Here is a 288,358-nt window from a genome sequence, read left to right as displayed (position 1 = left end):
CCCATCTGCATTGGAGTGGCTACTCCATGTTCCACTGAATAGTCCATTCCCTGTAGGGATATGGACCACCTCAACAATTTAGGATTTTCACCTTTCATTTGTTTTAGCCAAAGTAGAGGTTTGTGGTCTGTCTGAACAATGAAGTGAGTGCCAAACAGGTATGGCCTCAACTTCTTCAGAGCCCAGACCACAGCAAAGGCCTCCCTCTCTATGGCAGACCAACGCTTTTCTCTAGGGGTCAACCTCCTACTAATAAAAGCAACAGGTTGATCCTGGCCCTCAGAATTAAGTTGTGATAGGACTGCCCCTACTCCTAATTCAGATGCATCAGTTTGGACATAGAATTTTTTTGAGTAACAAGGGCTTTTCAGGACAGGTGCAGAGCACATGGCCTGCTTCAGCAAATCAAAAGCTTTCTGACAGTTTGCTGTCCATAATACCTTTTTAGGCATCTTCTTGGATGTGAGGTTATTAAGAGGGGCTGCAATGGAACCATAGTTCTTAATGAACCTCCTGTAATACCCAGTGAGGCCTAGGAAGGCTCTCACCTGAGTCTGAGTGGTAGGGGAAACCCAATCAATAATAGTTTGGAATTTCCCATGAAGTGGTGCAATCTTTTCCCCACCAACAAGGTGTCCCAGATAAACCACCTTACCCTGCCCTATCTGGCACTTTGAAGCCTTGATAGTGAGGCCTGCCTTTCGCAGGGCCTCCAAAACTTTCCATAGGTGGACCAGGTGCACATCCCAGCTGGAGCTAAAGACAGCTATATCGTCCAGATATGCTGCACTGAAAGCTTCCAGCCCTTGCAGGACTGTGTTCACCAACCTCTGAAAAGTGGCAGGTGCATTTTTCAAACCAAAAGGCATTACAGTGAACTGGTAATGTCCTCCAATGGTTGAAAATGCAGTCTTAGGTTTAGCATCTTCTGATAATTTGATCTGCCAATACCCTGCAGTCAAATCAAAAGTGCTTAGATACTTGGCAGATGCCAGTGTATCTATGAGCTCATCTGCCCTGGGTATAGGGTGAGACATCAGTTTTGGTTACCAAGTTGAGACCTCTGTAGTCTACACAAAACCGCATTTCCTTCTTTCCATCTTTGGAATGGGGTTTTGGTACAAGTACCACAGGAGAAGCCCATGGACTTTCAGAGTGCTCAACCACTCCTAGTTCTAACATTTTCTGCACCTCTTGCTTTATGCAGTCCCTGACATGGTCAGGCTGCCTATAGATCTTACTTTTGACAGGCAAGCTGTCTCCAGTATCTATAGTGTGCTCACACCAAGAAATGGTACCTGGCACAGTAGAGAAGAGTTCAGAGAATTGATCTAGGAGATTTATGCAATTATCTTTCTGCTCAGCAGTCAGACAATCAGCCAAAACTAAACCTTCCACAAGAGCATCTTGTTCTGTGGAAGAGAAGAGATCAGGTAGAGGATCACTGTCTTCTTCCTGTCCTTCATCAGTTGCCATGAGCAGGGTGAGATCAGCCCTGTCATAGTAGGGTTTCAGGCGGTTTACATGGAGTACCCTAAGGGGACTCCTTGCAGTGCCTAAGTCAACTAAGTAGGTGACTTCACCCTTTTTCTCAACAATTGTGTGGGGACCACTCCATTTATCTTGGAGTGCTCTTGGGGCCACAGGCTCCAAGACCCACACTTTCTGCCCTGGTTGGTACTGAACCAAAACAGCCTTCTGATCATGCCATTGCTTCTGGAGCTCTTGGCTGGCCTGAAGGTTCTTACTGGCCTTTTTCATATACTCAGCCATCCTTGATCTGAGGCTGTAGGAAAGTACCATCTTGCCTGGCATGTTACCCCCATTTTTCACTGTATATATGTTGTTTTAGTTGTATGTGTCACTGGGACCCTGGTAACCCAGTGCCCCAGTGCTCATAAGTGTGCCTGAATGTGTTACCTGTGTAGTGACTAACTGTCTCACTGAGGCTCTGCTAATCAGAACCTTAGTGGTTATGCTCTCTCATTTCTTTCCAAATTGTCACTAACAGGCTAGTGACCATTTTTACCAATTTACATTGGCTTACTGGAACACCCTTATAATTCCCTAGTATATGGTACTGAGGTACCCAGGGTATTGGGGTTCCAGGAGATCCCTATGGGCTGCAGCATTTCTTTTGCCACCCATAGGGAGCTCTGACAATTCTTACACAGGCCTGCCACTGCAGCCTGAGTGAAATAACGTCCACGTTATTTCACAGCCATTTTACACTGCACTTAAGTAACTTATAAGTCACCTATATGTCTAACCTTTACCTGGTAAAGGTTAGGTGCAAAGTTACTTAGTGTGAGGGCACCCTGGCACTAGCCAAGGTGCCCCCACATTGTTCAGAGCCAATTCACTGAACTTTGTGAGTGCGGGGACACCATTACACGCGTGCACTACATATAGGTCACTACCTATATGTAGCTTCACCATGGTAACTCCGAATATGGCCATGTAACATGTCTATGATCATGGAATTGCCCCCTCTATGCCATCCTGGCATTGTTGGTACAATTCCATGATCCCAGTGGTCTGTAGCACAGACCCTGGTACTGCCAGACTGCCCTTCCTGGGGTTTCACTGCAGCTGCTGCTGCTGCCAACCCCTCAGACAGGCAGCTGCCCTCCTGGGGTCCAGCCAGGCCTGGCCCAGTATGGCAGAACAAAGAACTTCCTCTGAGAGAGGGTGTGACACCCTCTCCCTTTGGAAAATGGTGTGAAGGCATGGGAGGAGTAGCCTCCCCCAGCCTCTGGAAATGCTTTGTTGGGCACAGATGTGCCCAATTCTGCATAAGCCAGTCTACACCGGTTCAGGGACCCCTTAGCCCCTGCTCTGGCGCGAAACTGGACAAAGGAAAGGGGAGTGACCACTCCCCTGACCTGCACCTCCCCTGGGAGGTGTCCAGAGCTCCTCCAGTGTGCTCCAGACCTCTGCCATCTTGGAAACAGAGGTGCTGCTGGCACACTGGACTGCTCTGAGTGGCCAGTGCCACCAGGTGACGTCAGAGACTCCTGCTGATAGGCTCCTTCAGGTGTTAGTAGCCTTTCCTCTCTCCTAGGTAGCCAAACCCTCTTTTCTGGCTATTTAGGGTCTCTGTCTCTGGGGAAACTTTAGATAACGAATGCAAGAGCTCATCCGAGTTCCTCTGCATCTCCCTCTTCACCTTCTGATAAGGAAACGACCGCTGACCGCGCTGGAAGCCTGCAAACCTGCAACATAGTAGCAAAGACGACTACTGCAACTCTGTAACGCTGATCCTGCCGCCTTCTCGACTGTTTTCCTGCTTGTGCATGCTGTGGGGGTAGCCTGCCTCCTCTCTGCACCAGAAGCTCCGAAGAAATCTCCCGTGGGTCGACGGAATCTTCCCCCTGCAACCGCAGGCACCAAAAAGCTGCATTACCGGTCCCTTGGGTCTCCTCTCAGCACGACGAGCGAGGTCCCTCGAATCCAGCAACACTGTCCAAGTGACCCCCACAGTCCAGTGACTCTTCAGCCCAAGTTTGGTGGAGGTAAGTCCTTGCCTCACCTCGCTGGGCTGCATTGATGGGAACCGCGACTTTGCAGCTACTCCGGCCCCTGTGCACTTCCGGCGGAAATCTTTGGGCACAGCCAAGCCTGGGTCCACGGCACTCTAACCTGCATTGCACGACTTTCTAAGTTGGTCTCCGGCGATGTGGGACTCCTTTGTGCAACTTCGGCGAGCACCGTTTCACGCATCCTTTTAGTGCCTGTTTCTGGCACTTCTCCGGATGCTAACTGCTTCAGTGAGGGCTCTTTGTCTTGCTCCACGTCCCCTCTCTCTGCAGTTCCAATTTGCCACCTCCTGGTCCCTCCTGGGCCCCAGCAGCGTCCAAAAACGCCAAACGCACGATTTGCGTGTAGCAAGGCTTGTTGGCGTCCTTCCGGCGGGAAAACACTTCTGCACGACTCTCCACGGCGAGAGGGATCCGTCCACCAAAGGGGAAATCTCTAGCCCTTTTCATTCCTGCAGAAACCTCAGCTTCTTCTGTCCAGTCGAAGCTTCTTTGCACCCGCAGCTGGCATTTCCTGGGCATCTGCCCATCTCCGACTTGCTTGTGACTTTTGGACTTGGTCCCCTTGTTCCACAGGTACCCTAGATTGGAAATCCACAGTTGTTGCATTGCTGGTTTGTGTCTTTCCTGCATTATTCCTCTAACACGACTATTTTGTCCTTAGGGGAACTTTAGTGCACTTTGCACTCACTTTTCAGGGTCTTGGGGAGGGTTATTTTTCTAACTCTCACTATTTTCTAATAGTCCCAGCGACCCTCTACAAGGTCACATAGGTTTGGGGTCCATTCGTGGTTCGCATTCCACTTTTGGAGTATATGGTTTGTGTTGCCCCTATCCCTATGTTTCCCCATTGCATCCTATTGTAACTATACATTGTTTGCACTGTTTTCTAAGACTATACTGCATATTTTTGCTATTGTGTATATATATCTTGTGTATATTTCCTATCCTCTCACTGAGGGTACACTCTAAGATACTTTGGCATATTGTCATAAAAATAAAGTACCTTTATTTTTAGTATAACTGTGTATTGTGTTTTCTTATGATATTGTGCATATGACACTAGGTGGTACTGTAGTAGCTTCACACGTCTCCTAGTTCAGCCTAAGCTGCTCTGCTAAGCTACCATTATCTATCAGCCTAAGCTGCTAGACACCCTATACACTAATAAGGGATAACTGGGCCTGGTGCAAGGTGCAAGTACCCCTTGGTACTCACTACAAGCCAGTCCAGCCTCCTACATTGGTTGTGCAGTGGTGGGATAAGTGCTTGAGACTACTTACCACTCTTGTCATTGTACTTTTCATAAGAGAAAAATATACAAAACAAGGTCAGTGTATATACACATAGCCAAAAAGTTTTGCATTTCCTCTTTTCACTCTTTTCTAAGTGCTGAAAAGTACTTCTAAACTTTCAAAAAGTTCTTAAAAGTTTAAAAAGTTTTTTTCTGTCTTTCCAAAAAGTTCTGAAAACTTTTGTCTCTTTCTCTATCACTTTAACTCTCTCTAAAAAATGTCTGGCACAGGCCAAAGTGTTGATATGTCCAAACTTGCATATGACAACCTTAGCTGGAAAAGAGCAAGGAGTCTCTGTATAGAGAGAGGTTTGAGTGTAGGGAAGAATCCTGCGTTAGAACTATTAATTAACATGCTTAGAGAACAGGATAAGGCCATAGGTGCCCCATCTGTTGAAAAAGTACCTAATAGTTCCCAATCAGATTCAGGGACTCCCCCAGGAAAAGATTCAGGAAAGAAACTTCCTAGCCTGCCCATTACTAGACAATCTAGCATAGATGGTAATGATGATGAGCCACACCATAGAAATAGTGTTGTCTCACATCATAGCAAAAGCATTTATTCTCACCATACTGGTAGTAATGTTTCTGTAAACCAAGCTGTTAAGTTGGCTTCTGTAAGGGACAGGTCTCCTTCTGTTCATTCCCATCATAGCTCTGTTTCTAGAAATGTCCCTCCCACCAACCCTGATGACAGAATGTTAGAGAGGGAACTCAATAAGTTGAGGGTGGAACAAACCAGACTGAAGCTTAAAAAGCAACAGCTGGATTTGGATAGACAGTCTTTTGAATTAGAGAAGGAAAGACAGAAGTTGGGTTTAGATACCCATGGTGGCAGCAGCAGTATTCCCCATAGTCATCCTGCAAAAGAGCATGATTCCAGGAATCTGCACAAGATAGTTCCCCCTTATAAGGAGGGGGATGACATTAACAAGTGGTTTGCTGCACTTGAGAGGGCCTGTGTTGTACAGGATGTCCCTCAAAGGCAGTGGGCTGCTATCCTATGGCTATCATTTAGTGGAAAAGGTAGGGATAGGCTCCTTACTGTGAAAGAAAATGATGCTAATAATTTCCAAGTTCTTAAGAATGCACTCCTGGATGGTTATGGCTTAACCACTGAACAGTACAGGATAAAGTTCAGAGAGACCAAAAAGGAGTCTTCACAAGACTGGGTTGATTTTATTGACCATTCAGTGAAGGCCTTGGAGGGGTGGTTACATGGCAGTAAAGTTACTGATTATGACAGCCTGTATAACTTGATCCTGAGAGAGCATATTCTTAATAATTGTGTGTCTGATTTGTTGCACCAGTACTTGGTGGACTCTGATCTGACCTCTCCCCAAGAATTGGGAAAGAAGGCAGACAAATGGGTCAGAACAAGAGTGAACAGAAAAGTTCATACAGGGGGTGACAAAGATGGCAACAAAAAGAAGGATGGTAAGTCTTCTGACAAGGGTGGGGACAAATCTAAAAATGAGTCTTCATCAGGCCCACAAAAACTCTCTGGTGGGGGTGGTGGGTCCAAATCCTCCTTTAATCAGAACAAGGAAAAGAAACCATGGTGCTATTTATGTAAAATAAAAGGCCATTGGACAACAGATCCCAGTTGTCCAAAGAAAGGCACCACAGCTCCTACCACTACAACCCCTACTGCTACACCTAGTGTCCCTACTAATAGCAGTGGTGGTGGGAGCAAACCTACTAATAGCCAATCCAAGGGAGTAGCTGGGCTCACTTTTGGTAATTTAGTTGGGGTTGGTCTGATTAGGGAGACCACAGAGGCTACTTTAGTCTCTGAAGGGGCTATTGATTTAGCCACTTTGGTTGCTTGCCCCCATAACTTGGAGAAGTACAAGCAACTAACCCTAATAAATGGTGTTGAGGTCCAGGCCTACAGGGACACAGGTGCCAGTGTCACAATGGTGATTGAGAAACTGGTGCACCCTGAACAACACATACTTGGACACCAGTACCAAGTAACCGATGCTCACAACATAACACAAAGCCACCCCATGGCTGTTGTAAATCTCAACTGGGGGGGGGGGTAACTGGTCCAAAGAAAGTTGTGGTAGCTTCAGATTTACCTGTAGACTGTCTATTAGGGAATGATTTGGAGACATCAGCTTGGTCAGATGTGGAGTTGGAGGCCCATGCAGCAATGCTGGGCATCCCAGGGCATATTTTTGCTTTGTCAAGGGCTCAGGCCAAAAAGCAAAAAGGACAGGGAAGCTTGGATCCTGGAACAATGGACCAAGTGCTCCCTAAAGCTAGGGCTAGTAGAAGCAAACCACTTCCTACTATCCCTCCCTCTACAGTGGATTCTAATTCTGAGGAAGAAGAATTCCCTCCCTGTGCAGAACCTACACCAGAGGAGCTGGAAGCAGACACTGCTGAGCTTTTGGGTGAAGGGGGGCCTGCCAGAGAGGAGCTGAGTGTGGCACAGCAAACCTGTCCCACATTAGAGGGTCTCAGACAGCAAGCTGTCAAACAGGCTAATGGGGATGTCAGTGACTCTCACAGAGTTTACTGGGAGGACAACCTCTTGTACACTGAGCATAGGGATCCTAAACCTGGAGCTGCCAGGAGATTAGTGATTCCTCAGGAGTACAGAAAGTTCCTCCTAACACTGGCACATGACATTCCCCTAGCTGGGCACCTGGGTCAAATGAAAACTTGGGACAGATTGGTTCCATTGTTTCATTGGCCTAGGATGTCTGAGGACACAAAGGAATTTTGTAAGTCCTGTGAAACCTGTCAAGCCAGTGGCAAGACAGGTGGCACTCCAAAGGCACCCCTTATCCCACTGCCTGTGGTTGGGGTTCCCTTTGAAAGGGTAGGGGTTGACATAGTTGGCCCCCTTGACCCTCCTACTGCTTCAGGCAATAGGTTTATCTTGGTGGTAGTGGACCATGCCACAAGATATCCTGAAGCTATTCCTTTAAGGACCACTACAGCTCCTGCAGTGGCAAAGGCCCTCCTGGGAATATTTTCCAGGGTGGGCTTCCCAAAGGAAGTAGTATCAGACAGAGGAAGCAATTTCATGTCTGCATACTTAAAGGCCATGTGGAAGGAGTGTGGTGTAACTTACAAGTTCACAACACCCTATCATCCACAAACAAATGGACTGGTGGAGAGATTTAATAAAACTCTCAAAGGCATGATTATGGGACTCCCTGAAAAACTCCGCAGGAGATGGGATATCCTTCTACCATGCCTCCTTTTTGCCTACAGGGAGGTACCCCAGAAAGGAGTGGGCTTCAGCCCCTTTGAACTTCTTTTTGGACACCCTGTTAGGGGTCCACTCACACTTGTAAAGGAGGGTTGGGAACAACCTTTAAAAGCTCCTAAGCAGGATATTGTGGATTATGTACTTGGCCTCAGATCAAGGATGGCTGAGTACATGAAAAAGGCCAGTAAAAACCTTCAGGCCAGCCAAGAGCTCCAGAAGCAATGGCATGATCAGAAGGCTGTTTTGGTTCAGTACCAACCAGGGCAGAAAGTGTGGGTCTTGGAGCCTGTGGCCCCAAGAGCACTCCAAGATAAATGGAGTGGACCCCACACAATTGTTGAAAAGAAGGGTGAAGTCACCTACTTGGTTGACTTAGGCACTGCCAGGAGTCCCCTTAGGGTGCTCCATGTCAACCGCCTGAAACCCTACTATGACAGGGCTGATCTCACCCTGCTCATGGCAACAGATGAGGGACAGGAAGAAGACAGTGATCCTCTACCTGATCTCTTCTCTTCCACAGAACAAGATGCTCTTGTGGAAGGTGTAGTTTTGGCTGATTGTCTTACTGCTGAGCAGAAAGATAATTGCATAAATCTCCTAGGACAATTTTCAGAACTCTTCTCTACTGTGCCAGGCACCACTTCTTGGTGTGAGCACACTATAGATACTGGAGACAGTTTACCTGTCAAAAGTAAGATCTATAGGCAGCCTGACCATGTCAGGGACTGCATAAAGCAAGAAGTTCAGAAAATGTTGGAACTAGGAGTGGTTGAGCACTCTGACAGTCCATGGGCTTCTCCTGTGGTACTGGTACCAAAACCCAATTCTAAAGATGGAAAGAAGGAAATGAGGTTTTGTGTAGACTATAGAGGTCTCAACTTGGTAACCAAAACTGATGCTCACCCTATACCCAGGGCAGATGAGCTTATAGATACACTGGCATCTGCCAAGTATCTAAGCACTTTTGATTTGACTGCAGGGTATTGGCAGATCAAATTGTCAGAAGATGCTAAACCTAAGACTGCATTTTCTACCATTGGAGGACATTATCAGTTTACTGTAATGCCTTTTGGTTTGAAAAATGCACCTGCCACTTTTCAGAGGTTGGTGAACACAGTCCTGCAAGGGCTGGAAGCTTTCAGTGCAGCATATTTGGATGATATAGCTGTCTTTAGCTCCAGCTGGGATGATCACCTGGTCCACCTTTGGAAAGTTTTGGAGGCTCTGCAAAAGGCAGGCCTCACTATCAAGGCTTCAAAGTGCCAGATAGGGCAGGGTAAGGTGGTTTATCTGGGACACCTTGTTGGTGGGGAACAGATTGCACCACTTCAGGGGAAAATCCAAACTATTATTGATTGGGTTCCCCCTACCACTCAGACTCAGGTGAGAGCCTTCCTAGGCCTCACTGGGTATTACAGGAGGTTCATTAAGAACTATGGCTCCATTGCAGCCCCTCTAAATGACCTCACATCCAAGAAAATGCCTAAAAAGGTATTATGGACAGCAAGCTGTCAGAAAGCTTTTGAGGAGCTGAAGCAGGCCATGTGCTCTGCACCTGTCCTGAAAAGCCCTTGTTACTCTAAAAAATTCTATGTCCAAACTGATGCATCTGAATTAGGAGTAGGGGCAGTCCTATCACAACTTAATTCTGAGGGCCAGGATCAACCTGTTGCTTTTATTAGTTGAAGGTTGACCCCTAGAGAAATGCGTTGGTCTGCCATTGAGAGGGAGGCCTTTGCTGTGGTCTGGGCTCTGAAGAAGTTGAGGCCATACCTGTTTGGCACTCACTTCATTGTTCAGACAGACCACAAACCTCTATTTTAGCTAAAACAAATGAAAGGTGAAAATCCTAAATTGTTGAGGTGGTCCATATCCCTACAGGGAATGGACTATACAGTGGAAGATAGACCTGGGAGTAGCCACTCCAATGCAGATGGACTCTCCAGATATTTCCACTTAGACAATGAAGACTCATCAGGTAATGGCTAGTCTTATTGTCCTTCGTTTGGGGGGGGGGTTGTGTAGGAAAGTACCATCTTGCCTGGCATGTTACCCCCATTTTTCACTGTATATATGTTGTTTTAGTTGTATGTGTCACTGGGACCCTGGTAACCCAGGGCCCCAGTGCTCATAAGTGTGCCTGAATGTGTTACCTGTGTAGTGACTAACTGTCTCACTGAGGCTCTGCTAATCAGAACCTCAGTGGTTATGCTCTCTCATTTCTTTCCAAATTGTCACTAACAGGCTAGTGACCATTTTTACCAATTTACATTGGCTTACTGGAACACCCTTATAATTCCCTAGTATATGGTACTGAGGTACCCAGAGTATTGGGGTTCCAGGAGATCCCTATGGGCTGCAGCATTTCTTTTGCCACCCATAGGGAGCTCTGACAATTCTTACACAGGCCTGCCACTGCAGCCTGAGTGAAATAACGTCCACGTTATTTCACAGCCATTTTACACTGCACTTAAGTAACTTATAAGTCACCTATATGTCTAACCTTTACCTGGTAAAGGTTAGGTGCAAAGTTACTTAGTGTGAGGGCACCCTGGCACTAGCCAAGGTGCCCCCACATTGTTCCGAGCCAATTCACTGAACTTTGTGAGTGCGGGGACACCATTACACGCGTGCACTACATATAGGTCACTACCTATATGTAGCTTCACCATGGTAACTCCGAATATGGCCATGTAACATGTCTATGATCATGGAATTGCCCCCTCTATGCCATCCTGGCATTGTTGGTACAATTCCATGATCCCAGTGGTCTGTAGCACAGACCCTGGTACTGCCAGACTGCCCTTCCTGGGGTTTCACTGCAGCTGCTGCTGCTGCCAACCCCTCAGACAGGCAGCTGCCCTCCTGGGGTCCAGCCAGGCCTGGCCCAGGATGGCAGAACAAAGAACTTCCTCTGAGAGAGGGTGTGACACCCTCTCCCTTTGGAAAATGGTGTGAAGGCAGGGGAGGAGTAGCCTCCCCCAGCCTCTGGAAATGCTTTGTTGGGCACAGATGTGCCCAATTCTGCATAAGCCAGTCTACACCGGTTCAGGGACCCCTTAGCCCCTGCTCTGGCGCGAAACTGGACAAAGGAAAGGGGAGTGACCACTCCCCTGACCTGCACCTCCCCTGGGAGGTGTACAGAGCTCCTCCAGTGTGCTCCAGACCTCTGCCATCTTGGAAACAGAGGTGCTGCTGGCACACTGGACTGCTCTGAGTGGCCAGTGCCACCAGGTGACGTCAGAGACTCCTGCTGATAGGCTCCTTCAGGTGTTAGTAGCCTTTCCTCTCTCCTAGGTAGCCAAACCCTCTTTTCTGGCTATTTAGGGTCTCTGTCTCTGGGGAAACTTTAGATAACGAATGCAAGAGCTCATCCGAGTTCCTCTACATCTCCCTCTTCACCTTCTGATAAGGAAACGACCGCTGACCGCGCTGGAAGCCTGCAAACCTGCAACATAGTAGCAAAGACGACTACTGCAACTCTGTAACGCTGATCCTGCTGCCTTCTCGACTGTTTTCCTGCTTGTGCATGCTGTGGGGGTAGCCTGCCTCCTCTCTGCACCAGAAGCTCCGAAGAAATCTCCCGTGGGTCGACGGAATCTTCCCCCTGCAACCGCAGGCACCAAAAAGCTGCATTACCTGTCCCTTGGGTCTCCTCTCAGCACGACGAGCGAGGTCCCTCGAATCCAGCGATGCTGTCCAAGTGACCCACACAGTCCAGTGACTCTTCAGCCCAAGTTTGGTGGAGGTAAGTCCTTGCCTCACCTCGCTGGGCTGCATTGCTGGGAACCGCGACTTTGCAGCTACTCCGGCCCCTGTGCACTTCCGGCGGAAATCTTTGGGCACAGCCAAGCCTGGGTCCACGGCACTCTAACCTGCATTGCACGACTTTCTAAGTTGGTCTCCGGCGACGTGGGACTCCTTTGTGCAACTTCGGCAAGCACCGTTTCACGCATCATCGTAGTGCCTGTTTCTGGCACTTCTCCGGGTGCTACCTGCTTCTGTGAGGGCTCTTTGTCTTGCCCGACGTCCCTTCTCTCTGCAGGTCCAATTTGCGACCCCCTGGTCCCTCCTGGGCCCCAGCAGCGTCCAAAAACGCCAAACGCACGATTTGCGTGTAGCAAGGCTTGTTGGCCTCCTTCCGGCGGGAAAACACTTCTGCACGACTCTCCACGGCGAGAGGGATCCGTCCACCTAAGGGAAAGTCTCTAGCCCTTTTCGTTCCTGCAGAAACCTCAGCTTCTTCTGTCCAGTCGAAGCTTCTTTGCACCCGCAGCTGGCATTTCCTGGGCATCTGCCCATCTCCGACTTGCTTGTGACTTTTGGACTTGGTCCCCTTGTTCCACAGGTACCCTAGATTGGAAATCCACAGTAGTTGCATTGCTGGTTTGTGTCTTTCCTGCATTATTCCTCTAACACGACTATTTTGTCCTTAGGTGAACTTTAGTGCACTTTGCACTCACTTTTCAGGGTCTTGGGGAGGGTTATTTTTCTAACTCTCACTATTTTCTAATAGTCCCAGCGACCCTCTACAAGGTCACATAGGTTTGGGGTCCATTCGTGGTTCGCATTCCACTTTTGGAGTATATGGTTTGTGTTGCCCCTATCCCTATGTTTCCCCATTGCATCCTATTGTAACTATACATTGTTTGCACTGTTTTCTAAGACTATACTGCATATTTTTGCTATTGTGTATATATATCTTGTGTATATTTCCTATCCTCTCACTGAGGGTACACTCTAAGATACTTTGGCATATTGTCATAAAAATAAAGTACCTTTATTTTTAGTATAACTGTGTATTGTGTTTTCTTATGATATTGTGCATATGACACTAGGTGGTACTGTAGTAGCTTCACACGTCTCCTAGTTCAGCCTAAGCTGCTCTGCTAAGCTACCATTATCTATCAGCCTAAGCTGCTAGACACCCTATACACTAATAAGGGATAACTGGGCCTGGTGCAAGGTGCAAGTACCCCTTGGTACTCACTACAAGCCAGTCCAGCCTCCTACATTGGTTGTGCAGTGGTGGGATAAGTGCTTGAGACTACTTACCACTCTTGTCATTGTACTTTTCATAAGAGAAAAATATACAAAACAAGGTCAGTGTATATACACATAGCCAAAAAGTTTTGCATTTCCTCTTTTCACTCTTTTCTAAGGGCTGAAAAGTACTTCTAAACTTTCAAAAAGTTCTTAAAAGTTTAAAAAGTTTTTTTCTGTCTTTCCAAAAAGTTCTGAAAACTTTTGTCTCTTTCTCTATCCCTTTAACTCTCTCTAAAAAATGTCTGGCACAGGCCAAAGTGTTGATCTGTCCAAACTTGCATATGACAACCTTAGCTGGAAAAGAGCAAGGAGTCTCTGTATAGAGAGAGGTTTGAGTGTAGGGAAGAATCCTGCCTTAGAACTATTAATTAACATGCTTAGAGAACAGGATAAGGCCATAGGTGCCCCATCTGTTGAAAAAGTACCTAATAGTTCCCAATCAGATTCAGGGACTCCCCCAGGAAAAGATTCAGGAAAGAAACTTCCTAGCCTGCCCATTACTAGACAATCTAGCATAGATGGTAATGATGATGAGCCACACCATAGAAATAGTGTTGTCTCACATCATAGCAAAAGCATTTATTCTCACCATACTGGTAGTAATGTTTCTGTAAACCAAGCTGTTAAGTTGGCTTCTGTAAGGGACAGGTATCCTTCTGTTCATTCCCATCATAGCTCTGTTTCTAGAAATGTCCCTCCCACCAACCCTGATGACAGAATGTTAGAGAGGGAACTCAATAAGTTGAGGGTGGAACAAACCAGACTGAAGCTTAAAAAGCAACAGCTGGATTTGGATAGACAGTCTTTTGAATTAGAGAAGGAAAGACAGAAGTTGGGTTTAGATACCCATGGTGGCAGCAGCAGTATTCCCCATAGTCATCCTGCAAAAGAGCATGATTCCAGGAATCTGCACAAGATAGTTCCCCCTTATAAGGAGGGGGATGACATTAACAAGTGGTTTGCTGCACTTGAGAGGGCCTGTGTTGTACAGGATGTCCCTCAAAGGCAGTGGGCTGCTATCCTATGGCTATCATTTAGTGGAAAAGGTAGGCATAGGCTCCTTACTGTGAAAGAAAATGATGCTAATAATTTCCAAGTTCTTAAGAATGCACTCCTGGATGGTTATGGCTTAACCACTGAACAGTACAGGATAAAGTTCAGAGAGACCAAAAAGGAGTCTTCACAAGACTGGGTTGATTTTATTGACCATTCAGTGAAGGCCTTGGAGGGGTGGTTACATGGCAGTAAAGTTACTGATTATGACAGCCTGTATAACTTGATCCTGAGAGAGCATATTCTTAATAATTGTGTGTCTGATTTGTTGCACCAGTACTTGGTGGACTCTGATCTGACCTCTCCCCAAGAATTGGGAAAGAAGGCAGACAAATGGGTCAGAACAAGAGTGAACAGAAAAGTTCATACAGGGGGTGACAAAGATGGCAACAAAAAGAAGGATGGTAAGTCTTCTGACAAGGGTGGGGACAAATCTAAAAATGAGTCTTCATCAGGCCCACAAAAACACTCTGGTGGGGGTGGTGGGTCCAAATCCTCCTTTAATCAGAACAAGGAAAAGAAACCATGGTGCTATTTATGTAAAATAAAAGGCCATTGGACAACAGATCCCAGTTGTCCAAAGAAAGGCACCACAGCTCCTACCACTACAACCCCTACTGCTACACCTAGTGTCCCTACTAATAGCAGTGGTGGTGGGAGCAAACCTACTAATAGCCAATCCAAGGGAGTAGCTGGGCTCACTTTTGGTAATTTAGTTGGGGTTGGTCTGATTAGGGAGACCACAGAGGCTACTTTAGTCTCTGAAGGGGCTATTGATTTAGCCACTTTGGTTGCTTGCCCCCATAACTTGGAGAAGTACAAGCAACTAACCCTAATAAATGGTGTTGAGGTCCAGGCCTACAGGGACACAGGTGCCAGTGTCACAATGGTGATTGAGAAACTGGTGCACCCTGAACAACACATACTTGGACACCAGTACCAAGTAACCGATGCTCACAACATAACACAAAGCCACCCCATGGCTGTTGTAAATCTCAACTGGGGGGGGGTAACTGGTCCAAAGAAAGTTGTGGTAGCTTCAGATTTACCTGTAGACTGTCTATTAGGGAATGATTTGGAGACATCAGCTTGGTCAGATGTGGAGTTGGAGGCCCATGCAGCAATGCTGGGCATTCCAGGGCATATTTTTGCTTTGTCAAGGGCTCAGGCCAAAAAGCAAAAAGGACAGGGAAGCTTGGATCCTGGAACAATGGACCAAGTGCTCCCTAAAGCTAGGGCTAGTAGAAGCAAACCACTTCCTACTATCCCTCCCTCTACAGTGGATTCTAATTCTGAGGAAGAAGAATTCCCTCCCTGTGCAGAACCTACACCAGAGGAGCTGGAAGCAGACACTGCTGAGCTTTTGGGTGAAGGGGGGCCTGCCAGAGAGGAGCTGAGTGTGGCACAGCAAACCTGTCCCACATTAGAGGGTCTCAGACAGCAAGCTGTCAAACAGGCTAATGGGGATGTCAGTGACTCTCACAGAGTTTACTGGGAGGACAACCTCTTGTACACTGAGCATAGGGATCCTAAACCTGGAGCTGCCAGGAGATTAGTGATTCCTCAGGAGTACAGAAAGTTCCTCCTAACACTGGCACATGACATTCCCCTAGCTGGGCACCTGGGTCAAATGAAAACTTGGGACAGATTGGTTCCATTGTTTCATTGGCCTAGGATGTCTGAGGACACAAAGGAATTTTGTAAGTCCTGTGAAACCTGTCAAGCCAGTGGCAAGACAGGTGGCACTCCAAAGGCACCCCTTATCCCACTGCCTGTGGTTGGGGTTCCCTTTGAAAGGGTAGGGGTTGACATAGTTGGCCCCCTTGACCCTCCTACTGCTTCAGGCAATAGGTTTATCTTGGTGGTAGTGGACCATGCCACAAGATATCCTGAAGCTATTCCTTTAAGGACCTCTACAGCTCCTGCAGTGGCAAAGGCCCTCCTGGGAATATTTTCCAGGGTGGGCTTCCCAAAGGAAGTAGTATCAGACAGAGGAAGCAATTTCATGTCTGCATACTTAAAGGCCATGTGGAAGGAGTGTGGTGTAACTTACAAGTTCACAACACCCTATCATCCACAAACAAATGGACTGGTGGAGAGATTTAATAAAACTCTCAAAGGCATGATTATGGGACTCCCTGAAAAACTCCGCAGGAGATGGGATATCCTTCTACCATGCCTCCTTTTTGCCTACAGGGAGGTACCCCAGAAAGGAGTGGGCTTCAGCCCCTTTGAACTTCTTTTTGGACACCCTGTTAGGGGTCCACTCACACTTGTAAAGGAGGGTTGGGAACAACCTTTAAAAGCTCCTAAGCAGGATATTGTGGATTATGTACTTGGCCTCAGATCAAGGATGGCTGAGTACATGAAAAAGGCCAGTAAAAACCTTCAGGCCAGCCAAGAGCTCCAGAAGCAATGGCATGATCAGAAGGCTGTTTTGGTTCAGTACCAACCAGGGCAGAAAGTGTGGGTCTTGGAGCCTGTGGCCCCAAGAGCACTCCAAGATAAATGGAGTGGACCCCACACAATTGTTGAAAAGAAGGGTGAAGTCACCTACTTGGTTGACTTAGGCACTGCCAGGAGTCCCCTTAGGGTGCTCCATGTCAACCGCCTGAAACCCTACTATGACAGGGCTGATCTCACCCTGCTCATGGCAACAGATGAGGGACAGGAAGAAGACAGTGATCCTCTACCTGATCTCTTCTCTTCCACAGAACAAGATGCTCTTGTGGAAGGTGTAGTTTTGGCTGATTGTCTTACTGCTGAGCAGAAAGATAATTGCATAAATCTCCTAGGACAATTTTCAGAACTCTTCTCTACTGTGCCAGGCACCACTTCTTGGTGTGAGCACACTATAGATACTGGAGACAGTTTACCTGTCAAAAGTAAGATCTATAGGCAGCCTGACCATGTCAGGGACTGCATAAAGCAAGAAGTTCAGAAAATGTTGGAACTAGGAGTGGTTGAGCACTCTGACAGTCCATGGGCTTCTCCTGTGGTACTGGTACCAAAACCCAATTCTAAAGATGGAAAGAAGGAAATGAGGTTTTGTGTAGACTATAGAGGTCTCAACTTGGTAACCAAAACTGATGCTCACCCTATACCCAGGGCAGATGAGCTTATAGATACACTGGCATCTGCCAAGTATCTAAGCACTTTTGATTTGACTGCAGGGTATTGGCAGATCAAATTGTCAGAAGATGCTAAACCTAAGACTGCATTTTCTACCATTGGAGGACATTATCAGTTTACTGTAATGCCTTTTGGTTTGAAAAATGCACCTGCCACTTTTCAGAGGTTGGTGAACACAGTCCTGCAAGGGCTGGAAGCTTTCAGTGCAGCATATTTGGATGATATAGCTGTCTTTAGCTCCAGCTGGGATGATCACCTGGTCCACCTTTGGAAAGTTTTGGAGGCTCTGCAAAAGGCAGGCCTCACTATCAAGGCTTCAAAGTGCCAGATAGGGCAGGGTAAGGTGGTTTATCTGGGACACCTTGTTGGTGGGGAACAGATTGCACCACTTCAGGGGAAAATCCAAACTATTATTGATTGGGTTCCCCCTACCACTCAGACTCAGGTGAGAGCCTTCCTAGGCCTCACTGGGTATTACAGGAGGTTCATTAAGAACTATGGCTCCATTGCAGCCCCTCTTAATGACCTCACATCCAAGAAAATGCCTAAAAAGGTATTATGGACAGCAAGCTGTCAGAAAGCTTTTGAGGAGCTGAAGCAGGCCATGTGCTCTGCACCTGTCCTGAAAAGCCCTTGTTACTCTAAAAAATTCTATGTCCAAACTGATGCATCTGAATTAGGAGTAGGGGCAGTCCTATCACAACTTAATTCTGAGGGCCAGGATCAACCTGTTGCTTTTATTAGTAGAAGGTTGACCCCTAGAGAAAAGCGTTGGTCTGCCATTGAGAGGGAGGCCTTTGCTGTGGTCTGGGCTCTGAAGAAGTTGAGGCCATACCTGTTTGGCACTCACTTCATTGTTCAGACAGACCACAAACCTCTATTTTAGCTAAAACAAATGAAAGGTGAAAATCCTAAATTGTTGAGGTGGTCCATATCCCTACAGGGAATGGACTATACAGTGGAACATAGACCTGGGAGTAGCCACTCCAATGCAGATGGACTCTCCAGATATTTCCACTTAGACAATGAAGACTCATCAGGTAATGGCTAGTCTTATTGTCCTTCGTTTGGGGGGGGGGGTTGTGTAGGAAAGTACCATCTTGCCTGGCATGTTACCCCCATTTTTCACTGTATATATGTTGTTTTAGTTGTATGTGTCACTGGGACCCTGGTAACCCAGGGCCCCAGTGCTCATAAGTGTGCCTGAATGTGTTACCTGTGTAGTGACTAACTGTCTCACTGAGGCTCTGCTAATCAGAACCTCAGTGGTTATGCTCTCTTATTTCTTTCCAAATTGTCACTAACAGGCTAGTGACCATTTTTACCAATTTACATTGGCTTACTGGAACACCCTTATAATTCCCTAGTATATGGTACTGAGGTACCCAGAGTATTGGGGTTCCAGGAGATCCCTATGGGCTGCAGCATTTCTTTTGCCACCCATAGGGAGCTCTGACAATTCTTACACAGGCCTGCCACTGCAGCCTGAGTGAAATAACGTCCACGTTATTTCACAGCCATTTTACACTGCACTTAAGTAACTTATAAGTCACCTATATGTCTAACCTTTACCTGGTAAAGGTTAGGTGCAAAGTTACTTAGTGTGAGGGCACCCTGGCACTAGCCAAGGTGCCCCCACATTGTTCAGAGCCAATTCACTGAACTTTGTGAGTGCGGGGACACCATTACACGCGTGCACTACATATAGGTCACTACCTATATGTAGCTTCACCATGGTAACTCCGACTATGGCCATGTAACATGTCTATGATCATGGAATTGCCCCCTCTATGCCATCCTGGCATTGTTGGTACAATTCCATGATCCCAGTGGTCTGTAGCACAGACCCTGGTACTGCCAGACTGCCCTTCCTGGGGTTTCACTGCAGCTGCTGCTGCTGCCAACCCCTCAGACAGGCAGCTGCCCTCCTGGGGTCCAGCCAGGCCTGGCCCAGGATGGCAGAACAAAGAACTTCCTCTGAGAGAGGGTGTGACACCCTCTCCCTTTGGAAAATGGTGTGAAGGCAGGGGAGGAGTAGCCTCCCCCAGCCTCTGGAAATGCTTTGTTGGGCACAGATGTGCCCAATTCTGCATAAGCCAGTCTACACCGGTTCAGGGACCCCTTAGCCCCTGCTCTGGCGCGAAACTGGACAAAGGAAAGGGGAGTGACCACTCCCCTGACCTGCACCTCCCCTGGGAGGTGTACAGAGCTCCTCCAGTGTGCTCCAGACCTCTGCCATCTTGGAAACAGAGGTGCTGCTGGCACACTGGACTGCTCTGAGTGGCCAGTGCCACCAGGTGACGTCAGAGACTCCTGCTGATAGGCTCCTTCAGGTGTTAGTAGCCTTTCCTCTCTCCTAGGTAGCCAAACCCTCTTTTCTGGCTATTTAGGGTCTCTGTCTCTGGGGAAACTTTAGATAACGAATGCAAGAGCTCATCCGAGTTCCTCTGCATCTCCCTCTTCACCTTCTGATAAGGAAACGACCGCTGACCGCGCTGGAAGCCTGCAAACCTGCAACATAGTAGCAAAGACGACTACTGCAACTCTGTAACGCTGATCCTGCCGCCTTCTCGACTGTTTTCCTGCTTGTGCATGCTGTGGGGGTAGCCTGCCTCCTCTCTGCACCAGAAGCTCCGAAGAAATCTCCCGTGGGTCGACGGAATCTTCCCCCTGCAACCGCAGGCACCAAAAAGCTGCATTACCGGTCCCTTGGGTCTCCTCTCAGCACGACGAGCGAGGTCCCTCGAATCCAGCGACGCTGTCCAAGTGACCCCCACAGTCCAGTGACTCTTCAGCCCAAGTTTGGTGGAGGTAAGTCCTTGCCTCACCTCGCTGGGCTGCATTGCTGGGAACCGCGACTTTGCAGCTACTCCGGCCCCTGTGCACTTCCGGCGGAAATCTTTGGGCACAGCCAAGCCTGGGTCCACGGCACTCTAACCTGCATTGCACGACTTTCTAAGTTGGTCTCCGGCGACGTGGGACTCCTTTGTGCAACTTCGGCAAGCACCGTTTCACGCATCCTCGTAGTGCCTGTTTCTGGCACTTCTCCGGGAGCTACCTGCTTCTGTGAGGGCTCTTTGTCTTGACCGACGTCCTCTCTCTCTGCAGGTCCAATTTTCGACCTCCTGGTCCCTCCTGGGCCCCAGCAGTGTCCAAAAACGCAAAACGCACGATTTGCGTGTAGCAAGGCTTGTTGGCCTCCTTCCGGCGGGAAAACACGTCTGCACGACTCTCCATGGCGAGAGGGATCCGTCCACCTAAGGGGAAGTCTCTAGCCCTTTTCGTTCCTGCAGAAACCTCAGCTTCTTCTGTCCAGTTGAAGCTTCTTTGCACCCGCAGCTGGCATTTCCTGGGCATCTGCCCATCTCCGACTTGCTTGTGACTTTTGGACTTGGTCCCCTTGTTCCACAGGTACCCTAGATTGGAAATCCACAGTAGTTGCATTGCTGGTTTGTGTCTTTCCTGCATTATTCCTCTAACACAACTATTTTGTCCTTAGGTGAACTTTAGTGCACTTTGCACTCACTTTTCAGGGTCTTGGGGAGGGTTATTTTTCTAACTCTCACTATTTTCTAATAGTCCCAGCGACCCTCTACAAGGTCACATAGGTTTGGGGTCCATTCGTGGTTCGCATTCCACTTTTGGAGTATATGGTTTGTGTTGCCCCTATCCCTATGTTTCCCCATTGCATCCTATTGTAACTATACATTGTTTGCACTGTTTTCTAAGACTATACTGCATATTTTTGCTATTGTGTATATATATCTTGTGTATATTTCCTATCCTCTCACTGAGGGTACACTCTAAGATACTTTGGCATATTGTCATAAAAATAAAGTACCTTTATTTTTAGTATAACTGTGTATTGTGTTTTCTTATGAAATTGTGCATATGACACTAGGTGGTACTGTAGTAGCTTCACACGTCTCCTAGTTCAGCCTAAGCTGCTCTGCTAAGCTACCATTATCTATCAGCCTAAGCTGCTAGACACCCTATACACTAATAAGGGATAACTGGGCCTGGTGCAAGGTGCAAGTACCCCTTGGTACTCACTACAAGCCAGTCCAGCCTCCTACATTGGTTGTGCAGTGGTGGGATAAGTGCTTGAGACTACTTACCACTCTTGTCATTGTACTTTTCATAAGAGAAAAATATACAAAACAAGGTCAGTGTATATACACATAGCCAAAAAGTTTTGCATTTCCTCTTTTCACTCTTTTCTAAGTGCTGAAAAGTACTTCTAAACTTTCAAAAAGTTCTTAAAAGTATAAAAAGTTTTTTTCTGTCTTTCCAAAAAGTTCTGAAAACTTTTGTCTCTTTCTCTATCACTTTAACTCTCTCTAAAAAATGTCTGGCACAGGCCAAAGTGTTGATCTGTCCAAACTTGCATATGACAACCTTAGCTGGAAAAGAGCAAGGAGTCTCTGTATAGAGAGAGGTTTGAGTGTAGGGAAGAATCCTGCCTTAGAACTATTAATTAACATGCTTAGAGAACAGGATAAGGCCATAGGTGCCCCATCTGTTGAAAAAGTACCTAATAGTTCCCAATCAGATTCAGGGACTCCCCCAGGAAAAGATTCAGGAAAGAAACTTCCTAGCCTGCCCATTACTAGACAATCTAGCATAGATGGTAATGATGATGAGCCACACCATAGAAATAGTGTTGTCTCACATCATAGCAAAAGCATTTATTCTCACGTTACTGGTAGTAATGTTTCTGTAAACCAAGCTGTTAAGTTGGCTTCTGTAAGGGACAGGTATCCTTCTGTTCATTCCCATCATAGCTCTGTTTCTAGAAATGTCCCTCCCACCAACCCTGATGACAGAATGTTAGAGAGGGAACTCAATAAGTTGAGGGTGGAACAAACCAGACTGAAGCTTAAAAAGCAACAGCTGGATTTGGATAGACAGTCGTTTGAATTAGAGAAGGAAAGACAGAAGTTGGGTTTAGATACCCATGGTGGCAGCAGCAGTATTCCCCATAGTCATCCTGCAAAAGAGCATGATTCCAGGAATCTGCACAAGATAGTTCCCCCTTATAAGGAGGGGGATGACATTAACAAGTGGTTTGCTGCACTTGAGAGGGCCTGTGTTGTACAGGATGTCCCTCAAAGGCAGTGGGCTGCTATCCTATGGCTATCATTTAGTGGAAAAGGTAGGGATAGGCTCCTTACTGTGAAAGAAAATGATGCTAATAATTTCCAAGTTCTTAAGAATGCACTCCTGGATGGTTATGGCTTAACCACTGAACAGTACAGGATAAAGTTCAGAGAGACCAAAAAGGAGTCTTCACAAGACTGGGTTGATTTTATTGACCATTCAGTGAAGGCCTTGGAGGGGTGGTTACATGGCAGTAAAGTTACTGATTATGACAGCCTGTATAACTTGATCCTGAGAGAGCATATTCTTAATAATTGTGTGTCTGATTTGTTGCACCAGTACTTGGTGGACTCTGATCTGACCTCTCCCCAAGAATTGGGAAAGAAGGCAGACAAATGGGTCAGAACAAGAGTGAACAGAAAAGTTCATACAGGGGGTGACAAAGATGGCAACAAAAAGAAGGATGGTAAGTCTTCTGACAAGGGTGGGGACAAATCTAAAAATGAGTCTTCATCAGGCCCACAAAAACACTCTGGTGGGGGTGGTGGGCCCAAATCCTCCTTTAATCAGAACAAGGAAAAGAAACCATGGTGCTATTTATGTAAAATAAAAGGCCATTGGACAACAGATCCCAGTTGTCCAAAGAAAGGCACCACAGCTCCTACCACTACAACCCCTACTGCTACACCTAGTGTCCCTACTAATAGCAGTGGTGGTGGGAGCAAACCTACTAATAGCCAATCCAAGGGAGTAGCTGGGCTCACTTTTGGTAATTTAGTTGGGGTTGGTCTGATTAGGGAGACCACAGAGGCTACTTTAGTCTCTGAAGGGGCTATTGATTTAGCCACTTTGGTTGCTTGCCCCCATAACTTGGAGAAGTACAAGCAACTAACCCTAATAAATGGTGTTGAGGTCCAGGCCTACAGGGACACAGGTGCCAGTGTCACAATGGTGATTGAGAAACTGGTGCACCCTGAACAACACATACTTGGACACCAGTACCAAGTAACCGATGCTCACAACATAACACAAAGCCACCCCATGGCTGTTGTAAATCTCAACTGGGGGGGGGTAACTGGTCCAAAGAAAGTTGTGGTAGCTTCAGATTTACCTGTAGACTGTCTATTAGGGAATGATTTGGAGACATCAGCTTGGTCAGATGTGGAGTTGGAGGCCCATGCAGCAATGCTGGGCATCCCAGGGCATATTTTTGCTTTGACAAGGGCTCAGGCCAAAAAGCAAAAAGGACAGGGAAGCTTGGATCCTGGAACAATGGACCAAGTGCTCCCTAAAGCTAGGGCTAGTAGAAGCAAACCACTTCCTACTATCCCTCCCTCTACAGTGGATTCTAATTCTGAGGAAGAAGAATTCCCTCCCTGTGCAGAACCTACACCAGAGGAGCTGGAAGCAGACACTGCTGAGCTTTTGGGTGAAGGGGGGCCTGCCAGAGAGGAGCTGAGTGTGGCACAGCAAACCTGTCCCACATTAGAGGGTCTCAGACAGCAAGCTGTCAAACAGGCTAATGGGGATGTCAGTGACTCTCACAGAGTTTACTGGGAGGACAACCTCTTGTACACTGAGCATAGGGATCCTAAACCTGGAGCTGCCAGGAGATTAGTGATTCCTCAGGAGTACAGCAAGTTCCTCCTAACACTGGCACATGACATTCCCCTAGCTGGGCACCTGGGTCAAATGAAAACTTGGGACAGATTGGTTCCATTGTTTCATTGGCCTAGGATGTCTGAGGACACAAAGGAATTTTGTAAGTCCTGTGAAACCTGTCAAGCCAGTGGCAAGACAGGTGGCACTCCAAAGGCACCCCTTATCCCACTGCCTGTGGTTGGGGTTCCCTTTGAAAGGGTAGGGGTTGACATAGTTGGCCCCCTTGACCCTCCTACTGCTTCAGGCAATAGGTTTATCTTGGTGGTAGTGGACCATGCCACAAGATATCCTGAAGCTATTCCTTTAAGGACCTCTACAGCTCCTGCAGTGGCAAAGGCCCTCCTGGGAATATTTTCCAGGGTGGGCTTCCCAAAGGAAGTAGTATCAGACAGAGGAAGCAATTTCATGTCTGCATACTTAAAGGCCATGTGGAAGGAGTGTGGTGTAACTTACAAGTTCACAACACCCTATCATCCACAAACAAATGGACTGGTGGAGAGATTTAATAAAACTCTCAAAGGCATGATTATGGGACTCCCTGAAAAACTCCGCAGGAGATGGGATATCCTTCTACCATGCCTCCTTTTTGCCTACAGGGAGGTACCCCAGAAAGGAGTGGGCTTCAGCCCCTTTGAACTTCTTTTTGGACACCCTGTTAGGGGTCCACTCACACTTGTAAAGGAGGGTTGGGAACAACCTTTAAAAGCTCCTAAGCAGGATATTGTGGATTATGTACTTGGCCTCAGATCAAGGATGGCTGAGTACATGAAAAAGGCCAGTAAAAACCTTCAGGCCAGCCAAGAGCTCCAGAAGCAATGGCATGATCAGAAGGCTGTTTTGGTTCAGTACCAACCAGGGCAGAAAGTGTGGGTCTTGGAGCCTGTGGCCCCAAGAGCACTCCAAGATAAATGGAGTGGACCCCACACAATTGTTGAAAAGAAGGGTGAAGTCACCTACTTGGTTGACTTAGGCACTGCCAGGAGTCCCCTTAGGGTGCTCCATGTCAACCGCCTGAAACCCTACTATGACAGGGCTGATCTCACCCTGCTCATGGCAACAGATGAGGGACAGGAAGAAGACAGTGATCCTCTACCTGATCTCTTCTCTTCCACAGAACAAGATGCTCTTGTGGAAGGTGTAGTTTTGGCTGATTGTCTTACTGCTGAGCAGAAAGATAATTGCATAAATCTCCTAGGACAATTTTCAGAACTCTTCTCTACTGTGCCAGGCACCACTTCTTGGTGTGAGCACACTATAGATACTGGAGACAGTTTACCTGTCAAAAGTAAGATCTATAGGCAGCCTGACCATGTCAGGGACTGCATAAAGCAAGAAGTTCAGAAAATGTTGGAACTAGGAGTGGTTGAGCACTCTGACAGTCCATGGGCTTCTCCTGTGGTACTGGTACCAAAACCCAATTCTAAAGATGGAAAGAAGGAAATGAGGTTTTGTGTAGACTATAGAGGTCTCAACTTGGTAACCAAAACTGATGCTCACCCTATACCCAGGGCAGATGAGCTTATAGATACACTGGCATCTGCCAAGTATCTAAGCACTTTTGATTTGACTGCAGGGTATTGGCAGATCAAATTGTCAGAAGATGCTAAACCTAAGACTGCATTTTCTACCATTGGAGGACATTATCAGTTTACTGTAATGCCTTTTGGTTTGAAAAATGCACCTGCCACTTTTCAGAGGTTGGTGAACACAGTCCTGCAAGGGCTGGAAGCTTTCAGTGCAGCATATTTGGATGATATAGCTGTCTTTAGCTCCAGCTGGGATGATCACCTGGTCCACCTTTGGAAAGTTTTGGAGGCTCTGCAAAAGGCAGGCCTCACTATCAAGGCTTCAAAGTGCCAGATAGGGCAGGGTAAGGTGGTTTATCTGGGACACCTTGTTGGTGGGGAACAGATTGCACCACTTCAGGGGAAAATCCAAACTATTATTGATTGGGTTCCCCCTACCACTCAGACTCAGGTGAGAGCCTTCCTAGGCCTCACTGGGTATTACAGGAGGTTCATTAAGAACTATGGCTCCATTGCAGCCCCTCTTAATGACCTCACATCCAAGAAAATGCCTAAAAAGGTATTATGGACAGCAAGCTGTCAGAAAGCTTTTGAGGAGCTGAAGCAGGCCATGTGCTCTGCACCTGTCCTGAAAAGCCCTTGTTACTCTAAAAAATTATATGTCCAAACTGATGCATCTGAATTAGGAGTAGGGGCAGTCCTATCACAACTTAATTCTGAGGGCCAGGATCAACCTGTTGCTTTTATTAGTAGGAGGTTGACCCCTAGACAAAAGCGTTGGTCTGCCATTGAGAGGGAGGCCTTTGCTGTGGTCTGGGCTCTGAAGAAGTTGAGGCCATACCTGTTTGGCACTCACTTCATTGTTCAGACAGACCACAAACCTCTATTTTAGCTAAAACAAATGAAAGGTGAAAATCCTAAATTGTTGAGGTGGTCCATATCCCTACAGGGAATGGACTATACAGTGGAACATAGACCTGGGAGTAGCCACTCCAATGCAGATGGACTCTCCAGATATTTCCACTTAGACAATGAAGACTCATCAGGTAATGGCTAGTCTTATTGTCCTTCGTTTGGGGGGGGGGGTTGTGTAGGAAAGTACCATCTTGCCTGGCATGTTACCCCCATTTTTCACTGTATATATGTTGTTTTAGTTGTATGTGTCACTGGGACCCTGGTAACCCAGGGCCCCAGTGCTCATAAGTGTGCCTGAATGTGTTACCTGTGTAGTGACTAACTGTCTCACTGAGGCTCTGCTAATCAGAACCTCAGTGGTTATGCTCTCTCATTTCTTTCCAAATTGTCACTAACAGGCTAGTGACCATTTTTACCAATTTACATTGGCTTACTGGAACACCCTTATAATTCCCTAGTATATGGTACTGAGGTACCCAGAGTATTGGGGTTCCAGGAGATCCCTATGGGCTGCAGCATTTCTTTTGCCACCCATAGGGAGCTCTGACAATTCTTACACAGGCCTGCCACTGCAGCCTGAGTGAAATAACGTCCACGTTATTTCACAGCCATTTTACACTGCACTTAAGTAACTTATAAGTCACCTATATGTCTAACCTTTACCTGGTAAAGGTTAGGTGCAAAGTTACTTAGTGTGAGGGCACCCTGGCACTAGCCAAGGTGCCCCCACATTGTTCAGAGCCAATTCACTGAACTTTGTGAGTGCGGGGACACCATTACACGTGTGCACTACATATAGGTCACTACCTATATGTAGCTTCACCATGGTAACTCCGAATATGGCCATGTAACATGTCTATGATCATGGAATTGCCCCCTCTATGCCATCCTGGCATTGTTGGTACAATTCCATGATCCCAGTGGTCTGTAGCACAGACCCTGGTACTGCCAGACTGCCCTTCCTGGGGTTTCACTGCAGCTGCTGCTGCTGCCAACCCCTCAGACAGGCAGCTGCCCTCCTGGGGTCCAGCCAGGCCTGGCCCAGGATGGCAGAACAAAGAACTTCCTCTGAGAGAGGGTGTGACACCCTCTCCCTTTGGAAAATGGTGTGAAGGCAGGGGAGGAGTAGCCTCCCCCAGCCTCTGGAAATGCTTTGTTGGGCACAGATGTGCCCAATTCTGCATAAGCCAGTCTACACCGGTTCAGGGACCCCTTAGCCCCTGCTCTGGCGCGAAACTGGACAAAGGAAAGGGGAGTGACCACTCCCCTGACCTGCACCTCCCCTGGGAGGTGTCCAGAGCTCCTCCAGTGTGCTCCAGACCTCTGCCATCTTGGAAACAGAGGTGCTGCTGGCACACTGGACTGCTCTGAGTGGCCAGTGCCACCAGGTGACGTCAGAGACTCCTGCTGATAGGCTCCTTCAGGTGTTAGTAGCCTTTCCTCTCTCCTAGGTAGCCAAACCCTCTTTTCTGGCTATTTAGGTTCTCTGTCTCTGGGGAAACTTTAGATAACGAATGCAAGAGCTCATCCGAGTTCCTCTGCATCTCCCTCTTCACCTTCTGATAAGGAAACGACCGCTGACCGCGCTGGAAGCCTGCAAACCTGCAACATAGTAGCAAAGACGACTACTGCAACTCTGTAACGCTGATCCTGCCGCCTTCTCGACTGTTTTCCTGCTTGTGCATGCTGTGGGGGTAGCCTGCCTCCTCTCTGCACCATAAGCTCCGAAGAAATCTCCCGTGGGTCGACGGAATCTTCCCCCTGCAACCGCAGGCACCAAAAAGCTGCATTACCGGTCCCTCGGGTCTCCTCTCAGCACGACGAGCGAGGTCCCTCGAATCCAGCAACGCTGTCCAAGTGACCCCCACAGTCCAGTGACTCTTCAGCCCAAGTTTGGTGGAGGTAAGTCCTTGCCTCACCTCGCTGGGCTGCATTGCTGGGAACCGCAACTTTGCAGCTACTCCGGCCCCTGTGCACTTCCGGTGGAAATCTTTGGGCACAGCCAAGCCTGGGTCCACGGCACTCTAACCTGCATTGCACGACTTTCTAAGTTGGTCTCCGGCGACGTGGGACTCCTTTGTGCAACTTCGGCGAGCACCGTTTCACGCATCCTCGTAGTCCCTGTTTCTGGCACTTCTCCGGGTGCTACCTGCTTCAGTGAGGGCTCATTGTCTTGCTCGACGTCCCCTTTACGACCTCCTGGTCCCTCCTGGGCCCCAGCAGCGTCCAAAAACGCCAAATGCACGATTTGCGTGTAGCAAGGCTTGTTGGCGTCCTTCCGGCAGGAAAACACTTCTGCACGACTCTCCACGGCGAGAGGGATCCGTCCACCAAAGGGGAAGTCTCTAGCCCTTTTCGTTCCTGCAGAAACCTCAGCTTCTTCTGTCCAGTCGAAGCTTCTTTGCACCCGCAGCTGGCATTTCCTGGGCATCTGCCCATCTCCGACTTGCTTGTGACTTTTGGACTTGGTCCCCTTGTTCCACAGGTACCCTAGATTGGAAATCCACAGTTGTTGCATTGCTGGTTTGTGTCTTTCCTGCATTATTCCTCTAACACGACTATTTTGTCCTTAGGGGAACTTTAGTGCACTTTGCACTCACTTTTCAGGGTCTTGGGGAGGGTTATTTTTCTAACTCTCACTATTTTCTAATAGTCCCAGCGACCCTCTACAAGGTCACATAGGTTTGGAGTCCATTCGTGGTTCGCATTCCACTTTTGGAGTATATGGTTTGTGTTGCCCCTATCCCTATGTTTCCCCATTGCATCCTATTGTAACTATACATTGTTTGCACTGTTTTCTAAGACTATACTGCATATTTTTGCTATTGTGTATATATATCTTGTGTATATTTCCTATCCTCTCACTGAGGGTACACTCTAAGATACTTTGGCATATTGTCATAAAAATAAAGTACCTTTATTTTTAGTATAACTGTGTATTGTGTTTTCTTATGATATTGTGCATATGACACTAGGTGGTACTGTAGTAGCTTCACACGTCTCCTAGTTCAGCCTAAGCTGCTCTGCTAAGCTACCATTATCTATCAGCCTAAGCTGCTAGACACCCTATACACTAATAAGGGATAACTGGGCCTGGTGCAAGGTGCAAGTACCCCTTGGTACTCACTACAAGCCAGTCCAGCCTCCTACAGAGGCCAAGTACATAATCCACAATATCCTGCTTAGGAGCTTTTAAAGGTTGTTCCCAACCCTCCTTCACAAGTGTTAGTGGACCCCTAACAGGGTGTCCAAAAAGAAGTTCAAAGGGGCTGAAGCCCACTCCTTTCTGGGGTACCTCCCTGTAGGCAAAAAGGAGGCATGGTAGAAGGATATCCCATCTCCTGCGGAGTTTTTCAGGGAGACCCATAATCATGCCTTTGAGAGTTTTGTTAAATCTCTCCACCAGTCCATTTGTTTGTGGATGATAGGGTGTTGTGAACTTATAAGTTACACCACACTCCTTGCACATGGCCTTTAAGTATGCAGACATGAAATTTCTTCCCCTGTCTGATACTACTTCCTTTGGGAAGCCCACCCTGGAAAATATTCCCAGGAGGGCCTTTGCCACTGCAGGAGCTGTAGTGGTCCTTAAAGGAATAGCTTCAGGATATCTTGTGGCATGGTCCACTACCACCAAGATGAATCTATTGCCTGAAGCAGTAGGAGGGTCAAGGGGGCCAACTATGTCAACCCCTACCCTTTCAAAGGGAACCCCAACCACAGGCAATGAAATAAGGGGTGCCTTTGGAGTGCCACCTGTCTTGCCACTGGCTTGACAGGTTTCACAGGACTTACAAAACTCTTTTGTGTCCTCAGACATTCTAGGCCAATGAAACAAGGGAACAAGCCTGTCCCATGTTTTCATTTGTCCTAGATGCCCAGCTAGGGGAATGTCGTGAGCCAGTGTTAGGAGGAACTTTCTGTACTCCTGAGGAATCACTAATCTCCTGGCAGCTCCAGGTTTAGGATCCCTTGCCTCAGTGTACAAGAGGTTTTCCTCCCAGTAAACTCTGTGAGAGTCACTGACATCCCCATTAGCCTGTTTGACAGCATACTGTCTTAGACCCTCTAATGTGGGACAGGTTTGCTGTGCCACACTCAGCTCCTCTCTGGCAGGCCCCCCTTCACCCAAAAGATCAGCAGTGTCTGCTTCAAGCTCCTCTGGTGTAGGTTCTGCACAGGGAGGGAATTCTTCTTCCTCAGAAGTAGAATCCACTGTAGAGGGAGGGATAGTAGGAAGTGGTTTGCTTCTACTAGCCCTAGCTTTAGGGAGTGCTTGGCCCATTGTTCCAGGATCCAAGCTTCCCTGTCCTTTTTGCTTTTTGGCCTGAGCCCTGGTTAAAGCAAAAATATGCCCTGGAATGCCCAGCATTGCTGCATGGGCCTCCAACTCCACATCTGACCAAGCTGATGTCTCCAAATCATTTCCTAGTAGACAGTCTACAGGTAAATCTGAGGCTACCACAACTTTCTTTGGACCAGTAACCCCCCCCCCAGTTGAGATTAACAACAGCCATGGGGTGGCTAAGTGTGTTGTTGTGAGCATCGGTTACTTGGTACTGGTGACCAAGTAGGTGTTGTTCAGGGTGGACCAGTTTCTCTATGACTATAGTCACACTGGCACCAGTGTCCCTGTAGGCCTGAACCTCAACACCATTTATTAGGGGTAGCTGCCTGTACTTATCCATATTAAGGGGACAATCAGCTAAGGTGGCCAAATCAATAGCCCCCTCAGAGACTAACACAGCCTCTGTGGCCTCCCTAACAAGGCCAACCCCAACTAAGTTACCAATAGTGAGCCCAGCTACTCCCTTGGATTGGCTATTAGTAGGTTTGCTCACACCACCACTGCTATTAATAGGGACACTAGGTGTAGCAGTAGGGGTTGTAGTGGTAGGAGGCTTGGTGCTTTTCTTTGGACAACTGGAATCTGTTGCCCAATGGCCTTTTACTTTACAAAAATAGCACCATGGTTTCTTTTCCTTGTTCTGATTAAATGAGGATTTGGACCCACCACCCCCACCAGAGTGTTTTTGTGGGCCTGATGAAGACTCATTTTTAGCTTTGTCCCCACCCTTGTCTGAAGACTTACCATCCTTCTTTTTGTTGCCATCTTTGTCACCCCCTGTATGAACTTTTCTGTTCACTCTTGTTCTGACCCATTTGTCTGCCTTCTTTCCCAATTCTTGGGGAGAGGTCAGATCAGAGTCCACCAAGTACTGGTGCAACAAATCAGACACACAATTATTAAGAATATGCTCTCTCAGGATCAAGTTATACAGGCTTTCAAAGTCAGTCACCTTACTGTCATTTAACCACCCCTCCAAGACCTTCACTGAATGGTCAATGAAATCAACCCAGTCTTGTGAAGACTCCTTTTTGGTCTCTCTGAACTTTATCCTGTATTGTTCAGTGGTTAAGCCATAACCATCCAGGAGTACATTCTTAAGAACTTGGAAATTATTGGCATCACTTTCTTTCACAGTAAGGAGCCTATCCCTACCTTTTCCACTAAATGATAGCCAGAGGATAGCAGCCCACTGCCTTTGAGGGACATCCTGTACAACACAGGCCCTCTCAAGTGCAGCAAACCACTTTAATGATGTTAATGTCATCCCCCTCCTTATAAGGGGGAACTATCTTGTGCAGATTCCTGCAATCATGCTCTTTTACAGGATGACTATGGGGAATACTGCTGCTGCCACCATGGGTTTCAAAACCCAATTTCTGTCTTTCCTTCTCTACTTCTAAGGATTGTCTATCTAAATCCAGCTGTTGCTGTTTAAGCTTCAGTCTGGATTGCTCCACTCTCAATCTATTGAGCTCCCTTTCTAACATTCTGTCATCAGGGTTGGTGGGAGGGACATTCCTAGACACAGAAGTATGGTGAGAATGGACAGAAGGAGACCTGTCCCTTACAGAAGCCACCCTAACAGCTTGGCTAACAGAAACATCACTACCAGTGTGGTGAGAATAAATGCTTTTTCTATGATGTGAGACAACACTATTTGTATGGTGTGGCTCTCCATCATTACCAACTATGCTAGACTGTCTAGTAATGGGCAGGCTAGGGAGTTTCTTTCCTGAATCTTTTCTAGGGGTAGTCCCTGGATCAGATTGGAAACCATTTGCTACTTTTTCAACAGATGTGGCCCCTATGGCCTTATCTTGTTCTCTAAGCATGTTAAGCAACAATTCCAAGGAAGGATTCTTCCCTACACTCAAACCTCTCTCTTTGCAGAGACTCCTTGCTCCTTTCCAGCTAAGGTGATCATATGCAAGTTTGGAAAGATCAACATTTTGGCCTGTGCCAGACATTTTTAGAGAGAGTTAAAGTGATAGAAAAAGAGAAAAAAGTTTTCAGAACTTTTAGAGAGACAGAAAAAAAACTTTTAAAACTTTTTAGAACTTTTTAGAAAGTTTAGATGTACTTTTCAGCACTTAGAAAAGAGTGAAAAGAGGAAATGCAAAACTTTTTAGCACTGTGTACACACACTGAACTTGTTTTGTATATTTTTCTCTTATGAAAAGTACAATGACAAGAGTGGTAAGTAGTCTCAAAGCACTTATCCCACCGCTGCAGAACCAATGTAGGAGGCTGGACTGGCTTGTAGTGAGTACCAAGGGGTACTTGCACCTTGCACCAGGCCCAGTTATCCCTTAATAGTGTATAGGGTGTCTAGCAGCTTAGGCTGATAGATAATGGTAGCTTAGCAGAGCAGCTTAGGCTGAACTAGGAGACGTGTGAAGCTACTACAGTACCAGTAGTGTCACTTGCACAATATCATAAGAAAACACAATACACAGATATACTAAAAATAAAGGTACTTTATTTTTATGACAATATGCCAATGTATCTCAGTGAGTACCCTCAGTATGAGGATAGCAATTATACACAAGTTATATGTACACAATACCAAAAATATGCAGTATAGTCTTAGAAAACAGTGCAAACAATGTATAGTTACAATAGGATGCAATGGGGACACATAGGGATAACGGGCAACACAAACCATATACTCCAAAAGTGTAATGTGAACCACGAATGGACCCCAAACCTATGTGACCTTGTAGAGGGTCGCTGGGACTATTAGAAAATAGTGAGAGTTAGAAAATTAGCCCACCCCAAGACCCTGAAAAGTGAGTGCAAAGTGCACTAAAGTTCCCCAAGAGACAAAGAAGTCGTGATAGAGGAATAATGCAGGAAAGACACAAACCAACAATGCAACAACTGTGGATTTCCAATCTAGGGTACCTGTGGAACAAGGGGACCAAGTCCAAAAGTCACAAGCAAGTCGGAGATGGGCAAATGCCCAGGAAATGCCAGCTGCGGTGCAAAGAAGCTTCTACTTGACAGAAGAAGCTGTGGTTTCTGCAGGTACAAAAAGGGCTAGGGACTTCCCCTTTAGTGGACAGATCCCACTTGCCGTGGAAAGTTGTGCAAAAGTGTTTTCCCGCCGAAAGAACACCAACAAGCCTTGCTAGCTGCAAATCGTGCGGTTAGCGTTTTTGGAAGCTGCTGCGGCCCAGAAGGGACCAGGAGGTCGCAAATTGGACCAGGAGAGAGAGGGGATGTCGAGCAAGTCAAGGAGCCCTCTGAGCAGCAGGTAGCTACCGGAGAAGTGCCAGAAACAGGCACTACAAGGATGCGTGAAACGGTGCTCACCAAAGTTCCACAAAGGAGACCCACGTCGCCGGAGACCAACTTAGAAAGTCGTGCAATGCAGGTTAGAGTGCCGTGGACCCAGGCTTGGCTGTGCACAAAGGATTTCCGCCGGAAGTGCACAGGGTCCGAAGTAGCTGCAAAAGTCGCGTTTCCCAGCAATGCAGTCTAGCGAGGTGAGGCAAGGACTTACCTCCACCAAACTTGGACTGAAGAGTCACTCGACTGTGTGGGTCAATTGGACAGAGTTGCTGGATTCGAGTGACCTCGCTTGTCATGCTGAGAGGAGACCCAAGGGACCGGTAATGCAGCTTTTTGGTGCCTGCGGTTGCAGGGGGAAGATTCAGTCGACCCACGGGAGATTTCTTCGGATCTTTTGGTGCAGAGAGGAGGCAGACTACCCCCACAGCATGCACAAGCAGGAAAACAGTCGAGAAGGCGGCAGGATCAGCGTCACAGAGTTGCAGTAGTCGTCTTAGCTACTTTGTTGCAGTTTTGCAGGCTTCCAGCGCGGTCAGCAGTCGATTCCTTATCAGAAGGTGAAGAGAGAGATGCAGAGGAACTCTGATGAGCTCTTGCAATCGTTATCTAAAGTTTCCCCAGAGACAGAGACCCTAAATAGCCAGAAAAGAGGGTTTGGCTACCTAGGAGAGAGGATAGGCTAGCAACACCTGAAGGAGCCTATCAGAAGGAGTCTCTGACGTCACCTGGTGGCCCTGGCCACTCAGAGCAGTCCAGTGTGCCAGCAGCACCTCTGTTTCCAAGATGGCAGAGGTCTGGAGCACACTGGAGGAGCTCTGGACACCTCCCAGGGGAGGTGCAGGTCAGGGGAGTGGTCACTCCCCTTTCCTTTGTCCAGTTTCACACCAGAGCAGGGGCTAAGGGGTCCCTGAACCGGTGTTGACAGGCTTATGCAGAATTGGGCACATCTGTGCCCAAGAAAACATTTCCAGAGGCTGGGGGAGGCTACTCCTTCCCTGCCTTCACACCATTTTCCAAAGGGAGAGGGTGTAACACCCTCTCTCAGAGGAAGTCCTTTGTTCTGCCATCCTGGGACAAGCCTGGCTTGACCCCAGGGGGGCAGAAACCTGTCTGAGGGGTTGGCAGCAGCAGCAGCTGCAGTGAAACCCCAGAAAAGGCAGTTTGGCAGTACCAGGGTCTGTGCTACAGACCACTGGGATCATGGAATTGTACCAATGATGCCAGGATGGCATAGAGGGGGCAATTCCATGATCTTAGACATGTTACATGGCCATATTCGGAGTTACCATTGTGAAGCTACATATAGGTAGTGACCTATATGTAGTGCACACGTGTAATGGTGTCCCTGCACTCACAAAGTTCAGGGAATTCGCTCTGAACAATGTGGGGGCACCTTGGCTAGTGCCAGGGTGCCCTCACACTAAGTGACTTTGCACCTAACCTTTACCAGGTAAAGGTTAGACATATAGGTGACTTATAAGTTACTTAAGTGCAGTGTAAAATGGCTGTGAAATAACGTGGACGTTATTTCACTCAGGCTGCAGTGGCAGGCCTGTGTAAGAATTGTCAGAGCTCCCTATGGGTGGCAAAAGAAATGCTGCAGCCCATAGGGATCTCCTGGAACCCCAATACCCTGGGTACCTCAGTACCATATACTAGGGAATTATAAGGGTGTTCCAGTAAGCCAATGTAAATTGGTAAATTGGTCACTAGCCTGTTAGTGACAATTTGAAAGAAATGAGAGAGCATAACCACTGAGGTTCTGCTTAGCAGAGCCTCAGTGAGACAGTTAGTCACTACACTGGTAACACATTCAGGCACACTTATGAGCACTGGGGCCCTGGAGAACAGGGTCCCAGTGACACATACAACTAAAACAACATATATACAGTGAAAAATGGGGGTAACATGCCAGGCAAGATGGTACTTTCCTACACCTCACATCTAAAAAAATGCCTAAGAAGGTATTATGGACAGCAAACTGTCAGAAAGCTTTTGAGGAGCTGAAGCAGGCCATGTGCTCTGTACCTGTCCTGAAAAGCCCCTGTCATTCCAAAAAATTCATTGTCCAAACTGATGCATCTGAATTAGGGGTAGGGGCAGTCTTATCACAACTTAATTCTGAGGGCCAGGCTCAACCTGTTGCTTTTATCAGCATGAGGTTGACCCCTAGAGAAATGTGTTGGTCTGCCATAGAGAGGGAGGCCTTTGCTGTGGTGTGGGCACTGAAGAAGTTGAGGCCATACCTGTTTGGCACTCACTTCATTGTTCAGACAGACCACAAACCTCTACTTTGGCTAAAACAAATGAAAGGTGAAAACCCTAAATTGTTGAGGTGGTCCATATCCCTACAGGGAATGATCTATACAGTGGAACATAGACCTGGGAGTACCCACTCCAATGCATATAGACTCTCCAGATATTTCCACTTAGACAATGAAGACTCATCAGAGCATGGCTAGTCTTATTGTCCTTCGTTTGGGAGGGGTTGTGTAGGAAAGTTCCATCTTGCCTGGCATGTTACCTCCATATTTCACTGTATATATGTTGTTTTAGTTGTATGTGTCACTGGGACCCTGCCAGCCAGGGCCCCAGTGCTCATAAGTGTGCCCTATATGTGTTACCTGTGTTATGACTAACTGTCTCACTGAGGCTCTGCTAACCAGAACCTCAGTGGTTATGTTCTCTCATTTCTTTCAAAATTGTCACTAACAGGCTAGTGACCAATTTCACCAATTCACATTTGTAGGAAAGTACCATCTTGCCTGGCATGTTACCCCCATTTTTCACTGTATATATGTTGTTTTAGTTGTATGTGTCACTGGGACCCTGGTATCCAGGGCCCCAGTGCTCATAAGTGTGCCTGAATGTGTTACCTGTGTAGTGACTAACTGTCTCACTGAGGCTCTGCTAATCAGAACCTCAGTGGTTATGCTCTCTCATTTCTTTCAAATTGTCACTAACAGGCTAGTGACCAACTTTACCAATTTACATTGGCTTTCTGGAACACCCTTATAATTCCCTAGTATATGGTACTGAGGTACCCAGGGTATTGGGGTTCCAGGAGATCCCTATGGGCTGCAGCATTTCTTATGCCACCCATAGGGAGCTCTGACAATTCTTACACAGGCCTGCCAGTGCAGCCTGAGTGAAATAACGTCCACGTTATTTCACAGCCATTTTACACTGCACTTAAGTAAGTTATAAGTCACCTATATGTCTAACCTTTACCTGATAAAGGTTAGGTGCAAAGTTACTTAGTGTGAGGGCACCCTGGCACTAGCAAAGTGTAGGAGGCTGGACTGGCTTGTAGTGAGTACCAAGGGGTACTTGCACCTTGCACCAGGCCCAGTTATCCCTTATTAGTGTATAGGGTGTCTAGCAGCTTAGGCTGATAGATAATGGTAGCTTAGCAAAGCAGCTCAGGCTGAACTAGGAGACGTGTGAAGCTACTACAGTACCACTTAGTGTCATATGCACAATATCATAAGAAAACACAATACACAGTTATACTAAAAATAAAGGTACTTTATTTTTATGACAATATGCCAAAGTATCTTAGAGTGTACCCTCAGTGAGAGGATAGGAAATATACACAAGATATATATACACAATAGCAAGAATATGCAGTATAGTCTTAGAAAACAGTGCAAACAATGTATAGTTACAATAGGATGCAATGGGGAAACATAGGGATAGGGGCAACACAAACCATATACTCCAGAAGTGGAATGCGAACCACGAATGGACCCCAAACCTATGTGACCTTGTAGAGGGTCGCTGGGACTATTAGAAAATAGTGAGAGTTAGAAAAATAACCCTCCCCAAGACCCTGAAAAGTGAGTGCAAAGTGCACTAAAGTTCCCCTAAGGACAAAATAGTCGTGTTAGAGGGAAAATGCAAGGAAAACACAAATCAGCAATGCAACAACGATGGATTCCTGACTGAGGGTACCTGTGGAACAAGGGGACCAAGTCCAAAAGTCACAAGCAGCTCGGAGATGGGCAGATGCCCAAGAAATGCCAGCGGTTGGTGCAAAGAAGCTCTTACTAGGCTGAAGAACTGTGAATACTGCAGGAACGACAAGGGCTAGAGACTTCCCCTTTGGAGGATGGATCCCACACGCCTTGGAGTGTCGTGCAGAAGTGTTTTCCCGCCGGATGGACGCCAACAAGCCTTGCTACACGCAAATCGTGCGTTTGGCGTTTTTGGACGCTGCTGGGGCCCAGGAGGGACCAGGAGGTCGCAAATTGGACCTTCAGAGAGAGGGGACGTCGAGCAAGACAAAGAGACCTCACTGAAGCAGGTAGCAACCGGAGAAGTGCCAGAAACAGGCACTACGAGGATGCGTGAAACGGTGCTCGCCGAAGTTGCACAAAGGAGTCCCACGTCGCCGGAGACCAACTTAGAAAGTCGTGCAATGCAGGTTAGAGTGCCGTGGACCCAGGCTTGGCTGTGCACACAGGATTTCCGCCGGAAGTGCACAGGGGCCGGAGAAGCTTGCAAAGTCGCGGTTCCCAGCAATGCAGCCCAGCGAGGTGAGGCAAGGACTTACCTCCACCAAACTCGGGCTGAAGAGTCACTGGACTGTGGGAGTCACTTGGACGGTGTCGCTGGATTCAAGGGACCTCGCTCGTCGTGCTGAGAGGAGACCCAAGGGACCGGAGATGCAGCTTTTTGGTGCCTGCGGTTGCAGGGGGAAGATTCCGTCGACCCACGGGAGATTTCTTCGGAGCTTCTGGTGCAGAGAGGAGGCAGACTACCCCCACAGCATGCACAAGCAGGAAAACAGTCGAGAAGGCGGCAGGATCAGCGTTACAGAGTTGCAGTAGTCGTCTTTGCTACTATGTTGCAGGTTTGCAGGCTTCCAGCGCGGTCAGCGGTCGATTCCTTATCAGAAGGTGAAGAGGGAGATGCAGAGGAACTCGGCTGAGCTCATGCATTCGTTATCTGAAGTTTCCCCAGAGACAGAGACCCTAAATAGCCAGAAAAGAGGGTTTGGCTACCTAGGAGAGAGGAAAGGCTACTAACACCTGAAGGAGCCTATCACAAGGAGTCTCTGACGTCACCTGGTGGCACTGGCCACTCAGAGCAGTCCAGTGTGCCAGCAGCACCTCTGTTTCCAAGATGGCAGAGGTCTGGAGCACACTGGAGGAGCTCTGGACACCTCCCAGGGGAGGTGCAGGTCAGGGGAGTGGTCACTCCCCTTTCCTTTGTCCAGTTTCGCGCCAGAGCAGGGGCTAAGGGGTCCCTGAACCGGTGTAGACTGGCTTATGCAGAATTGGGCACATCTGTGCCCAACAAAGCATTTCCAGAGGCTGGGGGAGGCTACTCCTCCCCTGCCTTCACACCATTTTCCAAAGGGAGAGGGTGTCACACCCTCTCTCAGAGGAAGTTCTTTGTTCTGCCATCCTGGGCCAGGCCTGGCTGGACCCCAGGAGGGCAGCTGCCTGTCTGAGGGGTTGGCAGCAGCAGCAGCTGCAGAGAAACCCCAGGAAGGGCAGTCTGGCAGTACCAGGGTCTGGGCTACAGACCACTGGGATCATGGAATTGTACCAACAATGCCAGGATGGCATAGAGGGGGCAATTCCATGATCATAGACATGTTACATGGCCATATTCGGAGTTACCATGGTGAAGCTACATATAGGTAGTGACCTATATGTAGTGCACACGTGTAATGGTGTCCCCGCACTCACAAAGTTCAGTGAATTGGCTCTGAACAATGTGGGGGCACCTTGGCTAGTGCCAGGGTGCCCTCACACTAAGTAACTTTGCACCTAACCTTTACCAGGTAAAGGTTAGACATATAGGTGACTTATAAGTTACTTAAGTGCAGTGTAAAATGGCTGTGAAATAACGTGGACGTTATTTCACTCAGGCTGCAGTGGCAGGCCTGTGTAAGAATTGTCAGAGCTCCCTATGGGTGGCAAAAGAAATGCTGCAGCCCATAGGGATCTCCTGGAACCCCAATACTCTGGGTACCTCAGTACCATATACTAGGGGATTATAAGGGTGTTCCAGTAAGCCAATGTAAATTGGTAAAAATGGTCACTAGCCTGTCAGTGACAATTTGGAAAGAAATGAGAGAGCATAGACACTGAGGTTCTGATTAGCAGGGCCTCAGTGAGACAGTTAGTCACTACACAGGTAACACATTCAGGCACACTTATGAGCACTGGGGCCCTGGGTTACCAGGGTCCCAGTGACACATACAACTAAAACAACATATATACAGTGAAAAATGGGGGTAACATGCCAGGCAAGATGGTACTTTCCTACACCAAGGTGCCCCCACATTGTTCAGGGCCAATTCCAAGGACTTTGTGAGTGCGGGGACACCATTACACGGGTGCACTACATATAGGTCACTACCTATATGTAGCTTCACAATTTTAACTTCGAATATGGCCATGTAACATGTCTATGATCATGGAATTGCCCCCTCTATGCCATCCTGGCATAGTTGGCACAATCCCATGATCCCAGTGGTCTGTAGCACAGACCCTTATACTGCCAAACTGCCTTTTCCGGGGTTTCACTGCAGCTGCTGCTGCTGCCAACCCCTCAGACAGGTTTCTGCCCCCCTGGGGTCAAGCCAGGCTTGTCCCAGGATGGCAGAACAATGGACTTCTTCTGAGAGAGGGTGTTACACCCTCTCCCTTTGGAAAATGGTGTGAAGGCAGGGGAGGAGTAGCCTCCTCCAGCCTCTGGAAATGCTTTCTTGGGCACAGATGTGCCCTATTCTGCATAAGCCACTCTACACCGGTTCAGGGACCCCTTAGCCCTGCTCTGGCGCGAAACTGGACAAAGGAAAGGGGAGTGACCACTCCCCTGACCTGCACCTCCCCTGGGAGGTGTCCAGAGCTCCTCCAGTGTGCTCCAGACGTCTGCCATCTTGGAAACAGAGGTGCTGCTGGCACACTGGACTGCTCTGAGTGGCCAGTGCCACCAGGTGACGCCAGAGACTCCTTCTGATAGGCTCCTTCAGGTGTTGCTAGCCTATCCTCTCTCCTAGGTAGCCAAACCCTCTTTTCTGGCTATTTAGGGTCTCTGTCTCTGGGGAAACTTTAGATAACGAATGCAAGAGCTCATCAGAGTTCCCCTGCATCTCTCTCTTCACCTTCTGCCAAGGAATCGACTGCTGACCGCGCTGGAAGCCTGCAAAACTGCAACATAGTAGCAAAGTCGACTACTGCAACTCTGTAACGCTGATCCTGCCGCCTTCTCAACTGTTTTCCTGGTGGTGCATGCTGTGGGGGTAGTCTGCCTCCTCTCTGCACTAGAATCTCCGAAGAAATCTCCCGTGGGTCGACGGAATCTTCCCCCTGCAACCGCAGGCACCAAAAAAACTGCATTACCGGTCCCTTGGGTCTCCTCTCAGCACAACGAGCGAGGTCCCTTGAATCCAGCAACTCTGTCCAAGTGACTCCCACAGTCCAGTGACTCTTCAGTCCAAGTTTGGTGGATGTAAGTCCTTGCCTCCCCATGCCAGACTGCATTGTTGGAAACCGCGTCTTTTGCAACTACTCCGGCCCCTGTGCACTTTCGGCGGAAATCCTTTGTGCACAGCCAAGCCTGGGTCCACGGCACTCTAACCTGCATTGCACGACTTTCTAAGTTGGTCTCCGGCGACGTGGGACTCCTTTGTGTAACTTCGGCGAGCACCGTTTCACGCATCCTCGTAGTGCCTGTTTCTGGCACTTCTCCGGGTGCTACCTGCTGCTAAGAGGTCTCCTTGTCTTGCTCGACGTCCCCTCTACCTCCTGGTCCAATTTGCCAACTCCTGGTCCCTTCTGGGCAAAAGCAGCATCCAAAAACGCTAACCACAAGATTTGGAGCTAGCAAGGCTTGTTGGCGATCTTTCGGCGGGAAAATACTTCTGCACGACTCTCCACGGCGAGAGGGATCCGTCCACCAAAGGGAAAGTCTCTAGCCCTTTTCGTTCCTGCAGAATCCTCAGCTTCTTCTGTCCAGTAGAAGCTTCTTTGCACCCACAGCTGGCATTTCCTGGGCATCTGCCCATCTCCGACTTGCTTGTGACTTTTGGACTTGGTCCCCTTGTTCCATGGGTACCCTCGACTGGAAAAAGAGGTGGTATCAGACAGGGGAAGCAATTTCATGTCTGCTTACTTAAAGGCCATGTGGAAGGAATGTGGTGTGACATACAAGTTCACCACACCCTATCATATACAAACAAATGGACTGGTTGAGAGGTTTAATAAAACTCTCAAAGGAATGATATTGGGACTCCCTGACAAACTCCGCAGGAGATGGGATGTCCTGTTACCTTGCCTCCTTTTTGCTTACAGGGAGGTACCCCAAAAATTAGTGGGCTTTAGCCCCTTTGAACTTCTTTTTGGACACCCTGTTAGGGTTCCACTAACACTTGTAAAGGAAGGTTGGGAACAGCCTTTAAAAGCTCCTAAGAAGGATATTGTGGATTATGTACTTGGCCTCAGATCAAGGATGGCTGAGTATATGAAAAAGGCCAGTAAGAACCTTCAGGCCAGCCAAGAGCTCCAGAAGCAATGGCATGATCAGTAGGCTGTTTTTGTTCAGTACCAACCAGGGCTGAAAGTGTGGATCTTGGAGCCTGTGGCCCCAAGAGCACTCCAAGATAAATGGAGTGGACCCCACACAATTGTTGAGAAAAAGGGTGAAGTCACTTATTTAGTTGACTTAGGCACTGCCAGGAGTCCCCTTAGGGTGCTCCATGTCAACCGCCTGAAACCCTACTATGACAGGGCTGATCTCACCCTGCTCATGGCAACTGATGAGGGACAGGAAGAAGACAGTGATCCTCTACCTGATCTCTTTTCTTCCACAGAACAAGATGCTCTTGTGGAAGGTGTAGTTTTGGCTGATTGTCTTACTGCTGAGCAGAAAGACCATTGCATAAATCTCCTAGATCAATTCTCTGAACTCTTCTCTACTGTGCCAGGTATCACTTCTTGGTGTGAGCACACAATAGATACTGGAGATAGCTTGCCTGTCAAAAGTAAAATCTATAGGCAGCCTGACCATGTCAGGGACTGCATAAAGCAAGAGGTGCAGAAAATGTTAGAACTAGGAGTGGTTGAGCACTCTGAAAGTCCATGGGCTTCTCCTGTGGTACTTGTACCAAAACCCCATTCCAAAGATGGAAAGAAGGAAATGCGGTTTTGTGTAGACTACAGAGGTCTCAACCTGGTAACCAAAACTGATGCTCACCCTATACCCAGGGCAGATGAGCTCATAGATACACTGGCATCTGCCAAGTATCTAAGCACTTTTGATTTGACTGCAGGGTATTGGCAGATCAAATTATCAGAAGATGCTAAACCTAAAACTGAATTTTCAACCATTGGAGGACATTAGCAGTTCACAGTAATGCCTTTTGGATTGAAAAATGCACCTGCCACTTTTCAGAGGTTGGTGAACACAGTCCTGCAAGGGCTGGAAGCTTTCAGTGCAGCATATTTGGACGATACAGCTGTCTTTAGCTCCAGCTGGGATGATCACCTGGTCCACCTATGGAAAGTTTTGGAGGCTCTGCAAAAGGCAGGCCTCACTATCAAGGCTTCAAAGTGCCAGATAGGGCAGGGTAAGGTGGTTTATCTGGGACACCTTGTTGGTGGGGAACAGATTGCACCACTACAGGGGAAAATCCAAACAATTATTGATTGGGTTCCCCCTACTACACAGACTCAGGTGAGAGCCTTCCTAGGCCTCACTGGGTATTACAGGATGTTCATTAAGAACTATGGCTCCATTGCAGCCCCTCTTAATGACCTCACTTCCAAGAAAATGCCTACAAAGGTATTATGGACAGAAAACTGTCAGAAAGCTTTTGAGGAGCTGAAGCAGGCTATGTGCTCTGCACCTGTCCTGAAAAGCCCTTGTTACTCTACAAAATTCTATGTCCAAACTGATGCATCTGTGTAGGAGGCTGGACTGGCTTGTAGTGAATACCAAGGGGTACTTGCACCTTGCACCAGGCCAAGTTATCCCTTATTAGTGTATAGGGTGTCTAGCAGCTTAGGCTGATAGATAATGGTAGCTTAGCAAAGCAGCTCAGGCTGAACTAGGAGACGTGTGAAGCTACTACAGTACCACTTAGTGTCATATGCACAATATCATAAGAAAACACAATACACAGTTATACTAAAAATAAAGGTACTTTATTTTTATGACAATATGCCAAAGTATCTTAGAGTGTACCCTCAGTGAGAGGATAGGAAATATACACAAGATATATATACACAATAGCAAAAATATGCAGTATAGTCTTAGAAAACAGTGCAAACAATGTATAGTTACAATAGGATGCAATGGGGAAACATAGGGATAGGGGCAACACAAACCATATACTCCAAAAGTGGAATGCGAACCACGAATGGACCCCAAACCTATGTGACCTTGTAGAGGGTCGCTGGGACTATTAGAAAATAGTGAGAGTTAGAAAAATAACCCTCCCCAAGACCCTGAAAAGTGAGTGCAAAGTGCACTAAAGTTTCCCTAAGGACAAAATAGTCGTGTTAGAGGGAAAATGCAAGGAAAACACAAATCAGCAATGCAACAACGATGGATTCCTGACTGAGGGTACCTGTGGAACAAGGGGACCAAGTCCAAAAGTCACAAGCAACTCGGAGATGGGCAGATGCCCAAGAAATGCCAGCGGTTGGTGCAAAGAAGCTCTTACTAGGCTGAAGAAGTGTGAATACTGCAGGAATGACAAGGGCTAGAGACTTCCCCTTTGGAGGATGGATCCCCCACGCCTTGGAGAGTCGTGCAGAAGTGTTTTCCCGCCGGATGGACGCCAACAAGCCTTGCTACACGCAAATCGTGCGTTTGGCGTTTTTGGACGCTGCTGGGGCCCAGGAGGGACCAGGAGGTCGCAAATTGGACCTGCAGAGAGAGGAGACGTCGAGAAAGACAAAGAGCCCTCACTGAAGCAGGTAGCACCCGGAGAAGTGCCAGAAACAGGCACTACGAGGATGCGTGAAACGGTGCTCGCCGAAGTTGCACAAAGGAGTCCCACGTCGCCGGAGACCAACTTAGAAAGTCGTGCAATGCAGGTTAGAGTGCCGTGGACCCCGGCTTGGCTGTGCACGAAGGATTTCCGCCGGAAGTGCACAGGGGCCGGAGAAGCTTGCAAAGTCATGGTTCCCAGCAATGCAGCCCAGCGAGGTGAGGCAAGGACTTACCTCCACCAAACTTGGGCTGAAGAGTCACTGGACTGTGGGGGTCACTTGGACGGTATCGCTGGATTCGAGGGACCTCGCTCGTCGTGCTGAGAGGAGACCCAAGGGACCGGAGATGCAGCTTTTTGGTGCCTGCGGTTGCAGGGGGAAGATTCCGTCGACCCACGGGAGATTTCTTCGGAGCTTCTGGTGCAGAGAGGAGGCAGACTACCCCCACAGTATGCACAAGCAGGAAAAAAGTCGAGAAGGCGGCAGGATCAGCGTTACAGAGTTGCAGTAGTCGTCTTTGCTACTATGTTGCAGGTTTGCAGGCTTCCAGCGCGGTCAGCGGTCGATTCCTTATCAGAAGGTGAAGAGGGAGATGCAGAGGAACTCGGCTGAGCTCATGCATTCGTTATCTACAGTTTCCCCAGAGACAGAGACCCTAAATAGCCAGAAAAGAGGGTTTGGCTACCTAGGAGAGAGGAAAGGCTACTAACACCTGAAGGAGCCTATCACAAGGAGTCTCTGACGTCACCTGGTGGCACTGGCCACTCAGAGCAGTCCAGTGTGCCAGCAGCACCTCTGTTTCCAAGATGGCAGAGGTCTGGAGCACACTGGAGGAGCTCTGGACACCTCCCAGGGGAGGTGCAGGTCAGGGGAGTGGTCACTCCCCTTTCCTTTGTCCAGTTTCGCGCCAGAGCAGGGGCTAAGGGGTCCCTGAACCGGTGTAGACTGGCTTATGCAGAATTGGGCACCTCTGTGCCCAACAAAGCATTTCCAGAGGCTGGGGGAGGCTACTCCTCCCCTGCCTTCACACCATTTTCCAAAGGGAGAGGGTGTCACACCCTCTCTCAGAGGAAGTTCTTTGTTCTGCCATCCTGGGCCAGGCCTGGCTGGACCCCAGGAGGGCAGATGCCTGTCTGAGGGGTTGGCAGCAGCAGCAGCTGCAGAGAAACCCCAGGAAGGGCAGTCTGGCAGTACCAGGGTCTGTGCTACAGACCACTGGGATCATGGAATTGTACCAACAATGCCAGGATGGCATAGAGGGGGCAATTCCATGATCATAGACATGTTACATGGCCATATTCGGAGTTACCATGGTGAAGCTACATATAGGTAGTGACCTATATGTAGTGCACGCGTGTAATGGTGTCCCCGCACTCACAAAGTTCAGTGAATTGGCTCTGAACAATGTGGGGGCACCTTGGCTAGTGCCAGGGTGTCCTCACACTAAGTAACTTTGCACCTAACCTTTACCAGGTAAAGGTTAGACATATAGGTGACTTATAAGTTACTTAAGTGCAGTGTAAAATGGCTGTGAAATAACGTGGACGTTATTTCACTCAGGCTGCAGTGGCAGGCCTGTGTAAGAATTGTCAGAGCTCCCTATGGGTGGCAAAAGAAATGCTGCAGCCCATAGGGATCTCCTGGAACCCCAATACCCTGGGTACCTCAGTACCATATACTAGGGGATTATAAGGGTGTTCCAGTAAGCCAATGTAAATTGGTAAAAATGGTCACTAGCCTGTCAGTGACAATTTGGAAAGAAATGAGAGAGCATAACCACTGAGGTTCTGATTAGCAGAGCCTCAGTGAGGCAGTTAGTCACTACACAGGTAACACATACAGGCACACTTATGAGCACTGGGGCCCTGGGTTACCAGGGTCCCAGTGACACATACAACTAAAACAACATATATACAGTGAAAAATGGGGGTAACATGCCAGGCAAGATGGTACTTTCCTACACAACCCCCCCCAAACGAAGGACAATAAGACTAGCCATTACCTGATGAGTCTTCATTGTCTAAGTGGAAATATCTGGAGAGTCCATCTGCATTGGAGTGGCTACTCCCAGGTCTATGTTCCACTGTATAGTCCATTCCCTGTAGGGATATGGACCACCTCAACAATTTAGGATTTTCACCTTTCATTTGTTTTAGCCAAAGTAGAGGTTTGTGGTCTGTCTGAACAATGAAGTGAGTGCCAAACAGGTATGGCCTCAACTTCTTCAGAGCCCAGACCACAGCAAAGGCCTCCCTCTCAATGGCAGACCAACGCTTTTCTCTAGGGGTCAACCTTCTACTAATAAAAGCAACAGGTTGATCCTGGCCCTCAGAATTAAGTTGTGATAGGACTGCCCCTACTCCTAATTCAGATGCATCAGTTTGGACATAGAATTTTTTAGAGTAACAAGGGCTTTTCAGGACAGGTGCAGAGCACATGGCCTGCTTCAGCTCCTCAAAAGCTTTCTGACAGTTTGCTGTCCATAATACCTTTTTAGGCATTTTCTTGGATGTGAGGTCATTAAGAGGGGCTGCAATGGAGCCATAGTTCTTAATGAACCTCCTGTAATACCCAGTGAGGCCTAGGAAGGCTCTCACCTGAGTCTGAGTGGTAGGGGGAATCCAATCAATAATAGTTTGGATTTTCCCCTGAAGTGGTGCAATCTGTTCCCCACCAACAAGGTGTCCCAGATAAACCACCTTACCCTGCCCTATCTGGCACTTTGAAGCCTTGATAGTGAGGCCTGCCTTTTGCAGGGCCTCCAAAACTTTCCAAAGGTGGACCAGGTGATCATCCCAGCTGGAGCTAAAGACAGCTATATCATCCAAATATGCTGCACTGAAAGCTTCCAGCCCTTGCAGGACTGTGTTCACCAACCTCTGAAGGTGGCAGGTGCATTTTTCAAACCAAAAGGCATTACAGTAAACTGGTAATGTCCTCCAATGGTAGAAAATGCAGTCTTAGGTTTAGCATCTTCTGACATTTTGATCTGCCAATACCCTGCAGTCAAATCAAAAGTGCTTAGATACTTGGCAGATGCCAGTGTATCTATTAGCTCATCTGCCCTGGGTATAGGGTGAGCATCTGTTTTGGTTACCAAGTTGAGACCTCTATAGTCTACACAAAACCTCATTTCCTTCTTTCCATCTTTAGAATTGGGTTTTGGTACCAGTACCACAGGAGAAGCCCATGGACTGTCAGAGTGCTCAACCACTCCTAGTTCCAACATCTTCTGAACTTCTTGCTTTATGCAGTCCCTGACATGGTCAGGCTGCCTATAGATCTTACTTTTGACAGGTAAACTGTCTCCAGTGTCTATAGTGTGCTCACACCAAGAAGTGGTGCCTGGCACAATGGAGAAGAGTTCTGAAAATTGTCCTAGGAGATTTATGCAATTATCTTTCTGCTCAGCAGTAAGACAATCAGCCAAAACTACACCTTCCACAAGAGCATCTTGTTCTGTGGAAGAGAAGAGATCAGGTAGAGGATCACTGTCTTCTTCCTGTCCCTCATCTGTTGCCATGAGCAGGGTGAGATCAGCCCTGTCATAGTAGGGTTTCAGGCGGTTGACATGGAGCACCCTAAGGGGACTCCTGGCAGTGCCTAAGTCAACCAAGTAGGTGACTTCACCCTTCTTTTCAACAATTGTGTGTGGACCACTCCATTTATCTTGGAGTGCTCTTGGGGCCACAGGCTCCAAGACCCACACTTTCTGCCCTGGTTGGTACTGAACCAAAACAGCTTTCTGATCATGCCATTGCTTCTGGAGCTCTTGGCTGGCCTGAAGGTTTTTACTGGCCTTTTTCATGTACTCAGCCATCCTTGATCTGAGGCCAAGTACATAGTCCACAATATCTTGTTTTGGAGCTTTTAAAGGTTGTTCCCAACCCTCCTTCACAAGTGTGAGTGGACCCCTAACAGGGTGTCTAAAAAGAAGTTCAATGGGGCTGAAGCCCACTCCTTTCTGGGGTACCTCCCTGTAGGCAAAAAGGAGGCATGGTAGTAGGATAGCCCATCTCCTGCGGAGTTTTTCAGGGAGACCCATAATCATGCCTTTGAGAGTTTTGTTAAATCTCTCCACCAGTCCATTTGTTTGTGGATGATAGGGTGTAGTGAACTTATAAGTCACACCACACTCCTTCCACATGGCCTTTAAGTATGCAGACATGAAATTGCTTCCCCTGTCTGATACTACTTCCTTTGGGAAGCCCACCCTGGAAAATATTCCCAGGAGGGCCTTTGCCACTGCAGGAGCTGTAGTGGTCCTTAAAGGAATAGCTTCAGGGTATCTTGTGGCATGGTCCACTACCACCAAGATAAATCTATTGCCTGAAGCAGTAGGAGGGTCAAGGGGGCCAACTATGTCAACCCCTACCCTTTCAAAGGGAACCCCAAACACAGGCAGTGGAATAAGGGGTGCCTTTGGGGTGCCACCTGTCTTGCCACTGACTTGACAGGTTTCACAGGACTTACAAAACTCTTTTGTGTCCTCAGACATCCTAGGCCAATGAAACAAGGGAACAAGCCTGTCCCAAGTTTTCATTTCTCCCAGATGTCCTGCTAGGGGACTGTCGTGAGCCAGTGTTAGGAGGAACTTTCTGTACTCCTGAGGAATCACTAATCTCCTGGCAGCTCCAGGTTTAGGATCCCTATTCTCAGTGTACAAGAGGTTGTCCTCCCAGTAAACTCTGTGTGAGTCACTGACATCCCCATTAGCCTGTTTGACAGCTTGCTGTCTGAGACCCTCTAATGTGGGACAGGTTTGCTGTGCCACACTCAGCTCCTCTCTGGCAGGCCCCCCTTCACCCAAAAGCTCAGCAGTGTCTGCTTCCAGCTCCTCTGGTGTAGGTTCTGCACAGGGAGGGAATTCTTCTTCCTCAGAAGTAGAATCCACTGTAGAGGGAGGGATAGTAGGAAGTGGTTTGCTTCTACTAGCCCTAGCTTTAGGGAGCACTTGGTCCATTGTTCCAGGATCCAAGCTTCCCTGTCCTTTTTGCTTTTTGGCCTGAGCCCTTGTCAAAGCAAAAATATGCCCTGGGATGCCCAGCATTGCTGCATGGGCCTCCAACTCCACATCTGACCAAGCTGATGTCTCCAAATCGTTCCCTAATAGACAGTCTACAGGTAAATCTGAAGCTACCACAACTTTCTTTGGACCAGATACCCCCCCCCAGTTGAGATTTACAACAGCCATGGGGTGGCTTTGTGTTATGTTGTGAGCATCGGTTACTTGGTACTGGTGTCCAAGTATGTGTTGTTCAGAGTGCACCAGTTTCTCAATCACCATTGTGACACTGGCACCTGTGTCCCTGTAGGCCTGGACCTCAACACCATTTATTAGGGTTAGTTGCTTGTACTTCTCCAAGTTATGGGGGCAAGCAACCAAAGTGGCTAAGTCAATAGCCCCTTCAGAGACTAAAGTAGCCTCTGTGGTCTCCCTAATCAGACCAACCCCAACTAAATTACCAAAAGTGAGCCCAGCTACTCCCTTGGATTGGCTATTAGTAGGTTTGCTCCCACCACCACTGCTATTAGTAGGGACACTAGGTGTAGCAGTAGGGGTTGTAGTGGTAGGAGCTGTGGTGCCTTTCTTTGGACAACTGGGATCTGTTGTCCAATGGCCTTTTATTTTACATAAATAGCACCATGGTTTCTTTTCCTTGTTCTGATTAAAGGAGGATTTGGGCCCACCACCCCCACCAGAGTGTTTTTGTGGGCCTGATGAAGACTCATTTTTAGATTTGTCCCCACCCTTGTCAGAAGACTTACCATCCTTCTTTTTGTTGCCATCTTTGTCACCCCCTGTATGAACTTTTCTGTTCACTCTTGTTCTGACCCATTTGTCTGCCTTCTTTCCCAATTCTTGGGGAGAGGTCAGATCAGAGTCCACCAAGTACTGGTGCAACAAATCAGACACACAATTATTAAGAATATGCTCTCTCAGGATCAAGTTATACAGGCTGTCATAATCAGTAACTTTACTGCCATGTAACCACCCCTCCAAGGCCTTCACTGCCTGGTCAATGAAATCAACCCAGTCTTGTGAAGACTCCTTTTTGGTATCTCTGAACTTTATCCTGTACTGTTCAGTGGTTAAGCCATAACCATCCAGGAGTGCATTCTTAAGAACTTGGAAATTGTTAGCATCATTTTCTTTTACAGTAAGGAGCCTATCCCTACCTTTTCCAGTAAATGATAGCCATAGGATAGCAGCCCACTGCTTTTGAGGGACATCCTGTACAGCACAGGCCCTCTCAAGTGCAGCAAACCACTTGTTAATGTCATCCCCCTCCTTGTAAGGGGGAACTTTCTTATGCAGATTCCTGGAATCATGCTCTTTTGCAGGATGACTATGGGGAATACTGCTGCTGCCACCATGGGTATCTAAACCCATTTTCTGTCTTTCCCTCTCTATTTCTAAAGACTGTCTATCCAAATCCAGCTGTTGCTTCTTGAGCTTCAGTCTGGTTTGCTCCACTCTCAATCTATTGAGCTCCCTTTCTAACAATCTGTCATCAGGGTGGGTGGGAGGGACATTTCTAGATACAGAGGTATGATGGGAATGAACAGAAGGAGACCTGTCCCTTACAGAGGGCACCCTAACAGCTTGGCTACCAGTATAATGTGAGAGCACATCATCAGTATGATGTGATTCAACCTCTGTACCAACTATGCTAGACTGTCTAGTAATGGGCAGGCTGAGAAGTTTCTTTCCTGAACCTTTTCCTGGGGGAGTCCCTGGATCAGATTGAGAACCATTAGCTACTTTTTCTACAGATTGGGCACTTATGGCCTTATCCTGTACTCTAAGCATATTAATTAACAGTTCTAAGGAAGGATTCTTCCCTACACTCAAACCTCTCTCTATGCAGAGACTCCTTGCTCCTTTCCAGCTAAGGTGATCATATGCAAGTTTGGACAGTTCAACTTTTTGGCCTGTGCCAGACATTTTTAGAGAGAGTTAAAGTGATAGACAAAGAGAAAAAAGTTTTCAGAACTTTTTGGAAAGACAGAAAAAAAACTTTTTAAACTTTTAAGAACTTTTTGAAAGTTTAGTAGTACTTTTCAGCACTTAGAAAAGAGTGAAAAGAGGAAATGCAAAACTTTTTGGCTATGTGTATATACACTGACCTTGTTTTGTATATTTTTCTCTTATGAAAAGTACAATGACAAGAGTGGTAAGTAGTCTCAAGCACTGATCCCACCACTGCACAACCAATGTAGGAGGCTGGACTGGCTTGTAGTGAATACCAAGGGGTACTTGCACCTTGCACCAGGCCCAGTTATCCCTTATTAGTGTATAGGGTGTCTAGCAGCTTAGGCTGATAGATAATGGTAGCTTAGCAAAGCAGCTCAGGCTGAACTAGGAGACGTGTGAAGCTACTACAGTACCACTTAGTGTCATATGCACAATATCATAAGAAAACACAATACACAGTTATACTAAAAATAAAGGTACTTTATTTTTATGACAATATGCCAAAGTATCTTAGAGTGTACCCTCAGTGAGAGGATAGGAAATATACACAAGATATATATACACAATAGCAAAAATATGCAGTATAGTCTTAGAAAACAGTGCAAACAATGTATAGTTACAATAGGATGCAATGGGGAAACATAGGGATAGGGGCAACAAAAACCATATACTCCAAAAGTGGAATGCGAACCACGAATGGACCCCAAACCTATGTGACCTTGTAGAGGGTCGCTGGGACTATTAGAAAATAGTGAGAGTTAGAAAAATAACCCTCCCCAAGACCCTGAAAAGTGAGTGCAAAGTGCACTAAAGTTTCCCTAAGGACAAAATAGTCGTGTTAGAGGGAAAATGCAAGGAAAACACAAATCAGCAATGCAACAACGATGGATTCCTGACTGAGGGTACCTGTGGAACAAGGGGACCAAGTCCAAAAGTCACAAGCAACTCGGAGATGGGCAGATGCCCAAGAAATGCCAGCGGTTGGTGCAAAGAAGCTCTTACTAGGCTGAAGAACTGTGAATACTGCAGGAATGACAAGGGCTAGAGACTTCCCCTTTGGAGGATGGAACCCCCACGCCTTGGAGAGTCGTGCAGAAGTGGTTTCCCGCCGGATGGACGCCAACAAGCCTTGCTACACGCAAATCGTGCGTTTGGCGTTTTTGGACGCTGCTGGGGCCCAGGAGGGACCAGGAGGTCGCAAATTGGATCTGCAGAGAGAGGGGACGTCGAGCAAGACAAAGAGCCCTCACTGAAGCAGGTAGCACCCGCAGAAGTGCCAGAAACAGGCACTACGAGGATGCGTGAAACGGTGCTCGCCGAAGTTGCACAAAGGAGTCCCACGTCGCCGGAGACCAACTTAGAAAGTCGTGCAATGCAGGTTAGAGTGCCGTGGACCACGGCTTGGCTGTGCACGAAGGATTTCCGCCGGAAGTGCACAGGGGCCGGAGAAGCTTGCAAAGTCGCGGTTCCCAGCAATGCAGCCCAGCGAGGTGAGGCAAGGACTTACCTCCACCAAACTTGGGCTGAAGAGTCACTGGACTGTGGGGGTCACTTGGACGGTGTCGCTGGATTCGAGGGACCTCGCTCGTCGTGCTGAGAGGAGACCCAAGGGACCGGAGATGCAGCTTTTTGGTGCCTGCGGTTGCAGGGGGAAGATTCCGTCGACCCACGGGAGATTTCTTCGGAGCTTCTGGTGCAGAGAGGAGGCAGACTACCCCCACAGTATGCACAAGCAGGAAAACAGTCGAGAAGGCGGCAGGATCAGCGTTACAGAGTTGCAGTAGTCGTCTTTGCTACTATGTTGCAGGTTTGCAGGCTTCCAGCGCGGTCAGCGGTCGATTCCTTATCAGAAGGTGAAGAGGGAGATGCAGAGGAACTCGGCTGAGCTCATGCATTCGTTATCTACAGTTTCCCCAGAGACAGAGACCCTAAATAGCCAGAAAAGAGGGTTTGGCTACCTAGGAGAGAGGAAAGGCTACTAACACCTGAAGGAGCCTATCACAAGGAGTCTCTGACGTCACCTGGTGGCACTGGCCACTCAGAGCAGTCCAGTGTGCCAGCAGCACCTCTGTTTCCAAGATGGCAGAGGTCTGGAGCACACTGGAGGAGCTCTGGACACCTCCCAGGGGAGGTGCAGGTCAGGGGAGTGGTCACTCCCCTTTCCTTTGTCCAGTTTCGCGCCAGAGCAGGGGCTAAGGGGTCCCTGAACCGGTGTAGACTGGCTTATGCAGAATTGGGCACCTCTGTGCCCAACAAAGCATTTCCAGAGGCTGGGGGAGGCTACTCCTCCCCTGCCTTCACACCATTTTCCAAAGGGAGAGGGTGTCACACCCTCTCTCAGAGGAAGTTCTTTGTTCTGCCATCCTGGGCCAGGCCTGGCTGGACCCCAGGAGGGCAGATGCCTGTCTGAGGGGTTGGCAGCAGCAGCAGCTGCAGAGAAACCCCAGGAAGGGCAGTCTGGCAGTACCAGGGTCTGTGCTACAGACCACTGGGATCATGGAATTGTACCAACAATGCCAGGATGGCATAGAGGGGGCAATTCCATGATCATAGACATGTTACATGGCCATATTCGGAGTTACCATGGTGAAGCTACATATAGGTAGTGACCTATATGTAGTGCACGCGTGTAATGGTGTCCCCGCACTCACAAAGTTCAGTGAATTGGCTCTGAACAATGTGGGGGCACCTTGGCTAGTGCCAGGGTGTCCTCACACTAAGTAACTTTGCACCTAACCTTTACCAGGTAAAGGTTAGACATATAGGTGACTTATAAGTTACTTAAGTGCAGTGTAAAATGGCTGTGAAATAACGTGGACGTTATTTCACTCAGGCTGCAGTGGCAGGCCTGTGTAAGAATTGTCAGAGCTCCCTATGGGTGGCAAAAGAAATGCTGCAGCCCATAGGGATCTCCTGGAACCCCAATACCCTGGGTACCTCAGTACCATATACTAGGGGATTATAAGGGTGTTCCAGTAAGCCAATGTAAATTGGTAAAAATGGTCACTAGCCTGTCAGTGACAATTTGGAAAGAAATGAGAGAGCATAACCACTGAGGTTCTGATTAGCAGAGCCTCAGTGAGGCAGTTAGTCACTACACAGGTAACACATACAGGCACACTTATGAGCACTGGGGCCCTGGGTTACCAGGGTCCCAGTGACACATACAACTAAAACAACATATATACAGTGAAAAATGGGGGTAACATGCCAGGCAAGATGGTACTTTCCTACAATCTGTATTAGGAGTAGGGGCAGTCCTATCACAACTTAATTCTGAGGGCCAGGATCAACCTGTTGCTTTTATTAGTAGGAGGTTGACCCCTAGAGAAAAGCATTGGTCTGCCATGGAGAGGGAGGCCTTTGCTGTGGTCTGGGCACTGAAGAAGTTGAGGCCATACCTGTTTGGCACTCACTTCATTGTTCAGACAGACCACAAACCTCTACTTTGGCTAAAATAAATGAAAGGTGAAAATCCTAAATTGTTGAGGTGGTCCATATCCCTACAGGGAATGGACTATACAGTGGAACATAGACCTGGGAGTAGCCACTCCAATGCAGATGGACTCTCCAGATATTTCCACTTAGACAATGAAGACTCATCAGGGCATGGCTAGTCTTATTGTCCTTCGTTTGGGGGGGGGTTGTGTAGGAAAGTACCATCTTGCCTGGCATGTTACCCCCATTTTTCACTGTATATATGTTATTTTAGTTGTATGTGTCACTGGGACCCTGGTATCCAGGGCCCCAGTGCTCATAAGTGTGCCTGAATGTGTTACCTGTGTAGTGACTAACTGTGTCACTGAGGCTCTGCTAATCAAAACCTCAGTGGTTATGCTCTCTCATTTCTTTCAAATTGTCACTAACAGGCTAGTGACCAATTTTACCAATTTACATTGGCTTTCTGGAACACCCTTATAATTCCCTAGTATATGGTACTGAGGTACCCAGGGTATTGGGGTTCCAGGAGATCCCTATGGGCTGCAGCATTTCTTTTGCCACCCATAGGGAGCTCTGACAATTCTTACACAGACCTGCCACTGCAGCCTGAGTGAAATAACGTCCACGTTATTTCACAGCCATTTTACACTGCACTTAAGTAACTTATAAGTCACCTATATGTCTAACCTTTACCTGATTAAGGTTAGGTGCAAAGTTTCTTAGTGTGAGGGCACCCTGGCACTAGCCAAGGTGCCCCCACATTGTTCAGGGCCAATTCCCCGGACTTTGTGAGTGCGGGGACACCATTACACGCGTGCACTACATATAGGTCACTACCTATATGTAGCTTCACAATGGTAACTCCAAATATGGCCATGTAACATGTCTATGATCATGGAATTGCCCCCTCTATGCCATCCTGGCATAGTTGGCACAATCCCATGATCCCAGTGGTCTGTAGCACAGACCCTGGTACTGCCAAACTGCCTTTCCTGGGGTTTCACTGCAGCTGCTGCTGCTGTCAACCCCTCAGACAGGTTTCTGCCCCCCTGGGGTCAAGCCAGGCTTGTCCCAGGATGGCAGAACAAAGGACTTCCTCTGAGAGAGGGTGTTACACCCTCTCCCTTTGGAAAATGGTGTGAAGGCAGGGGAGGAGTAGCCTCCCCCAGCCTCTGGAAATGCTTTCTTGGGCACAGATGTGCCAAATTCTGCATAAGCCAGTCTACACCGGTTCAGGGACCCCTTAGCCCTGCTCTGGCGCAAAAATGGACAAAGGAAAGGGGAGTGACCACTCCCCTGACCTGCACCTCCCCTGGGAGGTGTCCAGAGCTCCTCCAGTGTGCTCCAGACCTCTGCCATCTTGGAAACAGAGGTGCTGCTGGCACACTGGACTGCTCTGAGTGGCCAGTGCCACCAGGTGACGTCAGAGACTCCTTCTGATAGGCTCCTTCAGGTGTTGCTAGCCTATCCTCTCTCCGATGTAGCCAAACCCTCTTTTCTGGCTATTTAGGGTCTCTGTCTCTGGGGAAACTTTAGATAACGAATGTAAAAGCTCATCAGAGTTCCTCTGCATGTCTCTCTTCACCTTCTGCCAAGGAATCGACTGCTGACCGCGCTGGAAGCCTGCAAAACTGCAACATTGTAGCACAGACGACTACTGCAACTCTGTAACGCTGATCCTGCCGCCTTCTCGACTGTTTTCCTGGTGGTGCATGCTGTGGGGGTAGTCTGCCTCCTCTCTGCACTAGAAGCTCCGAAGAAATCTCCTGTGGGTCGACGGAATCTTCCCCCTGCAACCGCAGGCACCAAAAAAACTGCATTACCGGTCCCTTGGGTCTCCTCTCAGCACAACGAGCGAGGTCCCTTGAATCCAGCAACTCTGTCCAAGTGACTCCCACAGGCAAGTGACTCTTCAGTCCAAGTTTGGTGGAGGTAAGTCCTTGCCTCCCCACGCCAGACTGCATTGTGGGAAACAGCGTCTTTTGCAACTACTCCGGCCCCAGTGCACTTCCGGCGGAAATCCTTTTTACACAGCCAAGCCTGGGTCCACGGCACCCTAACCTGCATTGCATGACTTTCTAAGTTGGTCTCCGGCGACGTGGGACTCCTTTGTGTAACTTCGGGTGAGCACCGTTTCATGCATCCTCGTAGTGCCTGTTTCTGGCACTTCTCCGGGTGCTACCTGCTGCTAAGAGGGCTCCTTGTCTTGCTCGATGTCCCCTCTACCTCCTGGTCCAATTTGCGACCTCCTGGTCCCTCCTGGGCCACAGCAGCATCCAAAAATGCTAACCGCACGATTTGCAGCTAGCAAGGCTTGTTGGCATTCTTTCGGCGGGGAAACACTTTTGCACGACTCTCCACGGCGAGAATGATCCGTCCACCAAAAGGGAAGTCTCTAGCCATTTTCGTTCCTGCAGAATCCTCAGCTTCTTCTGTCCAGTAGAAGTTTCTTTGCACCCACAGCTGGCATTTCCTGGGCATCTGCCCATCTCCGACTTGCTTGTGACTTTTGGACTTGGTCCCCTTGTTCCACAGGTACCCTCGACTGGAAATCCATTGTTGTTGCATTACTGGTTTGTGTCTTTCCTGCATTATTCCTCTATCACGACTTCTTTGTCTTTTGGGGAACTTTAGTGCACTTTGCACTCACTTTTCAGGGTCTTGGGGTGGGCTATTTTTCTAACCCTCACTATTTTCTAATAGTCCCAGCGACCCTCTACAAGGTCACATAGGTTTGGGGTCCATTCGTGGTTCGCATTCCACTTTTGGAGTATATGGTTTGTGTTGCCCCTATCCCTATGTGTCCCCACTGCATCCTATTGTAACTATACATTGTTTGCACTGTTTTCTAAGACTATACTGCATATTTTTAGTACTGTGTACATATAACTTGTGTATATTTGCTATCCTCACTCTGAGGGTACACTCTGAGATACTTTGGCATATTGTCATAAAAATAAAGTACCTTTATTTTTAGTATAACTGTGTATTGTGTTTTCTTATGATATTGTGCAAGTGACACTTGTGGTACTGCAGTAGCTTCACACGTCTCCTAGTTCAGCCTAAGCTGCTCTGCTAAGCTACCATTATCTATCAGCCTAAGCTGCTAGACACCCTATGCACTAATAAGGGATACCTGGGCCTGGTGCAAGGTGTAAGTACCCCTTGGTACTCACTACAAGCCAGTCCAGCCTCCTACAACATTGGCATACTGGAACACCCTTATAATTCCCTAGTATATGGTACTGAGGTACCCAGGGTATTGGGGTTCCAGGAGATCCCTATGGGCTGCAGCATTTCTTTTGCCACCCATAGGGAGCTCTGACAATTCTTACACAGGCCTGCCATTGCAGCCTGAGTGAAATAACGTCCACGTTATTTCACAGCCATTTACCACTGCACTTAAGTAACTTATAAGTCACCTATATGTCTAACCTTTACCTGGTAAAGGTTGGGTGCTAAGTTACTTAGTGTGTGGGCACCCTGGCACCAGCCAAGGTGTCCCCAAATTGTTCAGGGCAAATTCCCCGGACTTTGTGAGTGATGGGACACCATTACACGCGTCAACTATACATAGATCACTACCTATGTATAGCTTCACTATGGTAACTCCGAATATGGCCATGTAACATGTCTATGATCGTGGAATCGCCCCCCCCCCCCACAATCCCATGATCCCCCTGGTCTCTAGCACAGACCCTGGTATTGCAAAAACTGCCTTTCCAGGGGTTTCACTGCAGCTGCTGCCAACCCCTCAGACAGGTTTCTGCCCTCCTGGGGTCCAGCCAGGCTTGGCCCAGGAAGGCAGAACAAAGGACTTCCTCAGAGAGAGGGTGTTACACCCTCTCCCTTTGGAAAAAGGTGTTAAGGCAGGGGAGGAGTAGCCTCCCCCAGCCTCTGGAAATGCTTTCATGGGCACAGATGGTGCCCATTTCTGCATAAGCCAGTCTACACCAGTTCAGGGATCCCCCAGCCCTGCTCTGGCACGAAACTGGACAAAGGAAAGGTGAGTGACCACTCCCCTGACCTGCACCTCCCTGGGAGGTGCCCAGAGCTCCTCCAGTGTGCTCTAGACCTCTGCCATCTTGGAAACAGAGGTGCTGCTGGCACACTGGACTGCTCTGAGTGGCCAGTGCCAGCAGGTGACGTCAGAGACTCCTTCTGATAGGCTCCTCCAGACGTTGCTAGCCCATCCTCTCTCCTAAGTAGCCAAACCTCCTTTTCTGGCTATTTAGGGTCTCTGCTTTTGGGAATTCCTTAGATAACGAATGCAAGAGCTCATCAGAGTTCCTCTGCATCTGTCTCTTCACCTTCTGCCACGGAAACGACTGCTGACCGCGCTGGAAGCCTGCCAAACTGCAACAAAGTAGCAAAGATGACTACTGCAACCTTGTAACGCTGATCCTGCCGCCTTCTCGACTGTTTTCCTGGTGGTGCATGCTGTGGAGGTAGTCTCCCTCCTCTCTGCACTAGAAGCTACAAAGAAATCTCCTGTGGGTCGATGAAATCTTCCCCCTGCAACCGCAGGCACCAAAGAACTGCATCACCGGTCCTCTGGGTCTCCTCTCAGCACGACGAGCGAGGTCCCTTGAACTCAGCAACTCTGTCCAAGTGACTCCCACAGTCCAGTGACTCTTCAGTCCAAGTTTGGTGGAGGTAAGTCCTTGCCTCCCCACGCCAGACTGCATTGCTGAGAACCGCGTGTTTTGCAGCTACTCCTGCCTTTGTGCACTTTTTCAGGATTTTCTTTGTGCACAGCTAAGACTGGGTCCACGTCACTCTATCCTGCATTGCACGACCTCCTGAGTTGTCCTCCGGCGGCGTGGGACTCTCTTGTGCAACTTCGGGTGAGCACCGTTTCACTCCACATTGTAGTGCCTGTTCCAGCACTTCTCCGGGTGCTGCTTGCTTCTGAGTGGGCTCCTTGTCTTGCTGGACACTCCCTCTGTCTCCTCACACAATTGGCGACATCCTGGTCCCTCCTGGGACACAGCAGCATCCAAAAACCCTAACCACAACCCTTGCAGCTTGCAAGGCTTGTTTGTGGTCTTTCTGCACGAAAACACTTCTGCACGACTCTTCACGAAGTGGGACATCCATCCTCCAAAGGGGAAGTGTCTAGCCCTTGTCGTTCTTGCAGAATCCACAGCTTCTACCATCCGGTGGCAGCTTCTTTGCACCCACAGCTGGTATTTCCTGGGCATCTGCCCACTCCCGACTTGATCGTGACTCTTGGTCTTGGTCTCCTTGTTCCACAGGTACCCACGTCAGGAAATCCATCGTTGTTGCATTGCTGGTGGTGTTGTTTCTTGCAGAATTCCCCTATCACGACTTCTGTGCTCTTTGGGGAACTTAGGTGCACTTTGCACCCACTTTTCAGGGTCTTGGGTTGGGCTATTTTTCTAACCCTCACTGTTTTCTTACAGTCCCAGCGACCCTCTACAAGTTCACATAGGTTTGGGGTCCATTCGTGGTTCGCATTCCACTTTTAGAGTTTTTGGTTTGTGTTGCCCCTATCCCTATGTACCCCCATTGCATTCTATTGTGACTATACATTGTTTGCACTGTTTTCTATTGCTATTACTGCATATTTTGGTATTGTGTACATATATCTTGTGTATATTTGCTATCCTCATACTGAGGGTACTCACTGAGATACTTTGGCATATTGTCATTGTAGGAAAGTACCATCTTGCCTGGCATGTTACCCCCATTTTTCACTGTATATATGTTGTTTTAGTTGTATGTGTCACTGGGACCCTGTTCTCCAGGGCCCCAGTGCTCATAAGTGTGCCTGAATGTGTTACCTGTGTAGTGACTAACTGTCTCACTGAGGCTCTGCTAATCAGAACCTCAGTGGTTATGCTCTCTCATTTCTTTCCAAATTGTCACTAACAGGCTAGTGACCAATTTACCAATTTACATTGGCTTACTGGAACACCCTTATAATTCCCTACTATATGGTACTGAGGTACCCAGGGTATTGGGGTTCCAGGAGATCCCTATGGGCTGCAGCATTTCTTTTGCCACCCATAGGGAGCTCTGACAATTCTTAAACAGGCCTGCCACTGCAGCCTGAGTGAAATAACGTCCATGTTATTTCACAGCCATTTTACACTGCACTTAAGTAACTTATAAGTCACCTATATGTCTAACCTTTACCTGGTAAAGGTTAGGTGCAAAGTTACTTAGTGTGAGGGCACCCTGCCACTAGCCAAGGTGCCCCCACATTGTTCAGAGCCAATTCCCTGAACTTTGTGAGTGCGGGGACACCATTACACGCGTGCACTACATATAGGTCAATACCTATATGTAGCTTCACAATGGTAACTCCGAATATGGCCATGTAACATGTCTAAGATCATGGAATTGCCCCCTCTATGCCATCGTGGCATTATTGGTACAATTCCATGATCCCAGTGGTCTGTAGCACAGACCCTGGTACTGCCAAACTGCCTTTCCTAGGGTTTCACTGCAGCTGCTGCTGCTGCTGCCAACCCCTCAGACAGGTTTCTGCCCCCCTGGGGTCAAGCCAGGCTTGTCCCAGGATGGCAGAACAAAGGACTTCCTCTGAGAAAGGGTGTTACACCATCTCCCTTTGGAAAATGGTGTGAAGGCAGGGGAGGGGTAGCCTCCCCCAGCCTCTGGAAATGCTTTCTTGGGCACAGATGTGCCCAATTCTGCATAAACCAATCTACACCGGTTCAGGGACCCCTTAGCCCCTGCTCTGGTGCAAAACTGGACAAAGGAAAGGGGAGTGACCACTCCCCTGACCTGCACCTCCCCTGGGAGGTGTCCAGAGCTCCTCCAGTGTGCTCCAGACCTCTGCCATCTTGGAAACAGAGGTGCTGCTGGCACACTGGACTGCTCTGAGTGGCCAGTACCACCAGGTGACATCAGAGACTCCTTCTGATAGGCTCCTTCAGGTGTTAGTAGCCTATCCTCTCTCCTAAGTAGCCAAACCCTCTTTTCTGGCTATTTAGGGTCTCTGTCTCTGGGGAAACTTTAGATAACGAATGCAAGAGCTCATCCGAGTTCCTCTGCATCTCTCTCTTCACCTTCTGATAAGGAATCGACTGCTGACCGCGCTGGAAGCCTGCAAAACTGCAACAAAGTAGCTAAGACGACTACTGCAACTCTGTAACGCTGATCCTGCCGCCTTCTCGACTGTTTTCCTGCTTGTGCATGCTGTGGGGGTAGTCTGCCTCCTCTCTGCACCAGAAGCTCCGAAGAAATCTCCCGTGGGTCGACGGAATCTTCCCCCTGCAACCGCAGGCACCAAAAAGCTGCATTACTGGCCCCTTGGGTCTCCTCTCAGCACAACGAGCGAGGTCCCTCGAATCCAGCAACTCTGTCCAAGTGACCCCCACAGTCCAGTGACTCTTCAGTTCAAGTTTGGTGGAGGTAAGTCCTTGCCTCACCTCGCTAGACTGCATTGCTGGGAACCACGACTTTTGCAGCTACTCCGGCCCCTGTACACTTCCGGCGGAAATCCTTTGTGCACAGCCAAGCCTGGGTCCACGGCACTCTAACCTGCATTGCACGACTTTCTAAGTTGGTCTCCGGCGACGTGGGACTCCTTTGTGCAACTTCGGCGAGCACCGTTTCACGCATCCTCGTAGTGCCTGTTTCTGGCACTTCTCTGGGTGCTACCTGCTTTAGAGAGGGCTCTTTGTCTTGCTCGACGTCCCCTCTCTCTCCTGGTCTAATTTGCGACCTCCTGGTCCCTCTTGGGCCTCAGCAGCGTCCAAAAACGCTAACCGCACAATTTGCAGCTAGCAAGGCTTGTTGGCGTTCTTTCGGCGGGATAACACCGGCAAGGGGGATCCGTACACTAAAGGGGAAGTCTCTAGCCCTTTTCGTTCCTGCAGAAACCGCAGCTTCTTCTGTCCAGTAGAAGCTTCTTTGCACCCGCAGCTGGCATTTCCTGGGCATTTGCCCATCTCCGACTTGCTTGTGACTTTTGGACTTGGTCCCCTTGTTCCACAGGTACCCTAGATTGGAAATCCACAGTTGTTGCATTGTTGGTTGGTGTCTTTCCTGCATTATTCCTCTATCACGACTCTTTGTCTTTTGGGGAACTTCAGTGCACTTTGCACTCACTTTTCAGGGTCTTGGGGAGGGCTATTTTTCTAACTCTCACTATTTTCTAATAGTCCCAGCGACCCTCTACAAGGTCACATAGATTTGGGGTCCATTCGTGGTTCACATTCCACTTTTGGAGTATATGGTTTGTGTTGCCCCTATCCCTATGTGTCCCCATTGCATCCTATTGTAAGTATACATTGTTTGCACTGTTTTCTAAGACTATACTGCATATTTTTGCTATTGTGTATATATATCTTGTGTATATTTCCTATCCTCTCACTGAGGGTACACTCTAAGATACTTTGGCATATTGTCATAAAAATAAAGTACCTTTATTTTTAGTATATCTGTGTATTGTGTTTTCTTATGATATTGTGCAAGTGACACTTGTGGTACTGTAGTAGCTTCACACGTCTCCTAGTTCAGCCTAAGCTGCTCTGCTAAGCTACCATTATCTATCAGCCTAAGCTGCTAGACACCCTATACACTAATAAGGGATAACTGGGCCTGGTGCAAGGTGCAAGTACCCCTTGGTACTCACTACAAGCCAGTCCAGCCTCCTACATTTGGACAACTGGAATCTGTTGCCCAATGCCCTTTTATTTTACAAAAATAGCACCATGGTTTCTTTTCCTTGTTCTGATTAAAAGAGGATTTGGACCCACCACCCCCACCAGAGTGTTTTTGTGGGCCTGATGAAGACTCATTTTTAGATTTGTCCCCACCCTTGTCAGAAGACTTACCATCCTTCTTTTTGTTGCCATCTTTGTCACCCCCTGTATGAACTTTTCTGTTCACTCTTGTTCTGACCCATTTGTCTGCCTTCTTTCCCAATTCTTGGGGAGAGGTCAGATCAGAGTCCACCAAGTACTGGTGCAACAAATCAGACACACAATTATTAAGAATATGCTCTCTCAGGATCAAGTTATACAGGCTTTCAAAGTCAGTCACTTTACTGCCATTTAACCACCCCTCCAAGGCCTTCACTGAATGGTCAATGAAATCAACCCAGTCTTGTGAAGACTCCTTTTTGGTCTCTCTGAACTTTATCCTGTATTGTTCAGTGGTTAAGCCATAACCATCCAGGAGTGCATTCTTAAGAACTTGGAAATTATTGGCATCACTTTCTTTCACAGTAAGGAGCGGATGGACGCCAACAAGCCTTGCTACACGCAAATCGTGCGTTTGGCGTTTTTGGACGCTGCTGGGGCCCAGGAGGGACCAGGAGGTCGCAAATTGGACCTGCAGAGTGAGGGGACGTCGAGCAAGACAAAGAGCCCTCACTGAAGCAGGTAGCACCCGGAGAAGTGCCAGAAACAGGCACTACGAGGATGCGTGAAACGGTGCTCGCCGAAGTTGCACAAAGGAGTCCCACGTCGCCGGAGACCAACTTAGAAAGTCGTGCAATGCAGGTTAGAGTGCCGTGGACCCAGGCTTGGCTGTGCACGAAGGATTTCCGCCGAAAGTGCACAGGGGCCGGAGAAGCTTGCAAAGTCGCGGTTCCCAGCAATGCAGCCCAGCGAGGTGAGGCAAGGACTTACCTCCACCAAACTTGGGCTGAAGAGTCACTGGACTGTGGGGGTCACTTGGACGGTGTCGCTGGATTCGAGGGACCTCGCTCGTCGTGCTGAGAGGAGACCCAAGGGACCGGAGATGCAGCTTTTTGGTGCCTGCGGTTGCAGGGGGAAGATTCCGTCGACCCACGGGAGATTTCTTCGGAGCTTCTGGTGCAGAGAGGAGGCAGACTACCCCCACAGCATGCACAAGCAGGAAAACAGTTGAGAAGGCGGCAGGATCAGCGTTACAGAGTTGCAGTAGTCGTCTTTGCTACTATGTTGCAGGTTTGCAGGCTTCCAGCGCGGTCAGCGGTCGATTCCTTATCAGAAGGTGAAGAGGGAGATGCAGAGGAACTCGGCTGAGCTCATGCATTCGTTATCTAAAGTTTCCCCAGAGACAGAGACCCTAAATAGCCAGAAAAGAGGGTTTGGCTACCTAGGAGAGAGGAAAGGCTACTAACACCTGAAGGAGCCTATCACAAGGAGTCTCTGACGTCACCTGGTGGCACTGGCCACTCAGAGCAGTCCAGTGTGCCAGCAGCACCTCTGTTTCCAAGATGGCAGAGGTCTGGAGCACACTGGAGGAGCTCTGGACACCTCCCAGGGGAGGTGCAGGTCAGGGGAGTGGTCACTCCCCTTTCCTTTGTCCAGTTTCGCGCCAGAGCAGGGGCTAAGGGGTCCCTGAACCGGTGTAGACTGGCTTATGCAGAATTGGGCACCTCTGTGCCCAACAAAGCATTTCCAGAGGCTGGGGGAGGCTACTCCTCCCCTGCCTTCACACCATTTTCCAAAGGGAGAGGGTGTCACACCCTCTCTCAGAGGAAGTTCTTTGTTCTGCCATCCTGGGCCAGGCCTGGCTGGACCCCAGGAGGGCAGATGCCTGTCTGAGGGGTTGGCAGCAGCAGCAGCTGCAGAGAAACCCCAGGAAGGGCAGTCTGGCAGTACCAGGGTCTGTGCTACAGACCACTGGGATTATGGAATTGTACCAACAATGCCAGGATGGCATAGAGGGGGCAATTCCATGATCATAGACATGTTACATGGCCATATTCGGAGTTACCATGGTGAAGCTACATATAGGTAGTGACCTATATGTAGTGCACGCGTGTAATGGTGTCCCCGTACTCACAAAGTTCAGTGAATTGGCTCTGAACAATGTGGGGGCACCTTGGCTAGTGCCAGGGTGCCCTCACACTAAGTAACTTTGCACCTAACCTTTACCAGGTAAAGGTTAGACATATAGGTGACTTATAAGTTACTTAAGTGCAGTGTAAAATGGCTGTGAAATAACGTGGACGTTATTTCACTCAGGCTGCAGTGGCAGGCCTGTGTAAGAATTGTCAGAGCTCCCTATGGGTGGCAAAAGAAATGCTGCAGCCCATAGGGATCTCCTGGGACCCCAATACCCTGGGTACCTCAGTACCATATACTAGGGGATTATAAGGGTGTTCCAGTAAGCCAATGTAAATTGGTAAAAATGGTCACTAGCCTGTCAGTGACAATTTGGAAAGAAATGAGAGAGCATAACCACTGAGGTTCTGATTAGCAGAGCCTCAGTGAGACAGTTAGTCACTACACAGGTAACACATACAGGCACACTTATGAGCACTGGGGCCCTGGGTTACCAGGGTCCCAGTGACACATACAACTAAAACAACATATATACAGTGAAAAATGGGGGTAACATGCCAGGCAAGATGGTACTTTCCTACACCAAAGAAAAGCACCAAGCCTCCTACCACTACAACCCCTACTGCTACACCTAGTGTCCCTATTAATAGCAGTGGTGGTGTGAGCAAACCTACTAATAGCCAATCCAAGGGAGTAGCTGGGCTCACTTTTGGTAATTTTGTTAGGGTTGGCCTTGTTAGGGAGGCCACAGAGGCTGTGTTAGCCACCTTAGCTGCTTGTCCCCTTAATATGGATAAGTACAGGCAGCTACCCCTAATAAATGGTGTTGAGGTTCAGGCCTACAGGGACACTGGTGCCAGTGTGACTATGGTCATAGAGAAACTGGTCCACCCTGAACAACACCTACTTGGTCACCAGTACCAAGTAACCGATGCTCACAACAACACACTTAGCCACCCCATGGCTGTTGTTAATCTCAACTGGGGGGGGGGTTACTGGTCCAAAGAAAGTTGTGGTAGCCTCAGATTTACCTGTAGACTGTCTACTAGGAAATGATTTGGAGACATCAGCTTGGTCAGGTGTGGAGTTGGAGGCCCATGCAGCAATGCTGGGCATCCCAGGGCATATTTTTGCTTTAACCAGGGCTCAGGCCAAAAAGCAAAAAGGACAGGGAAGCTTGGATCCTGGAACAATGGACCAAGTGCTCCCTAAAGCTAGGGCTAGTAGAAGCAAACCACTTCCTACTATCCCTCCCTCTACAGTGGATTCAACTTCAGAGGAAGAAGAATTCCCTCCCTGTGCAGAACCTACACCAGAGGAGCTTGAAGCAGATACTGCTGAGCTTTTGGGTGAAGGGGGGCCTGCCAGAGAGGAGCTGAGTGTGGCACAGCAAACCTGTCCCACATTAGAGGGTCTCAGACAGCAAGCTGTCAAACAGGCTAATGGGGATGTCAGTGACTCTCACAGAGTTTACTGGGAGGACAACCTCTTGTACACTGAGCATAGGGATCCTAAACCTGGAGCTGCCGGGAGATTAGTGATTCCGCAGGAGTACAGAAAGTTCCTCCTAACTCTGGCACACGACATTCCCCTAGCTGGGCATCTAGGACAAATGAAAACTTGGGACAGACTTGTTCCCTTGTTTCATTGGCCTAGGATGTCTGAGGACACAAAAGATTTTTGTAAGTCCTGTGAAACCTGTCAAGCCAGTGGCAAGACAGGTGGAACTCCAAAGGCACCCCTTATTCCACTACCTGTGGTTGGGGTACCCTTTGAAAGGGTAGGGGTTGACATAGTTGGCCCCCTTGACCCTCCTACTGCTTCAGGCAATAGATTCATCTTGTTGGTAGTGGACCATGCCACAAGATATCCTGAAGCTATTCCTTTAAGGACCACTACAGCTCCTGCAGTGGCAAAGGCCCTCCTGGGAATATTTTCCAGGGTGGGCTTCCCAAAGGAAGTAGTATCAGACAGGGGAAGCAATTTCATGTCTGCATACTTAAAGGCCATGTGGAAGGAGTGTGGTGTAACTTATAAGTTCACTACACCCTATCATCCACAAACAAATTGACTGGTGGAGAGATTTAACAAAACTCTCAAAGGCATGATTATGGGTCTCCCTGAAAAACTCAGCAGGAGATGGGATATCCTTCTACCATGCCTCCTTTTTGCCTACAGGGAGGTACCCCAGAAAGGAGTGGGCTTCAGCCCCTTTGAACTTCTTTTTGGACACCCTGTTAGGGGTCCACTCACACTTGTAAAGGAGGGTTGGGAACAACCTTTAAAAGCTCCTAAGCAGGATATTGTGGACTATATACTTGGCCTCAGATCAAGCATGGCTGAGTATATGAAAAAGGCCAGTAAAAACCTTCAGGCCAGCCAAGGGCTCCAGAAGCAATGGCATGATCAGAAGGCTGTTTTGGTTCAGTACCAACCAGGGCAGAAAGTGTGGGTCTTGGAGCCTGTGGCCCCAAGAGCACTCCAAGATAAATGGAGTGGTCCCCACACAATTGTTGAGAAAAAGGGTGAAGTCACCTACTTGGTTGACTTAGGCACTGCAAGGAGTCCCCTTAGGGTACTCCATGTAAACCGCCTGAAACCCTACTATGACAGGGCTGATCTCACCCTGCTCATGGCAACTGATGAGGGACAGGAAGAAGACAGTGATCCTCTACCTGATCTCTTCTCTTCCACAGAACAAGATGCTCTTGTGGAAGGTGTAGTTTTGGCTGATAGTCTCACTGCTGAGCAGAAAGACAATTGCATAAATCTCCTAGATCAATTCTGTGAACTCTTCTCTACTGTGCCAGGTACCACTTCTTGGTGTGAGCACACTATAGACACTGGAGACAGCTTGCCTGTCAAAAGTAAGATCTATAGGCAGCCTGACCATGTCAGGGACTGCATAAAGCAAGAGGTCCAGAAGATGTTAGAACTAGGAGTGGTTGAGCACTCTGAAAGTCCATGGGCTTCTCCTGTGGTACTTGTACCAAAACCCCATTCCAAAGATGGAAAGAAGGAAATGCGGTTTTGTGTAGACTATAGAGGTCTCAACCTTGTAACCAAAACTGATGCTCACCCTATACCCAGGGCAGATGAGCGCATAGATACACTGGCATCTGCCAAGTATCTAAGCACTTTTGACTTGACTGCAGGGTATTGGCAGATCAAATTGTCAGAAGATGCTAAACCAAAGACTGCATTTTCAACCATTGGAGGACATTACCAGTTCACTGTAATGTCTTTTGGTTTGAAAAATCTACCTGCCACTTTTCAGAGGTTGGTGAACACAGTCCTGCAAGGGCTGGAAGCTTTCAGTGCAGCATATCTGGACGATATAGCTGTCTTTAGCTCCAGCTGGGATGAGCACCTGGTCCACCTATAGAAAGTTTTGGAGGCCCTGCAAAAGGCAGGCCTCACTATCAAGGCTTCAAAGTGCCAGATAGGGCAGGGTAAGGTGGTTTATCTGGGACACCTTGTTGGTGGGGAACAGATTGCACCACTTCAGGGGAAAACCAGACTATCATAGACTGGTTACCCCTACCACACAGACCCAGGTGAGAGCCTTCCTAGGCCTCACTGGGTATTACAGGAGGTTCATTAAGAACTATGGCTCCATTGCAGCCCCTCTTAATGACCTCACTTCCAAGAAGAGGCCTAAAAAGGTATTATGGACAGAAAACTGTCAGAAAGCTTTTGAGGAGCTGAAGCAGGCCATGTGCTCTGCACCTGTCCTGAAAAGCCCTTGTTACTCTAAAAAATTCCATGTTCAAACTGATGCATCTGAATTAGGAGTAGGGGCAGTCCTATCACAACTTAATTCTGAGGGCCAGGATCAACCTGTTGCTTTTATTAGTAGGAGGTTGACCCCTAGAGAAAAGCGTTGGTCTGCCATAGAGAGGGAGGCCTTTGCTGTGGTCTGGGCTCTGAAGAAGTTGAGGCCATACCTGTTTGGCACTCACTTCATTGTTCAGACAGACCACAAACCTCTACTTCGGCTAAAACAAATGAAAGGTGAAAATCCTAAATTGTTGAGGTGGTCCATATCCCTACAGGGAATGGACTATACAGTGGAACATAAACCTGGGAGTAGCCACTCCAATGCAGATGGACTCTCCAGATATTTCCACTTAGACAATGAAGACTCATCAGGTCATGGCTAGTCTTATTGTCCTTCGTTTGGGGGTGGGTTGTGTAGGAAAGTACCATCTTGCCTGGCATGTTACCCCCATTTTTCACTGTATATATGTTGTTTTAGTTGTATGTGTCACTGGGACCCTGTTCTCCATGGCCCCAGTGCTCATGAGAGTGCCTGAATGTGTTACCTGTGTAGTGACTAACTGTCTCACTGAGGCTCTGCTAATCAGAACCTCAGTGGTTATGCTCTCTCATTTCTTTCCAAATTGTCATTAACAGGCTAGTGACCAATTTACCAATTTACATTGGCTTACTGGAACACCCTTATAATTCTCTAGTATATGGTACTGAGGTACCCAGGGTATTGGGGTTCCAGGAGATCCCTATGGGCTGCAGCATTTCTTTTGCCACCCATAGGGAGCTCTGACAATTCTTACACAGGCCTGCCACTGCAGCCTGAGTCAAATAACGTCCACGTTATTTCACAGCCATTTTACACTGCACTTAAGTAACTTATAAGTCACCTATATGTCTAACCTTTACCTGGTAAAGGTTAGGTGCAAAGTTACTTAGTGTGAGCGCACCCTGGCACTAGCCAAGGTGCCCCCACATTGTTCAGAATCAATTCCCTGAACTTTGTGAGTGCGGGGACACCATTACACGCGTGCACTACATATAGGTCAATACCTATATGTAGCTTCACAATGGTAACTCCGAATATGGCCATGTAACATGTCTAAGATCATGGAATTGCCCCCTCTATGCCATCCTGGCATTATTGGTACAATTCCATGATCCCAGTGGTCTGTAGCACAGACCCTGGTACTGCCAAACTGCCTTTCCTGGGGTTTCACTGCAGCTGCTGCTGCTGCCAACCCCTCAGACAGGTTTCTGCCCCCTGGGGTCAAGCCAGGCTTGTCCCAGGATGGCAGAACAAAGGACTTCCTCTGAGAGAGGGTGTTACACCCTCTCCCTTTGGAAAATGGTGTGAAGGCAGGGGAGGAGTAGCCTCCCCCAGCCTCTGGAAATGCTTTGTTGGGCACAGATGTGCCCAATTCTGCATAAACCAATCTACACCGGTTCAGGGACCCCTTAGCCCCTGCTCTGGCGCGAAACTGGACAAAGGAAAGGGGAGTGACCACTCCCCTGACCTCCCCTGGGAGGTGTTCAGAGCTCCTCCAGTGTGCTCCAGACCTCTGCCATCTTGGAAACAGAGGTGCTGCTGGCACACTGGACTGCTCTGAGTGGCCAGTGCCACCAGGTGACATCAGAGACTCCTTCTGATAGGCTCCTTCAGGTGTTAGTAGCCTATCCTCTCTCCTAGGTAGCCAAACCCTCTTTTCTGGCTATTTAGGGTCTCTGTCTCTGGGGAAACTTTAGATAACGAATGCAAGAGCTCATCCGAGTTCCTCTGCATCTCTCTCTTCACCTTCTGATAAGGAATCGACTGCTGACCGCGCTGGAAGCCTGCAAAACTGCAACAAAGTAGCTAAGACGACTACTGCAACTCTGTAACGCTGATCCTGCCGCCTTCTCGACTGTTTTCCTGCTTGTGCATGCTGTGGGGGTAGTCTGCTTCCTCTCTGCACCAGAAGCTCCGAAGAAATCTCCCGTGGGTCGACGGAATCTTCCCCCTGCAACCGCAGGCACCAAAAAGCTGCATTACCGGCCCCTTGGGTCTCCTCTCAGCACGACGAGCGAGGTCCCTCGAATCCAGCAACTCTGTCCAAGTGACCCCCACAGTCCAGTGACTCTTCAGTCCAAGTTTGGTGGAGGTAAGTCCTTGCCTTACCTCGCTAGACTGCATTGCTGGGATCCGCAACTTTTGCAGCTACTCCGACCCCTGTGCACTTCCTGCATGAAATCCTTTGTGCACAGCCAAGCCTGGGTCCACGGCACTCTAACCTGCATTGCACCACTTTCTAAGTTGGTCTCCGGCAACGTGGGACTCCTTTGTGCAACTTCGGCGAGCACCGTTTCACGCATCCTCGTAGTGCCTGTTTCTGGAACTTGTCTGGGTGCTACCTGCTTCAGAGAGGGCTCCTTGTCTTGCTCGACGTCCCTTCTCTCCCTGGTCCAATTTACGACCTCCTGGTCCCTACTGGGCCTCAGCAGCGTCCAAAAACGCTAACCGCACGATTTGCAGCTAGCAAGGCTTGTTGGCGTTCTTTCGGCGGGAAAACACTTCTGCACGACTTTTCAAGGCAAGCGGAATTCGTCCACCAAAGATGAAGTCTCTAGCCCTTTTTGTTCCAGCAGAAACCGCAGCTTCTTCTGTCCAGTAGAAGCTTCTTTGCACCCGCAGCTGGCATTTCCTTGGCATTTGCCCATCTCCGACTTGCTTGTGACTTTTGGACTTGGTCCCCTTGTTCCACAAGTACCCTAGATTGGAAATCCACAGTTGTTGCATTGTTGGTTGGTGTCTTTCCTGCATTATTCCTCTATCACGACTTCTTTGTCTTTTGGGGAACTTCAGTGCACTTTGCACTCACTTTTCAGGGTCTTGGGGAGGGCTATTTTTCTAACTCTCACTATTTTCTAATAGTCCCAGCGACCCTCTACAAGGTCACATAGGTTTGGGGTCCATTCGTGGTTCACATTCCACTTTTGGAGTATATGGTTTGTGTTGCCCCTATCCCTATGTGTCCCCATTGCATCCTATTGTAACTATACATTGTTTGCACTGTTTTTTAAGACTATACTGCATATTTTTGGTATTGTGTACATATAACTTGTGTATAATTGCTATCCTCATACTGAGGGTACTCACTGAGATACTTTGGCATATTGTCATAAAAATAAAGTACCTTTATTTTTAGTATATCTGTGTATTGTGTTTTCTTATGATATTGTGCAAGTGACACTTGTGGTACTGTAGTAGCTTCACACGTCTCCTAGTTCAGCCTAAGCTGCTCTGCTAAGCTACCATTATCTATCAGCCTAAGCTGCTAGACACCCTATACATTAATAAGGGATAACTGGGCCTGGTGCAAGGTGCACGTACCCCTTGGTACTCACTACAAGCCAGTCCAGCCTCCTACAGTCATAAAAATAAAGGGGCATATTTATACTTCGTTTGCGCCAAATTTGCGTCATTTTTTTCGACGCAAATTCGGCGCAAAACTAACGCCATATTTATACTTTGGCGTTAGACGCGTCTAGCGCCAAAGTATGGGCAAATAGCGTCATTTTTTTGCGTGAACGCCTTCCTTGCGTTAATGAGATGCAAGGAAGGCGTTCCCGTCTAAAAAAATGACTGCGACGCAAATGCGTTGTATTTATACTCCCGGGCAAAAATCATGCCCGGGAGTGGGCGGGGCAAAAAACCCCGCATTTGCGCCTCTTTTTAACGCCTGGGTCAGGGCAGGCGTTAAGGGGCCTGTGGGCTCAAAATGAGCCCACAGCTGCCCTCCCATGCCCCCAGGGACCCCCCCTGCCACCCTTGCCCACCCCAGGAGGACCCCCAAGGATGGAGGGACCCATCCCAGGGACATTCAGGTAAGTTCAGGTAAGTATAATTTTTTTTTTTTTTTTTTTTTTTTGGTGGCATAGGGGGGCCTTATTTGTGCCCCCCTACATGCCACTATGCCCAATGACCATGCCCAGGGGACAGAAGTCCCCTGGGCATGGCCATTGGGCAAGGGGGCATGACTCCTGTCTTTGCTAAGACAGGAGTCATTTAAATGGCGTCTGGGCGTCGTTAAAAATGGCGCAAATCGGGTTGAGGCGATTTTTTTGCCTCAACCTGACTTGCCCCATTTTAAGACGCCCTAACGCCATTTTCCCCAACGCCGGCGCTGCCTGGTCTACGTGGTTTTTTTCCACGCACACCAGGCAGCGCCGGTCTGCTAGCGCCGGCTAACGCCATTCCATAAATACGGCGCCCGCATGGCGCTTCAGAATGGCGTTAGCCGGCGCTAAATTTTTTGACGCTAAACTGCGTTAGCGCAGTTTAGCGTCAAAAAGTATAAATATGGGCCAAAGTACCTTTATTTTTAGTATATCTGTTTATTGTGTTTTCTTATGATATTGTGCAAGTGACACTAGTGGTACTGTAGGAGCTTCACTCGTCTCCTAGTTCAGCTTAAGCTGCTCTGCTAAGCTACCTTTTCTATCAGCCTAAGCTGCTAGACACCCCTCTACACTAATAAGGGGTACCTGGGCCTGGTGCAAAGTGTAAGTACCCCTTGGTACCCACTACAAGCCAGTCCAGCCTCCTACACTTAGGCCCGTATTTATACTCCGTTTGCGCCGAATTTGCGTCGTTTTTTTCGACGCAAATTCGGCGCAAAACTAACGCCATATTTATACTTTGGCGTTAGACGCGTCTAGCGCCAAAGTATGAAGAAAGAGCGTCATTTTTTAGCGTGAACGCCTTCCTTGCATTAATGAGATGCAAGGAAGGCGTTCCCGTCTAAAATGAGCCCACAGGTGCCCTCCCCTGCCCCCAGCGAACCCCCCTGCCACCCCTGCCCACCCCAGGAGGACACCCAAGGATGGAGGGACCCATCCCAGTGAAGTACAGGTAAGTTCAGGTAAGTATAATTTTTTTTATATTTTTATTTTTTTTGTGGCATAGGGGGGCCTTATTTGTGCCCCCCTACATGCCACTATGCCCAATGACCATGCCCAGGGGACACAAGTCCCCTGGGCATGGCCATTGGGCAAGGGGGCATGACTCCTGTCTTTACTAAGACAGGAGTCATGTAAATGGCGTCTGGGCGTCGAAAAAATGGCGCAAATCGGGTTAAGACGATTTTTTAGCGTCAACCTGGCTTGCGCCATTTTAAGACGGCCTAACGTCATTTTTTCCCAACGCCGGCGCTGCCTGGTCTACGTGTTTTTTTTCCACGCACACCAGGCAGCGCCGGTCTGATTGCGCCGTCTAACGCCATTCCATAAATACGGCGCCCGCATGGCGCTTCAGAATGGCGTTAGACGGCGCAAACTTTTTTGACGCTAAACTGCGTTAGCACAGTTTAGCGTCAAAAAGTATAAATATGGGCCTTAGTTCTGAGAAAAACACATGTAAAGTGCTACACAAAAGCACAGCTGTAGATTTTACATTCCCTTTCCCTTGACCTCATAACATTTACTTGTTTTGAGCACAGAAGGTTCAGAAAAACACCAGGAGGCCTCCCTGGTGCCCATTGCTTTGGTAAAAGGTGTTGGTTCCAAACACTGCCTTAGAGGCCACCGAGGAGGTGTTTGTGTGAAGCAAGAATGTTTTGTTATCCAGCCACTAAGGCTATAAACACCTGAATGTCCCCTTGCTGCTGCCCCCTCCTGACAGAGACCTCGGAGACAGTCGAGGAAAACAGGGTTTAATGAGACATGTGTACCTAAGCTCTCATCATCCTGTCTGTTCCTGCACCAATCTAGAGGGAAAAGCACCCTCAGGTGTCAGAACCCTGCTTGGAGACTTCTGGTGTAAACATGTCTGTGAGGTGGTTCTTCTCCCAGTGTTTCTGTACATTTTTTAAGAACAGTGTTTGTTTTTTTGCTTCAGGATAACAGGTGTCACAGCTGAGGCCCTGAGACACATACCTTAAGGCTACATTTAGCACAGGACACCCATCAACACCCCCCACTGACTCTCTCTATAAGAGCAGCTCCTGGGTTTACATTCACAGAGATGACCACAAGACCCCCAGTCAATGTCACTCACAAGGGGGCAGGAGGGAGAAGAAAAGAAGTCTGAGACCAGAAGATACAGGAGCCAAAATCTTCAATGTTTGAGGACAGAACACACAACACTGGAGTGAACTAAATCTTCAATGTTTGAGGACAGAACGCACAACACTGGAGTGAACTAAATATTCAATGTTTGAGGATAGAACACACAACACTGGAGTGAACTAAATTTTCAATGTTTGAGGACAGAACACACGACACTGGAGTGAACTAAATCTTCTATGTTTGAGGACAGAACACACGACACTGGAGTAAACGAAATCTTCAATGTTTGAGAACACATCACACAACACTGGAGGAATCTTCGAGATCTGGGAACAGAACACATGATTCTCTAGTAACTTAAAGCTTCGGTGTTTGAGAACAGAACATGTAACATGGTGGGCTGGGATTTTTACAAGGTAAGCTGATAATCTGATTTATCTAAATGTTTTCTCGACATGGCTCCTTCTGTTAGTAACACAGGCTTGGTGGTGATCTCACTACCTTCATTTCTAAATTCAGCAAAGCAATCTCCATAGGGCTTGTAGTTGGGGGCCTGAGCCTCACAGGATGATGCTTTATAAATTTAGGGACTCATTTACAAAGACAGTGGTGGAAGGCTACTCTGCGCCCCCAGGAAAGGGCAGAAATGTGGTGTATCTAAGATATGGTGCATTTCTGTCCTCTCCTCCTGCACTGGTACACAAATTGCTGCCGTGTGCCAGCTCAGGTACCTTTGCACCATAGTGCAAGGATGCCTGCGTTGTGGGGATGAGTGTTTTTATGCAGGAAGGGGAGGTGTTTCCCTCTTTCTATGTCTCCCCGTTCATCCCTTCTACACCACCTCTGAGGTGGCGTGAGAATCTGACGCATTCCCAGCTTTGTAAATCTGGGAATGCATCAGATTCTTTCAGGTTCCATGGGTGTTGCATGGGAGCACCCCAAGCAACACGCACAGAGCATCCCTTTCACGCAGATTTATGCATGAAAGGGGTCATTGGCTTTGTGTGACCTAAATATGGGTTGGCCCTACGCCACCGCAGCATAAAAAAAAATTCTGCTCCGGTGGCACAGTGTGCTGCTAGAGCGTCGTAAATGAGGCCCAAGGTGTGTTGTGACCCAGCTATAGATAGTTATGGCACTTACATTTTGAGATTTGTTCCCAGGCCTGAAGCGTTCACACTGGTAGGCCCCGTAGAGAGGTGACTGGGGGTGTGTAGTCTATGGAAGGAGGCTGGAGAGCTCCAGGGCTAAACCAGTGCCCATACAAGGCCAGCAGAGTTCCTGGGCACTACAGTATCAGGGTGCCAGAGTACCAGGCCACTACAGTGCCAGGGAGCCTGAGAACCAGTTTACCACAGTACCAGGGTACCTGAGTACCAGTTTACTACAATGTCAGGGTACACGAGTACCAGACCACCACAGTGCCAGGGCATCTGAGTACCATTTTACCACAATGCCAGTGTACCTGAGTACCAGCCCACCACAGTGCCAGGGTGCCTGAGTACCAGGGTGACACAGTACCACAGAAAAGAGAGTGAAGGGAGATGGACAACAGAGGAGGAACAGAGGAAGAATGCAAATACAACTTAGAGAACACAGAGGGACAACAAACAGAGAACAGAGAGAGAACAGAGAGAGAGCAGAGGGGACAAGTGGGACAAGTGGGAGAGCACTGAGAGTGCAGAGCGAGAATTAAAAAGAACAGAGAGAGAACACAAGGTAAACTGAGAGAGAAGAAAGGAGAATCATGAAAGGACAGAGAGAGAACTGATAGAAAATGGAACCAAGGCGGATCAGGAAGAACAGAGAAAGAACAGTGATAAAACACAGGGAGAACAAAGAACTCCTCACGCTCTGCTTAGCACATGGTAATTACTGAAATAGCTAATGTCATTCCAATACCTCTTACCTTAGGGGCCCAGATAGAGTCGCTGAGATCTCTTACCTTCGGGCCCAGAAAGAGTCTCTGAGATCTATTACATTTGGGGCCCAGTGCAGTATCTGAGATCTCTTACCTTTGGGGCTCAGGTACAGTCTCTGAGATCTCTTACCTTTGGGGCTCAGGTAAAGATTCTGAGATCTCTTACCTTCGGGCCCAGATATAGTATCTGAGATCTCTTACCCTTGGGCCCAGTTAAAGACTCTAAAATCTATTACCCTCGAGACTCAGGTACAGTCTCAGAGATCCCTTACCTTTGGGGCCCAGGCACAGACTCAGAGATCTCTTACTCTCGAAACTCAAGTACAGTCTAAGAGATCTCTTCCCTTCGGTGCCCAGTTACAGTCGCTGAGATCTCTCACCTTCAGGGCCCAGATATAGTCTCTGAGATCTCTTACCTTCGGTGCCAGGTACAGTGTCTGAGATCTCTTCCTTTCAGGGCTCAGGTACAGATTCTTATGTATCTTACTGTCAGGGCCCGGGTACAGACTCAGAGATCTCTTACTTTCAGGGCCTATGTACAGTTTCTGAGATCTCTTACCTTCGGAGCAAGGTACAGTCTCTGAGATCTCTTCCCTTCAGGGCTCAGGTATAGACTCTGGGGTATCTTACCTTCAGGGCCCAGGTACAGACTCTGAGATATCTTACCTTCAGGTCCCAGGTAAAGACTCTGAGATCTCTTCCCTTCAGGCCCAAATACAGACTCAGAGATCTCTTACCTTTGGAGCCCAGGTACGGATACTGAGATCTCTTACTTTCAGGGCCCAGGTTCAGGTGCTGAGATCTCGTACCTTCGGGCCCTTGTATAGACTCAGAGATCTCTTTTCTTCAGGGCCCAGGAAAAGACTTTGACATCTCCTACCTTTGAAAGTCAGGTACAGACTTTAAGATCTGTTCTTTGTGGAGCACAGGCATGTGGGTTTCTTTGGCCAGGCATCTTAAAGTCTCTGAAATGTCTTAATTTTGTTTATCCAGGAACAGTGGTTTATTTGGTATCTCGTGGACTAGACAAGACCAGAATCTGAGCCTCAGAACTCTAATGTGTTGCCTCATAATTACATATTTCATACAGCAAATCTTTGGTCTTTCTCACTTGAGGCTGCTTCTGCTAGAAACCCCATGTGCTCCTCTGCGACTCTTGAAGGAGAACCTGATGATTACGAGCTACAATGTGTGCCAATGAGCTGCACTCAATGCCTCGTGACATTTATTCATATTTTCACCTTTGGGACTGGTCACACGATGGAAGTGAGGAGAAGAAATGTGGGCTCCTGATAAAGTCTTTCAACTGGAGCCTCTGTGATGGATTTGCAAGACGTGTCCCAAGCCCTACCTCCTTCAGGTACATCATGATGCTTTTCATCTTATTCTTGATGATGCTTCAATGCGCTGCTGGAGACGTTTCTGAGCACACACCCCGGTGTAGCCTCCAAACCAGCAAACAGCTGGGCATGTACAAGGCTGGAGACCTCATGATTGGGGCGGTCATACAGCGCCATATGCACAATTTGCAGTACTGGAAAGGATTCAGCGAGTTGAAATACCCATGGAAATGCTACTGGTGAGTAGGGACAGACCTTTCTTTCATGTACTGAGTTCCTGCAGTCATAACATTGCCATCAGTAAAATTAAACTTGTAGTTTGTGGATATCAGAAAAATAGTAAAGTTACAGGAAAGTGTGGTTTATCTTTGTGAATCAGCCCGGAGAGTGTCCCAAGCTGTGTCCCGGAAGCCTGACCATACTGAGTGTTCATGGGACACCACAGTGTGCTGCTTGCATGCTGAAACAATGAGAACAGCATGCCTCTTACATGAACACACAGCTTGGCAACCACATTGTGTAGGAGGCTGGCCTGGCTTGTAGTGAGTACCAAGGGGTACTTACACCTTGCACCAGGCCCAGTTATCCCTTATTAGTGTAGAAGAGGTGTCTAGCAGCTTAGGCTGATAGAAAAGGTAGCTTAGCAGAGCAGCTTAGGCTGAACTAGGAGGCGTGTAAAGCTCCCACTATACCACTGGTGTCATATGCACAATATCATAATAAAACACAATACACAGATATACTAAAAATAACAGTACTTTATTTTTATGACAATATGCCAAAAGTATCTCAGTGAGTACCCTCAGTATGAGGATAGCAAATATACACAAGATATATGTACACAATACCAAAAATATGCAGTAATAGCAATAGAAAACAGTGCAAGCAATGTATAGTCACAATAGGTTGCAATGAGAGCACATAGGTAGAGGGGCAACACAAACCATATACTCTAGAAGTGGAATGCGAACCACGAATGGACCCCAAACCTATGTGACCTTGTACAGCAGTGGTTCCCAATCTGTGCGCTGCGGCTCCCTGGTGCGCTGTCAAAACTAGCCAGGGGCGCCGCACACAGTCTGGAAACCACTCGGAGGTGCTTTGAATCGATAGCTTTTCATTGTGGTATTGGAAACAAAACACCCTGCATTAATTATTGTGACCAGCGGAGGGCACCAAAGTACCATTAATAATATCCCTATGAGAAAAGAACAAAAATAGTTTCCAATAATTGGTTTTCAGCAACCTGAACGAGAGAATAAAGAACACAAACTGTAAAGAGTGTAGGTACAGGTAAATAGAGACAGACATGAGACTCCAGAGCGCCCAGCCTCGGTGACAAATCTGAATGTGAGAACAATGAAACCAGAGTTCATTTCTCTGGCACTGACAAAGCAAGACAGATACCAGAAAGACATAGGGGCATATTTATACTCCGTTTGCGCCGAATTAGCGTCGTTTTTTTCGACGCAAATTCGGCGCAAAACTAACGGCATATTTATACTTTGGCGTTAGACGCGTCTAGCGACAAAGTATGGGCAAATAGCGTCATTTTTTTGCGTGAACGCCTTCCTTGCGTTAATGAGATGCAAGGAAGGCGTTCCCGTCTAAAAAAATGACGGCAACGCAAATGCGTCGTATTTATACTCCCGGGCAAAAATCACGCCCGGGAGTGGTCGGGTCAAAAAAACCCGCATTTGCGCCACTTTTTAACGCCTGGGTCAGGTTAGGCGTTAAGGGGCCTGTGGGCTCAAAATGAGCCCACAGGGGCCTTCCCCTGCCCCCAGGGACCCCCCCTGTCACCCTTGCCCACCCCAGGAGGACACCCAAGGATGGAGGGACCCATCCCAGGGACATTCAGGTAAGTTCAGGTAAGTATACATTTTCTTTTTTTTTTTTTTTTTTGGTGGCATAGGGGGGCCTTATTTGTGCCCCCCTACATGCCACTATGCCCAATGACCATGCCCAGGGGACAGAAGTCCCCTGGGCATGGCCATTGGGCAAGGGGGCATGACTCCTGTCTTTACTAAGACAGGAGTTATGTAAATGGCGTCTGGGCGTCGTTAAAAATGGCGCAAATCGGGTTAAGACGATTTTTTAGCGTCAACCTGACTTGCGCCATTTTAAGACGCCCTAACGCCATTTTTCCCAATGCCGGCGCTGCCTGGTGTACGTGTTTTTTTTCCACGCACACCAGGCAGCGCCGGTCTGCTTGCGCCGGCTAACGCCATTCAATAAATACGGCGCCCGCATGGTGCTTCAGAATGGCGTTAGCCGGCGCAAAATTTTTTGACGCTAAACTGCGTTAGCGCAGTTTAGCGTCAAAAAGTATAAATACGGGCCATAGGGGCATATTTATACTCCGTTTGCGCCGAATTAGCGTCGTTTTTTTCGACGCAAATTCGGCGCAAAACTAACGCCATATTTATACTTTGGCGTTAGACGCATCTAGCGCCAAAGTATGGGCAAATAGCGTCATTTTTTTGCGTGAACGCCTTCCTTGCGTTAATGAGATGCAAGGAAGGCGTTCCCGTCTAAAAAAATGACGGCGACGCAAATGCGTCGTATTTATACTCCCGGGCAAAAATCACGCCCGGGAGTGGTCGGGTCAAAAAACCCTGCATTTGCGCCACTTTTTAACGCCTGGGTCAGGGTAGGCGTTAAGGGGCCTGTGGGCTCAAAATGAGCCCACAGGTGCCCTCCCCTGCCCCCAGGGACCCCCCCTGCCACCCTTGCCCACCCCAGGAGGACACTCAAGGATGGAGGGACCCATCCCAGGGACATTCAGGTAAGTTCAGGTAAGTATAAAATTTTTTTTTTTGGGTGGCATAGGGGGGCCTTATTTGTGCCCCCCTACATGCCACTATGCCCAATGAACATGCCCAGGGGACAGAAGTCCCCTGGGCATGGCCATTGGGCAAGGGAGCATGACTCCTGTCTTTACTAAGACAGGAGTCATGTAAATGGCGTCTGGGCGTCGTTAAAAATGGCGCAAATCGGGTTAAGACGATTTTTTAGCGTCAACCTGACTTGCGCCATTTTAAGACGCCCTAACGCCATTTTTCCCAACGCCGGCGCTGCCTGGTGTACGTGGTTTTTTTCCACGCACACCAGGCAGCGCCGGTCTGCTTGCGCCGGCTAACGCCATTCAATAAATACGGCGCCCGCATGGTGCTTCAGAATGGCGTTAGCCGGCGCAAAATTTTTTGATGCTAAACTGCGTTAGCGCAGTTTAGCGTCAAAAAGTATAAATATGGGCCATAATGTATGAAGGTGTTAGGGCTGGGGAGGAGTAGCCTCCCCCAGCCTCTGGAAATGCTTTCATGGGCATAGATGGTGCCCATTTCTGCATAAGCCAGTCTACACCGGTTCAGGGACCCTCAGCCCTGCTCTGGCGTGAAACTAGACAAAGGAAAGGGGAGTGACCACTCCCCTGACCTGCTCCTCCCCTGGGAGGTGCCCAGAGCTCCTCCAGTGTGCTCCAGACCTCTGCCATCTTGGAAACAGAGGTGCTGCTGGCACACTGGACTGCTCTGAGTGGCCAGTGCCACCAGGTGACGTCAGAGACTCCTGCTGATAGGCTCCTTCAGGTGTTAGTAGCCTATCCTCTCTCCTAGGTAGCCAAACCCTCTTTTCTGGCTATTTAGCGTCTCTGTCTCTGGGGAAACTTTAGATAACGAATGCAAGAGCTCATCCGAGTTCCTCTGCATCTCTCTCTTCACCTTCTGATAAGGAATCGACTGCTGACCGCGCTGGAAGCCTGCAAACCTGCAACATAGTAGCAAAGACGACTACTGCAACTCTGTAACACTGATCCTGCCACCTTCTCGACTGTTTTCCTGCTTGTGCATGCTGTGGGGGTAGCCTGCCTCCTCTCTGCACCAGATGCTCCGAAGAAATCTCCCGTGGGTCGACGGAATCTTCCCCCTGCAACCGCAGGCACCAAAAAGCTGCATTACCGGTCCCTTGGGTCTCCTCTCAGCACGACGAGCGAGGTCCCTCGAATCCAGCGACTCTGTCCAAGTGACCACCACAGTCCAGTGACTCTTCAGCCCAAGTTTGGTGGAGGTAAGTCCTTGCCTCACCTCGCTGGGCTGCATTGCTGGGAACCGCGACTTTGCAGCTACTCCGGCCCCTGTGCACTTCCGGCGGAAATCCTTTGTGCACAGCCAAGCCTGGGTCCACGGCACTCTAACCTGCATTGCACGACTTTCTAAGTTGGTCTCCGGCGACGTGGGACTCCTTTGTGCCACTTCGGCGAGCACCGTTTCACGCATCCTTGTAGTGCCTGTTTCTGGCACTTCTCTGGGTGCTACCTGCCTCAGTGAGGGCTCTTTCTCTTGCTCGACATCCCCTCTCTCTTCAGGTCCAATTTGCGACCTCCTGGTCCCTCCTGGGCCCCGGCAGCGTCCAAAAACGCCAAACGCACGATTTGCGGCTAGCAAGGCTTGTTGGCGTTCTTTCAGCGGGAAAACACTTCTGCACGACTCTCCACGGCGAGAGGGATCCGTCCACCAAAGTGAAAGTCTTTAGCCCTTTTTGTTCCTGCAGAAACCTCAGCTTCTTCTGTCCAGTCGAAGCTTCTTTGCACCCGCAGCTGGCATTTCCTGGGCATCTGCCCATCTCCGACTTGCTTGTGACTTTTGGACTTGGTCCCCTTGTTCCACAGGTACCCTAGATTGGAAATCCACAGTTGTTGCATTGCTGGTTTGTGTCTTTCCTGCATTATTCCTCTAACACGACTCTTTTGTCCTTAGGGGAACTTTAGTGCACTTTGCACTCACTTTTCAGGGTCTTGGGGAGGGTTATTTTTCTAACTCTCACTATTTTCTAATAGTCCCAGCGACCCTCTACAAGGTCACATAGGTTTGGGGTCCATTCGTGGTTCGCATTCCACTTTTGGAGTATATGGTTTGTGTTGCCCCTATCCCTATGTTTCCCCATTGCATCCTATTGTAACTATACATTGTTTGCACTGTTTTCTAAGACTATACTGCATATTTTTGCTATTGTGTATATATATCTTGTGTATATTTCCTATCCTCTCACTGAGGGTACACTCTAAGATACTTTGGCATATTGTCATAAAAATAAAGTACCTTTATTTTTAGTATACTTGTGTATTGTGTTTTCTTATGATATTGTGCATATGACACTAAGTGGTACTGTAGTAGCTTCACACGTCTCCTAGTTCAGCCTAAGCTGCTCTGCTAAGCTACTATTATCTATCAGCCTAAGCTGCTAGACACCCTATACACTAATAAGGGATAACTGGGCCTGGTGCAAGGTGCAAGTACCCCTTGGAACTCACTACAAGCCAGTCCAGCCTCCTACATTGGTTGTGCAGTGGTGGGATAAGTGATTGAGACTACTTACTACTCTTGTCATTGTACTTTTCATAAGAGAAAAATATACAAAACAAGGTCAGTGTATATACACATAGCCAAAAAGTTTTGCATTTCCTCTTTTCACTCTTTTCTAAGTGCTGAAAAGTACTTCTAAACTTTCAAAAAGTTCGTAAAGTTTAAAAAGTTTTTTTCTGTCTTTCCAAAAAGTTCTGAAAACTTTTTTCTCTTTTTCTATCACTTTAACTCTCTCTAAAAATGTCTGGCACAGGCCAAAGTGTTGATCTGTCCAAACTTGGATATGACAACCTTAGCTGGAAAAGAGCAAGGAGTCTATGTATAGAGAGAGGTTTGAGTGTAGGGAAGAATCCTTCCTTGGAACTGTTACTTAACATGCTTAGAGAACAGGATAAGGCCAGAGGTGCCCCATCTGTTGAAAAAGTACCTAATAGTTCCCAATCTGATTCAGGGACTCCCCCAGGAAAAGATTCAGGAAAGAAACTTCCTAGCCTGCCCATTACTAGACAATCTAGCATAGATGGTAATGATGATGAGCCACACCAAATAAATAGTGTTGTCTCACATCATAGCAAAAGCATTTATTCTCACCATACTGGTAGTAATGTTTCTGTAAACCAAGCTGTTAGGGTGGCTTCTGTAAGGGACAGGTCTCCTTCTGTTCATTCCCATCATAGCTCTGTTTCTAGAAATGTCCCTCCCACCAACCCTGATGACAGAATGTTAGAGAGGGAACTCAATAAGTTGAGGGTGGAACAAACCAGACTGAAGCTTAAAAAGCAACAGCTGGATTTGGATAGACAGTCTTTTGAATTAGAGAAGGAAAGACAGAAGTTGGGTTTAGATACCCATGGTGGCAGCAGCAGTATTCCCCATAGTCATCCTGCAAAAGAGCATGATTCCAGGAATCTGCACAAGATAGTTCCCCCTTATAAGGAGGGGGATGACATTAACAAGTGGTTTGCTGCACTTGAGAGGGCCTGTGTTGTACAGGATGTCCCTCAAAGGCAGTGGGCTGCTATCCTATGGCTATCATTTAGTGGAAAAGGTAGGGATAGGCTCCTTACTGTGAAAGAACATGATGCTAATAATTTCCAAGTTCTTAAGAATGCACTCCTGGATGGTTATGGCTTAACCACTGAACAGTACAGGATAAAGTTCAGAGAGACCAAAAAGGGGTCTTCACAAGACTGGGTTGATTTCATTGACCATTCAGTGAAGGCCTTGGAGGGGTGGTTACATGGCAGTAAAGTTACTGATTATGAAAGCCTGTATAACACAATCCTGAGAGAGCATATACTTAATAATTGTGTGTCTGATTTGTTGCACCAGTACCTGGTAGACTCTGATCTGACCTCTCCCCAAGAATTGGGAAAGAAGGCAGACAAATGGGTCAGAACAAGGGTGAACAGAAAAGTTCATACAGGGGGTGACAAAGATGGCAATAAGAAGAAAGATGGTGAAAAATCTCAAGATAAGCATGGGGATAAGGGTAAAACCAAAGATCCCACTTCAAATCTTAAACACTCTTCAGAGGGTGGGGATAAAACAAATTCTTCCTCTTCTTCCCAACCTGCACACATTAAAAAGCCTTGGTGCTTTGTGTGTAAAAATAGAGGCCATAGGCCAGGGGATAAGTCCTGTCCAGGTAAACCCCCTGAGCCTACCACCACTAATACATCAAGCTCTAGTGCCCCTAGCAGTAGTGGTACTAGTGGTGGGACTGCTGGCAACAGTCAAGCAAAGGGTGTAGTTGGGTTCACTTATGGGTCCATAGTGGAAACTGATGTCATCAGTCCCAAGACAGTTTCTGTCACACCTAGTGGCACTGGCCTTGCCACACTGGCTGCTTGTCCCCTTACAATGGATAAGTAAAGGCAGACAGTTACAATAAATGGTGTTGAGGCCTTGGCCTACAGGGACACAGGTGCCAGTTTCACTTTGGTGACTGAAAACCTAGTGCACCCTGATCAACACATCATTGGACAACAGTATAAGATTATTGATGTCCATAACTCCACTAAGTTTCTTCCCTTAGCTATAATTCAGTTTAGTTGGGGTGGAGTTACTGGCCCTAAGCAGGTGGTGGTATCACCTAGCTTGCCTGTAGACTGTCTCTTAGGTAATGACCTAGAGGCCTCAGGTTGGGCTGATGTAGAGTTTTGTGCCCATGCAGCCATGCTGGGCATCCCTGAGGAATTGTTCCCTCTCATTTCTACTGAAATGAAAAAGCAAAGGAGAGAAGGCCTGAAAACTCAGGATCCCTCTCCATCAACAGGTAAAAAGGGTATCACAGTATCCCCTAACCACCCTACCATTCGGGATACCATTCCTGTGGTGGGAGAAACCTAACTGTCTCACTGAGGCTCTGCTAATCAGAACCTCAGTGGTTATGCTCTCTCATTTCTTTCAAATTGTCACTAACAGGCTAGTGACCAATTTTACCAATTTACATTGGCTTACTGGAACACCCTTATAATTCCCTAGTATATGGTACTGAGGTACCCAGGGTATTGGGGTTCCAGGAGATCCCTATGGGCTGCAGCATTTCTTTTGCCACCCATAGGGAGCTCTAACAATTCTTACACAGGCCTGCCACTGCAGCCTGAGTGAAATAACGTCCACGTTATTTCACAGCCATTTTACACTGCACTTAAGTAACTTATAAGTCACCTATATGTCTAACCTTTACCTGGTAAAGGTTAGGTGCAAAGTTACTTAGTGTGAGGGCACCCTGGCACTAGCCAAGGTGCCCCCACATTGTTCAGAGCCAATTCCCTGAACTTTGTGAGTGCGGGGACACCATTACACGCGTGCACTACATATAGGTCACTACCTATATGTAGCTTCACAATGGTAACTCCGAATATGGCCATGTAACATGTCTATGATCATGGAATTGCCCCCTCTATGCCATCCTGGCATAGTTGGCACAATCCCATGATCCCAGTGGTCTGTAGCACAGACCCTGGTACTGCCAAACTGCCCTTCCTGGGGTTTCACTGCAGCTGCTGCTGCTGCCAACCCCTCAGACAGGTTTCTGCCCCCCTGGGGTCAAGCCAGGCTTGTCCCAGGATGGCAGAACAAAGGACTTCCTCTGAGAGAGGGTGTTACACCCTCTCCCTTTGGAAAATGGTGCGAAGGCAGGGGAGGAGTAGCCTCCCCCAGCCACAGATGTGCCCAATTCTGCATAAGCACGTCTACACCGGTTCAGGGACCCCTTAGCCCTGCTCTGGCGCGAAACTGGACAAAGGAAAGGGGAGTGACCACTCCCCTGACCTGCACCTCCCTTGGGAGGTGTCCAGAGCTCCTCCAGTGTGCTCCAGACCTCTGCCATCTTGGAAACAGAGGTGCTGCTGGCACACTGGACTGCTCTGAGTGGCCAGTGCCACCAGGTGACGTCAGAGACTCCTGCTGATAGGCTCCTTCAGGTGTTAGTAGCCTATCCTCTCTCCTAGGTAGCCAAACCCTCTTTTCTGGCTATTTAGGGTCTCTGTCTCTGGGGAAACTTTAGATAACGAATGCAAGAGCTCATCCGAGTTCCTCTGCATCTCTCTCTTCACCTTCTGCCAAGGAATCAACTGCTGACCGCGCTGGAAGCCTGCAAAACTGCAACATAGTAGCAAAGACGACTACTGCAACTCTGTAACGCTGATCCTGCCGCCTTCTCGACTGTTTTCCTGGTGGTGCGTGCTGTGGGGGTAGTCTGCCTCCTCCCTGCACTAGAAGCTGCGAAGAAATCTCCCGTGGGTCGATGGAATCTTCCCCCTGCAACCGCAGGCACCAAAAAGCTGCATTACCGGTCCCTTGGGTCTCCTCTCAGCACGACGAGCGAGGTCCCTCGAATCCAGCGACTCTGTCCAAGTGACCCCCACAGTCCAGTGACTCTTCAGCCCAAGTTTGGTGGAGGTAAGTCCTTGCCTCACCTCGCTGGGCTGCATTGCTGGGAACCGCGACTTTGCAGCTACTCCGGCCCCTGTGCACTTCCGGCGGAAATCCTTTGTGCACAGCCAAGCCTGGGTCCACGGCACTCTAACCTGCATTGCACGACTTTCTAAGTTGGTCTCCGGCGACGTGGGACTCCTTTGTGCCACTTCGGCAAGCACCGTTTCACGCATCCTCGTAGTGCCTGGTTCTGGCACTTCTCTGGCTGCTACCTGCTTCAGTGAGGGCTCTTGTTCTTGCTCGACGTCCCCTCTCTCTTCAGGTCCAATTTGCGACCTCCTGGTCCCTCCTGGGCCCCGGCAGCGTCCAAAAACACCAAACGCATGATTTGCGGCTAGCAAGGCTTGTTGGCGTTCTTTCAGCGGGAAAACACTTCTGCACGACTCTGCACGGCGAGCCGGATCCGTCCACCAAAGGGGAAGTCTCTAGCCCTTTTCGTTCCTGCAGAAACCTCAGCTTCTTCTGTCCAGTTGAAGCTTCTTTGCACCCGCAGCTGGCATTTCCTGGGCATCTGCCCATCTCCGACTTGCTTTTGACTTTTGGACTTGGTCCCCTTGTTCCACAGGTACCCTAGATTGGAAATCCACAGTTGTTGCATTGCTGGTTTGTGTCTTTCCTGCATTATTCCTCTAACACGACTCTTTTGTCCTTAGGGGAACTTTAGTGCACTTTGCACTCACTTTTCAGGGTCTTGGGGAGGGTTATTTTTCTAACTCTCACTATTTTCTAATAGTCCCAGCGACCCTCTACAAGGTCACATAGGTTTGGGGTCCATTCGTGGTTCGCATTCCACTTTTGGAGTATATGGTTTGTGTTGCCCCTATCCCTATGTGTCTCCATTGCATCCAATTGTAACTATACATTGTTTGCACTGTTTTCTAAGACTATACTGCATATTTTTAGTACTGTGTACATATAACTTGTGTATATTTGCTATCCTCACTCTGAGGGTACATTCTGAGATACTTTGGCATATTGTCATAAAAATAAAGTACCTTTATTTTTAGTATAACTGTGTATTGTGTTTTCTTATGATATTGTGCAAGTGACACTTGTGGTACTGTGGTAGTTTCACATGTCTCCTAGTTCAGCCTAAGCTGCTCTGATAAGCTACCATTATCTATCAACCTAAGCTGCTAGACACCCTATACACTAATAAGGGATACCTGGGCCTGGTGCAAGGTGTAAGTACCCCTTGGTACTCACTACAAGCCAGTCCAGCCTCCTACACCACACACTAAGTAACTTAGCACCCAACCTTTCCCAGGTAAAGTTAGACATATAGGTGACTTATACGTTACTTAAGTGCAGTGGTAAATGGCTGTGAAATAACGTGGACGTTATTTCACGCAGGCGGCAGTGGCAGGCATGTGTAAGAATTGTCAGAGCTCCCTATGGGTGGCAAAAGAAATGCTGCAGCCCATAGGGATCTCCTGGAACCCCAATACCCTGGGTACCTCAGTACCATATACTAGGGAATTATAAGGGTGTTCCAGTATGCCAATGTAAATTGGTGAAATTGGTCACTAGCCTGTTAGTGACAATTTGGAAAGAAATGACAGAGCATAACCACTGAGGTTCTGGATAGCAGAGCCTCAGTGAGACAGTTAGTCATAACACAGGTAACACATACAGGGCACATTTATGAGCACTGGGGCCCTGGCTGGCAGGGTCCCAGTGACACATACAACTAAAACAACATATATACAGTGAAAAATGGGGGTAACATGCCAGGCAAGATGGTACTTTCCTACACATTGCAATTTATTACTTCTAGCCATGCGACATCCATGGCTTTTGACACCTTCTCCCATTTACAAGAACTTGCAAACCTGGGAATGCGTCAAAATGGTGCGCCTCAGCAGAAGAGGTGTAACAAGGAGATATTTCTATATATCTACTAACTTTTTACTCTTTCTTCGTGTGCTACGGAATACAGCAAGTGGAATAAACTAGAACTGAACAATTTTCTTCTCGCTACACCTCACCTGGGGAGGTGAATCTCTTTGCTGCCTTACCAGGTTTGAAAAATCTGGGAATACATTACAAACTATTGGAATTGCATCAGAAAATAATTGTGCAATGCCCATGGACCTCCTCCCTTGCACAGAGTAATGCTAGACATCAATCTGAGCTGCACTCAGTGATTCTAGAGTTTTAAAGGCATTCAAAGCCATGCAAAATGGCTTTGCAGGCTTCACAAATATGACTTAGAGATTTGTGTTACCCATGTAACATGTTGCGGGGTGCAAGCATGATGCAAAGCTCTCATAAATATGCCCTTTGGTGTACTACACACCAGGGCTGAGGCGCTGATACTGTATGTGTTTTGGGATGCTTCAGGGCCGAACCCTTATCACACTACTGTAATACTTGGGACAGTACAAAGCTGAGTTGCAGTGTTATGGTTCACTGTCCCACATTTGACATCCTGTGTGTGGTGATGGCCCGCAAGATTGAACATTACACCAAGTGATTCATGGGCTTACCTTTCCCAGGGGCCTCTGGTGCAGAAAAGACTCAGCTTTCCACTCCATTAATACAAATCAACAACAGTGGAAACTGATCTTTGAAGAAAGGTTTTTCAGTTACAATAATCCTTATTACAATGCTTTTAAGGATTGTTTTTGTGTAGGAAGTTGACAATTGAGTTTGTTATGCAGGCACCCTTGCACCATGGCACAAGGGTGCCTGGGTGAGCGCTAGGCAGCACACAGTGCACCAGCAAAAGGTGGCAGCAGAAATGTGCAATATCTTTCTAAATATGGGGTATTTCTGATGTCCTTCTTTTACGCAATGCAGCACAGCACATTGCCTTGCTGGTCTGCTTAGCTTGAAATGTTAGCTAATCTGCACATATATATATGTTTCTTGTTGCATGCAGAGAAATGCTTTGTTCTCGGAGTTGGAGGTTTAAATAATCCCAACATTGCTACTGCCCAAACGCTAACTGTATTTTTTCCTAAAGTGCTCAAAGACACCATTTTCCTGACATTTATCTCCTCATTACATCCCCCTACCACATCTGCATCTAGTACCATTGCCTTGTGGCATTGATCCCACTTCCATGTGTTCCTCTCTCATCAGTCTGTACTTTCCTCTTCATCCCAATGCATGTATCCCACTGCTTCTGTTCTCACCTACATACCCCATCTGTACTCTACTCCTCATTCTGTTGTATGTACCCCTCTGCCTCTGTTCTCACCAACATACCCTATCTGTGCACTCTTCATCCCCTTGCATGTAACTCACTTCTTCTGTTCTCACCCATATGCCCAAATCTGGGTTCTCCTCTTCATCTCACTTCATGTGTCCCACTGCTTCTATTCTCACCCACATGCCCCATCTGTGCCCTTCTCTGCAACCCTCTGTATGTATCTCACTGATTGTGTTCTCACCCACATACCCCATATGTACTCTCTTCTTCATTCCACTGCATGTATCTCAATGCGTTTGTTCTCACCCCGTGACCCATCTGTACTCTCCTCTTCATCCCTCTGCATGCATCCACTGCTTCTGTCCTCACCCAGATGCCCCATCTCTACTCTCCTCTACATCACACTGCATGTATCCCACTGCTTCTGTTCTCACAAACATCTGTACTCTTTTTTTATCCCAGTGCATCTATCCCACTGCTTCTGTTCACACCCACATGCCCACATCTTTGCTCTCTTCTCCATCCCACTGCACGTATCCAACAGTGTTTGTTCTCACCCACATGCCCCTCTGTACTCTCCTCTTTGTCACACTGCATGTATTCCAGTTTTTCTGTTCTCACCCACAAGCCCCATCTGTACTCTGCTTTTCATTACTCTCTATCTGTCCCACTGCTTCCATGCTCGACAACATGCCCACATCTGTACTCTCATTTTCATCCCACTGCTTCTGTTCTCACCACATACCACTCTGCACTCTCCTCTGGATCCCACAGCTTCTGTTCTCAACACATGTCCCCTCTATACTTCTCTTCATCCCACTTCATGTATTCTCTGCTTCTGTTCTCATCACATGTCCATCTGTACTCCGTTCTTCATTCCACTGCATGTATCCCACTGCTTCTGTTCTCACCCACATATCTCTCTGTACTCTCCTCTTCATCACACTGCATGTATCCCACTGCTTCTGTTCTAACCCCCAATCCCCATCTGTTCTCCTCTTCATCCCACCACATGTATCTCACTGATTCTATTTTCACTCACATGCCCCATCTGTACTCTTCTCTGCATTCCACTGCATGTATCCCACTGCTTCTGTTCTCACCCACATACACCACCTGTACTTTCCTCTTTACCCCACTGCATGTATCCCACTGCTTCTATTCTGGCCTACATGCCCACATCTGTACTCTCCTCAATTATCGCGCTGCATGTATTCTACGGCTTCTGTTCTCACCCACTTGTCTCATCTCTTGTCCAATGGCCTTTTACTTTACATAAATAGCACCATGGTTTCTTTACTTGATTAGAAGAGGATTTGGACCCTCCACCCCCACCAGAGTGTTTTGTGGGCCTGATGAAGACTCATTTTTAGATTTGTCCCCACCCTTGTCTGAAGACTTACCATCCTTCTTCTTGCCTTCCTTGTCACCCCCTGTATGAACTTTTCTGTTCACTCTTGTTCTGACCCATTTGTCTGCCTTCTTTCCCAATTCTTGAGGAGAGGTCAGATCTGGGTCCACTAGATATTGGTGTAACAAATCAGACAAGCAGTTATTCAGAATATGCTCTCTCAGGATCAGATTATACAGGCTTTCATAGTCAGAAACTTTACTGCCATGTAACCACCCCTCCAAGGCCTTCACTGAATAGTCAACAAAGTCTACCCAGTCTTGTGAGGACTCTTTTCTGGTTTCTCTGAACTTAATCCTGTATTGTTCAGTGGTTAAGCCAAATCCATCCAAGAGTGCATTCTTCAAAATTGTAAAATTATTGGCATCACTTTCCTTCACAGTAAGGAGCCTATCCCTACCCTTTCCACTGAAAGATAGCCATAGGATAGCAGCCCACTGCCTTTGAGGGACCCCCTGTACCATACAGGCCCTCTCAAGAGCAGCAAACCACTTGTTAATGGCATCCCCCTCCTTGTAAGGGGGAACTATCTTATGCAGATTCCTAAAATCATGTTCTCTCACAGGATTGCTATCTGGAATACTTCTGCTGCCACCATGGGGTCCTAACCCCAACCTCTGTCTCTCTTTTTCTAAGTCTAGGGATTCCCTGTCTACAGCCAGCTGTTGCTGTTTAAGCTTCAGCCTGGACTCTTCCACTCTCAACTTATTGAGTTCGATTTCCAACATTCTGTCATCAGGGTGGGTGGGTTGGGAATGTTTTGACACAGAAGAATGATGGGAATGAACAGAGGGAGACCTGTCCCTAACAGTTAGCACCCTAGCAACCCTAGCAACCTGGCCTGCAGGAACAAAAACATCCCTACTGTAATGGGAGCTTATATTACTACCAGCATTGCTAGGTGGTCTGCTAAGGGGCAGATTAGGAAGGGCACCCTCTAACACTCTTACTGGGGGCTCCCCTGAGTCAGAGTGTGAGCTATCTCCTAACTTCTCAATTGAACTGCCAGCTAAGGCCCAATAATTTCCAATAAGCATGTTAGACAATAATTCTCTATAGGGGTTCTTTTCTACCACTAAACCTCTATCAATGCAGAGACTCCTCAGGCTCTTAAAGTTAAGGTGGTGATAAGCTGTATTGACCAAATTAAGAGGAGTTCCTACATCAGACATGATAGAAAAAGGTTTAGAGACAGATAAAAGAGAGAAAAAGTTTCAGGACTTTTTAAGGAAACAGAAAAAAAATGTTTTCAACTTTTTAGAAACTTTTTGAAAGTTTAGGAGTACTTTTCAGCAATTAGCAGATAGTGTACGAGAAGAAAAGCAAAACTTTTTGGTTAAGTGTACTGAACTTGTTTTGTATATTATTCTCTTATGAAAAGTACACAATGACAAAGTGGTAAGTAGTTGCAAGTACTTATCCCACCGCTGGACATCCAATGTAGGAGGCTGGCCTGGCTTGGTACCAAGGGGTACTTACACTCTGTATCAGGACCAGGTATCCCTTATCAGTGTAGAAGAGGTTTCTAGCAGCTTAGGCTGATAGAAGGTAGCTATAGCAGAGCAGCTTAGGCTGAACTAGGAGACATGCAAAGCTCCTACTATACCACTGGTGTCATATGCACAATTTCTACAATAGGTACTTTATTTTATGACAATATGCCAAAAGTATCTCAGTGAGTACCCTCAGTATGAGGATGCCAAATATACACAAGATATATGTACACAATACCAAAAAATATGCAGTAATAGCAAAAGGAAGTAATGCAAGCATTGTAAAGTTACAGTAGATTGCAATAGGAGCACATAGGTATAGGGGCAACACAAACCATATACTCCAAAAGTGGAATGCGAACCATGAATGGACCCCAAACCTATGTGAGCTTGTAGAGGGTCACTGGGACTGTAAGAAAACAGTGAGGGTTAGAAAAATAGCCCACCCCAAGACCCTGAAAAGTAGGTGTAAAGTGCACCTATATTCCCCAGAGAGCACAGAAGTCGTGATAGGGGAATTCTGCAAGGAAGACCAACACCAGCAATGCAACCAAAGCGGATTTCCGGACCTGAGTACCTGTGGAACAAGAGGACCAAGTCCAAGAGTCGCGACAATGTCGAGAGAGGGCAGATGCCCAGGAAATGCCAGCTGAGGGTGCAAAGAAGCTGCCACCGGATGGTAGAAGCTGTGGATTCTGCAAGAACGAAGAGGGCTAGAAACTTCCTCTTTGGAGGATGGATGTCCCACGTCGTGAAGAAGCTTGCAGAGGTGTTCCCACGCAGAAAGACTGCAAACAAGCCTTGCTAGCTGCAAGGGTAGCGGTTAGGGTTTTTGGATGCTGCTGAGGCCCAGGAGGGACCAGGATGTCGCCACCTGGATGAGGAGACAGAGGGGGCGCCCAGCAAGTGAGTGTGAGAAAGTAGCCTCTTTCTAGCCTTGTTACCCCCACTTTTGGCCTGTTTGCGAGTATATGTCAGGGTGCTTTCACTGTCTGACTGGGATCCTGATAGCCAGGGCCCAGTGCTAATAGTGAAAACCCTATGTTTTCAGTATGTTTGTTATGTGTCACTGGGACCCTGCTAGTCAGGACCCCAGTGCTCATAAGTTTGTGACCTATATGTATGTGTTCCATGTGTGATGCCTAACTGTCTCACTGAGGCTCTGCTAACCAGAACCTCAGTGGTTATGCTCTCTCTGTGCAAATTGTCACAAACAGGCTAGTGACCAATTTCACCAATTCATATTGGCATACTGGAACACTCTTATAATTCCCTAGAATATGGTACTGAGGTACCCAGGGTATTGGGGTTCCAGGAGATCCCTATGGGCTGCAGCATTTCTTTTGCCACCCATAGGGAGCTCTGACAATTCTTACACAGGCCTGCCACTGCAGCCTGAGTGAAATAACGTCCACGTTATTTCACAGCCATTTTACACTGCACTTAAGTAACTTATAAGTCACTTATATGTCTAACCTTTATCTGGTAAAGGTTAGGTGCAAAGTTACTTAGTGAGAGGGCACCCTGGCACTAGCCAAGGTGCCCCCACATTGTTCAGGGCCAATTCCCCGGACTTTGTGAGTGCGGGGACACCATTACACGCGTGCACTACATATAGGTCACTACCTATATGTAGCTTCACAATGGTAACTCCGAATATGGCCATGTAACATGTCTATGATCATGGAATTGCCCCCTCTATGCCATCCTGGCATAGTTGGCACAATCCCATGATCCCAGTGGTCTGTAGCACAGACCCTGGTACTGCCAAACTGCCTTTCCTGTGGGTTTCACTGCAGCTGCTGCTGCTGCCAACCACTCAGACAGGTTTCTGCCCCCCTGGGGTCAAGCCAGGCTTGTCCCAGGATGGCAGAACAAAGGACTTCCTCTGAGAGAGGGTGTTACACCCTCTCCCATTGGAAAATGGTGTGAAGGCAGGGGAGGAGTAGCCTCCCCCAGCCTCTGGAAATGCTTTCTTGGGCACAGATGTGCCCAATTCTGCATAAGCCAGTCTACACCGGTTCAGGGACCCCTTAGCCCTGCTCTGGCGCGAAACTGGACAAAGGAAAGGGGAGTGACCACTCCCCTGACCTGCACCTCCCCTGGGAGGTGTCCAGAGCTCCTCCAGTGTGCTCCAGACCTCTGCCATCTTGGAAACAGAGGTGCTGCCGGCACACTGGACTGCTCTGAGTGGCCAGTGCCACCAGGTGACATCAGAGACTCCTTCTGATAGGCTCCTTCAGGTGTTAGTAGCCTATCCTCTCTCCTAGGTAGCCAAACCCTCTTTTCTGGCTATTTAGGGTCTCTGTCTCTGGGGAAACTTTAGATAACGAATGCAAGAGCTCATCAGAGTTCCTCTGCATCTCTCTCTTCACCTTCTGCCAAGGAATCGACTGCTGACCGCGCTGGAAGCCTGCAAAACTGCAACATAGTAGCAAGGACGACTACTGCAACTCTGTAACGCTGATCCTGCCGCCTTCTCGACTGTTTTCCTGGTGGTGCATGCTGTGGGGGTAGTCTGCCTCCTCTCTGCACCAGAAGCTGCGAAGAAATCTCCCGTGGGTCGACGGAATCTTCCCCCTGCAACCACAGGCACCAAAAAGCTGCATTACCGGTCCCTTGGGTCTCCTCTCAGCACGACGAGCGAGGACCCTTGAATCCAGCAACTCTGTCCAAGTGACTCCCACAGTCCAGTGACTCTTCAGTCCAAGTTTGGTGGAGGTAAGTCCTTGCCTCCCCATGCCAGACTGCATTGTTGGTGACCGTGACTTTTGCAACTACTCCGGCCCCTGTGCACTCCCGGCAGAAATCCTTTGTACACAGCCAAGCCTGGGTCCACGGCACTCTAACCTGCATTGCACGACTTTCTAAGTTGGTCTCCGGCGACGTGGGACTCCTTTGTGTAACTTCGGGTGAGCACCATTTCACGCATCCTCGTAGTGCCTGTTTCTGGCACTTCTCCGGGTGCTACCTGCTGCTAAGAGGGCTCCTTGTCTTGATCAACGTCCCCTCTACCTCCTGGTCCAATTTGTGACCTCCTGGGCCACAGCAGCGTCCAAAAACACTAACCGCACTATTTGCAGCTAGCAAGGCTTGTTGGCGTTTTTTCTGCAGGAAAACACTTCTGCACGACTCTCCACGGCGATAGGGATCCGTCCACCAAAGGGGAAGACTCTAGCCCTTTTCGTTCCTGCAGAAACCTCAGCTTCTTCTGTCCAGTAGAAGCTTCTTTGCACCCACAGCTGGCATTTCCTGGGCATCTGCCCATCTCCGACTTGCTTGTGACTTTTGGACTTGGTCCCCTTGTTCCACAGGTACCCTAGATTGGAAATCCACCATTGTTGCATTGTTGGTTTGTGTCTTTCCTGCATTATTCCTCTATCACGACTTCTTTGTCTTTGGGGAAACTTTAGTGCACTTTGCACTCACTTTTCAGGGTCTTGGGGTGGGCTATTTTTCTAACCCTCACTATTTTCTAATAGTCCCAGCGACCCTCTACAAGGTCACATAGGTTTGGGGTCCATTTGTGGTTCGCATTCCACTTTTGGAGTAAATGGTTTGTGTTGCCCCAATCCCTATGTGTCCCCATTGCATCCTATTGTAACTATACATTGTTTGCACTGTTTTCTAAGACTATACTGCATATTTTTAGTACTGTGTACATATAACTTGTGTATATTTGCTACCCTCACTCTGAGGGTACACTCTGAGATACTTTGGCATATTGTCATAAAAATAAAGTACCTTTATTTTTAGTATAACTGTGTATTGTGTTTTCTTATGGTATTGTGCAAGTGACACTTGTGGTACTGTAGTAGCTTCACACGTCTCCTAGTTCAGCCTAAACTGCTCTGCTAAGCTACCATTATCTATCAGCCTAAGCTGCTAGACACCCTATACACTAATAAGGGATACCTGGGCCTGGTGCAAGGTGTAAGTACCCCTTGGTACTCACTACAAGCCAGTCCAGCCTCCTACATGCAGCGGTGGGATAAGTACTTGCAACTACTGGCCACTTTGTCATTTTGTACTTTTCATAAGAGAAAAATATACACAACAAGTTCAGTGTATGTACACCTAACCAAAAAGTTTTGCTTTTCTTCTCTTACTCCTTTGCTAAGTGCTGAAAAGTAACTCTAAAACTTTCAAAAAGTTCTTTAAAAGTTTTAAAAGTTTTTTTTCTGTTCTTTAAAAAGTTCTAAAACTTTTTCTTTCTTTTTCTGTCCCTTAAACCTTTTCTATAATGTCTGGTACAGGTCAAACTGTTGATCTGACTAAACTTGCTCATGATCACCTTAGCTGGAAAGGAGCAAGGAGTCTCTGCATTGAAAGAGGTTTAGGGGTAGGGAAGAATCCCTCAAGAGAACTGTTAGTTAATATGCTCATTGAACAAGATAAGACCAAAGTTGGCACTTCTGGTGAGAAATTAGCTGATGGTTCCCACTCTGATTCTGGGGCACCACCAGTAAAGGATTTAGAAGGGAACCTTCACAACCTGGCCATTAGCAGGCCACATAGCAGGGCTGGTACTGAGGTGAGTTCTCATCATAGTATAGAGTTGGCTCCTTTAGGCCAGGTTGTTAGAGTGCCATCTGTTAGGGACAGGTCTCCCTCTGTTCATTCTCACCATTCTTCTGTGTCAAGGCATGCCCAACCCACCCACCCTGATGACAGAGTGTTAGAAAGGGAGCTCAATAGATTGAGAGTGGAAGAATCCAGGCTGATGCTCAAAAAGCAACAGCTGGATTTAGATAGGCAAGCATTTGACTTAGAAAAAGAAAGACGGAGGTTGGGGTTTGGACCCCATGGTGGCAGCAGCAGTATTACAGATAGTAATCCTGTAAAAGAACATGATTCCAGGAATCTGCACAAGATAGTTCCCCCTTACAAGGAGGGGGATGACATTAACAAGTGGTTTGCTGCACTTGAGAGGGCCTGTAATGTACAGGGGGTCCCTCAAAGACAGTGGGCTGCTATCCTATGGCTATCTTTCAATGGAAAGGGTAGGGATAGGCTCCTTACTGTGAAGGAAAGTGATGCCAATGATTTTACAGTTCTTAAGAATGCACTCCTTGATGGTTATGGCTTAACCACTGAACAGTACAGGATCAAGTTCAGAGAAACCAAAAAAGAGTCTTCACAAGACTGGGTAGACTTTGTTGACCATTCAGTGAAGGCCTTGGAGGGGTGGTTACATGGCAGTAAAGTTTCTGACTATGAAAGCCTGTATGACTTAATCCTGAGAGAGCATATTCTTAATAATTGTGTGTCTGATTTCTTACACCAGTGCCTGGTAGACTCTGATCTGACCTCTCCCCAAGAATTGGGAAAGAAGGCAGACAAATGGGTCAGAACAAGGGTGCACTGAAAAGTTCATACAGGGTTGACAAGGATGGCAAGAAGAAGGATGTTGAGTCTACTGACAAGGGTGGGGACAAATCTAAAAATGAGTCTTCATCAGGTCCACAAAAACACTCTGGTGGGGGTGGTGGGCCCAAATCCTCTTCAAATCAAAACAAAGCAAAGAAACCATGGTGCTATTTATGTAAAATAAAAGGCCATTGGACAACTGATCCCAGTTGCCCAAAGAAAAGCACCAAGCCTCCTACCACTACAACCCCTGCTGCTACACCTAGTGCCCCTAGTAATAGCAGTGGTGGTGGGAGCAAACCTACTAATAGCCAATCCAAGGGAGTAGCTGGGCTCACTTTTGTGAATTTAGTTGGGGTTGGTCTTGTTAGGGAGACTATAGAGGCTGTGTTAGTCTCTGAGGGGGCCATTGATTTGGCCACCTTGGTTGCCTGTCCCCTTAATATGGATAAGTACAAGCAACTTCCCCTAATAAATGGTGCTGAGGTTCAGGCCTACAGGGACACAGGTGCCAGTGTTACAATGGTAATAGAGAAACTGGTCCACCCTGAACAACACCTACTTGGTCACCATTACCAGTGACTGATGCTCATAACAATACTCTTAGCCACCCCATGGCTGTTGTGAATCTCAACTGGGGGGGTTTACTGGTCCAAAGAAAGTTGTGGTTGCCTCAGATTTAACTGTAGACTGTCTACTAGGGAACGATTTAGAGACATCAGCTTGGGCAGAAGTGGAGTTGGAGGCTCATGCAGCAATGCTGGGCATTCCAGGGCATATTTTTGCTTTGACCAGGGCTCAGGCCAAAAAGCAAAAAGGACAGGGTGACTTGGATCCTGGAAGAATGGACCAAGTGCTCCCTAAAGCTAGGGTTAGTAAAGGTAAAACACTACCTACTATCCCTCCCTCTACAGTGGATTCAACTTCTGAGGAAGAAGAATTTCCACCCTGTGCAGAACCTACACCAGAGGAGCTGGAAGCAGACACTGCTGAGCGTTTGGGTGAAGGGGGGCCTGCCAGGGAGGAGCTGAGTGTGGAACAGCATACCTGTCCCACACTAGAGGGTCTAAGGCAGCATTCTTCAGATACCGAATGCAAGAGCTCACCAGAGTTCCTCTGCACTTCTCTCTTCACCTTCTGCCAAAGGATCGACCGCTGACTGGTCAGGACGTCTGCAAAACCACAACAAAGTAGCAAAGACGACTACTGCAACCTGCCGGCTTTCTTGACTGTTTCCTGGTGGTGCATGCTCTGGGGGTAGTCTGCATCCTTCTTGCACCAGGATCTCTGAAGAAATCTCCTGTGGGTCGACGGAATCTTCCCCCTGCAACCGCAGGCAGCCAAAGACTGCATCACCGGTCCTCTGGGTCCCCTCTCAGCACGACAAGCGTGGTCCCTGAACTCAGCAACTCTGCCCAAGTGACTCCCACACTCCAGTGACTCTTCAGTCCAAGTTTGGTGGAGGTAAGTCCTTGCCTCCCCACGCTAGACTGCATTGCTGGGTACCGCGTGATTTGCAGCTGCTCCGGCTCCTGTGCACTCTTCCATGATTTCCTTCGTGCGCAGCCAAGCCTGGGTCCCCGACACTCTAACCTGCAGTGCACAACCTTCTGAGTTGTCCTCCGGCATCGTGGGACTCCCTTTTCTGACTTTGGGTGGACTCTGGTTCACTCCTCTTGCAAGTGCCTGTTCCGGTACTTCTGTGGGTGCTGCCTGCTTCTGGGAGGACTCCCTGACTTGCTGGGTGCCTCCTCTTTCTCCTCATCCAAGTGGCGACATCCTGGTCCCTCCTGGGCCACAGCAGCACCCAAAAACCCTAACCGCGACCCTTGCAGCTAGCAAGGCTTGTTTGTGTTCTTTCTGCATGGGAACACCTCTGCAAATTTCTTCATGACGTGGGAAATCCATCCTCCAAAGGGGAAGTTTCTGGCCATCTTCGTTCTTGCAGAATCCACAGCTTCTACCATCCGGTGGCAGCTTCTTTGCACCCTCAGCTGGCATTTCCTGGGCATCTGCCCACTCTCAACATTGTCGCGACTCTTGGACTTGGTCCCCTTGTCTTACAGGTACTCAGGTCCGGATATCCACTGTTGTTGCTTTGCTGGTGTTGGTCTTCCTTGCAGAACCCCCAATCACGACTTCTGTGCTTTCTGGGGGTTATAGGTGCACTTTACACCTACTTTTCTGGGTCTTGGGGTGGGCTATTTTTCTAACCCTCACTGTTTTCTTACAGTCCCAGCGACCCTCTACAAGCTCACATAGGTTTGAGGTCCATTTGTAGTTCGCATTCCACTTTTGGAGTATATGGTTTGTGTTGCCCCTATACATATGTGCTCCTATTGCAATCTATTGTAACTTTACACTGCTTGAATTACTTCCTTTTGCTATTACTGCATATTTTTGGTATTGTGTACTTATATCTTGTGTATATTTGGCATCCTCATACTGAGGGTACTAACTGAGATACTTTTGGCATATTGTCATAAAAATAAAGTACCTTTATTTTTAGTATATCTGTGTATTGTGTTTTCTTATGCTATTGTGCATATGACACCAGTGGTATAGTAGGAGCTTTACACGTCTCCTAGTTCAGCCTAAGCTGCTCTGCTAAGCTACCGTCTATCAGCCTAAGCTGCTAGAAACAACTCTTCTACACTAATAAGGGATAACTGGAGCTGGTACAGAGTGTAAGTACCCCTTGGTACCCACTACATGCCAGACCAGCCTTCTACATTGGTTTTGGTGTTATTGCTGGTATTGGTTTTAATTTGACGCAGGTGTTGGTTATGTTGCAAGTATTAATGTATTAATGTTGTTGCTGGTGTTGTTGGTGCTGCTGTTATTGATTTTGGTTCTTGTGTTAGTGTTACATTTTGTGCAGATGTTGGTTTTGGTGTTATTGCTGGTATTGGTTTTAATTTGACGCAGGTGTTGGTTATTTTGCAAGTATTAATGTTGTTGCTGGTGTTGGTGTTATTTTGGCACAGTTGTTGATTTTGTTGCAGGTATCGATGTTGCTTGTGCTGGTGTTAGTTATGGTGCAGGTGTGGGTACTGATGTTGGTACTGGTGATGGTATCTGCACTGGTACTAGATATGCTCTAACACAGCACCATAAACAGTAGTACACATAACATGTACAAACATGCAGGGGTTTGATGGGGACAGGCTACCACTATGTGAAGAGGTCCAATATTACTGGCAGGTTCCTTTCCCATGGCCGTAGTTATTACAATAGTTGTTCTTTTCCCCAGACTTGTTTTAAGTCTGGTGATCTTGTAGCTTTGTGACTAGCAAGTTGCAGAGATACTTCATGTTTTTGTGGGGCCGGGTGGGGTGGTGCACTGGTGGACCAGGGCAGATTTCTCCCAGAATCTCTGATATGGAAGGGGGAACTTTGAGGTGATCTGCTGCCACATACAGCAGGTGGAAACAGCACATGTAGGTCATCAGAACCTAGGATGATGCTGATAGAGCACTGCTCTTGAACTGATTCGCTTTTTACAACACAAAAACAAATACCTCCTGTACAGTTCATTACTCTATATTCTTGTTACTCTGCTCATGTTGCAAGCAGTGACAAAGCTGTAATTTTCTGATGTGTTTCCTACTCTTTCAGGGGTTCATTTGAGCAGGTTTTGCAGGCCCTGGCCTTCATCTACGCCGTGGAGGAGATTAACCGAAACCCCGCTCTTTTACCAAACCTCACCCTGGGGTACCATATATTTGACTCCTGTGCTAGTGAGATGAAGGCTCTTCAGAGCACCCTGAGCATCATGTCACAACAAAATGAGCCAGTTCCAAACTACAGGTGTCAGAGCGAAGGAGCCCTGGTGGGCTTCATCGGCGACCTGTCCTCCTCGACCACCTACTCCATGGCCCAGCTCCTGGCGCTGTACAAGTATCCGCAGGTAGGCGCCCGGCTCACTTCACCTCTTTCAATGCTTTTATTAGGACACTGCCAGTCATTCAGTACCAGGGGGCTCAGCTCAAGGCCTCAGAGAGATGTCCTGTAATATGTTGCATCAGAAATGATGCTCAGGACCCAAAACATTCCAAGAGATGGCAACTAATCATTTGAACAACAGCAATCTAATGTAACCTTGGACCAGGTTAGACAAAGTGACCACTTGCAGCTACTTGTCTCGTACGTCCTGTGACATACAAAGGACCATATCACAGTCCCGATCACGTCCTTTGACTGTGAGCAGAAGGGAGACATGAACCTGATTCCAACTAAATCATGATGTCTACATTGTGTGCACTAATTACAGTGCATGCACTAACTACAGCACGTGCACTAACTACAGTTCATGCACTAACTACAGCATGCACAGTAACTACAGAATACACACTAACTACAGCACGTGCTCCAACTACAGCACGTGCACTAACTACAGTGCATGCCATCACTACAGGAGATACACAACTACAGCAGATGCACTATCAGCAGATACACTATCTACAGTGCATGCACTAACTACAGCACATGCAATAACTACAGTGCATGCACTAACTGCAGTGCATACGCTAACTACTGCAGATGCACTAAATACTGCACATGCATTAACTACAGCGTGCACACTGTCTACAGTGTGTGTGCTATCTATGGCAGATGCACTAAATACTGCACATGCATTAACTACAGCGTGCACACTGTCTACAGTGTGTGTGCTTGTTGGAGGCTGGACTGGCTTGTAGTGAGTACCAAGGGGTACTTACACCTTGCACCAGGGCCAGGTATCCCTTATTAGTGTATAGGGTGTCTAGCAGCTTAGGCTGATAGATAATGGTAGCTTAGCAGAGCAGCTTAGGCTGAACTAGGAGACGTGTGAAGCTACTACAGTACCACTAGTGTCACTTGCACAATATCATAAGAAAACACAATACACAGTTATACTAAAAATAAAGGTACTTTATTTTTATGACAATATGCCAAAGTATCTCAGTGAGTACCCTCAGTATGAGGATAGCAATTATACACAAGTTATATGTACACAATACCAAAAATATGCAGTATAGTCTTAGAAAACAGTGCAAACAATGTATAGTTACAATAGGATGCAATGGGGACACATAGGGATAGGGGCAACACAAACCATATACTCCAAAAGTGGAATGTGAACCACGAATGGACCCCAAACCTATGTGACCTTGTAGAGGGTCGCTGGGACTATTAGAAAATAGTGAGAGTTAGAAAAATAGCCCTCCCCAAGACCCTGAAAAGTGAGTGCAAAGTGCACTGAAGTTCCCCAAGAGACAAAGAAGTCGTGATAGAGGAATAATGCAGGAAAAACACAAACCAACAGTGCAACAACTGTGGATTTCCAATCTAGGGTACCTGTGGAACAAGGGGACCAAGACCAAAAGTCACAAGCAAGTCGGAGATGGGCAAATGCCCAGGAAATGCCAGCTGTGGGTGCAAAGAAGCTTCTACTGGACAGAAGAAGCTGCGGTTTCTGCAGGAACGAAAAGGCCTAGAGACGTCCCCTTTGGTGGACGGATCCCACTTGCTGTGTAGAGTCGTGCAAAAGTGTCTTCCCGCCGAAAGAACGCCAACAAGCCTTGCTAGCTGCAAATCGTGCGGTTAACGTTTTTGGAAGCTGCTGCGGCCCAGGAGGGACCAGGAGGTCGCAAATTAGACCAGGAGATAGAGGGGAAGTCGAGCAAGACAAGGAGCCCTCTTAGCAGCAGGTAGCACCCGGAAAAGTGCCAGAAACAGGCACTTCAAGGATGTGTGAAACGGTGCTTGCCGAAGTTGCACAAAGGAGTCCCACGTCGCCGGAGACCAACTTAAAAAGTCGTGCAATGCAGGTTAGAGTGCCGTGGACCCAGGCTTGGCTGTCCACAAAGGATTTCCGCCGGAAGTGCACGGAAGCTGGAATATTTGCAAAAGACGCGGTTTCCAACAATGCAGTCTGGCGTGGGGAGGCAAGGACTTAACTCCACCAAACTTGGACTGAAGAGTCACTGGACTGTGGGAGTCACTTGGACAGAGTTGCTGGATTCAAGGGACCTCGCTCGTTGTGCTGAGAGGAGACCCAAGGGACCGGTAATGCAGCTTTTTGGTGCCTGCGGTAGCTGGGGGAAGATTCCGTCGACCCACGGGAGATTTCTTCGGAGCTTCTAGTGCAGAGAGGAGGCAGACTACCCCCACAGCATGCACCACCAGGAAAACAGTTGAGAAGGCGGCAGGATCAGCGTTACAGAGTTGCAGTAGTCGTCTTTGCTACTATGTTGCAGTTTTGCAGGCTTCCAGCGCGGTCAGCAGTCGATTCCTTGGCAGAAGGTGAAGAGAGAGATGCAGAGGAACTCTGATGAGCTCTTGCATTCGTTATCTAAAGTTTCCCCAGAGACAGAGACCCTAAATAGCCAGAAAAGAGGGTTTGGCTACTTAGGAGAGAGGATAGGCTACTAACACCTGAAGGAGCCTATCAGAAGGAGTCTCTGACGTCACCTGGTGGCACTGGCCACTCAGAGCAGTCCAGTGTGCTGGCAGCACCTCTGTTTCCAAGATGGCAGAGGTCTGGAGCACACTGGAGGAGCTCTGGACACCTCCCAGGGGAGGTGCAGGTCAGGGGACTGGTCACTCCCCTTTCCTTTGTCCAGTTTCACGCCAGAGCAGGGGCTTAGGGGTCCCTGAACCGGTGTAGACTGGCTTATGCAGAATTGGGCACATCTGTGCCCAAGAAAGCATTTCCAGAGGCTGGGGGAGGCTACTCCTCCCCTGCCTTCACACCATTTTCCAAAGAGAGAGGGTGTAACACCCTCTCTCAGAGGAAGTCCTTTGTTCTGCCATCCTGGGACAAGCCTGGCTTGACCCCAGGGGGGCAGAAACCTGTTTGAGGGGTTGGCAGCAGCAGCAGCTGCAGTGAAACCCCCGGAAAGGCAGTTTGGCAGTACCAGGGTGTGAGAAAGTAGCCTCTTTCTAGCCTTGTTACCCCCACTTTTGGCCTGTTTGTGAGTGTATGTCAGGATGTTTGTCACTGTTTTCACTGTCTCACTGGGATCCTGATGGCTGGGCCCCAGTGCTCATAGTGAAAACACTATGTTTTCAGTATGTTTGTTATGTGTCACTGGGACCCTGCTAGTCAGGACCCCAGTGCTCATAAGGTTGTGGCCTATATGTATGTGTCACTGGGACCCTGTCACACAGGGCCCCAGTGCTCATAGGTGTGCATGTATGTGTTCACTGTGTGGTGCCTAACTGTCTCACTGAGGCTCTGCTAACCAGAACCTCAGTGGTTATGCTCTCCCATTACTTTTAAATTGTCACTAACAGGCTAGTGACCAATTCTACCAATTCACATTGGCTTACTGGAACACCCTTATAATTCCCTAGTATATGGTACTAAGGTACCCAGGGTATTGGGGTTCCAGGAGATCCCTATGGGCTGCAGCATTTCTTTTGCCACCCATAGGGAGCTCTGACAATTCTTACACAGGCCTGCCACTGCAGCCTGAGTGAAATAACGTCCACGTTATTTCACAGCCATTTTACACTGCACTTAAGTAACTTTTAAGTCACCTATATGTCTAACCTTTACCTGGTAAAGGTTAGGTGCAAAGTTACTTAGTGTGAGGGCACCCTGGCACTAGCCAAGGTTCCCCCACATTGTTCAGAGCCAATTCCCTGAACTTTGTGAGTGCGGGGACACCATTACACGCGTGCACTACATATAGGTCACTACCTATATGTAGCTTCACAATGGTAACTCCGAATATGGCCATGTAACATGTCTATGATCATGGAATCGCCCCCTCTATGCCATCCTGGCATAGTTGGCACAATCCCATGATCCCAGTGGTCTGTAGCCCAGACCCTGGTACTGCCAAACTGCCCTTCCTGGGGTTTCACTGCAGCTGCTGCTGCTGCCAACCCCTCAGACAGGCATCTGCCCTCCTGGGGTCCAGCCAAGCCTGGCCCAGGATGGCAGAACAAAGAACTTCCTCTGAGAGAGGGTGTGACACCCTCTCCCTTTGGAAAATGGTGTGAAGGCAGGGGAGGAGTAGCCTCCCCCAGCCTCTGGAAATGCTTACTTGGGCACAGATGTGCCCAATTCTGCATAAGCCAGTCTACACCGGTTCAGGGACCCCTTAGCCCCTGCTCTGGCGCGAAACTGGACAAAGGAAAGGGGAGTGACCACTCCCCTGACCTGCACCTCCCCTGGGGGGTGTCCAGAGCACCTCCAGTGTGCTCCAGACCTCTGCCATCTTGGAAACAGAGGTGCTGCTGGCACACTGGACTGCTCTGAGTGGCCAGTGCCACCAGGTGACGTCAGAGACTCCTGCTGATAGGCTCCTTCAGGTGTTAGTAGCCTATCCTCTCTCCTAGGTAGCCAAACCCTCTTTTCTGGCTATTTAGGGTCTCTGTCTCTGGGGAAACTTCAGATACCCAATGCAAGAGCTCATCCGAGTTCCTCTGCATCTCCCTCTTCACCTTCTGATAAGGAATCGACTGCTGACCGCGCTGGAAGCCTGCAAACCTGCAACATAGTAGCAAAGACGACTACTGCAACTCTGTAACGCTGATCCTGCCGCCTTCTCGACTGTTTTCCTGCTTGTGCATGCTGTGGGGGTAGCCTGCCTCCTCTCTGCACCAGAAGCTCCGAAGAAATCTCCCGTGGATCGACGGAATCTTCCCCCTGCAACCGCAGGCACCAAAAAGCTGCATTACCGGTCCCTTGGGTCTCCTCTCAGCACGACGAGCGAGGTCCCTCGAATCCAGCGACTCTGTCCAAGTGACCCCCACAGTCCAGTGACTCTTCAGCCCAAGTTTGGTGGAGGTAAGTCCTTGCCTCACCTCGCTGGGCTGCATTGCTGGGAACCGCGACTTTGCAGCTACTCCGGCCCCTGTGCACTTCCGGCGGAAATCCTTTGTCCACAGCCAAGCCTGGGTCCACAGCACTCTAACCTGCATTGCACGACTTTCTAAGTTGGTCTCCGGCGACGTGGGACTCCTTTGTGCAACTTCGGCGAGCACCGTTTCACGCATCCTTTTAGTGCCTGTTTCTGGCACTTCCCCAGGTGCTACCTGCTTCAGTGAGGGCTCTTTATCTTGCTCGACGTCCCCTCTCTCCTCAGGTCCAATTTGCGACCTCCTGGTCCCTCCTGGGCCCCAGCAGCGTCCAAAAACGCCAAACGCACGATTTGCGACTAGTAAGGCTTGTTGGCGTCTTTTCGGCGGGAAAACACTTCTGCACAACTCTCCACGGCGAGATGGATCTGTCCACCAAAGGGGAAGTCTCTAGCCCTTTCCGTTCCTGCAGAAACCTCAGCTTCTTCTGTCCAGTTGAAGCTTCTTTGCACCCGCAGCTGGCATTTCCTGGGCATCTGCCCATCTCCGACTTGCATGTGACTTTTGGACTTGGTCCCCTTGTTCCACAGGTACCCTAGATTGGAAATCCACAGTTGTTGCATTGCTGGTTTGTGTCTTTCCTGCATTATTCCTCTAACACGACTACTTTGTCCTTAGGGGAACTTTAGTGCACTTTGCACTCACTTTTCAGGGTCTTGGGGAGGGTTATTTTTCTAACTCTCACTATTTTCTAATAGTCCCAGCGACCCTCTACAAGGTCACATAGGTTTGGGGTCCATTCGTGGTTCGCATTCCACTTTTGGAGTATATGGTTTGTGTTGCCCCTATCCCTATGTTTCCCCATTGCATCCTATTGTAACTATACATTGTCTGCACTGTTTTCTAAGACTATACTGCATATTTTTGCTATTGTGTATATATATCTTGTGTATATTTCCTATCCTCTCACTGAGGGTACACTCTAAGATACTTTGGCATATTGTCATAAAAATAAAGTACCTTTATTTTTAGTATAACTGTGTATTGTGTTTTCTTATGATATTGTGCATATGACACTAAGTGGTACTGTAGTAGCTTCACACGTCTCCTAGTTCAGCCTAAGCTGCTCTGCTAAGCTACCATTATCTATCAGCCTAAGCTGCTAGACACCCTATACACTAATAAGGGATAACTGGGCCTGGTGCAAGGTGCAAGTACCCCTTGGTACTCACTACAAGCCAGTCCAGCCTCCTACACAGGGTCTGTGCTACAGACCACTGGGATCATGGAATTGTACCAACAATGCCAGGATGGCATAGAGGGGGCAATTCCATGATCTTAGACATGTTACATGGCCATATTCGGAGTTACCATTGTGAAGCTACATATAGGTAGTGACCTACATGTAGTGCACACGTGTAATGGTGTCCCCGCACTCACAAAGTTCAGGGAATTGGCTCTGAACAATGTGGGGGCACCTTGGCTAGTGCCAGGGTGCCCTCACACTAAGTAACTTTGCACCTAACCTTTACCAGGTAAAGGTTAGACATATAGGTGACTTATAAGTTACTTAAGTGCAGTGTAAAATGGCTGTGAAATAACGTGGACGTTATTTCACTCAGGCTACAGTAGCAGGCCTGTGTAAGAATTGTCAGAGCTCCCTATGGGTGGAAAAAGAAATGCTGCAGCCCATAGGGATCTCCTGGAACCCCAATACCCTGGGTACCTCAGTACCATATACTAGGGAATTATAAGGGTGTTCCAGTAAGCCAATGTAAATTGGTAAAATTGGTCACTAGCCTGTTAGTGACAATTTGAAAGAAATGAGAGAGCATAACCACTGAGGTTCTGATTAGCAGAGCCTCAGTGAGACAGTTAGTCACTACACAGGTAACACATTCAGGCACACTTATGAGCACTGGGGCCCTGGAGAACAGGGTCCCAGTGACACATACAACTAAAACAACATATATACAGTGAAAAATGGGGGTAACATGCCAGGCAAGATGGTACTTTCCTACAGTTCGCATTCCACTTTTGGAGTGTATGGTTTGTGTTGCCCCTATCCCTATGTGTCCCCATTGCATCCTATTGTAACTATACATTGTTTGCACTGTTTTCTAAGACTATACTGCATATTTTTAGTACTCTGTACATATAACTTGTGTATATTTGCTAACCTCACTCTGAGGGTACACTCTGAGATACTTTGGCATATTGTTATAAAAATAAAGTACCTTTATTTTTAGTATAACTGTGTATTGTGTTTTCTTATGATATTGTGCAAGTGACACTTGTGGTACTGTAGTAGCTTCACACGTCTCCTAGTTCAGCCTAAGCTGCTCTTCTAAGCTACCATTATCTATCAGCCTAAGCTGATAGATAGATTCCAAAAGTGGAATGCGAACCACGAATGGACCCCAAACCTATGTGACCTTGTAGAGGGTCGCTGGAACTATTAGAAAATAGTGAGGGTTAGAAAAATAGCCCACCCCAAGACCCTGAAAAGTGAGTGCAAAGTGCACTAAAGTTCCCCAAAGGACATAGAAGTCGTGATAGGGGAAATCTGCAGAAAAGACTCAAACCAGCAATGCAACAACAATGGATTTCCAGTCGAGGGTACCTGTGGAACAAGGGGACCAAGTCCAAAAGTCACAAGCAAGTCGGAGATGGGCAGATGCCCAGGAAATGCCAGCTGTGGGTGCAAAGAAGCTGCAACTTGACAGTAGAAGCTGAGGATTCTGCAGGAACGACTAGGGCTAGAGACTTCCCCTTTGGAGGATAAATCCCTCTCGCCGTGGAGAGTCGTGCAGAAGTGTTTTCCTGCCAAAAGATCGCCAACAAGCCTTGCTAGCTGCAAGTCGTGCGTTTAGCGTTTTTGGATGCTGCTGTGGCCCAGAAGGCACCAGGATGTCACCAATTGCGTCTGGGGACAGAGGGGGCGTCGAGCAAGACAAGGAGATCTCTCAGAAGCAGGCAGACCCTGCAGAAGTGCCAGAACAGGCACTACAAAGAAGAGTGAAATGGTGCTCACCCGAAGTTGCACAAAGGAGTCCCACGTCGCCGAAGACCAACTTAGAAAGTCGTGCAATGCAGGTTAGAGTGCCGTTGACCCAGGCTTGGCTGTGCACAAAGGATTTCTGCCGGAAGTGCACAGAGGCCGGAGTAGCTGCAAAAGTCGCGGTTCCCAGCAATGCAGTCTGGCGTGGGAAGGCAAGGACTTACCTCCACCAAACTTGGACTGAAGAGTCACTGGACTGTGGGAGTCACCTGGACACAGTTGCTGGATTCAAGGGACTTCGCTCGTTGTGCTGAGAGGAGACCCTGGGGACCAGTGATGCAGTTCTTTTGTGCCTGCAGTAGCAGGGGGAAGATTCCGTCGACCCACAGGAGATTTCTTCGGAGCTTCTAGTGCAGAGAGGAGGCAGACTACCTCCACAGCATGCACCACCAGGAAAACAGTTGAGAAGGCGGCAGGATCAGCATTACAGGGTTGCAGTAGTCGTCTTCGCTACTTTGTTGCAGTTTTGCAGGCTTCCAGCGCGGTCAGCAGTCAATTCCTTGGCAGAAGGTGAAGAGAGAGATGCAGAGGAACTCTGATGAGCTCTTGCATTCGTTATCTAAGGAATCCCCAGAGACAGAGACCCTAAATAGCCAGAAAAGGGGGTTTGGCGACCTAGGAGAGAGGATAGGCTAGCAACACCTGAAGGAGCCTATCAGAAGGAGTCTCTGACGTCACCTGGTGGCACTGGCCACTCAGAGCAGTCCAGTGTGCCAGCAGCACCTCTGTTTCCAAGATGGCAGAGGTCTGGAGCACACTGGAGGAGCTCTGGACACCTCCCACAGGAGGTGCAGGTCAGGGGAGTGGTCACTCCCCTTTCCTTTGTCCAGTTTCGTGCCAGAGCAGAGCTAAGGGGTCCCTGAACCGGTGTAGACTGGCTTATGCAGAAATTTGCACCATGTGTGCCCATGAAAGCATTTCCAGAGGCTGGGGGAGGCTACTCCTCCCCTGCCTTCACACCATTTTCCAAAGGGAGAGGGTGTAACACCCTCTCTCAGAGGAAGTCCTTTGTTCTGCCATCCTGGGCCAAGTCTGGCTGGACCCCAGGAGGGCAGAAACCTGTCTGTGGGGTTGGCAGCAGCAGCAGCTGCAGTGAAACCCCGGGAAAGGCAATTTGGCAGTACCAGGGTCGGTGCTACAGACCACTGGGATCATGTGATTGTGCCAACTATGCCAGGATGGCATAGAGGGGGCAATTCCATGATCATAGACATGTTACATGGCCATATTCGGAGTTACCATTGTGAAGCTACATATAGGTAGTGACCTATATGTGGTACACGCGTGTAATGGTGTCCCCGCACTCATAAAGTCTGGGGAATTGGCCCTGAACAATGTAGGGGCACCTTGGCTAGTGCCAGGGTGCCCTTACACTAAGTAGCTTTGCACCTAACCTTTACCAGGTAAAGGTTAGACATATAGGTGACTTATAAGTTACTTAAGTGCAGTGTAAAATGGCTGTAAAATAACGTGGACGTTATTTCACTCAGGCTGCAGTGGCAGGCCTGTGTAAGAATTGTCAGAGCTCCCTATGGGTGGCAAAAGAAATGCTGCAGCCCATAGGGATCTCCTGGAACCCCAATACCCTGGATACCTCAGTACCATATACTAAGGAATTATAAGGGTGTTCCAGTATGCCAATGTAAATTGCTGAAATTGGTCACTAGCCTGTTAGTGACAATTTGGAAAGAAATGAGAGAGCATAACCACTGAGGTTCTGGTTAGCAGAGCCTCAGTGAGACAGTTAGTCATCACACAGGTAACACATACAGGGCACACTTATGAGCACTGGGGCCCTGGCTGGCAGGGTTTCAGTGACACATACAACTAAAACAACATATATACAGTGAAATATGGGGGTAACATGCCAGGCAAGATGGTACTTTCCTACACACGGTGTCCCTCAAGGTCTGCTGTTTGTCCTTCAGCACCCCTACGATGGTGCCCAGGGCGGAGCCGATGGTCCTGAGCTCCTCCCTGAACCCCAAATACTGCTCCTCCTGCAAGCGCAGGGTCTCCTGTAACTTGTCCAGGACTGTAGCCATCGTCTCCTGGGAGAGGTGGTATGCTACCATGATGGAGGAGAGGGCCTTGTGGAGAGTGGGTTCCCTTGGCCTGTCCTCCCTCTGTCGCACAAGAGCCCTCCCAGTTCCCCTATGTTCCTGTGCCTCCGTCCCCTTGACCGTGTGCCCACTACCACTGCCCCCAGGTCTCTGTTGTTGTTGGGCTGGTGGGTTAGCCTGGGTGCCCTGTAGTGGTGGACACACCGCTGATTGACCTGTCCTGGGTAGGGAGGTTTGGGCTCGCTGGGTGGGTGCTGTGCTGGTGTTACCAGAGGGTGGAAGGTCGGTGTTAGGCTGTGCCTGTGCAAGGCAAACCGACTGTCCTGAGGCCCACGATGGTCTGGGCTGGTCATCAAGATCCAGTAGGGCAGAGCTGCTCTTGTCACTGTGGGACTCTTCTGGGGGTGGAGTGGTGTTGTCTGGATCCTCTGGTCTGGTGACGGTCCTTTGGGTTCCTGCAGGGGCATAAGAGCATGATTATTGCATGTGTGTGTGTCATGGTGTGCAATGGGTGGGTGTGCGTGAACCCCAGTGCAAGCATTCCTGTGTGGGGGCTTGTGTGATGATGGTTGGGGGGGGTGTTCTGGGTATGTGCAGTGGGCATGCTTTGGTGAGGGGTGAGCATGCTTAGTTGTGTCATGCAGGGCTTGGTGTTGAGATGGGTGGTTTGTGTTATGGGTAGATTAGTGAGGATTTGGAGTGATAGAGGAGGGGGTGAGGGTGGGGGTGTGTGAGATCATGCAGGTAGGGTGGAGGATATGATAGTTAAGATTTGACTTACCAGTGTCCCATCCTCCACCGACTCCTCCGAGGCCCTCAGGATGCAAGATGGTCAACACTTGCTCCTCCCATGTTGTTAGTTGTGGGGGAGGAGGTGGGGATCCGCCGCCAGTCCGCTGCACCGCGATGTTGTGCCTAGAGACCGTTGAACGCACCTTCCCCAGTAGGTCGTTCCACCTCTTCCTGATGTCCTCCCTATTTCTTGGGTGCTGTCCCACGGCGTTCACCCTGTCCACTATTCTGCGCCATAACTCCATCTTCCTGGCTATGGATGTGTGCTGTACCTGTGAGCCAAATAGCTGTGGCTCTACCTAGACGATTTCCTCCACCATGACCCGGAGCTCCTCCTCGGAGAAGCAGGGGTGTCTTTGGAGTGCCATGGGGTGGTGTGAGTGAGGTGTGGGGTGGTGTATGTGGTGATGAGTGTTGTGAGTGTAGTGGTGTGTGGTGTTTTGTGCTTGGATGTTGTGTGGGTGATGGTGTTGTGTGCCTCTGTGTGATGGGGTTGTCAATTGCTGTGCTGTCTCTCTGGCCTTCTTTCAGTATTTGTGGTCGTAGGGGTTTGTGGGTGATGTGGGTGTGTGTTTTATATTGTGTTGGGTGTGTGGGAGTGGTGTGCGTATGTGTATCAGGTGTGTGTATTTAGAATTGTCCAATGTGGCGGTGTTTTGGAGATGTGTGTGTATTTTGAGCGCGGCGGTGTGTACCGCCAATGGAATACCGCGGTTGAAAGACCGCTGCGTGGATTTGTGGGTCGTAATAGCATGGGCGTGTTTCTGTTGGCGTGGAGGTGGAGGATTTGTTTCCGCATGTTTATCGCTGACCTTTGGTGTGGTGGTGTTGTGTGGGTGTCTGAATTTCGGCGGATTCCGAGATGTGTGTCATAATAGCTGTGGCGGTCTACCGCGGCTGCGGCGGTGTATTGGCGGTCTTCTGCACGGCGGTAAGCGACTTTTACTGCCAATGTTGTAATGACCCCCATTGTCATAAAAATAAAGTACCGTTATTGTTAGTAACTCTAGCATTGGTTGTATGATTACATAGACTCTGGGGGCTCCACAGTGAACCCCCAGTATTGCCACACCAGCCTTCTGAGGTTTTCCACGCAGCCCCAGCTGCTGCCATCCCTCAGACAGGTATATGCCCTCCTGCTGCTTGTACAGCTCAAGTTCAGGAAGGCAGAAACTAAGTTTTTCCTTTGTGAGAGGGGTGTTACACCCTTTCCCTTTGAAGGAAATAGGGGTTAGAGGCAATTTGGAGGGGTAGCCTCCCAGAGCCTCTGGAAATGCTTTGAAGGGCACAAATGGTGCCTTCCTTGCATAATCCTGTCTACACCGGTTCAGGGACCCCCAGTCCCTGCTCTGGCACGAAACTGGAACAAAGGAAAGGGGAGTGCCCACTCCCCTGTCCATCACCAACCTAGGGGTGGTGCTCAGAGCCCCTCCAGAAGGACCCTGGTTTCTGCCATTTTGTTTTCAGGATGGGCAGGAAACTCTGGGAGCATCTGAATGGCCAGTGCTAGCAGTTGACATTTGAGCCCTCCCCTGATAGGTGCTTACCTGGATAGGTGACCAAACCCCCTTTCAGGTTTATTTAGGGTGTCTCCTTTGGGTGGTTCTTCACAGACTCCAGCAGGAATCCTCTGCATCCTTTACTTCACCTTTTCACTGAAGAAACTGCATCTGGACCTCCAGGAACTCTACAAAACTGCAAGAAAGAAGCCAGGACGAATTCTGCAACATTGTAACTTCAGCTCCTGCCAGCAACTGTAACTGTTTCCCAGTCGTGCATTTTCAGAGGGCATCCAGTCTTTAGCTTGCACCAGAAGAGTGAAGAAATCTCCCTAGAAGTGAAGGTATCACTTCCCTGCTAAAGCAGGTACCCTCTGCAGCAACGACCAATGGCTTGGGTCCCGTCTCCCGGTGAGGTGCCTGATTCTAGAAACACGGATGGTGGACTGAAGTGGTCCCGACTGTGCTGATGTCCAGCTGTCTAACTTTGGTGGAGGTAAGAGCTTGCCTGCCCATGCAAGACAGTACCCCCGGCACCGCGTGATTTGCAGTTTTGTGTGCAACCTTCCATGAAGTTCTTCGTGCATAGCACAGCTCCGGCACACAGCACTCACTCCTGTGATACACAGCTTCCTGCAACGTTCTCCGGAGGCATGGGACCTTTTGTTATAGTGCTGCATGGTCCTCCATTTGCACCTCCTTTGTCCTCATCTGGTGGGACTCCTATTCACGCTACCTGGTCTTCTTTGTGTTCTCTGGTCTGCTGGCAGGCCCCTCTGACTCCTCCTCCTGGGTAGAGTCGCCCTGGTCCTTCCTGGTCATGAACAGTGCCATTTTCTGCTAACTGCAAGTTTTGCATGTGCCAAGGCTTGCTGGCGGAATCCAGTGATGCAAACCAGACTGCAGTCATCCATCCGGTGTGGTACATCATCTGCACCAACCATAAAACCGCATCCATCTTCTCGGGTGCAGTACTGACTGGTGTTCTTCACTGATGGTTCCACTTTTGCACCTTCATCTGGGTTAGCAGGGGCTCCTGTTCTCCCTGGACTCTTCTGTGCTTCTTGGACTTGGTCCCCTTCTTCTACCGGCCTTCAAGTCCAGGAATCCACTGTTGGTTTCTTGCAGTCTCTTCTGCTTTTGGCATAATCTCCTGTCTCATTTTCTTCTGTGTAGTAGGAAAGGTCCTGTGATTTACTCCTACTCTCCTGGGCTATGGGGTGGGTTCTAATACTTACCTTTGGTGTTTTCGTACACTCCCAGCGCCCCTCTATACACTACACTTGCCTAGGTGGGAAACCAACATTCGCATTCCACTTTCTTAGTTTATGGTTTGTGTTCCCACAGGTAACTATTTCTAACTATTGTGATTTTCACTATTTGCTCTGTTCTCTTACTGTGTACTTACCTGTTTTTGGATACTAGTGTATATATATTGTAAATTACTTACCTACTAATGGAGTATAGTCTCTAAGGTATATTTTGCAAGTGTGTCACTAAAATAAAGTACCTTTATTTTTGTACCACTGAGTATTTTCTCTCATGTTTGTAAGTTCTGTGTGACTGTAGTGATACTGCCTGAGCTTTGCATGTCTCCTAATTAGGCCTTGGCTGCTCATCCACACTACCACTAGAGAGCCCAGGCTTCTAGACATTGACTACATACACTAATAATGGATAACTGGACCTGGTATGTAGTGTAAGTTCCTCTGGTACTCACTAAAAACCAGGCTGGCCTCCTACACTACAGAATTGAGGGACCTGGAACGAATCGCTCCCTGATTGTTCAAATAAGCCACTGTCACCTAGTTGTCAGAGTGCAGCCTCTAGAGGGTGACAAAACTGCTGGAGGGCCCTGACCACATCCATCAATTCCATCCAATTGGAGGACGTGCGGCTCTCCTGAAAAGACCAGTGCGCCTCAATGGACAGATCCCCTACGGCAGCCCCCCAAACCAGGGAACTGACATCCGTTGTGAAAATCAAGGGCAGATCCGGTTGCAAGGGAACTCCTCTCAACAGATTGTCTTGAACGGACCACCACCGCAAACAGTCTGACTTTGTCAAAGAGACAAAGAGAGTATTAAAGCTGAAGTCAACAAGATGCTGGAATTTGGAGTCATTGAGCGCTCAGATGTCCCTGTGTCAGCCAAGTTGTTTTAGTCCCCAAACCTCTTTTCAAGGGTGGAAAGAAAGAACAAAAGTTTTGTGTGGAATGACCTGTCGCTGTGGTTCTGATCAGGGGCCAGTACTTACCTTAACTCACTGAGATTGGCTTTGTCATTCTTTGTTAACCCTGTGTCTGCTAAATATTATTTTCTTCCATAGGATAACATTGAGAGGAACTCTGAAAATTGCACTGTATTGATTTTTGAAACTGCAAAGTATTTATACTTAAAGGTCTGCTTAACTGATTACAAAGTTCTTGGGTTTGAAACATATATAAAACATTTTTGAGTGCATGTCTCATCTACTGCGTCTGTGAGTGCAAGAAATGTTTAGCACTACCCTCTGATAAGCCTAATTGCTCGCCCACGATACCACAAAATAGAGCATTAGTCCTTTCTACTTTTGCATCTGCAAACCAATTGTGGATCCACTGGACTTTCTGCACAGAGTACTTTATTTTACAGCACTATATAGACAAACCAACTTCCTACAAGGTTGTTACTATATCAATTGTAAATATTCAAGCACTATGTTTCAGGCATTCTCTTCATTCTTCTGCTTCCCTGCTCCTTCAGGTTTCTATAGTTAGAAGTAGCCACCATTGTGTGTGTATTTCTTTGTCTGCATTGCAGCCACACAAAGAGGTCTTGTCTTCTTTCCATTCAGGAGATCGCATACTCTGGGCTACTTCAGGAAATTAGCCAAGACCTAGCTATTTAATCAATTATGTATTCTTTAGTTGTTGCTCTTGACTGTTCGGGTTGATATTACTCCCCCCCAGTGCCAGAAACATCCCCCCCAAGAAAGGGAGCTTTATAAAATTTCACTCATTCACCAATTACTCTTTGGGAATGGCAACCCCACAAACTTTCCAAAATGAAACACACTGTCCAAAGTGGAAATGAAAAAAAATAGAACTTTCAGTGAGGCAGAAAGAACACAGAAGCCTTAGTAGGGAGATTTTTGTAGGAAAGTACCATCTTGCCTGTCATGTTACCCCCATTTTTCACTGTATATATGTTGTTTTAGTTGTATGTGTCACTGGGACCCTGGTAACCCAGGGCCCCAGTGCTCATAAGTGTGCCTGAATGTGTTACCTGTGTAGTGACTAACTGTCTCACTGAGGCTCTGCTAATCAGAACCTCAGTGGTTATGCTCTCTCATTTCTTTCCAAATTGTCACTGACAGGCTAGTGACCATTTTTACCAATTTACATTGGCTTACTGGAACACCCTTATAATTCCCTAGTATATGGTACTGAGGTACCCAGGGTATTGGGGTTCCAGGAGATCCCTATGGGCTGCAGCATTTCTTTTGCCACCCATAGGGAGCTCTGACAATTCTTACACAGGCCTGCCACTGCAGCCTGAGTGAAATAACGTCCACGTTATTTCACAGCCATTTTACACTGCACTTAAGTAACTTATAAGTCACCTATATGTCTAACCTTTACCTGGTAAAGGTTAGGTGCAAAGTTACTTAGTGTGAGGGCACCCTGGCACTAGCCAAGGTGCCCCCACATTGTTCAGAGCCAATTCACTGAACTTTGTGAGTGCGGGGACACCATTACACGCGTGCACTACATATAGGTCACTACCTATATGTAGCTTCACCATGGTAACTCCGAATATGGCCATGTAACATGTCTATGATCATGGAATTGCCCCCTCTATGCCATCCTGGCATTGTTGGTACAATTCCATGATCCCAGTGGTCTGTAGCACAGACCCTGGTACTGCCAGACTGCCCTTCCTGGGGTTTCACTGCAGCTGCTGCTGCTGCCAACCCCTCAGACAGGCAGCTGCCCTCCTGGGGTCCAGCCAGGCCTGGCCCAGGATGGCAGAACAAAGAACTTCCTCTGAGAGAGGGTGTGACACCCTCTCCCTTTGGAAAATGGTGTGAAGGCAGGGGAGGAGTAGCCTCCCCCAGCCTCTGGAAATGCTTTGTTGGGCACAGATGTGCCCAATTCTGCATAAGCCAGTCTACACCGGTTCAGGGACCCCTTAGCCCCTGCTCTGGCGCGAAACTGGACAACGGAAAGGGGAGTGACCACTCCCCTGACCTGCACCTCCCCTGGGAGGTGTCCAGAGCTCCTCCAGTGTGCTCCAGACCTCTGCCATCTTGGAAACAGAGGTGCTGCTGGCACACTGGACTGCTCTGAGTGGCCAGTGCCACCAGGTGACGTCAGAGACTCCTGCTGATAGGCTCCTTCAGGTGTTAGTAGCCTTTCCTCTCTCCTAGGTAGCCAAACCCTCTTTTCTGGCTATTTAGGGTCTCTGTCTCTGGGGAAACTTTAGATAACGAATGCAAGAGCTCATCCGAGTTCCTCTGCATCTCCCTCTTCACCTTCTGATAAGGAAACGACCACTGACCGCGCTGGAAGCCTGCAAACCTGCAACATAGTAGCAAAGACGACTACTGCAACTCTGTAACGCTGATCCTGCCACCTTCTCGACTGTTTTCCTGCTTGTGCATGCTGTGGGGGTAGCCTGCCTCCTCTCTGCACCAGAAGCTCCGAAGAAATCTCCCGTGGGTCGACGGAATCTTCCCCCTGCAACCGCAGGCACCAAAAAGCTGCATTACCGGTCCCTTGGGTCTCCTCTCAGCACGACGAGCGAGGTCCCTCGAATCCAGCGACACTGTCCAAGTGACCCCCACAGTCCAGTGACTCTTCAGCCCAAGTTTGGTGGAGATAAGTCCTTGCCTCACCTCGCTGGGCTGCATTGCTGGGAACCGCGACTTTGCAGCTACTCCGGCCCTTGTGCACTTCCGGCGGAAATCCTTTGTGCACAACCAAGCCTGGGTCCACGGCACTCTAACCTGCATTGCACGACTTTCTAAGTTGGTCTCCGGCGACGTGTGACTCCTGTGTGCAACTTCGGCGAGCACCGTTTCACGCATCCTCGTAGTGCCTGTTTCTGGCACTTCTCCGGGTGCTACCTGCTTCAGAGAGAGCTCCTTGTCTTGCTCGACGTCCCCTCTCTCTGCAGGTCCAATTTGCGACCTCCTGGTCCCTCCTGGGCCCCAGCAGCGTCCAAAAACGCCAAACGCACGATTTGCGTGTAGCAAGGCTTGTTGGCGTCCTTCCGGCGGAAAAACACTTCTGCACGACTCTCCAAGGCGAGAGGGATCTATCCTCCAAAGGGGAAGTCTCTAGGCCTTTTCGTTCCTGCAGAAACCTCAGCTTCTTCTGTCCAGTCAAAGCTTCTTTGCACCCGTAGCTGGCATTTCCTGGGCATCTGCTCATCTCCGACTTGCTTGTGACTTTTGGACTTGGTCCCCTTGTTCCACAGGTACCCTAGATTGGAAATCCACAGTTGTTGCATTGCTGGTTTGTGTCTTTCCTGCATTATTCCTCTAACACGACTATTTTGTCCTTAGGGGAACTTTAGTGCACTTTGCACTCACTTTTCAGGGTCTTGGGGAGGGTTATTTTTCTAACTCTCACTATTTTCTAATAGTCCCAGCGACCCTCTACAAGGTCACATAGGTTTGGGGTCCATTCGTGGTTCACATTCCACTTTTGGAGTATATGGTTTGTGTTGCCCCTATCCCTATGTTTCCCCATTGCATCCTATTGTAACTATACATTGTTTGCACTGTTTTCTAAGACTATACTGCATATTTTTGCTATTGTGTATATATATCTTGTGTATATTTCCTATCCTCTCACTGAGGGTACACTCTAAGATACTTTGGCATATTGTCATAAAAATAAAGTACCTTTATTTTTAGTATAACTGTGTATTGTGTTTTCTTATGATATTGTGCATATGACACTAAGTGGTACTGTAGTAGCTTCACACGTCTCCTAGTTCAGCCTAAGCTGCTCTGCTAAGCTACCATTATCTATCAGCCTGAGCTGCTAGACACCCTATACACTAATAAGGGATACCTGGGCCTGGTGCAAGGTGCAAGTACCCCTTGGTACTCAGTACAAGCCAGTCCAGCCTCCTACATTGGTTGTGCAGTGGTGGGATAAGTGCTTGAGACTACTTACCACTCTTGTCATTGTACTTTTCATAAGAGAAAAATATACAAAACAAGGTCAGTGTATATACACATAGCCAAAAAGTTTTGCATTTTCCTCTTTTATAAGTGCTGAAAAGTACTTCTATAACTTTCAAAAAGTTCTTAAAAGTTTAAAAAAGTTTTTTTTCTGTCTTTCCAAAAAAAGTTCTGAAAACTTTTGTCTCTTTCTCTATCACTTTAACTCTCTCTAAAAAATGTCTGGCACAGGCCAAAGTGTTGATCTGTCCAAACTTGCATATGACAACCTTAGCTGGAAAAGAGCAAGGAGTCTCTGTATAGAGAGAGGTTTGAGTGTAGGGAAGAATCCTGCCTTAGAACTATTAATTAACATGCTTAGAGAACAGGATAAGGCCATAGGTGCCCCATCTGTTGAAAAAGTACCTAATAGTTCCCAATCAGATTCAGGGACTCCCCCAGGAAAAGATTCAGGAAAGAAACTTCCTAGCCTGCCCATTACTAGACAATCTAGCATAGATGGTAATGATGATGAGCCACACCATAGAAATAGTGTTGTCTCACATCATAGCAAAAGCATTTATTCTCACCATACTGGTAGTAATGTTTCTGTAAACCAAGCTGTTAAATTGGCTTCTGTAAGGGACAGGTCTCCTTCTGTTCATTCCCATCATAGCTCTGTTTCTAGAAATGTCCCTCCCACCAACCCTGATGACAGAATGTTAGAGAGGGAACTCAATAAGTTGAGGGTGGAACAAACCAGACTGAAGCTTAAAAAGCAACAGCTGGATTTGGATAGACAGTCTTTTGAATTAGAGAAGGAAAGACAGAAGTTGGGTTTAGATACCCATGGTGGCAGCAGCAGTATTCCCCATAGTCATCCTGCAAAAGAGCATGATTCCAGGAATCTGCACAAGATAGTTCCCCCTTATAAGGAGGGGGATGACATTAACAAGTGGTTTGCTGCACTTGAGAGGGCCTGTGTTGTACAGGATGTCCCTCAAAGGCAGTGGGCTGCGATCCTATGGCTATCATTTAGTGGAAAAGGTAGGGATAGGCTCCTTACTGTAAAAGAAAATGATGCTAATAATTTCCAAGTTCTTAAGAATGCACTCCTTTATGGTTATGGCTTAACCACTGAACAGTACAGGATAAAGTTCAGAGAGACCAAAAAGGAGTCTTCACAAGACTGGGTTGATTTCATTGACCAGGCAGTGAAGGCCTTGGAGGGGTGGTTACATGGCAGTAAAGTTACTGATTATGACAGCCTGTATAACTTAATCCTGAGAGAGCATATTCTTAATAATTGTGTGTCTGATTTGTTGCACCAGTACTTGGTGGACTCTGATCTGACCTCTCCCCAAGAATTGGGAAAGAAGGCAGACAAATGGGTCAGAACAAGAGTGAACAGAAAAGTTCATACAGGGGGTGACAAAGATGGCAACAAAAAGAAGGATGGTAAGTCTTCTGACAAGGGTGGGGACAAATCTAAAAATGAGTCTTCATCAGGCCCACAAAAACACTCTGGTGGGGGTGGTGGGTCCAAATCCTCCTTTAATCAGAACAAGGAAAAGAAACCATGGTGCTATTTATGTAAAATAAAAGGCCATTGGACAACAGATCCCAGTTGTCCAAAGAAAGGCACCACAGCTCCTACCACTACAACCCCTACTGCTACACCTAGTGTCCCTACTAATAGCAGTGGTGGTGGGAGCAAACCTACTAATAGCCAATCCAAGGGAGTAGCTGGGCTCACTTTTGGTAATTTAGTTGGGGTTGGTCTGATTAGGGAGACCACAGAGGCTACTTTAGTCTCTGAAGGGGCTATTGATTTAGCCACTTTGGTTGCTTGCCCCCATAACTTGGAGAAGTACAAGCAACTAACCCTAATAAATGGTGTTGAGGTCCAGGCCTACAGGGACACAGGTGCCAGTGTCAAAATGGTGATTGAGAAACTGGTGCACCCTGAACAACACATACTTGGACACCAGTACCAAGTAACCGATGCTCACAACATAACACAAAGCCACCCCATGGCTGTTGTAAATCTCAACTGGGGGGGGGGTAACTGGTCCAAAGAAAGTTGTGGTAGCTTCAGATTTACCTGTAGACTGTCTATTAGGGAATGATTTGGAGACATCAGCTTGGTCACATGTGGAGTTGGAGGCCCATGCAGCAATGCTGGGGATCCCAGGGCATATTTTTGCTTTGACAAGGGCTCAGGCCAAAAAGCAAAAAGGACAGGGAAGCTTGGATCCTGGAACAATGGACCAAGTGCTCCCTAAAGCTAGGGCTAGTAGAAGCAAACCACTTCCTACTATCCCTCCTTCTACAGTGGATTCTAATTCTGAGGAAGAAGAATTCCCTCACTGTGCAGAACCTACACCAGAGGAGCTGGAAGCAGACACTGCTGAGCTTTTGGGTGAAGGGGGGCCTGCCAGAGAAGAGCTGAGTGTGGCACAGCAAACCTGTCCCACATTAGAGGGTCTCAGACAGCAAGCTGTGAAACAGGCTAATGGGGATGTCAGTGACTCTCACAGAGTTTATTGGGAGGACCACCTCTTGTACACTGAGCATAGGGATCCTAAACCTGGAGCTGCCAGGAGATTAGTGATTCCTCAGGAGTACAGAAAGTTCCTCCTAACACTGGCACATGACATTCCCCTAGCTGGGCACCTGGGTCAAATGAAAACTTGTGACAGATTGGTTCCATTGTTTCATTGGCCTAGGATGTCTGAGGACACAAAGGAATTTTGTAAGTCCTGTGAAACCTGTCAAGCCAGTGGCAAAACAGGTGGCACTCCAAAGGCACCCCTTATCCCACTGCCTGTGGTTGGGGTTCCCTTTGAAAGGGTAGGGGTTGACATAGTTGGCCCCCTTGACCCTCCTACTGCTTCAGGCAATAGGTTTATCTTAGTGGTAGTGGACCATGCCACAAGATATCCTGAAGCTATTCCTTTAAGGACCACTACAGCCCCTGCAGTGGCAAAGGCCCTCCTGGGAATATTTTCCAGGGTGGGCTTCCCAAAGGAAGTAGTATCAGACAGAGGAAGCAATTTCATGTCTGCATACTTAAAGGCCATGTGGAAGGAGTGTGGTGTAACGTACAAGTTCACAACACCCTATCATCCACAAACAAATGGACTGGTAGAGAGATTTAATAAAACTCTCAAAGGCATGATTATGGGACTCCCTGAAAAACTCCGCAGGAGATGGGATATCCTTCTACCATGCCTCCTTTTTGCCTACAGGGAGGTACCCCAGAAAGGAGTGGGCTTCAGCCCCTTTGAACTTCTTTTTGGACACCCTGTTAGGGGTCCACTCACACTTGTAAAGGAGGGTTGGGAACAACCTTTAAAAGCTCCTAAGCAGGATATTGTGGATTATGTACTTGGCCTCAGATCAAGGATGGCTGAGTACATGAAAAAGGCCAGTAAAAACCTTCAGGCCAGCCAAGAGCTCCAGAAGCAATGGCATGATCAGAAGGCTGTTTTGGTTCAGGACCAACCAGGGCAGAAAGTGTGGGTCCTGGAGCCTGTGGCCCCAAGAGCACTCCAAGATAAATGGAGTGGTCCCCACACAATTGTTGAAAAAAAGGGTGAAGTCACCTACTTGGTTGACTTAGGCACTGCCAGGAGTCCCCTTAGGGTGCTCCATGTCAACCGCCTGAAACCCTACAATGACAGGGCTGATCTCACCCTGCTCATGGCAACTGATGAGGGACAGGAAGAAGACAGTGATCCTCTACCTGATCTCTTCTCTTCCACAGAACAAGATGCTCTTGTGGAAGGTGTAGTTTTGGCTGATTGTCTTACTGCTGAGCAGAAAGACAATTGCATAAATCTCCTAGGACAATTTTCAGAACTCTTCTCTACTGTGCCAGGCACCACTTCTTGGTGTGAGCACACTATAGATACTGGAGACAGTTTACCTGTCAAAAGTAAGATCTATAGGCAGCCTGACCATGTCAGGGACTGCATAAAGCAAGAAGTTCAGAAAATGTTGGAACTAGGAGTGGTTGAGCACTCTGACAGTCCATGGGCTTCTCCTGTGGTACTGGTACCAAAACCCAATTCTAAAGATGGAAATAAGGAAATGCGGTTTTGTGTAGACTATAGAGGTCTCAACTTGGTAACCAAAACTGATGCTCACCCTATACCCAGGGCAGATGAGCTCATAGATACACTGGCATCTGCCAAGTATCTAAGCACTTTTGATTTGACTGCAGGGTATTGGCAGATCAAATTGTCAGAAGATGCTAAACCTAAGACTGCATTTTCTACCATTGGAGGACATTACCAGTTTACTGTAATGCCTTTTGGTTTGAAAAATGCACCTGCCACTTTTCAGAGGTTGGTGAACACAGTCCTGCAAGGGCTGGAAGCTTTCAGTGCAGCATATTTGGACGATATAGCTGTCTTTAGCTCCAGCTGGGATGATCACATGGTCCACCTATGGAAAGTTTTGGAGGCTCTGCAAAAGGCAGGCCTCACTATCAAGGCTTCAAAGTGCCAGATAGGGCAGGGTAAGGTGGTTTATCTGGGACACCTTGTTGGTGGGGAACAGATTGCACCACTTCAGGGGAAAATCCAAACTATTATTGATTGGGTTCCCCCTACCACTCAGACTCAGGTGAGAGCCTTCCTAGGCCTCACTGGGTATTACAGGAGGTTCATTAAGAACTATGGCTCCATTGCAGCCCCTCTTAATGACCTCACATCCAAGAAAATGCCTAAAAAGGTATTATGGACAGCAAGCTGTCAGAAAGCTTTTGAGGAGCTGAAGCAGGCCATGTGCTCGGCACCTGTCCTGAAAAGCCCTTGTTACTCTAAAAAATTCTATGTCCAAACTGATGCATCTGAATTAGGAGTAGGGGCAGTCCTATCACAACTTAATTCTGAGGGCCAGGATCAACCTATTGCTTTTATTAGTAGGAGGTTGACCCCTAGAGAAAAGCGTTGGTCTGCCATTGAGAGGGAGGCCTTTGCTGTGGTCTGGGCTCTGAAGAAGTTGAGGCCATACCTGTTTGGCACTCACTTCATTGTTCAGACAGACCACAAACCTCTACTTTGGCTAAAACAAATGAAAGGTGAAAATCCTAAATTGTTGAGGTGGTCCATATCCCTACAGGGAATGGACTATACAGTGGAACATAGACCTGGGAGTAGCCACTCCAATGCAGATGGACTCTCCAGATATTTCCACTTAGACAATGAAGACTCATCAGGTAATGGCTAGTCTTATTGTCCTTCGTTTGGGGGGGGGTTGTGTAGGAAAGTACCATATTGCCTGGCATGTTACTCCCATTTTTCACTGTATATATGTTGTTTTAGTTGTATGTGTCACTGGGACCCTGGTAACCCAGGGCCCCAGTGCTCATAAGTGTGCCTGAATGTGTTACCTGTGTAGTGACTAACTGTCTCACTGAGGCTCTGCTAATCAGAACCTCAGTGGTTATGCTCTCTCATTTCTTTCCAAATTGTCACTGACAGGCTAGTGACCATTTTTACCAATTTACATTGGCTTACTGGAACACCCTTATAATTCCCTAGTATATGGTACTGAGGGACCCAGGGTATTGGGGTTCCAGGAGATCCCTATGGGCTGCAGCATTTCTTTTGCCACCCATAGGGAGCTCTGACAATTCTTACACAGGCCTGCCACTGCAGCCTGAGTGAAATAACGTCCACGTTATTTCACAGCCATTTTACACTGCACTTAAGTAACTTATAAGTCACCTATATGTCTAACCTTTACCTGGTAAAGGTTAGGTGCAAAGTTACTTAGTGTGAGGGCACCCTGGCACTAGCCAAGGTGCCCCCACATTGTTCAGAGCCAATTCACTGAACTTTGTGAGTGCGGGGACACCATTACACGTGTGCACTACATATAGGTCACTACCTATATGTAGCTTCACCATGGTAACTCCGAATATGGCCATGTAACATGTCTATGATCATGGAATTGCCCCCTCTATGCCATCCTGGCATTGTTGGTACAATTCCATGATCCCAGTGGTCTGTAGCACAGACCCTGGTACTGCCAGACTGCCCTTCCTGGGGTTTCACTGCAGCTGCTGCTGCTGCCAACCCCTCAGACAGGCAGCTGCCCTCCTGGGGTCCAGCCAGGCCTGGCCCAGGATGGCAGAACAAAGAACTTCCTCTGAGAGAGGGTGTGACACCCTCTCCCTTTGGAAAATGGTGTGAAGGCAGGGGAGGAGTAGCCTCCCCCAGCCTCTGGAAATGCTTTGTTGGGCACAGATGTGCCCAATTCTGCATAAGCCAGTCTACACCGGTTCAGGGACCCCTTAGCCCCTGCTCTGGCGCGAAACTGGACAAAAGAAAGGGGAGTGACCACTCCCCTGACCTGCACCTCCCCTGGGAGGTGTCCAGAGCTCCTCCAGTGTGCTCCAGACCTCTGCCATCTTGGAAACAGAGGTGCTGCTGGCACACTGGACTGCTCTGAGTGGCCAGTGCCACCAGGTGACGTCAGAGACTCCTGCTGATAGGCTCCTTCAGGTGTTAGTAGCCTTTCCTCTCTCCTAGGTAGCCAAACCCTCTTTTCTGGCTATTTAGGGTCTCTGTCTCTGGGGAAACTTTAGATAACGAATGCAAGAGCTCATCCGAGTTCCTCTGCATCTCCCTCTTCACCTTCTGATAAGGAAACGACCGCTGACCGCGCTGGAAGCCTGCAAACCTGCAACATAGTAGCAAAGACGACTACTGCAACTCTGTAACGCTGATCCTGCCGCCTTCTCGACTGTTTTCCTGCTTGTGCATGCTGTGGGGGTAGCCTGCCTCCTCTCTGCACCAGAAGCTCCGAAGAAATCTCCCGTGGGTCGACGGAATCTTCCCCCTGCAACCGCAGGCACCAAAAAGCTGCATTACCGGTCCCTTGGGTCTCCTCTCAGCACGACGAGCGAGGTCCCTCGAATCCAGCGATGCTGTCCAAGTGACCCCCACAGTCCAGTGACTCTTCAGCCCAAGTTTGGTGGAGGTAAGTCCTTGCCTCACCTCGCTGGGTTGCATTGCTGGGAACCGCGACTTTGCAGCTACTCCGGCCCCTGTGCACTTCCGGCGGAAATCCTTTGTGCACAGCCAAGCCTGGGTCCACGGCACTCTAACCTGCATTGCACGACTTTCTAAGTTTGTCTCCGGCGACGTGTGACTCCTGTGTGCAACTTCGGCGAGCACCATTTCACGCATCTTTGTAGTGCCTGTTTCTGGCACTTTTCCGGGAGCTACCTGCTTCAGTGAGGGCTCTTTGTCTTGCTCGACGTTCCCTCTCTCTGCAGGTCCAATTTGCAACCTCCTGGTCCCTCCTGGGCCCCAGCAGCGTCCAAAAACGCCAAACGCACGATTTGCGTGTAGCAAGGCTTGTTGGCGTCCGTCCGGCGGAAAAACACTTCTGCACGACTCTCCAAGGCAAGAGGGATCCGTCCACCAAAGGGGAAGTCTCTAGCCCTTTTCGTTCCTGCAGAAACCTCAGCTTCTTCTGTCCCGTCGAAGCTTCTTTGCACCCGCAGCTGGCATTTCCTGGGCATCTGCCCATCTCCGAATTGCTTGTGACTTTTGGACTTGGTCCCCTTGTTCCACAGGTACCCTAGATTGGAAATCCACAGTTGTTGCATTGCTGGTTTGTGTCTTTCCTGCATTATTCCTCTAACACGACTTCTTTGTCCTTAGGGGAACTTTAGTGCACTTTGCACTCACTTTTCAGGGTCTTGGGGAGGGTTATTTTTCTAACTCTCACTATTTTCTAATAGTCCCAGCGACCCTCTACAAGGTCACATAGGTTTGGGGTCCATTCGTGGTTCGCATTCCACTTTTGGAGTATATGGTTTGTGTTGCCCCTATCCTTATGTTTCCCCATTGCATCCTATTGTAGCTATACATTGTTTGCACTGTTTTCTAAGACTATACTGCATATTTTTGCTATTGTGTATATATATCTTGTGTATATTTCCTTTCCTCTCACTGAGGGTACACTCTAAGATACTTTGGCATATTGTCATAAAAATAAAGTACCTTTATTTTTAGTATAACTGTGTATTGTGTTTTCTTATGATATTGTGCATATGACACTAAGTGGTACTGTAGTAGTTTCACACGTCTCCTAGTTCAGCCTAAGCTGCTCTGCTAAGCTACCATTATCTATCAGCCTAAGCTTCTAGACACCCTATACACTAATAAGGGATACCTGGGCCTGGTGCAAGGTGCAAGTACCCCTTGGTACTCACTACAAGCCAGTCCAGCCTCCTACAATTTTGATGAAAAAATATAAAAGTTTCAGTATTTGTAGTATTTGCTCTCATGTACGCAAGACTCTCTCTCTCTCTCATACACACAGACACTCTCTCTCTCATACACACACACGCACAGAATGTAAAAGTCAGACGCACACAGGAAGCATCTTCAAGGTTCTAGAATTCCATTTGACCATGCCCAAGCAAGGCCCTCTGTCACCCCAGGTGTGTTACTCTTCCTGGGCAGATAAAACAGTTCTCCAAGGGACAGTGTATCTCTTTTATGATTTCATTTTAAAAATTTTGTCATGGGGGGAACAAATGAATACAGCCACCAAGTACATTCCATTTGAAACGTTTGTCAGAACAGATTAGACTTTCAAGTGTAGTTCTATTGCTGATTTGGTGAATTTTGATGCTGTTATCAATGAGTAGAGTTTTAAGAGTTTCCATGTTGAGGTTAACATGACAAGGGCATGATGGAACCACGAGCTGCCCCTCAGATGGAAGGGTTCATGTGGGACCTGGGAGTGCCCATGGTAATAGCTGGATAGGTGTTAGAAGAATGAGTGAAGGATATTGCCACCAAATCCCATTTAAAACTTCGCAGTGTGGATGAGGGAGTGATGATTGACAGTGTTGAAGGGAGATGATCTATGGTATAGTCATCTCCATGTTGCAGTTTAATTTAATGCTGGATTTGTAGTCATGCAGAAGATGCTTAACATATATGTGGTCTTCCAGCTGTGTAAATGCTGCTTTCTTGATGATTTTGCTTATGAAGGACCATTGAGTGATGAGCTGGTAATTTCTTTTGTCATCGGGGTCTAGTGTTGGCTCAAGCGTGGGAGGATCTGGCCAATCCTGAGTTCCTACCATATTTAAGCATGAATCCTGCCTTCTCCCCTTCTGGCTCTGGTTTATTTAAACACCTGAGATCACATCATACTGCATATTATGCATAGTGGCAGTCATGTTTCATGTGCATGATTATCAACCTTTTTTGATTTACACAAACAAACTCCCAAAGCAGTGGTTTGATTTGGTAAATCTAATGACATGGCACCCTGGCTGCTGGAGGGAATACTAAATAACAAGCATTGGCAAGCCAATATGCCTTGTCAATGCAAGATCTCTAGCCATTCTCAATGTTTTTGAGCCATGCTGTAAAGCTGCGCCTTTGCGGGCAGCATGGTTGAGAGTGAAAAAAAGTGCTAAAACATGGCTAGTGTTGATCATGTCATACCACTTTTTTACTTCAGCTATGCTTCACAACACCTGTGTTGCTGTACAGTATGGCTAAAACATTTACAAAACCTCAATAGATCTCACGGAGGCGAGACCTATTGTCTTTGCAATGACTGTATTGGTAGAAACTGCCCCAATAGTAATAAGGTGCCGCTTAAATCACTGGAGTACAATTCTGTGGATTAGTATTTATAGGAGACTGGACTGGATTGTAGTGAGTACCAAGGGGTACTTACACCTTGCACCAGGCCCAGTTATCCCTTATTAGTGTATAGGGTGTCTAGCAGCATAGGCTGATAGATAATGGTAGCTTAGCAGAGCAGCTTAGGCTGAACTAGGAGACGAGTGAAGCTCCCACAGTACCACCAGTGTCACTTGCACAATATCATAAGAAAACACAATACACAGATATACTAAAAATAAAGGTACTTTATTTTTATGACAATATGCCAAAGTATCTCAGAGTGTACCCTCAGTATGAGGATAGCAAATATACACAAGATATATGTACACAATACCAAAATATGCAGTAATAGTATTAGAAAACAGTGCAAACAATGTATAGTTACAATAGGTTGCAATGGGGACACATAGGGATAGGGGCAAAACAAACCATATACTCCAAAAGTGGAATGCGAACCACGAATGGACCCCAAAGCTATGTGACCTTGTAGAGGGTCGCTGGGACTATTAGAAAAGAGTGAGAGTTAGAAAAATAACCCTCCCCAAGACCCTGAAAAGTGAGTGCAAAGTGCACTAAAGTTCCCCTAAGGACAAAGAAGTCGTGTTAGAGGAATAATGCAGGAAAGACACAAACCAGCAATGCAACAACTGTGGATTTCCAATCTAGGGTACCTGTGGAACAAGGGGACCAAGTCCAAAAGTCACAAGCAAGTCGGAGATGGGGAGATGCCCAGGAAATGCCAGCTGTGGGTGCAAAGAAGCTTCTACTGGACAGAAGAAGCTGAAGTTTCTGCAGGAACAAAAAGGGCTAGAGACTTTCCCTTTGGTGGACGGATCCCACTCGCCTTGGAGAGTCGTGCAGACGTATTTTCCCGCTGAAAGGACGCCAACAAGCCTTGCTAGCCGCAAATCGTGCGATTGGCGTTTTTGGACGCTGCCGGGGCCCAGGAGGGACCAGGAGGTCGCAAATTGGACCTGAAGAGAGAGGGGACGTCGAGCAAGACAAAGAGCCCTCAATGAAGCAGGTAGCACCCAGAAAAGTGCCAGAAACAGGCACTACAAGGATGCGTGAAATGGTGCTTGCCGAAGTTGCACAAAGGAGTCCCACGTCGCCGGAGACCAACTTAGAAAGTCGTGCAATGCAGGTTAGAGTGCCGTGGACCCAGGCTTTGCTGTGCACAAAGGATTTCCGCCGGAAGTGCACAGGGGCCGGAGTAGCTGCAAAGTCGCGGTTCCCAGCAATGCAGCCCAGCGAGGTGAGGCAAGGACTTACCTCCACCAAACTTGGGCTGAAGAGTCACTGGACTGTGGGGGTCACTTGGATAGAGTCGCTGGATTCGAGGGACCTCGCTCGTTGTGCTGAGAGGAGACCCAAGGGACCGGTGATGCAGCTTTTTGGTGTCTGCGGTTGCAGGGGGAAGATTCCGTCGACCCACGGGAGATTTCTTCGGAGCTTCTGGTGCAGAGAGGAGGCAGGCTACCCTCACAGCATGCACAAGCAGGAAAACAGTCGAGAAGGCGGCAGGATAAGCGTTACAGAGTTGCAGTAGTCGTCTTTGCTACTATGTTGCAGGTTTGCAGGCTTCCAGCGCGGTCAGCAGTCGTTTCCTTATCAGAAGGTGAAGAGAGAGATGCAGAGGAACTCGGATGAGCTCTTGCATTCGTTATCTAAAGTTTCCCCAGAGACAGAGACCCTAAATAGCCAGAAAAGAGGGTTTGGCTACCTAGGAGAGAGGATAAGCTACTAACACCTGAAGGAGCCTATCAGCAAGAGTCTCTGACGTCACCTGGTGGCACTGGCCACTCAGAGCAGTCCAGTGTGCCAGCAGCACCTCTGTTTCCAAGATGGCAGAGGTCTGGAGCACACTGGAGGAGCTCTGGACACCTCCCAGGGGAGGTGCAGGTCAGGGGAGTGGTCACTCCCCGTTCCTTTGTCCAGTTTCGCGCCAGAGCAGGGGCTAAGGGGTCCCTGAACCGGTGTAGACTGGCTTATGCAGAATTGGGCACATCTGTGCCCAACAAAGCATTTCCAGAGGCTGGGGGAGGCTACTCCTCCCCTGCCTTCACACCATTTTCCAAAGGGAGAGGGTGTCACACCCTCTCTCAGAGGAAGTTCTTTGTTCTGCCATCCTGGGCCAGGCCTGGCTGGACCCCAGGAGGGCAGCTGCCTGTCTGAGGGGTTGGCAGCAGCAGCAGCTGCAGTGAAACCCCAGGAAGGGCAGTTTGGCAGTACCAGGGTCTGTGCTACAGACCACTGGGATCATGGGATTGTGCCAACTATGCCAGGATGGCATAGAGGGGGCAATTCCATGATCATAGACATGTTACATGGCCATATTCGGAGTTACCATGGTGAAGCTACATATAGGTAGTGACCTATATGTAGTGCACGCGTGTAATGGTGTCCCCGCACTCACAAAGTTCAGGGAATTGGCTCTGAACAATGTGGGGGCACCTTGGCTAGTGCCAGGGTGCCCTCACACTAAGTAACTTTGCACCTAACCTTTACCAGGTAAAGGTTAGACATATAGGTGACTTATAAGTTACTTAAGTGCAGTGTAAAATGGCTGTGAAATAACGTGGACGTTATTTCACTCAGGCTGCAGTGGCAGGCCTGTGTAAGAATTGTCAGAGCTCCCTATGGGTGGCAAAAGAAATGCTGCAGCCCATAGGGATCTCCTGGAACCCCAATACCCTGGGTACCTCAGTACCATATACTAGGGAATTATAAGGGTGTTCCAGTAAGCCAATGTAAATTGGTAAAAATGGTCACTAGCCTGTCAGTGACAATTTGGAAAGAAATGAGAGAGCATAACCACTGAGGTTCTGATTAGCAGAGCCTCAGTGAGACAGTTAGTCACTACACAGGTAACACATTCAGGCACACTTATGAGCACTGGGGCCCTGGGTTACCAGGGTCCCAGTGACACATACAACTAAAACAACATATATACAGTGAAAAATGGGGGTAACATGCCAGGCAAGATGGTACTTTCCTACACAACCCCCCCCCAAACGAAGGACAATAAGACTAGCCATGACCTGATGAGTCTTCATTGTCTAAGTGGAAATATCTGGAGAGTCCATCTGCATTGGAGTGGCTACTCCCAGGTCTATGTTCCACTGTATAGTCCATTCCCTGTAGGGATATGGACCACCTCAACAATTTAGGATTTTCACCTTTCATTTGTTTTAGCCAAAGTAGAGGTTTGTGGTCTGTCTGAACAATGAAGTGAGTGCCAAACAGGTATGGCCTCAACTTCTTCAGAGCCCAGACCACAGCAAAGGCCTCCCTCTCAATGGCAGACCAACGCTTTTCTCTAGGGGTCAACCTTCTACTAATAAAAGCAACAGGTTGATCCTGGCCCTCAGAATTAAGTTGTGATAGGACTGCCCCTACTCCTAATTCAGATGCATCAGTTTGGACATAGAATTTTTTTGAGTAACAAGGGCTTTTCAGGACAGGTGCAGAGCACATGGCCTGCTTCAGCTCCTCAAAAGCTTTCTGACAGCTTGCTGTCCATAATACCTTTTTAGGCATTTTCTTGGATGTGAGGTCATTAAGAGGGGCTGCAATGGAGCCATAGTTCTTAATGAACCTCCTGTAATACCCAGTGAGGCCTAGGAAGGCTCTCACCTGAGTCTGAGTGGTAGGGGGAACCCAATCCATAATAGTTTGGATTTTCCCCTGAAGTGGTGCAATCTGTTCCCCACCAACAAGGTGTCCCAGATAAACCACCTTACCCTGCCCTATCTGGCACTTTGAAGCCTTGATAGTGAGGCCTGCCTTTTGCAGGGCCTCCAAAACTTTCCATAGGTGGACCAGGTGATCATCCCAGCTGTAGCTAAAGACAGCTATATCGTCCAAATATGCTGCACTGAAAGCTTCCAGACCTTGCAGGACTGTGTTCACCAACCTCTGAAAAGTGGCAGGTGCATTTTTCAAACCAAAAGGCATTACAGTAAACTGGTAATGTCCTCCAATGGTAGAAAATGCAGTCTTAGGTTTAGCATCTTTTGACAATTTGATCTGCCAATACCCTGCAGTCAAATCAAAAGTGCTTAGATACTTGGCAGATGCCAGTGTATCTATGAGCTCATCTGCCCTGGGTAAAGGGTGAGCATCAGTTTTGGTTACCAAGTTGAGACCTCTATAGTCTACACAAAACCGCATTTCCTTCTTTCCATCTTTAGAATTGGGTTTTGGTACCAGTACCACAGGAGAAGCCCATGGACTGTCAGAGTGCTCAACCACTCCTAGTTCCAACATTTTCTGAACTTCTTGCTTTATGCAGTCCCTGACATGGTCAGGCTGCCTAAAGATCTTACTTTTGACAGGTAAACTGTCTCCAGTATCTATAGTGTGCTCACACCAAGAAGTGGTACCTGGCACAGTAGAGAAGAGTTCAGAGAATTGATCTAGGAGATTTATGCAATTATCTTTCTGCTCAGCAGTAAGACAATCAGCCAAAACTACACCTTCCACAAGAGCATCTTGTTCTGTGGAAGAGAAGAGATCAGGTAGAGGATCACTGTCTTCTTCCTGTCCCTCATCAGTTGCCATGAGCAGGGTGAGATCAGCCCTGTCATAGTAGGGTTTCAGGCGGTTGACATGGAGCACCCTAAGGGGACTCCTGGCAGTGCCTAAGTCAACCAAGTAGGTGACTTCACCCTTCTTTTCAACAATTGTGTGGGGTCCACTCCATTTATCTTGGAGTGCTCTTGGGGCCACAGGCTCCAAGACCCACACTTTCTGCCCTGGTTGGTACTGAACCAAAACAGCGTTCTGATCATGCCATTGCTTCTGGAGCTCTTGGCTGGCCTGAAGGTTTTTACTGGCCTTTTTCATGTACTCAGCCATCCTTGAACTGAGGCCAAGTACATAATCCACAATATCCTGCTTAGGAGCTTTTAAAGGTTGTTCCCAACCCTCCTTTACAAGTGTGAGTGGACCCCTAACAGGGTGTCCAAAAAGAAGTTCAAAGGGGCTGAAGCCCACTCCTTTCTGGGGTACCTCCCTGTAGGCAAAAAGGAGGCATGCTAGAAGGATATCCCATCTCCTGCGGAGTTTTTCAGGGAGACCCATAATCATGCCTTTGAGCGTTTTATTAAATCTCTCCACCAGTCCATTTGTTTGTGGATGATAGGGTGTTGTGAACTTGTACGTTACACCACACTCCTTCCACATGGCCTTTAAGTATGCAGACATGAAATTGCTTCCTCTGTCTGATACTACTTCCTTTGGGAAGCCCACCCTGGAAAATATTCCCAGGAGGGCCTTTGCCACTGCAGGTGCTGTAGTGGTCCTTAAAGGAATAGCTTCAGGATATCTTGTGGCATGGTCCACTACCACCAAGATAAACCTATTGCCTGAAGCAGTAGGAGGGTCAAGGGGGCCAACTATGTCAACCCCTACCCTTTCAAAGGGAACCCCAACCACAGGCAGTGGGATAAGGGGTGCCTTTGGGGTGCCACCTGTCTTGCCACTGGCTTGACAGGTTTCACAGGACTTGGAAAATTCTTTTGTGTCCTCAGACATCATAGGCCAATGAAACAGGGGAACAAGTCTGTCCCAAGTTTTCATTTGTCCTAGATGCCCAGCTAAGGGAATGTCATGTGCCAGTGTTAGGAGGAACTTTCTGTACTCCTGAGGAATCACTAATCTCCTGGCAGCTCCAGGTTTAGGATCCCTATGCTCAGTGTACAAGAGGTTGTCCTCCCAGTAAACTCTGTGAGAGTCACTGACATCCCCATTAGCCTGTTTGACAGCTTGCTGTCTGAGACCCTCTAATGTGGGACAGGTTTGCTGTGCCACACTCAGCTCCTCTCTGGCAGGCCCCCCTTCACCCAAAAGCTCAGCAGTGTCTGCTTCCAGCTCCTCTGGTGTAGGTTCTGCACAGGGAGGGAATTCTTTTTCCTCAGAAGTAGAATCCACTGTAGAGGGAGGGATAGTAGGAAGTGGTTTGCTTCTACAAGCCCTAGCTTTAGGGAGCACTTGGTCCATTGTTCCAGGATCCAAGCTTCCCTGTCCTTTTTGCTTTTTGGCCTGAGCCCTTGTCAAAGCAAAAATATGCCCTGGGATGCCCAGCATTGCTGCATGGGCCTCCAACTCCACATCTGACCAAGCTGATGTCTTCAAATCATTCCCTAATAGACAGTCTACAGGTAAATCTGAAGCTACCACAACTTTCTTTGGACCAGTTACCCCCCCCAGTTGAGATTTACAACAGCCATGGGGTGGCTTTGTGTTATGTTGTGAGCATCGGTTACTTGGTACTGGTGTCCAAGTATGTGTTGTTCAGGGTGCACCAGTTTCTCAATCACCATTGTGACACTGGCACCTGTGTCCCTGTAGGCCTGGACCTCAACACCATTTATTAGGGTTAGTTGCTTGTACTTCTCCAAGTTATGGGGGCAAGCAACCAAAGTGGCTAAATCAATAGCCCCTTCAGAGACTAAAGTAGCCTCTGTGGTCTCCCTAATCAGACCAACCCCAACTAAATTACCAAAAGTGAGCCCAGCTACTCCCTTGGATTGGCTATTAGTAGGTTTGCTCCCACCACCACTGCTATTAGTAAGGACACTAGGTGTAGCAGTAGGGGTTGTAGTGGTAGGAGCTGTGGTGCCTTTCTTTGGACAACTGGGATCTGTTGTCCAATGGCCTTTTATTTTACATAAATAGCACCATGGTTTCTTTTCCTTGTTCTGATTAAAGGAGGATTTGGACCCACCACCCCCACCAGAGTGTTTTTGTGGGCCTGATGAAGACTCATTTTTAGATTTGTCCCCACCCTTGTCAGAAGACTTACCATCCTTCTTTTTGTTGCCATCTTTGTCACCCCCTGTATGAACTTTTCTGTTCACTCTTGTTCTGACCCATTTGTCTGCCTTCTTTCCCAGTTCTTGGGGAGAGGTCAGATCAGAGTCCACCAAGTACTGGTGAAACAAATCAGACACACAATTATTAAGAATATGCTCTCTCAGGATCAAGTTATACAGGCTGTCATAATCAGTAACTTTACTGCCATGTAACCACCCCTCCAAGGCCTTCACTGCCTGGTCAATGAAATCAACCCAGTCTTGTGAAGACTCCTTTTTGTTCTCTCTGAACTTTATCCTGTACTGTTCGGTGGTTAAGCCATAACCATCCAGGAGTGCATTCTTAAGAACTTGGAAATTATTAGCATCATTTTCTTTCACAGTAAGGAGCCTATCCCTACCTTTTCCACTAAATGATAGCCATAGGATAGCAGCCCACTGCCTTTGAGGGACATCCTGTACAACACAGGCCCTCTCAAGTGCAGCAAACCACTTGTTAATGTCATCCCCCTCCTTATAAGGGGGAACTATCTTGTGCAGATTCCTGGAATCATGCTCTTTTGCAGGATGACTATGGGGAATACTGCTGCTGCCACCATGGGTATCTAAACCCAACTTCTGTCTTTCCTTCTCTAATTCAAAAGACTGTCTATCCAAATCCAGCTGTTGCTTTTTAAGCTTCAGTCTGGTTTGTTCCACCCTCAACTTATTGAGTTCCCTCTCTAACATTCTGTCATCAGGGTTGGTGGGAGGGACATTTCTAGAAACAGAGCTATGATGGGAATGAACAGAAGGATACCTGTCCCTTACAGAAGCCACCCTAACAGCTTGGTTTACAGAAACATTACTACCAGTATGGTGAGAATAAATGCTTTTGCTATGATGTGAGACAACACTATTTATTTGGTGTGGCTCATCATCATTACCATCTATGCTAGATTGTCTAGTAATGGGCAGGCTAGGAAGTTTCTTTCCTGAATCTTTTCCTGGGGGAGTCCCTGAATCAGATTGGGAACTATTAGGTACTTTTTCAACAGATGGGGCACCTATGGCCTTATCCTGTTCTCTAAGCATGTTAAGTAACAGTTCCAAGGAAGGATTCTTCCCTACACTCAAACCTCTCTCTATACAGAGACTCCTTGCTCTTTTCCAGCTAAGGTTGTCATATGCAAGTTTGGACAGATCAACACTTTGGCCTGTGCCAGACATTTTTTAGAGAGAGTTAAAGTGATAGAAAAAGAGAAAAAAGTTTTCAGAACTTTTTGGAAAGACAGAAAAAAACTTTTTAAACTTTTACGAACTTTTTGTAAGTTTAGAAGTACTTTTCAGCACTTAGAAAAGAGTGAAAAGAGGAAATGCAAAACTTTTTGGCTATGTGTATATACACTGACCTTGTTTTGTATATTTTTCTCTTATGAAAAGTACAATGACAAGAGTGGTAAGTAGTCTCAAGCACTTATCCCACCACTGCACAACCAATGTAGGAGGCTGGACTGGCTTGTAGTGAGTACCAAGGGGTACTTGCACCTTGCACCAGGCCCAGTTATCCCTTATTAGTGTATAGGGTGTCTAGCAGCTTAGGCTGATAGATAATGGTAGCTTAGCAGAGCAGCTTAGGCTGAACTAGGAGACGTGTGAAGCTACTACAGTACCACTTAGTGTCATATGCACAATATCATAAGAAAACACAATACACAGTTATACTAAAAATAAAGGTACTTTATTTTTATGACAATATGCCAAAGTATCTTAGAGTGTACCCTCAGTGAGAGGATAGGAAATATACACAAGATATATATACACAATAGCAAAAATATGCAGTATAGTCTTAGAAAACAGTGCAAACAATGTATAGTTACAATAGGATGCAATGGGGAAACATAGGGATATGGGCAACACAAACCATATACTCCAAAAGTGGAATGCGAACCACGAATGGACCCCAAACCTATGTGACCTTGTAGAGGGTCGCTGGGACTATTAGAAAATAGTGAGAGTTAGAAAAATAACCCTCCCCAAGACCCTGAAAAGTGAGTGCAAAGTGCACTAAAGTTCCCCTAAGGACAAAGAAGTCGTGTTAGAGGAATAATGCAGGAAAGACACAAACCAGCAATGCAACAACTGTGGATTTCCAATCTAGGGTACCTGTGGAACAAGGGGACCAAGTCCAAAAGTCACAAGCAAGTCGGAGATGGGCAGATGCCCAGGAAATGCCAGCTGCGGGTGCAAATAAGCTTCTACTGGACAGAAGAAGCTGAGGTTTCTGCAGGAACGAAAAGGGCTAGAGACTTCCCCTTTGGTGGACGTATCCCGCTTGCCTTGGAGAGTCGTGCAGAAGTGTTTTCCCGCTGAAAGGACGCCAACAAGCCTTGCTAGCCGCAAATCGTGCGTTTGGCGTTTTTGGATGCTGCTGGGGCCCAGGAGGGACCAGGATGCCGCCAGTTGCGTCTGGGGACAGAGGGGACGTCGAGCAAGACAAAGAGTCCTCACTAAAGCAGGTAGCACCCGGAGAAGAGCCAGAAACAGGCACTACAAGGATGCGTGAAATGGTGCTTGCCGAAGTTGCACAAAGGAGTCCCACGTCGCCGGAGACCAACTTAGAAAGTCGTGCAATGCAGGTTAGAGTGCCGTGGACCCAGGCTTGGTTGTGCACAAAGGATTTCCGCCGGAAGTGCACAGGGGCCGGAGTAGCTGCAAAGTCGCGGTTCCCAGCAATGCAGCCCAGCGAGGTGAGGCAAGGACTTACCTCCACCAAACTTGGGCTGAAAAGTCACTGGACTGTGGGGGTCACTTGGACAGAGTCGCTGGATTCGAGGGACCTCGCTCGTCGTGCTGAGAGGAGACCCAAGGGACCGGTGATGCAGCTTTTTGGTGCCTGCGGTTGCAGGGGGAAGATTCCGTCGACCCACGGGAGATTTCTTCGGAGCTTCTGGTGCAGAGAGGAGGCAGGCTACCCCCACAGCATGCACAAGCAGGAAAACAGTCGAGAAGGCGGCAGGATCAGCGTTACAGAGTTGCAGTAGTCGTCTTTGCTACTATATTGCAGGTTTGCAGGCTTCCAGCGCGGTCAGCAGTCGTTTCCTTATCAGAAGGTGAAGAGAGAGATGCAGAGGAACTCAGATGAGCTCTTGCATTCGTTATCTAAAGTTTCCCCAGAGACAGAGACCCTAAATAGCCAGAAAAGAGGGTTTGGCTACCTAGGAGAGAGGATAGGCTACTAACACCTGAAGGAGCCTATCAGCAGGAGTCTCTGACGTCACCTGGTGGCACTGGCCACTCAGAGCAGTCCAGTGTGCCAGCAGCACCTCTGTTTCCAAGATGGCAGAGGTCTGGAGCACACTGGAGGAGCTCTGGACACCTCCCAGGGGAGGTGCAGGTCAGGGGAGTGGTCACTCCCCTTTCCTTTGTCCAGTTTCGCGCCAGAGCAGGGGCTAAGGGGTCCCTGAACCGGTGTAGACTGGCTTATGCAGAATTGGGCACCTCTGTGCCCAACAAAGCATTTCCAGAGGCTGGGGGAGGCTACTCCTCCCCTGCCTTCACACCATTTTCCAAAGGGAGAGGGTGTCACACCCTCTCTCAGAGGAAGTTCTTTGTTCTGCCATCCTGGGCCAGGCCTGGCTGGACCCCAGGAGGGCAGCTGCCTGTCTGAGGGGTTGGCAGCAGCAGCAGCTGCAGTGAAACCCCAGGAAGGGCAGTTTGGCAGTACCAGGGTCTGTGCTACAGACCACTGGGATCATGGGATTGTGCCAACTATGCCAGGATGGCATAGAGGGGGCAATTCCATGATCATAGACATGTTACATGGCCATATTCGGAGTTACCATGGTGAAGCTACATATAGGTAGTGACCTATATGTAGTGCACGCGTGTAATGGTGTCCCCGCACTCACAAAGTTCAGGGAATTGGCTCTGAACAATGTGGGGGCACCTTGGCTAGTGCCAGGGTGCCCTCACACTAAGTAACTTTGCACCTAACCTTTACCAGGTAAAGGTTAGACATATAGGTGACTTATAAGTTACTTAAGTGCAGTGTAAAATGGCTGTGAAATAACGTGGACGTTATTTCACTCAGGCTGCAGTGGCAGGCCTGTGTAAGAATTGTCAGAGCTCCCTATGGGTGGCAAAAGAAATGCTGCAGCCCATAGGGATCTCCTGGAACCCCAATACCCTGGGTACCTCAGTACCATATACTAGGGAATTATAAGGGTGTTCCAGTAAGCCAATGTAAATTGGTAAAAATGGTCACTAGCCTGTCAGTGACAATTTGGAAAGAAATGAGAGAGCATAACCACTGAGGTTCTGATTAGCAGAGCCTCAGTGAGACAGTTAGTCACTACACAGGTAACACATTCAGGCACACTTATGAGCACTGGGGCCCTGGGTTACCAGGGTCCCAGTGACACATACAACTAAAACAACATATATACAGTGAAAAATGGGGGTAACATGCCAGGCAAAATTGAACTTTCCTACACTTCTTTCCATCCTTGGAATGAGGTTTTGGTACAAGTACCACAGGAGAAGCCCATGGACTTTCAGAGTGCTCAACCACTCCCAGTTCTAACATTTTCTGCACCTCTTGCTTTATGCAGTCTCTGACATTTTCAGGCTGCCTATAGATCTTACTTTTGACAGGCAAGCTGTCTCCAGTATCTATAGTGTGCTCACACCAAGAAGTGGTACCTGTCACAGTAGAGAAGAGTTCAGAAAACTGACCCAGGAGATTTATGCAATGGTCTTTCTGCTCAGCAGTAAGACAATCAGCCAAAACTACCCCTTCCACCAGAGCATCTTGTTCTGTGGAAGAGAAGAGATCAGGAAGAGGATCACTGTCTTCTTCCTGTCCCTCATCAGTTGCCATGAGCAGGGTGAGATCAGCCCTGTCAGAGTAGGGTTTCAGGCGATTGACATGGAGCACATTAAGGGGACTCCTGGCAGTGCCTAAGTCAACTAAGTAGGTGACTTCACCCTTTTTCTCAACAATTGTGTGGGGTCCACTCCATTTATCTTGGAGTGCTCTTGGGGCCACAGGCTCCAAGACCCACAGTTTCTGCCCTGGTTTGTACTGAACCAAAACAGCCTTCTGGTCATGCCATTGCTTTTGGAGCTCTTGGCTGGCCTAAAGGTTTTTACTGGCCTTTTTCATGTACTCAGCCATCCTTGATCTGAGGCCAAGTACATAATCCACAATATCTTGCTTTGGAGCTTTTAAAGGTTGTTCCCAACCCTCCTTGACAAGTGTTAGTGGACCACTAACAGGGTGTCCAAAGAGGAGTTCAAAGGGGCTGAAGCCCACTCCTTTCTGGGGTACCTCCCTGTAGGCAAACAGGAGGCATGGTAAAAGGATATCCCATCTCCTGCAGAGTTTTTCAGGGAGTCCCATAATCATGCCTTTGAGAGTTTTGTTAAATCTCTCCACCAGTCCATTTGTTTGTGGATGATAGAGTGTAGTGAATTTGTAAGTCACACCACACTCCTTCCACATGGCCTTTAAGTAAGCAGACATGAAATTGCTTCCCCTGTCTGATACCACCTCTTTTGGGAAGCCCACCCTGGAAAATATTCCCAGGAGGGTCTTTGCCACTGCAGGAGCTGTAGTGGTCCTTAGAGGAATTGCTTCAGGATATCTTGTGGCATGGTCCACTACCACCAAGATAAACCTATTGCCTGAAGCAGTAGGAGGGTCAAGGGGGGCAACTATGTCAACCCCTACCCTTTCAAAGGGAACCCCAACTACAGGCAGTGGAATAAGGGGTGCCTTTGTGGTGGCACCTGTCGTGCCACTGGCTATTCAGGTTTCACAGGACTTGCAAAACACCTTTGAGTCGTCAGACATTCTAGGCCAATGAAACAAGGGAACAAGTCTGTCCCAAGTTTTCATTTGTCCCAGATGTCCAGCTAGGGGAATGTCGTGGGCTAGAGTTAGGAGGAACTTTCTGTACTCCTGAGGAATCACTAACCTCCTGGCAGTTCCACGTTTAGGATCCCTTGCTTCACTGTACAAGAGGTTGTCCTCCCTGTAAACTCTGTGAGAGTCACTGACATCCCCATTTGCTTGTTTGACAGCTTGCTGTCTTAGACACTCTAGTGTGGGATAGGTCTGCTGTGCTACACTCAGCTCCTCCCTGGCAGGCCCCCCTTCACCCAAAAGCTCAGCAGTGTTGTAGGAGGCTGGACTGGCTTGTAGTGAGTACCAAGGGGTACTTGCACCTTGCACCAGGCACAGTTATCCCTTATTAGTGTATAGAGTGTCTAGCAGCTTAGGCTGATAGATAATGGTAGCTTAGCAGAGCAGCTTAGGCTGAACTAGGAGACGTGTGAAGCTACTACAGTACCACTTCGTGTCATATGCACAATATCATAAGAAAACACAATACACAGTTATACTAAAAATAAAGGTACTTTATTTTTATGACAATATGCCAAAGTATCTTAGAGTGTACCCTCAGTGAGAGGACAGGAAATATACACAAGATATATATACACAATAGCAAAAATATGCAGTATAGTCTTAGAAAACAGTGCAAACAATGTATAGTTACAATAGGATGCAATGGGGAAACATAGGGATAGGGGCAACACAAACCATATACTCCAAAAGTGGAATGCGAACCACGAATGGACCCCAAACCTATGTGACCTTGTAGAGGGTCGCTAGGACTATTAGAAAATAGTGAGAGTTAGAAAAATAACCCTCCCCAAGACCCTGAAAAGTGAGTGCAAAGTGCACTAAAGTTCCCCTAAGGACAAAGAAGTCGTGTTAGAGGAATAATGCAGGAAAGACACAAACCAACAATGCAACAACTGTGGATTTCCAATCTAGGGTACCTGTGAAACAAGGGGACCAAGTCCAAAAGTCACAAGCAAGTCGGAGATGGGCAGATGCCCAGGAAATGCCAGCTGCGGGTGCAAAGAAGCTTCTACTGGACAGAAGAAGCTGAGGTTTCTGCAGGAACGAAAGGGGCTAGAGACTTCCCCTTTGGTGGACGGATCCAACTCGCCGTGGAGAGTCGTGCAAAAGAGTTTTCCCGCCGAAAGAATGCCAACAAGCCATGCTAGCTGCAAATCGTGCGGTTAGAGTTTTTGGACGCTGCTGAGGCCCAGGAGGGACCAGGAGGTCGCAAATTAGACCAGCAGAGAGAGGGGACGTCGAGCAAGACAAGGAGCTCTCTCTGAAGCAGGTAGCACCCGGAGAAGTGCCAGAAACAGGCACTACGTGGATGAGTGAAACGGTGCTCGCCAAAGTTGCACAAAGGAGTCCCACGTCGCCGGAGACCAACTTAGAAAGTCGAGCAATGCAGGTTAGAGTGCCGTGGAACCAGGCTTGGATGTGCACACAGGATTTCCGCCGGAAGTGCACAGGGGCCGGAGTAGCTGCAAAAGTCGCGGTTCCCAGCAATGCAGCCCAGCGAGGTGAGGCAAGGACTTACCTCCACCAAACTTGGGCTGAAGAGTCACTGGACTGTGGGGGTCACTTGGACAGAGTCGCTGGATTCGAGGGACCTCGCTCGTCGTGCTGAGAGGAGACCCAAGGGACCGGTAATGCAGCTTTTTGGTGCCTGCGGTTGCAGGGGGAAGATTCCGTCGACCCACGGGAGATTTCTTCGGAGCTTCTGGTGCAGAGAGGAGGCAGGCTACCCCCACAGCATGCACAAGCAGGAAAACAGTCGAGAAGGCGGCAGGATCAGCGTTACAGAGTTGCAGTAGTCGTCTTTGCTACTATGTTGCAGGTTTGCAGGCTTCCAGCGCGGTCAGCAGTCGATTCCTTGGCAGAAGGTGAAGAGAGAGATGCAGAGGAACTCGGATGAGCTCTTGCATTCGTTATCTAAAGTTTCCCCAGAGACAGAGACCCTAAATAGCCAGAAAAGAGGGTTTGGCTACCTAGGAGAGAGGATAGGCTACTAACACCTGAAGGAGCCTATCAGAAGGAGTCTCTGACGTCACCTGGTGGCACTGGCCACTCAGAGCAGTCCAGTGTGCCAGCAGCACCTCTGTTTCCAAGATGGCAGAGGTCTGGAGCACACTGGAGGAGCTCTGGACACCTCCCAGGGGAGGTGCAGGTCAGGGGAGTGGTCACTCCCCTTTCCTTTGTCCAGTTTCACGCCAGAGCAGTGCTAAGGGGTCCCCTGAACCGGTGTAGACTGGCTTATGCAGAATTGGGCACCTCTGTGCCCAACAAAGCATTTCCAGAGGCTGGGGGAGGCTACTCCTCCCCTGCCTTCACACCATTTTCCAAAGGGAGAGGGTGTAACACCCTCTCTCAGAGGAAGTCCTTTGTTCTGCCATCCTGGGCCAGGCCTGGCTGGACCCCAGGAGGGCAGCTGCCTGTCTGAGGGGCTGGCAGCAGCTGCAGTGAAACCCCAGGAAGGGCAGTTTGGCAGTACCAGGGTCTGTGCTACAGACCACTGGGATCATGGGATTGTGCCAACTATGCCAGGATGGCATAGAGGGGGCAATTCCATAATCATAGACATGTTACATGGCCATATTCGGAGTTACCATTGTGAAGCTACATATAGGTAGTGACCTATATGTAGTGCACGCGTGTAATGGTGTCCCCGCACTCACAAAGTTCAGGGAATTGGCTCTGAACAATGTGGGGGCACCTTGGCTAGTGCCAGGGTGCCCACACACTAAGTAACTTTGCACCTAACCTTTACCAGGTAAAGGTTAGACATATAGGTGACTTATAAGTTACTTAAGTGCAGTGTAAAATGGCTGTGAAATAACGTGGACGTTATTTCACTCAGGCTGCAGTGGCAGGCCTGTGTAAGAATTGTCAGAGCTCCCTATGGGTGGCAAAAGAAATGCTGCAGCCCATAGGGATCTCCTGGAACCCCAATACCCTGGGTACCTCAGTACCATATACTAGGGAATTATAAGGGTGTTCCAGTAAGCCAATGTAAATTGGTAAAATTGGTCACTAGCCTGTTAGTGACAATTTTAAATAAATGAGAGAGCATAACCACTGAGGTTCTGGTTAGCAGAGCCTCATTGAGACAGTTAGGCACCACACAGGGAACACATACATATAGGCCACAAACTTATGAGCACTGGGGTCCTGACTAGCAGGGTCCCAGTGACACATAACAAACATACTGAAAACATAGGGTTTTCACTATGAGCACTGGGCCCTGGCTGGCAGGATCCCAGTGAGACAGTGAAAACACCCTGACATACACTCACAAACAGGCCAAAAGTGGGGGTAACAAGGCTAGAAAGAGGCGACTTTCTCACAAGTGTCTGCTTCCAGCTCCTCTGGTGTAGGTTCTGCACAGGGTGGAAATTCTTCTTCCTCAGAATAAGAATCCACTGTAGAGGGAGGGATAGTAGGTAGTGCTTTATTTCTAATAGCCCTAGCTTTAGGGAGCACTTGGTCCATTGTTCCAGGATCCAAGTTTCCCTGTCCTTTTTGCTTTTTGGCCTGAGCCCTGGTTAAAGCAAAAATATGCCCTGGGATTCCTAGCATTGCAGCATGGGCCTCCAACTCCACATCTGACCAAGCTGATGTCTCCAAATCATTTCCTAGTAGAGAGTCTACAGGTAAATCTGAGTCTACCACAACCTTCTTTGGACCAGTAACCCCCCCTCCAGTTGAGATTTACAACAGCCATGGGGTGGCTAAGTGTGTTGTTGTGAGCATCGGTTACTTGGTACTGGTGACCAAGTAGGTGTTGTTCAGGGTGGACCAGTTTCTCTATGACCATAGTCACACTGGCACCAGTGTCCCTGTAGGCCTGAACCTCAACACCATTTATTAGGGGTAGCTTCTTGTACTTATCCATATTAAGGGGACAAGCAACTAAGGTGGCTAAATCAATAGCCCCCTCAGAGACTAACACAGCCTCTGTGGCTTCCCTAAGAAGGCCAACCCCAACTAAGTTACCAATAGTGAGCCCAGCTACTCCCTTGGATTGGCTATTAGTAGGTTTGCTCCCACCACCACTGCTATTAGTAGGGACATTAGGTGTAGCAGTAGGGGTTGTAGTGGTAGGAGGCTTGGTGCTTTTCTTTGGACAACTGGGATCTGTTGTCCAGTGGCCTTTTATTTTACATAAATAGAACCATGGTTTCTTTTCTTTGTTTTGATTAGAAGAGGATTTGCCCCCCCCCCCCCCACCAGAGTGTTTTTGTGGGCCTGATGAAGACTCATTTTTAGATTTGTCCCCACCCTTGTCAGAAGACTTACCATCCTTCTTCTTGTTGCCATCTTTGTCACCCCCTGTATGAACTTTTCTGTTCACCCTTGTTCTGACCCATTTGTCTGCCTTCTTTCCCAATTCTTGGGGAGAGGTCAGATCAGAGTCCACCAAGTACTGGTGCAACACATCAGACACACAATTATTAAGAATATGCTCTCTCAGGATCAAGTTATACAGGCTGTCATAATCAGTAACTTTACTGCCATGGAACCACCCCTCCAAGGCCTTCACTGAATGGTCAATGAAATCAACCCAGTCTTGTGAAGACTCCTTTTTGGTCTCTCTGAACTTTATCCTGTACTGTTCAGTGGTTAAGCCATAACCATCCAGGAGTGCATTCTTAAGAACTGTAAAAGTATTGGCATCACTTTCTTTCACAGTAAGGAGCCTATCCCTACCCTTTCCACTAAATGATAGCCATAGGATAGCAGCCCACTGCCTTTGAGGGACATCCTGTACAACACAGGCCCTCTTAAGTGCAGCAAACCACTTGTTAATGTCATCCCCCTCCTTATAAGGGGGAACTATCTTGTGCAGATTCCTGGAATCATGCTCTTTTGAAGGATGACTATGGGGAATACTGCTGCTGCCACCATGGGTTTCTAAACCCAACTTCTGTCTTTCCTTCTCTAGTTCTAAGGATTGTCTATCCAAATCCAGCTGTTGCTTTTTAAGCTTTAGTCTGGTTTGTTCCACTCTCAACTTATTGAGCTCCCTTTCTAACATTCTGTCATCAGGGTTGGTGGGAGGGACATGTCTTGAAACAGAGGTATAATGAGAATTGACAGAAGGAGACCTATCCCTTACAGAAGGCATCCTAACAGCTTAGTTAACAGAAACCTCACTTCTACTGTGGTGAGAAGGAATACTCTTGTTAAGATGTGAGACAACACTATCTGTATGGTGTGACTCTACATCAGTACCAACTATGCTAGGCTGTCTAGTAATGGGCAGGCTAGGAAGTTTCTTTCCGGAATCTTTTTCTAGGGGAGTCCCTGGATCAGATTGGGAACCATTAGCTACTTTTTCAACAGATCGGGCCCTTCTGGCCTTATCTTGTTCTCTAAGCATGTTAAGCAATAATTCCAAAGAAGGATTCTTCCCTACACTCAAACCTCTTTCTACACAGAGACTCCTTGCTCCTTTCCAGCTAAGGTGATCATATTCAAGTTTGGACAGATCAACATTTTGGCCTGTGCCAGACATTTTTAGAAAGAGTTTAAGTGACAGAAAACGAGAAAAAAGTTTTTCAGAACTTTTTTGAAAGACAGAAAAAAGAACTTTTTAGAAAGTTTAGAGGTACTTTTCAGCACTTAGAAATGAGTGAAAAGAGGAAATGCAAAACTTTTTGGTTAGGTGTACATACACTGAACTTTTTTTGTATATTTTTCTCTTATGAAAAGTACAATGACAAAAGTGGTAAGTAGTCTCAAAGCACTTATCCCACTGCTGCACAACCAATGTAGGAGGCTGGAATGGCTTGTAGTGAGTACCAAGGGGTACGTACACCTTGCACCAGGCCCAGTTATCCCTTATTAGTGTATAGGGTGTCTAGCAGCATAGGCTGATAGATAATGGTAGCTTAGCAGAGCAGCTTAGGCTGAACTAGGAGACGAGTGAAGCTCCCACAGTACCACCAAAGTCACTTGCACAATATCATAAGAAAACACAATACACAGATATACTAAAAATAAAGGTACTTTATTTTTATGACAATATGCCAAAGTATCTCAGAGTGTACCCTCAGTATTAGGATAGCAAATATACACAAGATATATGTACACATTACCAAAATATGCAGTAATAGTATTAGAAAACAGTGCAAACCATGTATAGTTACAATAGGATGCAATGGGTACACATAGGGATAGGGGCAACACAAACCATATACTCCAAAAGTGGAATGCGAACCACGAATGGACCCCAAACCTATGTGACCTTGTAGAGGGTCGCTGGGACTATTAGAAAATAGTAAGGGTTAGAAAAATAGCCCACCCCAAGACCATGAAAAGTGAGTGCAAAGTGCACTAAAGTTCCCCAAAGGACATAGAAGTTGTGATAGGGGAATTCTGCAGGAAAGACACAAACCAGCAATGCAACAACGATGGGTTTCCAGTTGAGGGTACCTGTGGAACAAGGGGACCAAGTCCAAAAGTCAAAAGCAAGTCGGAGATGGGCAGATGCCCAGGAAATGCCAGCTGTGAGTGCAAAGAAGCTTCTACTGGACAGTAGAAGCTGAGTATTCTGCAGGACCGACAAGGGCTAGAGACTTCCCCTTTGGTGGATGGATCTGCCACACTGTAGAGAGTCGTGCAAAAGTGTTTTCCCGCCAAAAGACCACCAACAAGCCTTGCTAGCTGCAAATCGTGCACTTAAGGTTTTTGGATGCTGCTGTGGCCCAGGAGGGACCAAGATGTTGTCAATTGCGGCTGAGGACAGAGAGGGCATCGAGCAAGACAAGGAGCCCTCTCAAAAGCAGGCAGCACCCACAGAAGTGCCAGAAAAGGCACTACGAAGAGGAGTGAAATGGTGCTCACCTGAAGTCGCACAAAGTCGCCGGAGGACAACTTAGGAAGTCGTGCAATGCAGGTTAGAGTGCCGTGGAACCAGGCTTGGCTGTGCACAAAGGATTTCTGCCAGATGTGCACAGAAACCGGAGTAGCTGCAAAAGTCGCGGTTCCCAGCAATGCAGTCTGGCATGGGGAGGCAAGGACTTACCTCTACCAAACTTGGACTGAAGAGTCACTGGAATGTGCAAGTCACTTGGACAGAGTTGATGGATTCAAGGGACCTCGCTCGTCGTGCTGAGAGGAGACCCAGGGTACCGGTTATGCAGTTCTTTGGTGCCTGCGGTTGCAGGGGGACGATTCCGTCGGCCTACGGGAGATTTCTTCGGAGCTTCTAGTGCAGAGAGGAGGCAGACTACCCCCACAGCATGCACCACCAGGAAAACAGTTGCAGAGTTGCAGTAGTCGTCTTTGCTACTTTGTTGCAGTTTTGCAGGCTTCCAGCGCGGTCAGCAGTCGATTCCTTGGCAGAAGGTGAAGAGAGAGATGCAGAGGAACTCTGATGAGCTCTTGCATTCGTTATCTAAGGAATCCCCAGAGACAGAGACCCTAAATAGCCAGAAAAGAGGGTTTGGCCACCTAGGAGAGAGGATAGGCTAGTAACACAGGTAAGAGCCTATCAGAAGGAGTCTCTGACGTCACCTGGTGGCACTGGCCACTCAGAGCAGTCCAGTGTGCAAGCTGCACCTCTGTTTCCAAGATGGCAGAGGTCTGGAGCACACTGGAGGAGCTCTGGGCACCTCCCAGGGGAGGTGCAGGTCAGGGGAGTGGACACTCCCCTTTCATTTGTCCAGTTTCACGCCAGAGCAGGGCTAAGGGGTCCCTGAACCGGTGTAGACTGGCTTATGCAGAAATGGGCACCATGTGTGCCCATGAAAGCATTTCCAGAGGCTGGGGGAGGCTACTCCTCCCCTGCCTTCACACCATTTTCCAAAGGGAGAGGGTGTAACACCCTCTCTCAGAGGAAGTCCTTTGTTCTGCCATCCTGGGCCAAGCCTGGCTGGACCCCAGGAGGGCAGAAACCTGTCTGAGGGGTTGGCAGCAGCAGCAGCTGCAGTGAAACCCCAGGAAAGGCAGTTTGGCAGTACCAGGGTCTGTGCTACAGACCACTGGGATCATGGGATTGTGCCAACTATGCCAGGATGGCATAGAGGGGGCAATTCCATGATCATAGACATGTTACATGGCCATATTCGGAGTTACCATTGTGAAGCTAAATATAGGTAGTGACTTATATGTAGTGCACACGTGTAATGGTATCCCCGCACTCACAAAGTCCGGGTAATTGGCCCTGAACAATGTGGGGGCACCTTGGCTAGTGCCAGGGTGCCCTCACACTAAGTAACTTTGCACCTAACCTCTACCAGGTAAAGGTTAGACATATAGGTGACTCATAAGTTACTTAAGTGCAGTGTAAAATGGCTGTGAAATAACGTGGATGTTATTTCACTCAGGCTGCAGTGGCAGGCCTGTGTAAGAATTGTCAGAGGTCCCTATGGGTGGCAAAAGAAATGCTGCAGCCCATAGGGATCTCCTGGAACCCCAATACCCTGGGTACCTCAGTACCATATACTAGGGAATTATAAGGGTGTTCCAGTAAGCCAATGTAAATTGGTAAAATTGGTCACTAGCCTGTTAGTGACAATTTGAAAGAAATGAGAGAGCATAACCACTGAGGTTCTGGTTAGCAGACCCTCAGTGAGTCAGTTAGTCATAACACAGGTAACAAATTCAGGCACACTTATGAGCACTGGGGCCCTGGCTGGCAGGGTCCCAGTGACACATACAACTAAAACAACATATATACAGTGATAAATGGGGGTAACATGCCAGGCAAGATGGTACTTTCCTACAGTATTGCACCCACACAAACTAAATCCTGCAGTATTGGAAATCCATCAGCGATAATTCTCATCACTTTATATTTGAAGAGGAAAATCATCTCTTAATTGTTAAAACTAGTTATCTTTCAAAGCATTTCAATAAGTGGTACCCATAGACGATGAATGAAACAGGCCTTTGTTAAAGCCTCTCAGGAACTTGTACATGCTGGATTACATTCCATGCCATATTTCTTATCTAACGTGTTTTTCCAACTCACACCTGCAGTATTTTGCACAAATGTTGAACATACATTTGAACTGTTCGAGTGGCACACATGGTTTTTCAGGGGTTCAGTCAGCACAAATGTTATATTTCTACTTTTTCTAGCGAGTGGAATTGTGACTTCATAACAAAGCGCTATAAAGTGGGCAGCGATGACCGCATCATTTCACTGTTTTCCTTCCATCTGTTGGAATGGGGGATTATTTGGAGGTGGGTGGGAGGGAGATGAGTCATGGACATTAAGAAGAAACGGGAATGTGGGATGGTGAGGGGCTGAAGATGCAGGGACAGGGGTGGGATCGAGGTATGGGTAAAAGCAAAATGGAAAGGGACAGCAAGGAGGGATTAAAGAGTAACAGACAGGGAGGGATTAAAGTGTAAAAGACAAGGAGGGAATAAAGAGTAACAGACAGGGAGGGATTAAAGTGTAACAGACAGTGAGGGATTAATAAATAGGGCTTGATTTAGAATTTGGCGGGGGGGTTACTCCATCACAAATGTGACGGATATCCCGTCCACCGTATTACAATTCCGTTACAGGTTATGAAATTTGTAATGCAGCGGACAGGATATCCGTCACATTTATGATGGAGTAACCCCTCCGTCAAACTCTAAACCAGGCCCATAGTACCTGAATCACAGTGTGAGCAGTGGATGGACAGTGCAGGGACACTAATCAAACTAAATTAATCTGCGCTTGATCCAAACTCCACAGAAAGAAACGAAAGTGACTCATGGCAAGCGCTGCCCCATTAGAATACAGTAATGAAGAGTGACAATCATGCCAACGAATGGCAAGCAAAGGGTGGGTTCCAAGCCCATTAATGAACACAGACGTCTTGCAAGTAAGAGCTCAAGCACAAGCTCATGGTCAAGCAGGCTCGATTCAAAAACGAGTAGTACGTTTAGCACTGCACGTGTCCATCCACAACCACTGGTATTCCAGCACTCTCCCATAGAAAACAATGGAGGTAAGACCCTAAGAGAATACCACTAAGGAAACAATGGTAAATTAAATAGAAGTATGAAATAGTTAAAATACAAATCCATATAAATTAATGTTAAAAAATATAAAAAGCGTACATATTTAATAGTTATTATTAAAATACACTAATTTAAATGATAAATGCACATTCAAATATTTATTTTTCTTTTGATGGGTGTCTTTTTTTATTACGAATTTCAGAAAAATAATTCAACATATTTCCCTAGTTTAATGGAATATGACGTAGAAATACAATTATTTTATGACTTTTAAATGAAAAATATCTCACCATTAAAATATTTGAATGTATATTAATAATTATTGAGAGTGGTGTAAAGTTAATGGAGAATATTTAACTATCATTAATAAAATGTATTATGTTACATTATTGACTACATTATTAAAATATTTTATATACAAAGTAATACATATGTTCAATATTTATAGATATATTTATTGCAATAGTGGATGTTTATTTATATTTTTTAATATTTTAAATTCTTTAATTTCATTCAACATTATTTCCTATGGGGTTTTATTTTAAGTCCCTCCCTCAATTATTTGCGGGTGGAGGGAGTTGTACGACCAGTTCTTGGCCATGTACTGTGGTGGACTCACTACTGTTGTTTGTTTTTACAAGTTACTTGCACTTGGAGTTTGTGAATACTAAATAAATTTTAAACTTACTCAGAGGTGTAAAGTTACTTACAAGTGTAAGTTATCATTATTAATCTGGGCCTAAATAAGGCCATAATCTATCCAACACACCATGATATTATATTCATGGTTTCAGCCCAGTTTATTCAGATTTTCTTTTTTGACAACTACACCTTTCTTTCTCAGTGTTGCCAGATTTCATCTCACTGTTCTTGCCTCATTTCTTTCTTCTTTGCAGATCAGTTATGGGGCTCAGGACCCTGTACTCAGTGACAGACTGAGATTTCCATCTTTTTACCGGACCGTCCCAAGTGAGCTCTCCTTCTTCATTGGAGTTGCTCAGCTGTTGAGACATTTCGGGTGGACCTGGGTGGGGATCCTGACAACGGATGATGACAGCGGGGAGCTAGCGCTGCGAGAACTTAGAGAGGTGATTGGCCAGGTCGGAGGCTGCATCGACTTTTTCCATATGATTCCCCCTTACCTCTCTAGCGCTGACCCCCTGGACCTGGGTAGAGTCATAGAGACTGTGAGGACATCAACGGCGCAGGTCATCATTCTCTACTGCAGTTCACTAAACGCTATCCATTATTTCACCCATGCTGAATGGAAAACACTGCCCCCTAAAACTTGGATTTTGTCATTGGCTATATCTAATTTTTTCCAATATAAATTTATGGTAGATTTATTTCATGGAAGTCTGGCATTTGTAATCCAAAAAGAAGAAATTAAGGGATTTAAAGATTTTCTCAATGATGTTACCCCATCAAAGTTTCCAAGTGATACAGCCCTGGAAAATCTATGGGAGATAAATTTTCGGTGTCTTCTAATGGATAAAAAAAATATCAATGAGACAGATGATCCATATGATGTTTATTGTTCAGGAAAAGAGACATTTGAAATGTTGCAAGGATATCAGAACATCAACTATAGTCTGATAAATTCGATTCATACTGCTGCCTACTTATTGACACACGCGTTACATAACATGTACTCATCTGATCCCAGACCAGGATCAGAAGGTGCTGCTTGGAGCTTAATGAAGGAACAAAAGCCTTGGAAGGTAAAAATGTGTCACATGCAAAATGGGGACAGAGATGCGACTCCTACCCTTTTAGGTCTCACGTTAGCCAAGACCTTTTGAATATATTACAACTACACATGTAATATACTTGTTTACAAATACTTCTCTTCATCTATTGGTACGTTGTTGTGTCTTTCACATTTGTATTCTGACCACTACAGCATGGGGTAGTGGGCCAGCCCAGTTTACCCATTGGTTAACTTCACTGTGAGTGGCGGCATCTTGCCCTCTCAAGAGGAGCACATCTGCACACAAAATAGCTCTCGCTATGCTAGTGGTCACAATAGCAGTGCGTGCTTTTTGAGCAGCAGACTAGTGAATTTACTGAAGCATAGCTGCCAAGTTTTCAGATAGCTTATGTGTGCCATTTGCATGGTTTCAAGGCACTTGTAAGTGACTTTCAACTGCTGAATGTGTCACACAAAGGGCCAGATGTCCATAGATTCGGCTTTGCATTTTCCTAATTGCAACATTTTGTGATTCGCAATTAGGAAATCACAAACATTCATGTACCAATGTGTCTTTGACAACCCAGTGGGTTGCAAATATACATACCTCATTAATATTCATGAGGTAAGTCTAACTTTGCAACCCATTGTGAATAGCAAGAATCACAGGGATGGTGGCTGGCTGGGGTCAGCAGACCACCATGTGTGTGATTGCTTTTTCAATAAAGCATTTTTTTAAAATACAGCCCATTTTCCTTCAATGAAAACAGGATGCATTTCATAAAGAAAACCGAAAAGTTATCTTTTCATTTTTTAAGAGCAGGCAGTGGTCCTGCCTGCTCTTAAAAATGTTTACACCCAGATTCTTAAAGGGGTTCCTTGGGACCCCTTTCCAATTGTGAATGGATTACCATCTTCTTTAAGGAGTCGGTAACACTTGAATATTTTGCAACCTCATTTAAGTTGCAAAACATTCACACATTCCAATGCAATTCAGCGTTAGGAAGGGACGCCCTAAACACTTCTCTTCCTAATATCGAATCGCAAAAGCAAGTGCGAATCGGTAACAAGTTATTGTGTCACATTTTGCCTTGTAAGAAAAAAATCATTTTTCCTTGTGAGAAAAATGCTTTGTACATCTGGTCCCTAGAGTGACACTTTCTCATGAGTAAAACTAAACAATGAATAAGTATGAGATATTACACCGTTTTAGGTAATGAGGTCTAAAACGATCTTGAAGCTGCTGGAAAATCTTAACCTAACCTACTACACTATTTTAATATAATGAGTTGCATGTTCATAGTGCTTTCAGTTGCAAGCTGGTATCTCATAGCACCATAAATACACAAATCTCATTTCCCACTCCACCAACCAGGTTTCAATTCTGCTTCTCTCTGATTGCACACACATTCACCCTGGCAGAGATTGCAGGTTTCTACCGCAAAAGAGTCCATTAATCTAACTCAAGCTGACAGCAAGCTGGTAAATTCTAATATCTGAATATGTGTAGATTCACTCCCCCCCATGGTGGGTCAAGCTAGATCCCTCCAGTTTTCCACTGTTGAAGGTGTAACAGAGTACTGTGTCATACATATAGACTCATTTGGGGGAAAGTTTTAATGATGTGTGATGTGAGCCTGCCACAAATCACCACAACAGTGCTTCCATGGTGGAAAACCATTTGTGGTGCGAACCGCCGCAGTCAGAAACCACCACTGACAGAACGCAAAACCACATTTGACAGTTTGAATACCTCACACATGACACACATCCACACACCTGACACACACCACTATACTGTATAACACACACTACCATATAACACCCCCCACACAACCCATAATCATTTGCAACTACAACGCAATACTGAGAAACAGAGAGCAAGCACATCCACAGCGAGAGCACCCTAACACTATATGCACACTCACATCACACACATCACACACCAGCACAACACACACAATGCACATATAACAGGCATTCACATTCCACAACAACAGTCCATCCATCACACAGCACACCACCCACACCCCAGCAATCACCCTTTACTGCATTCTTCCTTACAAAACACCCCCCCCACAACGTCCACACAAACACAACCACGGCCCCACAAAAGCACCCATGTTTCACAGACGATGAGCTGAGGGTCATGGTGGATGAAATTGCCAGAGTAGAGCCACAACTGTACAGAGCACAGTTCCAACAAACATCCCTTGCCAGGAAAATTGATTATTGGCAAAGAATAGTCAACAGTGTCAGTTCAGTGGGCAGCAATTCACGCACAAGGGTAAATATCAGGAAGAGATGGAATGACCTACGGGTGAAGGTGCATTCCATGACACATAGATACCAGACAGTCGTGCAGATGACTGGTGGTGGGCCCCCACCTCCTCCCCCACAGTTCACATCTTGGGAGGAGAAGGTCTTGGTCATACTGCATCCAGAGGGCCTGACTGGAATACCTGGGGGACTGGAGTCTGGTAAGTACCCACAGCATCCATGTCACACAATTGTCGTGTCCTTCATGCTTCGTCACCACAAAAATATTCCTTAATTAACTGAATCTCCCACTACACCTACCTACCAATCACCTAATGCCCCTCTACTACATGCCAAAAGCCCCACAGCCCAACTGCCCACACCGGCCTTGGCAAAGACACAGATACTATAGGCTAATCGTATCACCACGGCTCACAGAATGCACTAATCCACCAATGTGAAAACCTGGAATGTGCACATCACATCACATTTCATGCATGTATGACTAATATACTAGTTTCACCAGCTAGATTGTACGACTGAGTACCAGTACATGGCAATGACAGCTCTGCAATGGCATACTCACAATGGCACCCAAGGCAAAAGAGAGGTACAGCTCAGTGACAATTCCAGATGCCCACTAATCCATATCCTCAAGCCTGAAATAGATTCACCATGGGTTGGAAAGTAGATGGTGGGTTCCATTCACATGCACAACATTCAGAGACAGGACTATTACCCTTGAATATTCACATACTGTGCTACCACTAGGACACCATGGTGCAATGTGAAGTTATATTGTGTGATATCTAGCAAGCCTGACTATTCAATTGATAACAGAGTTGAACAGTCATGTCAAGTATCAGACAAAACCAGAACCCATCCGCAGTGCTATATGTACCAAACCTGAATGACAGCTCCCAACATGGAGTATGGAACTCATGTCACAGCCTTGTATTGTAGGAAAGTAGCCCTTTTCTAGACTTGTTACCCCCACTTTTTACCTGTTTGTCAGTATGTTTTACTGTACCTAGTGGGATCCTGCTAACCAGGACCCCAGTAATTATGCTGGAAAGTACCATCTTTCTTGGCATGTTACTCCCAATTTCTACCTGTTTGTCAGTGTGCTTTTACTGTCTCATTGGTATCCGGCTAGTGAGGACCCCAGTGCTCATAGTTGTGGCCTGGATGTGTTCCCTGTGTGGTGCCTAACTGTGTCACTGAGGCTCTGCTAACCAGAACCTCAGTGCTTATGCTCTCTCTGCTTTTAAAATTGTCACTGCAGGCTAGTGACCATTTTTACGGATTCTGATTGGTACACTGGAACACCCCTATAATTCCCTATTATATCATACCTAGGTACCTGGGGTATTGGGGTTCCAGGAGATCCCTATGGGCTGCAGTATTTCTTTTGCCACCCATAGGGAGCTCAGACAATTCTTACACTGGACTGCCACTGCAGCCTGAGTGAAATAACGTCCACGTTATTTCACAGCCATTTTACACTGCACTTAAGTAACTTATAAGTCACCTAGGTGTCTAACCCTCACCTGGTGAAGGTTGGGTGCTAAGTTACTTAGTGTGTGTGCACCCTGGCACTAGCCAAGGTGCCCCCACATCGTTGAGGGCAAATTCCCCGGACTTTGTGAGTGCGGGGACACCATTTCACGCGTGCACTATACATAGGTCACTACCTATGTATAGCGTCACAATGGTAACTCCGAACATGGCCATGTAACATATCTAAGATCATGGAATTGCACCCCAATGCCATTCTGGCATTGGGGAGACAATTCCATGATCCCCCGAGTCTCTAGCACAGACCCGGGTACTGCCAAACTACCTTTCCCGGGGTTTCACTGCAGCTGCTGCTGCCAACCCCTCAGACAAATTTCTGCCCTCATGGGGTCCAGCCAGGCCTGGCCCAGGAAGGCAGAACAAAGGACTATCTCAGAGAGAGGGTGTTACACCCTCTCCCTTTGGAAAAAGGTGTCAGGGCTGGGGAGGAGTAGCCTCCCCCAGCCTCTGGAAATGCTTTGATGGGCACAGATGGTGCCCATCTCTGCATAAGCCAGTCTACACTGGTTCAGGGAACCCCCAGCCCTGCTCTGGCGCGAAACTGGACAAAGGAAAGGGGAGTTGTAGGAAAGTACCATCTTGCCTGGCATGTTACCCCCATTTTTCACTGTATATATGTTGTTTTAGTTGTATGTGTCACTGGGACCCTGCCAGCCAGGGACCCAGTGCTCATAAGTGTGCCTGAATGTGTTACCTGTGTAGTGACTAACTGTCTCACTGAGGCTCTGCTATCCAGATCCTCAGTGGTTATGCTCTCTCATTTCTTTCAAATTGTCACTAACAGGCTAGTGACCAATTTTATCAATTTACATTAGCTTACTGGAACACCCTTATAATTCCCTAGTATATGGTACTGAGGTACCCAGGGTATTGGGTTCCAGGAGATCCCTATGGGCTGCAGCATTTCTTTTGCCACCCATAGGGAGTCCTGACAATCCTTACACAGGCCTTCCACTGCAGCCTGAGTGAAATAACGTCCACGTTATTTCACAGCCATTTACCACTGCACTTAAGTAACTTATAAGTCACCAATATGTCCAACCTTTACCTGGGAAAGGTTAGGTGCAAACTTACTTAGTGTGAGGGCACCCTGGCACTAGCCAAGGTGCCCCCACATTGTTCAGGGCAAATTCCCCGGACTTTGTGAGTGCGGGGACACCATTACACGCGTGCACTATATATAGGTCACTACCTATATGTAGCTTCACAATGCTAACTCCGAATATGGCCATGTAACATGTCTATGATCATGGAATTACCTCCTCTATGCCATCCTGGCATAGTTGGCACAATCCCATGATCCCAGTGGTCTGTAGCACAGACCCTGGTACTGCCAAACTGCCTTTTTGGGGGTTTCACTGCAGCTGCTGCTGCTGCTGCCAACCCCTCAGACAGGTTTCTGCCCTCCTGGGGTCCAGCCAGGCTAGTCCCAGGATGGCAGAACAAAGGACTTCCTCTGAGAGAGTGTGTTACACCCTCTCACTTTGGAAAATGGTGTGAAGGCAGGGGAGGAGTAGCCTCCCCCCAGCCTCTGGAAATGCTTTCATGGGCACATTTGGTGCCCATTTCTGCATAAGCCAGTCTACACCGGTTCAGGGACTCCTTAGCCCTGCTCTGGCGTGAAACTGGACAAAGGAAAGGGGAGTGACCACTTCCCTGACCTGCACCTCCCCTGGGAGGTGTCCAGAGCTCCTCCAGTGTGCTCCAGACCTCTGCCATCTTGGAAACAGAGGTGCTGCTGGCACACTGGACTGCTCTGAGTGGTCAGTGCCACCAGGTGACGTCAGAGACTCCTTCTGATAGGCTCCTTCAGGTGTTGCTAGCCTATCCTCTCTCCTAAGTAGCCAAACCCTCTTTTCTGGCTATTTAGGGTCTCTGCTTTGGGGAATTCCTTAGATAACGAATGCAAGAGCTCATCAGAGTTCCTCTGCATCTCTCTCTTCACCTTCTGCCAAGGAATCGACTGCTGACCATGCTGGAAGCCTGCAAAACTGCAACAAAGTAGCAAAGACGACTACTGCAACTCTGTAACGCTGATCCTGCTGCCTTCTCGACTGTTTTCCTGGTGGTGCATGCTGTGGGGGTAGTCTGCCTCCTCTCTGCACTAGAAGCTCCGAAGAAATCTCCCGTGGGTCGACGGAATCTTCCCCCTGCTACCGCAGGCACCAAAGAACTGCATCACAGGTCCCCTGGGTATCCTCTCAGCACAACGAGCGAGGTCCCTTGAATCCAGCAACTGTGTCCAAGTGACTCCCACAGTCCAGTGACTCTTAAGTCCAAGTTTGGTGGAGGTAAGTCCTTGCCTCCCCACGCCAGACTGCATTGCTGGGAACCGCGACTTTTGCAGCTACTCCGGCCTCTGTGCACTTCGGGCGGAAATCCTTTGTGCACAGCCAAGCCTGGGTCCACGGCACTCTATCCTGCATTGCACGACTTTCTAAGTTGGTCTCCGGCGACGGTGAGCACCATTTCACTCTTCTTCGTAGTGCCTGTTCCGGCACTTCTGCGGGTGCTGCCTGCTTCTGAGAGGGCTCCTTGTCTTGCTCGACGCCCCCTCTGTCCCCAGACGTAATTGGCGACATCCTGGTCCCTCCTGGGCCACAGCAGCATCCAAAAACCCTTACCGCACGATTTGCAGCTAGCAAAGCTTGTTTGAGGTCTTTCTTCAGGAAAACACTTCTGCACGACTCTTCGCGACGTGGGACATCTATCCTCCAAAAGGGAAGTTTCTAGCCCTTGTCGTTCTTGCAGAATCCTCAGCTTCTACTGCCTAGTAGCAGCTTCTTTGCACCAACAGCTGGTATTTCCTGGGTGGGCATCTGCCCATCTCCGACTTGCTTGTGACTTTTGGACTTGGTCCCCTTGTTCCACAGGTCCTCTCGTCTGGAAATTCATCGTTGTTGCATTGCTGGTGTTGGTCTTTCCTGCAGAATTCCCCTATCACAACTTCTGTGCTCTTTGGGGAACTTTAGTGCACTTTACACTCACTTTTCAGGGTTTTGGGGTGGGCTATTTTTCTAACCCTCACTGTTTTCTTATAGTCCCAGCGACCCTCTACAAGGTCACATAGGTTTGGGGTCCATTCGTGATTCGCATTCCACTTTTGGAGTATATGGTTTGTGTTGCCCCTATCCCTATGTGAACCCAATGCATCATATTGTAACTATACATTGTTTGCACTGTTTTCTAAGACTATACTGCATATTTTTGGCATTGTGTACATATATCTTGTGTATATTTGCTATCCTCATACTGAGGGTACTCACTGAGATACTTTGGCATATTGTCATAAAAATAAAGTACCTTTATTTTTAGTATATCTGTGTATTGTGTTTTCTTATGATATTGTGCAAGTGACACTAGTGGTACTGTAGGAACTTCACTTGTCTCCTAGTTCAGCATAAGCTGCTCTGCTAAGCTACCATTATCTATCAGCCTAAGCTGCTAGACACCCTATACACTAATAAGGGATACCTGGGCCTGGTGGAAGGTGTAAGTACCCCTTGGTACTAACTACAAGCCAGTCCAGCCTCCTACATTGGTTGTGCAGCGGTGGGATAAGTACTTTGCAACTACTTACCACTTTTGTCACTGTACTTTTCATAAGAGAAAAATATACAAAACAAGTTCAGTGTATGTACACCTAACCAAAAAGTTTTGCTTTTCTTCTCTCACTCCTTTTCTAAAGTGCTGAAAAGTACCTCTAAACTTTCTAAAACTTCTTAAAAAGTTTAAAAAGTTTTTTCTGTCTTTCCAAAAGTTCTGAAAAACTTTTTTCTCACTTTTTCTATCACTTAATCACTTTCTAAGATGTCTGGCCCATGCCAAACTGTTGATCTGTCCAAACTTGCTTATGATCACCTTAGCTGGAAAGGAGCAAGGAATCTCTGCATAGAAAGAGGTTTAAGTGTAAGGAAGAATCCCTCTAGAGAACTGTTGGTGAATATGCTTGTTGAACAGGATAAGGCCAAAGGTGGCACTTCTGTTGAAAAGTTAGCTGATGGTTCCCAATCTGACCCTGGGATACCCCTAGCAAAAGATTTGGAAGGGAAACTTCCTAGCCTGCCCATTAGCAGACCACCTAGCATAGCTGGCACTGATGTAGAGTCACATCATACTGATAGTGTTGTCTCACATCACAGTAAGAGTAGTCATTCTCATCATAGTAGAAGTGCTGTTTCTGTTAGCCAGGTTGTTAGGGTGCCATATGTTAGGAACAGGTCTCCTTCTGTTCATTCTCACCATACTTCTGTTTCAAGGCATGTCCCACCCACCCACCCTGATGACAGAGTGTTAGAAATGGAGCTCAATAGATTGAGAGTGGAACAATCCAGACTGAAGCTCAAGAAGCAACAGCTGGATTTAGATAGACAGTCCTTAGAGATAGAAAGAGAAAGACAGAAAATTGGGTTAGACACCCATGGTGGCAGCAGCAGTATTCCCCATAGTCATCCTGCAAGAGAACATGATTCAAGGAATCTGCACAAGATAGTTCCCCCTTATAAGGAGGGGGATGACATTAACAAGTGGTTTGCTGCACTTGAGAGGGCCTTTGTTGTACAGGATGTCCCTCAAAGGCAGTGTGCTGCTATCGTATGGCTATCATTTAGTGGAAAGGGTAGGGATAGGCTCCGTACTGTGAAAGAAAGTGATGCCAATAATTTTACAGTTCTTAAGAATGCACTCCTGGATGGTTATGGCTTAACCACTGAACAGTACAGGATGAAGTTCAAAGAGACCAAAACGGAGTCTTCACAAGACTGGGTAGACTTTGTTGACCATTCAGTGAAGGCCTTGGAGGGGTGGTTACATGGCAGTAAAGTTACTGATTATGAAAGCCTGTATAACTTGATCCTGAGAGAGCATATTCTTAATAATTGTGTGTCTGATTTGTTGCACCAGTACCTGGTAGACTCTGATATGACCTCTCCCCAAGAATTGGGAAAGAAGGCAGACAAATGGGTCAGAACAAGGGTGAACAGAAAAGTTCATACAGGGGGTGACAAAGATGGCAAGAAGAAGGATGGTAAGTCTTCTGACAAGGGTGGGGACAAATCTAAAAATGAGTCTTCACCAGGCCCACAAAAACACTCTGGTGGGGGTGGTGGGCCAAAATCCTCTTCAAATCAAAACAAAGAAAAGAAACCATGGTGCTATTTATGTAAAATAAAAGGCCATTGGACAACAGATCCCAGTTGTCCAAAGAAAAGCACCAAGCCTCCTACCACTACAACCCCTTCTGCTACACCTAGTGTCCCTACAATTAGCAGTGGTGGTGGGAGCAAACCTACTAATAGCCAATCCAAGGTAGTAGCTGGGCTCACTATTGGTAACTTATTTGGGGTTGGTCTGATTAGGGAGACCACAGAGGCTGTGTTAGTCTCTGGGGGGGCTATTGATTTAGCCACCTTGGTTGCTTGTCCCCTTAACATGGAAAAGTACAATCAACTACCCCTAATAAATGGTGTTGAGGTTCAGGCCTACAGGGACACAGGTGCCAGTGATACAATGGTAATAGAGAAACTGGTCCACCCTGAACAACACCTACTTGGTCACCAGTACCAAGTAACCGATGCTCACAACAACACCCTTAGCCACCCCATGGTGTAGGAGGCTGGACTGGCTTGTAGTGAGTACCAAGGGGTACTTACACCTTGCACCAGGCCCAGGTATCCCTTATTAGTGTATAGGGTGTCTAGCAACTTAGGCTGATAGATAATGGTAGCTTAGCAGAGCAGCTTAGGCTGAACTAGGAGACGAGTGAAGCTCCTACAGTACCACTAGTGTCACTTGCACAATATAATAAGAAAACACAATACACAGACATACTAAAAATAAAGGTACTTTATTTTTATGACAATATGCCAAAGTATCTCAGTGAGTACCCTCAGTATGAGGATAGCAAATATACACAAGATATTTGTACACAATACCAAAAATATGCAGTATAGCAATAGAAAACCGTGCAAACAATGTATAATTACAATAGAATGCAATGGGAGCACATAGGTATAGGGGCAACACAAACCATATACTCCAGAAGTGGAATGAGAACCACGAATGGACCCCAAACCTATGTGACCCTGTAAGAAAACAGTGACGGTTAGAAAAATAGCCCACCCCAAGACCCTGAAAAGGGCTGAGGGGTCCCTGAACCGGTGTAGACTGGCTTATGCAGAAATGGGCACCATCTGTGCCCATGAAAGCATTTCCAGAGGCTGGGGGAGGCTACTCCTCCCGTGCCTTAACACCGTTTTCCAAAGGGAGAGGGTGTAACACCCTCTCTCTGAGGAAGTCCTTTGTTCTGCCTTCCTGGGAAAGCCTGGCTGGACCCCAGGAGGGCAGAAACCTGTCTGAGGGGTTGGCAGCAGCTGCAGTGAAACCCCTGAAAAGGCAGTTTGGCAGTACCCGGGTCTGAGCTACAGACCCGTGGGATCATGGGATTTTGCCAACAATGCCAGGATGGCATAGAGGGGGCAATTCCATGATCTTAGACATGTTACATGGCCATATTCGGAGTTACCTTTGTGAAGCTACACATAGGTATTGACCTATGTGTAGTGCACACGTGTAATGGTGTCCCCGCACTCACAAAGTCCGGGGAATTTGCCCTGAACAATGTGGGAGCACCTTGGCTAGTGCCAGGGTGCCCACACACTAAGTATGGCTGCTAGACACCCTATACACTAATAAGGGATAACTGGGCCTGGTGCAAGGTGCAAGTACCCCTTGGTACTCACTACAAGCCATTCCAGCCTCCTACATTGGTTGTGCAGCGGTGGGATAAGTGCTTTGAGACTACTTACCACTTTTGTCATTGTACTTTTCATAAGCGAAAAATATACAAAACAAGTTCAGTGTATGTACACCTAACCAAAAAGTTTTGCATTTCCTCTTTTCACTCATTTCTAAGTGCTGAAAAGTACCTCTAAACTTTCTAAAAAGTTCTTAAAAGTTTAAAAAGTTTTTTTTCTGTCTTTCAAAAAAGTTCTGAAAAACTTTTTTCTCGTTTTCCGTCACTTAAACTCTTTCTAAAAATGTCTGAAACAGGCCAAAATGTTGATCTGTCCAAACTTGCATATGATCACCTTAGCTGGAAAGGAGCAAGGAGTCTCTGTGTAGAAAGAGGTTTGAGTGTAGGGAAGAATCCTTCTTTGGAATTATTGCTTAACATGCTTAGAGAACAAGACAAGGCCAGAAGCGCCCGATCTGTTGAAAAAGTAGCAAATGGTTCCCAATCTGATGTCTCCTAGTTCAGCCTAAGCTGCTTTGCCACAGCTATCTTCTATCAGCCTAAGCTGCTAGAAACTCCTCTTCTACACTAATAAGGGATAACTGGACTTGGCACAAGGTGTAAGTACCTCTGGTACCCACTACAAGCCACACAGACTACACATCATCTTCCTCAGCGGGCAACCTTCTGTGGACACTCCCTAGTGGTGGCGGAACACACAGGACCTTTACCTGTATCATCCCTGTCTGCTACCAACACTACCATCTCTACTCTCCCTGTTGCTCCCCACCTAGTTGGTCAGGCCCGCTCACCTAGAGAGGGGCTGCTTTCTTTGCTCGAGACACCTCACCCCCTGCCCCTGTTTCCCCTGCTGCCCTGAATGACGGGGGTATTGTCCCCTGAGGAACATCTCTGTGGGTCAGATTTACTATTGGATGCCATCCAGGTCGAAGGCAGCCATATGCAACAGATGGTGGCCTTCCTGGAAGGCATCCACAGTGCTATGTCTGGCCTACAGAGATCTTTTCAGGCTCTGAGATCCTCCCCCATAGAAGTCTTTCACCGTCCCAAATTTCCACCCCATCTCCTGCCTCTTCCCCATCCAAATTCCCTTTTCTCATACCTATCCAAAGCAGACTCACACATAATCATGAACACACCTCAAAACACCAAGCAGCACACTCAAATACAAACAACACAAAACACACATGCCCACAACCACTCACCAGACACTCATCCTATCAGTACCACCCTCCAGCATTCTACCAGACACCACAAACAATAACCTCAGAATTCCACCTGATACCACACCTGCACCCACATGCCTATCAACCACCCCACTAATCCCCAGACATCACACAAACTCCAACAGATATATCCACCACCCCCAGCATTTCCCTCAGCACCATACTCACATCCTCAGACCCATCCACAATACCCACACAATAGAAACGTACACAACACAAACACGACACATCACACAGAAAGGCAACTGTGCCAACAACACACCTCCCCACTCCTGACCCTTCCAATCCCTCAACCTTCCAACCCCTACTCCCTCCAGACCACTCTACTCCTTTTTCCAAAGAAAGCTTTTTATTTGCCCTTGCTCTTACCCCTGTCAAACCCAGGCCTCTACCTCCCAAGGCAAAAAGGAACCCTTCCACACTGCAATCCATCCCTTTTGCATACACATCCATCCTCGGAAAACCTGACCCCCCCCCACCACTAAACCCACCCATACCCCTCGGAAAACGAAAACCCTTCCCTAAACCAAACCCACCCATCCCAAAACTGACCCCACTCATCTCAAGTGATATCATTGAGGTGCCTCACTTGATGACCCTTCTTGGGGACTTTCTCATGGCAGTGTCATGAGAGGCAAGTTTAGTTCCATAGCAGTGTGCTGGACATGTGTATAATGTGTGCAAGCTAGAGATTTTTTTGTACGGACTTGGAGGGTGTTTTTGTTATCATACATTTGCAGACATTTTAATGAACATGGGGCCATTTTCTTGAGTATACCTTACGCCTACTTTATCTACATGCGTGACAAACGCTGTTACTGCTGTGTTTGATTTCATGACCTGCTCTAACAAATTTCACACATGTGCATGGCACCTGGTTATGGTAATGTTTGTTCCTAATATACTTCAAGCCAAAGGGCCTATGTACATAGATGTTTTGAGTTACGTGCAAAGTGGTTTGTGGGTCAGGGCACCAGCCTTTTTTAGCTCCATGTGGAGGCATACTTATTCTGTAGAGAAACTTTACATTGCGACCGTTGGATGTTTTTCACACTGGTTATTTTGAATCCCAGTTCTCTAACACTACATGTAAATGTGGTTGATATGTGAGAGTCCATTACAGAGATTTGGCAAACAAGGTGTGTAGGAAAGTACCCTCTTCTTGGCATGTTACCCCCAATTTCTGCCTGATGTCAGTGTGTTTGACTGTAGTCACTGGGATCCTGCTAACCAGGACCCCAGTGATTCTGCTCTCTCTCCTCTAAATTTGGCCATTGCATACTGGTAAACCAGTATTTCACCCACAATTGGCATATTGGTGCCCCCTTATAAGTACCTAGTGTATGGTATCTAGGTACCCAGGGCATTGGAGTTCCAGGGGATCACTATGGACGGCAGCATTTCTTTTTCCACCTGTAGGGAGCCCATGCAAAGGCTTCTACAGGACTGCCATTGCAGCCTGCATGAAATGGTGCCTGCACCCCCTGACTGCTATTTACACTGCACAAGGGCACTTATAAGTTACCCATATGTCAGGCCTTCTAGCCCTGAAGGCTGTGTGCAAAGTACATGTGTGTGAGGTCACCCCTGCACTAACAGAGGTGCCCGCACATTGTCCAGAACCATTTTTCCTGGACCTCGTGAGTGCGGGGCCGCCATTTTACACATGCACTGTACATAGGTCACTACCTATGTCCAGCTTCACAATGGTAACTGCAAATATGGCCGTGTTTCGGTATCAAACATGTAGGAATCATACCCAATGCTAACCCAAGCGTTGAATTTATGATTCCCTGCACTCTGGGGGCTCCACAGTCGACCCCCAGTATTGCCATACTAGCCTTCTGAGGTTTTACAGGCAGGCCTAGCTGCTGCCATCTCACAGACAGGTTTCTGCCCTTCTGTCAGGAAATCTATTGCCAGCGTTGTAAGGTTCTTCCCTCAGCAAAAGCGATTCCCCTTTTCTCTGTACCCATGTTGGTTGCAGCGGCGTCCTCACTCCCGGTGGCTCTTGCAGAGGGTGTTCCTAGAACTAGCCTCCTCAGGTTTAATTGCCACTCAAGATGGTGGCCACAGATCCTTGTGAGGTCAGCGCTCTAGTGTTTCTACTTTAGTCTTGTGCTGTAGCTTCCCTCCAGCTGTTCCTCTCAGGGAGCTGCGCACTTCAACTGTCACCTTGAGGAGACTGAGCAGTGTTCCTGTGACGCTTGGTTTCATTAAGAATTCCTTCAGTATTGAGTAGTTCATTCTTTTTTCTTGCTACGGTGTGCACACCAGGGATTTTTTTCCCTTTTAGAAAAGCTGATTTTTTTCCCTTCTTCCAGCAACTGGCTATCAGCTTTCTGAGGAGAATTTGTTCTGGCTCAACTGAACTTTAAGCAAATGCAGTAAGGAATCCTTCTGTATAATTTCCGGACTGGCCAATATATATTCATATACATAGTTACATTCTTATATAAATATATAAAGAAATTCTTTACCTTTTTACCTTGCAGACTCATCAGTCGTAAGAGACAAACCTCTGAACTCAGTCTGATGCTTTAGAGACTGTGATAGAGAAATCCTAAGTTTGAGAAGGAGGTTTCTATTTCTGTAAAAGACAATAGTAAATTGTACATTTGTGTACGTTTAGACTTTTTCTTCAGAGAACCTTGGATTTATCCTCTGACTTCAGCAGAAAACAAGATTCTGATATAAAATTGTTCTTTAGAGAGGGAGGCTAGTCTCTCAAAAGTTTCAGGTTAGAAGAGTGATTGCATTGGGTGAATGACAATGACTAAAAAGTTGAATGCTCAGTAGGAGTGTACTTATTTCTGCTCTTATCACCCTACTGCAGGTCCTTCCCTTAAATAAATAGGAACTGGATCTGGAGGCGGTCTCTCTTTTTCTATTCCAGTTCCTCTTTCCCCCTAGCAGATGCAGGGTTCAGATAATCAGGTAAGGTCTGGGCACGCATCTGTTGATCTGTTGGAGGGAGTTGGGTAAAAGCATCTGCTCCTGGGGAAGTTTGATTCAATTGGTAATCTTCTGACATCTCTTATTACGTATCTGATCAAGTCCAGGAAGGCAAAACAAAGGATTTAGTTTGGGAGAGGGATGTTATATCCTCTCCCTTTGGAAATAGGTGTTACTGGCATGGGAGGGATAGCCTCCCAGGGCCTCTGGAAATGCTTTGGAGGGCACAGATGGTGCCCTCTTTGCTTAATCCAGTCTACACTGGTTCAGGGACCCCCAGTCCCTCCTCTGGCATGAAAGTGGACAAAGGAAAAGGGAATGACCACTCCCCTGTCTATCACCACCCCAGGGCTGGTGCTCAGAGCTCCTCCAGATGGTCCCTGGGTTCTGCCATCTTGATTTCCCGATGGACAGGGCAGTCTGGGAGCATCTGAGAGGCCAGGATAGTCAGGTGACGTCAGAGCCCCCATCTGTTAGGTGGACACTCAGTTCACTGCCAAGCCCCACTCTCAGAGCTATTTAGGGTCTCTCTCCCGGGTGTTTCCTCAGATTCGGATTGCAAGACTCCAGCAAGAATCCTCTGCATCCTGTACTTCAACTTCTGACTGAAGAAATTGTATCTGGACCCTTCAGGAACTCTACAAACTGCAACAAAAAGGCCAAGACAACTTCTGCAACTTTGTATCTTCAGCTCCTCCCAGCATCTGCAACTGTTTCCTGCTCGTGCATCCTCAGAGGAGAGCCTGTCTTGAGCCTGCACAGGAAGAACGAAGGAATTTCTCTTAGGGTGAAGGAGTCACCCCCCTGCTTCTGCAGGCACCCTCTGCATCGGCAACTGGTGGTGTGGATCTTCTCTCCAGTGGAGCTGCATGGATCCTGCAACATGGGTGGGGGACTGAAGCGGTCCCGATGGTCCTCTAGTCACGCTGTGCAAGTTTGGTGGAGGTAAGAGCTTGCCTCCCCATGCAACACAGTACCCCCTTGCACTTCGTGTTTTTCAGCTATCAAGGCTTGTTTGCACACTTCCACAAAGTTCTTCATGCATCTGCAAGTCCAGGCCCTCAGCACCCTATCCTGCGTCGCACAGCTGTGAGAAGGTAGCCTCTTTCTAGCCTTGTTACCCCCACTTTTGGCCTGTTTGTGAGTGTATGTCAGGGTGTTTGTCACTGTTTTCACTGTCTCACTGGGATCCTGATAGCCAGGCCTCAGTGCTCATAGTGAAAACACTATGTTTTCAGTATGGTTGTTATGTGTCACTGGGATCCTGCTAGTCAGGACCCCAGTGCTCATAGGTTTGTGGCCTATATGTATGTGTCACTGGGACCCTGTCACACAGGGCCCCAGTGCTCATAGGTGTGCATGTATATGTTCCTGTGTGGTGCCTAACTGTCTCACTGAGGCTCTGCTAACCAGAACCTCAGTGGTTATGCTCTCTCATTACTTTCAAATTGTCACTAACAGGCTAGTGACCAGTTTTACCAATTTACATTGGCTTACTGGAACACCCTTATAATTCCCTAGTATATGGTACTAAGGTACCCAGGGTATTGGGGTTCCAGGAGATCCCTATGGGCTGCAGCAATTCTTTTGCCACCCATAGGGAGCTCTGACAATTCTTACACAGGCCTGCCACTGCAGCCTGAGTGAAATAACGTCCACGTTATTTCACAGCCATTTTACACTGCACTTAAGTAACTTATAAGTCACCTATATGTCTAACCTTTACCTGGTAAAGGTTAGGTGCAAAGTTACTTAGTGTGAGGGCACCCTGGCACTAGCCAAGGTGCCCCCACATTGTTCAGAGCCAATTCACTGAACTTTGTGAGTGCGGGGACACCATTACACGCGTGCACTACATATAGGTCACTACCTATATGTAGCTTCACCATGGTAACTCCGAATATGGCCATGTAACATGTCTATGATCATGGAATTGCCCCCTCTATGCCATCCTGGCATAGTTGGCACAATCCCATGATCCCAGTGGTCTGTAGCACAGACCCTGGTACTGCCAAACTGCCCTTCCTGGGGTTTCACTGCAGCTGCTGCTGCTGCCAACCCCTCAGACAGGCAGCTGCCCTCCTGGGGTCCAGCCAGGCCTGGCCCAGGATGGCAGAACAAAGAACTTCCTCTGAGAGAGGGTGTGACACCCTCTCCCTTTGGAAAATGGTGTGAAGGCAGGGGAGGAGTAGCCTCCCCCAGCCTCTGGAAATGCTTTGTTGGGCACAGAGGTGCCCAATTCTGCATAAGCCAGTCTACACCGGTTCAGGGACCCCTTAGCCCCTGCTCTGGCGCTAAACTGGACAAAGGAAAGGGGAGTGACCACTCCCCTGACCTGCACCTCCCCTGGGAGGTGTCCAGAGCTCCTCCAGTGTGCTCCAGACCTCTGCCATCTTGGAAACAGAGGTGCTGCTGGCACACTGGACTGCTCTGAGTGGCCAGTGCCACCAGGTGACATCAGAGACTCCTGCTGATAGGCTCCTTCAGGTGTTAGTAGCCTATCCTCTCTCCTAGGTAGCCAAACCCTCTTTTCTGGCTATTTAGGGTCTCTGTCTCTGGGGAAACTTTAGATAACGAATGCATGAGCTCAGCCGAGTTCCTCTGCATCTCCCTCTTCACCTTCTGATAAGGAATCGACCGCTGACCGCGCTGGAAGCCTGCAAACCTGCAACATAGTAGCAAAGACGACTACTGCAACTCTGTAACGCTGATCCTGCCGCCTTCTCGACTGTTTTCCTGCTTGTGCATGCTGTGGGGGTAGTCTGCCTCCTCTCTGCACCAGAAGCTCCGAAGAAATCTCCCGTGGGTCGACGGAATCTTCCCCCTGCAACCGCAGGCACCAAAAAGCTGCATTACCAGTCCCTTGGGTCTCCTCTCAGCACGACGAGCGAGGTCCCTCGAATCCAGCGACACCGTCCAAGTGACCCCCACAGTCCAGTGACTCTTCAGCCCAAGTTTGGTGGAGGTAAGTCCTTGCCTCACCTCGCTGGGCTGCATTGCTGGGAACCGCGACTTTGCAAGCTACTCCGGCCCCTGTGCACTTCCGGCGGAAATCCTTCGTGCACAGACAAGCCTGGATCCACGGCACTCTAACCTGCATTGCACGACTTTCTAAGTTGGTCTCCGGCGACGTGGGACTCCTTTGTGCAACTTCGGCGAGCACCGTTTCACGCATCTTCGTAGTGCCTGTTTCTGGCACTTCTCTGGGTGCTACCTGCTTCAGTGAGGGCTCTTTGTCTTGCTCGACGTCCCCTCTCTCTGCAGGTCCAATTTGCGACCTCCTGGTCCCTCCTGGGCCCCAGCAGCGTCCAAAAACGCCAAACGCACGATTTGCGTGTAGCAAGGCTTGTTGGCGTCCATCCGGCGGGAAAACACTTCTGCACGACTCTCCAAGGCGTGGGGGATCCATCCTCCAAAGGGGAAGTCTCTAGCCCTTGTCGTTCCTGCAGTATTCACAGTTCTTCAGCCTAGTAAGAGCTTCTTTGCACCAACCGCTGCCATTTCTTGGGCATCTGCCCATCTCCGAGCTGCTTGTGACTTTTGGACTTGGTCCCCTTGTTCCACAGGTACCCTCAGTCAGGAATCCATCGTTGTTGCATTGCTGATTTGTGTTTTCCTTGCATTTTCCCTCTAACACGACTATTTTGTCCTTAGGGGAACTTTGGTGCACTTTGCACTCACTTTTCAGGGTCTTGGGGAGGGTTATTTTTCTAACTCTCACTATTTTCTAATAGTCCCAGCGACCCTCTACAAGGTCACATAGTTTTGGGGTCCATTCGTGGTTCGCATTCCACTTCTGGAGTATATGGTTTGTGTTGCCCCTATCCCTATGTTTCCCCATTGCATCCTATTGTAACTATACATTGTTTGCACTGTTTTCTAAGACTATACTGCATATTTTTGCTATTGTGTATATATATCTTGTGTATATTTCCTATCCTCTCACTGAGGGTACACTCTAAGATACTTTGGCATATTGTCATAAAAATAAAGTACCTTTATTTTTAGTATAACTGTGTATTGTGTTTTCTTATGATATTGTGCATATGACACTAAGTGGTACTGTAGTAGCTTCACACGTCTCCTAGTTCAGCCTGAGCTGCTCTGCTAAGCTACCATTATCTATCAGCCTAAGCTGCTAGACACCCTATACACTAATAAGGGATAACTGGGCCTGGTGCAAGGTGCAAGTACCCCTTGGTGCTCACTACAAGCCAGTCCAGCCTCCTACATTGGTTGTGCAGTGGTGGGATAAGTGCTTGAGACTACTTACCACTCTTGTCATTGTACTTTTCATAAGAGAAAAATATACAAAACAAGGTCAGTGTATATACACATAGCCAAAAAGTTTTGCATTTCCTCTTTTCACTCTTTTCTAAGTGCTGAAAAGTACTTCTAAAACTTTCAAAAAGTTCTTAAAAGTTTTAAAAGTTTTTCTGTCTTTCCAAAAAGTTCTGAATTTTTTTTTTCTTTTTCCACACTTTAACTCTCTCTAAAAAATGTCTGGCACAGGAAAAAATGTTGAACTGTCCAAACTTGCATATGATCACCTTAGCTGGAAAGGAGCAAGGAGTCTCTGCATAGAGAGAGGTTTGAGTGTAGGGAAGAATCCTTCCTTAGAACTGTTAATTAACATGCTTAGAGTACAGGATAAGGCCATAAGTGCCCAATCTGTAGAAAAAGTAGCTAATGGTTCTCAATCTGATCCAGGGACTCCCCCAGGAAAAGGTTCAGGAATGAAACTTCTCAGCCTGCCCATTACTAGACAGTCTAGCATAGTTGGTACAGAGGTTGAATCACACCATACTGATGGTGTGCTCTCACATTATACTGGTAGCCAAGCTGTTAGGGTGCCCTCTGTAAGGGACAGGTCTCCTTCTGTTCATTCCCATCATACCTCTGTATCTAGAAATGTCCCTCCCACCCACCCTGATGACAGATTGTTAGAAAGGGAGCTCAACAGATTGAGAGTGGAACAAACCAGACTGAAGCTCAAGAAGCAACAGCTGGATTTGGATAGACAGTCTTTAGAATTAGAGAAGGAAAGACAGAAGTTGGGTTTAGATACCCATGGTGGCAGCAGCAGTATTCCCCATAGTCATCCTGCAAAAGAGCATGATTCCAGGAATCTGCACAAGATAGTTCCCCCTTATAAGGAGGGGGATGACATTAACAAGTGGTTTGCTGCACTTGAGAGGGCCTGTGCTGTACAGGATGTCCCTCAAAAGCAGTGGGCTGCTATCCTATGGCTATCATTTAGTGGAAAGGGTAGGGATAGACTCCTTACTGTGAAAGAAAATGATGCCAATAATTTTACAGTTCTTAAGAATGCACTCCTGGATGGTTATGGCTTAACCACTGAACAGTACAGGATAAAGTTCAGAGAGACCAAAAAGGAGTCTTCACAAGACTGGGTTGATTTCATTGACCATTCAGTGAAGGCCTTGGAGGGGTGGTTACATGGCAGTAAAGTTACTCATTATGAAAGCCTGTATAACACAATCCTGAGAGAGCATATACTTAATAATTGCGTGTCTGATTTGTTGCACCAGTACCTGGTAGACTCTGATCTGACCTCTCCCCAAGAATTGGGAAAGAAGGCAGACAAATGGGTCAGAACAAGGGTGAACAGAAAAGTTCATACAGGGGGTGACAAAGATGGCAATAAGAAGAAAGATGGTGAAAAATCTCAAGATAAGCATGGGGATAAGGGTAAAACCAAAGATCCCACTTCAAATCTTAAACACTCTTCAGAGGGTGGGGATAAAACAAATTCTTCCTCTTCTTCCCAACCTGCACACATTAAAAAGCCTTGGTGCTTTGTGTGTAAAAATAGAGGCCATAGGCCAGGGGATAAGTCCTGTCCAGGTAAACCCCCTGAGCCTACCACCACTAATACATCAAGCTCTAGTGCCCCTAGCAGTAGTGGTACTAGTGGTGGGACTGCTGGCAACAGTCAAGCAAAGGGTGTAGTTGGGTTCACTTATGGGTCCATAGTGGAAACTGATGTCATCAGTCCCAAGACAGTTTCTGTCACACCTAGTGGCACTGGCCTTGCCACACTGGCTGCTTGTCCCCTTACAATGGATAAGTACAGGCAGACAGTTACAATAAATGGTGTTGAGGCCTTGGCCTACAGGGACACAGGTGCCAGTTTCACTTTGGTGACTGAAAACCTAGTGCACCCTGATCAACACATCATTGGACAACAGTATAAGATTATTGATGTCCATAACTCCACTAGGTTTCTTCCCTTAGCTATAATTCAGTTTAGTTGGGGTGGAGTTACTGGCCCTAAGCAGGTGGTGGTATCACCTAGCTTACCTGTAGACTGTCTCTTAGGTAATGACCTAGAGGCCTCAGGTTGGGCTGATGTAGAGTTTTATGCCCATGCAGCCATGCTGGGCATCCCTGAGGAATTGTTCCCTCTCATTTCAAGTGAAATGAAAAAGCAAAGGAGAGAAGGCCTGAAAACTCAGGATCCCTCTCCATCAACAGGTAAAAAGGGTATCACAGTATCCCCTAACCACCCTACCATTCAGGATACTATTCCTGTGGTGGGAGAAACCTCTCCTGGGGTGGCACCTGTTCCAAGGGAATCATCAGCTAGCAAAACTGGACTCCCTGAGGTGGAAGTACCTCTCTGTGGGATAACTAACATTGGTGAGAAAAAGAGCACCATTTTAGTTAACATGGAGCATCCCTCCAACCCTCCCAGAGAAACTTTAGTGCAGAAACTCTGCACTGCCTCACAACACTTAGGACAGCATCCCTGCCCTAGTGTGGAGCTGATAGGACAGCATCCCTGCCCTGCTCCAACTCAAGAGAAACAGCATCCCTGTTCTCTCTTCCAGCCAGATGGACAAAGTTTTTGCCCAGCTATGGCTTTTCTGAGACAGCATCCCTGTCTGGCATTTCCATCACTACAAATAGGTTCAGTGGACAATTCCCACTGCTCTAAACTAAAACTTACTGATAGAAACTCTGAAAATACATCTTCACATTGTTGCTTAGCTAAAAAACTTCAAACAGGGTTGTTTACATCCCCACAGGGAAGTAACCATATAGTGGATGATAAAGGGAGTAACCAGTCTATTGCAGAGCTACTCTCTACTTATCACCACTTAGACAATAAAGTCTCAACTGGCCAAGGTTAGCCTTATTGTCCTTCGTTTGGGGGGGGGGGTTGTGTGAGAAGGTAGCCTCTTTCTAGCCTTGTTACCCCCACTTTTGGCCTGTTTGTGAGTGTATGTCAGGGTGTTTGTCACTGTTTTCACTGTCTCACTGGGATCCTGATAGCCAGGCCTCAGTGCTCATAGTGAAAACACTATGTTTTCAGTATGGTTGTTATGTGTCACTGGGATCCTGCTAGTCAGGACCCCAGTGCTCATAGGTTTGTGGCCTATATGTATGTGTCACTGGGACCCTGTCACACAGGGCCCCAGTGCTCATAGGTGTGCATGTATATGTTCCCTGTGTGGTGCCTAACTGTCTCACTGAGGCTCTGCTAACCAGAACCTCAGTGGTTATGCTCTCTCATTACTTTCAAATTGTCACTAACAGGCTAGTGACCAATTTTACCAATTTACATTGGCTTACTGGAACACCCTTATAATTCCCTAGTATATGGTACTAAGGTACCCAGGGTATTGGGGTTCCAGGAGATCCCTATGGGCTGCAGCAATTCTTTTGCCACCCATAGGGAGCTCTGACAATTCTTACACAGGCCTGCCACTGCAGCCTGAGTGAAATAACGTCCACGTTATTTCACAGCCATTTTACACTGCACTTAAGTAACTTATAAGTCACCTATATGTCTAACCTTTACCTGGTAAAGGTTAGGTGCAAAGTTACTTAGTGTGAGGGCACCCTGGCACTAGCCAAGGTGCCCCCACATTGTTCAGAGCCAATTCACTGAACTTTGTGAGTGCGGGGACACCATTACACGCGTGCACTACATATAGGTCACTACCTATATGTAGCTTCACCATGGTAACTCCGAATATGGCCATGTAACATGTCTATGATCATGGAATTGCCCCCTCTATGCCATCCTGGCATAGTTGGCACAATCCCATGATCCCAGTGGTCTGTAGCACAGACCCTGGTACTGCCAAACTGCCCTTCCTGGGGTTTCACTGCAGCTGCTGCTGCTGCCAACCCCTCAGACAGGCAGCTGCCCTCCTGGGGTCCAGCCAGGCCTGGCCCAGGATGGCAGAACAAAGAACTTCCTCTGAGAGAGGGTGTGACACCCTCTCCCTTTGGAAAATGGTGTGAAGGCAGGGGAGGAGTAGCCTCCCCCAGCCTCTGGAAATGCTTTGTTGGGCACAGAGGTGCCCAATTCTGCATAAGCCAGTCTACACCGGTTCAGGGACCCCTTAGCCCCTGCTCTGGCGCGAAACCGGACAAAGGAAAGGGGAGTGACCACTCCCCTGACCTGCACCTCCCCTGGGAGGTGTCCAGAGCTCCTCCAGTGTGCTCCAGACCTCTGCCATCTTGGAAACAGAGGTGCTGCTGGCACACTGGACTGCTCTGAGTGGCCAGTGCCACCAGGTGACGTCAGAGACTCCTGCTGATAGGCTCCTTCAGGTGTTAGTAGCCTATCCTCTCTCCTAGGTAGCCAAACCCTCTTTTCTGGCTATTTAGGGTCTCTGTCTCTGGGGAAACTTTAGATAACGAATGCAAGAGCTCATCTGAGTTCCTCTGCATCTCTCTCTTCACCTTCTGATAAGGAAACGACTGCTGACCGCGCTGGAAGCCTGCAAACCTGCAATATAGTAGCAAAGACGACTACTGCAACTCTGTAACGCTGATCCTGCCGCCTTCTCGACTGTTTTCCTGCTTGTGCATGCTGTGGGGGTAGCCTGCCTCCTCTCTGCACCAGAAGCTCCGAAGAAATCTCCCGTGGGTCGACGGAATCTTCCCCCTGCAACCGCAGGCACCAAAAAGCTGCATCACCGGTCCCTTGGGTCTCCTCTCAGCACGACGAGCGAGGTCCCTCGAATCCAGCGACTCTGTCCAAGTGACCCCCACAGTCCAGTGACTTTTCAGCCCAAGTTTGGTGGAGGTAAGTCCTTGCCTCACCTCGCTGGGCTGCATTGCTGGGAACCGCGACTTTGCAGCTACTCCGGCCCCTGTGCACTTCCGGCGGAAATCCTTTGTGCACAGCCAAGCCTGGGTCCACGGCACTCTAACCTGCATTGCACGACTTTCTAAGTTGGTCTCCGGCGACGTGGGACTCCTTTGTGCAACTTCGGCAAGCACCATTTCACGCATCCTTGTAGTGCCTGTTTCTGGCTCTTCTCCGGGTGCTACCTGCTTCAGTGAGGACTCTTTGTCTTGCTCGACGTCCCCTCTGTCCCCAGACGCAACTGGCGGCATCCTGGTCCCTCCTGGGCCCCAGCAGCATCCAAAAACGCCAAACGCACGATTTGCGGCTAGCAAGGCTTGTTGGCGTCCTTTCAGCGGGAAAACACTTCTGCACGACTCTCCAAGGCAAGCGGGATACGTCCACCAAAGGGGAAGTCTCTAGCCCTTTTCGTTCCTGCAGAAACCTCAGCTTCTTCTGTCCAGTAGAAGCTTATTTGCACCCGCAGCTGGCATTTCCTGGGCATCTGCCCATCTCCGACTTGCTTGTGACTTTTGGACTTGGTCCCCTTGTTCCACAGGTACCCTAGATTGGAAATCCACAGTTGTTGCATTGCTGGTTTGTGTCTTTCCTGCATTATTCCTCTAACACGACTTCTTTGTCCTTAGGGGAACTTTAGTGCACTTTGCACTCACTTTTCAGGGTCTTGGGGAGGGTTATTTTTCTAACTCTCACTATTTTCTAATAGTCCCAGCGACCCTCTACAAGGTCACATAGGTTTGGGGTCCATTCGTGGTTCGCATTCCACTTTTGGAGTATATGGTTTGTGTTGCCCATATCCCTATGTTTCCCCATTGCATCCTATTGTAACTATACATTGTTTGCACTGTTTTCTAAGACTATACTGCGTATTTTTGCTATTGTGTATATATATCTTGGGTATATTTCCTATCCTCTCACTGAGGGTACACTCTAAGATACTTTGGCATATTGTCATAAAAATAAAGTACCTTTATTTTTAGTATAACTGTGTATTGTGTTTTCTTATGATATTGTGCATATGACACTAAGTGGTACTGTAGTAGCTTCACACGTCTCCTAGTTCAGCCTAAGCTGCTCTGCTAAGCTACCATTATCTTCAGCCTAAGCTGCTGACCGCGCTGATAGCCTGCAAACCTGCAACATAGTAGCAAAGACGACTACTGCAACTCTGTAACGCTGATCCTGCCGCCTTCTTGACTGTTTTCCTGCTTGTGCATGCTGTGGGGGTAGTCTGCCTCCTCTCTGCACCAGAAGCTCCGAAGAAATCTCCCGTGGGTCGACGGAATCTTCCCCCTGCAACCGCAGGCACCAAAAAGCTGCATTACCGGTCCCTTGGGTCTCCTCTCAGCACGACGAGCGAGGTCGCTCGAATCCAGCGACACCGTCCAAGTGACCCCCACAGTCCAGAGACTCTTCAGCCCAAGTTTGGTGGAGGTAAGTCCTTGCCTCACCTCGCTGGGCTGCATTGCTGGGAACCGCGACTTTGCAAGCTACTCCGGCCCCTGTGCACTTCCGGCGGAAATCCTTCGTGCACAGCCAAGCCTGGGTCCACGGCACTCTAACCTGCATTGCACGACTTTCTAAGTTGGTCTCCGGCGACGTGGGACTCCTTTGTGCAACTTCGGCGAGCACCGTTTCACGCATCCTCGTAGTGCCTGTTTCTGGCACTTCTCTGGGTGATACCTGATTCAGTGAGGGCTCTTTGTCTTGCTTGACGTCCCCTCTCTCTGCAGGTCCAATTTGCGACCTCCTGGTCCCTCCTGGGCCCCAGCAGCGTCCAAAAACGCCAAACGCACGATTTGCGTGTAGCAAGGCTTGTTGGCGTCCATCCGGCGGGAAAACACTTCTGCACGACTCTCCAAGGCGTGGGGGATTCATCCTCCAAAGGGGAAGTCTCTAGCCCTTGTCGTTCCTGCAGTATTCACAGTTCTTCAGCCTAGTAAGAGCTTCTTTGCACCAACCGCTGCCATTTCTTGGGCATCTGCCCATCTCCGAGCTGCTTGTGACTTTTGGACTTGGTCCCCTTGTTCCACAGGTACCCTCAGTCAGGAATCCATCGTTGTTGCATTGCTGATTTGTGTTTTCCGTGCATTTTCCCTCTAACACGACTATTTTGTCCTTAGGGGAACTTTGGTGCACTTTGCACTCACTTTTCAGGGTCTTGGGGAGGGTTATTTTTCTAACTCTCACTATTTTCTAATAGTCCCAGCGACCCTCTACAAGGTCACATAGGTTTGGGGTCCATTCGTGGTTCGCATTCCACTTTTGGAGTATATGGTTTGTGTTGCCCCTATCCCTATGTTTCCCCATTGCATCCTATTGTAACTATACATTGTTTGCACTGTTTTCTAAGACTATACTGCATATTTTTGCTATTGTGTATATATATCTTGTGTATATTTCCTATCCTCTCACTGAGGGTACACTCTAAGATACTTTGGCATATTGTCATAAAAATAAAGTACCTTTATTTTTAGTATAACTGTGTATTGTGTTTTCTTATGATATTGTGCATATGACACTAAGTGGTACTGTAGTAGCTTCACACGTCTCCTAGTTCAGCCTGAGCTGCTCTGCTGAGCTACCATTATCTATCAGCCTAAGCTGCTAGACACCCTATACACTAATAAGGGATAACTGGGCCTGGTGCAAGGTGCAAGTACCCCTTGGTGCTCACTACAAGCCAGTCCAGCCTCCTACATTGGTTGTGCAGTGGTGGGATAAGTGCTTGAGACTACTTACCACTCTTGTCATTGTACTTTTCATAAGAGAAAAATATACAAAACAAGGTCAGTGTATATACACATAGCCAAAAAGTTTTGCATTTCCTCTTTTCACTCTTTTCTAAGTGCTGAAAAGTACTTCTAAAACTTTCAAAAAGTTCTTAAAAGTTTTAAAAGTTTTTCTGTCTTTCCAAAAAGTTCTGAATTTTTTTTTTCTTTTTCCACACTTTAACTCTCTCTAAAAAATGTCTGGCACAGGAAAAAATGTTGAACTGTCCAAACTTGCATATGATCACCTTAGCTGGAAAGGAGCAAGGAGTCTCTGCATAGAGAGAGGTTTGAGTGTAGGGAAGAATCCTTCCTTAGAACTGTTAATTAACATGCTTAGAGTACAGGATAAGGCCATAAGTGCCCAATCTGTAGAAAAAGTAGCTAATGGTTCTCAATCTGATCCAGGGACTCCCCCAGGAAAAGGTTCAGGAATGAAACTTCTCAGCCTGCCCATTACTAGACAGTCTAGCATAGTTGGTACAGAGGTTGAATCACACCATACTGATGGTGTGCTCTCACATTATACTGGTAGCCAAGCTGTTAGGGTGCCCTCTGTAAGGGACAGGTCTCCTTCTGTTCATTCCCATCATACCTCTGTATCTAGAAATGTCCCTCCCACCCACCCTGATGACAGATTGTTAGAAAGGGAGCTCAATAGATTGAGAGTGGAACAAACCAGACTGAAGCTCAAGAAGCAACAGCTGGATTTGGATAGACAGTCTTTAGAATTAGAGAAGGAAAGACAGAAGTTGGGTTTAGATACCCATGGTGGCAGCAGCAGTATTCCCATAGTCATCCTGCAAAAGAGCATGATTCCAGGAATCTGCACAAGATAGTTCCCCCTTATAAGGAGGGGGATGACATTAACAAGTGGTTTGCTGCACTTGAGAGGGCCTGTGCTGTACAGGATGTCCCTCAAAAGCAGTGGGCTGCTATCCTATGGCTATCATTTAGTGGAAAGGGTAGGGATAGACTCCTTACTGTGAAAGAAAATGATGCCAATAATTTTACAGTTCTTAAGAATGCACTCCTGGATGGTTATGGCTTAACCACTGAACAGTACAGGATAAAGTTCAGAGAGACCAAAAAGGAGTCTTCACAAGACTGGGTTGATTTCATTGACCATTCAGTGAAGGCCTTGGAGGGGTGGTTACATGGCAGTAAAGTTACTCATTATGAAAGCCTGTATAACACAATCCTGAGAGAGCATATACTTAATAATTGCGTGTCTGATTTGTTGCACCAGTACCTGGTAGACTCTGATCTGACCTCTCCCCAAGAATTGGGAAAGAAGGCAGACAAATGGGTCAGAACAAGGGTGAACAGAAAAGTTCATACAGGGGGTGACAAAGATGGCAATAAGAAGAAAGATGGTGAAAAATCTCAAGATAAGCATGGGGATAAGGGTAAAACCAAAGATCCCACTTCAAATCTTAAACACTCTTCAGAGGGTGGGGATAAAACAAATTCTTCCTCTTCTTCCCAACCTGCACACATTAAAAAGCCTTGGTGCTTTGTGTGTAAAAATAGAGGCCATAGGCCAGGGGATAAGTCCTGTCCAGGTAAACCCCCTGAGCCTACCACCACTAATACATCAAGCTCTAGTGCCCCTAGCAGTAGTGGTACTAGTGGTGGGACTGCTGGCAACAGTCAAGCAAAGGGTGTAGTTGGGTTCACTTATGGGTCCATAGTGGAAACTGATGTCATCAGTCCCAAGACAGTTTCTGTCACACCTAGTGGCACTGGCCTTGCCACACTGGCTGCTTGTCCCCTTACAATGGATAAGTACAGGCAGACAGTTGCAATAAATGGTGTTGAGGCCTTGGCCTACAGGGACACAGGTGCCAGTTTCACTTTGGTGACTGAAAACCTAGTGCACCCTGATCAACACATCATTGGACAACAGTATAAGATTATTGATGTCCATAACTCCACTAAGTTTCTTCCCTTAGCTATAATTCAGTTTAGTTGGGGTGGAGTTACTGGCCCTAAGCAGGTGGTGGTATCACCTAGCTTACCTGTAGACTGTCTCTTAGGTAATGACCTAGAGGCCTCAGGTTGGGCTGATGTAGAGTTTTATGCCCATGCAGCCATGCTGGGCATCCCTGAGGAATTGTTCCCTCTCATTTCAAGTGAAATGAAAAAGCAAAGGAGAGAAGGCCTGAAAACTCAGGATCCCTCTCCATCAACAGGTAAAAAGGGTATCACAGTATCCCCTAACCACCCTACCATTCAGGATACTATTCCTGTGGTGGGAGAAACCTCTCCTGGGGTGGCACCTGTTCCAAGGGAATCATCAGCTAGCAAAACTGGACTCCCTGAGGTGGAAGTACCTCTCTGTGGGATAACTAACATTGGTGAGAAAAAGAGCACCATTTTAGTTAACATGGAGCATCCCTCCAACCCTCCCAGAGAAACTTTAGTGCAGAAACTCTGCACTGCCTCACAACACTTAGGACAGCATCCCTGCCCTAGTGTGGAGCTGATAGGACAGCATCCCTGCCCTGCTCCAACTCAAGAGAAACAGCATCCCTGTTCTCTCTTCCAGCCAGATGGACAAAGTTTTTGCCCAGCTATGGCTTTTCTGAGACAGCATCCCTGTCTGGCATTTCCATCACTACAAATAGGTTCAGTGGACAATTCCCACTGCTCTAAACTAAAACTTACTGATAGAAACTCTGAAAATACATCTTCACATTGTTGCTTAGCTAAAAAGCTTCAAACAGGGTGGTTTACATCCCCACAGGGAAGTAACCATATAGTGGATGATAAAGGGAGTAACCAGTCTATTGCAGAGCTACTCTCTACTTATCACCACTTAGACAATAAAGTCTCAACTGGCCAAGGTTAGCCTTATTGTCCTTCGTTTGGGGGGGGGGTTGTGTGAGAAGGTAGCCTCTTTCTAGCCTTGTTACCCCCACTTTTGGCCTGTTTGTGAGTGTATGTCAGGGTGTTTGTCACTGTTTTCACTGTCTCACTGGGATCCTGATAGCCAGGCCTCAGTGCTCATAGTGAAAACACTATGTTTTCAGTATGGTTGTTATGTGTCACTGGGATCCTGCTAGTCAGGACCCCAGTGCTCATAGGTTTGTGGCCTATATGTATGTGTCACTGGGACCCTGTCACACAGGGCCCCAGTGCTCATAGGTGTGCATGTATATGTTCCCTGTGTGGTGCCTAACTGTCTCACTGAGGCTCTGCTAACCAGAACCTCAGTGGTTATGCTCTCTCATTACTTTCAAATTGTCACTAACAGGCTAGTGACCAATTTTACCAATTTACATTGGCTTACTGGAACACCCTTATAATTCCCTAGTATATGGTACTAAGGTACCCAGGGTATTGGGGTTCCAGGAGATCCCTATGGGCTGCAGCAATTCTTTTGCCACCCATAGGGAGCTCTGACAATTCTTACACAGGCCTGCCACTGCAGCCTGAGTGAAATAACGTCCACGTTATTTCACAGCCATTTTACACTGCACTTAAGTAACTTATAAGTCACCTATATGTCTAACCTTTACCTGGTAAAGGTTAGGTGCAAAGTTACTTAGTGTGAGGGCACCCTGGCACTAGCCAAGGTGCCCCCACATTGTTCAGAGCCAATTCACTGAACTTTGTGAGTGCGGGGACACCATTACACGCGTGCACTACATATAGGTCACTACCTATATGTAGCTTCACCATGGTAACTCCGAATATGGCCATGTAACATGTCTATGATCATGGAATTGCCCCCTCTATGCCATCCTGGCATAGTTGGCACAATCCCATGATCCCAGTGGTCTGTAGCACAGACCCTGGTACTGCCAAACTGCCCTTCCTGGGGTCTCACTGCAGCTGCTGCTGCTGCCAACCCCTCAGACAGGCAGCTGCCCTCCTGGGGTCCAGCCAGGCCTGGCCCAGGATGGCAGAACAAAGAACTTCCTCTGAGAGAGGGTGTGACACCCTCTCCCTTTGGAAAATGGTGTGAAGGCAGGGGAGGAGTAGCCTCCCCCAGCCTCTGGAAATGCTTTGTTGGGCACAGAGGTGCCCAATTCTGCATAAGCCAGTCTACACCGGTTCAGGGACCCCTTAGCCCCTGCTCTGGCGCGAAACTGGACAAAGGAAAGGGGAGTGACCACTCCCCTGACCTGCACCTCCCCTGGGAGGTGTCCAGAGCTCCTCCAGTGTGCTCCAGACCTCTGCCATCTTGGAAACAGAGGTGCTGCTGGCACACTGGACTGCTCTGAGTGGCCAGTGCCACCAGGTGACGTCAGAGACTCCTGCTGATAGGCTCCTTCAGGTGTTAGTAGCCTATCCTCTCTCCTAGGTAGCCAAACCCTCTTTTCTGGCTATTTAGGGTCTCTGTCTCTGGGGAAACTTTAGATAACGAATGCATGAGCTCAGCCGAGTTCCTCTGCATCTCCCTCCTCACCTTCTGATAAGGAATCGATCGCTGACCGCGCTGGAAGCCTGCAAACCTGCAACATAGTAGCAAAGACGACTACTGCAACTCTGTAACGCTGATCCTGCCGCCTTCTCGACTGTTTTCCTGCTTGTGCATGCTGTGGGGGTAGTCTGCCTCCTCTCTGCACCAGAAGCTCCGAAGAAATCTCCCGTGGGTCGACGGAATCTTCCCCCTGCAACCGCAGGCACCAAAAAGCTGCATTACCGGTCCCTTGGTTCTCCTCTCAGCACGACGAGCGAGGTCCCTCGAATCCAGCGACACCGTCCAAGTGACCCCCACAGTCCAGTGACTCTTCAGCCCAAGTTTGGTGGAGGTAAGTCCTTGCCTCACCTCGCTGGGCTGCATTGCTGGGAACCGCGACTTTGCAAGCTACTCCGGCCCCTGTGCACTTCCGGCGGAAATCCTTCGTGCACAGCCAAGCCTGGGTCCACAGCACTCTAACCTGCATTGCACGACTTTCTAAGTTGGTCTCCGGCGACGTGGGACTCCTTTGTGCAACTTCGGCGAGCACCGTTTCACGCATCCTCGTAGTGCCTGTTTCTGGCACTTCTCCGGGTGATACCTGATTCAGTGAGGGCTCTTTGTCTTGCACGACGTCCCCTCTCTCTGCAGGTCCAATTTGCGACCTCCTGGTCCCTCCTGGGCCCCAGCAGCGTCCAAAAACGCCAAACGCACGATTTGCGTGTAGCAAGGCTTGTTGGCGTCCATCCGGCGGGAAAACACTTCTGCACGGCTCTCCAAGGCGTGGGGGATCCATCCTCCAAAGGGGAAGTCTCTAGCCCTTGTCGTTCCTGCAGTATTCACAGTTCTTCAGCCTAGTAAGAGCTTCTTTGCACCAACCGCTGCCATTTCTTGGGCATCTGCCCATCTCCGAGCTGCTTGTGACTTTTGGACTTGGTCCCCTTGTTCCACAGGTACCCTCAGTCAGGAATCCATCTTTGTTGCATTGCTGATTTGTGTTTTCCTTGCATTTTCCCTCTAACACGACTATTTTGTCCTTAGGGGAACTTTGGTGCACGTTGCACTCACTTTTCACGGTCTTGGGGAGGGTTATTTTTCTAACTCTCACTATTTTCTAATAGTCCCAGCGACCCTCTACAAGGTCACATAGGTTTGGGGTCCATTCGTGGTTCGCATTCCACTTTTGGAGTATATGGTTTGTGTTGCCCCTATCCCTATGTTTCCCCATTGCATCCTATTGTAACTATACATTGTTTGCACTGTTTTCTAAGACTATACTGCATATTTTTGCTATTGTGTATATATATCTTGTGTATATTTCCTATCCTCTCACTGAGGGTACACTCTAAGATACTTTGGCATATTGTCATAAAAATAAAGTACCTTTATTTTTAGTATAACTGTGTATTGTGTTTTCTTATGATATTGTGCATATGACACTAAGTGGTACTGTAGTAGCTTCACACGTCTCCTAGTTCAGCCTGAGCTGCTCTGCTAAGCTACCATTATCTATCAGCCTAAGCTGCTAGACACCCTATACACTAATAAGGGATAACTGGGCCTGGTGCAAGGTGCAAGTACCCCTTGGTGCTCACTACAAGCCAGTCCAGCCTCCTACATTGGTTGTGCAGTGGTGGGATAAGTGCTTGAGACTACTTACCACTCTTGTCATTGTACTTTTCATAAGAGAAAAATATACAAAACAAGGTCAGTGTATATACACATAGCCAAAAAGTTTTGCATTTCCTCTTTTCACTCTTTTCTAAGTGCTGAAAAGTACTTCTAAAACTTTCAAAAAGTTCTTAAAAGTTTAAAAAGTTTTTCTGTCTTTCCAAAAAGTTCTGATTTTTTTTTTTCTTTTTCCACACTTTAACTCTCTCTAAAAAATGTCTGGCACAGGAAAAAATGTTGAACTGTCCAAACTTGCATATGATCACCTTAGCTGGAAAGGAGCAAGGAGTCTCTGCATAGAGAGAGGTTTGAGTGTAGGGAAGAATCCTTCCTTAGAACTGTTAATTAACATGCTTAGAGTACAGGATAAGGCCATAAGTGCCCAATCTGTAGAAAAAGTAGCTAATGGTTCTCAATCTGATCCAGGGACTCCCCCAGGAAAAGGTTCAGGAAAGAAACTTCTCAGCCTGCCCATTACTAGACAGTCTAGCATAGTTGGTACAGAGGTTGAATCACACCATACTGATGGTGTGCTCTCACATTATACTGGTAGCCAAGCTGTTAGGGTGCCCTCTGTAAGGGACAGGTCTCCTTCTGTTCATTCCCATCATACCTCTGTATCTAGAAATGTCCCTCCCACCCACCCTGATGACAGATTGTTAGAAAGGGAGCTCAATAGATTGAGAGTGGAACAAACCAGACTGAAGCTCAAGAAGCAACAGCTGGATTTGGATAGACAGTCTTTAGAATTAGAGAAGGAAAGACAGAAGTTGGGTTTAGATACCCATGGTGGCAGCAGCAGTATTCCCCATAGTCATCCTGCAAAAGAGCATGATTCCAGGAATCTGCACAAGATAGTTCCCCCTTATAAGGAGGGGGATGACATTAACAAGTGGTTTGCTGCACTTGAGAGGGCCTGTGCTGTACAGGATGTCCCTCAAAAGCAGTGGGCTGCTATCCTATGGCTATCATTTAGTGGAAAAGGAAGGGATAGGCTCCTTACTGTGAAAGAAAATGATGCTAATAATTTCCAAGTTCTTAAGAATGCACTCCTGGATGGTTATGGCTTAACCACTGAACAGTACAGGATAAAGTTCAGAGAGACCAAAAAGGAGTCTTCACAAGACTGGGTTGATTTCATTGACCATTCAGTGAAGGCCTTGGAGGGGTGGTTACATGGCAGTAAAGTTACTCATTATGAAAGCCTGTATAACACAATCCTGAGAGAGCATATACTTAATAATTGCGTGTCTGATTTGTTGCACCAGTACCTGGTAGACTCTGATCTGACCTCTCCCCAAGAATTGGGAAAGAAGGCAGACAAATGGGTCAGAACAAGGGTGAACAGAAAAGTTCATACAGGGGGTGACAAAGATGGCAATAAGAAGAAAGATGGTGAAAAATCTCAAGATAAGCATGGGGATAAGGGTAAAACCAAAGATCCCACTTCAAATCTTAAACACTCTTCAGAGGGTGGGGATAAAACAAATTCTTCCTCTTCTTCCCAACCTGCACACATTAAAAAGCCTTGGTGCTTTGTGTGTAAAAATAGAGGCCATAGGCCAGGGGATAAGTCCTGTCCAGGTAAACCCCCTGAGCCTACCACCACTAATACATCAAGCTCTAGTGCCCCTAGCAGTAGTGGTACTAGTGGTGGGACTGCTGGCAACAGTCAAGCAAAGGGTGTAGTTGGGTTCACTTATGGGTCCATAGTGGAAACTGATGTCATCAGTCCCAAGACAGTTTCTGTCACACCTAGTGGCACTGGCCTTGCCACACTGGCTGCTTGTCCCCTTACAATGGATAAGTACAGGCAGACAGTTACAATAAATGGTGTTGAGGCCTTGGCCTACAGGGACACAGGTGCCAGTTTCACTTTGGTGACTGAAAACCTAGTGCACCCTGATCAACACATCATTGGACAACAGTATAAGATTATTGATGTCCATAACTCCACTAAGTTTCTTCCCTTAGCTATAATTCAGTTTAGTTGGGGTGGAGTTACTGGCCCTAAGCAGGTGGTGGTATCACCTAGCTTACCTGTAGACTGTCTCTTAGGTAATGACCTAGAGGCCTCAGGTTGGGCTGATGTAGAGTTTTATGCCCATGCAGCCATGCTGGGCATCCCTGAGGAATTGTTCCCTCTCATTTCAAGTGAAATGAAAAAGCAAAGGAAAGAAGGCCTGAAAACTCAGGATCCCTCTCCATCAACAGGTAAAAAGGGTATCACAGTATCCCCTAACCACCCTACCATTCAGGATACTATTCCTGTGGTGGGAGAAACCTCTCCTGGGGTGGCACCTGTTCCAAGGGAATCATCAGCTAGCAAAGCTGGACTCCCTGAGGTGGAAGTACCTCTCTGTGGGATAACTAACATTGGTGAGAAAAAGAGCACCATTTTAGTTAACATGGAGCATCCCTCCAACCCTCCCAGAGAAACTTTAGTGCAGAAACTCTGCACTGCCTCACAACACTTAGGACAGCATCCCTGCCCTAGTGTGGAGCTGATAGGACAGCATCCCTGCCCTGCTCCAACTCAAGAGAAACAGCATCCCTGTTCTCTCTTCCAGCCAGATGGACAAAGTTTTTGCCCAGCTATGGCTTTTCTGAGACAGCATCCCTGTCTGGCATTTCCATCACTACAAATAGGTTCAGTGGACAATTCCCACTGCTCTAAACTAAAACTTACTGATAGAAACTCTGAAAATACATCTTCACATTGTTGCTTAGCTAAAAAACTTCAAACAGGGTGGTTTACATCCCCACAGGGAAGTAACCATATAGTGGATGATAAAGGGAGTAACCAGTCTATTGCAGAGCTACTCTCTACTTATCACCACTTAGACAATAAAGTCTTAACTGGCCAAGGTTAGCCTTATTGTCCTTCGTTTGGGGGGGGGTTGTGTGAGTAGGTAGCCTCTTTCTAGCCTTGTTACCCCCACTTTTGGCCTGTTTGTGAGTGTATGTCAGGGTGTTTGTCACTGTTTTCACTGTCTCACTGGGATCCTGATAGCCAGGCCTCAGTGCTCATAGTGAAAACACTATGTTTTCAGTATGGTTGTTATGTGTCACTGGGATCCTGCTAGTCAGGACCCCAGTGCTCATAGGTTTGTGGCCTATATGTATGTGTCACTGGGACCCTGTCACACAGGGCCCCAGTGCTCATAGGTGTGCATGTATATGTTCCCTGTGTGGTGCCTAACTGTCTCACTGAGGCTCTGCTAACCAGAACCTCAGTGGTTATGCTCTCTCATTACTTTCAAATTGTCACTAACAGGCTAGTGACCAATTTTACCAATTTACATTGGCTTACTGGAACACCCTTATAATTCCCTAGTATATGGTACTAAGGTACCCAGGGTATTGGGGTTCCAGGAGATCCCTATGGGCTGCAGCAATTCTTTTGCCACCCATAGGGAGCTCTGACAATTCTTACACAGGCCTGCCACTGCAGCCTGAGTGAAATAACGTCCACGTTATTTCACAGCCATTTTACACTGCACTTAAGTAACTTATAAGTCACCTATATGTCTAACCTTTACCTGGTAAAGGTTAGGTGCAAAGTTACTTAGTGTGAGGGCACCCTGGCACTAGCCAAGGTGCCCCCACATTGTTCAGAGCCAATTCACTGAACTTTGTGAGTGCGGGGACACCATTACACGCGTGCACTACATATAGGTCACTACCTATATGTAGCTTCACCATGGTAACTCCGAATATGGCCATGTAACATGTCTATGATCATGGAATTGCCCCCTCTATGCCATCCTGGCATAGTTGGCACAATCCCATGATCCCAGTGGTCTGTAGCACAGACCCTGGTACTGCCAAACTGCCCTTCCTGGGGTTTCACTGCAGCTGCTGCTGCTGCCAACCCCTCAGACAGGCAGCTGCCCTCCTGGGGTCCAGCCAGGCCTGGCCCAGGATGGCAGAACAAAGAACTTCCTCTGAGAGAGGGTGTGACACCCTCTCCCTTTGGAAAATGGTGTGAAGGCAGGGGAGGAGTAGCCTCCCCCAGCCTCTGGAAATGCTTTGTTGGGCACAGAGGTGCCCAATTCTGCATAAGCCAGTCTACACCGGTTCAGGGACCCCTTAGCCCCTGCTCTGGCGCGAAACTGGACAAAGGAAAGGGGAGTGACCACTCCCCTGACCTGCACCTCCCCTGGGAGGTGTCCAGAGCTCCTCCAGTGTGCTCCAGACCTCTGCCATCTTGGAAACAGAGGTGCTGCTGGCACACTGGACTGCTCTGAGTGGCCAGTGCCACCAGGTGACGTCAGAGACTCCTGCTGATAGGCTCCTTCAGGTGTTAGTAGCCTATCCTCTCTCCTAGGTAGCCAAACCCTCTTTTCTGGCTATTTAGGGTCTCTGTCTCTGGGGAAACTTTAGATAACGAATGCATGAGCTCAGCCGAGTTCCTCTGCATCTCCCTCTTCACCTTCTGATAAGGAATCGACCGCTGACCGCGCTGGAAGCCTGCAAACCTGCAACATAGTAGCAAAGACGACTACTGCAACTCTGTAACGCTGATCCTGCCGCCTTCTCGACTGTTTTCCTGCTTGTGCATGCTGTGGGGGTAGTCTGCCTCCTCTCTGCACCAGAAGCTCCGAAGAAATCTCCCGTGGGTCGACGGAATCTTCCCCCTGCAACCGCAGGCACCAAAAAGCTGCATTACCGGTCCCTTGGGTCTCCTCTCAGCACGACGAGCGAGGTCCCTCGAATCCAGCGACACCGTCCAAGTGACCCCCACAGTCCAGTGACTCTTCAGCCCAAGTTTGGTGGAGGTAAGTCCTTGCCTCACCTCGCTGGGCTGCATTGCTGGGAACCACGACTTTGCAAGCTACTCCGGCCCCTGTGCACTTGCGGTGGAAATCCTTTGTGCACAGCCAAGCCTGGAGTCCACGGCACTCTAACCTGCATTGCACGACTTTCTAAGTTGGTCTCCGGCGACGTGGGACTCCTTTGTGCAACTTCGGCGAGCACCGTTTCACGCATCCTCGTAGTGCCTGTTTCTGGCACTTCTCCGGGTGCTACCTGCTTCAGTGAGGGCTCTTTGTCTTGCACGACATCCCCTCTCTCTGCAGGTCCAATTTGCGACCTCCTGGTCCCTCCTGGGCCCCAGCAGCGTCCAAAAACGCCAAACGCACGATTTGCGTCTAGCAAGGCTTGTTGGCATCCATCCGGCGGGAAAACACTTCTGCACGACTCTCCAAGGCGTGGGGGATCCATCCTCCAAAGGGGATGTCTCTAGCCCTTGTCGTTCCTGCAGTATTCACAGTTCTTCAGCCTAGTAAGAGCTTCTTTGCACCAACCGCTGGCATTTCTTGGGCATCTGCCCATCTCCGAGCTGCTTGTGACTTTTGGACTTGGTCCCCTTGTTCCACAGGTACCCTCAGTCAGGAATCCATCGTTGTTGCATTGCTGATTTGTGTTTTCCTTGCATTTTCCCTCTAACACGACTATTTTGTCCTTAGGGGAACTTTGGTGCACTTTGCACTCACTTTTCAGGGTGTTGGGGAGGGTTATTTTTCTAACTCTCACTATTTTCTAATAGTCCCAGCGACCCTCTACAAGGTCACATAGGTTTGGGGTCCATTCGTGGTTCGCATTCCACTTCTGGAGTATATGGTTTGTGTTGCCCCTATCCCTATGTTTCCCCATTGCATCCTATTGTAACTATACATTGTTTGCACTGTTTTCTAAGACTATACTGCATATTTTTGCTATTGTGTATATATATCTTGTGTATATTTCCTATCCTCTCACTGAGGGTACACTCTAAGATACTTTGGCATATTGTCATAAAAATAAAGTACCTTTATTTTTAGTATAACTGTGTATTGTGTTTTCTTATGATATTGTACATATGACACTAAGTGGTACTGTAGTAGCTTCACACGTCTCCTAGTTCAGCCTGAGCTGCTCTGCTAAGCTACCATTATCTATCAGCCTAAGCTGCTAGACACCCTATACACTAATAAGGGATAACTGGGCCTGGTGCAAGGTGCAAGTACCCCTTGGTGCTCACTACAAGCCAGTCCAGCCTCCCACAACAGCTTCCTGAGTGGTTCTATGGCGTTGTGGGAGCATTTATTGTGGTGCTGCATGGGCCTCTTCTGCAAATCCTTTTCCTGTGCTGTAGGACTCCTGTGCGTGCTGCCTGGTCTTCTGTGGGCTGTCTGAGTCACAGAGAGCCCTCTTTGACTTGCCCACATGGGTAGAGTCCACCTATTCCTTCTTGGTCCCTGGCAGCGCCATTTTCTCCTAACCACGAGACTTTCATGTTCCACAGCTGGTGGGTCAACTTCAGAGATGCACACCAGACTGCAATCTTCCATCCAGTGTGGGACATCAGGTATTCCAACCAGGCACCCAAATCCGTCTTCTTGGTGTAATCCTAACTGTTCTTCACCAGTGGTTCCTCTTTTGCATCTTTATCCGGGTTAGCAGGGGCTCCTGTTCTTCCTGGACTCTTCTGTGCTTCTTGGACTTGGCCCCTTTCTTCCACAGGTCTTCAGGTCTGGAAATCTACTGTTGGTGTCTTGAAGTCTCTTCTGGGTCTTCCAAAATACTGATTGTCGTTTTTGTGTGTTCTTTGGGAAATGTCCCATACTTTACTCCTACTTTTCTCGGGTCTGGGGTTGTTTCTAGTACTTAACTTTGGGGTTTTCCAGTAATCCCAGCTCCCCTCTACACACTACACTTGCCTAGGTGGGAAACCGACATTCGCATTCCACTTTCTTAGATTATGGTTTGTGTTCCCCAGGCCCATTTCTACCTATTGTGTTCAATGGTAATTGCACAGTTTTTTAAGCATTCCTATGACTATTTCTGTATATTAGTGTGCATAATAAGTGTATTACTTACCTCCTAAGAGAGTATAGTCTCTAAGGTATTTTTGGTATTTGTGTCACCTAAATACAGTACCTTTATTTTGTAACACTGAGTATTTTCTTTCATGTGTGTGAGTACTGTGTGACTACAGTGGTATTGCATGAGCTTCGCATGTCTCCTAGTTAGGCCTTGGCTGCTCATCCACACTACCCATAGAGAGCATGGCTTCTAGACACTGCCTACATTTCACTAATAAGGGATAAATGGACCTGGTTTAAGGTATAAGTACCTTAGGTACCCACTACAAACCAGCCCAGCCTCCTACAAGGTGTGTTTCAGTTTCATGACATATCCAAACAGATGTATATTTGATATCACACCAGGACCTAGCATATGAAAAATGTGAGGGTGTTACAGAGATAAATAGATGTGTAATTGATGAGGATGTGCTGTTGTGTAACACAGTTTGATGCACACATCACTATCCGTGATTCTGAGATGTGCACATATGTTGACTTTTGTAGAATGTGCCTGTGCAGTGTCAGTGACCTGACCATCATGGAGCTTGTAGGAAAGTACCATCTTCCCTGGCATGTTACCCCCATTTTTCACTGTATATATGTTGTTTTAGTTGTATGTGTCACTGGGACCCTGGTAACCCAGGGCCCCAGTGCTCATAAGTGTGCCTGAATGTGTTACCTGTGTAGTGACTAACTGTCTCACTGAGGCTCTGCTAATCAGAACCTCAGTGGTTATGCTCTCTCATTTCTTTCCAAATTGTCACTAACAGGCTAGTGACCATTTTTACCAATTTACATTGGCTTACTGGAACACCCTTATAATTCCCTAGTATATGGTACTGAGGTACCCAGGGTATTGGGGTTCCAGGAGATCCCTATGGGCTGCAGCATTTCTTTTGCCACCCATAGGGAGCTCTGACAATTCTTACACAGGCCTGCCACTGCAGCCTGAGTGAAATAACGTCCACGTTATTTCACAGCCATTTTACACTGCACTTAAGTAACTTATAAGTCACCTATATGTCTAACCTTTACCTGGTAAAGGTTAGGTGCAAAGTTACTTAGTGTGAGGGCACCCTGGCACTAGCCAAGGTGCCCCCACATTGTTCAGAGCCAATTCCCTGAACTTTGTGAGTGCGGGGACACCATTACACGCGTGCACTACATATAGGTCACTACCTATATGTAGCTTCACAATGGTAACTCCGAATATGGCCATGTAACATGTCTATGATCATGGAATTGCCCCCTCTATGCCATCCTGGCATAGTTGGCACAATCCCATGATCCCAGTGGTCTGCAGCACAGACCCTGGTACTGCCAAACTGCCCTTCCTGGGGTTTCACTGCAGCTGCTGCTGCTGCCAACCCCTCAGACAGGCATCTGCCCTCCTGGGGTCCAGCCAGGCCTGGCCCAGGATGGCAGAACAAAGAACTTCCTCTGAGAGAGGGTGTGACACCCTCTCCCTTTGGAAAATGGTGTGAAGGCAGGGGAGGAGTAGCCTCCCCCAGCCTCTGGAAATGCTTTCTTGGGCACAGATGTGCCCAATTCTGCATAAGCCAGTCTACACCGGTTCAGGGACCCCTTAGCCCCTGCTCTGGCGCGAAACTGGACAAAGGAAAGGGGAGTGACCACTCCCCTGACCTGCACCTCCCCTGGGAGGTGTCCAGAGCTCTTCCAGTGTGCTCCAGACCTCTGCCATCTTGGAAACAGAGGTGCTGCTGGCACACTGGACTGCTCTGAGTGGCCAGTGCCACCAGGTGACGTCAGAGACTCCTGCTGATAGGCTCCTTCAGGTGTTAGTAGCCTATCCTCTCTCCTAGGTAGCCAAACCCTCTTTTCTGGCTATTTAGGGTCTCTGTCTCTGGGGAAACTTTAGATAACGAATGCAAGAGCTCAACCGAGTTCCTCTGCATCTCTCTCTTCACCTTCTGATAAGGAAATGACCGCTGACCGCGCTGGAAGCCTGCAAACCTGCAACATAGTAGCAAAGACGACTACTGCAACTCTGTAACGCTGATCCTGCCGCCTTCTCGACTGTTTTCCTGCTTGTGCATGCTGTGGGGGTAGCCTGCCTCCTCTCTGCACCAGAAGCTCCGAAGAAATCTCCCGTGGGTCGACGGAATCTTCCCCCTGCAACCGCAGGCACCAAAAAGCTGCATCACCGGTCCCTTGGGTCTCCTCTCAGCACAACGAGCGAGGTCCCTCGAATCCAGTGACTCTGTCCAAGTGACCCCCACAGTCCAGTGACTCTTCAGCCCAAGTTTGGTGGAGGTAAGTCCTTGCCTCACCTCGCTGGGCTGCATTGCTGGGAACCGCGACTTTGCAGCTACTCCGGCCCCTGTGCACTTCCGGCGGAAATCCTTTGCGCACAGCCAAGCCTGGGTCCACGGCACTCTAACCTGCATTGCACGACTTTCTAAGTTGGTCTCCGGCGACGTGGGACTCCTTTGTGCAACTTCGGCGAGCACCGTTTAACGCATCCTCGTAGTGCCTGTTTCTGGCACTTCTCTGGATGCTACCTGCTTGAGTGAGGGCTCTTTGTCTTGCTCGACATCCCGTCTCTCTTCAGGTCCAATTTGCGACCTCCTGGTCCCTCCTGGTCCCCAGCAGCGTCCAAAAACGCTTAACACACGATTTGCGCCTAGCAAGGCTTGTTGGCGTTCTTTCGGCGGGAAAACACTTCTGCACGACTTTTCAAGGCAAGAGGAATCAGTCCACCAAAGGGGAAGTCTCTAGGCCTTTTCTTTCCTTCAGAAACCTCAGCTTCTTCTGTCCAGTCCAAGCTTCTTTGCACCCGCAGCTGGCATTTCCTGGGCATCTGCCCATCTCCGACTTGCTTGTGACTTTTGGACTTGGTCCCCTTGTTCCACAGGTACCCTAGATTGGAAATCCACAGTTGTTGCATTGCTGGTTTGTGTCTTTCCTGCATTATTCCTCTAACACGAATATTTTGTCCTTAGGGGAACTTTAGTGCACTTTGCACTCACTTTTCAGGGTCTTGGGGAGGGTTATTTTTCTAACTCTCACTATTTTCTAATAGTCCCAGTGACCCTCTACAAGGTCACATAGGTTTGGGGTCCATTTGTGGTTCGCATTCCACTTTTGGAGTATATGGTTTGTGTTGCCCCTATCCCTATGTTTCCCCATTGCATCCTCTTGTAACTATACATTGTTTGCACTGTTTTCTAAGACTATACTGCATATTTTTGCTATTGTGTATATATATCTTGTGTATATTTCCTATCCTCTCACTGAGGGTACACTCTAAGATACTTTGGCATATTGTCATAAAAATAAAGTACCTTTATTTTTAGTATAACTGTGTATTGTGTTTTCTTATGATATTGTGCATATGACACTAGGTGGTACTGTAGTAGCTTCACACGTCTCCTAGTTCAGCCTAAGCTGCTCTGCTAAGCTACCATTATCTATCAGCCTAAGCTGCTAGACACCCTATACACTAATAAGGGATAACTGGGCCTGGTGCAAGGTGCAAGTACCCCTTGGTACTCACTACAAGCCAGTCCAGCCTCCTACATTGGTTGTGCAGTGGTGGGATAAGTGCTTGAGACTACTTACCACTCTTGTCATTGTACTTTTCATAAGAGAAAAATATACAAAACAAGGTCAGTGTATATACACATAGCCAAAAAGTTTTGCATTTCCTCTTTTCACTCTTTTCTAAGTGCTGAAAAGTACTTCTAAACTTTCAAAAAGTTCTTAAAAGTTTAAAAAGTTTTTTTTCTGTCTTTCCAAAAAGTTCTGAAAACTTTTTTCTCTTTTTCTATCACTTTAACTCTCTCTAAAAAATGTCTGGCACAGGCCAAAGTGTTGATCTGTCCAAACTTGCATATGACAACCTTAGCTGGAAAAGAGCAAGGAGTCTCTGTATAGAGAGAGATTTGAGTGTAGGGAAGAATCCTTCCTTGGAACTGTTACTTAACATGCTTAGAGAACAGGATAAGGCCATAGGTGCCCCATCTGTTGAAAAAGTACCTAATAGTTCTCAATCTGATTCAGGGACTCCCCCAGGAAAAGATTCAGGAAAGAAACTTCCTAGCCTGCCCATTACTAGACAGTCTAGCATAGATGGTAATGATGATGAACCACACCATATAAATAGTGTGGTCTCACATCATAGCAAAAGCATTTATTCTCACCATACTGGTAGTAATGTTTCTGTTAAACAAGCTGTTAGGGTGGCTTCTGTAAGGGACAGGTCTCCTTCTGTTCATTCCCATCATAGCTCTGTTTCTAGAAATGTCCCTCCCACCAACCCTGATGACAGAATGTTAGAGAGGGAACTCAATAAGTTGAGTGTGGAACAAACCAGACTGAAGCTTAAAAAGCAACAGCTGGATTTGGATAGACAGTCTTTTGAATTAGAGAAGGAAAGACAGAAGTTGGGTTTAGATACCCATGGTGGCAGCAGCAGTATTCCCCATAGTCATCCTGCAAAAGAGCATGATTCCAGGAATCTGCACAAGATAGTTCCCCCTTATAAGGAGGGGGATGACATTAACAAGTGGTTTGCTGCACTTGAGAGGGCCTGTGTTGTACAGGATGTCCCTCAAAGGCAGTGGGCTGCTATCCTATGGCTATCATTTAGTGGAAAAGGTAGGGATAGGCTCCTTACTGTAAAAGAAAATTATGCTAATAATTTCCAAGTTCTTAAGAATGCACTCCTGGATGGTTATGGCTTAACCACTGAACAGTACAGGATAAAGTTCAGAGAGACCAAAAAGGAGTCTTCACAAGACTGGGCTGATTTTATTGACCATTCAGTGAAGGCCTTGGAGGGGTGGTTACATGGCAGTAAAGTTACTGATTATGACAGCCTGTATAACTTGATCCTGAGAGAGCATATTCTTAATAATTGTGTGTCTGATTTGTTGCACCAGTACTTGGTGGACTCTGATCTGACCTCTCCCCAAGAATTGGGAAAGAAGGCAGACAAATGGGTCAGGACAAGAGTGAACAGAAAAGTTCATACAGGGGGTGACAAAGATGGCAACAAAAAGAAGGATGGTAAGTCTTCTGACAAGGGTGGGGACAAATCTAAAAATGAGTCTTCATCAGGCCCACAAAAACACTCTGGTGGGGGTGGTGGGTCCAAATCCTCCTTTAATCAGAACAAGGAAAAGAAACCATGGTGCTATTTATGTAAAATAAAAGGCCATTGGACAACAGATCCCAGTTGTCCAAAGAAAGGCACCACAGCTCCTACCACTACAACCCCTACTGCTACACCTAGTGTCCCTACTAATAGCAGTGGTGGTGGGAGCAAACCTACTAATAGCCAATCCAAAGGAGTAGCTGGGCTCACTTTTGGTAATTTAGTTGGGGTTGGTCTGATTAGGGAGACCACAGAGGCTACTTTAGTCTCTGAAGGGGCTATTGACTTAGCCACTTTGGTTGCTTGCCCCCATAACTTGGAGAAGTACAAGCAACTAACCCTAATAAATGGTGTTGAGGTCCAGGCCTACAAGGACACAGGTGCCAGTGTCACAATGGTGATTGAGAAACTGGTGCACGCTGAACAACACATACTTGGACACCAGTACCAAGTAACCGATGCTCACAGCATAACACAAAGCCACCCCATGGCTGTTGTAAATCTCAACTGGGGGGGGGTAACTGGTCCAAAGAAAGTTGTGGTAGCTTCAGATTTACCTGTAGACTGTCTATTAGGGAATGATTTGGAGACATCAGCTTGGTCAGATGTGGAGTTGGAGGCCCATGCAGCAATGCTGGGCATCCCAGGGCATATTTTTGCTTTGACAAGGGCTCAGGCCAAAAAGCAAAAAGGACAGGGAAGCTTGGATCCTGGAACAATGGACCAAGTGCTCCCTAAAGCTAGGGCTAGTAGAAGCAAACCACTTCCTACTATCCCTCCCTCTACAGTGGATTCTACTTCTGAGGAAGAAGAATTCCCTCCCTGTGCAGAACCTACACCAGAGGAGCTGGAAGCAGACACTGCTGAGCTTTTGGGTGAAGGGGGGCCTGCCAGAGAGGAGCTGAGTGTGGCACAGCAAACCTGTCCCACATTAGAGGGTCTCAGACAGCAAGCTGTCAAACAGGCTAATGGGGATGTCAGTGACTCTCACAGAGTTTACTGGGAGGACAACCTCTTGTACACTGAGCATAGGGATCCTAAACCTGGAGCTGCCAGGAGATTAATGATTCCTCAGGAGTACAGAAAGTTCCTCCTAACACTGGCACATGACATTCCCCTAGCTGGGCACCTGGGTCAAATGAAAACTTGGGACAGATTGGTTCCATTGTTTCATTGGCCTAGGATGTCTGAGGACACAAAGGAATTTTGTAAGTCCTGTGAAACCTGTCAAGCCAGTGGCAAGACAGGTGGCACTCCAAAGGCACCCCTTATCCCACTGCCTGTGGTTGGGGTTCCCTTTGAAAGGGTAGGGGTTGACATAGTTGGCCCCCTTGACCCTCCTACTGCTTCAGGCAATAGGTTTATCTTGGTGGTAGTGGACCATGCCACAAGATATCCTGAAGCTATTCCTTTAAGGACCACTACAGCACCTGCAGTGGCAAAGGCCCTCCTGGGAATATTTTCCACGGTGGGCTTCCCAAAGGAAGTAGTATCAGACAGGGGAAGCAATTTCATGTCTGCATACTTAAAGGCCATGTGGAAGGAGTGTGGTGTAACGTACAAGTTCACAACACCCTATCATCCACAAACAAATGGACTGGTGGAGAGATTTAATAAAACTCTCAAAGGCATGATTATGGGTCTCCCTGAAAAACTCCGCAGGAGATGGGATATCCTTCTACCATGCCTCCTTTTTGCCTACAGGGAGGTACCCCAGAAAGGAGTGGGCTTCAGCCCCTTTGAACTTCTTTTTGGACACCCTGTTAGGGGTCCACTCACACTTGTAAAGGAGGGTTGGGAACAACCTTTAAAAGCTCCTAAACAGGATATTGTGGATTATGTACTTGGCCTCAGATCAAGGATGGCTGAGTACATGAAAAAGGCCAGTAAAAACCTTCAGGACAGCCAAGAGCTCCAGAAGCAATGGCATGATCAGAAGGCTGTTTTGGTTCAGTACCAACCAGGGCAGAAAGTGTGGGTCTTGGAGCCTGTGGCCCCAAGAGCACTCCAAGATAAATGGAGTGGACCCCACACAATTGTTGAAAAGAAGGGTGAAGTCACCTACTTGGTTGACTTAGGCACTGCCAGGAGTCCCCTTAGGGTGCTCCATGTCAACCGCCTGAAACCCTACTATGACAGGGCTGATCTCACCCTGCTCATGGCAACAGATGAGGGACAGGAAGAAGACAGTGATCCTCTACCTGATCTCTTCTCTTCCACAGAACAAGATGCTCTTGTGGAAGGTGTAGTTTTGGCTGATTGTCTTTCTGCTGAGCAGAAAGATAATTGCATAAATCTCCTAGGACAATTTTCAGAACTCTTCTCTACTGTGCCAGGCACCACTTCTTGGTGTGAGCACACTATAGATACTGGAGACAGTTTACCTGTCAAAAGTAAGATCTATAGGCAGCCTGACCATGTCAGGGACTGCATAAAGCAAGAAGTTCAGAAAATGTTGGAACTAGGAGTGGTTGAGCACTCTGACAGTCCATGGGCTTCTCCTGTGGTACTGGTACCAAAACCCAATTCTAAAGATGGAAAGAAGGAAATGCGGTTTTGTGTAGATTATAGAGGTCTCAACTTGGTAACCAAAACTGATGCTCACCCTATACCCAGGGCAGATGAGCTCATAGATACACTGGCATCTGCCAAGTATCTAAGCACTTTTGATTTGACTGCAGGGTATTGGCAGATCAAATTGTCAGAAGATGCTAAACCTAAGACTGCATTTTCTACCATTGGAGGACATTACCAGTTTACTGTAATGCCTTTTGGTTTGAAAAATGCACCTGCCACTTTTCAGAGGTTGGTGAACACAGTCCTGCAAGGGCTGGAAGCTTTCAGTGCAGCATATTTGGACGATATAGCTGTCTTTAGCTCCAGCTGGGATGATCACCTGGTCCACCTATGGAAAGTTTTAGAGGCCCTGCAAAAGGCAGGCCTCACTATCAAGGCTTCAAAGTGCCAGATAGGGCAGGGTAAGGTGGTTTATCTGGGACACCTTGTTGGTGGGGAACAGATTGCACCACTTCAGGGGAAAATCCAAACAATTATTGATTGGGTTCCCCCTACCACTCAGATTCAGGTGAGAGCCTTCCTAGGCCTCACTGGGTATTACAGGAGGTTCATTAAGAACTATGGCTCCATTGCAGCCCCTCTTAATGACCTCACATCCAAGAAAATGCCTAAAAAGGTATTATGGACAGCAAACTGTCAGAAAGCTTTTGAGGAGCTGAAGCAGGCCATGTGCTCTGCACCTGTCCTGAAAAGCCCTTGTTACTCTAAAAAATTATATGTCCAAACTGATGCATCTGAATTAGGAGTAGGGGCAGTCCTATCACAACTTAATTCTGAGGGCCAGGATCAACCTGTTGCTTTTATTAGTAGGAGCTTGACCCCTAGAGAAAAGCGTTGGTCTGCCATTGAGAGGGAGGCCTTTGCTGTGGTCTGGGCTCTGAAGAAGTTGAGGCCATACCTGTTTGGCACTCACTTCATTGTTCAGACAGACCACAAACCTCTACTTTGGCTAAAACAAATGAAAGGTGAAAATCCGAAATTGTTGAGGTGGTCCATATCCCTACAGGGAATGGACTATACAGTGGAACATAGACCTGGGAGTAGCCACTCCAATGCAGATGGACTCTCCAGATATTTCCACTTAGACAATGAAGACTCATCAGGTCATGGCTAGTCTTATTGTCCTTCGTTTGGGGGGGGGTTGTGTAGGAAAGTACCATCTTGCCTGGCATGTTACCACCATTTTTCACTCTATATATGTTGTTTTAGTTGTATGTGTCACTGGGAACCTGGTAACCCAGGGCCCCAGTGCTCATAAGTGTGCCTGAATGTGTTACCTGTGTAGTGACTAACTGTCTCACTGAGGCTCTGCTAATCAGAACCTCAGTGGTTATGTTCTCTCATTTCTTTCCAAATTGTCACTAACAGGCTAGTGACCATTTTTACCAATTTACATTGGCTTACTGGAACACCCTTATAATTCCCTAGTATATGGTACTGAGGTACCCAGGGTATTGGGGTTCCAGGAGATCCCTATGGGCTGCAGCATTTCTTTTGCCACCCATAGGGAGCTCTGACAATTCTTACACAGGCCTGCCACTGCAGCCTGAGTGAAATAACATCCACGTTATTTCACAGCCATTTTACACTGCACTTAAGTAACTTATAAGTCACCTATATGTCTAACCTTTACCTGGTAAAGGTTAGGTGCAAAGTTACTTAGTGTGAGGGCACCCTGGCACTAGCCAAGGTGCCCCCACATTGTTCAGAGCCAATTCCCTGAACTTTGTGAGTGCGGGGACACCATTACACGCGTGCACTACATATAGGTCACTACCTATATGTAGCTTCACAATGGTAACTCCGAATATGGCCATGTAACATGTCTATGATCATGGAATTGCCCCCTCTATGCCATCCTGGCATAGTTGGCACAATACCATGATCCCAGTGGTCTGTAGCACAGACCATGGTACTGCCAAACTGCCCTTCCTGGGGTTTCACTGCAGCTGCTGCTGCTGCCAACCCCTCAGACAGGCATCTGCCCTCCTGGGGTCCAGCCAGGCCTGGCCCAGGATGGCAGAACAAAGAACTTCCTCTGAGAGAGGGTGTGACACCCTCTCCCTTTGGAAAATGGTGTGAAGGCAGGGGAGGAGTAGCCTCCCCCAGCCTCTGGAAATGCTTTCTTGGGCACAGATGTGCCCAATTCTGCATAAGCCAGTCTACACCGGTTCAGGGACCCCTTAGCCCCTGCTCTGGCGCGAAACTGGACAAAGGAAAGGGGAGTGACCACTCCCCTGACCTGCACCTCCCCTGGGAGGTGTCCAGAGCTCCTCCAGTGTGCTCCAGACCTCTGCCATCTTGGAAACAGAGGTGCTGCTGGCACACTGGACTGCTCTGAGTGGCCAGTGCCACCAGGTGACGTCAGAGACTCCTGCTGATAGGCTCTTTCAGGTGTTAGTAGCCTATCCTCTCTCCTAGGTAGCCAAACCCTCTTTTCTGGCTATTTAGGGTCTCTGTCTCTGGGGAAACTTTAGATAACGAATGCAAGAGCTCATCCGAGTTCCTCTGCATCTCTCTCTTCACCTTCTGATAAGGAAACGACCGCTGACCGCGCTGGAAGCCTGCAAACCTGCAACATAGTAGCAAAGACGACTACTGCAACTCTGTAACGCTGATCCTGCCGCCTTCTCGACTGTTTTCCTGCTTGTGCATGCTGTGGGGGTAGCCTGCCTCCTCTCTGCACCAGAAGCTCCGAAGAAATCTCCCGTGGGTCGACGGAATCTTCCCCCTGCAACCGCAGGCACCAAAAAGCTGCATCACCGGTCCCTTGGGTCTCCTCTCAGCACGACGAGCGAGGTCCCTCGAATCCAGCGACTCTGTCCAAGTGACCCCCACAGTCCAGTGACTCTTCAGCCCAAGTTTGGTGGAGGTAAGTCCTTGCCTCACCTCGCTGGGCTGCATTGCTGGGAACCGCGACTTTGCAGCTACTCCGGCCCCTGTGCACTTCCGGCAGAAATCCTTTGTGCACAGCCAAGCCTGGGTCCACGGCACTCTAACCTGCATTGCACGACTTTCTAAGTTGGTCTCCGGCGACGTGGGACTCCTTTGTGCAACTTCGGCGAGCACTGTTTCACGCATCCTCGTAGTGCCTGTTTCTGGCACTTCTCCGGGTGCTACCTGATTCAGTCAGGGCTCTTTGTCTTGCTCGACGTCCCCTCTCTCTTCAGGTCCAATTTGCGACCTCCTGGTCCCTCCTGGGCCCCAGCAGCGTCCAAAAATGCTAAACGCACGATTTATGCCTAGCAAGGCTCGTTGGCGTTGTTTCGGCGGGAAAACACTTCTGCACGACTCTACAAGGCGAGAGGAATCCGTCCACCGAAGGGGAAGTCTCTAGCCCTTTTACTTCCTGCAGAAACCTCAGCTTCTTCTGTCCAGTCGAAGCTTCTTTGCACCCGCAGCTGGCATTTCCTGGGCATCTGCCCATCTCCGACTTGCTTGTGACTTTTGGACTTGGTCCCCTTGTTCCACAGGTACCCTAGATTGGAAATCCACAGTTGTTGCATTGCTGGTTTGTGTCTTTCCTGCATTATTCCTCTAACACGACTATTTTGTCCTTAGGGGAACTTTAGTGCACTTTGCACTCACTTTTCAGGGTCTTGGGGAGGGTTATTTTTCTAACTCTCACTATTTTCTAATAGTCCCAGCGACCCTCTACAAGGTCACATAGGTTTGGGGTCCATTCGTGGTTCGCATTCCACTTTTGGAGTAAATGGTTTGTGTTGCCCCTATCCCTATGTTTCCCCATTGCATCCTATTGTAACTATACATTGTTTGCACTGTTTTCTAAGACTATACTGCATATTTTTGCTATTGTGTATATATATCTTGTGTATATTTCCTATCCTCTCACTGAGGGTACACTCTAAGATACTTTGGCATATTGTCATAAAAATAAAGTACCTTTATTTTTAGTATAACTGTGTATTGTGTTTTCTTATGATATTGTGTATTTGACACTAGGTGGTACTGTAGTAGCTTCACACGTCTCCTAGTTCAGCCTAAGCTGCTCTGCTAAGCTACCATTATCTATCAGCCTAAGCTGCTAGACACCCTATACACTAATAAGGGATAACTGGGCCTGGTGCAAGGTGCAAGTACCCCTTGGTACTCACTACAAGCCAGTCCAGCCTCCTACAGAGCTGTCTTTGGATTTTACATTGGGTACAATTCCGCACAGGGGCCCACAACATATGTTTGGCCCAGGGCCACAAACCCCTTGTCAGGTCATTGGCAGGTCCTCAATTTTCTGAGGAGTTGATTGGAACAAGTATGAGTTTAGCTTACCATTGGTTGCGTGCATGATGATGTGAGTACCTGAGTAAAGGTGAGTTTAAGCCGTATATCCCTCCCTTTCTGCCAACTCAGATGCGGCTGTTGGACCCCCACTGATAAGTCAGTGGGAAGCCATTTCCTGATTGGGCCGGCAGTAACTCTGGTGGTCTTCCCTCTGACAGATGCTTTGGCCTATCCTGTTGCCACCACGGTCAGGCTTTCTTGGCGGCGGGACTGCCGGGGCCTTCCGTCTATGTAACCACATGCATCGTCATAGGGTGGGCAGACCGCCAATGGTGACACAGTGATTCGGCCGCCGCAGCATAAGCGGTACCAAAACCGCCAAACTCATAACCAGACCCTAAATCTTTGGTTTGTATGTTAACCAATAATTTCTCTCTGATTTCTTGGTAGCCAACTGGACCCTAAAAGATTTAATTTACGTTGGACAAAACACGGGCTCTGCAACCAAAATGTTTGATTATAAGTTGCATGAAAATGGGGTAATGGTAAAATCTCATGTGACTACAGAAAGGGGAATCATTACACCAGACAATTTTTTCTGGTTATAAATACATTCAGAATTCACAATCCAGTGGGGGTTTAATGTATATGTTTGCAATCTTTTCTGAGTAAGTGATAAATATATATGGTGGCCTGTAGGTGGGACTGGGAGTTGAGTTGGGGGCTAAAAGGGAAGAAGAAAGATGTTTCCTGAAGGGGACATTGGTGTAGGAAAGTAGACTCTTTCTAGCATGGTTGCCCCACCTTTGGCCTGTTTGTTAATGTGGGTCAGTGTGTTTTTACTGTGACACTGGGATCCTGCTAGCCAGGACCCCAGTTCTCAGAAATAAAAACCTATATGTCAGTATCTTTTGCCTGTCTCACTGGAATCCTGCAAGCCAAGACCCCAGTGCTAATAGTTTATGGTCTAATGTGTATGCCTGTGTAGTGCCTAACTGTGTCACTGAGGCTCTGCTAACCAGAACCTCAGTGCTTTTGTCTGTCTCAGACAAACCCTGACACAGGACTGCAATTGCAGCCTGAGTAAAATAGTGCAAACACTATTTCACAGCCATTTTCACTGCACTTAAGTACCTTATAAGTCAACTATATGTCTAACCTTCACTTGCTGAAGGTTAGGTGCAAACTTACAAAGTGTGAGGGCACCCTTGCACTAGCAAAGGTGCCCCCACATAGTTCAAGGCCATTTCCCCGGACTTTGTGAGTGTGGGGATGCCATTACACACGTGCACTACAGATAGGTCAATACCTATATGTGGGAAACATCCTGAACAACTAGGTCTAAACCACTACTTGCCTGAACCACTACTGCTAGACAACTAAAAGTCTCTACAACTAAGTACTGAACAACTACTGTCTGAACAACTACTGTGTCTGAATAACAATTGCCTGAACAACTAATTTAAAGGTAAGGTTTTCCTTTAGGTTTTTATGGTTTATTAGTTGTTTAGAATATATATATATATATTAGTTGTTCAGGCAATTGTTATTCAGACACAATAGTTGTTCAGACAGTAGTTGTTCAGTACTTAGTTGTAGAGACTTTTTAGTCTTTTAGCAGTAGTGGTTTAGGCTATAGTTGTTTAGGACCTAGTTGTTCTGTCACATATTCCCTATATGTACCTTCACAATGGTAACTCCGAATATGGCCATGTAACATGTCTAAGATCGTGGAATTGTCCCCCCATTCCAAATCTGGTATTGGGGAGCCAATTCCATGCATCCTGGGGGTTCCACCATGGACCCCCCAGTACTGCCAAACCAGCTCTCTAAGGCTTGTACTGCAGCTACAGCTGCTTCCACCTCACAGACCAGGTTCTACCCTCCTGGGGTCTGGGCAGCCCAGTCCCAGGAAGGCAGAACAAAGCATTTCTTCTGAGAGCAGGGTGTTACACCCTCTCCATTTGGAAATATGTGTTACAGGCTGGGAAGGGGAGCCTCCCCAGCCTCTGGAAATGCTTTGAAGGGCACAGATGGTGCCCTCTTTGCATAAACCAGTCTACACCAGTTCAGGGACCCCTTCTCCCCTGCTCTGGTGTGAAACAGGACAAAGGAAAGGGGGGTGACCATTCCTCTGTCCATCACCACCGCAGGGGTGGTGCCCAGAGTTCCTCCAGTGTGTCGCAGACTTCAGCCATCTTGCTTTGAAAGGTGTGGGGGAACTCTGGAGGGCTCGGAGTGGCCAGTGCCAGCAGGTGACGTCAGAGACCCCTTTTGATAGGGCTGATAAGGTAGCCAATCCCCCTCTCAGTGCTATTTAGGGTCTTTCCTCTGGGTTCTCTTCAGATTCTGCTTGCACGTTTCCTTCATGAATCCTCTGCAACAACTTCAGACTCTTCTGACCTCGGATCAACCACAGCCTGCTCCAAGAAATGTCGTAACTGCAACAAAGTGTCTACAAGAGAAACTTTTCTTCAGCAACCTCAGCTCCAAGTCAGTAACTGAAACAGTTTCCATGGAGTGCATGCCTTGGGGACTCAGAAGGACCGAAGAAATCTCCAGTGGAGTGACGGAGTTACTCCCCTGCTCCAAGCAGGCACCTTCCAAGGTGACGACCGGTACCCTGGGACTCGTCTCACGGTGACGAACATGCTCCTAAGGACACAGAGGGTGGACATCATCAACATAGACTGTTCTGAGGTCCCGCTGATGCAATTTGGAGGAGGTAAAACCTTGCCTTCTGCGAGAACAACGGTACCCCTGTGTATTGTGTCTTCTTCACCTTCTGAGGCCTCTGTGCACTCTTTGCAAAATTCCTTCATGCACAGCCTGGCACAGGTCCCCAGCATTCCAACCCTGTGACATTCAACAGACTGAGTTGTTCTTCAGCGGCGAGGGACCTTCTTTTGTTGTGCTGAATCAACTACGTTTTGCATCTCCTTTGAACCCAGATCCTGCGGCTTCTGAGGGTGATGGCTGGCATCCTAAGGGCTCTCTAAGGTGCTGAGAGCCCCCAGGTCCCTCCTATTTCCATCCAGAGCCATTTTGATGAAAAATTCACTTTTGTCGTAGCCGAGGCTTGTTGGTGCCTTCCAACAAGAAATCTCATCTGCATCGATCTTCCCACCTTGGGACATTTTTTGCATCATGCAGAAACCCGCTGGCATCTTCCTAGGGTGCATTTCTGCAGTCTTCTACTAACCAGGGACTCTTCTTTTGCACCCTCTTCTGGGTTGGCAGGGGCTCCAGTCCTTCTTGGAACTTCTTTCGACTTCTGGACTGTGTCACCCAAATAAATACCTTTATTTTTGGTAACACTGAGTATTGTCTTTACTTATTGTATAAGTACTGTGTAACTATAAGTGGTATTGCATGAGCTTTGCATGTCTCCTAGTTCATCCTAAGCTGCTCTGCTATAGCTCCCTCTATCAGTCTAAGCTGCTAGAACACTACTACTTCACTAATAAGGGATAACTGGACCTGGTAAAAGGTGTAAGTACCCAAGGTACCCACTACAAACCAGGCCAGCCTCCTACAATTTGATTCTCCCCCAGTCACAAAAATCGGGGAATGAGGGTTAGATGCTCCTGGAGCTAAAGCCTTATGTATTTTCCATCCAAAATTAAAGGTTGGAAAATGGGGTATGGTTCTCCCACACCAAAAAAGCTTTGTGTGGAAAAAGCTACCCACTCTAATTCATGTAGTGTTTTGGGCCAGATGTATGAAGCAATGTTTCTGTTTGTGACTAGTAAAATCCTTTTTGCCATTTACCAACACTATGTTGCAAATCCGTAACTAATTACAGAGTCGTAAAATAGGGTTACTGACCCGCTATTAGGAAGGGGTGTGGCAAGGGTGTCCCTTCCTCATATCATGTTGGACTGGTTTGTAGGAATATTTTGTGACCCAGAATATGGTTGCAAAACATTCGCAGTTACCACCAACTTCATGTGGGTGGTAAGCTATTCGCAAACAGAAAGAGGACCCCAAGGGAGCCCATCTCCTTTGCGAAAGGGTGTGCAAACATTTCTTAAGAGCAGGCAGTGGTCCTATGGACCACTGCCTGCTTTAAAAAAATTAAATGAAAACTTTTCATTTTTTTTTTTATTTAATGCATCCCATTTTCCTTTAAGAGAAATGGGCTGCATTACAAAAAAAAGATTGCTTTTTTTAAGAGCAATCACAGACATGGTGATGGTGGCTATTCCCAAATGGGTCACAAATTGCGACCTGCCTCATGATTATTAATGAGGCAGGTGTCTTGCGACACATTTGGGAATTGCAAACAGTGTTAAACACTCTGTTGTACAAAGCAGTTTGCGATTTACTAATAGTAAATTGCTATTAGGAAATGGAAAACCTTAGGCTACATACAACTGGTCTTTCATTTCATTGAGGTAATCTTGCTCGGAGTGACTTAGAATACAGCCCAAAGAATGAAACCATCAACATGGATTTAGTTTTTTGCATCTACGTTTTGGAGTGAGAATTATGCATTCTTAATGAATATTGTTTGATGTCTGGACATAAGTACATTCCTTGATCTAAGGATGCTGAGATGTAGGAGTCCGAGCTATTTATCTGTTTTGCAAAGATATGACCGAGTCTATTTACAGTTTTTAGGAGTGCCTTTCTCACAGTCTTAGTTAGGTGTAAAGTATTAGTAGCTAAACAACTTGGGTATGTTCTGGAATTCGCATCTGAATGTGGTTGTCATCCTTTATTTTGGTCTGACTTATAAAACAATTTGGATGTCACACTGATAGTGCTGAATTTAACCTACTGATCTTGTGTTTTGTGTTTCAGGTGAACAGGTTTCTCCAGAAGATACATTTTAAGACTTCTTCTGGGCATGATATTTTTTTCGATGACAAAGGGCAAGTACCAGCAAAGTATGACATTCTAAACTGGGCCTTTAAAAGCTTCTATGTCTTGAAAGTTGTTAAGGTTGGACATTTAGATCTCACAGCACAACCAGGACAACAACTTATCATCAACGAGAGTGCCATTACGTGGCATGTTAGTGGTGACCAGAAGAATCAGGTCAGTTAATGTTCTTCAGACATTCAACTAATGGCAGTCAGGTGGGACCAACTTCAGCTATTTTAACTTGAAATCAACGAATGTTCCATCCTGTCAGAAGCATTGCACCACTTTTAAAGTTTAAACTGAGCAACAAGCTGCGGAACACACACTGCTAAGCACGTTCTGTCTGGGCGCTAAGGGGCATATTTATGAACCCCGTTGTGTCATATTTGCACCACACATTGTAATGCAAGTGAGTCACAACATAAAATAGAGATTTTTGAAGCCATGCAAGGTCACTTTGCGTGGCCATGAGTGGCACCAAAAATCTGAAGTAGGGAAACAGAGCTGAAATCGCTGTGTTGCCTTACTCTGCCCTGAGAAGGCGTTTCATGGGGGTTGAATGGGTGTTCCCACCCAGATCCAATGGTTTCTGACGTAGTCCCTGATTTGCCATAAGTGGGAGACCAGGGAAAGCACTAAAAAGATACACCTTTTCAGGGGACATGCACTGAGGAGAAGTATTTATTTTTCATTTCGCTAGTTCCTCTTTCTATGTGTGCTGCATTGATCACAACGGTGACAAATATCCGGTCCGCCAAAATCGAAACCCCATTCTGTCCCCTAAGTTTTAGATTTTGACAGATGAGATATCTGTCACCATTGTGACCGAGTAACCCATCCATCAGGTTTTAAATCAGGCCCCAAGTTGTTATCTTAACTGCAGTCACTGTTCATCAGTCATAAGAGCATCTCTGGGCAGCTTTCCTTGGCTTATGAGTGGGCAAGGATTGAGTTGACTCTCACATTACAAATATATATACAGCATACCCTTGCAGGCCCTTTCTTGATGCAACTATCTTCAAATGATTCCTCACAATGTGTGAAAATTAACATAGAACCCTGTTAGCACAATCGTATACTGTCCACATTGCATGTATTTTCTTTCTTTGAATATGTCTTGTTAAACCTTGTGTAGGCAAAATAAAAACACATTCTAGAATTTGTGTTTGGCTTCCTTACAATGAGAAATGAAATTAAATTTGACTTATATATATGCATTACTGCATAGAACACATTTTAAATATTAGCATGTTTTACCCTAGAAACTACATTTTAAGACATACATATCTGAGGTTTCAGCCAAACAATGACTATTCAATTGATGACACTCAATGATGTTCATATTCTCCAAATCTTTGCAAAGCATACTAAAATCAATTAAAAAATCAAGTAATCTAAAAAAACTGTTTAACTATTTTGTGACTAAAGAAATGCTTGTGGTGAAGGATGCATTGTGGGCTACCACTGAACAAATTAAGCACAGTTTCTTCTTTATTCTATTTCACTTCACAGACTCCTCGCTCTGTCTGCAGTGAGAGCTGCCTCCCAGGGTCCCGCAAAGCTCCAAGAGAACGGAAGCCTGCCTGCTGCTTTTACTGTGTGCCCTGTGCCGATGGGGAGTTTTCCAACAGGACCGGTATGTGAAAAACTGACTCACATTAGATAGATGTTAAATACTGGGAAAATTGTTCTGGATGTCAGAAGATGAATAGTGCCTGCAACATAAAACCACCAATAAGGTGAGAGAAAACAAATAAACGGTTGATATAGTATGCTCAATGTAACATCTGTTCCCTGCATTTTTCCTTGTAAACACGCAATTATTTTACACGTAATCAAATATCACTTATAGTAATAGTATCATAACATTATAATATAAGTAATATTACTTAAAATATAAGAAATGTCACATATAGTTATATAAGTATTATCACTTATAGTAATAGTATCATAATGTAAGTAATATCACATATAGTAATAGTGTCATAATATCAGAAACATCACATATAGTATTAGATTCATAACATAAGTAATAATACATATAGTAATGTTATCATTATATAAGTAATATCATGTAAAGTAATAATATCAGAATATAAGTAATATCAGTTATAGTAATAGTATCATAATGGAAGTAATATCACTTATAGTAATGGCATCGTAACATAAGTAATCTCAGTTATAGTAATAGTATAATAATGTAAGTAATTTCACATATAGTCATAGTGTCAAAATATAAGTAATAGCACTTATAGTAATAGTGTCAAAATATAAGTAATATCATATAGCAATAGTTTCATAATATAAGTAATATCACATATAACAATAGTGTCATAATGTAAGTAATATCGCTTATAGTAATAGTGTCATAATATAAGTAATATCATATATAGCAACAGTGTATTAATATAAGTAATATCACTTATAGTAATAGTGGTATAATATAAGTAATATCACATATAGCAATAGTGTTAAAATATAAGTAATATCACATATAGCAATAGTGTTAAATTATAAGTAATATCACGTATAATAAAAGTGTCCTAATATAAATAATATCATTTACAGTAATAGTGTCATAATGTAAGTAATATCATTTATAGTAATAGTATCATAAGGTAAGTAATATTACATATAGTAATTGTCATAAGAAATATAATTATGGTAATAGTGTCATAATATAAATAATATCACATATAGTATTAGTGTCATAATATAAGTAATATCTCTTATAGTAATAGTATCATAATATAAGTAATCACATATAGTAATAGTATCAGAATGTAAGTAATATCACTTATAGTAATAATATCACAATATAAGTAAATCACATATAGTAATAGTGTCATAATATAAGTAATGTCATTCACAGTAATAGTATCATAATATAAGTAATATCACTTATAGTAATGATATCACAATATAAGTAATATCACTTATAGTAATAGTATCACAATATAAGTAATATCAAAAATGGTCATAGTGTCATAATGTAAGTAATATCACTTACAGTAATAGTGTCATAATATAAGTAATATCAGTTATAGTAATAGTGTCACACTATAAGTATTATCAAACATGGTAATAGTGTCAGGACATAAGTAATATCACTTAGAGTAATAGTATCACAATATAAGTAATTTCTCTTACAGTAATAGTATCACAATGTAAGTAATATCACATTTAGGAATAGTGTCATAATATAAGTGATATCCCTTTTAATAATAGTGTCACAATATGAGGAATATCACTTACAGTAATAGTGCCATATTATAAGTAATATCACGTATAGTAATGATATCCTAATACAAGTAATATCACTTACAGTAATAGTATCATAATATAAGTAATATCACACATGGTAGTAGTGTCAGAATATAAGTAATATCACTTATAGTAATAGTATCATAATATAAGTAATAACACACATGGTAGTAGTGTCAGAATATAAGTAACATCTCTTATAGTAATGATATCATAATATAAGTAATATCACTTATAGTAATAGTATCACAATATAAGTGATATCTCTTATAGTAATAGTATCACAATATAAGTAATATCTCTTATAGTAATAGCATCATAATTTAAGTAATATCACATGCAGTAATAGTGTCACAATATAAGTGATATCACTTACAATAATAGTATCATAATATAAGTAATATCACACATGGCAATAGTGTCAGAATATAAGTAATGCCAATTACAATAATAGTATCATAATATAAGTAATATCACACATGGTAGTAGTGTCAGAATGTAAGTAATATCACTTATAGTAATAATATCATAATATAACTAATATCACTTATATTATTAGTATCACTTAGGAGATGAGTAATGTGTCGGCTTACATGACGTATTGCCATGGTCCATTTCTTGCAAACACACTTCCCAAGGTGTAAGGGTGCCTGCGTTGGCGTTAGACAGCCAAACTGGGGCCAGAGTGTGGGAAAAGGATGAAATGCACATATTCTTTCAAATATGGTGGAGTCCTGCCCTCCCCTGTCCTTCAGCGCAGCAAGGTGATTTGCTGTGCTGCACCGCGTGGCATTTTTGCAACTTTTGCACCTAGGGCTATTTACCTGATTCCAAGCAAATAGTATTTATCTACTTCACGCATGGTGGAGCAAGGGCTGAGAAGGATTGCTGAATGCACTCTTGAAGGCATTTCTCACTATGGTGTAATGTTTCCTGAAGGGAAAATGGCAATAGCCAATTTTTACACGAAGAACTTTGGGTGATAAATGGCACCTTCATATCCCAGGTACATCGTTTTACTTTTTTGTCTCAGTATAATGAGCATGGTGATTATTTGGGGGTATTCTGACTTGTAAATGTACTTTACATATCCCAGGCATGGTGTTTCACTTGTTCCTCAAGGGATAAGTGGTATGGTGATGTTCTACAGAGGGATGGTGGATGTTAAATGCTTCTGACATATACCTATTACTATATTGTCATGTTTCCAGTAGGCAAATGGTAATTAGAATTGCATTTGTTCTAAAGGGTCCTGTTAAGGAGAGTGTGTTCTTACAAAGGTAGCTCCAGCAGAGCACATGAGGTGGAGGCAGCAACTTTACAGCTCTGAGAAGGCTGAAGAGATCAATGGATGACCCAGGACGGTGAAGGCAGGATGCTGAGATATGGAGCTGTCTGCAAATGAGCGGCGGCCATCTTGTATCCTGTAAAAGACTGTAAACATGAGAACAAAGCCAGCATCAACTAACCCAATGATATGACCCGGGCCTCAACCTGACACAGCCGCGATGGAGTCAGTGAGTTTTCTGGAGCAGAGACCTCTGACAAGCATCATCTACATTAATGCAGGCAAACACCTGCTCCCATCATATGATCTAATGATCTAATAGTGCAAGTACCCATAAGCGATGAGGAAGAGGTGTGTGCCATGTGGAGACAGCGGCAGCAGTGAGTAGAGAATGGCAATTGTTGCTTCCCCAATGAAATCAGATGCAAAGGGCAATGATACGCATGCCTACCTGAATGAAGCCTCTGTGGAGCCCACTCGAAGGCTGGCACTTGCTGGGACATAATAGTGAGAAGCTCCTGCCTCAATGCCTTGAACATTAACAAATCTATCATGCTCTTAACAGAAAGGTGCCAAGGAGATGCAGACATCAATGCCAGCAAATTAGTCTAAGGGACAGAAAGAGAACTGCAAAACTATTGGTGTTCCACTGAACTCTCACAAGACACCTCATTTGGGGAAGTTAATTTGGTCAGTACAGTAATGAAAATGTCAATTGAAAAGCGATCATCCCACCAACTGTCCAAGGAAGACCTACAGAGCTTCCTCAGTGACCTTGAAAGTTAAATATCCAATGCGGCCACTAAGCAAATGCAGGCACTATAGACTGATATGACAGCAGACCTCTTGGATATGAAGAAGGTCCTACGAGCATTGGACGATCAGGTATCCACTAACAAAGATGACACAGTGGCCTTCAGTCATGAACTAGAAAAGACCAACAGACCAAAATGCAAGTGAAAATTAGTGTGCTATGGGGCAATTGTACAAACGTAGAAAACCGCTCCCGCTTTGATAATATTACCATTGGAAAATGGATTATTGGTAATGGCAGGTAAGTACCTACATTTAGAAAGAGGCCACTAACCTCCAATTAGGTCCAGTTAGGTCTCAATAAATTAAAACCAGCTCAACCCTTGGTAGCTTGGCAACGAGCTACAAGGTTTAACTGACGAGACAAGTATGTAAAGCATTTACAAATCACAAAACAGTAAATAAGAAAAAACACAATACAAATCCAACACCAACTTCTAACAATAGATTATATTTTTATCTTTAAAATGACACCACAATAATTATAACTGGATAAGGGGAACCAGAGATATGAATTTTTAAAGAATGAATGTTTTTTAGCGCATAGAAGCAACTAGCCCTCAAAGGGTTAAAAAAGTCACACTGGAAAGGGACAAAGTCAAGAGTTCAGGCCACCCATGAGGTAACCATGTCACACTTACTTTCAGAAGTGTTTCTTGATTCAGGAAAGTGGTTCACAGCACCATCCAAGGATTCATAGGCTCGGATTTGCCTCTTGGGGTCAGGGTCTACAACTCCCACAAAGCACCTCTTCAACCTATGGAGTTGCCCCAAAGGTCTCTGAACTTCTGGATCTTCTTCCACAGGTCCTTTTTGGGTCCTTGAAGTGTCCACAACTTGATCCAAGGTTCCAGAAGCTCTGAGTTGCTCCTTGGGAATTTGGACTACAATTCCCAGAATGCACCTGGTCAGAATCCTCAAATGGCCACTGGAAGCTGATCAGCTGTGCTGTGCTTGTAGGACTTCATGAAGGTGACTCTGGGCAGCTCCTTTGTACCTGTAGCAAACAGGGAGCCCCTTCTTGAAGCAGTAGAAGACAGACAAAGTCATTTTAGTGATGAAGCCCAAGTGTGCAGCTGGGGCAGTCCTTCAGAGTGCAGTGTCCAGGTGCAGGTCAGGGGTCCAGCAGCGCAGTCCTTCTTCTTCTTTGTCTTGCTCCTTGTAGGGATCTGGTAGGGATCCGAGGTCTGGGTGCAGCTCTGCCATATTTATCCTTGCTCCTGGGTGAAAAACAAGAAGGTCCTGGTTCTCCAATCACACACAGGGTCCTTCCCCCTGTGAGGACCACTTCCTGGGGAGTGTGGCAAAAATAAATTCCAGGGAGCAACATTCTTCAAAAATCCATCATGGCTGAAAGTGATTTTTGGAGGTTACATCTGGCTGTGCCCACCCACTGGTGTGACAAAAAATCCTAAACATAACCCTCTCCTGCCCTTTCCTAATCTAAAGAAGAGGGTACATAATTTTCTGGGTTTGCCGAATATGAGGGAGGTGCTGGGCCACTCCAAAAGTCCTTCCCTGCCTTTTAAGACCACTTTGGCGTCCCTCCTTCCTGCTTCCCCATCTGCTGCGGTAGTTCTCCTCCCCCATGCACATCCCTTTGTGGTCAGGCCAGGCAACTTCACACCTCATCAAGGCAGCCAGGCTGCCAGAGGCTGGCCAATCAGAGAAGGGCACTACAGGGCTGAAGTTGGCAACTTTTCAGGTAGAGTTTAAAACTCTTTACCTGAACTAATTATATTAAATCCAACAATTGTAAGTTGTGTGATTTATTATAACAGTTAATTTGATACCAACCTTGATGTATCTGACACTTAAGGGGACTTTATTAAATAAAATAAAGTCTCCCCATTTTAGCCTATGGAGGCCATTTACTACAGTGAGGGAAAACACATTTGGCTGTTTTACCTCACCAGGGCTTCTAAAACTATTTTTATAAGGTCCCTGCTTATAGTTGTACGGTACCCAACCCTAGAGGCACGTAGGGCACACCTTAGGGGTGACTTGAATGTAAAAATAAGGTACTTTAAGACTTTGAAAGTAATTTTTATTCCAAAGTCGAATTTGCATTTAACTTTATTTTAAAAGCAGCCATCAAGGCAGGCCTGCCTTTAAAATGACCCTGGGTACCCTTAGATCCCTACACCCACATGCCCTACCATATGCTAGGGACTTATAGGTAGGTTGACATAGCCAATTATAATTAGTCTAATTTGCATACTTATTTCTTTCAGAGCACAGGCCTGGGACCGGTTACCAGTAGCCAGGGCATCATCAGAGTCAAGAAAACACCAGCAAAAGTGAAAAATGGGGCAAAAAACTAGGGGGCCTCGGCAATCAGCCCTGTTTTCTCACAATTAGAAGTTGTTTATGGTCCCGTATTGACTTTTTTCTTTATATGAAGGAAGACATGCCCATCAAAGTCCTCTTTATTCAGGCTCATGGGAGGGCTCCCAGAGATATAACAGGGGCATACCCTAGAGCAGTGTTTCCCAACTTCCGGACTTTCGGTCCGGGGCCCCCAGAGGGTCCACGAAGCCTCCTCAGGTGGTCCACGATGGCTTAGAAAATTAACTGATATTAACAGAGTAATAACGCTTATTTAAATAAGTGGCTAAATGTACAATAGAAAATTTTAAAATGTACTGTAAATTTCAAATAAGTTGAAATTGGATACTAAAAGTTAAACGAGTATCCTCAGATTGATTTGTGGGGGCAGTACAGCTGCATCAAACAGAATGTAGTATAGGTAATGTGTGGTTTCAATTGAATTTAGAAAAGCTCCAGCCTTCCTATTAAAATTATTTTTGTCTATATTTTTGTGTATTGTTTTGTGGTTGAAATCATCTGCATTGTTTAGGTCTGGGTCCCCAGCTTCCAGTAAAGACTCACTGGGAGTTCCCACATTCCAATAATGATTCAGTGGGGGTCCTCGGTTTCCTATAATGATAAAGTAGGGATCCACCAAAGTCAAAATGTTGGGAACCGCTGTGTTACGAGTCTGGCGGTCGGAATATCCGACTTCAAGACTCACTGTGAGGAGACAGCTGCAGAACTTGTGGTCTCCCCACCAGTCCCATTTCCACTTGGTAACCAGTAGGAAACCAAGGTTTTGGCCAGTCAGCACAGTGGAAAAGTGAGGAGGCATTGAACTCGGCTCCACATGGAGTTGAGTTCAATGCCGTCACATAGACGGGCCGTTTAGCACCCTCGGAATGTGCACTGTCAGGTGCTGGGCAGGGGGCCCCAGCACTGCCCATGCCATGCCATGGCCACATCCAGGCCATGGGCAGTACAGGGACTCCCCTGTGGCCCTCAGCACTGGCATTCAGAGGGGTTGTAATTGGCCTGGCAGTGCTGAATTTAGCACCACTGTGGTGGTTACAAGTCCGACCACTGACACCCCATTGGAATTTCCGATCCTGGCAGTGACAGAGGTCTTTCAGCAGGTCCGCCCGCCAAACTTGTAATGGTCGGCCACAGCTGCTATGGTCCGACCACCACCACAAGTCTGGTAGTCTTTAGACCACCAGGCTACTAATCAGGCACATAATTTCCAAGCTGACATCTTTCTTCTTCAAGGACTGAATAATGAGAGAGGGCAGGAAACGTAGCTCTAGGGGCATAGGAATCAGGGAGGACTCATGATTCTAGGAACCTGAGCAAGATAGTCCTACCTTACAAGGTGGGAGATGACATTTACAAATTGTTCACTGCTTTAGAGAGGGCCTAAAACATTCAGAAGGTCCCTCAAAGGCAGTGGGCAGCAATCGTGTGGATCTCCTTCTCTGAAAAAGGCAGAGACAAACTTCTCACTGTCAGAGAGGAAGATACAGACAATTATATAGCACTCAAAAATGCTCTTTTATATGTTTTCGGTTTGACCACAGGATTAACTTCAGGGAAACCTAAAAGGAGTCCTTCCAAGATTGGGTGGATTTTGTAGACCACTCAGTTAAAGCTCTGGAAGGCTGGGTGCATGGGAGCAAAGTGAGTGACTATCAGGGCTCATACAATTTGACTCTAAGAGAGCATATTTTGAATAACTGTGTATCTGATCAGCTACATCAATACCTGGTGGACTCTGATCTGACCTCTCCCCAAGAATTGGGATAGAAGGCCAACAAGTAGGTCAACACCAGGGTTAGTAGGAAATCTCACACAGAGGGTGACCACAAAAAGAAGGAAGCAGGTAAACATCAGGATAAAGGTGGGGACAAAGATCAATCTAAAGAGTCTTCATTAGGCCCATAAGACTCTTCTGGGGGTGGGACTAAATCCTCTTCCTCTTCCAACAAGAAACCTTGGTGCTACCTTTGTAGGCAACGAGGCCGCAGGGCAGGTGGTAGCACTCGTCCTAAAAATAGCACCAAACCTGCTACCATTATTACTATCACTACTGCCAGTAGTACCCCTAGCACCCCTAGTAGTAGCAACCACAGTGGTTAGCAGTAGTCAGCCCAAAAGTGTAGTTGGGTTTACCTTTGAGAGTGTAGTGGGACCTGGGATAGACGTAGAAACCCCTGAGATACCTTTTGTCTCTAAAGGTGGCAGTGGCCTTGTCACCCTAGCTGTTTGCCCCCTTCATGTGGTTCAGTACAAGTAGCACTCCTTGATAAATGGTGCTGAGGCTGAGGCCTACAAGGACACAGGTGCCAGTGTCACCATAGTACCTGGGAAACTAATGTCCCCTGATCAACACCTACTTGGTCTCAAATACCAAGTCACTGATGAGAATAACTCCACTCACTGCCTCCCCATAGCTATGGTAGACTTTTTCTGTGGTGGGATTACTGACCCTTAATAGGTGGGAGTGTCCTCTAACTTACCTGTGGAGTGCCTCCTGGGTAATGACCTGGAGACCTCAGCTTTGGCTGAAGTTGAGTTTCAAGCCCATGCAGACATGCTGGGCATCCCTAAACACCTCCTTGCCTTAACCTCATCAAAGGCTAAAGAACAAGGACAGCAAAACGCCCTGAAGCCTGAAATAATGGCCCAGGACACTCCTAACAACAGAGACAGGCAGGACACATAGTTACCTTCTGTCTAAACTCCCACTGAGGATCCCACTCCTCTGAGGGAGGAACCCATTCCCTGGGTGGAAACTGCGCCAGATGAGCCTAATGCTATAACAACTAAGCTCCTGGGGGTAAATGAGTCCATCTGGAAGGAGCCTAGGGCACAACAACAACCCAGTCCTACTTTAGAAAAGCTGGAACAGCCATACTGTCCTTCCATGGAAACTCTGGGACAGCAACTCTGCTCCACCCCAGAAGACCTAGGACAGCAATCCTGTCCTCCTCTAGAGCCTTTAGGACAGCAACCCTGTCCTGCTCTACACCCCTCAGGACAGCAATCCTGCCCTCCCTTAAAACCTTTAGTACAGCAACCCTGTCCTGCTCTACACCACTTAGGACAATAACCCTGCCCTACTATAGAGCCACAGGGACAGCAATCTTGCCCTGCTCTAATACCCTTAGGTTCACAACCATTAACTAGGGAACTACAGGGCCCACAATTAAGGCACATTGCAGGAGAAAACCCAAACTGATGGGGTGATCCAACTCCCCACATTGGAAATTAATAGTGAGAGTGTGAGAGACTGGCTCCTTGTTACAGTACCCCTCCCCACACACTTTTTGCCCGGTTTCTGAATGCAGTGTGGACTGGAGTGCACTAGGATCCTGCTAACAAGGTTCCCAGTGCCAGTGTTCTTTTCCTAAAACATGGTAAAAGTAATTCAATACACCTTTATCTACCACTATAAGTCCCTAGTAAAAGGTACTTAGGTAACCAGGGCATGGGGTACTATGGGTAAGCCCCTGAGGGCAGAAGCACTGTTCATGCCACCCTCAAGGGCTATGCATCCAGATGCACCCAGCACTGCCATAGAAGGCTGAGTGTCCTGGTGCAAACCTAAAATACAAGCTTGACATGACACACTCCCTGTGTGCCCTGTCCACCACACACTGTATATGTTACGGGTAAGACACCCCTCTAGCTGGCCTTCCAGCTATAAGGCAGGGTGCATAAGCAATATGCCCCCACTGTGTCCTTGCCAAACCTGGACATAGTGAGTGAACAGAGCAGCTATTTTAATACATGTGCTGGACACTGGTCAATACGAGTTTCCCAGCTGCATAATGGCTACTCTGAACCCTGGGTTGTTTGGTATTAAACAACTCAGAATGATAAATCCCAACTGGTACCAGTACTGGATTTATTATAAAAAGTACCCAGGGGTCACCTTAGAGGTGCCCCCTAAAAAAGGTAATAATCCTGGCATGGTTGCTGACTGGTTCTAGCAAGCCTGCCACATCCAGACAGCTAATACACAAACCCTGAGGGAGAGCCCTGTCTCTATGGTTTGTGAACCCATGCCCTTCCTGGGTGGAGGAGCTAACTCCCTCTGCCTTAAAAATGTGCACTGCCCTGACAGTGAGCTTTAAAGGGATACTGCCCTTGAAACTCGGCACGCATCTTGCTGCTAGCAGCAGACGGCCTCCCCATATGAAAATCCCCACTCTTGGAGGCAGCCAAGGCAGGAAACCACACAAAGGGTAGGAGGAGTGACCTCACTTGAGCATGCACCACCCTTAGGGGCTTGCAGGTGAAGTAGACCATTTATTTCATTGTTTTCTATTTTGGAATGGAGGAAAACAGCCAATTAGGTTTAGGGAAGTGACCCTTCCCACAGGAAGTGATCACAGTTGTGTGTGTAGCCACCCAATGGAAAGAGTCCCATTGGACATTACCAGTTTCCCCCTAAAACACCCACTAAATTCAGTATTTAGTGGGCTCCCCTAGACCAAGAAATCAGATTTGGAAAGGATCCGAAGAAAAAAGGAAGATATGCACTGAAAGAAGACCACAGCAAGAGAACTGAGGAACTGCTGCACAAGAAAAGGCACCAAACTCTGCCTGCTGCACCCAGGACCCAAAAATTGCCGCTGTGGAGAAGCTGTACACTGTACCGGCCCCAAGAAACCCAGGGGACCTCCAGGCTTCAAGAATCATCCCAGATCTGCCTCTTGAGTGGAGGCACCACTCAAAAAAATCAAGAACCCTGCAAAGGACCAACAAAACAGTGAGGGTCACTCCACTTACCGGCCGATATCTTCACAACCACAAGTCACAGCCAGAGCTGACAACACACCAATGACGTGACCAACAACTGTGCAATGTTTAGTGGCACTGTGCCCTCTAGTGGACGAATTATGCCAATAACCTGGGTACTGGTCAGATGTCATTGTACAAGCAGAAAACCAGCTCCCCGGAGCTGAAGAAGGATCAGGAGGAAGCCCCAGTTGAGGGACTTGAATAACACCCGACCTCCGACTACAGTGCCCCTGGTGTCCTGTAAGTAGCCTTCAAAGTGAATCACATCCAGCTCAAAAGGGCTCCATTGAGCACAGCTCTTGGATCTCCAACTCGCCCTGCACCTGGCTGCCCTGGGCCTTGCATCACGGGATCTGCTGTGTGCCCCGGATCCCCAACCTCTTGCGACCTCAACAGCCCAAGGGGACTTCAAGACACCATCTTTAAACCTACGTCCAGCTCTTTTTCCAAGTGGCCCGTTCAGGTGGCCCTGTGCCAAGAACCTCTCCAACACTGCTCCCGCCGGAACCGGGAACTGCCCAAGACTGTCCAGCTGGAGAGTGTGCCCACCGACCAATCTGGCCACCCTGCAAGAGAAGAGACTGGTAACTCAACTGTGTGATTTTTACTGCATTTTTAAAGGTTACTGTGCATTGATTCCAATGGTGCATAATTACGCACAGAAAGACTAACTTTGCTAAACGTATAAAAGTAATAACTTGAAAAAGTACTTAACGTATTATAAAGATCTTGGTCTTAAAATGTATATGGATGTCTGAAGTATTTTTATAAATTCTGGTCTTGAGTTATTCATTGAGTGTGTGTGGTGCATGATTGGATTTGTGAGTACGAGCAAATGCTTAGCACATCTCCTGGATTAGCCTAACTGCTAAACCAGCTACCTTAAAAATTGGAGCATTAGGTGGTCTAATTTTTCCCTCTGGAAACTAACATGTGGTTGCCTGAACCCTCTTCATATTGTGCTTGGTTTTGCACACTGCATAGACCGCCAGCCTCTAACAGAGAGTAACCACTCCAGTGCAGGGGTCCTCTCCAGATATTTCCACTTAGACAATAAGGACTCATCTGGCCAGGGTTAGTCTTATTGTCTAGGGGGTATGTAGGAAAGTACCCCCTATTTGCCATGGTAATCCCCACCTTTTGCCTGCTGTCATTATGTTTTTATTGTTTTCACTGGGATCCTGCTTGTAGGAGGCTGGACTGGCTTGTAGTGAGTACCAAGGGGTACATACACCTTGCACCAGGCCCAGGTATCCCTTATTAGTGTAGAGGGGTGTCTAGCAGCTTAGGCTGATAGAAAAGGTAGCTTAGCAGAGCAGCTTAGGCTGAACTAGGAGACGAGTGAAGCTCCTACAGTTCCACTAGTGTCACTTGCACAATATCATAAGAAAACACAATACACAGATATACTAAAAATAAAGGTACTTTATTTTTATGACAATATGCCAAAGTATCTCAGTGAGTACCCTCAGTATGAGGATAGCAAATATACACAAGATATATGTACACAATACCAAAATATGCAGTATTAGCAATAGAAAACAGTGCAAACAATGTATAGTCACAATAGGATGCAATAGGGGCACATAGGGATAGGGGCAACACAAACCATATACTCTAGAAGTGGAATGCGCACCACGAATGGACCACAAACCTATGTGACCTTGTAGAGGGTCGCTGGGACTGTAAGAAAACAGTGAGGGTTAGAAAAATAGCCCACCCCAGGACCCTGAAAAGTAGGTGCAAAGTGCACCTAAGTTCCCCAGAGAGCACAGAAGTCGAGATAGGGGAATTCTGCAAGAAACAACAACACCAGCAATGCAACAACGACGGATTTCCTGACGAGGGTACCTGTGGAACAAGGGGACCAAGTCCAAGAGTCACGATCAAGTCGGGAGTGGGCAGATGCCCAGGAAATGCCAGCTGTGGGTGCAAAGAAGCTGCCACCGGACGGTAGAAGCTGTGGATTCTTCAAGAACGACAAGGGCTAGAAACTTCCCCTTTGGAGGATGGATGTCCCACGTCGTGAAAAGTTGTGCAGAAGTCTTTCCGTGCACAAAGACCTCAAACAAGCCTTGCTAGCGGCAAGGGTCGTGGTTAGGGTTTTTGGATACTTCTGTGGCCAAGGAGGGACCAGGATGTCACCAATTTGCTGAGGAGACTGAAGGGGCGTCCAGCAAGACAAGTAGCCCACTCAGAAGCAAGCAACACCCGGAGAAGTGCCGGAACAGGCACTACGAAGTGGAGTGAAATGGTGCTCACCCGAAGTTGCACAAGAGAGTCCCACGCCGCCGGAGGACAACTCAGGAGGTCGTGCAATGCAGGTTAGAGTGCTGTGGACCCAGGCTTGGCTGTGCACAAAGGAAATCCCAGAAAAGTGCACAGGAGCCGGAGTAACTGCAAAACACGCGGTAATCAGCAATGCAGTCTGCCGTGGGGAGGCAAGGACTTACCTCCACCAAACTTGGACTGAAGAGTCACTGGACTGTGGGACTCACTTGGACAAAGTTGCTGAGTTCAAGGGACCTCGCTCATCGTGCTGAGAGGAGACACTGAGGACCGGTGATGCAGTTCTTTGGTGCTTGCGGTTGCAGGGGGAAGATTCCGTCGACCCACGGCAGATTTCTTCTGAGCTTCTAGTGCAGAGAGGAGGCAGACTACCCCCACAGCATGCACCACCAGGAAAACAGTCGAGAAGGCGGCAGGATCAGTGTTACAAGGTTGCAGTAGTCGTCTTTGCTACTTTGTTGCAGTTTTGCAGGCTTCCAGCGCGGTCAGCAGTCGATCCCGTGGTAGAAGGTGAAGAGAGAGATGCAGAGGAACTCTGATGAGCTCTTGCATTCGTTATCTAAGGAATTCCCAAAAGCAGAGACCCTAAATAGCCAGAAAAGAGGGGTTGGCTACTTAGGAGAGAGGATAGGCTAGCAACACCTGAAGGAGCCTATCAGAAGGAGTCTCTGACGTCACCTGGTGACACTGGCCACTCAGAGCAGTCCAGTGTGCCAGCAACACCTCTGTTTCCAAGATGGCAGAGGTCTGGAGCACACTGTAGGAGCTCTGGGCACCTCCCAGGGGAGGTGCAGGTCAGGGGAGTGGTCACTCCCCTTTCCTTTGTCCAGTTTCGCGCCAGAACAGGGCTGGGGGATCCCTGAACTGGTGTAGACTGGCTTATGCAGAAATAGGCACCATCTGTGCCCATGAAAGCATTTCTAGAGGCTGGGGGAGGCTACTCCTCCCCTGCCTTAACACCTATTTTCCAAAGGGAGAGGGTGTAACACCCTCTCTCTGGGAAGTCCTTTGTTCTGCCTTCGTGGGCCGAGCCTAGCTGGACCCCAGGAGGGCAGAAACCTGTCTGAGGGGTTGGCAGCAGCAGCAGCTGCAGTGAAACCCCTGGAAAGGCAGTTTTGGCAGTACCCGGGCCTGTGCTAGAGACCCGGGGGATCATGGGATTGTGCCACCAATGCCAGGGTGGCATTGGGGGGGGCAATTCCACGATCATAGACATGTTACATGGCCATATTCAGAGTTACCATTGTGAAGCTATACATAGGTAGTGACCTATGTATAGTGCACGTGTGTAATGGTATCCCGCACTCACAAAGTCCGGGGAATTTGCCCTGAACAATGTGGGGGCACCTTGGCTAGTGCCAGGGTGCCCTCACACTAAGTAACTTTGCACCTAACCTTTACCAGGTAAAGATTAGACATATAAGTGACTTATAAGTTACTTAAGTGCAGTGTAACATGGCTGTGAAATAACGTGGACGTTATTTCACTCAGGCTGCAGTGGCAGGCCTGTGTAAGAATTGTCAGAGCTCCCTATGGGTGGCAAAAGAAATGATGCAGCCCATAGGGATCTCCTGGAACCCCAATACCCTGGGTACCTCAGTACCATTTACTAGGGAATTATAAAAGTGTTCCAGTATGCCAATGTAATTTGGTGAAATTGGTCACTAGCCTGTTAGTGACAATTTGGAAAGAAATGAGAGAGCATAACCACTGAGGTTCTGGTTAGCAGAGCCTCAGTGAGACAGTTAATCATAACACAGGTAACACTTATGGGGCACACTTATGAGCACTGGGGCCCTGGCTGGCAGGGTCCCATTGACACATACAACTAAAACAACATATATACAGTGAAATATGGGGGTAACATGCCAGGCAAGATGGTACTTTCCTACACAACCCCCCCCAAACGAAGGACAATAAGACCAGCCATGCCCTGATGAGTCTTCGTTGTCTAAGTGGAAATATCTGAAGAGTCCATCTGCATTGGAGTGGGTACTGCCAGGTCTATGTTCCACTGTATAGTCCATTCCCTGTAGGGATATGGACCACATCAACAATTTAGGGTTTTCATCTCTCATTTGTTTTAGCCAAAGTAGAGGTTTGTGGTCTGTCTGAACAATGAAGTGAGTGCCAAACAGGTGTGGCCTCAACTTCTTCAGTGCCCAGACCACAGCAAAGGCCTCCCTCTCTATGGCAGACCAACGCTTTTCTCTAGGGGTCAACCTCCTGCTGATAAAAGCAACGGGTTGATCCTGGCCCTCAGAATTGAGTTGTGATAAGACTGCCCCTACCCCTAATTCAGATGCATCAGTTTGGACAATTAATTTTTTGGAGTAACAGGGGCTTTTCAGGACAGGTGCAGAGCACATGGCCTGCTTCAGCTCCTCAAAAGCTTTCTGACAGTGTGCTGTCCATAATACCTTCTTAGGCATTTTTTTTAGATGTGAGGTCATTAAGAGGGGCTGCAATGGAGCCATAGTTCTTTATGAACCTCCTGTAGTACCCAGTGAGGCCTAAAAAGGCTCTCACCTGAGTCTGAGTAGTAGGGGGAACCCAATCTTAATAGTTTGGATTTTCCCCTGGAGTGGTGCAATCTGTTCTCCACCTACCAGGTGTCCCAGATAAACCACCTTTCCCTGCCCTATCTGGAACTTTGAAGCCTTGATAGTGAGGCCTGCCTTTTGCAGGGCCTTCAAAACTTTCCATAGGTGGACCAGGTGATCATCCCAGCTGGAGCTAAAGACAGCTATATCATCTAGATATGCTGCACTAAAGGCTTCCAGCCCTTGCAGGACTGTGTTCACCAACCTTTGAAAAGTGGCAGGTGCATTTTTCCAACCAAAAGGCATTACTGTGAATTGGTAATGGCCTTGAATGGTTGAAAATGCAGTTTTTGCTTTTGCATCTTCTGATAATTTGATCTGCCAATACCCTTCAGTCAAATCAAATGTGCTTAGATACTTGGCAGATGCCAGTGTATCTATTAGCTCATCTGCCCTGGATATAGGGTGAGCATCAGTTTTGGTTACCTGGTTGAGACCTCAGTAATCTACACAAAATCTCATTTCCCTTTTACCATCTTTGGAATGAGGTTTTGGTACAAGTACCACAGGAGAGGCCCATGGACTTTCTGAGTGCTCAACCACTCCCAGTTCACGCATTTTCTGTACTTCTTGCTTTATGCAGTCTCTGACATGGTCAGGCTGCCTATAGATCTTACTTTTGACAGGCAAGCTGTCTCCAGTATCTATAGTGTGCTCACACCAAGAAGTGGTACCTGGCACAGTAGAGAAGAGTTCAGAAAACTGACCCAGGAGATTTATGCAGTGGTCTTTCTGCTCAGCAGTAAGACAATCTGCCAAAACTACACCTTCCACCAGAGCATCTTGCTCTGTAGAAGAGAAGAGATCAGGGAGAGGGTAACTCTCTTCTTCCTGTCCCTCATCAGTTTTCATGAGCAGGGTGAGATCAGCCCTGTCATAGTAGGGTTTGAGGCAATTGACATGGAGCACCCTAAGGGGACTCCTGGCAGTGCCTAAGTCAACCAAGTAGGTGACTTCACCCTTCTTTTCAACAATTATGTGGGGTCCACTCCAATTGTCTTGGAGTGCTCTTGGGGCCACAGGCTCCAAGACCCACACTATCTGCCCTGGTTGGTACTTGTAGGAAAGTACCATCTTGCCTGGCATGTTACCCCCATTTTTCACTGTATATATGTTGTTTTAGTTGTATGTGTCACTGGGACCCTGGTAACCCAGGGCCCCAGTGCTCATAAGTGTGCCTGTATGTGTTACCTGTGTAGTGACTAACTGTCTCACTGAGGCTCTGCTAATCAGAACCTCAGTGGTTATGCTCTCTCATTTCTTTCCAAATTGTCACTGACAGGCTAGTGACCATTTTTACCAATTTACATTGGCTTACTGGAACACCCTTATAATCCCCTAGTATATGGTACTGAGGTACCCAGGGTATTGGGGTTCCAGGAGATCCCTATGGGCTGCAGCATTTCTTTTGCCACCCATAGGGAGCTCTGACAATTCTTACACAGGCCTGCCACTGCAGCCTGAGTGAAATAACGTCCACGTTATTTCACAGCCATTTTACACTGCACTTAAGTAACTTATAAGTCACCTATATGTCTAACCTTTACCTGGTAAAGGTTAGGTGCAAAGTTACTTAGTGTGAGGGCACCCTGGCACTAGCCAAGGTGCCCCCACATTGTTCAGAGCCAATTCACTGAACTTTGTGAGTGCGGGGACACCATTACACGCGTGCACTACATATAGGTCACTACCTATATGTAGCTTCACCATGGTAACTCCGAATATGGCCATGTAACATGTCTATGATCATGGAATTGCCCCCTCTATGCCATCCTGGCATTGTTGGTACAATTCCATGATCCCAGTGGTCTGTAGCACAGACCCTGGTACTGCCAAACTGCCCTTCCTGGGGTTTCTCTGCAGCTGCTGCTGCTGCCAACCCCTCAGACAGGCATCTGCCCTCCTGGGGTCCAGCCAGGCCTGGCCCAGGATGGCAGAACAAAGAACTTCCTCTGAGAGAGGGTGTAACACCCTCTCCCTTTGGAAAATGGTGTGAAGGCAGGGGAGGAGTAGCCTCCCCCAGCCTCTGGAAATGCTTTGTTGGGCACAGAGGTGCCCAATTCTGCATAAGCCAGTCTACACCGGTTCAGGGACCCCTTAGCCCCTGCTCTGGCGCGAAACTGGACAAAGGAAAGGGGAGTGACCACTCCCCTGACCTGCACCTCCCCTGGGAGGTGTCCAGAGCTCCTCCAGTGTGCTCCAGACCTCTGCCATCTTGGAAACAGAGGTGCTGCTGGCACACTGGACTGCTCTGAGTGGCCAGTGCCACCAGGTGACGTCAGAGACTCCTTGTGATAGGCTCCTTCAGGTGTTAGTAGCCTTTCCTCTCTCCTAGGTAGCCAAACCCTCTTTTCTGGCTATTTAGGGTCTCTGTCTCTGGGGAAACTTTAGATAACGAATGCATGAGCTCAGCCGAGTTCCTCTGCATCTCCCTCTTCACCTTCTGATAAGGAATCGACCGCTGACCGCGCTGGAAGCCTGCAAACCTGCAACATAGTAGCAAAGACGACTACTGCAACTCTGTAACGCTGATCCTGCCGCCTTCTCGACTGTTTTCCTGCTTGTGCATGCTGTGGGGGTAGTCTGCCTCCTCTCTGCACCAGAAGCTCCGAAGAAATCTCCCGTGGGTCGACGGAATCTTCCCCCTGCAACCGCAGGCACCAAAAAGCTGCATCTCCGGTCCCTTGGGTCTCCTCTCAGCACGACGAGCGAGGTCCCTCGAATCCAGCGACACCGTCCAAGTGACCCCCACAGTCCAGTGACTCTTCAGCCCAAGTTTGGTGGAGGTAAGTCCTTGCCTCACCTCGCTGGGCTGCATTGCTGGGAACCGCGACTTTGCAAGCTTCTCCGGCCCCTGTGCACTTCCGGCGGAAATCCTTCGTGCACAGCCAAGCCTGGGTCCACGGCACTCTAACCTGCATTGCACGACTTTCTAAGTTGGTCTCCGGCGACGTGGGACTCCTTTGTGCAACTTCGGCGAGCACCGTTTCACGCATCCTCGTAGTGCCTGTTTCTGGCACTTCTCCGGGTGCTACCTGCTTCAGTGAGGGCTCCTTGTCTTGCTCGACGTCCCCTCTCTTTGCAGGTCCAATTTGCGACCTCCTGGTCCCTCCTGGGCCCCAGCAGCGTCCAAAAACGCCAAACGCACGATTTGCGTGTAGCAAGGCTTGTTGGCGTCCATCCGGCGGGAAAACACTTCTGCACGACTCTCCAAGGCGTGGGGGATCCATCCTCCAAAGGGGAAGTCTCTAGCCCTTGTCGTTCCTGCAGTATTCACAGTTCTTCAGCCTAGTAAGAGCTTCTTTGCACCAACCGCTGGCATTTCTTGGGCATCTGCCCATCTCCGAGCTGCTTGTGACTTTTGGACTTGGTCCCCTTGTTCCACAGGTACCTTCAGACAGGAATCCATCGTTGTTGCATTGCTGATTTGTGTTTTCCTTGCATTCTCCCTCTAACACGACTATTTTGTCCTTAGGGGAACTTTGGTGCACTTTGCACTCACTTTTCAGGGTCTTGGGGAGGGTTATTTTTCTAACTCTCACTATTTTCTAATAGTCCCAGCGACCCTCTACAAGGTCACATAGGTTTGGGGTCCATTCGTGGTTCACATTCCACTTTTGGAGTATATGGTTTGTGTTGCCCCTATCCCTATGTTTCCCCATTGCATCCTATTGTAATTATACATTGTTTGCACTGTTTTCTAAGACTATACTGCATATTTTTGCTATTGTGTATATATATCTTGTGTATATTTCCTATCCTCTCACTGAGGGTACACTCTAAGATACTTTGGCATATTGTCATAAAAATAAAGTACCTTTATTTTTAGTATAACTGTGTATTGTGTTTTCTTATGATATTGTGCATATGACACTAAGTGGTACTGTAGTAGCTTCACACGTCTCCTAGTTCAGCCTGAGCTGCTTTGCTAAGCTACCATTATCTATCAGCCTAAGCTGCTAGACACCCTATACACTAATAAGGGATAACTGGGCCTGGTGCAAGGTGCAAGTACCCCTTGGTACTCACTACAAGCCAGTCCAGCCTCCTACATTGGTTGTGCAGTGGTGGGATAAGTGCTTGAGACTACTTACCACTCTTGTCATTGTACTTTTCATAAGAGAAAAATATACAAAACAAGGTCAGTGTATATACACATAGCCAAAAAGTTTTGCATTTCCTCTTTTCACTCTTTTCTAAGTGCTGAAAAGTACTTCTAAACTTTCAAAAAGTTCTTAAAAGTTTAAAAAGTTTTTTTCTGTCTTTCCAAAAAGTTCTGAAAACTTTTTTCTCTTTGTCTATCACTTTAACTCTCTCTAAAAAATGTCTGGCACAGGCCAAAAAGTTGAACTGTCCAAACTTGCATATGATCACCTTAGCTGGAAAGGAGCAAGGAGTCTCTGCATAGAGAGAGGTTTGAGTGTAGGGAAGAATCCTTCTTTAGAACTGTTAATTAATATGCTTAGAGTACAAGATAAGGCCATAAGTGCCCAATCTGTAGAAAAAGTAGCTAATGGTTCTCAATCTGATCCAGGGACTCCCCCAGGAAAAGGTTCAGGAAAGAAACTTCTCAGCCTGCCCATTACTAGACAGTCTAGCATAGTTGGTACAGAGGTTGAATCACATCATACTGATGATGTGCTCTCACATTATACTGGTAGCCAAGCTGTTAGGGTGCCCTCTGTAAGGGACAGGTCTCCTTCTGTTCATTCCCATCATACCTCTGTATCTAGAAATGTCCCTCCCACCCACCCTGATGACAGATTGTTAGAAAGGGAGCTCAATAGATTGAGAGTGGAGCAAACCAGACTGAAGCTCAAGAAGCAACAGCTGGATTTGGATAGACAGTCTTTAGAAATAGAGAGGGAAAGACAGAAGATGGGTTTAGATACCCATGGTGGCAGCAGCAGTATTCCCCATAGTCATCCTGCAAAAGAGCATGATTCCAGGAATCTGCATAAGATAGTTCCCCCTTACAAGGAGGGGGATGACATTAACAAGTGGTTTGCTGCACTTGAGAGGGCCTGTGCTGTACAGGATGTCCCTCAAAGGCAGTGGGCTGCTATCCTATGGCTATCATTTACAGGAAAAGGTAGGGATAGGCTCCTTACTGTAAAAGAAAATGATGCTAACAATTTCCAAGTTCTTAAGAATGCACTCCTGGATGGTTATGGCTTAACCACTGAACAGTACAGGATCAAGTTCAGAGATACCAAAAAGGAGTCTTCACAAGACTGGGTTGATTTCATTGACCAGGCAGTGAAGGCCTTGGAGGGGTGGTTACATGGCAGTAAAGTTACTGATTATGACAGCCTGTATAACTTAATCCTGAGAGAGCATATTCTTAATAATTGTGTGTCTGATTTGTTGCACCAGTACTTGGTGGACTCTGATCTGACCTCTCCCCAAGAATTGGGAAAGAAGGCAGACAAATGGGTCAGAACAAGAGTGAACAGAAAAGTTCATACAGGGGGTGACAAAGATGGCAACAAAAAGAAGGATGGTAAGTCTTCTGACAAGGGTGGGGACAAATCTAAAAATGAGTCTTCATCAGGCCCACAAAAACACTCTGGTGGGGGTGGTGGGCCCAAACCTTCCTCTAATCAGAACAAGGAAAGGAAACCATGGTGCTATTTATGTAAGATAAAAGGCCATTGGACAACAGATCCCAGTTGTCCAAAGAAAGGCACCACAGCTCCTACCACTACAACCCCTACTGCTACACCTAGTGTCCCTACTAATAGCAGTGGTGGTGGGAGCAAACCTACTAATAGCCAATCCAAGGGAGTAGCTGGGCTCACGTTTGGTAATTTAGTTGGGGTTGGTCTGATTAGGGAGACCACAGAGGCTACTTTAGTCTCTGAAGGGGCTATTGACTTAGCCACTTTGGTTGCTTGCCCCCATAACTTGGAGAAGTACAAGCAACTAACCCTAATAAATGGTGTTGAGGTCCAGGCCTACAGGGACACAGGTGCCAGTGTCACAATGGTGATTGAGAAACTGGTGCACCCTGAACAACACATACTTGGACACCAGTACCAAGTAACCGATGCTCACAACATAACACAAAGCCACCCCATGGCTGTTGTAAATCTCAACTGGGGGGGGGTATCTGGTCCAAAGAAAGTTGTGGTAGCTTCAGATTTACCTGTAGACTGTCTATTAGGGAACGATTTGGAGACATCAGCTTGGTCAGATGTGGAGTTGGAGGCCCATGCAGCAATGCTGGGCATCCCAGGGCATATTTTTGCTTTGACAAGGGCTCAGGCCAAAAAGCAAAAAGGACAGGGAAGCTTGGATCCTGGAACAATGGACCAAGTGCTCCCTAAAGCTAGGGCTAGTAGAAGCAAACCACTTCCTACTATCCCTACCTCTACAGTGGATTCTAATTCTGAGGAAGAAGAATTCCCTCCCTGTGCAGAACCTACACCAGAGGAGCTGGAAGCAGACACTGCTGAGCTTTTGGGTGAAGGGGGGCCTGCCAGAGAGGAGCTGAGTGTGGCACAGCAAACCTGTCCCACATTAGAGGGTCTCAGACAGCAAGCTGTCAAACAGGCTAATGGGGATGTCAGTGACTCACACAGAGTTTACTGGGAGGACAACCTCTTGTACACTGAGCAAAGGGATCCTAAACCTGGAGCTGCCAGGAGATTAGTGATTCCTCAGGAGTACAGAAAGTTCCTCCTAACACTGGCACATGACATTCCCTTAGCTGGGCACCTGGGTCAAATGAAAACTTGGGACAGATTGGTACCACTGTTTCATTGGCCTAGGATGTCTGAGGACACAAAATAATTTTGTAAGTCCTGTGAAACCTGTCAAGCCAGTGGCAAGACAGGTGGCACTCCAAAGGCACCCCTTATCCCACTGCCTGTGGTTGGGGTTCCCTTTGAAAGGGTAGGGGTTGACATAGTTGGCCCCCTTGACCCTCCTACTGCTTCAGGCAATAGGTTTATCTTAGTGGTAGTGGACCATGCCACAAGGTATCCTGAAGCAATTCCTTTAAGGACCACTACAGCTCCTGCAGTGGCAAAGGCCCTCCTGGGAATATTTTCCAGGGTGGGCTTCCCAAAGGAAGTAGTATCAGACAGAGGAAGCAATTTCATGTCTGCATACTTAAAGGCCATGTGGAAGGAGTGTGGTGTAACTTACAAGTTCACAACACCCTATCATCCACAAACAAATGGACTGGTGGAGAGATTTAATAAAACTCTCAAAGGCATGATTATGGGACTCCCTGAAAAACTCCGCAGGAGATGGGATATCCTTCTACCATGCCTCCTTTTTGCCTACAGGGAGGTACCCCAGAAAGGAGTGGGCTTCAGCCCCTTTGAACTTCTTTTTGGACACCCTGTTAGGGGTCCACTCACACTTGTAAAGGAGGGTTGGGAACAACCTTTAAAAGCTCCTAAGCAGGATATTGTGGACTATGTACTTGGCCTCAGATCAAGGATGGCTGAGTACATGAAAAAGGCCAGTAAAAACCTTCAGGCCAGCCAAGAGCTCCAGAAGCAATGGCATGATCAGAAGGCTGTTTTGGTTCAGTACCAACCAGGGCAGAAAGTGTGGGTCTTGGAGCCTGTGGCCCCAAGAGCACTCCAAGATAAATGGAGTGGTCCACACACAATTGTTGAAAAGAAGGGTGAAGTCACCTACTTGGTTGACTTAGGCACTGCCAGGAGTCCCCTTAGGGTGCTCCATGTCAACCGCCTGAAACCCTACTATGACAGGGCTGATCTCACCCTGCTCATGGCAACAGATGAGGGACAGGAAGAAGACAGTGATCCTCTACCTGATCTCTTCTCTTCCACAGAACAAGATGCTCTTGTGGAAGGGGTAGTTTTGGCAGATTGTCTTACTGCTGAGCAGAAAGATAATTGCATAAATCTCCTAGGACAATTTTCAGAACTCTTCTCCATTGTGCCAGGCACCACTTCTTGGTGTGAGCACACTATAGATACTGGAGACAGTTTACCTGTCAAAAGTAAGATCTATAGGCAGCCTGACCATGTCAGGGACTGCATAAAGCAAGAAGTTCAGAAGATGTTGGAACTAGGAGTGGTTGAGCACTCTGACAGTCCATGGGCTTCTCCTGTGGTACTGGTACCAAAACCCAATTCTAAAGATGGAAAGAAGGAAATGAGGTTTTGTGTAGACTATAGAGGCCTCAACTTGGTAACCAAAACAGATGCTCACCCTATACCCAGGGCAGATGAGCTAATAGATACACTGGCATCTGCCAAGTATCTAAGCACTTTTGATTTGACTGCAGGGTATTGGCAGATCAAAATGTCAGAAGATGCTAAACCTAAGACTGCATTTTCTACCATTGGAGGACATTACCAGTTTACTGTAATGCCTTTTGGTTTGAAAAATGCACCTGCCACTTTTCAGAGGTTGGTGAACACAGTCCTGCAAGGGCTGGAAGCTTTCAGTGCAGCATATTTGGATGATATAGCTGTCTTTAGCTCCAGCTGGGATGATCACCTGGTCCACCTTTGGAAAGTTTTGGAGGCCCTGCAAAAGGCAGGCCTCACTATCAAGGCTTCAAAGTGCCAGATAGGGCAGGGTAAGGTGGTTTATCTGGGACACCTTGTTGGTGGGGAACAGATTGCACCACTTCAGGGGAAAATCCAAACTATTATTGATTGGATTCCCCCTACCACTCAGACTCAGGTGAGAGCCTTCCTAGGCCTCACTGGGTATTACAGGAGGTTCATTAAGAACTATGGCTCCATTGCAGCCCCTCTTAATGACCTCACATCCAAGAAAATGCCTAAAAAGGTATTATGGACAGCAAACTGTCAGAAAGCTTTTGAGGAGCTGAAGCAGGCCATGTGCTCTGCACCTGTCCTGAAAAGCCGTTGTTACTCTAAAAAATTCTATGTCCAAGCTGATGCATCTGAATTAGGAGTAGGGGCAGTCCTATCACAACTTAATTCTGAGGGCCAGGATCAACCTGTTGCTTTTATTAGTAGAAGGTTGACCCCTAGAGAAAAGCGTTGGTCTGCCATTGAGAGGGAGGCCTTTGCTGTGGTCTGGGCTCTGAAGAAGTTGAGGCCATACCTGTTTGGCACTCACTTCATTGTTCAGACAGACCACAAACCTCTACTTTGGCTAAAACAAATGAAAGGTGAAAATCCTAAATTGTTGAGGTGGTCCATATCCCTACAGGGAATGGACTATACAGTGGAACATAGACCTGGGAGTAGCCACTCCAATGCAGATGGACTCTCCAGATATTTCCACTTAGACAATGAAGACTCATCAGGTAATGGCTAGTCTTATTGTCCTTCGTTTGGGGGGGGGTTGTGTAGGAAAGTACCATCTTGCCTGGCATGTTACCCCCATTTTTCACTGTATATATGTTGTTTTAGTTGTATGTGTCACTGGGACCCTGGTAACCCAGGGCCCCAGTGCTCATAAGTGTGCCTGTATGTGTTACCTGTGTAGTGACTAACTGTCTCACTGAGGCTCTGCTAATCAGAACCTCAGTGGTTATGCTCTCTCATTTCTTTCCAAATTGTCACTGACAGGCTAGTGACCATTTTTACCAATTTACATTGGCTTACTGGAACACCCTTATAATCCCCTAGTATATGGTACTGAGGTACCCAGGGTATTGGGGTTCCAGGAGATCCCTATGGGCTGCAGCATTTCTTTTGCCACCCATAGGGAGCTCTGACAATTCTTACACAGGCCTGCCACTGCAGCCTGAGTGAAATAACGTCCACGTTATTTCACAGCCATTTTACACTGCACTTAAGTAACTTATAAGTCACCTATATGTCTAACCTTTACCTGGTAAAGGTTAGGTGCAAAGTTACTTAGTGTGAGGGCACCCTGGCACTAGCCAAGGTGCCCCCACATTGTTCAGAGCCAATTCACTGAACTTTGTGAGTGCGGGGACACCATTACACGCGTGCACTACATATAGGTCACTACCTATATGTAGCTTCACCATGGTAACTCCGAATATGGCCATGTAACATGTCTATGATCATGGAATTGCCCCCTCTATGCCATCCTGGCATTGTTGGTACAATTCCATGATCCCAGTGGTCTGTAGCACAGACCCTGGTACTGCCAAACTGCCCTTCCTGGGGTTTCTCTGCAGCTGCTGCTGCTGCCAACCCCTCAGACAGGCATCTGCCCTCCTGGGGTCCAGCCAGGCCTGGCCCAGGATGGCAGAACAAAGAACTTCCTCTGAGAGAGGGTGTAACACCCTCTCCCTTTGGAAAATGGTGTGAAGGCAGGGGAGGAGTAGCCTCCCCCAGCCTCTGGAAATGCTTTGTTGGGCACAGAGGTGCCCAATTCTGCATAAGCCAGTCTACACCGGTTCAGGGACCCCTTAGCCCCTGCTCTGGCGCGAAACTGGACAAAGGAAAGGGGAGTGACCACTCCCCTGACCTGCACCTCCCCTGGGAGGTGTCCAGAGCTCCTCCAGTGTGCTCCAGACCTCTGCCATCTTGGAAACAGAGGTGCTGCTGGCACACTGGACTGCTCTGAGTGGCCAGTGCCACCAGGTGACGTCAGAGACTCCTTGTGATAGGCTCCTTCAGGTGTTAGTAGCCTTTCCTCTCTCCTAGGTAGCCAAACCCTCTTTTCTGGCTATTTAGGGTCTCTGTCTCTGGGGAAACTTTAGATAACGAATGCATGAGCTCAGCCGAGTTCCTCTGCATCTCCCTCTTCACCTTCTGATAAGGAATCGACCGCTGACCGCGCTGGAAGCCTGCAAACCTGCAACATAGTAGCAAAGACGACTACTGCAACTCTGTAACGCTGATCCTGCCGCCTTCTCGACTGTTTTCCTGCTTGTGCATGCTGTGGGGGTAGTCTGCCTCCTCTCTGCACCAGAAGCTCCGAAGAAATCTCCCGTGGGTCGACGGAATCTTCCCCCTGCAACCGCAGGCACCAAAAAGCTGCATCTCCGGTCCCTTGGGTCTCCTCTCAGCACGACGAGCGAGGTCCCTCGAATCCAGCGACACCGTCCAAGTGACCCACACAGTCCAGTGACTCTTCAGCCCAAGTTTGGTGGAGGTAAGTCCTTGCCTCACCTCGCTGGGCTGCATTGCTGGGAACCGCGACTTTGCAAGCTTCTCCGGCCCCTGTGCACTTCCGGCAGAAATCCTTCGTGCACAGCCAAGCCTGGGTCCACGGCACTCTAACCTGCATTGCACGACTTTCTAAGTTGGTCTCCGGCGACGTGGGACTCCTTTGTGCAACTTCGGCGAGCACCGTTTCACGCATCCTCGTAGTGCCTGTTTCTGGCACTTCTCCGGGTGCTACCTGCTTCAGTGAGGGCTCCTTGTCTTGCTCGACGTCCCCTCTCTCTGCAGGTCCAATTTGCGACCTCCTGGTCCCTCCTGGGCCCCAGCAGCGTCCAAAAACGCCAAACGCACGATTTGCGTGTAGCAAGGCTTGTTGGCGTCCATCCGGCGGGAAAACACTTCTGCACGACTCTCCAAGGCGTGGGGGATCCATCCTCCAAAGGGGAAGTCTCTAGCCCTTGTCGTTCCTGCAGTATTCACAGTTCTTCAGCCTAGTAAGAGCTTCTTTGCACCAACCGCTGGCATTTCTTGGGCATCTGCCCATCTCCGAGCTGCTTGTGACTTTTGGACTTGGTCCCCTTGTTCCACAGGTACCTTCAGACAGGAATCCATCGTTGTTGCATTGCTGATTTGTGTTTTCCTTGCATTCTCCCTCTAACACGACTATTTTGTCCTTAGGGGAACTTTGGTGCACTTTGCACTCACTTTTCAGGGTCTTGGGGAGGGTTATTTTTCTAACTCTCACTATTTTCTAATAGTCCCAGCGACCCTCTACAAGGTCACATAGGTTTGGGGTCCATTCGTGGTTCACATTCCACTTTTGGAGTATATGGTTTGTGTTGCCCCTATCCCTATGTTTCCCCATTGCATCCTATTGTAATTATACATTGTTTGCACTGTTTTCTAAGACTATACTGCATATTTTTGCTATTGTGTATATATATCTTGTGTATATTTCCTATCCTCTCACTGAGGGTACACTCTAAGATACTTTGGCATATTGTCATAAAAATAAAGTACCTTTATTTTTAGTATAACTGTGTATTGTGTTTTCTTATGATATTGTGCATATGACACTAAGTGGTACTGTAGTAGCTTCACACGTCTCCTAGTTCAGCCTGAGCTGCTTTGCTAAGCTACCATTATCTATCAGCCTAAGCTGCTAGACACCCTATACACTAATAAGGGATAACTGGGCCTGGTGCAAGGTGCAAGTACCCCTTGGTACTCACTACAAGCCAGTCCAGCCTCCTACAGTACTGAACCAAAACAGCCTTCTGGTCATGCCATTGCTTTTGGAGCTCTTGGCTGGCCTGAAGGTTTTTACTGGCCTTTTTCATGTACTCAGCCATCCTAGATCTCAGGCCAAGTAAATAGTCCACTATGTCTTGCTTTGGAGCTTTTAAAGGTTGTTCCCAACCCTCCTTAACAAGTGTTAGAGGACCTCTTACAGGGTGTCCAAATAGGAGTTCAAAGGGGATAAAGCCCACTCCTTTTTGGGGTACCTCCCTGTAAGCAAAAAGGAGGGAAGGTAACAGGATATCCCATGTCCTGCGGAGTTTTTCAGGGAGTCCCATTATCATACCTTTGAGAGTTTTGTTAAATCTCTCCACCAGTCCATTTTTTTGTGGATGATAGGGTGTGGTGAACTTGTATGTCACACCACACTCCTTCCACATGGCCTTCAAGTAAGCAGACATGAAATTGCTTCCCCTGTCTGATACCACCTCTTTTGGGAAGCCCACCCTGGAAAAGATTCCCAGGACGGCCTTTGCCACTGCAGGAGCTGTAGTGGTCCTTAGAGGAATTGCTTCAGGATATCTGGTGGCATGGTCCACTACCACCAAGATAAACCTATTGCCTGAAGCAGTAGGAGGGTCAAGGGGGCCAACTATGTCAACCCCTACCCTTTCAAAGGGAACCCCATCCACAGGCAGTGGAATAAGGGGTGCCTTTGGAGTGCCACCTGTCTTGCCACTGGTTTGACAGGTTTCACAGGACTTACAAAATTCCTTTGTGTCCTCTGACATTCTAGGCCAATGATACAAGGGGACAAGCCTGTCCCAAGTTTTCATTTGCCCCAAATGTCCAGCTAAGGGAATGTTGTGGGCTAGTGTTAGGAGGAACTTTCTGTACTCCTGAGGAATCACCAATTTCCTGGCAGCTCCAGGTTTTGGATCCCTTGCTTCAGTGTACAAGAGGCTGTCCTCCCAGTAAACTCTGTGAGAGTCACTGACATCCCCATTTGCTTGTTTGACAGCTTGCTGCCTTAGACCCTCTAGTGTGGGACAGGTCTGCTGTGCCACACTCAGCTCCTCCCTGGCAGACCCCCCTTCACCCAAAAGCTCAGCAGTGTCTGCTTCCAGCTCCTCTGGTGTAGGTTCTGCACAGGGTGGAAATTCTTCTGCCTCACAAGTAGAATCCACTGTAGAGGGAGGGATAGTAGGTACTGTTTTTCCTTTACTAACCCTAGCTTTAGGGAGCACTTGGTCCATGCTTCCAGGATCCAAGTCACCCTGTCCTTTTTGATTTTTTAGCCTGAGCCCTGGTCAAAGCAAAAATATGCCCTGGAATGCCCAGCATTGCTGCATGAGCCTCCAACTCCACTTCTGCCCAAGCTGATGTCTCTAATTCATTTCCTAATAGACCATCTACAGGTAAATCTGAGGCAACCACAACTTTCTTTGGGCCAGTAACCCCCCCCCCCCAGTTGAGATTCACAACAGCCATGGGGTGGGTAAGGGTGTTGTTATGAGCATCGGTTACTTGGTACTGGTGACCAAGTAGGTGTTGTTCAGGGTGGACCAGTTTCTCTATTACCATTGTAACACTGGCACCTGTGTCCCTGTAGGCCTGAACCTCAACACCATTTATTAGGGGTAGTTGCTTGTACTTATCCATGTTAAGGGGACAAGCAACCAAGGTGGCTAAATCAATAGCCCCCTCAGAGACTAACACAGCCTCTGTGGTCTCCCTAATCAGACCAACCCCAACTAAGTTACCAAAAGTGAGCCCAGCTACTCCCTTGGATTGGCTATTAGTAGGTTTGCTCCCACCACCCCTGCTATTAGTAGGGACACTAGGTGTAGCAGTAGAGGTTGTAGTGGTAGGAGGCTTGGTGCTTTTCTTTGGACAACTGGGATCTGTTGTCCAATGACCTTTTATTTTACATAAATAGCACCATGGTTTCATTTCTTTGTTTTGATCTGAAGAGGATTTGGGCCCACCACCCCCACCAGAGTGTTTTTGTGGGCCTGATGAAGACTCATTTTTAGATTTGTCCCCACCCTTGTCTGAAGAATTACCATCCGTCTTCTTGCCATCCTTGTCACCCCCTGTATGAACTTTTCTGTTCACCCTTGTTCTGACCTATTTGTCTGCCTTCTTTCCCAATTCTTGGGGAGAGGTCAGATCAGAGTCTACCAGGTACTGGTGTAACAAATCAGACACACAATTATTAAGAATATGCTCTCTCAGGATTAAGTTATACAGGCTTTCATAGTCAGAAACTTTACTGCCATGTAACCACCCCTCCAAGGCCTTCACTGAATGGTCAACAAAGTCTACCCAGTCTTGTGAAGACTCCTTTTTGGTTTCCCTGAACTTCATTCTGTACTGTTCAGTAGTTAAGCCATAACCATCAAGAAGTGCATTCTAAAGAACTGCAAAATTATTGGCATCACTTTCTTTCACAGTAAGGAGCCTATCCCTACCCTTTCCACTAAATGATAGCCATAGGATAGCAGCCCCCTGCCTTTGAGGGACATCCTGTACAACACAGGCCCTCTCAAGTGCAGCAAACTACTTGTTAATGTCATCCCCCTCCTTGTAAGGGGGAACTATCTTGTGCAGATTCCTAGAATCATGCTCTTTTGCAGGATGACTATTTGGAATACTGCTGCTGCTTCCATGGGATTCAAATCTCAATTTCTGTCTTTCTCTTTCTATCTCTAAGGACTGCCTATCTAAATCCAGCTGTTGCTTCTTGAGCTTCAGTCTGGTTTGTTCCACTCTCAATCTATTGAGCTCCCTTTCTAACATTCTGTCATCAGGGTGGGTGGGTGAGGCATGTCTTGAAACAGAAGTATGGTGAGAATGAACAGAAGGAGACCTGGCCCTAACAGATGACACTCTAACATTCTGGCCTACAGAAGTAACACTTTTACTGTGATGAGAAACAACACTATTACTGTGATGTGAATTCACATCAGTACAGCTATGCTAGGTGGCTTGCTAGGGGGCAGGTTGGAAAGATTCCCTCCCAAATCTTTTGCTAGGGGTGCCCCAGAATCAGAGTGCGAACCATCAGCTAATTTCTCACCAGTAGTGCCAACTAAGGTCTAATCTTGTTCAATGAGCATATTAACTAACAGTTGTCTTTAGGGATTCTTCCCTACCCCTAAACCTCTATCTATGCAGAGACTCCTTGCTTCCTTCAAGCTAAGGTTACCATAAGCTATGTTGGACAGATCAAGAGGTAGACCTGTACCAGACATGATAGAAAGTGTTTAAGGGACAGAAAAAGTGAGAAAAAAGTGTTCAGAACATTTTAAAGAACAGGAAAAAAACTTTTTAAACTTTTTGAGAATTTTTAGAAAGTTTGAGAGGTACTTTTCAGCACTTAGCAAAGAAGTGAAAAGAGGAAAAGCAAAACTTTTTGGTTAGGTGTACATACACTGAACTTGTTTTGTATATTTTTCTCTTATGAAAAGTACAATATGACAAAGTGGTAAGTAGTTGCAAATACTTATCCCACTGCTGCACAACCAATGTAGGAGGCTGGACTGGCTTGTAGTGAGTACCAAAGGGTACTTACACCTTGCACCAGGCCCAGGTATCCCTTATTAGTCTAGAGGGGTGTCTAGCAGCTTAGGCTGATAGAAAAGGTAGCTTAGCAGAGCAGCTTAGGCTGAACTAGGAGACGAGTGAAGCTCCTACAGTACCACTAGTGTCACTTGCACAATATCATAAGAAAACACAATACACAGATAAACTAAAAATAAAGGTACTTTATTTTTATGACAATATGCCAAAGTATTTCAGTGAGTTCCCTCAGTATGATTATAGCAAATATACACAAGATATGTGTACACAATACCAAAATATGCAGTAATAGCAATAGAAAACAGTGCAAACAATGTATAGTCACAATAGAATGCAAAGGGGCACATAGGGATAGGGGCAACACAAACCATATACTCTAGAAGTGGAATGCGAACCACGAATGGACCCCAAACCTATGTGACTTGTGGAGGGTCGCTGGGACTGTAAGAAAACAGTGAGGGTTAGAAAAATAGCCCACCCCAGGACCCTGAAAAGTAGGTGCAAAGTGCACCTAAGTTCCCCAGAGAGCACAGAAGTCGTGATAGGGGAATTCTGCAAGAAACAACAACACCAGCAATGCAACAATGATGGATTTCCTGACGAGGGTACCTGTCGAACAAGGGGACCAAGTCCAAGAGTCACGATCAAGTCGGGAGTGGGCAGATGCCCAGGAAATGCCAGCTGTGGGTGCAAAGAAGCTGCCACTGGATGGTAGAAGCTGTGGATTCTGCAAGAACGACAAGGGCTAGAAACTTCCCCTTTGGAGGATGGATGTCCCACGTCGTGAAGAGTCGTGCAGAAGTGTTTCCGTGCAGAAAGACCTCAAACAAGCCTTGCTAGCTGCAAGGGTCATGGTTAGGGTTTTTGGATACTGCTGTTGCCCAGGAGGGACCAGGATTTCACCAATTGCGTGAGGAGACAGAGAGGGCATCCAGCAAGACAAGGAGCCCCCTCAGAAGCAAGCAGCACCCGGAGAAGTGCCGGAACAGGCAGTACAAAGGGGAGTGAAACAGTGCTCACCCGAAGTTGCACAAGAGAGTCCCACGCCGCCGAAGGACAACTCAGGAGGTCGTGCAATGCAGGTTAGAGTGCTGTGGACCCAGGCTTGGCTGTGCACAAAGGAAATCCCAGAAAAGTGCACAGGAGCCGGAGTAGCTGCAAAACACGTGGTTCTCAGCAATGCAGTCTGGCGTGGGGAGGCAAGGACTTACCTCCACCAAACTTTGACTGAAGAGTCACTGGACTGTGGGAGTCACTTGGACAGAGTTGCTGAGTTCAAGGGACCTCGCTCGTCGTGCTGAGAGGAGACCCAGAGGACCGGTGATGCAGTTCTTTGGTGCCTGCGGTTGCAGGGGGAAGATTCCGTCGACCCACAGGAGATTTCTTCAGAGCTTCTAGTGCAGAGAGGAGGCAGACTACCCCCACAGCATGCACCACCAGGAAAACAGTCGAGAAGGCAGCAGGATCAGCGTTACAAGGATGCAGTAGTCATCTTTGCTACTTTGTTGCAGTTTTGCAGGCTTCCAGCGCGGTCAGCAGTCGATTCCGTGGTAGAAGGTGAAGAGAGAGATGCAGAGGAACTCTGATGAGCTCTTGCATTCGTTATCTAAGGAATTCCCAAAAGCAGAGACCCTAAATAGCCAGAAAAGAGTGTTTGGCTACTTAGGAGAGAGGATAGGCTAGCAACACCTGAAGGGGCCAATCAGAAGGAGTCTCTAACATCACCTGCTGGCACTGGCCACTCAGAGCAGTCCAGTGTGCCAGCAGCACCTCTGTTTCCAAGATGGCAGAGTTCTGGAGCACACTGGAGGAGCTCTGGGCACCTCCCAGGGGAGGTGCAGGTCAGGGGAGTGGTCACTCCCCTTTCCTTTGTCCAGTTTCACGCCAGAACAGGGCTGGGGGATCCCTGAACTGGTGTAGACTGGCTTATGCAGAAATGGGCACCATCTGTGCCCATGAAAGCATTTCCAGAGGCTGGGGGAGGCTACTCCTCCCCTGCCTTAACACCTTTTTTCCAAAGGGAGAGGGTGTAACACCCTCTCTCTGAGGAAGTCCTTTGTTCTGCATTCCTGGGCCAAGCCTGGCTGGACCCCAGGAGGGCAGAAACCTGTCTGAGGGGTTGGCAGCTGCAGCAGCTGCAGTGAAACCCCAGGAAAGGCAGTTTTGGCAGTACCCGGGTCTGTGCTAGAGACCCGGTGGATCATGGGATTGTGCCACCAATGCCAGGATGGCATTGGGGGGGCAATTCCATGATCATAGACATGTTACATGGCCATATTCGGAGTTACCATTGTGAAGCTATACATAGGTAGTGACTTATGTATAGTGCACACGTGTAATGGTGTCCCCGCACTCACAAAGTCAGGGGAATTTGCCCTGAACAATGTGGGGGCACCTTGGCTAGTGCCAGGGTGCCCACACACTAAGTAACTTAGCACCCAACCTTTACAAGGTAAAGGTTAGACATATAGGTGACTTATAAGTTACCTAAGTGCAGTGGTAAATGGCTGTGAGATAACATGGTCGTTATTTCACTCAGGCTGCAGTGGCAGGCCTGTGCAAGAATTGTCAGAGCTCCCTATGTGTGGCAAAAGAAATGCTGCAGCCCATAGGGATCTCCTGGAACCCCAATACCCTGGGTACCTCAGTACCATATACTAGGTATTATAAGGGTGTTCCAGTATGCCAATGTAATATGGTGAAATTGGTCGCTAGCCTGTTAGTGACAATTTGGAAAGAAATGAGAGAGCATAACCACTGAGGTTCTGGTTAGCAGAGCCTCAGTGAGACAGTTAGTCATAACGCAGGTAACACATTCAGGCACACTTATGAGCACTGGGGCCCTGGCTGGCAGGGTACCAGTGACACATACAACTAAAACAACATACAGTATATACAGTGAAATATGGGGGTAACATGCCAGGCAAGATGGTACTTTCCTACACTGCTAACCAGGACCCCAGTGATTGTGCTCTCCGTAGGAGGCTGGCCTGGTGTGTGGTGGGTTCCAATGGTATGTACACCTTATACCAGGTCCAGGTATCCCTTATTAGTGTAGTGTAGGCAGTGTCAAGAAGCCAGGCACTATAGTGATAACTGTGGATGAGAAGCCAAGGCTTATCTAGGAGACATGCAAAGCTCAAGCAATACCACAGTAGTCACACACAGTACTAACAAACATGAACGAAGACACTCAGGGGGTCATTACAACCCTGGCGGTACAAGACTGCCAGGGCTGTTATGACGGAAGCACCGCCAACAGGCTGGCGGTGCTTCCCAGGTCATTACGACCGCGGCGGAAGCGCTGCGGTCGCACCGCCGGGGCCGGTGGTTTCCCGCCACAATGGCCCTGGCGGTAGTAATCCGCCAGGGCAGCGCTGCCCAGGGGATTATGAGTCCCACTACCGCCAGCCTTTTCCTGGCGGTTTGAACCGCCAGGAAAAGGCTGGCGGTATGGGGAGTCACGGGGCCCCTGGGGGCCCCTGCAATGCCCATGCCACTGGCATGGGCAGTGCAGGGGCCCCCTGACAGGGCCCCGTGCAGCTTATCAGTGTCTGCATAGCAGACAGTGAAAAGCGCGACGGGTGCAACTGCACCCGTCGCACGGCCACAACACCACCGGCTCCATTTGGAGCCACCTCCTGTGTTGTGGCCGAGATCCCTGCTGGGCCGACAGGCGGAAACTAGGTTTCCGCCCGCCAGCCCAGCGGGGATCTCTAAATGGCCGCGGCGGGGGTGTGGCTGCATTGGCAGCCGCCCGGCAGTCTGATCTTTGCAGACGGCTTCAGCCGCCCGCCAAGGTCGTAATGAGGGCCTCAGTCTCTCATTATGACATTGGTGGTAAAACACAGCCTATCGCCACCGTGACTGCCGCCAACATACTGCTAAGAGGCTTCCATCCGTCTGCCATATTCTGAGCACTGCATGACTGCCGCCACAATAAGTGTGGAAATCCAGCAGTGCTCATGCTGGTGGGCAGTAGTAAGGTGGTGCTTCTACCACTTGCACGGCCCTGCTATTAGAACGCTGTCAGCCGTATTCTGACCAGAAATACGGGGTGGCGGTATCCTGCTGGCTGGACACTGCTGGTGGTAGCAGAGACCCTTCTCTTTCCTGCCGGACGACCTTCTTCCATGTAAGGCGATCATCTGGCTAGGGGAGGGGGTCGGAGGGTGGGGGGTGTTGTGCGTGTGTCTGGGTGTGTGACTGCGTGTGTCAGTGGGTCTGTGTGTGTTTTGTTGTTTGCGTGGTTGTATGCTTGTGAGTGAATGCATGTAAGAATGGTGAAGTGAGTGCGTGTCTGCATGGCAGTGTGAATGTGTGAACAAATGTGTGTGTGTATGTCTGGAAGAATGCATGTTTGAATGCGTGTATGGCAGTGTATGATTAAATGCGTGTATGGCAGTGTTAGTGAATGGGTGTATGTGTGGTGCATGTAGGTGTCTGTGTGCGTGCATGTGGGGAGGAGGGTGGGGTGTGGTGAGGGGCACTGTGACTCTAGTGGGAATGGGGTGATGGGGGTGTGTGTGGCTGTGGGGGTGGGTGCAGTCGTGTGGTCTGTGGTGTCTGTGGGTGTGAATTGGGTGGGGGTGTGTAAGTTTGTGTATTGGAGGGGGTGGGGGTGTGTGTGATTTTATCGGAGGGGTGGGGGTGAGTTTGAATGTCGGTGTGGGGGTGTGTGTGCGTGTATCAGAGGGGGGCGGGGTGAATGTATCGGAGGGGGTATGGGGGGTGAATTTGAATGCCGGGAGGTGGGGGGCTGAGTTTGAATGTCAGGCAGGTTGGGGGTTAGTGTGTGTATGGGGGTTGGGTGGGGCCTGAGTTTGGATGGAGGCGGGTGGGGGTGTCAGATGAGTGTTGGGGGGTTGGGGGAGCCACCTACCAGTGACAGTGATGGACATCTCTGGCCCGGCAGAGCATACCACCATGGTGGTATGAATCGTAAATTGGTAGGTTGGCTACAGGTAACCCACCAATCTCAGAATCTGGCAGTATACATGGCCAGCCTGGCAGCGGTGTTACCGCCACAATCACCTTAGCGGTGAAAATGCCACCAGGGTCATAATGAGGGCCTCAGTGTTACAAAAATAAAAGTACTTTATTATGATAACACAATAACAAAAACACTGTAGAGGCAATACTCTCTTAGGAGATAAGTAATACACAAGTCATGTACACTAGTATGCAGAAATAGGCATAAAACAGTTAGAAAAAAGTGAGAAATACTGTAAAACACAATAGAAAATATTGGTCCAAGGGGGAACACAAACCATATACTAAAAAAATGGAATGCAAGAGTCAGTCCCCCACCTAAGTTAGTAGAGTGTGTAGAGGGGGTCTGGGGGTACTACCAAAGCCCAAAGGTAAGTACCAGAACACCCCAGCAGCTAGGAATGCAGGAGTAAAGCACTGGAAATTCCTCAAAACACCACTTGGAAGAAAAGAAGAGGATTGCAAACTCCAGAGAACTCTGCAAGACACCACCAGTGGATTCGAAAAGAAGAAGTCCTGTGTTAAAAGGGGACCAAATTCAGAAGTCACAGCAGTGTCCAGTGGGGGCAGGAACCCCTACCTACCAGGCGGCGGATGCAGGAATTGGTCGACGGTGTGGAAGAAGAGTCAGCTCTGAACCCCTGGAGACAAAGTCGAGTTTCTTGAGGATGCAGGTAATGTCCCACGCCGGAAGGATGATTGCAGTTAGGTTTCATATCCGGATTCCACCAACAAGCCCTGACATACGCAAAATTTGTGGTCGGCAGTAATTGGCGCTGCCGGGAGCCAGGAAGGACCAGGATGACTCTACCCAGGAGGGGTAGTCAGAGGGGGCCTAGTGTCTCAGACAGCTGAGGCAGCACTCACAGTAGTTCCACAGGACAGGGACACAGAAGGTGAAGATGGTGCACACGCAACACTAGAAAAAAGGGTCCCACGCTGCAGGAGAGCCACTGAGGGAGCTTTGTTTTGCAGGATGGAGTGCTGTGGGCTGGAGCTTCAAGATGGATGAAGATCCCTTGGTGGGGATGCCAACAAGCCTTGGCAACTGCAAATAACGTTGGAGCATGAGGGTACTGTCTTGCATGGGAAAGCAAGGTCTTACCTCCACCAAAGTTGGACAGTTGGAAGAGAGGACAGATGGGACCACCCTAGACCACTGCCTGTGTTGCAGGATCCACGCAGCTCAGCAGGAGAGGGGATCCACGCAGCCAGTCATTGTTGCAGTTGGTGCCTGCAGCTGCAGGGAAGTGACTCCTTCTCCCCAAGGGAGATTCCTTCTGGTACAGGCTGAAGACGGGCTGTCCACAGAGGATGCACAAACAGGGAAATGTTGCAGATGCTGGAAGGAGCAATTAATACAATGTTGCAGGTAGAGTCTGTGTCTTTGTTGCAGCTTCTTGGGGTCCTGGAGAGTCCAGATGCAGTTTTTTTTGTCAAAGGTCAAAGTGGAGGTTGTAGAGGAATCCTGCCGATATCTTGCAAGCCACATCTGAGGAACCACCCAAAAGAGAGACCCTAAATAGCCCTGAAAGAGGGATTGGTCACCTAGCTGGGTGACCACCTATCAGAAGGGTCTCTGATATCACTTGACTGGACTGGGCACTCAGATGCTCCAGAGTTCCCTGCCAACTTTGAATCCAAGATGGCAAAACCCAGGGACCCTCTAGAGGAGCTCTGAGCACCACCCCTGGGGTGGTGATGGACAGGGGAGTGGTCACTCCCTTTTCCTTTGTCCAGTTTCATGCCAGAACAGAGACTGTGGGCCCATGAACTGATGTAGACTGGTGTATGCATGGAGGGCACCAAATGTCCCCTTCAAAACATGCCAGTGGCTTGGGGAGACTACCCCTCCCAATCCTTTAACACCTATTTCCAAAGTGAGAGGGTGTAACACCGCTCTCCCGAAGGAAATCATTTGTCCTGGCTTTCTGGGCTTGAGTTTCTCAAGCAAAAAGGAGGGCAGACCTGTCTGTGAGGTGGCAGCAGTTAGGGCTGCCTGGAAAACCTCCGAAGGCTCTAATGGCAATACTGGGGGTCCTCTAAGGAGCCCCCAGAGTGCATGGAATCATTCAACCAATACTTGCAAGAGTATTGGGGTATGATTCCAGCATGTTTGATACCAAACATGCCTATGTTCGGAGTTACCAGTATAGCTGGACATAGGTATAGACCTATGTCCAGTACACGCATAAAATGGCGTCCCTGCACTCACGACGTCTGGGAAAATGAGCCTGGAGATTATGGGGGTACCTCTGCTAGTGCAGGGGTGCCCTCACACACAGGTATTTTGCAACCTGCCCTCTGGGCTTGAGTACCTGCCATAGGGGTGACTTACAAGTGCAATGAAAAGTGGCTGTGAAAAGGTGCTTCCACCTTTTCACGCAGGCTGTAATGGCAGCCCTGTACAAACTTTGCATTGGCTCCCTATGGGTGGCAAAATATATGCTGCAGCCCACAGCGATCCTCTGGTACCCCAGTGCCCTGGGTACCTGGATACCATAGACTAGGGACTTACATAGGGGCCCAATGTGGGATGAAATAAGTACCAGTAACCATGTTTAAAAGGAGAGAGCATACTCACTGGGGTCCTGATCAGCAGGATCCCAGTGAACCCACTCAAACACACTGACAAACAGGCAAAAGGTCTGGGTAACTATGCCAAGAAAGAGGCTACTTTCCTACAGTAAAGCTAGGCACACTGTGCAGTGGATCCAGGCAGCCACACATTGGTTTACAGGGGTAAAAACTAGATCACCTAATGCTCTAATTTTTAAGGTAGCATGGTCGAGCAGTTAGGCCAAACTTGGAGAAGTGCAAAGCATTTGTTGTACTCACAGTATCAATCATGCAACTCACACATTCAAAGGAATAACTTGAGACCCATTTATAAAAATACTTCAGATTTTTATATAATTGTTAAGACAAAGATTGTCAAAATTGGTACTTTTTGAGATGCAGATTTTTGAAGTTGAATAAAAATAGTATTTTTTGTGCGTAATTTTGCACCTTAGGACTCAAAGGAAAGTCACCTTTAAAAATAAGTGTAAAATCACACAGTTGCTTTATCAAGTTCTTCTTTTGCAGGTTGGTCAAGGTCATCGGTGGCCACACTTCAAGGGTCGTTTACAGGACAACGGGGGCACTCTGATGGGAGGTGTGGATTGGTCCTGAAGTCCCTCAACTAGGGCTTCCTCCGGGTCCTTTTTCAGTCCTGGGCAGGCTTGTTTTCCTGGTGTCCGATGTCAGCTGACCAGTACTCAGGGTATTAGTATGGTTCGACCACTGGAGGGAGCAGTGCCATCAAAGTTGGCACACTTGCAGAGTTTTTCCTGGTTATCATTGTTGTGTTATTAGGTCTAGCTGAAACGTCCAGTTCGAGAGTTAGTGGCCAGTCAGTAAAGTGACCGTCACTGGGTTGCTGGTAATTTCTTTGTTGCAGAGTGGTACCTCCGCTTTGGAGGGAGTTATTAGGCGATTGGCAAAGCCTGGAGGTCCTCTGGGATTCTTGAGGTCAGTCCAGTTGTCCAGCCTCTCCTCAGTGGCAATTGTCAGGCCCTGGGTGCAGCAGGCAGGGTTTGGCACCTTTTGTTTGTGCAGCAGGTCCACAGTTCTTTGTGTTCTTCAAATCTGATTTCTTGGTCTAGGAATGCCTGGTAAATACTGACTTTAGTGGGCATTTTAGGGGGAACCTGGTAGCGTCCAATGGGACACCCACCTTTGGGTGGCTACACCCACTATAGTGACCACTTCCTGTGGGAAGGGTCACTTCCTCATCCCTGATTAGCTATTTCTTTCCCCATCTAAGATGGAGAAAAATGAAATGGAGTGTCTATCTCAAAGGGAATACCTTAGGGGTGGTGCATGCCAGGTGTGGCCATTCCTCCTATCCTTTGTGTGGTTTCCCGGCTTTGCTCCCATGAAAAGTGGGGTTTGCAGAGGGGTTCACCATCTGCTGCTAGCAGCAGTCCTGGGGTCGCGTTTCAAAGATGGTAAGCCCTTTGAGCCACCAGAGCAGTGAACTTTCCTGAGGGAGGGGGTGCTAGCACCTCCACCCAGGAAGTGCATTGTTTTATAAACCAGAGTGAAAGGGCTGTCCTCCAAGGTGTCTAGATTGGGTGTCTGGAGGTGGCAGGCTGGATAGAACCAGTCAGCAACCATGCCAGGGTACTTAGCTTTTGCAGGGGGCACCTCTAAGATGACCCCTGGGTACATTCAGGGATAAATCCAATACTTGTGACAGTTTGGATTTATCATTCTGAGTTGCTTAATATCAAACAACCCAGAGTTCAGGGTGGCCCTCATGTAGCAGGGGAACTCGTGTTGACCAGTGTCCTGCACATGTATAGAAATGACTTCTGTGTTGACCAACTATGTCCCAGGTTTGGCAAAGACACAGTGGGGGCATTTTTCTCATGCAGCTATGCCCTGATTTATGATATGGTGCACCCTGCCTTAGGGCTCGAAGGCGTGCCAGAGGGGTCTCTTACCCACAGTTTAGGCAGTGTATGGTGGACAGGGCACTCAGGCAATATTTTAGGTTTGCACCTGTACACCCAGCCTGCAATGGCAGGGCTGGGGGCATCTGGAGAGGGTGGCATAATCAGTGCTACTGCCCTCAGGGGCCTACTCATAGTACCCCATGCCCTGGGTAGCTAAGTACCGTTTACTAGGGACTTATGATGTCAGCTAAAGGTGTATCCAACTGTGCCAACGCATCACAACCATCTTTAGGGAAAGAGCTCTTGCCCAAGAAACCTGGTTGGCAGCGGCCCTGGGCACTACAATTTCTAGGCTACATCAGACAAAAAGTGGGAGGCTAACTATGTCAAAAAGAAGCCTTTTCTCACACTGAGGGTTTCTCTGGACTCTCCTCCCTGGGTCACTGGACCTCGCTGGTCCTCTTCAGCCATGCAAAATCTTCTTCTCCGACTCTTGCATTTGCCAGGTATTGTTCGTGGTTTTCCAGCACCATTAACTGACTGCATCACGACCTCCGTCATGGGACATCACTTGCATCAGTCCTGGAACTCCTCTTCTGCTCCTGTGCTGCACTGGTGACCTTCTTTGTCCACTGCTGACCTGGTCGTGCTTCCAGAGAAGGGTGGGTAGTGTCTCCTGGCACGACCGGACACTTCATCTTGAACTGGACTTAGTCAACTTCCTTTGCAGGTCCTCTTCTGTCAGGATCCAACTTTGGTTGGCCTTGGGGAAAACTTTCCTTTGCTCTCCTTGTCGCTGGGGGTCACTCTAGTACTCACCTCTCAGGGTTCCTAGTTCCTTCAGCTCCCTTCTACTGATTCCACTTCTTTGGATAGGGGACTGCCTTTCACATTCTACTTTTTTAAGTATATGATTTGGTCCTCCCCTAGGGCCCTCATTGTTTACTGTTGCTTTTACCAGTCTATGTTATTTTCTGATTGCTCTGTGTATATAACAGCGTGTTTATTTACCTTCAGTTGGGGTATGCCCATAGAGTATTTTAGTATTTGTGTTACTATAATAAAGTACCTGTATTTTTGTAACACTGTGTGGTTCTTTCATGGGCGTAAGTGCGGTGTGACTGTAGTGCATTGCATAAGCTTTGCTCCTAGATAAGCCTTGGCGGCTCATCCACAGCTATCTCAAGAGAGGCTGGCTTTTTCGACACTGACTACGCCGCACTAATAGGCGATAGCTGGACCTGGTATAAGGTGATAACATTATAGCTGCTTCCCACACACCAGGCCAACTTCCTACAAACACAACCTTTGATTTCTATGGATTAAGACTCTTTTTACTTTAAAATGTATAAATTTGCTTTTGTATGTTGGATTTTTGTCACTTTGGTCCTGATTTTATTTAGATACATATTAGCTATTTTTCTAAACTGGTGTTGTCTCCATTTTGTAGTGTTCTTACTGTGTTACTGTGTGAGTTGGTGCAAATACTTTACACATTGCCTTTGGGATAAGCCTGACTGCTTGTGCCAAGCTACCAAGAGGGTGAGCAGGGGTTGTCTTAGACGTGTAACTCCCTTTCCCTGACTAGAGTAATGGTCCCTGCTTGGACAGAGTGCAAACTGACTGCCAACCAAAGACCCCATTTCTAACAACTGTCATTGTCTCAATTCCAACCTATTGTCAATTTGGACACCTCCTCACTAAAGCACACGTCTCCTACACATGTCTCATGACATGCCCCTCACCATTGGACTCTGACTAAATATTCAATCTCTTTGGGGGTCAGTGAACAGTGCAGTGGATATAATCGGAAATAGAACTCGCACATGTAAATAAATCACCATAATCACAGGTCCTGCTTCTGTTTCAGTGTTCCATCAACTCCTATAACATGTATGCATTGTGTGAAGCTATGTCAATGAGTACAGAACCAAGTGACGCGTGCTGCTTACTGTCAGACACAAAGACACACACTAGGACTCACACATGATAACGGTGACCAAGAGTATTGTGGACTACAACCAACCATCTGAGGCTTCAAAGCATGTATCAAACAGAAATCCATGCAAGTAGACATGTGAAACGTATGGCGCAGAACATACGTGACTGGAATTTTCCCAGATGAATGTACCTGTACAACAAATATGTGAAAACAGAAGAGGCATATGTAAGACTGTGAGGGGCAGTTGTTAGCGTGCCCATATTTGTTTCCCACATAAGGTAGAGTTTAATGTGCTAAACATTTCAAGAATGATTGTTACAGACCCTAGCAATGACAATTGATGTCACATTATTATCTGTCAAAGAATTTCACCCATACATAAACCGGGTTTCAGGAACTGCGCTGCAAACTGTCTTGAGTAGCTGATGTCATAGCGCTGCCAACCAGACAGCTCTTGGTCAAATGGAATATACACAGCCATAGATGTAAATCAATAATGAATGCATACCCCAAGGCACTTCTCTAACATGACCAGTACAGACATGAGAACAGTCAATCAGGCTATTAGCCTCTGGGCTATTTGTCAGATAATGAATGCAAGATCTCACCAGAGTTCCTATGCACTTCCCTCTTCGACTTCTGCCAAGGATCGTCCGCTGACTGCTCCAGGACGCCTGCAAAATGGCAACAAAGTAGCAAGACGACTAACAGCAATATTGTAGTGCCTTATCCTGCTGGCTTTCTCGACTGTTTCCTGGTGGTGCATGCTTTGAGGGCTGTCTGCCTTCACCCTGCACTGGAAGCCAAGAAGAAATCTCCAGTGGGTCGACAGAATATTCCCCCTGCTAACGCAGGCACTAAACTTCTGCATCACCGGTCCTCTGGGTCCCCTCTCATCCTGACGACCGTGGTCCCTGGAACACAGGAGCTGGGTCCAAGTGTCTCCCACAGTCTAGTGGCCCTTCTGTCCAAAGTTAGTGGAGGGAAGTCTCTGCCTCCCCATGACGGCCAGCAAACCTGTGTACTGTGTGATTTGCAGCTGCTCCTGCTTCTGTGCCCTTTTTGAAGGATTCCTTTGTGCACAGCCTAGCCTGGGTCCCCAGCACTCCGTCCTGCAGTGCTCAACCCGTTGAGTTGGACTCCGACGTCGCAGGACCCTCCTTTGTGACTCTGAGTCGACCGCTGTCCTCAGATCTTCCAAGTGCCTGTTCTGGTACTTCTGTTGGTGCTGCCTGCTTCTGCGGCAGTTCTCTGAGTTGCTGAGTGCCCCCACTGTCTCCTCCTCCAAGGTCCTTCCTGGTCCCCAGCAGCACCCAAAATCCTCAACTGCAACTCTTGCAGCTAGCAAGGCTTTTTTGCGGTATTTCTGCCTGGAAATACTTCTGCAACCTCCAGCACGCCATGGGACATCTTCCTTCCAAAGGGGAAGTTCCTAGCCCTTTTTGTTGTTTCAGAATCTTCGTCTTCTTCCACCCGGAGGTTGCCCTTTTGCACCTTTGTAGGAGGCTGGACTGGCTTGTAGTGGGTACCAAGGGGTACTTGCACCTTGCACCAGGCCCAGTTATCCCTTATTAGTGTATAGGGTGTCTAGCAGCTTAGGCTGATAGATAATGGTAGCTTAGCAGAGCAGCTTAGGCTGAACTAGGAGACGTGTGAAGCTACTACAGTACCACAAGTGTCACTTGCACAATATCATAAGAAAACACAATACACAGATATACTAAAAATAAAGGTACTTTATTTTTATCACAATATGCCAAAGTATCTCAGTGAGTACCCTCAGTATGAGGATAGCAATTATACACAAGTTATATGTACACAAAACCAAAAATATGCAGTATAGTCTTAGAAAACAGTGCAAACAATGTATAGTTACAATAGGATGCAATGGGGACACATAGGGATAGGGGCAACACAAACCATATACTCCAAAAGTGGAATGTGAACCACGAATGGACCCCACACCTATGTGACCTTGTAGAGGGTCGCTGGGACTATTAGAAAATAGTGAGAGTTAGAAAAATAGCCCTCCCCAAGACCCTGAAAAGTGAGTGCAAAGTGCACTGAAGTTCCCCTAAAGACAAAGAAGTTGTGATAGAGGAATAATGCAGGTAAGACACAAACCAACAATACAACAACTGTGGATTTCCAATCTAGGGTACCTGTGGAACAAGGGGACCAAGTCCAAAAGTCACAAGCAAGTCGGAGATGGGCAGATGCCCAGGAAATGCCAGCTGCGGGTGCAAAGAAGCTTCTACTGGACAGAAGAAGCTGCGGTTTCTGCAGGAACGAAAAGGGCTAGAGACTTCCCCTTTGGTGGACTGATCCACCTTGCCGTGGAGAGTTGTGCAGAAGTGTTTTCCCGCCGAAATAATGCCAACAAGCCTTGCTAGCTGCAAATCATGCGGTTAGCGTTTTTGGATGCTGCTGTGGCCCAGGAGGGACCAGGAGGTCGCAAATTGGACCAGGAGATAGAGGGGATGTCGAGCAAGACAAGGAGCATAATTAGCAGCAGGTAGCACCCGGAGAAGTGCCAGAAACAGGCACTACACGGATGCGTGAAACAGTGCTCGCCGAAGTTGCACAAAGGAGTCCCACGTCGCCCGAGACCAACTTAGAAAGTCATGCAATGCAGGTTAGAGTGCCGTGGACCCAGGCTTGGCTGTGTATGAAGGATTTCCACCGGAAGTGCACGGAAGCCGGAGTATTTGCAAAAGACGCTGTTTCCAACAATGCAGTCTGGCGTGGGGAGGCAAGGACTTACCTCCACCAAACTTTGACTGAAGAGTCACTGGACTGTGGGAGTCACTTGGACAGAGTTGCTGGATTCGAGGGACCTCGCTCGTCGTGCTGAGAGGAGACCCAAGGGACCGGTAATGCAGCTTTTTGGTGCCTGTGAGAGCAGGGGGAAGATTCCGTCGACCCACAGGAGATTTCTTCGGAGCTTCTAGTGCAGAGAGGAGGCAGGCTACCCCCACAGCATGCACCACCAGGAAAACAGTCGAGAAGGCGGCAGGATCAGCGTTACAGAGTTGCAGTAGTCGTCTTTGCTACTATGTTGCAGTTTTGCAGGCTTCCAGCGCGGTCAGCAGTCGATTCCTTGGCAGAAGGTGAAGAGAGAGATGCAGAGGAACTCTGATGAGCTCTTGCATTCGTTATCTAAAGTTTCCCCAGAGACAGAGACCCTAAATAGCCAGAAAAGAGGGTATGGCTACTTAGGAGAGAGGATAGGCTACTAACACCTGAAGGAGCCTATCAGAAGGAGTCTCTGACGTCACCTGGTGGCACTGGCCACTCAGAGCAGTCCAGTGTGCCAGCAGCACCTCTGTTTCCAAGATGGCAGAGGTCTGGAGCACACTGGAGGAGCTCTGGACACCTCCCAGGGGAGGTGCAGGTCAGGGGAGTGGTCACTCCCCTTTCCTTTGTCCAGTTTCGCGCCAGAGCAGGGGCTAAGGGGTCCCTGAACCGGTGTAGACTGGCTTATGCAGAATTGGGCACATCTGTGCCCAAGAAAGCATTTCCAGAGGCTGGGGGAGGCTACTCCTCCCCTGCCTTCACACCATTTTCCAAAGGGAGAGGGTGTAACACCCTCTCTCAGAGGAAGTCCTTTGTTATGCCATCCTGGGACAAGCCTGGCTTGACCCCAGGGGGGCAGAAACCTGTCTGAGGGGTTGGCAGCAGCAGCAGCTGCAGTGAAACCCCAGGAAAGGCAGTTTGGCAGTACCAGGGTCTGTGCTACAGACCACTGGGATCATCGAATTGTGCCAACAATACCAGGATGGCATAGAGGGGGCAATTCCATGATCTTAGACATGTTACATGGCCATATTCGGAGTTACCATTGTGAAGCTACATATAGGTATTGACCTATATGTAGTGCATGCGTGTAATGGTGTCCCCGCAGTCACAACGTTCAGGGAATTGGCTCTGAACAATGTGGGGGCACCTTGGCTAGTGCCAGGGTGCCCTCACACTAAGTAACTTTGCACCTAACCTTTACCAAGTAAAGGTTAGACATATAGGTGACTTATAAGTTACATAAGTGCAGTGTAAAATGGCTGTGAAATAACGTGGACGTTATTTCACTCAGGCTTCAGTGGCAGGCCTGTGTAAGAATTGTCAAAGCTCCCTATGGGTGGCAAAAGAAATGCTGCAGCCCATAGGGATCTCCTGGAACCCCAATACCCTGGGTACCTTAGTACCATATACTAGTGAATTATAAGGGTGTTCCTAGCCTGTTAGTGACAATTTGGAAAGAAATGAGAGAGCATAACCACTGAAGTTCTGATTAGCAGAGCCTCAGTGAGACAGTTAGTCACTACACAGGTAACACATTCAGGCACACTTATGAGCACTGGGGCCCTGGGGAACAGGGTCCCAGTGACACATACAACTAAAACAACATATATACAGTGAAAAATGGGGGTAACATGCCAGGCAAGATGGTACTTTCCTACACAACCCACCCCCAAACGAAGGACAGTAAGACTAGCCATGACCTGATGAGTCTTCATTGTCTAAGTGGAAATATCTGGAGAGTCCATCTGCATTGGAGTAGCTACTCCCAGGTCTATGTTCCACTGTATAGTCCATTCCCTGTAGGGATATGGACCACCTCAACAATTTTGGATTTTCACCTTTCATTTGTTTTAGCCAAAGTAGAGCTTTGTGGTCTGTCTGAACAATGAAGTGAGCTCCAAACAGGTATGGCCTCAACTTCTTCAGAGCCCAGACCACAGCAAAGGCCTCCCTCTCTATGGCAGACCAACGCTTTTCTCTAGGGGTCAACCTCCTTCTAATAAAAGCAACAGGTTGATCCTGGCCCTCAGAATTAAGTTGTGATAGGACTGCCCCTACTCCTAATTCAGATGCATCAGTTTGGACATAGAATTTTTTAGAGTAACAATGGCTTTTCTTGACAGATGCAGAGCACATGGCCTGCTTCAGCTCCTCAAAAGCTTTCTGACAGTTTGCTGTCCATAATACCTTTTTAGGCATTTTCTTGGATGTGAGGTCATTAAGAGGGGCTTCAATGGAGCCATGGTTCTTAATGAACCTCCTGTAATACCCAGTGAGGCCTAGGAAGGCTCTCACCTGAGTCTGAGTAGTCGGGGGAACCCAGTCTATGATAGTCTGGATTTTCCCCTGAAGTGGTGCAATCTGTTCCCCACCAACAAGGTGTCCCAGATAAACCACCTTACCCTGCCCTATCTGGCACTTTGAAGCCTTGATAGTGAGGCCTGCCTTTTGCAGGGCCTCCAAAACTTTCCATAGGTGGACCAGGTGCTCATCCCAGCTGGAGCTAAAGACAGCTATATCGTCCAGATATGCTGCACTGAAAGCTTCCAGCCCTTGCAGGACTGTGTTCACCAACCTCTGAAAAGTGGCAGGTGCATTTTTCAAACCAAAAGGCATTAGAGTGAACTGGTAATGTCCTCCAATGGTTGAAAATGTGCTTTTAGGTTTAGCATCTTCTGACAATTTGATCTGCCAATACCCTGCAGTCAAGTCAAAAGTGCTTAGATACTTGGCAGATGCCAGTGTATCTATGAGCTCATCTGCCCTGGGTATAGGGTGAGCATCAGTTTTGGTTACCAAGTTGAGACCTCTGTAGTCTACACAAAACCGCATTTCCTTCTTTCCATCTTTGGAATGGGGTTTTGGTACAAGTACCACAGGAGAAGCCCATGGACTTTCAGAGTGCTCAACCACTCCTAGTTCTAACATTTTCTGGACCTCTTGCTTTATGCAGTCCCTGACATGGTCAGGCTGCCTATAGATCTTACTTTTGACAGGCAAGCTGTCTCCAGTATCTATAGTGTGCTCACACCAAGAAGTGGTACCTGGCACAGTAGAGAAGAGTTCAGAGAATTGATCTAGGAGATTTATGCAATTATCTTTCTGATCAGCAGTAAGACAATCAGCCAAAACTACACCTTCCACAAGAGCATCTTGTTCTGTGGAAGAAAAGAGATCAGGTAGAGGATCACTGTCTTCTTCCTGTCCCTCATCAGTTGCCAAGAGCAGGGTGAGATCAGCCCTGTCATAGTAGGGTTTCAGGCGGTTGACATGGAGCACCCTAAGGGGACTACTGGCAGTGCCTAAGTCAACCAGGTAGGTGACTTCACCCTTTTTCTCAACAATTGTGTGGGGACCACTCCATTTATCTTGGAGTGCTCTTGGGGCCACAGGCTCCAAGACCCACACTTTCTGCCCTGGTTGGTACTGAACCAAAACAGCCTTCTGAACATGCCATTGCTTCTGGAGCTCTTGGCTGGCCTGAAGGTTTTTACTGGCCTTTTTCATATACTCAGCCATCCTTGATCTGAGGCCAAGTACATAATACACAATATCCTGCTTAGGAGCTTTTAAAGGTTGTTCCCAAACCTCCTTCACAAGTGTTAGTGGACCCCTAACAGGGTGTCCAAAAAGAAGTTCAAAGGGGCTGAAGCCCACTCCTTTCTGGGGTACCTCCCTGTAGGCAAAAAGGAGGCATGGTAAAAGGATATCCCATCTCCTGCGGAGTTTTTCAGGGAGACTGTAGGAAAGTACCATCTTGCCTGGCATGTTACCCCCATTTTTCACTGTATATATGTTGTTTTAGTTGTATGTGTCACTGGGACCCTGGTAACCCAGGGCCCCAGTGCTCATAAGTGTGCCTGAATGTGTTACCTGTGTAGTGACTAACTGTCTCACTGAGGCTCTGCTAACCAGAACCTCAGTGGTTATGCTCTCTCATTTCTTTCCAAATTGTCACTGACAGGCTAGTGACCATTTTTACCAATTTACATTGGCTTACTGGAACACCCTTATAATTCCCTAGTATATGGTACTGAGGTACCCAGGGTATTGGGGTTCCAGGAGATCCCTATGGGCTGCAGCATTTCTTTTGCCACCCATAGGGAGCTCTGACAATTCTTACACAGGCCTGCCACTGCAGCCTGAGTGAAATAACGTCCACGTTATTTCACAGCCATTTTACACTGCACTTAAGTAACTTATAAGTCACCTATATGTCTAACCTTTACCTGGTAAAGGTTAGGTGCAAAGTTACTTAGTGTGAGGGCACCCTGGCACTAGCCAAGGTGCCCCCACATTGTTCAGAGCCAATTCCCTGAACTTTGTGAGTGCGGGGACACCATTACACACGTGCACTACATACAGGTCACTACCTATATGTAGCTTCACCATGGTAACTCCGAATATGGCCATGTAACATGTCTATGATCATGGAATTGCCCCCTCTATGCCATCCTGGCATAGTTGGCACAATCCCATGATCCCAGTGGTCTGTAGCACAGACCCTGGTACTGCCAAACTGCCCTTCCTGGGGTTTCACTGCAGCTGCTGCTGCTGCCAACCCCTCAGACAGGCAGCTGCCCTCCTGGGGTCCAGCCAGGCCTGGCCCAGGATGGCAGAACAAAGAACTTCCTCTGAGAGAGGGTGTGACACCCTCTCCCTTTGGAAAATGGTGTGAAGGCAGGGGAGGAGTAGCCTCCCCCAGCCTCTGGAAATGCTTTGTTGGGCACAGAGGTGCCCAATTCTGCATAAGCCAGTCTACACCGGTTCAGGGACCCCTTAGCCCCTGCTCTGGCGCGAAACTGGACAAAGGAAAGGGGAGTGACCACTCCCCTGACCTGCACCTCCCCTGGGAGGTGTCCAGAGCTCCTCCAGTGTGCTTCAGACCTCTGACATCTTGGAAACAGAGGTGCTGCTGGCACACTGGACTGCTCTGAGTGGCCAGTGCCACCAGGTGACGTTAGAGACTCCTGCTGATAGGCTCCTTCAGGTGTTAGTAGCCTATCCTCTCTCCTAGGTAGCCAAACCCTCTTTTCTGGCTATTTAGGGTCTCTGTCTCTGGGGAAACTGTAGATAACGAATGCAAAAGCTCATCCGAGTTCCTCTGCATCTCTCTCTTCACCTTCTGATAAGGAAACGACCGCTGACCGCGCTGGAAGCCTGCAAACCTGCAACATAGTAGCAAAGACGACTACTGCAACTCTGTAACGCTGATCCTGCCGCCTTCTCGACTGTTTTCCTGCTTGTGCATGCTGTGGGGGTAGCCTGCCTCCTCTCTGCACCAGAAGCACCGAAGAAATCTCCCGTGGGTCGACGGAATCTTCCCCCTGCAACCGCAGGCACCAAAAAGCTGCATCACCGGTCCCTTGGGTCTCCTCTCAGCACGACGAGCGAGGTCCCTCGAATCCAGCGACTCTGTCCAAGTGACCCCCACAGTCCAGTGACTCTTCAGCCCAAGTTTGGTGGAGGTAAGTCCTTGCCTCACCTCGCTGGGCTGCATTGCTGGGAACCGCGACTTTGCAGCTACTCCGGCCCCTGTGCACTTCCGGCAGAAATCCTTCGTGCACAGCCAAGCCTGGGTCCACTGCACTCTAACCTGCATTGCACGACTTTCTAAGTTGGTCTCCGGCGACGTGGGACTCCTTTGTGCAACTTTGGCGAGCACCATTTCACGCATCCTCGTAGTGCCTGTTTCTGGCACTTCTCCAGGTGCTACCTGCTTCAGTGAGGGCTCTTTGTCTTGCTCGACGTCCCCTCTCTCTTCAGGTCCAATTTGCGACCTCCTGATCCCTCCTGGGCCCCAGCAGCGTCCAAAAATACCAAACGCACGATTTGCGCCTAGCAAGGCTTGTTGGCATCGTTTTGGCGGGAAAATACTTCTGCACGACTCTCCAAGGCAAGAAGGATCCGTCCATCAAAGGAGAAGTCTCTAGCCCTTTTCGTTCCTGCAGAAACCTCAGCTTCTTCTGTCCAGTTGAAGCTTCTTTGCACCCGCAGCTGGCATTTCCTGGGCATCTGCCCATCTCCGACTTGCTTGTGACTTTTGGACTTGGTCCCCTTGTTCCACGGGTACCCTAGATTGGAAATCCACAGTTGTTGCATTGCTGGTTTGTGTCTTTCCTGCATTATTCCTCTAACACGACTATTTTGTCCTTAGGGGAACTTTAGTGCACTTTGCACTCACTTTTCAGGGTCTTGGGGAGGGTTATTTTTCTAACTCTCACTATTTTCTAATAGTCCCAGCGACCCTCTACAAGGTCACATAGGTTTGGGGTCCATTCGTGATTCGCATTCCACTTTTGGAGTATATGGTTTGTGTTGCCCCTATCCCTATGTTTCCCCATTGCATCCTATTGTAACTATACATTGTTTGCACTGTTTTCTAAGACTATACTGCATATTTTTGCTATTGTGTATATATACCTTGTGTATATTTCCTATCCTCTCACTGAGGGTACACTCTAAGATACTTTGGCATATTGTCATAAAAATAAAGTACCTTTATTTTTAGTATAACTGTGTATTGTGTTTTCTTATGATATTGTGCATATGACACTAAGTGGTACTGTAGTAGCTTCACACGTCTCCTAGTTCAGCCTGAGCTGCTCTGCTAAGCTACCATTATCTATCAGCCTAAGCTGCTAGACACCCTATACACTAATAAGGGATAACTGGGCCTGGTGCAAGGTGCAAGTACCCCTTGGTACTCACTACAAGCGAGTCCAGCCTCCTACAGAGACCCATAATCATGCCTTTGAGAGTTTTGTTAAATCTCTCCACCAGTCCATTTGTATGTGGATGATAGGGTGTAGTGAACTTATAAGTCACACCACACTCCTTCCACATGGCCTTTAAGTATGCAGACATGAAATTGCTTCCCCTGTCTGATACTACTTCCTTTGGGAAGCCCACCCTGGAAAATATTCCCAGGAGGGCCTTTGCCACTGCAGGAGCTGTAGTGGTCCTTAAAGGAATAGCTTCAGGGTATCTTGTGGCATGGTCCACTACCACCAAGATAAATCTATTGCCTGAAGCAGTAGGAGGGTCAAGGGGGCCAACTATGTCAACCCCTACCCTTTCAAAGGGAACCCCAACCACAGGCAGTGGAATAAGGGGTGCCTTTGGGGTGCCACCTGTCTTGCCACTGGCTTGACAGGTTTCACAGGACTTACAAAATTCCTTTGTGTCCTCAGACATTCTAGGCCAATGAAACAAGGGAACAAGCCTGTCCCAAGTTTTCATTTGTCCAGATGCCCAGCTAGGGGAATGTTGTGAGCCAGTGTTAGGACGAACTTTCTGTACTCCTGAGGAATCACTAATCTCCTGGCAGCTCCAGGTTTAGGATCCCTTGCCTCAGTGTACAAGAGGTTGTCCTCCCAGTAAACTCTGTGAGAGTCACTGACATCCCCATTAGCCTGTTTGACAGCTTGCTGTCTGAGACCCTCTAATGTGGGACAGGTTTGCTGTGCCACACTCAGCTCCTCTCTGGCAGGCCCCCCTTCACCCAAAAGCTCAGCAGTGTCTGCTTGAAGCTCCTCTGGTGTAGGTTCTGCACAGGGAGGGAATTCTTCTTCCTCAGAAGTAGAATCCACTGTAGAGGGAGGGATAGTAGGAAGTGGTTTGCTTCTACTAGCCCTAGCTTTAGGGAGCACTTGGTCCATTGTTCCAGGATCCAAGCTTCCCTGTCCTTTTTGCTTTTTGGCCTGAGCCCTGGTTAAAGCAGAAATATGCCCTGGGATGCCCAGCATTGCTGCATGGGCCTCCAACTCCACATCTGACCAAGCTGATGTCTCCAAATCATTTCCTAGTAGACAGTCTACAGGTAAATCTGAGGCTACCACAACTTTCTTTGAACCAGTAACCCCCCCCCCCATTTGAGATTAACAACAGCCATGGGGTGGCTAAGTGTGTTGTTGTGAGCATCGGTTACTTGGTACTGGTGACCAAGTAGGTGTTGTTCAGGGTGGACCAGTTTCTCAATTACCATAGTCACACTGGCACCAGTGTCCCTGTAGGCCTGAGCCACAACACCATTTATTAGGGGTAGCTGCTTGTACTTATCCATATTAAGGGGACAAGCAGCTAAGGTGGCTAAATCAATAGCCCCCTCAGAGACTAACACAGCCTCTGTGGTCTCTCTAACAAGACCAACCCCAACTAAGTTACCAATAGAGAGCCCAACTACTCCCTTGGATTGGCTATTAGTAGGTTTGCTCCCACCACCACTGCTATTAGTAGGGACACTAGGTGTAGCAGTAGGGGTTGTAGTGGTAGGAGCGTTGGTGCTTTTCTTTGGACAACTGGGATCTGTTGTCCAATGGCCTTTTATTTTACATAAATAGCACCATGGTTTCTTTTCCTTGTTCTGATTTGAAGAGGATTTGGGCCCACCACCCCCACCAGAGTGTTTTTGTGGGCCTGATGAAGAATCATTTTTAGATTTGTCCCCACCCTTGTCAGAAGACTTACCATCCTTCTTCTTGTTGCCATCTTTGTCACCCCCTGTATGAACTTTTCTGTTCACCCTTGTTCTGACCCATTTGTCTGCCTTCTTTCCCAATTCTTGGGGAGAGGTCAGATCAGAGTCCACCAAGTACTGGTGCAACAAATCATACACACAATTATTAAGAATATGCTCTCTCTGGATCAAGTTATACAGGCTGTCATAATCAGTAACTTTACTGCCATGTAACCACCCCTCCAAGGCCTTCACTGAATGGTCAATGAAATCAACCCAGTCTTGTGAAGACTCCTTTTTGGTCTCTCTGAACTTTATCCTGTATTGTTCAGTGTTAAGCCATAACCATCCAGGAGTGCATTCTTAAGAACATGGAAATTATTGGCATCACTTTCTTTCACAGTAAGGAGCCTATCCCTACCTTTTCCACTAAATGATAGCCATAGGATAGCAGCCCACTGCCTTTGAGGGGGTACCTGTACAACACAGGCACTCTCAAGTGCAGCAAACCACTTGTTAATGTCATCCCCCTCCTTATAAGGGGGAACTATCTTGTGCAGATTCCTGGAATCATGCTCTTTTACAGGATGACTATGGGGAATACTGCTGCTGCCACCATGGGTTTCAAAACCCAACTTCTGTCTTTCTTTCTCTAGTTCAAAAGACTGTCTATCCAAATCCAGCTGTTGCTTTTTAAGCTTCAGTCTGGTTTGTTCCACCCTCAACTTATTGAGTTCCCTCTCTAACATTCTGTCATCAGGGTTGGTGGGAGGGACATTCTTAGATACAGAGGTGTGATGGGAATGAACAGAAGGAGACCTGTCCCTCACAGAAGCCACCCTAACAGCTTGGTTAACAGAAACATTACTACCAGTATGGTGAGAATAAATGCTTTTGCTATGATGTGAGACAACACTATTTGTATGGTGTGGCTCATCATCATTACCATCTATGCTAGATTGTCTAGTAATGGGCAGGCTAGGGAGTTTCTTTCCTGAATCTTTTCCTGGGGGAGTCCCTGAATCAGATTGGGAACCATTTGCTACTTTTTCAACAGATGTGGCTCCTATGGCCTTATCTTGTTCTCTAAGCATATTAAGCAATAATTCCAAGGAAGGATTCTTCCCTACACTCAAACCTCTCTCTACAAAGAGACTCCTTGCTACTTTCCAGCTAAGGTGGTCATATGCAAGTTTGGACAGATCAACATTTTGGCCTGTGCCAGACATTTTTAGAGAGAGTTAAAAGTGATAGAAAAAGAGAAAAAAGTTTTCAGAACTTTTTAGAAAGACAGAAAAAAAACTTTTTAAACTTTTAAGAACTTTTTGAAAGTTTAGAAGTACTTTTCAGCACTTTAGAAAAAAGTGAAAAGAGGAAATGCAAAACTTTTTAGCTATGTGTACACACACTGAACTTGTTTTGTATATTTTTCTCTTATGAAAAGTACAATGACAAGAGTGGTAAGTAGTCTCAAAGCACTTATCCCACCGCTGCACAACCAATGTAGGAGGCTGGACTGGCTTGTAGTGAGTACCAAGGGGTACTTGCACCTTGCACCAGGCCCAGTTATCCCTTATTAGTGTATAGGGTGTCTAGCAGCTTAGGCTGATAGATAATGGTAGCTTAGCAGAGCAGCTTAGGCTGAACTAGGAGACGTGTGAAGCTACTACAGTACCACAAGTGTCACTTGCACGATATCATAAGAAAACACAATACACAGATATACTAAAAATAAAGGTACTTTATTTTTATGACAATATGCCAAAGTATCTCAGTGAGTACCCTCAGTATGAGGATAGCAATCATACACAAGTTATATGTACACAATACCAAAAATATGCAGTATAGTCTTAGAAAACAGTGCAAACAATGTATAATTACAATAGGATGCAATGGGGACACATAGGGATAGGGGCAACACAAACCATATACTCCAAAAGTTGAATGTGAACCACGAATGGACCCCAAACCTATGTGACCTTGTAGAGGGTCGCTGGGACTATTAGAAAATAGTGAGAGTTAGAAAAATAGCCCTCCCCAAGACCCTGAAAAGTGAGTGCAAAGTGCACTGAAGTTCCCCTAAAGACAAAGAAGTCGTGATAGAGGAATAATGCAGGAAAGACACAAACCAACAATGCAACAACTGTGGATTTCCAATCTAGGGTACCTGTGGAACAAGGGGACCAAGTCCAAAAGTCACAAGCAAGTCGGAGATGGGCAGATGCCCAGGAAATGCCAGCTGCAGGTGCAAAGAAGCTTCTACTGGACAGAAGAAGCTGCGGTTTCTGCAGGAACAAAAAAGGCTAGAGACTTCCCCTTTGGTGGACGGATCCTTCTTGCCGTGGAGAGTCATGCAGAAGTGATTTCCCGCCAAAAGAAAGCCAACAAGCCTTGCTAGCTGCAAATAGTGCGGTTAGCGTTTTTGGATGCTGCTGTGGCTCAGAAGGGACCAGGAGGTCGCAAATTGGACCAGGAGACAGAGGGGACGTCGAGCAAGAAAAGGAGCCCTCTTATCAGCAGTTAGCACCCAGAGAAGTGCCAGAAACAGGCACTACGCAGATGCGTGAAACGTTGCTCGCCGAAGTTGCACAAAGGAGTCCCACGGCACCGGAGACCAACTTAGAAAGTCGTGCAATGCAGGTTAGAGTGCTGTGGACCCAGGCTTGGCTGTGCACAAAGGATTTCTGCCGGAAGTGCACGGAAGCTGGAGTATTTGCAAAAGACGCTGTTTCCAACAATGCAGTCTGGCGTAAGGAGGCAAGGACTTACCTCCACCAAACTCGGACTGAAGAGTCACTGGACGGTGTGAGTCACTTGGACAGAGTTGCTGGATTCGAGGGACCTCGCTCGTCGTGCTGAGAGGAGACCCAAGGGACCGGTAATGCAGCTTTTTGGTGCCTGCGGTAGCAGGGGGAAGATTCCGTCGACCCACGGGAGATTTCTTCAGAGCTTCTAGTGCAGAGAGGAGGGAGGCTACCCCCACAGCATGCACCACCAGGAAAACAGTCGAGAAGGCGGCAGGATCAGCGTTACAGAGTTGCAGTAGTCGTCTTTGCTACTATGTTGCAGTTTTGCAGGCTTCCAGTGCGGTCAGCAGTCGATTCCTTGGCAGAAGGTGAAGAGAGAGATGCAGAGGAACTCTGATGAGCTCTTGCATTCGTTATCTAAAGTTTCCCCAGAGACAGAGACCCTAAATAGCCAGAAAAGAGGGTTTGGCTACTTAGGAGAGAGGATATGCTACTAACACATGAAGGAGCCTATCAGAAGGAGTCTCTGACGTCACCTGGTGGCACTGGCCACTCAGAGCAGTCCAGTGTGCCAGCAGCACCTCTGTTTCCAAGATGGCAGAGGTCTGGAGCACACTGGAGGAGCTCTGGACACCTCCCAGGGGAGGTGCAGGTCAGGGGAGTGGTCACTCCCCTTTCCTTTGTCCAGTTTCGCGCCAGAGCAGGGGCTAAGGGGTCCCTGAACCGGTGTAGACTGGCTTATGCAGAATTGGGCACATCTGTGCCCAACAAAGCATTTCCAGAGGCTGGGGGAGGCTACTCCTCCCCTGCCTTCACACCATTTTCCAAAGGGAGAGGGTGTAACACCCTCTCTCAGAGGAAGTCCTTTGTTCTGCCATCCTGGGACAAGCCTGGCTTGACCCCAAGGGGGCAGAAACCTGTCTGAGGGGTTGGCAGCAGCAGCAGCTGCAGTGAAACCCCAGGAAAGGCAGTTTGGCAGTACCAGGGTCTGTGCTACAGACCACTGGGATCATCGAATTGTGCCAACAATGCCAGGATGGCATAGAGGGGGCAATTCCATGATCTTAGACATGTTACATAGCCATATTCGGAGTTACCATTGTGAAGCTACATATAGGTATTGACCTATATGTAGTGCACGTGTGTAATGGTGTCCCCGCACTCACAACGTTCAGGGAATTGGCTCTGAACAATGTGGGGGCACCTTGGCTAGTGCCAGGGTGCCCTCACTCTAAGTAACTTTGCACCTAACCTTTACCAAGTAAAGGTTAGACATATAGGTGACTTATAAGTTACTTAAGTGCAGTGTAAAATGGCTGTGAAATAACGTGGACGTTATTTCACTCAGGCTGCAGTGGCAGGCCTGTGTAAGAATTGTCAGAGCTCCCTATGGGTGGCAAAAGAAATGCTGCAGCCCATAGGGATCTCCTGGAACCCCAATACCCTGGGTACCTTAGTACCATATACTAGGGAATTATAAGGGTGTTCCAGTAAGCCAATGTAAATTGGTAAATTGGTCACTAGCCTGTTAGTGACAATTTGGAAAGAAATGAGAGAGCATAACCACTGAGGTTCTGATTAGCAGAGCCTCAGTGAGACAGTTAGTCACTACACAGGCAACACATTCAGGCACACTTATGAGCACTGGGGCCCTGGGGAACAGGGTCCCAGTGACACATACAACTAAAACAACATATATACAGTGAAAAATGGGGGTAACATGCCAGGCAAGATGGTACTTTCCTACAACCTTCATCTGGGGTTTTCTGGGATCCTTCCCCCCTGTACACTTTCGTGACTCTTGGACTTGGTCCCCTTCCTTTACAGGTCCTCAGGTTGAGGAATCCGTCTTCAGTGTTTTGCTGGTACTGGCGGTTCTTGTAGAATCCCCTTTCACAACTATTGTGTCTTTCTGGGGTAGTAGGATAAGTTTACTACTAGTTTTCATGATTTTTATCGGTGGGTATCTTGGCCACCCTTACTGTTTTCTTACAGTCCCAGCAACCCTCTACAATTGTCAGGATACTTCTATTCGATTTCCTCAGAAGCAGAAGACAACTCCTCAGTCCCGACCCGAGCTACTCACAACGAATATTAATCCTTCGTGCTGAGTACCCCGGAGGGGGAAAGGGGAATGGGATAGTAGAGAGACTGCCACAGAGATGATGAACACCAGTACTCAGTCTGCCTCTTCACATCTAAGATTGGATACAGCACCTGCAAGAGTCACAGTCGCAATTACTAGGGACATACAACATCAGTTTTTTCACTTTCTACTCTCAACACTTAATTCTCTTTAATTCTATTATTTCTTCACTCACCCTGAGTTCTCTGTAGCCTTGCTTCTCTCTATAAATGATAGCTCTTCTTAAAAAAATGCTTATTACTGATTCTGGAAGAACTTCTCAACCTTTGTTAGAGATTGGTTTTAAGTTGCTATATATATATATATATATATATATATATAGTTGGTGATAATACGTTCTTCAATCCAGCTGATGTTATTTAATTTCTCCTGTCTTATTGTGACTTCTGTCAATACTTGTATTTGTAAATGCTTGTTTATTAAAGTTCGTTTCTCCTTTCTTACTTCGACATTTGTTGATAACTTGTATTTGTAAATGCTTGTTTATTACAGTTAGTTTCTCCTTCCTTACTTCGACATCTGTCGATAACTTGTAGTTGTAAATGCTTGTTTATTTAAGTTCGTTTCTCTTTTAAACTCTGTTTTGGTTTATTACCATTGAATTTGTAAATGCTTATTTGTTAACAGTTCGTTTCTCCTTTAAACTTGGCCTTTGTTTATAACCTTGACATTTGTAGATACTTGCTCTTTTAAAGTTCGTTTTTTCTTTGACTTTAATATCTTAAACAAGAACCTTGTAAACATAAGGTTAATTCATACATTAACTCTGTAGCCTTGCCGACTTCCACGGGAACGGTCTACTATCAAACTCTTTGAATGAACCTTCACAATATTTATATTTTTTCTGTAATATAATCTTCAAATGTAATTTTACCTCACAGGAGTTTCTGTTCTGAAGCGTGCTCTCTCTCCACACAGTTGATTCCTGTCAGACCTCAGTTGAAGTGCAAGGCTTCCAGCTGGAGAGCTCGTAACCTAGCAACCAACCGATTGCAAGACTAGAACTGTAACTAACCTTCAGGACTCACAGCGGCCATCTTGGATCTTCTCTTCTTGATTCTTCTTTTGGAATAAGCGCAAGATTACTCTGCAAACCTTCTTCCAGTTTGGGCTTTGCTGTCTCCACTGAGGATATCTCTTTGCTTTTCTCATGCACTTCTTTGTTTTGACTTGGCATGTTTGTGTGGTCATGACAGTACTCCCCCTCAAGGAACAGTTCTCCAATTTAGGTTTGCTTGGGTAGGTTCTATGAAAGTTTCTCACTAATCTTGAAGCATGTACATACTTGTGCGGCTCCCAGGATCGTTCTTCTGGACCATAACCTTTCCAATCAATTAGATAATAAAGCTGGCCATTACGGATTTTGGAATCTAAGATTTGATTGACCTCATACTCTTCTGCAGAGCTAATCTGGATAGGAATTGGAGGGGAGTTTTGACGTAAATTTGGAGGACTGTTCTTTAACAAGGAGACATGGAAAACAGGATGTATCTTTAGATGAGCTGGCAACTGCAATTTAACTGCCACTGGATTGATCATCTTGTCAACTTTGAATGGACCTATAAATCGTGGCTGAAATTTACGATTTCCTTTGAGACGTAAATGACGAGTGGAGAACCAAACTTTCTCTCCTTTCGAATAAATGGGGCTCTCTCTTCTTTTTCTATCAGCCTGAGTCTTATATGAGTCTTTTGCTTGAATGATGTTTTTTCTAGCCCTAACTAACGTGGTCTGCAAATCCCTCACCATCTCTTCTACTGCAGGCACTGAATCATCTTCTTTACCCAACATTACATTAGGATGTCTACCATGGTTCAGATAAAAGGGGGTGAACCCAGTGGTGGAATGAACAGCATTATTTTAAGCAAATTCAGCTGCCCACATCAACTCGAGCCATTCCTTCTCTTTATCGAATAAATTGAGTCTTAAATACTGTTCTAACTCTTGATTCACTCTCTCTGTTTGCCCATCGTTTTCAGGATGGTTACTGGTAGCGTAACGAGAATCAATTCCTAATCTTTTACTAAAGGCCTTCCAAAAGCGAGAAACAAATTGGGACCCCCTGTCTGAAACTAGAATTTTTGGGATACCATGGGCGCGTACTATGTGTTGTGTAAACAACTGTGCAACCTGTGGGGCTCGAGGGATTTCTTTCAAAGGAATGAAATGCGCCATTTTAGTGAAAGTGTCTACAAAAACTAGGATAGTGTTAAAACCTTGGCTACTAGGGAGGTCCACTATAAGATCCATAGTAACAGTATGCCAGGCATGGGGTGCAGTGGGCAAAGGTCTTAACAGACCTTGTGAAGCTGTTCTATTTGATTTCCCTCCTTGACATTTGTCACAAGTTAACACATATTGTCTTATCTGAGTTTTCATTTTTGGCCACCAAAATTCTCGTTGTATTAGATTTTGAGTCTTTTGAATTCCTTTGTGTCCAGCCAATTGATCGTCATGATAAACCTGAAGAATTTTTTCTTGCAGCTCCACAGTCGGAACATACAGTGCACCTTTAAAGTATGGCAAACCTTTTTTGATTTGTCTTCCTTGGCCTTCTTTGGACCACTTCAGCATTCCTTCGAATGTTAAGTTTTCTTGAATTTCTTTGGTTAAATTTTCATACAATATGGCAGATATGAACTTCTCTTGTGGAATAATCAATTCTTTTTCTGGAGGCTCTTTAACTGCACCAGTATCGATTTGAGATAGAGCATCTGCCTTCCCATTTACTTTTCCTGGTCTGAAAGTGATAACAAAATCAAAGTCTGCAAAATATAGGGACCAACGCAGTTGTCTAGCTGTTAGAGTTCGAGCTGATTTTAAAAACTGTAAATTTCGGTGGTCCGTGTAAACGGTCACTTTATTCTTAGCTCCCAAAATGTAATGCCTCCACTCACGAAAAGTTTCTTTGACTGCCAATAGCTCCTTATCCGCAATTGAATAATTTATCTCTGGTGGTGTTAATTTTCGAGAGAAATAGGCCACTGGATGTAATTGACCTGTATCTTTATGACGCTGGGAAAGGATACCTCCTATGGCAACATCTGAAGCATCTGCCTCCACATAATATGGCTCATCTGAATTGGGGTGAAGCAAGATTGGAGCTGAGACGAAGGAATTCTTCAAAAAATTAAAAGCATTTTCAGCTTCTTTTGTCCACTCAAACTTCACTCCTTTCTTCAACAGTCGAGTAATCGGTGTAACTGTTTGAGAAAAATTGGATATGAATCTTCGATAAAAATTAGCGAACCCCAAGAAACTCTGGATCTCTTTGACATTGCAAGGAGAAGGCCAATGTTGCACTGTCTTTATCTTGGCAGGATCCATACTAACGCCTTCTGGTGACAAAATGAATCCTAAGAACTCAACTCGTTCCACATGAAATGCACACTTCTCCAATTTTACATAGAGATGGTTTTCTTGCAACCTTGTGAGGATGGATCGAACATGGGAAATGTGCTCCTGTAGATTGTCGGAAAAGATTAAAATGTCATCTATATAAACCACGGCAATCCGGTCGAGGAATTCTCGTAATATATCATTAACGAAATGCTGGAAGGCAGCGGGAGCATTGCATAACCCATAAGGCATCACTTGATATTCAAATAATCCGTATTGAGTCCGAAAAGCGGTTTTCCATTCATCCCCTGAAGCCACTCGAATCAAATGATATGCTCCTCGCAGGTCCAATTTGGTGTAGATTCTAGCATTCTTTACTTGATCTAATAAAACTGACACTAAAGGCAGTGGGTATCGATTCTTGATGGTAACCTGATTGAGGGCTCGATAATCAATGCAAGTTCGAAGACTCCCATCCTTCTTTGGTATGAAAAATAGTGGGGATGACACTGGAGATTCAGAAGGACAAATAAAACCATTAGCAAGATATTGATCCAAATACTCCTTTAAATGTTGATTCTCTGCTTCGGTCAATGCGTATATTCTGCTACATGGCAATATCGCACCTGGCTCCAGTTCAATTTTACAGTCGTAGGGTCGATGTGGTGGCAATTTCTCAGCCTCCTTTTCATCAAAAACGGCGACTAAATCCTCATATTCTTTTGGGATTTCTGCTGTCTTTAGTGCACAGATCATTGAAGAGTGTGATGATAAACAGGTCGCTTGGGACTTGGTGGACACTTCCACTCCATCATGAAAGCAATTCTCTTTGCAGTAAGAGGAATTCATCTTGATCGTTCTTTTGCTCCAATCAATTTGTGGATTATGTTCTGTAAGCCAGGGCAGACCCAAAATGAGTTGAAATTGTGGAGCATCTATCAAATTAAAGATTATCTGCTCCTGATGTCCACCAAAACCTTGCATCTGAATTGGTTCGGTCTCATGGGAAATGGGTCCTGAAGAAAGATTGGTTCCATCCACAGCTCTTACTACTTCCAAAGTAGATTTCTTGATAAATTGAATACCCATTTTACGAGCGTATTTGATATCACAGAAGTTGCCCGTAGCTCCAGAGTCTATCATAACTGAGATCCCTTGAATTTCCTTCTCAAGGGTCTTAACTGATACTGTTTGTACCAAATGTGGCGCGGCGGTTTGTAAGGTATTCGCCACTCGTTGATCTAAAGGAGTTGTCTTGGGTTCTGCTTTCATCAGGGCAACTCCCTCTACTGATGAAGCTGGCCTTTTCCCGACTGAAGAGATTTGGGTTTCTTGGGACAGTTTTTAACAAAATGCCCAGATGCACCGCAATATAAACATAGTTGATTCACTCTTCTTTTCTCTTTTTCTTCCTTAGATAAAGGACCTCGGATGGAACCAATTTGCATTCGTTCTTCTATCGTTATCCCTTCTCCGGCTCTCGTATGATCATTTCTTACACGATCAATTCTCAGGGGAAATGGTCGATACTCTCTTCTCTTTTCTGCTCTTTGTTCAGTTAACCGGTGGTCAATCTGTAACACAAGATCAATTAACTCTGAAATTTCGGTGGGTCTATTTGGAACTTGTGCTAAGGCATCTTTCAATTCATCTCTCAGTCCACGATAAAATATGGCGGCTCTTTTTGACTCCGGCCAGGCAGTCTCTACAATGAGTTTATTGAAATGAGCCAGATAGGCTACTAGATCTTTATTACCTTGCCTGATTTCCAGTAGTTCATTGTCAGTGGCTTGAGCTGCAGTTCGCCGATCAAATATTCTTAAGAACTCTTCCTTGAAATTTTGGAAATTATATAAAACAGGATCATTTCTGGAAATTATTGGCATGGACCATGCGGCCGCATCTCCTGTCAGATAAGACAATATAAATGCCACTTTGGACTGGTCTTCGGAAAAAATGACTGGTCTACATAAAAAATGCAATGAGCATTGGGTCAGAAAAATCTGCGCCTTATTTGGATCCCCACCGAAGCGCTCCGGTTGAGCCAAAGGAATAATAGGGGAAACCGCATGAATTACTTGAGTGGATATACCTGCAGACTGTGAAGGGCTAGGGATTTGTGAAAACACAGATTCATTTGATTTAGCAGTGTTCCCTAACTCATTTATTCGCTGTTTTATTTGGACTGTTTCTTCGATGGTGTTATTTAATTGTTTCTGTAACCCTTCCAACACGGTGGCTAATGCTTTTATATCAATTCCTTCTGCCATTCTGCTCAGGAGGAAATCTGTTTTTTTCCCTAAAATTAGGGTGACGGCACTTCAATCTGTCAGGATACTTCTATTCGATTTCCTCAGAAGCAGAAGACAACTCCTCAGTCCCGGCCCGAGCTACTCACAACGAATATTAATCCTTTGTGCTGAGTACCCCGGAGGGGGAAAGGGGAATGGGATGGTAGAGAGACTGCCACAGAGATGATGAACGCCAGTACTCAGTCTGCCTCTTCACATCTAAGATTGGATACAGCACCTGCAAGAGTCACAGTCGCAATTACTAGGGACACACAACATCAGTTTTTTCACTTTCTACTCTCAACACTTAATTCTCTTTACTTCTATTATTTCTTCACTCACCCTGAGTTCTCTGTAGCCTTGCTTCTCTCTATAAATGATAGCTCTTCTTAAAAAAATGCTTATTACTGATTCTGGAAGAACTTCTCAACCTTTGTTAGAGATTGGTTTTAAGTTGCTATATATATATATATATAGTTGGTGATAATGCGTTCTTCAAATCAGCTGATGTTATTTAATTTCTCCTGTCTTATTGTGACTTCTGTCAATACTTGGATTTGTAAATACTTGTTTATTAAAGTTCGTTTCTCCTTTCTTACTTCGACATTTGTTGATAACTTGTATTTGTAAATGCTTGTTTATTACAGTGAGTTTCTCCTTCCTTACTTCGACATCTGTCGATAACTTGTAGTTGTAAATGCTTGTTTATTTAAGTTCGTTTCTCTTTTAAACTCTGTTTTGGTTTACTACCATTGAATTTGTAAATGCTTATTTGTTAACAGTTCATTTCTCCTTTAAACTTGGCCTTTGTTTATAACCTTGACATTTGTAGATACTTGCTCTTTTAAAGTTCGTTTTTTCTTTGACTTTAATATCTTAAACAAGAACCTTGTAAACATAAGGTTAATTCAAACATTAACTCTGTAGCCTTGCCGACTTCCACGGGAACGGTCTACTATCAAACTCTTTGAATGAACCTTCACAATATTTATCTTTTTTCTGTAATATAATCTTCAAATGTAATTTTACCTCACAGGAGTTTCTGCTCTGAAGCGCGCTCTCTCTCCACACAGCTGATTCCTGTCAGACCTCAGTTGAAGTGCAAGGCTTCCAGCTGGAGAGCTCGTAACCTAGCAACCAACCGATTGCAAGACTAGAACTGTAACTAACCTTCAGGACTCACAGCGGCCATCTTGGATCTTCTCTTCTTGATTCTTCTTTTGAAATAAGCGCAAGATTACTCTGCAAACCTTCTTCCAGTTTGGGCTTTGCTGTCTCCACTGAGGATATCTCTTTGCTTTTCTCATGCACTTCTTTGTTTTGACTTGGCATGTTTGTGTGGTCATGACAACAATCTCCCATAGGTCTGGGGTCCATTCGTGATTCGCATTCCACTTTTGGAGTATATGGTTTGTGTTGCCACTAGACCTATGTCTACCTATTGCAACCTATTGTGATTCTGCATTGTTTGCACTACTTTTCTTCCTGTTACTTACCTGTTTTGGGTTTGTGTACATATAATTTGTGTATATTACTTACCTCCTAAGTGAGGGTATCCTCTGAGATGTGTTTGGCATATTGTCACTAAAATAAAGTACCTTTATTTTTTAGTAACTCTGAGTATTGTGTTTTCTTATGATATTGTGCTATATAATATAAGTGGTATAGTAGGAGCTTTGCTTGTCTCCTACTTCAGCCTAAGCTGCTTTGCCATAGCTACCTCTATCAGCCTAAGCTGCTAGAAACACCTCTATTCTGCTAATAAGGGATAAATGGACCTGGCACAAGGTGTAAGTACCACAAGGTACCCACTATGAGCCAGGCCAGCCTCCTACACCTGTTTATTGCCTAGAAGTGCTTCTGGAACTAGAAGCTGATGTGCTGGTCATTGCACATACATGTGTTGCAGCTAGAAAAGGTTCCAGGGCTGTGACATGTAATCGATTATGTTTGTATGCGTTGGCATATATAGTTGCAATGTTTTTACAATGGACCTTATGGTCTTTGATCTATGGTAGTCAATCCCATGGATCTCAATATTATTAATTTCTGTTTTCTTTAGATTTAGCTAATACAATAGAAGGTTACTTTTGTATTCATAGTAATATATTCTCAAAATAATGTGGAAATAAATACTTTACTGCACTATGAAATAAACATTTTTTTAAAGTGTGACCCATCAGAAATAGAAATAAATATTGTTGTTGCTTTTTATTTTAGACATGGAAAACTGTATGCAGTGCCCTGAGGACCAGTGGCCGAATGCCAAGAAGGTTGGATGCAACAAAAGGGTCATTGTTTTCCTCTCATATAGTGACATACTTGGCGTAATTTTGTTCACTGTGGCCATTATCTTCTCTGCTGTCACTGCTGGAGTGCTGGGAATCTTTCTCAGACACCGGGACACCCCAATAGTGAAAGCTAATAACCGTGATCTCAGCTACACACTCCTCACTGCCCTAATTTTGGCTTTTCTATGCTCCCTCCTATTTGTTGGACGCCCTGCGACATGGACCTGTCTGATCCAACAAGCTGCATTTGGGATTATTTTTACTGTTGCTGTGTCTTGTGTTTTAGCAAAAACCATCACTGTTGTCATTGCCTTTAATGCCACAAGGCCTGGGAGCAGATTAAGTAGGTGGCTGGGATCCCGAGTGTCCGGCTCTATTGTCCTCTTCTGCACACTAGGAGAAGTGACAATCTGCCTCTCTTGGCTGCTCACAGCTCCACCCCACCCTGGCACTGACACACAGTCTGAGACTGGGAAGATGATCCTGCAGTGTGACCAGGGCTCCGTCACTGCCTTCTACAGTGTGATTGGGTACATGGGACTGTTGGCCTCGGCCAGCTTCATTGTGGCCTTCTTAGCCAGGAACCTCCCGGATAAATTCAATGAGGCCAAGCTCATCACATTCAGCATGCTGGTGTTTTGCAGCGTCTGGGTCTCTTTCTTTCCAGCCTATATCAGCACTAAAGGCAAGTACATGGTGGCCGTGGAGATCTTCGCCATCTTAGCTTCTAGTGCTGGACTGTTGGGCTGTATATTCATCCCCAAATGTTACATCATTCTGTTCAGGCAGGATATCAACACCAGAGAACACCTAACTTTACATATTCATTTGTAGTTTCATGTTGGAGCTGAAATTGACCAAATTCAATATTAAACATTAAAATGCTGTATTTCTGGAGGGTTTTAAAGCAATGTATCATGCGTTTGTACAACCATTTGACTGCCGGCTGTAAAGCATTAGTACCTCCAGTAATAGAAGCTAGTTTTTAAGGACAGCAGCTGTGGATGATTTTTGGTCCTTTCTGTACTTGCAAGCTTCCATGGTTTTATTTGTTTAATTTCATTTTGGTATCTGACTTTAGTTTGATTTCCAGAAATGAGCATCTGCACCATCCCGAAAGAGGGGAATTGTTAAAGATTTCAAAGTTACCAGAAGAGGAGCCCTTTGCACCACAGGCATCAAACATATGCAACCCAGAACATGCTCAGCATATCTTCAGTTCAGTGGCGGTTGGTGACATTTGCAAGTGGTGGGGCGTAAAAATTGTGAATGAGTGTTATGTTACCAGCAAGTAAAGCAAGCAAGCCTGATGGACAAAAAGGAGTTTGTGGGGTTCTTCCCCCCCAAGAAAATTTTGAAACAAGAGCAGCAAACGGAGCATTTTAAAGCACATTTGAGAAGGGGAGATGGTTTATAAGGCAGTTGTGAACATGTAGTCTAAAAGCATTTAAACACATTAAAAATTGTCCCTTTCTCTCACTGCATTAAACATGGTGAACAGTTACTGTAGTCTGCAAACTGTAAAGTGGGACAAATAGGGTTTTTAATTATCTCACATGCACACAGAGCTGTCTGTCTGCACTACACCTGACTGGTAAAACTGAAAGATCTTCATGCCATATTGATGATCTCATAACAAGACTGGTCATTGTAGAATGATTCCCGGGCACAGATACATCCGGGTGATGAGTGACACGAGTGAGGCGCCAATCCCAGGACACGAGACCCGCCCTCTGTACCCGCTTACAGGACATCCGTTAGAGGTGGGCGAGCAAAGAAAATAACAGGGAGGGCTGAGCCAGGGGTCTGGCTTGTCCCCTGCACATGCCCAGCCCTGAAAATATTTGCTATGTAAATGATGGAACAAACAGAATGAAAAGTATGAAATCTCATCAACATTCAAAAAGTGTATTTCTGGTAGTCTGATCTTACACATTTGAGAGTGCTATCATAAGCAATAATGAAGGAAAAAGAGTTCTGGTAAAATAAAACATTTACCCACAGTTACACAGTTTAGTCAGGGAAGCCCTGATTCATCCAGCTTTTCTGGTTTCAGTTTGTATAAATCAGCCAGGAAACAGATATTTATTTGTCTTTCCTTCAGTTAAGCCTTTGCTTTTGCCCCAGTTCATTTTCCATTTTGCGTCAGTGTTTAAATGCTGCACAAACTCGACCCCAAGCGTGGACGCTTTATGTAAGCAGCAGTTATAATACGCTTGGTCACATGCATTGTTTGTAGGGAGGGGGGGTCAAGTGATGTGGCCAGAGTCACAGGGTGGTTGGCAATCGCTGGCTCTCTAACCTTGTGTTCCAATGCCACAGCCTGCAGCTCTGACAGTAATGCCACCTCCTGGATGGAGGGAGGGAGGCAGGAGCCAGATGAAAGCTGGGCTCCTCAGGGGTCTGAGGTCCAAGAGACTGGCTGGAGCTGAGCCCAGTTGGGATGCCTGGAAAACCTCGGAAAGCTATAATGGCAATACTGTGGGTCCTCTAAGGAGCCCCCAGAGTGCATGGAATCATACAACCAATATTTGCAAAAGTATTGGGGTATGATTCCAACATGTTTGGTACAAAACATGCCTATGTTCAGAGTTACCATTAGGTAGCTGGACATAGGTATTGACACATGTCCAGTACACGCATAAAATGGTGTCCCCACACTCATGAAGTCCTGGAAAATTGTGCTGGAGTTTGTGGGGGCACCGCAGCTAGTGGATGGGTTCCCTCCACACAGGTAATTTGCACCCCGCCCTCTGGGCTAGAAGGGCCTGCCATAGCGGAGACTTATAAGTGACCTGGTGCAGTGAAGTGGCAGTGAAAGGGTGCATGCACCCTTTCATGCAGTCTGCAATGGCAGGCCTGCAGAGCACTTTGGGCTCCCTATGGGTGGGATCATATATGCTGCAATGCAGAGGGATCCCCTGATGCCTCACTGCCCTGGGTACCTTGGCACCATGTACTAGGGACTTACACAGGGGCACTAGTGTACCAAATGTGGGATGAAAAAGGTTCCAGCAATCAAGTTTAAAAGGAAAGAGCATAATCACTGGGGTCCTGTTGAGCAGGATACCAGTGAACACAGGCAAGCACACTGACAAACAGGCACTTTAGTATCTTGGATACAATTATGGAGTTAGTATCCTAGGATGGAAGACATATGTACTGTCTCCTGAAAAAGCATGAGAAGTAGGTCAAATTGCACAAACAGTTCTGGCCAATGAATGAATTGAGTCAGCAATTCCTTTACCAGGTAATAGGCCATCTTCTAATTCACCCAGCACATTGGTCATATATTCCACTGTGGCGGAACATGAAGGAGTCATGGGTGCTGCGTACAAGGTTAGTAATTATTCATGAGGCATCACACACTACCTGTACATTGTGTGAATGGGTGTTTTTCTAATTTTTATGGATTAATCCATTTGCACAGGGGGGCATATGGCAATAAATGTGCCATCAACACAGCCAATTACAATTGGAAACTGTGCTACCCTGTAAAACATTACTTTGGTCTGTTGCAAATATTGTGGAGTATTTGGTAAACATGTGTATCTGTTTACTTTGAAAAACATGATGTCCAGAAACCTGTGACAAAACCAAGAAAATTCACTTTTTGACACCCCTCCTGCCACTGCTATGATGCCCCTGGTAACTGCCAGAAGCTAAGAGGTGTAGGCAACAGGCTACCTGTGTTGTATAGCCATTTTGGTGCTGCATCTGGTCAGGTTATGTTAGAACCTAGGCCTGCTGCTTGTGCCCTTTAGCCTAGTAATAGTTTATTCTGCTTCATTTTCATTATTTCAGAATAGGCCACATTCATTTATAGTGTTGTTTTATTTTGTTTATCTAGTTGTTCTTTTGCCATGGAAAGCATTGCATTTCTTAGCAAGATATTCTCTTCATTTTGTGCTTTCCTGAAGGCTGCTGCAAGACAGGATTGCCGGCACAAGTGGTACACTGTGTCGTCAATGTTCACAAAAATACACACATCCTTACGTGGGGACATTTTCTCAGAACATCAGCTATTTTATTATAAAAACACTTCTCTGTCCCATGCACGTTAGAGCCATATTCCAGCCAGGTGACCACAACCACATGCTCATTGACTTTGCTACATCTGCTTGCTGAGACTAACGGTTCCCTGGCCTACCTGGAGATGGTGTCTCTCTAGACAACAGGCTTCCTTGCTCAGGTATGGGAGGGGTGATGCCTTCCTAGAGGGGATCCTGAAGTATGGATGATGGCTTCTCATGCTGTGCTCTAACATAGCTTAGGTAGGAATCACACATATTACGCATAGTGACAGTATGGTGGAACTTTTCCTGTGTTTCACTTTCCTTGTCACCATTTTGCTTCTAGCATGTTTTATCATTCTAATTATTGCATTTCATGCCATTTTATCTAAGATGCAGCTAATTTAATAAATTGTTTGAACCATTTTCTATCTCTGTCTGTTCTTGGATATGTGATACCAATGTAACTGAGAGAAAAGCATGAGATCTGATACACCACGATTTCCACAAGAAGTCATCTTGTTATGCACCTGGTCACCACAAATCATCCCTGCTCTTGGGCAGACATGAGGTGCTGCTAGTTAGCCAGAAACGGATTAGGCTGACAGTTGGCACATGGTGTGGGATTGGACTCAGTCCCCCACAATTCAGGTGATGCTGCTGCCCAAATCCAACAGCCTCATTAGGATAATGAGAGCCCATGCAACATGGTGCTGCCAATGTTTGGGCAGGCACTGAATTTTGGATCTTCCTGAGTATCTCTGTCTCACTAAGTGCTAAAGGCACCTCAACACTGTATACGGAGACGTCCTTGGTATTGAGGATTTCCTCCTCAGCTAGGTAGGTAGTACCTATCCAACGCTGTAGATTGTTCAAGCTTGAACCTTAAAAGGATCTACCCCCATTTGTTGTCCTTATCTCTTAACAGGTAGATCCACCATGGCGAACCCGGAATGGGTAGTAATTGCAGTAAACATGCGACCTCCCCTCACCGCTCATTTGGTAGCAAATGGCCTCACAGCCCAGGGGCATCCTGTAACATTTGTCGTTGAGGCTCATCCAACCTACAAAAGAGAAACATTCTACTCTTGGGTCACCTTTCCAGCAGTCAATGGGAACACTAATACATTTCATCACTACACACCTGTGAATATACCTGCACAATACAGAGAATATGTATATTTAGCGATACCGCTATCTTTTCAAGACATAACAACTGGCTTGATTGAGCCCTCTGGGTCCTCTGAACGATAATGGTCCTACCTGGCCTTTATTGGCCACATATACACCGCATCCTGATGCAGCCACCTTGGTGCTAGCTGAGGTCCGCCACCTGTATGTTGAGCTTACAGCAATATACAGACTGGTAGTACAGTTTGTAATGCAAACATTAAATACTAGCCCAGTACGAGCTGCTCAGCACAACCACAGGAAGTCACACCAGGCATTAACCCTGCAACTGTACATTCGATCATGGGTAAAGTACCTGCCAAATGGGAGGAGATTCCTTTTCAGTTATCTCAAAAAATAAATGCGCTGGAAGCAGTTTTTCCCCATATGGGACCTCAGGATAAACATAGGGTACTCACTATGTGCTTGTCATTTATGATGGTTCCCACAGTAGATACCTGTAATACTTGGGTGCACGGTATTTGCAACGCTCTATACTGCCGCACATGGTAAACCAACACTTGCCAATCTCCCAGAGGTGTTAAAGCAAATTCCAAATGTATCCAGAGGTGCCCTGGCCCTGGATTTGGGAATGCAATTAATGGGCAATGTTGCCACGGTATCTTCAGTAATATTAAGTAACCTTAAAGGGGAAGCAGTTGCCTTTGCGCAAGTTGGCAAAGATTATTGCTTAGACCTACTGTAGTACTGGTGGAGATAGTCTGGGAACCAGACCAATTAAACCACAATAACAGGGTAAATCCAATAAGGATGCTGCCAAGCAAGCACCTGAGGGAAATGCTGAGATAAACAAAAACAAACACCTAAAAAAGAAAGGGGATAATCTCTGTATTCAGAGACCCCTCATATTGCTATAATCTTAGATAAAGAGATGATATAAAAAAAACTGATAGAAATTAATATACTGACAGACTCCAATCCCATTCCTTTCAGGACTCACCGGATAAACCAGAGAGAGAGGTGTTTGGATATCATTGATCAGCCCGACTCCTAAGCTGGTAATTGATCACCCGGAGTTGGACCCAAAATACATTCACTCATTTAACTTTGTTGGTGTGTTCTTGGATTTCATATTGCTGTAACACTAAATGTTTCCGGAGCCTGGGTATCCCTTCTACGTGTTACATGCACCAGTCTGGTTGTGTGAACTTCTTCTCTGATGCTCAGACCACACACATTCAAAAATCAGTTATTGAGACCGCCTAAATTATACGAAAGCTGTGTCTAGTACTTAGATACATGTGCACATCACACATATGATTGAACTGGGATACACTTGCAAACTATTCAACACTGTTCAAGTCTTACCAAACAAATAAGGCACATTATATGTGGTCCAACATGTTATTACCATATACTTTTCCGTAATAATACGTCCCAGGAATACTGCACTCAGAAATACCAACAACATTCCCGCTAACAAATGCATACTGATCACAGCAGGTGGAATCTCCAAGCAGAAAAGGGCCTGGAATTTTGGTAACATTTGCCAAATGGCCTGAAAATACCAGGAGTCCATGTGGTGTGG

At 47.2% G+C, this 288,358-nt stretch overlaps 1 protein-coding gene across 1 annotated transcript; it reads left to right on the top strand.

The window, feature by feature from the left end:
* Positions 1 to 91,119: 91,119 nt before the first annotated feature.
* Positions 91,120 to 282,460, top strand: LOC138279154 (vomeronasal type-2 receptor 26-like). The gene is made up of 6 exons (XM_069219376.1): positions 91,120 to 91,148; positions 103,726 to 104,017; positions 155,725 to 156,549; positions 212,866 to 213,102; positions 214,441 to 214,564; positions 281,556 to 282,460. The coding sequence occupies exons 1-6, from the start codon at positions 91,120 to 91,122 to the stop codon at positions 282,458 to 282,460; spliced, it is 2,412 nt and encodes an 803-aa protein (XP_069075477.1).
* The last annotated feature ends 5,898 nt before the right edge of the window (positions 282,461 to 288,358 follow it).

This window comes from Pleurodeles waltl, unplaced genomic scaffold (genome assembly GCF_031143425.1).
Source record: "Pleurodeles waltl isolate 20211129_DDA unplaced genomic scaffold, aPleWal1.hap1.20221129 scaffold_68, whole genome shotgun sequence".
NCBI lineage: Eukaryota > Metazoa > Chordata > Amphibia > Caudata > Salamandridae > Pleurodeles > Pleurodeles waltl.
Note: the sequence above shows the minus strand (reverse complement) of the source record. Positions and strands in the feature narration are given on the sequence as shown.

What these genes read in the sequence shown, in the direction of transcription:
- LOC138279154 (XM_069219376.1), top strand. Translation starts at nt 91,120, where the DNA reads ATGGCCCGCAAGATTGAACATTACACCAA. An exon ending in CGCTGTACAAGTATCCGCAG is followed by an intron (nt 104,018 to 155,724) that starts GTAGGCGCCCGG and finishes TCTTCTTTGCAG; the next exon opens with ATCAGTTATGGGGCTCAGGA. An exon ending in AGGAACAAAAGCCTTGGAAG is followed by an intron (nt 156,550 to 212,865) that starts GTAAAAATGTGT and finishes TTTGTGTTTCAG; the next exon opens with GTGAACAGGTTTCTCCAGAA.